Genomic DNA, 273838 nt, shown 5'->3' on the forward strand with positions numbered 1-273838 from the left:
GAAAATACTGGAAGGGTTTAGTGGGCAGTGTCCTTTGGTTTTGGAGTTGTAGTTCATCTACATCCAGAGATCACTGTGCACTGTGCACCCCTCTCCGCTCAGGGCCATGCCTCCCTCGCTCTCCTCTCTCTCTCTCTCTCTCTCTCTCGCTGCTGCTGCTCCTGCTCCGGCTGCTGCTGCAATCCTCGCCTCTCATTGGCTGCCGGGGCCCAGCGCGTCATCAGAGGATGCGGTGGGGATTCCCAGGCGCGTGACGCCGAGGGGCGGGGCTTCGCCTTCCTGCGCTGGCCGACGGGAATTGAAGTCCACAGGGACTGGGATTGTAGTCTCTTGCCTTTCCCAGATTGGGCGGGGCTGTGTTTATCTCTCCTGGAAGCCCATGAGATCCCATGTCCTCTCAAGCCCACATCTAAGCATAGAACAGGGTAGCTGCATTGAATGGGATTATGGGAAGGAATGGGAAGGAAGGAAGGAAAAGGGAAAGAAGGAAAGAAGAAAGGGAGAGTGAGGGAGGGAGGAAGAAATAAAGGGAAGGAAAGAAGAGAAGGAAGGGAGAAGGGAGGAAAGACAGAAAGATGGAAAGAAGGACAAAAAAGGGAAGGAAGGAAGGACGGAAAAGGGAAAGAAAGAAAGAAAGGAAAGAAAGAAAGAAAGAAGGAAGGAAGGAAGAAGGAAAGAAGAAAGGGAGAGTGAGTGAGGGAGGAAGAAATAAAGGAAAGGAAAGAAGAGAAGGAAGGGAGGAAAGACAGAAAGATGGAAAGAAGGTGTTCTGGAACAGCTGTTCCAGGAGCTCCAGATTTATTTGCTGTGTTGATATGTTTGTGTGCAAACCCATGCTTGGGATTTTGTAGCAGGGGGTTTCCTGTTATAATTTGCATTTATAGGGTAAGCCACCTGCCAGTTCTAGTTAGGATCCCTGGTCCCGCCCCCTTTTTGCCTTTTGGAGGGAAGGGGCCTATTTTCAGTCACACAAGGAAGCCAGTCTATAGGACGCAGATCAGCTAGGCCCGTAGAAAGGCTTCATTCCTCAAACCTTCCGGGGAAATAGAAACAGCCATCCGGGGTCCATCCAGCGACCATCCAGGGGTCATCCACTGACCATCCAGTTCCAGGGAAACAGAAGGAAAAGGTCCCAAAGGCTCTGGCTGAGAACTCACAGCCTCTCAGCCTCACAGCACCAGAGGGGAAAACAGCCCTGAGGTTTCCACAGGACATCACTGCAGAACCACAGAATTCCAGCTAAACATCTTCTAGCTTCGTCTGGTAGGTTACTCGGTTTCCAGACGCATTTGGGGATCGGCAGTATTACCCAGACCAGCGAGGCCTAGGTGATGGACGGCCTGGGAGGGATTATAAAGAGTTCTTCCTTATGAGATAGTCCAGTCAAACCAAGTTAGTGCCAGTCTCTTAAAGACTTGAATAGTAAAGCCGTGAAGTTTTGTTTGAAGATTTGTTCCTTAATAAAGACTTTGTTGTACTTATAAAGACTCTAAGGCCCATTACTTTTGGAAGTCTCTAACCATCTCTCTTCGGGCACCCCGGCTTCCCACTGGGTTTCAAGTGTGCGTTCTATAGAATAAAGACATTTTGTTTGGACCCAGTGGCGACAGAACATTGAGGAATGATGCTGGTGACCTTTGTCACCTGGGAGTAAAAGAAAAAAGACTTTACAGCTACAGAACAGTGTTTTAAGAAGCTTGTACAAGCCATTTCAAGTCTTCATTACCTGGATCCATCCATCTGTGTGTGTCTGAGGAGTTTCGGCCATCTTGAAGAGGAGCCCATCTGTTCGTGCTTCTTCATTTTCGGCCATTTTGGAAGACCAGAAGGGAGGGGCTGGCAGCCTCCTTCTTTGCTTCAGCTCTCTTCCCACCATTTTGAAGATCTACTCAGTTTGCAAGTTGCTACATTTCTCCTCCAGCTTTTGCACAGCAGGTCTGCATGGAATTGCAACAGTTTGTTCCAGCTACAGTTTCCAGACAGGAGCAAGCTTTTCCCGCCCTTTTTGAAGCTCAGCTCTGCAGAAGCCTTTGGTGCTTGGCTTCCAGATTCCTGGAAAGGGTTTTTTTTTTTTTTTTTTTGCAATCGCCTTTGGCTTTTTACAGCCTTTCAGCAAGAGTTCAATGTGCATCTGAATTATTGCATCTGCTGTGTTTATTCTCTGCTTTAAAGTTATAAGGTTTTGAGTGTGTTTGCAACTGCATTGATTGAATTGCTTGCCCTGTCCTAACTGCATTGCTTTAAAGTGATAAGCCATTTGTGTGTGCGCATTATTGCTTTGATATATTGCTTGTTTTATCTGTTATACTTGCATTGATTCACTGACTGCTTTATTACTGCATTTCCATATTGTGTGTTCCATTGACTGCTGGTTATTGATATACTGATTACTCCAATTGGCATTTTACATGTATTGCTATACTGTTTGGGCAATTTGCTGTCATGGCTCACATCTCAGGTTCCCCAAAGGCTTTAAGTGTACAGAGCAGTCAGGGAGGTGCTTCTGGCCAAAGCAAGCACAGCCACACCAGCAGGAAGCATAGCAACAGACATGGCTCCGCGTCAGGATCGTCTGTCTCCAGAAGCAGCTCCTCATCGATGGCGGCCTTTTACAACAGGGAAACAAGGTGTCTCAAACTGCAAGAAAAAATCCTAGAAGCAGAAGCTGAGGCCGCAGCGGTAGACCTAGGCCTGAACTTCGAGCGGGCTCAACTAGAGTTAGAGGCGAAGCAAAAGCAGTCACAAGCCGAGTTAGAGGTGAAATTAAAGTTGTCGAGCATCCAGCAGGAGGCAGCGCAGAAAAGAGTCCGTGCCGACATCTTGGCAAAGGCGCTGCAAGGAGAACTATCTCAAGAAAATGTCAACCGTTTGCCAACGCCTCCTACCACACCTCTTCTGCCAACCCACATTGGTTTCCAAGACGGCAACCTGGTGCATGCGGACAGCAACATTGCGCCACACAGGCTGGTCGAGCAATTCAGGGCCAGGAGCCCACAGCCATCAACTCAGGTACCAAAGTCTAGTCCAGAAATCAGAGTTTCGCCCAGAAGGACAAAAAAGGGAAAGAAGGAAGGAAGGAAGGACGCAAAAGGGAAAGAAGGAAGGAAGGAAGGAAGGAAGGGAGAAGGAGGGAGGAAGAAGGAAAGGAAGGAAGAGAAGGAAGGAAGGAAGAAGGGATGAAGACAGAAAGATGGAAAGAAGGAAGGAAAGAAGGACAAAAAAGGGAAAGAAGGAAGGAAAGAAAGAAAATAGGGAGGAGGAAGAAGGAAAGGAGAGAAGGAAGGAAGGAAGGAAGAAGACAGAAAGATGGAAAGAAGGAAGGGAAGAAGGATAAAAAAGGGAAAGAAGGAAGGAAGGAAGGAAAAGGGAAAGAAAGGAAGAAGGAAAGAAGAAAGGGAGAGGGAGGGAGGAAGAAGGAAAGGAAAGAAGAGAAGGAAGGAAGAAGGGAGGAAGACAGAAAGATGGAAAGAAGGAAGGAAAGAAAAGGGAAAGAAGGAAGGAATGAAAGAAAGAAGAAGGAAAGAAGAAAGGGAGAAGGAGGGAGGAAGGAGGAAAGCAAAGAAGAGAAGGAGGGAAGGAAGAAGGGAGGAAAGACAGAAAGATGGAAGGAAAGAAGGAAGGACGGAAAAGGGAAAGAAAGAAGGAAAGAAGAAAGGGAGAGGGAGGGAGGAAGAAGGAAAGGAGGGAAGGAAGAAGGGAGGAAAGACAGAAAGATGGAAGGAAAGAAGGAAGGACGGAAAAGGGAAAGAAAGAAGGAAAGAAGAAAGGGAGAGTGAGGGACGAAGAAGGAAAAGAAAGAAGAGAAGGAAGGAAGGAAGAAGGGAGGAAAGACAGAAAGATGGAAAGAAGGAAGGGAAGAAGGACAAAAAAGGGAAAGAAGGAAGGAAGGAAAAGGGAAAGAAAGAAAGAAAGAAAGAAGAAAGGAAAGAAGGAAAGAAGAAAGGGAGAGGGAGGGAGGAAGAAGGAAAGAAGAGAAGGGAGAAGGGAGGAAACACAGAAATATGGAAAGAAGGAAGGAAAGAAGGACAAAAAAGGGAAAGAAGGAAGGAAGGAAGGAAAAGGAAAAGAAAGAAAGAAAGAAAGAAGGAAGGAAGAAGGAAAGAAGAAAGGGAGAGTAAGGAAGGGAGAAGGGAGGAAAGACAGAAAGATGGAAAGAAGGAAGGAAAGAAGGACAAAAAAGGGAAAGAAGGAAGGAAGGAAAAGAAAGAAGGAAGGAAGAAGGAAAGAAGAAAGCGAGAGTGTAGAAAGGAAGAAGAAGGAAAGGAAAGAAGGGAAGGAAGGAAGAAGGAAGGAAGGAAGAAGGAAGGAAGACAGAAAGAAGGAAGGAAAGAAGGACAAAAAGGGAAAGAAGGAAGGAAAGAAGAAAGGGAGAAGGAGGGAGGGAGGAAGAAGGAAAGAGGAAAAGAAGAAAAGGAAAGAAGGAAGGAAGGAAGATGGAAAGATAGAAGGAAGGAAGGAAGGAGGAAGGCAAGAAGCTGCACCCATACCTTGGGAAGTCAGACTTGGCCACGGTGGTCCACGGTCTCGTTACATCAGGATAGACTACTGCAACATGCTCTATGTGGGGCTGCCTTTGAAGACTGTTCGGAAGCTTCAAATAGTCCAATGAGAGGCAGCCAGGTTAATAACTGGGGCGGCACACAGGGAGTACACAACCCCCATGTTACGTCAGCTCTGCTGGCTGCCTGTTTGCTACCAGGCACAATTCAAAGTGCTGGCTTTGGCCTTATAGCCCTCAATGGCCCAGTTTACCCGTCCAAACACGTGTCCCTTTACGAACCACCACAAAGACTGAGATCTTCGTCCCACCACCATCACAGGCAGGTTTGGCAGGGACGAGAGACAGGAAGGAGACCCTCCTGTAGCAAATTTGTGCGTTGGCAGCTCTAGCAGTGCTTCAGTCCTGACTCAAGAAGGCTTCTTGACTCAAACCATTGTGCATTGTGGATGACAAGTCTCTCAGGGCTCTGAGAGACAGCTGAGACATGTGAGTCTGGGTGCACAATAACCCCCTCCTTTGGATGGTCAGCGGTCTAGGAGGTAAGACCCTCATCGTGCGACCGGCCGACGGTGTCAGAAGGGGCACCCCCCTCAAGGAGGTACCTCCAAAATGCCCGGCAACGGCGCACAAAGAGGGAAGACCCGTGTCCACAGCAAGGAAGCCATTGGCCTCCAATACCCACACCGCCACCAGCACAAAACAAAGATGATTTGCTAGAGCAAAACCAGAATTTGTGACAAAGCAACTGCCCCCTGAGAATACACCAGCTGATTATCGGAGGCAAGCAACATCCATGGCACACGCCACCGGAAAGGGAATTACAAGAAATTAAAGGAAAATCAAAGGAAAAGTTTGCTAAGGGGAGGCAGGCCCGCCGGGTCGAGGGACGACGCCTTCCGACGGCTTATTCTTTCGAAACCCTTTCCGAGCCACAGGAAGGAAGGCAAGTGTGAGCCCGTCGGAAGAGAGAGCTCGGTGTGGAGTGTCTCCCCTTCTGGTTTGAACCAAGGAGGAGCCATTTTGGTTTTCTGCAAGTGGACCAAAGCTGATCCAGGCCTAGCAGAATCCCTCACCTTTTGGAATATATGCTTTTGAAGACGAAACACATTTGAAACTCTGAAAGCAGCGCTTAAAGTGGAGGAGAGGTGGTCGTTTAATCAATATCTTTCCCCTCAATACCAATTTCAAGATCAACGCCTGCCATAGCATTTCTGTGTTTCCCAGCTCTAGAAGCAAGGGGCAGATATGGAGGAGGGTTTAGAGGGTCCAGGGAAGATCCCTCGCATCGGCCAGGTGATGTGCTTCAATGGGGTTCCATTGGTCAGCCAACCACCCAGTGTAGCGTTGCCCCAGCAGTGGGGTGCCCAGATGCAAGAATTCCTCAGGAATGCTCAGACAGGAGAGCGAACCCTCCGCTGATGGACGCAGTGCCCTGCGATGACACCAAAGCTTTCCTGTCTGCCTTTGAGCAAGTCGCCGAAGTCTGCCAGGGGCCAAGTAGATGTTCTTAAAACCTCGTTCTTGTATCCATTATAGTGTAGCAGTGAAACCAACCTTTCCTTTTCTTTTTGGATGCCATAGGTTACACAGTGGCCCCAAAGCTTTGCATTGTATGAATAGATTCATTGGTACACCACATAACAGCAGTCCTTGTTCTGCCAGTCAGATCTATCGCTGCAAGCTAGACTGGCAAACCTTTAGCGGTTGGGCTTTTACTTTCCATTAGTCCCAGCATTAGTAATGATGGGAGTTGGAATTCAACATCATATGAAAAACTACAAGTTTCCCATCGCCTGCTCTAGAAACAGTTCACTTCTTCAGTTGCTAAATGTTTTCTTATTTAACATGTCCTTTTAATCCTTACAATCCAGTTTTTTAAAGTTTTTAGAAGTTTTTTAAAGTTCTTTAAAGTTTTTTAAAGTGTTTTAAAGGAGCAGTTGCTCCTGACACAACAAAAAAAGTTTTTTAAAGTTTTTTAAAGGAGTTTTTTAAATGACAAAAAAAAGTTTTTTAAAGTAGCATTTACAGTTGTTTACAGTTGTCAAATGTTTAAAATAACTATTTATAACAAATATTTATATTTTTAAAATATATTTCTACTGTAAACTGTGTGTTGGTTGATTCAAGACTTGAAATCGGTTTCAAACTAAAGTGAGCGTGAATATGTTTTCCTTATTTTAATAAAATGTGCTGATGTTTTCAAACGACAATGACACTGAAACCTTGTTATGGCCAAGCAATCTTTTGAACATTTTTTCTCATAGGCTGTAATGAAGACCAATTCCTGTTGGTCTACAGAGAATGTTCCTCCCTATGTGTAATTGCGGGAGTATCAAACTAATAAGCTTCAGACTCTTAAAACTTAATAGTTAATTGTGTCACCGAGACCATGCCCCCAGTGGCCTTCAAGACCATGCCCCCAGTGGCCTTCAGAAGATAGAAACAACACAAAGACTGTACCTCTGAAGTCGAATGAGACTTTAGGGGGGGTCAACTCCAAGGAGAGATGACCCTTAGTTCCCACCAAAGAGGGAACGCTACCTTGGCAAGCCTTCAGAGAAGCCTGATTCCAGCAATTTTATTTAATATTAATAATTGAAATGAGACTCTTGCCAAAGCGAAGAAGGGGCATCGAGGTTTAATGAGCGATTCAGCTGAGATCGGATGCACTGTAGGGATATTTCCACTACAAGCATACCAGTAGGGCTGGGCAACCACGGAAAAATTTGTTTCTAAACTCGATTCGTTTTTAGGGGGGTTTTGCGTTTCGATTTTTAAATTAATTCCGAAATGTTCCTTTAAAAAATTTCGATATTTACGAAATTTTGTAAATTACGAATCAATTACGAATCGATTTCGAAACAATTACGAATCGATTCGTTAATGGCGGGCGCAATCGCTCAATACACTAAAAAAACCTCCAAATGGGACAGGAAGCTTCCCTCTCCCTCTGTTGTTGACTGTTGGTGTGATAATTTATTTTTTTTCACTGAGAAAACAAACAACAACTATAAAACTTGCACCAGACATGCGGAAATAATAACGAAACGATTTCGAATCAATTACGAATCGATTTCGAAACAATTACGAAACAATTACGAAACGAATTGAAAAAATTCGTTTCGTTTTTTAGTTGCTCCTGAATGGTTCAATATCGCTTCGTTATCAAAAAAATAACGAATTAATAACGAATTACGAAATTAACGAATGAAACCGCCCAGCCCTACATACCAGCATAGAGTTTACAGGCATTTTTATAGGCAAAATTCAGAATGGGAGGTGATGGGATTAAGAAAGGTTTTCCTGTCCCAGATCTGATAAGGAGTGTCCTTGATGAGCCTTGTGGAGGAAACAAACAGAGCCGGGGCGAGGGGACCCCCTGGGGTTAGCCTCGTCCCTTTGTAAAGCAATCATGATGTCCAAAGAAACTTCCTTGTCTGCCAGACGAGAGCAAACAACAGGATATTTCACTTGTTATTGTCCATGCTGATGTTTGGTGGCAAGGTTGGTTTCGGGGAGAGATAATGACTCTCCCTCAGGCACTAAACAGTCTCTGGTCACACTTTTTCTGGGGCAAAGAGCATGAGGAAAGGCAGGAGGGCAAAGAATATTTATTTATTTATTTATTTATTTATTTATTTATTTACTAGGCTTATATACCGCAATTCTCAGCCTAATGGCGACTCATTGCGGTGTAAAACATCGAAAAACAGGTGCAAAATACAAACATAGTGACAAATAATCCGCAGTACATCATTAGCAAAACATCTCATCAAAAACATCAACATTATTGCAAAGCCATTCCGAGTCGTCTCATCGTCAAGTTCACAATCCAATATCATTTCCGTTGTTCCGTTCCATGGTCAAGTTACCAGTCATTGCACTTCTTATTCAAATGCCTTCTGAAACAGCCAGGTCTTTAGCTTCCCGCAGAATATCAACAGGGAGGGGGCTAGCCTGATGTCCACGGGAAGGATGTTCCACAGCCGAGGAGCCACCACCGAGAAGGCCCTATCTCTCGTCCCCGCCAGCCGTGCCTGTGACGCAGGCGGGATCGATAGCAGGGCCTCCCCGGAAGATCTCAAAGTCCTCGTGGGCTCATAGGCCGAGAGGCGGTCAGTTAGGTATCTTGGGCCGGAACCGTTTAGGGCTTTATAGGCCAATGCCAGCACCTTGAATTGAGCCCGGTAGCAGATCGGTAGCCAGTGGAGCTGGTACAGCAGGGGGGTTGTATGCTCCCTGCGCCCCGCTCCTGTTAGTAACATGGCTGCCGCACGTTGGACCAGTTGGAGCTTCCGGGCCGTCTTCAAGGGCAACCCCACGTAGAGAGCGTTGCAGCAGTCTAAACGGGATGTAACCAGAGCGTGGACTACCGTGGCCAAGTCAGACTTCCCAAGGTACGGGCGCAGCTGGCGCACGAGCCTAAGCTGTGCAAATGCTCCCCTCTTCACCGATGAATCCAGGATTACACCCAAGCTGCGAACCTGCGCCTTCAAGGGGAGTGCGACCCCATCCACCACAGGCTGAAACCCTATACCCTGTTCGGCCTTGCGACTGACCAGGAGGACCTCTGTCTTGTCTGGATTCAGTATTTCACACATATATAATCAATATTTCATACGGGAAAAGATCCCGTCCCCATCCCTCATCCCAAATATTTAATAAAGGAAAATTATCATTTTATTTGAAAGCTTGGAGTCAGAAGTTTTAAAAGGTCTTTGAGGAGAGTTCATGAGAGAGATAGTATGTACTGAAGTCCAAGACATGCAGGCAGAGAGTCCATGATCCTTGGGAAGGCTGGCAGATGAAACCCCAGCTGTGCTGCAACTGATTCATACTTTGGTCCTTGGGAAACTACAACTCTCACGAAGGGCAGAAGTCCCAAGATCCAGCCGTTTCCCAAAAGCCTCGTGGGATCCTTGTTGTTGTCAAGGCCTTGGCAATGTGACCAAGACTTAACCCCTATTGCGCAGTCTGGTACCTTTGTCCTTTGCAGAACTATAAGTCACCTTCCCTTGTTGGGGGGGGGGGGGCACATGCTCAACGTCACCTCTGCTGACTGAACCGGATGGGTCAAAACCTACCCACCCACCTCCCCTGATCTTTCCAGCTCCAGCCTCAGCCGCCTGCCTTTAGAGCTCAAAAGGACCCTCTCGTGGCCACTGTGGAGTGTGGAGCTTGTGAGAGCCCAAGGAGAGAAGTATTTGATTGATTATTGATTGATTTGGAACGTTTATAATCCGCCCTTCTCACCCCGCAGGAGGCTCAGGGCGGAGCACAATATATATGTGGCAAACATTCAACCATAAATATACACAAACATTACAATCACATATATCCGCTTTAACATCAGCTGCTTAAAATCCATCTCAGGACACCATTCTAGGATTGCCTCCTTGCCCTGCCCCAAAGGCTTGGTCCCACAGCCAAGTCTTCACCATCTTTCTGAAGGACAGGAGGGAGGGGGCTGGTCTAATCTCACCAGGAAGGGAGTTCCATAGCTGGGGGGCAATCACTGATAAGGCCCTGTCTCTCGTCCCTGCCAAACCTGCCTGTGATGGTGGTGGGACCAAGAGCAGGGCCTCCCCAGAAGATCTCAGTCTTTGTGGTGGTTCGTAAAGGGACACGTGTTTGGGCAGGTAAACTGGGCCATTGAGGCCTATAAGGCCAAAGCCAGCACTTTGAATTGTGCCTGGTAGCAAACAGGCAGCCAGCGGAGCTGACGTAACATGGGGGTTGTGTACTCCCTGTGTGCCGCCCCAGTTATTAACCTGGCTGCCTCTCATTGGACTCTTTGAAGCTTCCGAACAGTCTTCAAAGGCAGCCCCACATAGAGCATGTTGCAGTAGTCTATCCTGATGTAACGAGACCGTGGACTGCATGAAAGCATTAAGGCCGACGCTGTACAAGTACAGTAGAAGAAAATCCATTCATCAGGATTCGTGGACTTAATGTGGTCCCAATGGTGAGGTGAAGGGGTGCCTCACCGGGAAGGTGTAAGTCAGTGGTTCTCAACCTGGGCCCCAGATGTTTTTGGCCTACAACTCCCAGAAATCCCAGCCAGTTTACCAGCTCTTAGGATTTCTGGGAGTTGAAGGCCAAAAACATCTGGGGACCCCAGGTTGAGAACCACTGGTGTAAGTGAAGGGCGGAGCAAGCTGCAGGCGTCCGGGGCACCCGGGGTATGGAAACCAGAGATAGAGTGGCTCTGGGCCCAGACAAACACACCTGTCTGGCCCCGCCCTTGTATCCTACTACCATATCTCCTCCTCTGCCTTTCAGATCTCGCTCCTGAAGACTGCAGTGAAATGGTGCAGGTGCGCATGTGCAAGATCTGAGAGGCAGAGAAGGAGGTATGGTAATAGGAAAATTACCATATTGAAATCAAATCTGATGCTTTTAAAAATGTTACTTGGTGTGCATTGGAAAAGGGGTAGTTTTATATGGCAAATATATTCCAAACTCTATATTTTAACTGGAAAAGTTGGGGGTCGTCTTATATGCCCAGTTGTCTTATATGCAGGAATATACGATAATATAAATATATAATTATAATATCATATCATATCATTATTATATTGCATTACATTATAATATTATAAACCTTGCTTCAAGGATGGATTGCCTACTCTTTGCTACTCAAATCATGTATGTTAATGGAGAGGTTGGATGGCTATCTGTCAAGAGACCTTTCATAAAATCATAGAATCAAAGAGTTGGAAGAGACCTCATGGGCCATCCAGTCCAACCCCATTCTGCCAAGAAGCAGGAATATTGCATTCAAATCACCCCTGACAAATGGCCATCCAGCCTCTGCTTAAAAGCTTCCAAAGAAGGAGCCTCCACCACACTCCGGGGCAGAGAGTTCCACTGCTGAACGGCTCTCACAGTCAGGAAGTTCCTCCTAATGTTCAGATGGAATCTCCTCTCTTGTAGTTTGAAGCCATTGTTCCGCGTCCTAGTCTCCAAGGAAGCAGAAAACAAGCTTGCTCCCTCCTCCCTGTGGCTTCCTCTCACATATTTATACATGGCTATCATATCTCCTCTCAGCCTTCTCTTCTTCAGGCTAAACATGCCCAGCTCCTTAAGCCGCTCCTCATAGGGCTTTTTCTCCAGACCCTTGATCATTTTAGTCGCCCTCCTCTGGACACATTCCAGCTTGTCAATATCTCTCTTGAATTGTGGTGCCCAGAATTGATGGTGTTTGATGGTGTTTTTCTGCCTAGCAGAAAGGGGTTGGACTAGATGGCCCTTCGGGATCCCATCCACTATCAAAATATATTATATTGCCGAATGGAGCTGGTACTGAAGAAGGCACAGGAAATACAAAACCACAGAAGTCCAAAAGCAGAGACAAGAGAAATTTACTAAACTTATCCCAGTATTGGAAAATAAGACTCACACAGTACAAATGTAAAATCAGTACAAAAAACTAAGACGTGGCAAAGGCATATAGTTTGGATGCAGCATGTCAACACCAGGGATGGGCAAGAGAAATAGTAAACAAATGGAAATATAACCAAGGACATGATCTTCAGAACTATATCTATGGCCCCAACTGATATAAAACGTGAATATTTTGTTGTTATTGGAGTTGGAAGGGATGGTGTTAGACTCAAGAGGGGAACCTTGCGTTCTCCCAAACTGAGCTCCAACAAGCCAATAATTGTCAATCAAGGGACCGACAAAGTTGACATCTAACAACATCTGGGGATGACTCCACAGGTCAGTGATAGGAATGTATAAGGAATTAGGAAGGCAAGTGAAGACAAGACATGGATGAGTTAGAGAGTTAATTAGATAGAAAAAGAGAATGCTGCTTCCGTTCAAGAATTAAAACACTGCCTGTTTCAAAGAGCAGTAGCACAGAAGGACTTGATGATAGGCTTAAGCCACGTACACGAAGCTCAGCAAAAGCCCTTCCAAGGGCTCCAACTTCAGGCCCTGCAGGCTCAGCTGTTTCTTCTCCCGGCTGGGATTCGTGCTGAGCTCCACCACAACTTCGGGGGGCAGGTGGGCGTGCGCTATGGAGACGGTACTCTCTTGGGCCTCGAAGTTGAGCACCGCCAGGAAGCGCTTGTTCTGGTCCCAGACCCGCAAGTAGGAAAAGACCCCTGGGCTGGAACTGGCAGCCTCCGAAAATTCGCCATGGAGAAGCGAGCGCTCCTTGCCCCGAAGGTCACTCAGCTGCTGGAAGAAGGTCAAGACCGAGTCCTTGTTGCCACTCTGCGACTTGGGGGAGAGAGTGAAGGAAAGTGAGTTATCACCATCGCTAGTAGGATGACATAATCATAGAGTCAAAAGAGGCCACAAAGGCCATGCAATCCAATCTCTCCCTCCCTCTCTGCCTTCACAGAATCATAGAAGATAACACAAAGGCCATCCAGTCCATCCATCCATCATCCTTCCCAAAAATAATAAAATTGGGTTTTTCTTGATTATTTTTGCTAATCATTTTGTTTGTTTGTTTCGCCACTTTTTTCCAGAATTCTTTAATTATGTTGCAGGTCCACCATACGTGGAAAAAAGATCCCTTCACCTTCTTGCATCTCCAGCAAGCCCCTCGTCCTGTTTTCTCTATTTTAGCTAATAACTCTGGAGTTATGTAGATTCTGTAAAACATTTTAAACATATTTTCTCTAATGGAGCTGGCCACTGAAAATCTAAACCCCCTTTTCCAAAGATGTTCCCACTCTTCCAAATTGATATTTCTACCTACATCTTTGGCCCACGTGATAACAGTTTTTATTTGGTTGTCTACTAAATTATATTTTAAAATATATTTGTAGAGCCTGGATATTAGGCCTTTGTTGCCCTTCTCGAAGATACTTTCTAACTCCAATTTATTAGAGGCAAATCCCACTAATAATCCTGCTTACGCTCCCACCTCCTTCGCAGGCGCGATTGGTGGGGACGAGGGAGAGGGCCTTCTCGGTGGTGGCCCCCCAACTCTGGAATTCACTCCACAAGGACATCAGACATGCCCCAACGCTGGCAGTCTTTAGGAGGAGCCTGAAAACGTGGTATGCCTTCCCAGAATAAGGTGGTGTGCCTTCCAGTATGCCTTCCCAGAATATGTCCTCAAATGCACTTTAATATTGACTTAGGATTGTGTGCGCTCCCTCATCTTTCTTTGAAAACCCTATCCTAGTTATACCCTACCTTGTTCATGCCCAGCATTATTCTTAAATTTTAATTATTACATTTGGCCTGGCCATAGGTTTTAAATACTTGCATGTTATTGTTATTGTGTATTTTTTGTTTATGAGATTTATTTTTACTGTTTTGTATTGATTATTTGTTATTGCCTTCGTTTATTGATGTACTGCGGGCTTGGCCTCATGTAAGACGCACCGAGTCCCTTGGGGAGATGGTAGCGGGGTACAAATAAAGAATTATTATTATTATTATTACTTTTGCATCCTTCCTAAATCTGTCGTGTAGTTGGAAAAAACTGAACCAATCTTTTAACCCAGATTCTTCCCTGCTTTTAAGTATCCATTGCCCTTTCTCTTTGACCAGGTAATCCTTGTATGTGCCAGAGTCAGCATGTGTGGCCGGATCTCTGAACTGCTTCTAGTCGGCACAGCCATAGGGGGTTTTTTGGCTCCATACCCTTCTTGTATCTTTTCCATGTTGCTAAAAGGCTGGCTCTTATTACATGCCCATTAAATTATTTGTTCACCCTGTCCTTATCATCCCATAGATAGGCATGCCATCCATATCTTAATAGAATTGGAAGACATCACAAGACACCTCCCTCCCTTCCTAGAATCATAGAACAGACCACAAAGGCCATCCAATCCATTCTTTCATCCATCCTTCCCTCCCTCCCTCGAATCATAAAATTGGAAGAGACTACAAGGGCCATCCAGTCAACCCATTCTTCCTTCCACTTATCCACCCACCCACTCACCCATTCCTACAAGCATAGAATTGGAAGAGACCTCGTGGGCCATCCAGTCCGTCCTTCCTTCCACTCATCCACCCACCCACCCACAATAGACCATAAGGGCTATTCAGTCTATCCATCCATCTTTCCACTCATCCACCCACCCATCCCTACAGTCATAGAATTAAAAGAGCAAGCTTGTATTCTACTGTCCTGGAGACTAGGATGTGGAGCAATGGCTTCAAGCTACAGGAAAGAAAGGAGATTCCACCTGAACATTAGGAAGAACTTTCTGACTGTGAGAGCTGTTCAGCAGTGGAACTCTCTGCCCCAGAGTGTGGTGGAGGCTCCTATGGAGGCTTTTAAACAGAGGCTGGATGGCCATCTGTTGGGGGTGCTTTGAACACAATTTTCCTGCTTCTTGGCAGGGGGTTGGACCGGATAGTCCACGAGGTCTCTTCCAACTCTATGATTTATTTATTTATTTATTTATTTATTTATTAATCAATCAATTTTATATGCCTCCACTCCCCAAAGGCTCAGAATGGTTCACAATATACACATGTAATACATAACATTAAAATCGAGGAAAAATTTGATCAGCAAAGTTCAAATGCCAGCCTAAATAAATAATTTGATGGTTCTGTGAGACCACAAGGGTCATCCAGTCTATCCATCCACCCACTCACCCATCCAACCTTCCACCCACCCATCCCAACAATCAAAGAAATGGAAGAGACCACAAGGCCCACCCAGTCCATCCATCCTTCCTTCCACTCATCCATCCACCTCTACAATCATAGAATTGGAAGAGTTCACAAGGGCCACCCAGTTCCAACTTCCAGAACTAGAAACAGGAACGGAAAAGCTTTGGCACTCCAGATATTCCGGAGCAAAATGCTTTACAATAAAATAAAACTGAATAAAACTGAAATTCACAGATATCGGATGGGGGATACTTGAATCTCACCTGCACTGTGACATTACTAGTTGCCGGGCTGCCCGACTGCTGTGCCTCTTTTGAGAACCCGAAGTTTGCTGAATTGTCCCACTGCATACGAATGGGGCTGGATGCTGCAGGCTGGATGGAGAAAGAAAAAGGTTAGCAATAGCTTCGACTTGAGCCGAATTCAGGCACAAAGTGCCCCCAGAACATTTACATTTTGAGTAGAGATGTCAAGCACACATGGAGACAAAAGTGATCCCTGAAAACTAGTCTTGAAACTATGGTACTTGAGACATTTTTGACTTGTATTTTATTGAATGGTTCTATTGCTTTAAACTATGGCTCAATTTGCACTTTCATATAATGCAGTATAATAATAATAATTTACTTTATTTATATTCCGCCCTATCTCCCCGAGGGAACTCAGAGCGGATTACAGTCCACATATACAACAAACATTCAATGTCGTTATACAATTAATAAAGACAGACAATACATAAACAGAGGTAAAGGTTTCCCATCTTTTTCCATCTCCTGCATCTAGAGGCTGTTATCGACTCAGGCCACAAGGGAGCGCTGTCGCTCTATCTTCTTTGCTGAGCAGATTTGTTGTCTTCAGACGCTCTCCCAATCAAATCAGCAAAGTGGTATTGATTTGGGTAATCAAATTATTGTGTTGTTGTAGGTTTTTTCGGGCTATATGGCCATGTTCTAGAGGCATTCTCTCCTGACGTTTCGCCTGCATCTATGGCAAGCACCCTCAGAGGTAGTGAGGTTTGTTGGAACTAGGAAAGTGGGTTTATATATCTGTGGAATGACCAGGATGGGACAAAGAATTCTTGTCTGTCGGAGCTAGGTTTGAATGTTTCAACTGACCACATTTGATGGCCTGGCAGTGCCTGGAGCAATCTTTTGTTGAGTGGTGATTAGATGTCCTTGTTTGTTTCCTCTCTGTTGTTTTGCTGTTGTAATTTTAGAGTTTTTTAATTTTAGAGTTTTTAAAATCAAATTATTGTTTTTGAACTGCTATGTGAACAGAAGCAGAAGCAGGGCTGATGGTTGGGAGCTCACCCCAACTCAGGCTTGAACTGTCGACCTTTCAATCAGCAAGATTTTCTGCAGCTGGCGATATAACCCGCTGTGCTAAAACCCAGCCCCTTGAAAGGATAGTGCACACTCATATAATCCATTTCAGTGCACTTCAATCTGCATTATGAGTTTACATTGACTATATAACTACATTATATGGCAGTGTAGATGGGGCCTATGTATTTTTTAGTATTTTGGTGTTTAATTTTAAGTTCATATATGTATGTTTTTCAGGTTTTAAATCAGGGGTCCTCAAACTTTTTAAACAGAGGACCAGGTCACAGTCCCTCAAACTGTTGGAGGGCCGGATTATAATTTGGAAAAAAAATGAAATGAATTAATTCCTATGCACACGGCACATACCTCATTTGTAGTGCAAAAACACTTTAAAACAATACAGTAATTAAAATGAAGAACAACTTTAACAAATATAAACTTATTAGTATTTCAAGGGGCAGTGTGGGCCTGCTTTTGGCTGATGAGATTGGTTTGTTGTTGCTGTTGTTGTGTGCTTTCAAGTCGTTTCAGACTTAGGTTGACCCAAGGGCCAGGTAAATGACCTTGGACGGCCGCATCCGGCCCCCGGGCCTTAGTTTGAGGATCCCTGCTTTAAATTATATACAGGGTTAGTCAAAATGCATAGGCCAATAAGCCATTCAATTGAATGGCTTATTGGCCTATGCATTTTGACTAACCCTGTATTGTGTTAAATGTATTGTCGAAAGCTTTCATGGCTGGAATCACTGGGTTGTTGTAGGTTTTTCGGGTTGTATGGCCATGTTCTAGAAGCATTATCTCCTGAGTTTTGCCTGTATCTATGGCAGGCATCCTCAGAAGTTGTGGGGTCTCACAACCTCTGAGGATGCCTGCCATAGATGCAGGCAAAACGTCAAGAGAGAATGCTTGTGTTTATTTTATTGTTCGTTGTGTTTAGAAGTGGGGATAACCGCAAGGACAACAACAAGAACATCAACTGAACAAACACTTGGTTTCTCTTGTCACTGGGGAACAGCAAAACGATGCATACCTTCTCCATCTACTGTTTGGAAACTAAAGTATCCTAACATGCTAGAATCGTAAACCAAGAGTAAACCTGGCCTATGATTCTGGCTGAAAAGGAGCAAGCATGAGTTTTCCGTTTGGACATCACATTGTTTACAAGGCCTGCCAGTAAAAGGAACCAAGCAGGAGTAATCAAGCACCAGTGTGTTTGTTCATCCACAGTAAGTCCAAATCCAAACGTACAGTCCCTTTGTTTATTTGGCCTCTCCTGCCACTAACTTCCTTTCTTATCTTGCATTCCTTCCCCAAAATCATCCCGGTGATTCCCTGTATAGTCTCTGTGTAGAAGCCATTGACATCTAGAGGCATGTGGACAATGTCAACAGAAAGGAGGAAACCATGAAAATGAACAAAATCTGGCTACCAGATTTTTTTTTAAAAAACCCTCTAAAATCAGGACAGTAAATAAAGAGCAACACTCAGGAAAAAGGGGAATTCCAGACTGGAAACAATCAGGGCCAGCTAACACCTCCAAACAAAGGATTCCCCCAGGCAGGAAGCAGCCAGACCTTAAAGCTGCAAGGCCATTCAATGCTAATCAAGGTGGCCAATTCCACATTTATTTTTATTTTAATAGTGTCAGGAGTGACTCCTGGTGTGAGAGAATTGGCCGTCTGCAAGGACGTTGCCCAGGGGACGCCTGGATGATTTTGATATTTTTATCATCCTTGTGGGAGGCTTCTCTCATGTCCCCACGTGAGGAGCTGGAGCTGATAGAGGGAGCTCATCCGCCTCTCCCCGGATTCGAACCTGCGACCTGTCAGTCTTCAGTCTTGCCAGCACAGGGGTTTAACCCACTGCGCCACCGGGGGCTCCGCCAATTCCACATGCCTCAAGCAGACAAGAGTTCTTTCTCCCACCCTGGACATTCCACAGATATATAATCCTCACTTGCCTAGTTTCCAACAGACCTCACAACCTTGGAGGATGCCTGTCATAGATGCGGGAAAACATCAGGAGGGAATGCTTCTGGAACATGGCCAGACAGCCCAGAAAATTCACAGCAACCCATTATTATTATTATTATTATTATTATTATTATTATTATTATTATTGAAACCCAGTATCACTCCCACCTGTCCAGGGAGGTCTCGCAGCCCAATCTCATCACCGTAGTCTGTGAAAGGTGTCCCTGGCAATGTATAGAGGAGCATGTGGTACAGGCGGAGAATCTGCTCGCCCCTCAAAGCATCCAAATAGCCAACGCTGGGTCTCGCCACCTGCAGAACGACAAGTACTTAGCATCCAAGCAAAAGAACAATATCAAAATCATTTAGTTGAATAACACTAGATAACAAACTTTGAAAACAAAATCTTTTCCTGGTTTGAAAGTGTTATTCCTGTTTGAAAACTTCATTTTTCTGGCTGCCACAAACTACCATCTATACTCGAGTATAAGCCGAGTTTTTCAGCCCCCTTTTAGACTGAAAAAGCCCCCCCCCCCAGCTTATATGCAAGTCAAAGTTATTTATTATTTTGTTCTGTTATTACTATTATTACATTTATAATTTTTCTCTATTAATGTTATTATTACAGGTCGGAGGTTTGAATCCAGGGAGAGAGCGGATGAGCTCCCTCTGTCATCTCCAGCTCTCCACATGGGGACATGAGAGAAGCCTCCCACAGGGATGGTAAAACATTTGAGCGTCCCCTGGGCAATGTCCTTGTAGATGGCCAATTCTCTCACACCAGAAGTGACTTGCAGTTTCTCAAGTCACTCCTGACATGATTATTACATTTATTATTCTATTATTATTACATTTATTACTTTACTCTAATTTTATTATCACATTTATTATTAACTCTTATTATTTTTATTATAGCATTCCATTATTTTACTCTATTATTATTACATTATTACATTTATTATTTACTCTATTATTATTATTACATTTATTATTTTACTCTCTATTGTTACTGTTATTATTACACTTCCATTATTGTACTCTATTAGTACTATTTTATTACATTTATTATTTTATTCTCTTTATTATTATTGGAAGGATATGTAAGCACATGGACCTTGAATAAGGTTAGAATAATGGTTGAGTCAGAGTTGGACAGTCTTATCTTCAGTTACAGTTTTATGTAAATATTCAAAACCATTGAACCGACTGATGCTTCAATGTCATTTTATTGGTATCTATTTTTGTTTTTATTTTGCTGTGGCCCAGTCTGTGTATATGTGTATTGTGTGTATATATGTGTGTGTATATATGTGTGTATATGTGTGTTTGCATATATATATATATATATGTAGTTTTGTGCATGTGTTGTAATGTAATTTTTGTTTTTTTGGCTTTGTAAGTCTCTTCTGCTGTGTTTTTCAGTGTCACTTGTTGGCCTGGTCTTGTGTCCAAATTTTGTGTCAATTTGTCCAGTGGTTTTTGAATTATGTTAATCCCACAAACGAACATTACATTTTTATTTATATAGACGGACCAGTAGCTGCTGCATTTCCCACCCTCGGCTTATTTATTTATTTATTTACGACATTTATATGCCACCCTTCTCACCCCAAAGGGGACTGAGCAGTTTACAAGGTATATATACATACAATATATAATATTATTAGCATAGTACAAATAATAAATATTGCTATATTGTACTATACCAATTATATTGTAATATTATTTGTAATTTTATATGTAATATAAATATATAATTATAATATCATATTATTAGTAGTAGTAATATAATATAGTAGTAATATAATACTTTATGTATTATAATGTAATATAGCATTACATTACAATATTATAAATATTATATATATATATATATATATATATATATATATATATATATATATAGGTAGGTAAAGGTAAAGGTAGTCCCCTGACATTAAGTCCAGTCATGTCTGACTCTGGGGTGTGGTGCTCATCTCCATTTCTAAGCCGAAGAGCCAGCGTTGTCCGTAGACACCTCCAAGGTCATGTGGCCAACATGACTGCATGGAGCGCCCTTACCTTCCCGCCGGAGCGGTACCTATTGATCTACTCACATTTGCATGTTTTCGAACTGCTAGGTTGGCAAAAGCTAGGGCTGACAGCGGAAGCTCACGCCGCTCCCCGGAATCAAACCTGCGACCTTTCGATCAACAAGCTCAGTAGCTCAGTGCTTTAACCCACTGCGCCACCGGGGGCCTATATATATATATATATATATATATATATATATATATATAATATTATATTATATTATACTATATTATATTATTAGAATAGCACAGGAGACAAAGTGGAACTGTCCCCTGGCCCCACTCTCTTCACTCCGGCCCAGAACAGCAGTTGGTGGTACTGGGGGAGAATCAATATGTTTTCCCAGCTTTTTGTGGTAAAATTAGGTGCGGCGGCTTATATTCGGGTCGGCTTATAATCGAGTATATAAGGTATGTTGAATTGGTTGAGACTCAATGAGACATGCACTGAAAACCTATCGCAAAATGTACTATAGCAGGATGTCCTGCAGAAGCCAAGTTTTTGCAGTTTAATAAACATATTTCCATGTTTTGGACTGCAACTCCCACAATTCCTAACAGCCTCAGGCCCTTTCCTTTTCCCCCTCAGCCGCTTAAGCTCCTGAAAGAGATGTTGTGGTCTTCATACTCATAGCCCAGCGTGCTATGAATATGAACACCACCACACCTCTTTCTACATCGCAAGGCTAGCTACTCACGCTCCATCCAGCCCACTTGTCCCCAGCTGCTCTGATGTAGTTCTTGATCAGCTGGGAGACGGTTTCTCCCCTCTTGGCATCCTCCTGGCCACTCTCTGCCAGTCCCACCAGGTACTCGCTGGTCAGCACATCGACACCTGCCGTTTCATTGAGAAGGGAGAAAATGCCCGGAGCATCCTGCTTCCGTGTCACAGCGATCAACACCCTGAAGGAGGAGGACAGAGAAGGTCCTTGAATGAGAGTCAGATCAAAATGGAAGTTTGTGTCTCTCCAGGCAACACTCTGAGCCAAGGAGACACAAACAGGGATGCAAGTATGGCATGGTTCTATGGGAACACCAAAACAACACAGGTTTATAATGTAACAGGAAGTTTTTAAATAGTACTGGCCATTCACTCAATATGCCCAAATGTGAACACTGGTGGAGTTTGGGGAAAATAGAATCTTGACATTTGGGAGTTGTAGTTGCTGGGATTTGTAGTTCACCTACAATCACAGAGCATTCTGAACCCCACCAGCGATAGAATTGGGCTACACAGAACCCCCATGACCACCAGAGTGGGCCACAGCAACGCGTAGTAGGGGACGGCTAGTAAATAAATAAATGAGGATGAAAGGAAGGAAGTCGAAGATGGAAGGAGGAAGAGGGAGAGAGGGAAGGAAGGAAGGACGAAAGGGAAGGAGGAAGGAAAAAGACAGAAGGATGAAAGGGTGGAAGAGAAGAATGGAAGGAAGGGAGGGAATGATAAGGGAATGAGAGAAGGAAAGACAAAAAGGAAGGAAGGAAGGAAGGAAGGAAGGAAGGAAGGAGGGAGGGAGGGAGGGAGGGAGGGAGGGAGGGAGGGAGGGAGGGAAGGAGAAAGAGGGAGAGAGGGAAGGACAAAAGAGTGAAAGGGAAGTATGGAAGGAAGGAAGGATAGGAGAAAGAAAAGAGAGAAGGAAGGAAGGATAGGATGGTGAGAGAGAGGAGGGCCTGAGAAAAGAGCCCAAGGGGGCGCATCTGGCATAAATGCTTAGGGCAAACAATGCCTGGGAAACTCTCATAAACCAGAGTGGCCATTTCAGGTTTGGAATTAATCCTTCCCAACATTTCTAATGCTTCCAACAGAATGTAGTTTACCTACAATCACAGAGCATTCTGAACCCCACCAACGATTGCATTGGGCCAAACCTCCCACACAGAACCCTGACAGATATCAAGGGTGCTTTGATTGTGCTTTTCCGGCCTGAAAGAATGGGGTTGGACATGGTGGTCCATGGGGTCCCTTCCAATTACAAGGTTCAATAATAATAATAATAATAATAATAATAATAATATACTGTCGAAGGCTTTCATGGCTGGAATCACTCAGTTCTTGTGGGTTTTTTCGGGCTATATGGCCATGTTCTAGAGGCATTTCTCCTGACATTTCGCCTGCATCTATGGCAAGCATCCTCAGAGGTGAGGTGAGGACCTCACCTCTGAGGATGCTTGCCATAGATGCAGGCGAAACGTCAGGAGAAATGCCTCTAGAACATGGCCATATAGCCTGAAAAAACCCACAAGAACTGAATAATATACTGTATTTATATTCCACTCTAACTCTCCAAGGGGATTTTTCATTCCAGCATCTGGAAGTAATTCTCAACTCCGGCTCTTGTTCCATTTTTCCACGCTGAGGAGCCTGTTATCCATGGACAACTTCCTGATCAAATTGCTGGCATGTCTTCAGGGGCATATTTTACCTCCCCACCAAAGTGGTATCTATTTATCTGCTCACATCGCTGTTTTCAAACTGCTAGGGCTGAGAGCGGGAGCTCACCCCAACCTGCGGCTTGAACTTCCTACCTTTGGGTTGGCAAGATTTTCTCTAACTAGCAGTTTATTTTACATCACCACCATCATCTTTAACACTAATAATGATGATGCGAGAGCCTTCTTCCCTAGAGGTTTTTAAGCAGAGGCTGGATGGTTATTTTCTGAGAAAGCTTGGATTGTGTTTTCCTTCATGGCAGAAATGGATTGAACTGGATGGCCCTTGAGATCTCTTCCTGTTCTGGGATTCTATGAACATTACCATGATTAAGCAAAACAATAAGCCAATTGTTGTATCCAAGGAGACCTCAATCCAGCTTTAGCAAATGCATGATTTTTTTGTGGCTTCAAGGCCTCTTTATCCAGCATTCCCTGATTACAAAGAGGCTTTTTGAAATCCCTAGGCCATTGCTCCCTCCCATTCATTTTGCAAGCAACTGTATGTAGTTGTCAGAACTAGAAGCCTTATCTTTCATTATCTGATCTTAGGCCTGTTGTCCAAGGAGAACGTCTATGATATCCATCACTCCCCACGGTAGAAGCCAATGGATGGAAAGAGAGCTTCCTTTCATTGGTTCTAATTTCCCCACTATTGCCTCTTTGTGGATGATCCCAGGATACAACTCAGACAAAAGGGAGGAAAAAATAAATCCATTCTGAATTTTTCCGTGCAACACACATACACTCTTTTGTTATCTACACCTTTTGATGTAATACAAAGCAATCTCTTTCAAAGGGAATTACTTGGATGAAGGGACAGAGAGTTTCATCTATGCAGATGATCATGCCATTACCGCTCAAGCAGGGAGCTTTGAGATGGTTGAACAGAAGCTCTCCGAAGCTCTAGGTGCTCTTACTGCCTATTACAGGGAAAACCAACTGATCCCTAATCCACCTAAAACACAAACATGTGCTTTTCACCTTAAGAACAGACAAGCATCCTGAGCTCTGAGGATCACCTGGGAAGGAATCCCACTGGAGCATTGCAACGCACTCTGGGAGTCACTCTGGACCGTGCTCTGACCTACAAGAGGCACTGCCTGAATATCAAGCAAAAAGTGGGTGCTAGAAACAATATCATACGAAAGCTGAATGGCACAACCTGGGGATCACAACCAGATACAGTGAAGACATCTGCCTTTGCGCTATGCTACTCTGCTGCTGAGTATGCATGCCCAGCGTGGAACACATCTCACCACGCTAAAACAGTGGATGTGGCTCTTAATGAGACATGCCGCATTATCACGGGGTGTCTGCGCCCTACACCAGTGGAGGAATTACACTACTTAGCCGGTATTGCACCACCTGACATCCGCCGGGAAGTAGCAGCCAATAGTGAAAGGACCAAGGCAGTGACATCTCCAGCTCATCCCTTGTTTGGGTATCAGCCAGCACGTCAACGACTTAAATCAAGAAATAGTTTTCGAAGATCTACAGAGACACTCGCTGGAACACCTCAGCAAGCGAGAGTCCAAAAGTTGCAGGCTCAAACCCAGAACCTCAATCAATGGCTGATACCAAATGAAAGACTCCCCCTGGGCACACAGAAAACTGAGCAACGTGGAAGATGCTGAACAGACTGCGCTCTGGCACCACGAGATGCAGAGCCAACCTTAAGAAATGGGGCTACAAAGTGGAATCCACGACATGCGAGTGTGGAGAAGAGCAAACCACTGACCACCTGCTGCAATGCAACCTGAGCCCTGCCAAATGCACAATGGAGGATCTTCTTGCAGCAACACCAGAGGCACTCCAAGTGGCCAGCTCCTGGTCAAAGGACATTTAATCAACTACCAAGCTTGCAAACTTTGTATTTTGCCTGTTTGTTTGTTTGTTTGTTTGCTTGTTTGTTAAGAAATGCAATGCAATTGTTCGATCTGCTCCTGACACGATAAATATAAAATAAATATAATACTTGGATGAACCCTTGGAACAACTGGGTTAATCTTTTCCAACTTCATAATGTCCTTTTTGAGACAATTCAATGATTAACAGCGACAAACAGTATTGCGCACACAGAGGATACTTACCTGGCATGGTCTTCGGCATATTGTTCAGTCAGGTTCTTCCAGGAATCCAAGATCTGAGTGTCCTGAAGGATGAACAAGTTGAAGGAATAGGATTGAGGCACCCGAAGTATCGCAGGCTCCCGCAATCCCGTCCCTAAAACTCCCAATTCCCTTCCCCTAAAAAGAGGACTAAAAAAATGCCCGACAACAAAACCAGGTTATTGGGTGATATGGAGAAGAAGCTTAGCTAGATTTGGCCCCCAAAAGAGTCGCCAATGGACTCAGGTGACTCAAAATACTTACATTTAAGCTCTCGACGCTTCCAACCTGGATCCCAGATACACCTTCCTTCAGCCAGAATTCAATGGCTTCCTGAGGAATGGACAATGAGAAAGTTAGTAGCCCTCTATACATTACTGGAAAGCAGAACTCTATCTGGGTTGCTAGGCCCTAGTTGTGATACTTCATTTTATGTATGACGGGGTAAAGAAATAAATACAGCCACGCGGCTTAAGGAAGAAAGTGTTGTCACTGAATTAGACACAGTCTGGCTCAAATGTGTTTTACCAGCCATGAAGTACAATGAATTGGCTGCTGGGGAAATGCATTCAGGTCCCAACTCAAGCACTAAATGTACTGGGTGACCCTAGACTTCCTTCTTTCCATCCTTCCTTTTCTTTCCTTTTTCCTTTTTCTTTCATTTCCTTCCTTCCTTGCCTTTCCTTCCTTCCCTTCTTCTCTTCCCTTTCCTTATTTTCTTCGCTTTCCTTCCTTCCCTTCTCTTTCCTTCTTTTCTTCCCTTTCCTTCCCTCCCTTTCCTTCTTTTCTTCCCTTCCCTCCCTTTCCTTTTTCACTTTCCTTCTTTTCTTTTCTTCCCTTTCCTTTCCTTCTTTTCTTCCCTTCCCTTCTTTCCCTTTCCTTCCTTCCCTTTCCTTTCCTTCCTTGCAGCTTCAAATGGTAATAAGTGCTAATCAAAGTGGCCAATTGCAACATTCACACTTGCCTCAAGTAGACATGAGTTTTCTCCCACTCTGGACATCATTCCACAGATATATAAACCTCACTTAGCTAGGTTCCAACAGACCTCACAACCTCTGAGGATGCCTGCCTTAGATGTGGGCAAAACGTCAGGAGAGAATGCTTCTGGAACATGGCCAGACAGCCCAGAAAACACACAGCAACCCAGTGATTCCGGCCATGAAAGTCTTTGACAACATAATATTTTTATTTATTGTTTATTTTTATTTGTCCCCCCTCCATAAGGGGACTCAAAGTGCCTTAGCATTGCAAAGTGCCCCCTAATTAAAATGTAAGGGATACTAGGAAAGAGAACATCTCTATGATAAACTACTTTATTTTTATCCTGCCCTATCTCCCTGAGGGAGATACATATGTGTGTGTGTGAGACTAATAAATAAATAAATAAATCACAGGAACAGGAAATACATTTTTTACAGTTCACAGAATCCTAAGATGACAGGGGTGGGAGGAAATCTTAGGTCTACACAGTCCAAGCTCTCTCTGATGCAAGAAACCTTGCATCGTTCCCATTCCCTCTCCCTTTGAGAGCTCTTTCCCTCCTTCACTCACTTTCATTTTTTCCTGGAGTTCATAGTTCTGATCCATCGGTTGGCTGAACCAAGGCGACTTACTCCGATAGTTGGGCGTCAAGTCTAAGATGACCTTTAAGCCTGAAAAAAGAGACGTGGCACAGGTCAAAAAAGCAGTTCCTTGGAGCTAAGGAAGCAAGATCCCAGGACGGGAGAGGCATCAGTCCACTCTACTATACTCTTTACTTTTTTTCTTTGCTGCCTGTAGAACATTTCGGAACTCCGCCAATGTGCCCAGACTGGAGTCGACCTCCTGGAGGTTGGTTCCGGCCTGGTCGTCTTTGGGGTTGACATGAAGCGGTCCAATCACCAAACCTTTCACTTTGAGGGAACTCAAATAATCCATTCGTTGTTTCAGACCTGAAATTGTAGGAAAAAGTAGTAATAATATAGTAATAATATACTTTGTTTATATTCAGCTCTATCTCCCCAAGGGGACTCAGGGCAGATTACAGAACACACATACGGCAAGCATTCAATGATGTTATACAATTAACAAGGACAGATAATACACAGACAGAGGTAAAGGCATTTCTGGCATCTTGGAGGCTGTGTTTGACTCTGGCCACTGCGGGGTGGTATTGCTCCATCTTCCATGTCAAGGAGCTTTGTTGCCCTTAGACGTGTTCCTGATCAATGTCCTTAAGGGTGCCTTTTTTACCTCCCACTAAAAGCGGTACCTATTAATCTACTCACATTTCTGCTTTCGATCAGCTAGGTGGGCAGGGAGGCAGGGCTAATGGCAGGTGCTCACCCTGACCCAGACAGGATTTTTCTGCAGCTAGCAGTTTAGTCCAATGTGCTAAGCCTGCCCCCCTTAGTATGGATTATGAGCAAAGTAGAACATCCTATCCCTGAGTTATAGAGAGAGTAGAGAATCAGAGAAAGGGTTCTCAGCTACTTTCATCAAGAAGAAAGGAGAGAAAAGGAACTAGGAGTCGTAGTTGACCACAAGCTGAACACGAGTCAACAATGCAGCTAGAAAGGCCAATGCGATTCTTGACAGTAGCAATAGTAGGGTCTAAAAAGCGATGAAGGTCATAGTCCCACATAGCCATGCGTGACTTTTACTCTATCACTTAAGACCTGGCTTTTTACTAGAGCATTCGATCTCTGTTAATTTTTAATTTCTGTATGTATGTATTTTTTCTTTTACAATTTAGCTGTAAATCGCCTGGAGCATTCTCGGATGGAGGGCGATTAATAAGTAATTAAATATGATGATGATGATATGGTATTATGCTTTGGTCAGTCCTCCCTTGGAGTAACTCTGTGTCCAGTTCTGGGCAAAGCAGGAAATAGACAAGATGGAAAGTGAAGGGCAAACTAAATGGTCAAAGGTCTGGAAGCCATGAATTCCCCTTGAAGAAGTGTCTGAGAGGGCTGGGTATGTCTAGCCCAGGCATGGGCGAACTTCAGCCCTCTGGGTGTTTTGGACTTTAACTCCCACAATTGTTTTCCCATGCCTGGGGGATATGTTTAAATATTGGAAAGGATGCCATGTTGAGGAGAGGCCAAGCTTTCTTTCTGCTGCTCTAGGGGCTAGAACACAGAACAATGGATTCAAATTAAGGAAAGAGATTCCACCTGAACATTGGGAGGAACTTCCTGACAGTAAGAGTTGTTTGACACTGGGATATGCTCCTATGGAGGCTGTGTGACCATCTGTCGGGAGTGCTTTGTGTCAGATTTGGGTTGGACTGGATGGACTTTGGAGTCTCTTCCACCTTTGGGATTCTGTGATTCAACACAGACTGGGTGGCCATCTCTTGGGAGGGCTCTGATTCTGTGTTCCTGCCTGCCAAAAAAGGGTTGGACTGGATGGTCTTTAAGGTCTCTTCCAACTCTAGGATTCTATGATTCTGTGTTTGTTGTTCATTCGTTCAGTTGTTTCCGACTCTTCGTGACTTCATGGACCAGCCCACGCAAGAGCTCCCTGTCAATTGTCACCACCCCCAGCTCCTTCAAGGATACCATCCATCTATCTTGCCCTTGGTCGGCTCCTCTTCCTTTTTCCTTCCATTTTCCCTGGCATAAATGTCTTCTCTAAGCTTTCCTTCTCATGATGTGGCCAAAGTACTTCATCTTGGCCTCTACTATTCTTCCCTCCAGATTCTTTGTTTAGGCACAGCAAAACGTGGCTCTGACAAAGCAGCAGCAACCAATGATGCAAATTGCATGAGAAGTTGCCCTTTCCATTCATGTCTTCTCGGCATGTGGGTGGAGGGAGAATGAAGGAGGAAGTGGATTGCCATCTCGCCTTTGCCAGTCATTCCCCTCCCGACTGAGTCAGCATTCTGCCCCTGACGTCAGGATCTGATGAAACAAAGACCAAAGGTTGCTTGCCGGGAGGAAAACAGAGCTGGCTAAAACCGGCTGCCGCTTGGCTTGGCTTGGCGCTGAGAAGTCTGCCTGCCAAAGCCGGCCAGTGTTGCTTTTGCAATAGGAAGACAAAGGCAGCTGATGATCACGAATGCCCTGAATACTGCTGAGAATAAGGGCAACTAAGAGATCAAAAGCAGGCATTTCTATACCCATAAGCCCCCTTCCTGCCTTGTCTGTAGCAAACACAACTAACTCCCATCCAGTCCGTTTTGCAAAACTGATGAGAGAATGGAAAATTGAAGGAAGAGATCTAGCCAGGATTTGATGATAAAGAGACTGGATGGTCATCTATTGGGAGAGATTAGGTTGTATTTTCCTGCTTGGCAGAAGAGGCATTGGACTGGATTGGGGTCTCTTCCAATGCTAGGCTTATATGATTCTAACCTTCTTTCTTGGCTTGGTATGTCCTATATTTGCCCTCCCCAAGTCCTCTAGATATGTCCGACTACAACTCCCATTACCCGGCATGATACACAGAGGCTGCCAAGCCTGATAAGGCTTATACCAGGCATGGACAAACTTCAGCCCTTCAGGTGTTCTTGGCTTCAACTTCCACAATTCCTAACAGCCAGTAGGCTGTTAGGAGTGGTGGAAGTTGAAGCCCAAAACATCTGGCTAGGATGGTTTTAAATGGGGTTATTTCTAATGGTGCATTTTAATATTTCGATAAATGTTTTTAATGTTTATGTATTGTATCCAGGCATTGAATGTTTGCCGTGTATATGCTGTGCTCTGAGTCCCCTTCGGGGTGAGAAGGACGGAATATAAATGTTTTAAATAAATAATAATAAAATAATAATAAATCTGGAGGGCCCAAATTTACCCATGCCTGGCTGATACAGTAAAGTCCTATCTAAAAAGAGCAGCTGCAAAGAGGCTCATACAGTACTTCCCTTTTAAAAATGGCTACCTCAAGCACCAGTTTGGGCTCTTTCCCAGGGTCATAACTGTATTGTTCTCACTTCCAGGGGAAAGAAAAGATATAGCATAAGCAACAGGCAGTCAACAGGGAAGAAGAAGTCATTGTTGGTATTGGAAAACCTAAAGCAGCCGCCACAAAGCACAAAGATCACAGTGATTTAGAGGCCTTACACTTCTGACGGCCTTCCGTCAGACTCCAGCTCTCACAATTGGGGAGTTGAAGTCCAAAACACCTGGTAGGCTGAAGTTTGCCCATGCCTGGCTTATACAATAAATCCCTATTAAAAAGAGCAGATGCAGAGAGGCTCATACAGTACTTCCCAATTAAAAATGGCTCTTTCCTAGGGTCATAACTGTATAATTGTTGCTTCCAGAGGAAAGAAAAGATAGCAGTCAACAAGCAGTCAACTGGGAAGAAGAATTATTTATTTATTTTATTTATTTATTTGCTTTACTTCTATACCGCCTTTCTCAGCCAAAATGGCGACTCAAGGCGGTTCCAATTAGTCATTGGAATTGGAAAAACTATAGCAGCCGCCGCAGAGCACAAAAATCACGGTGATTTCTCTGTGGATCTCCAGATGTTTTGGACTTTAACTCCCCCAATTGCGAGAGTTGAGGTTCAAAACACCTGGAGGGCCAAAGTTTGCCCATTCCTACCTTATACAATAAAGCCCTATTAAAAAGAGCAGCTGCAGAGAGGCTCATACAGTACTTCCCTATTAAAAACAGCTACCTCAAGTCCCCATTTGGGCTCTTTCCCAGGGTCATAACTGTAGCATTGTTGCTTCCAGAGGAAAGATAACTCCCCCACAATTGGGGGAGTTGAAGTCCAAAACACCCAGAGGGCCAAAGTTTGCCCATGTCTGATTTACAGCCCCATAAAGCAAGCCATCCAAGCTCTGTCTCACCTGCCAGGTCACCCACACCATCGGCTGCCGAGTCCTGGAAGTCTTCAACCTTCTGGATGCGGTAGAGGCCACCCTTCTGCCACCACTCTTGCTTGGGCAGGTCCTTGCAGCGTGGGGCTTGCACGATGATGGCCACGGCCCCGGCCAGCATGCCCAGCCACCCCAGCCAGAAGAGGATCAGAAGGGCCCATCGGGTGCGCACCCAGGCTGGAGTGCTGGCCACCTCCAGCAGCTCCTCCTTGGAGAGGCCGGTGAACTTGGCCGTGGCCTCGCGGTCCTTCTCCTCAGCCACCTTCACCATCACCGCCCCGTTCTTCTCACCAGGGGAGCCGGTCAGCGGGGAGGAGGCAGCGGCATTCATGGGCTGCTTCTCTGTCTCCATCTCGTTCAGCTCCACGTCCTTCATGTCCAGCTCCACATCGGGGGTCACGGCCGGGGAGCTCATAATGTCACCTGGGAGAAAAGATCAACCATCAACCAGCATCCCATTCACTATTGATACTGTCAGGCCTCACTTGGAATAATAACCCTGCAAAGCAATTCAAGGAGGAGAAAGACGGGATGGAAAGGCAATCAAAGCTATCAAAGGTTTCAAAACCCAGCCCTATACGGACACTCCTACACTGCCAAATAACATTCAGATTATCTACTTTGAACTAGATTATATAAAGGCAGTGCAGATTCATATAATCCAGTTCAAAGCAGATCATCTTCTTTGATAATTTGGATTATATGGCAGTGTAGAGGGGACCCGAGAAGTATGGTAGCTTAAGAGTATAGGTGAACAAAATAGGTTCTGTTGGTCTGTTCTTAAGACTCATTTTTCAAGTGTCTTTCAATATGTATGTGTGTGTGTGTATTTAATTATGTATATCCCGCTTTATCACTCCATACGGAGACTCAAAGTGGCTCACAATTAAAAACATTACAATACAACATAAAATATACAATAATAAAACAGGATTATAATAATATATTATTATGTATTATCAGTAGCAGTATTATTACAAATATTCTTTTTTTTGTCATGTCAGGAGCGACTTGAGAAACTGCAAGTCGCTCCTGGTTTGAGAGAATTGACGGCAAGGACGTTGCCCAGGGGACGCCAAGATGTTTTACCATCCTTGTGGAAGGTTTCTTTCAAGACCCCGCATGGGGAGCTGGAGCTGACAGAGGGAGCTCATCCACACTCTCTCCGCATTTGGACCTCCGACCTTCAGTCTTGCTGGCACAAGAGTTTCACCATTGCACCACCAGGGGCTCAAATTAATCTAATATTATAATAATTATCAGTAGTATTGTAATTAATATATTAGTATTATTATGGAGCCCCCGGTGGCGCAGTGGGTTAAAGGTCGGAGATCTGAATCCGGAGAGAATGCGGATGAGCTCCCTCTACCAGTTCCAGCTCCTCATGCGGGGACATGAGAGAAGCCTCCCAGAAGGATGATAAAAACATCAAATCATCCGGGTGTCCCCTGGGCAACGTCTTTGCAGACAGCCAATTCTCTTACACCAGAAGCGACTTGCAGGTTCTCAAGTCTCTCCTGACACGACAAAAAACAGAGTATTATTACATTACAACGGCTGTAGTAACATTATAATAATTATCAGTAGTATTATAATATATTAGTATTATTATATTACAATTACTATAATATTATAGTAATTGTCAGTACTATAGTTATATTATAATTAATCTATTAATATTATAATGGTCAGTAGTATTATATTAGTCTTATGATATACAACAACAGTTTTGTTGTTGTTCATTCGTTCAGTCGTCTCAGACTCTTCGTGACCTCATGGACCACCCCACGCCAGAGCTCCCTGTCGGCCGTCACCACCCCCAGCTCCTTCAAAGTCAGTCCAGTCACTTAATTAACAGTAGTATTACTATATTACTATATTATTATATTGTAGAGAAAGAGGGAGAGAAGCTCTGGCTAGAATAGGGTGTTTGTTTTGCCAACTCTATCACATTTCTAAGCCCGATTTGATTATATGGCTATATTATAGGGAATCCTAGAGTTGGAAGAGACCCCCCCCTCCCCCAAGGGCCACCCAGTCCAACCGCAATCAAAGCCTTCCCGACAGATGGCCATCCAGCTTCTGAATCCCAGAATCCAAGCTTCCCCATGCAATTTCCTTGCAAATCAAGAACTATGGAAGAGAGAGAAACCTTCCAGATTCAACATTCTAAGGAATTTGCACTAGCTATTCCAAAGCATGGGGAACATAAAGCGCGTCTACACTGTGGAATTAATGCGGATTGGCACCACTTGAACTGCCATGAGAGTTATAGCAAGGTAGCCACGCTCTTTGGCAGAGAGGGCTAAAGGCCTTGGGAAACTACATCTCCCAATCTAGGCAGCTTCCTAGGGAGAAGAAGCCCTACCTGCTCTCCTTTGGCGCTCCTGACAATCCGGTTTGATCCGATTCTGAGACTGGAAGGACCCGCCGGCCGGTCACCCGAAGTGAAGCAATTGCTCCGCCCCCCAAGGGCCGGCAGATCCCACTGTCCAATCGGATCAAAGCAGATTCCAAGCCAAACCCCTCCCCTTCGGCCTTAAGGTGGAACCTGGATCCCTTTGGGTAAGGAAGGCAGGATGCAGCTGCTAGACTGGAGAATGGAGGCAGTTTGACCCCGCTTGAACTCAATGCTATAGGACAGATGGCAAGCTGTTTAACCTCAGCAGACTGAAAGCCAAAACCAAAGTTACAACAACATCTGTTATAAAACGCCAGTATGCTGATGACAATGTCGTCTGTGCACATAGAATCATAGAATCAAAGAGTTGGAAGAGACCTCATGGACCATCCAGTCCAACCCCATTCTGCCAAGAAGCAGGAATATTGCATTCAAATCACCCCTGACAGATGGCCATCCAGCCTCTGTTTAAAAGCTTCCAAAGAAGGAGCCTCCACCACACTCCGGGGCAGAGAGTTCCACTGCTGAACGGCTCTCACAGTCAGGAAGTTCTTCCTAATGTTCAGATGGAATCTCCTCTCTTGTAGTTTGAAGCCATTGTTCCGCGTCCTAGTCTCCAGGGAAGCAGAAGACAAGCTTGCTCCCTCCTCCCTGTGGCTTCCTCTCACATATTTATACATGGCTATCATATCTCCTCTCAACCTTCTCTTCTTCAGGCTAAACATGCCCAGCTCCTTAAGCCGCTCCTCATAGGGCTTGTTCTCCAGACCTTTTATCATTTTAGTCGCTCTCCTCTGGACACATTCCAGCTTGTCAATATCTCTCTTGAATTGTGGTGCCCAGAATTGGACACAATATTCCAGGTGTGGTCTAACCAAAGCAGAATAGAGCATGGGAGCATGACTTCCCTAAATGTAGACACTATGCTCCTATTGATGCAGGCCAAAATCCCATTGGCTTTTTTTGCCGCCACATCACATTCCTGGCTCATGTTTAACTTGTTGTCCACGAGGACTCCAAGATCTTTTTCACAGGTACTGCTCTTGAGCCAGGCATCCCCCATTCTGTATCTTTGCATTTCGTTTTTCCTGCCCGGATGATTTGATGTTTTTATCATCCTTGTGCGAGGCTTCTCTCATGTCCCCGCATGAGGAGCTGGAGCTGATAGAGGGAGCTCATCCGCCTCTCCCCGGGTTTGAACCTGTGACCTGTCGGTCTTCAGTCCTGCTGGCACAGGGGTTTAACCCACTGCGCCACCAGGGGCTCCTCTGTATCTAATAATAATAATAATAATAATAATAATAATAATAATAAACTTTATTTATAATCCGCTCAGTCTCCCCAAGGGGACTAAGGGCGGTTTCCAGTGGGTAACAAAAATGGCAAACATTCAATGCCAAAAACAAGCAATCAAATCAAGTCAAAAACAATGGGTAAAACAATTCTACTATCTATCTATCTATCTATCTATCTATCCATCCATCCATCCATCCATCCATCCATCCATCCATCCATCCATCTATACACACAATACATGTGAAAGTATGTATGTATGTGACTGAGGCTCCCACTTACACAAATAGCTATAGCTCCCACTACTCAGGAGAATCAATGCATTGATTGTGGAATCAATACAGTTTGACCCCACTTGAATATGCGGCAATAGCCTTTATAATTTTTAGCATCACTTGCATAGGAAGTTAAGGCACGAACATAAAAGCATCAGACACGTTTCATCTTCCTTGTCAAATGTACTGGTTCCTTTCTATATTGCTTCAGTTCTTTATGTATTGCTTGTGTTGCAATGTTTGCAAAGAGATCAAAGGTGGTCTCCACCCGCCTTGAACAATGGCACAAAGCAGTTGATTGTTCTCTGCCATAAATAAGTTACTTGGGATTGTTTATTTATGCTTCTCTGCCATAAATAAGTGACATTGCAAACAATGGGTCTTTTGCAGGGTGGACACTTGGTGTAAAAGGCTATATAAGGTGAACTAAATCCTGAAATGTTAAAAATGAACTTTAACACTTAAATGGAGGGATCCGGGGATCAATAATCCACCTCCGCAATAGAGAAGGTGCTGAAAGTCATTGATTGCCAGCAGGCTGGTTCGAGCTGGTCTGATCTCAGACTGGGAAGACCAGCGCACAAATATCAGTGTGCTGCAAGAAGCAAAGACCACCAGCATTGAAGTGATGCTGCTACGCCATCAACTCTGCTGGACTGAATGCCATGTTGTCCATATGCCCAAAGATCACCGTCTCGCAAAGGAGTTACTATACTCCCAACTCATGAACGGAAAGCATAATGTTGATGGATAGGAAAAGAGATTTAAAGATGGGCTTAAAGCCAACCTTAAAAACTGTGATACATACACTGAGAGAGAACTAGGAAGCCCTGGCCCTTGAGTGTTCTAACTGGAGGTCAGCTGTGACCAGCAGTGCTGCAGAATTCGAAGAGGCATGAATGGAGGGCGAACAGGAGAAATATGACAAGAGCAAAGCACGTCAAGCCAACCCTGACCTGGAAGGCTTTCCACCTAAAAACCTATGTCCTCACTGCAGGAGAACATACGGATCAAGAACAGGGCTCCACAGCCACCTATGTATCCATGCCAAGAAACTGAACTTGGAGGACCATCATCCTCGAGCTAAGAGAGATCACCTAAGTATGAACCCCCTTACGAGCCATTGAGGACTCTAAGATCGTCTGGGGAGGCCCTGCTCTCGGTCCTGTCTTTGGTGGGGAGGAGAGACAGGGCCTTCTCAGTGGTGGCCCCTCGGCTATGGAACACCCTCCCTAGGGAGATTAGATCTGCTCCCTCCCTCTTAACTTTTCGGAGGCAAGTTAAAACATGGCTTTAACTTGGAGGGTTTACAAATGCAAGGGTTTACAAATGCAGAGTAGCTAATATGACAATGGAACTGGAAATGCTTGATAATAATGAGATGCTAATGATGTTGCTTCTATTGCTTTTGTGGTGTTTTATATTGGTTAATGTTTTAATCTTATTATGTTTTTTATATGTACCGATTTGTTGGAAACTGCTTTGAGTCGCCGATTGGCTGAGAAAGGCGGTATACAAATACAGTAAGTAAATCTATATAAATAAAAATGTAATGTCCGTTTGTGGGATTAACAGAACTCAAAAACCACTAGACGAATTGACACCAAATTTGGACACAAGCTAATGTATGTCCTTCACTCAAAAAAATTTGATTTTGTCATTTGGGAGTTGTAGTTGCTGGGATTTATAGTTCACCTACAATCAAAGAACATTCTGAACCCCACCAACAATGGAATTGAACCGCCGATTGGCTGAGAAAGGCGGTATATAAATACAGTAAATAAATCTATATAAATAAAAATGTAATGTTCGTTTGTGAGATTAACAGAACTCAAAAACCACTGGATGAATTGACACCAAATTTGGACCCAAGCTAATGAATGTCCTTCACTCAAAAAAAAAATGATTTTGTCATTTGGGAGTTGTAGTTGCTGGGATTTATAGTTTACCTACAATCAAAGAACATTCTGAACCCCACCAACAATAGAATTGAACCATGGCACACAGTTCTTCCATGACCAACAGAAAATACTGGAAAGGTTTGGTGGGCAGTGTCCTTTGGTTTCGGAATTGTAGTTCACCTACATCCAGAGTTCACTGTGGACTCAAAAAATGATGGATCTGGACCAAACTCTACAAGAATACTCAATATGCCCAAATGGGAACACCGGTGGAGTTTGGGGAAAAAAGAATCCTGACATTTGGGAGTTGTAGTTGCTGGTATTTATAGTTCACCTACAATCACAGAGAATTCTGAATCCCACCAACGATAGAATTGGGCCAAACCTCCCACACAGAACCCTCATGTGGGCCACAGCAACGCGTGGTCGGGGACAGCAAGTCTATATAAATAAAAATGTTTGTGGGATTAACATAACTCAATGGACGAATTGACACCAAATTTGGACACAATACACCTATCAGGCTAAAGAGTTACCATCACTTATAAAAACACTGAAAAACACAGCAGAAGAGACTTAAAAAGCCAAAAAACAAAAATTACATTACAATGCATGTGCCAAACAACTTATATATATACTCAAACACACATATACACAAATATATACACACACATATATACACACAAAACACATATACACAGACTGGGCCACAGCAACGCGTGGGAGGAGATGGCTAGTAAATAAATAAATAAGGTAAAGCCCTGTGTAGTGAATAAATGCATCTCCATTTCCTTTGGATAAGAAAAACTAACGCTGACTCGGCCTCCTTAAGCTGTGTCGCCTGACTCAGCAAAACCTGCCAAAGCTGCTTCAGTCCCTCTCTCTGTTTTCCACCAGGTTGAACTGCAAAGGGAACAAACAAGTCCCAGACAAGTAAAGGCCAGCTCAGACTGACTCCCACACCGACCCCCTCCAGCAAAATGGGAATTTTTCTCCCCTTTCCTCTTAAGCTAATCTTCCCTTCATCGGGGTCAACACACAATGTCTTTCCAGCATTTGCAGTGCCCTAGATTCAAAAGTTTGCAACTATTCTTCTCAGAATGTGATCTAGAACCAGAGTAAACTCCAAAGTTGCTCAGTTCAACTCTCAAATTTCTCCCAATTTGACCTCAACTTAATGCACTGGTTCTTTCCCCCATTACTGTCGCATTTTTCCTGTTACAGACAGATGTTCTCTAATATATTATGAGAAATGCCTTTGTTAAAACGCAGGAATTGGACCCCGTTGTTTATTTCTGGGGTTTAATGTGCATCAGTACTAGAATCATAGAATCATAGAATCAAAGAGTTGGAAGAGACCTCATGGGCCATCCAGTCCAACCCCCTGCCAAGAAGCAGGAATATTGCATTCAAAGCACCCCTGACAGATGGCCATCCAGCCTCTGCTTAAAAGCTTCCAAAGAAGGAGCCTCCACCACACTCCGGGGCAGAGAGTTCCACTGCTGAACGGCTCTCACAGTCAGGAAGTTCTTCCTAATGTTCAGATGGAATCTCCTCTCTTGTAGTTTGAAGCCATTGTTCCGCGTCCTAGTCTCCAAGGAAGCAGAAAACAAGCTTGCTCCCTCCTCCCTGTGGCTTCTATCTCTGGTGTCAAGACTCAGCTTTAGAAAATGTGAAATAGTAAATGCAAAGGTGCATGCCCCATATATACACACATCTATCTATCTATCTATCTATCTATCTATCTAACTATCTTCTTTCTTACTTAGGCGATCTCTCGTTGGAGGAGTAGAATAGTCTTCCATGATCAGTAGTCTTGTGGATTCGTAGGTGACTTTGGAGCCCTATTCTTGAACTGCATCTTCTCCCGCTGTGAGGGCATTGGTTTCCAGGTGGAAGGCGGTCTCGGTCGGGGTTGGCTTGATGCGCCTTTCTGCTGGCACATTTCTCTTTCACCCTCCATTCGGGCCTCTTCAAATTCTGCAGCACTGCTGGTCACAGCTGACCTCCAGATGGAGCGCTCAAGGGCTAGGGCTTCCCAGTTCTCAAGTGTCTATGCCAGAGATTTTAAGATTGGCTTTAAAATGATCAAGGGTATGGAAAACAAGCTCTATGAGGAGCGGCTTAAAGAGCTGGGCATGTTTAACCTGCAGAAGAGAAGACTGAGAGGAGACAGGATGAGGGCCATGGATCAAGATGTGAGGGGAAGTCACGGGTAGGAGAGAGCAAGCTTGTTTTCTGCTGCCCTGGAGACTAGGAAGCAATGGAACAATGGTTTCAAATTGCAGGAAAGGAGATTCTACCTGAACAGCTCTATTTTCCCCAAACTTCACGGGTGTTCACATTTGGGCATATTGAATATTCGTGTCAAGTTTGGTCCAGATCGATCATTGCTTGAGTCCACAGTGCTCTCTGGATGTAGGTGAACTAGGTCAAGGTCAATGCCCACCAAACCCTTCCAGTATTTTCTGTTGGTCATGGGAGTTCTGTGTGCCAAGTTTAGTTCAATTCCATCTTGTGTGGAGTTCAGAATGCTCTTTGATTGTATAGTAGGTGAACTATAAATCCCAGCAACTACAACTCCCAAAAGCCAAAATCAATCCCCCAACCATCACGAAGCTTAAGATCATCAGGAGAGCCCAGCACTCTCGCAAACGCGGTTGGTGGGGACGAGAGACAGGGCCTTCTCGGCAGTGGCCCCCTGTCTGTGGAACTCTCTCCCTAAGGATATCAGGTTGGCTACCTCCCTCCTGTCCTTCAGAAGGCAACTGAAGACCTGGCTCTGTGGCCAGGCATTCAATTAGAGGCCAGCGGCAATAGGAAAAGGAAATTTGGATTTTGCAATTTGGATTCTCCCGGCTCAGCTTGGTTTTACTGGCACATTAATCTATTAATTTATTGTTAAATTTTACAGATGATGTTGTATAATGTTTTAAAATGATTTTATTGTGAATTGTAATTTTTATGGTATTTTATGCTGTTAGCATCCTCTGATGCTCATGTGAGGCTGCGCTGAGTTCCCCTTGTGGGGAGAAGGGCGGGATATAAATATATGAAATAAATAAATAAATAACCCCACCAGTACTCAAATTTGGGCATATTACATATTTGTGCCCAATTTGGTCCAGTGAATGAAAATACATCCTGCATATCAGATATTTACATTACAATTCATAACAGCAGCAAAATTACAGTTATGAAGTAGCAACGAAAATAATGTTATGGTTGGCGGTCACCACAACAGGAGGAACTGTATTAAGGGGTTGAGGCATTCGTAAGATTGAGAAACACTGCCTTAAAGGCTAGAACCTCGATTATTATTTATTTTATTAATTAATTTATTTATTTATGCGCTTGTATACCGCTAATATCTCAGCCTAAATCGGCGACTCATTGCGGTTTACAACACTTAAAAAACAACAATATTCAGTTTAAAAGCATAAAACACATATACAATACAAATTATTGGGCCACCAATAACCATCCAATGCATCTCGTAACTGGAGTCGCAATCCAAATTCATCGTCCATGATTACCAGTCCTTTAGTCATCATAATTCGTTGCAACGGATTAACCGAATGCTTGTTTAAACATCCATGTCTTCAATCTTTTCCGAAACACCATCAGCGAGGGGGCTGATCTTACCTCTATGGGGAGGGTGTTCCAAAGCCGAGGGGCCACCACAGAAAAGGCCCTGTCTCTCGTTCCCGCCAGCCGCACTTGTGAAGCCGGCGGGATAGAGAGCAGGGACTCCCCAGAAGATCTTAGGGTCCTGGTGGGCTGATAGGTTGAGATACGTTCGGATAGATAAGTTGGGCCAGAACCGTTTAGGGCTTTAAAGGCCAACGCCAGCACTTTGAATTGAGCCCGGTAGCAGATCGGCAGCCAGTGGAGCTGGTGCAGCAGAGGAGTTGTATGCTCCCTGCGCCCCGCTCCTGTTAGTATCATGGCTGCCGCCCGTTGGACTAATTGGAGCTTCCGGGCTGTCTTCAAAGGCAACCCCACGTAGAGAGCGTTGCAGTAGTCAAGACGGGATGTAACCAGAGCGTGGACTACCGTGGTCAAGTCAGACTTCCCAAGGTACGGTCGCAGTTGGCGCACGAGTTTTAACTGTGCGAATGCTCCCCTGGTCACCGCCGAAACCTGGGGTTCCAGGCTCAGCGATGAGTCCAGGATCACACCCAAACTGCGAACCTGCGTCTTCAGGGGGAGTGCGACCCCGTCTAACACAGGCTGTAACCCTATACCCTGTTCGGCCTTGCGACTAACCAGGAGTACCTCTGTCTTGTCTGGATTCAATTTCAATTTGTTCGCCCCCATTCAGACCGTCACAGCGGCCAAGCACCGGTTCAGGACCTCGACAGCCTCCTTAGTAGCAGGTGGGAAGGAGTGACAGAGTTGGACATCATCTGCGTACAGATGACATCGGACTCCGAAACTCCGGATGATCTCGCCCAGCGGCTTCATGTAGATGTTAAACAACATGGGAGACAGTATTGAACCCTGAGGAACCCCACAAGACAAAGGTTGTGGGGTTGAACAGGAGTCTCCCAGTAACACCTTCTGAGACCGACCCTCGAGGAATGAGCGGAGCCACTGCAAAACAGTACCTCCAAGACCCATCCCCGCGAGGCGTCCCAGAAGGATACCGTGGTCGACGGTATCGAAGGCCGCTGAGAGGTCGAGCAGCACCAACAGAGACACACTCCCCCTGTCGAGCTCCCGGCGCAGATCATCCACTAAGGCGACCAAAGCTGTCTCGGTACCATGCCCCGGCCTGAAGCCAGACTGTGCCGGATCCAGATAATCCGTGTCTACCAAGAATGCCTGGAGTTGTGAGGCCACCACACGTTCCATGACTTTGCCCAAAAAGGGGAGATTGGAAACAGGCCGATAGATTTAATTATTAATTTACTTAGTTATCCTGTTGTTGTTGTTGTTGTTGTTTCCGGGAATAATCATCCACTGCTCTTGCAAAACAGCAGAGGCAATCGTGATCTTATCTGCCTTACTGTTATTCAATCAACCAAGTGCCTTCCTACGGTAAGATTCCCAGGGAGCTGATATCCCTGCTCCAGATAAGAAGTTCAAAGTTTGTTTGCAACGACAAACATTTCGAAACCGCTTTGGACCAGCTGCCTGATCATACCAGGATTCCAAATCTATTGCAACAGGGACGGGTTTGGTATTGTTTTTCTCCCGTCTTTGGCTAAGCTCTGAGTGTGGATCGCACAATTGTGTTGCATACATGCTCCCTTCCATCAGACAGTTAACATGCGGCTGTTTTTAATTCCTCCCAGCAGGATCTATCCTGGCAAGGATCCATCTGTATCTGTATGAATAACCTCATGTAGCTTCATAACAACAACAAGGGAAAAATTCTAGGAACTGGAGAGAGCAGAGCGTAAACACCATTAGGGAAGGGCAGCATTAAATGTCGTAAACAGGGACACCAGGCATGGGTCTGGATACCATTACAGGCTTTTGCTTTTTGTGTTTTTCCACCCTCCGTCCCTCCCGCCTCGTATTTTAAAATAACTTTTATTAACAGATGGGAATTCTCACAAGTAAGAGAAACCTCAGATCAGTATGTTCAGCTGAAGAAGAGAAGGTTAAAAGGTGACATGATAGCCCTGTTTAAATATTTGAAAGGATGTCATTATCAAGGAGGGAACAGATTTGCTTTCCGATACACCAAAGCGTGAGACGCAAAGCAATGGAATCAAACTTCAGGAAAAAGATTGAACTTACATTATTATTTGTATTATTATTATTATTATTATTATTATTTACTTTACTAGCTTGGGTCCAGAATTTGAAAAAGTCATTTTTTATTTCACAAAATGCATAAGGTTGTGGGTGAACTACAACTCCCATCATGCCAGGTTAATCAGTAGTTAGAAGTTTGTCACATTGGCAAGTTTGCTCTAGATGCATCATCCAGGGTTTAGTGTGATCTCTGATTGTAGGATAAACTACAGCTCCCACCATGATGGGCCAGTCCCCTCAAATCCCTCCAGTAGGTTCAGTTGATCATGGGGGTTCTGTGTGCCATGTTTGGTCCAGATCAGTTATCAGTGGTAGTTACAGTGTCTCTGGATGTAAGTGAACTACAATTTCCAGAAAAGAAGGTCAGTCCACCCAAACCCCTCCAGTATTTTTTGGTGGACATGGTGGTTCTGTGTGCCAAGTTAGGTCAGGGCAACGTTGATGGCGTCCAAAGTGCTCTTTGATTGCAGGTGAACTATAAATCCCAGTACCTAAAATGGCTATAAATCAAGGTGAATTCCCCCCGAAACCTCTCCAGTGTTTTTATTTATTATTTATTTATTTACAGCATTTATATGTTGCCCTTCTCACCCCGAAAGGAACTCAGAGCAGCTTACAAGATATATTTTCATACAATATATTATATTATTAGCATAATACAATATCAGTATTATATATTACTATAGTGCACTATACCATTATATTGTAATATTATTAGTAATATTACGTGTAATGTAAATATATAATTATAATATTGTATTATTATTACTAGTATTATATTGTATTACATTATAATATTATAAATATATGTATATACAATATACTATATTATATTATTAGTAAAGACAAGATGGAACTATCTTCTGCTCCCCTCTGTCTTCACTTTGGTCATGGGGGTTCTGTGTGCAAATGTCCGGGTCCACTGTCAGTGGGGGTCATAGTGCTCTGACTTGATGCAGGGTGAACTACAACCTGGGCATCACAATCAGACACAGTGAAGGCACTTGCCCTTGTACTTTGCTACTATTCTGCTGAGTATGCATGCCCAGTATGGAATACATCTCACCATGTTAACACAGTGGACGTGGTCCTTAATGAGGCATGCTGTATCATTGGAGAAATTATACTGTTTCGCCAGTATTGCACCTCTCTGACATCCGTTGGGAAGTAGCAGCCTGTAATGAAAAAACCAAGGCAGTGACATCTCCAGCCCATCTTCTGTTCAGATATCAGCCAGCAAAACAACGCCTTAAATCAAGAAAAATTTTCCTAATATCTACAGAGATACTCGCAGGAACACCTCAGCAAGCGAGAGTCCAAAAGTGGCATGCTAAAACCCAGAATCTCGATTAGTGGCACCATGAGATGTGGAGCCAACCTTAAGAAATGGGGCTACAAAGTGGAGTCCACGACAGGTGAGTGTGAAGAGAAAACCACAGACGACTTACTACAATCCAGCCTGAGCCCTGCCATATGCACAATGGAGGACCTTCATACCCCAATACAAGAGGCATTCCAAGTGGCCAGTACCTGGTCAAAGGACATTTAGCATAATGCTAAGTTTTTAACTTTGTTCATGTTTTTAAATACATTATAACTGCATTCTCAATTTGCCTCTGATACAATAAACAAATAAATTGACTTGCAAGCTGTCGGTGGAAAGGCAATGACTGTAAGGACTTCAGAAAAGAGTAGAAATGCATTTGAGATTTTTTTGGGGGGGGGGGGGTAAGGACTTCTTTCCTCTGCGTGATTTCAGATGCAGGTCTCCAGCTGGCTTGGAGTTTTAGACCTTTTTGCAAAGGCAACATGATCCGTCCTGCAGACCTGGCACCTGCCCATCGGAGCGGCAACGTGGGGCCAGGAGCACATGGAGCCATTGCCTGGTTTGGTGCCAGCGTCGGCTGGGTTTCCCACCTCCGGACTTGGGCAGAATAGACATGCTTCAACAAAACAGAAAGCCTCGCCCAGAGTTTGAGTTGGAATTTGCTGGGAATGGGATTGTTGGAGTTTAGGAACCTGGGAATGAGAAGGCTTTACGGTCCTGGGAGAGGAAGCAACTAAAGCGACAAAGGCTTTCACCCCAAATATTTGTTCTTTTCTTTTATGATAACATGTTTTCGCCTTCCTTTTCCAAGCTAATATTTGGGAGATTTTGTGTGTATGTCAGGAGTGACTTGAGAAACTGCAAGTCACTTCTAGTGTGAGAGAATTGGCCATCTGCAAAGACATTGCCCAGGGGCAATGTTGGCCATCCTTTTGCCATTCTTGTGGCAGGCTTCTCTCATGTCCCCGCATGGGGAGCTGGAGCTGACAGAGGGAACTGTCCACACTCTCCCTGGTTTCATAGAATCATGGAGTTGGAAGAGACCTCATGGGCCATCCAGTCCAACCCCCTGCCAAGAAGCAGGAAAATCAAATTCGAACCTACAACCTGTTGGTCCTCAGTCCTGCCAGCACAAGGGTTTAACCCATTACGCCACCAGGGGCTCCAGGGGGAGATATTAAACTCTAGATGTATAATTGATTTTAGTATGACGACTGACCACTGTAGTTTTTGAATATATTTGTTGTTTTAATGTGTTATTGTAATATGAACTATGATGCTTTACCAATTGTATGTGTTTTTATGGTTGGAAACCGGTCTGAGTCCCTCAAAAGAGGTGAGAAGGTCGGTATATAAAACTTTGAAATAAATAATAAATAATAAATAAATAATAATAGATATGCCTTCATACATGCTACCAGTTCCACCCTCTTCTTCCTATCTATCTATCTGTCTTCCTTCCTTTCTCTTTCCTTATTTTCTCTTCCTTCCTTAAACCCTTCTTTCTTCCCTTCTTTCTCTTTATTTTTTTCCTCCCCTCATACCACTTTTCTTCTTTTCCTTCCTCCTTTTTTGTTTCTTCACCTTCCTCCCTCCCGGACATGATCTTCACTGCATGACAGCTCCAAGAAAAACGCAGTCGTTCCTTTCTTTCCCTTCTTTTCCCCTTCCTTCCTTCCTTCCTTCCTTCTTCATCACATGCCACTTTTCTTTCCCAGTGACACAATAGAAGGTCACTTCACCTTGCAATACGCTCATCAGATGGAACCAAAGTTCTGAAGGACAAAAAATCAATTGCACTACATTGGAAAGAACACTACCAAAGCCTCCTGAATCGCAGGTCCAATGTGGCCGAAGAGGTTCTATCACAAATCCCACAACAACAAACCAAGGATGAGCTTGTAGCACTGCCTAGTTTGGAAGAAGTCAGCAATGCCATCAACCAACAAAAAAATAACAAAGCCAGTGGACCTGATTGGATCCCTGCTGAAATCTTTAAAGATTTCACCAGCTCATAGAAAAAGTGTGGGTGACTAACAGGGCCATAGCCAGAAAAAAATTTCGGGGAGAGTTGAAAATTTGGGGGGACGGGGCGGGTTGAAACCTGACTCCTAGCTCACGCTGAAGCAAAGAGCACAGTAGGGCAGAGCAGCCTTCAATAACCTGCAGCTCCGCCCATGTCAACCACCTCCACCAAGTCTGGCCTCCTTAATGAGAGCATTCAACACCCCACCCCCAACTTGGTTGCTTCGCTACATCGGCTATTGCTGCAAATAATGACAGTGTGAATAAATTGTCAATATTTGCTTGAGATGGTGCTTGCAGTTCTGGAGGGACTCTTAATTTTTTGCATCTCACAGACTTAGCATGGGGATTTGGTTAACCAGTTAAAATGCATGAGTAAACCAGGTTTTTTTAAAAACCTGAAAAATTTTTGGGGGGGGGGGGGGTTAGGGGTTCAACTCTAACTCCCCCGGCTACAGGCCTGGTGACCAAGAAAATCCCAGCAAATTTCAAGGATGCCACCACCATCACCCTCTTCAAAAAAGGGGAAAGAACAGACTGCGGAAACTATCGAGGTATCTCCCGTCTAACCTCCGCTGGAAAAATCCTCGCAAGAATCCTTGCAAACCGCCTTCTGCCCCTCTCAGAAGACACCCTCCCAGAATCCCAGAATGGCTTCCGCCCCTCCAGAGGAACCGTGGACATGATCTTCACTGCACGACAGTTCCAAGAAAAATACAGTCATTCCTGAAACCCAGATATGCTCCATCCATGGCATTCCCTGCATCTACTCAGCTTGTAATTCCAACGAAAAAAGAGATCAGATTAGCCTGGCATGACTTGTTTTTGATGAATCCGTGTTGACTATTAGCGAGGATTGCATTCGTTTCTAAGTGTTTGCGGACCACTTCTTTAACAATCTCTTCCAGGATCTTGCCCAGTATCAATGTGAGGCTGACTGGACATTGGTCAAAGTTTGGGTCGCCCTTTTTTCCTTCTTGAAGATAGAGAGGGAGCATATTTGCCCTCCTCCAAACTGCCGGGACTTGTCCTGTTCTCCAAGAACTCTCAAAGATGATTGCTAGTGGTCCCGAAAATATTTTCACTCATTGCTTCAGTAGTCTTGGATTAATCGGAACCACAATGCTACTATATATGATTCATTCCCTTCTGCATTACTAGCAGAGGCAAAGTATTGTGAAGAGCAAATACAAAATGTTAATTTTAATATTTGTATGTATGTGTTTTATCCTGTATAATTTCTGCAATGTAAATCGCCTGGAGCATCTCAGATGGAGGGTGATTAATAAGTAATTAAAGATGATGATGATGATGATGATGATGATGATGATGAAAATACAGGAAGGGAAATGTAAGCAAAACACAAAATTATAGAATCAGAAGAGTGGGAGCCATCCAGTCCAACCCCATTTTGCCAGGCAGAGACACACAACAAAAGCCCTCCCAAGAGATGGTCATGCAGCCAAGACCTCCAGAGAAGGACACTCCATCATCATCATCAAATGTGGTTGCTATTGTTATTATAGAATCCTAAAGCTGGGAGAGACCCCAAAGGCCATCCAGTCCAACCCCATTGTGCCAGGCAGAGAGGTACAATAAAAGCCCTCCTGAGAGATGGCCACCCAGCCAAGACCTCCAGAGAAGAAGACTCCATCGTTGTCGTCATCGTCGTTGTTGGTGGTTTCTACTGTTGTAATAGAATCCCAGAGCTGGGAGAGACCCCAAAGGCCATCAAGTAGAATCCCATTTTGCCATGCAAAAAGACACAATCAAAGCCCTCCTGACAGATAGCCACAACCTCTGCTTGAAAGCCTCCGAAGAGGCTGCAAAACTAGAAGGAAAGGGAAGCAATATTCATTGCCACAATGTCTCGGTGCTGAACAAAGCCTGGACGAGTGGATTTGTATCCTAATTCTGCATTCAGTTCCCTTCCACTGTTGCCAAGGTTGTTTGGCATAGCATTGCAGCCTCCCAACGCTGTGCTTTACAGTCAGGTTGGGCCCAATGCCGGTGAGTGGAGCATCTCAAGCACCGCCTGTTCTGCCAAGATGCGGTTTAAGAGTTCTCAGAAGCCAGAATAAGAAAAACAGAGAAGACACGAAATGGTTCTTTCTCCCTCTCCGATGAACCTCCAATAATACCATAAGGGTATAATAAATACTCAGCTTAGATTCTTATCCAACACCCAGTCAGTTTTAATTATGACTTTTAAATCACGTTCTATGTTTATTGTGCCTTGGGTATTTTAATATAGTTATGTTTGATATGTTTATGTTTAGGGGCCGCGGTGGTGCAGTGGGTTAACCACTGAGTTGCGGAACTTGTTGACTAAAATGTTGGCAGTTTGAATCCGCTAAGCGTTAGCCCCAGCTTCTGGCAACATAGCAGTTCAAAAACAGGTAATGGGTGGGGTCACGCAAATTCCACACTAATGGAGAGAGTAAGACACACTGGGATGTCTATGGTGGAGAAAACACTAAAGTCTAGGATGAAATTGTCCCCATATGAAAGCCTTCACTTGGGTGGTGAGCAGTGTTATGTTTGTGGAGGACATTGGCAGGGCTCTTGGACATGTTCATGGTGCTCTCTGTAATCTAGTCTGCTTCCCTGGAAACTAGGACGCGGAACAATGGCTTCAAACTACAAGAAAGGAGATTCCACCTGAACATGAGGAAGAACTTCCTGACTGTGAGAGCCGTTCAGCAGTGGAACTCTCTGCCCCGGAGTGTGGTGGAGGCTCCTTCTTTGGAAGCTTTTAAACAGAGGCTGGATGGCCATCTGTCAGGGGTGATTTTAATGCAATATTCCTGCTTCTTGGCAGAATGGGGTTGGACTGGATGGCCCATGAGGTCTCTTCCAACTCTTTGATTCTATGATTCTATGATCTACAATGTCATTGGAGGGAGGGCCTTTGGTGTCTCCTGAGTAGAGGGATCTATAGCTGTTTGACCTTGCAAAGGCATTCGACACTGTGAATGTCAGCGCTCTCTGGACCATCCTCCAAAAAATCAGGTGCCCTAACAAATTTGTGAACTCCTCCATGATGGCAACAGTCTTGGACAGTAATGGCTCCCAAAGTGACCCATTTAAGGTGGAATCGGGTGTCAAACAGGGATGTGTTATTGCCCCAACTTTATTCTCCATCTTCATCGCTACAATACTTCATCTTGTTGACGGGAAGCTTCCCACCGGAGTGGAAATCATCTATCGGACAGATGGCAAGCTGTTTAACCTCAGCAGACTGAAAGCCAAAACCAAGGTTACAACAACATCTGTTATAGAACTCCAGTATGCAGATGACAATGTCGTCTGTGCGCATTCAGAAGAAGATCTACAAGCCACTCTAAACACCTTTGCAGAAGCATACAAGAAGCTCGACCTGTCATTGAATATTGAGAAAACCAGAGTGCTGTTCCAGCAATCCCTCTGCAATGTCAGAAATACAGCTTAATGGTGTAACATGAAAAAATGTTGACCATTTCCGATACCTTGGCAGCCACCTCTCCACCAAAGTCAACATCGACACCGAAATACAACACCGCCTGAGCTCTGCGAGTGCAGCATTCTTCCGAATGAAAAAGAGAGTGTTTGAGGACCAGGACATCCGTAGGGATACCAAGGTGCTTGTCAATAAAGCTATTGTCCTCCCAACCCTGCTATATGCCTGCGAAACGTGGACTGTCTACAGACGTCACATGCAGCTCCTGGAACGATTCCATCAGCGCTGCCTCCGGAAAATCCTGCAAATTTCCTGGCAAGACAAGCGGACAAACTTCAGCGTGCTGAAGAAACAAAGACCACCAGCACTGAAGCGATGGTGCTCCGCCATCAACTCCGCTGGACCAACCATGTTGTCTAGATGCCCGACCACCATCTCCCAAAGCAGTTGCTCTACTCCGAACTCAAGAATGGAAAACGGAATGTTGGTGGGCAGGAAAAGAGATTTAAAGATGGACTCAAAGCCAACCTCAAAATCTCTGGCATAGACACTGAGAACTGGGAAGCCCTGGCCCTTGAGCGCTCCAGCTGGAGGTCAGCTGTGATCAGCAGTGCTGCAGAATTTGAAGAGGCACGAATGGAGGGTGAAAGAGAGAAACGTGCCAAGAGTAAGGCGCGCCAAGCCAACCCCGACCAGGACCGCCTTCCACCTGGAAACCAATGCCCTCACTGCGGGAGAAGATGCAGGTCACTGATCCTGGAAGACTATCTTACTCAGCCAATGAGGATTCGCCTAATGTAAATGTAATAGCTGTTTGTGGAAGTGAGAGCCTGTCTGTGTAAGTGGACAGCCTAGCTACACACATGCATACATACGTTCACTTTTAATATGTGTATAGATAATAATCACAGCCCCCAGTGGCGCAGTAGGTTAGACTGCTGAGCTGCGGAACTTGCTGACCAAAAGGTCGCAGGTTTGAATCCGGGGAGCGGTGTGAGCTCCCGCTGTTAGCTCCAGCTTCTCCCAACCTAGCAGTTCAAAAACATGAAAGTGTGAGTAGATTAATAGGTACTGCTGCAGCTAGAAGGTAATGGCACTGTATGCAGTCATGCCGGCCACATGACCTTGGAGGCATCTACGGACAATACCGGTTCTTCGGCTTAAAAATGGAGGTGAACACCAAGCCCCAGAGTTGGACACAACTGGAAAAACTTTTGTCATGGGAAAACTTTTACCTTTTTACCTATAGATACTCTATATAAATAAAAATGTAATGTTCCTTTGTGGGATTAACAGGACTCAAAAATCACTGGATGAATTGACACCAAATTTGGACACAACCCAAAAAAATTGATTTTGTCATTTGGGAGTTGTAGTTGCTGGGATTTATAGTTCCCTTACAATCAAAGAATATTCTGAACCCCACCGATGATGGAATTGAACCAAACTTAGCACAAAGAACTCCCATGACCAAAAGAAAACACTGGAAGGGTTTGGTGGGCAGTGTCCTTTGGTTTTGGAGTTGTAGTTCACCTACATCCAGAGATCACTGTGCACTCAAACAATGATGGATCTGGACCAAACTCGGAATGAATATTCAATATACCCAAATGTGAACACTGGTGGAGTTTTGGGAAAATAGAATCTTGACATTTGGGAGTTGTAATTACTGGGATTTATAGTTCACATACAATCAAAGAGCATTCTGAACCCCACCAACGATAGAATTTGGCCAAACATCCCACATAGAACCCTCATGTGGGCCACAGCAATGCATGGCAGGGGACGGCTAATAATACATATTTTTGTTTAACTAACCAAGATTCCATTAGTCTAGGTTTACTCATGTTAGAGCAATGCATTGGATTTATAACAAAAAATACAGAAATTTAAGAGCTTGGAAAAATTAGTCTTTTGTATAATGTCTTCTGGGACCTGCAGTTCTAAAAAGGGGAACAATTCCAAGTTCTGCCTTCATTGTGAGTTACAATTCCCCTTTCCCTTCTCTAGTTGCAAACACAAAGGCTTCTTTAAAGAGGACATCCTCTTATCACTTTAGAAAACAGTGTTTGCTGACATGACGAAATGGAAAATTGTGCCTCCATTGACGCAGAATTAGAGGAAAGTAGGGCACATTTTTCACATGTTCCTTTTGGGATTTAACTGCTCTCAGTTAGAGTTACCTGTTAGTCAGATGGTTAACAGAGCAGTTCAAAGGCTATATATTTCAGTGCTTACTTATGGTGAATTAAGTATTTATAATGTTTACCAAAATGGTGAAATTGTGTCATCGTTGCACAGGTTAAAAGGAAATTGAATGGGTGGCAATCTGTGCTCGACGGGGTTACACTCCCCCTGAAGGCACAGGTCCATAGCTTGGGGGTCCTTCTGGATTCAATGTTGTTGCTTGATGTTCAGGTGTCAGTGGTGGCCGGGAGGGCCTTTGAACAACTCAAACTTGTGCGCCAGTTGTGACCATACCCCGTGAAGTCTGACCATACCCCGTGAAGTCTGACGCCTTGGTTACATTCAAACTGGACTACTGCAATGTGCTCTACATGGGGCTGCCCTTGAAGACGGCCCGGAAGTTTGAACTGGTACAGCGGGCAACAGCCAGTTTGCTCCGTATGGAGCAAACTATAGGGAGCATACAACACCCTTTTAAAACAGCTTCACTGGCCAAATTATTATTATTATTATTATTATTATTATTATTATTATTATTATTATGTCCTTTATCCCTATTCCCCGTTATTATACATAGAAATCTCCTGGGAAAGGGTCCTAACTAAGCCTTCCCTTTGATTTGATTTTTGAAGTAAGGAAAGAACTATCCGTATTGAGGGGAAAGAAGTAAAATTAAATAGTGATGAGGGTGAGGATTTTTTTTTCATGTTAGGAGTGACTTGAGAAACTGCAAGTCACTTCTGGTGTAAGGGAATTGGCCGTCTGCAAGGACGTTGCCCAGGGACGCCCAGATGTTTTGATGTTTTACCATCCTTGTGGGAGGCTTCTCTCATGTCCCAACATGGGGAGCTGGAACTGACAGAGGGAGCTCATCCACGCTCTCCCCGAATTCAAACCTCCGACCTGTCAGTCTTCAGTCCTGCTGGCACAGGGGTTTAACCCATTGCGCCACTGGGGGCTCCTAGGATGAGGATGATAATGATGATTATTACTGTCACTTTATTTCACCTCTTTCCTCTCACTACTGCTAGTTGTTTACTATCTATATATATAAAAATGCTCTGTGCATAATGAGTACCTTAAAAACAAAAGAACCAATGAACGAAATCACACCAAATTTGGCAACAAAATGTCTCATAGCACAAGGAGTGACCATCACTCAAAACATTATGATTTTGTAATTTGGGAGTTGTAGATGCTGGGATTTATAGTTCACCTATTATCAAAGAGCATTCTGAACCCCACCAATGATGGAATTGAACCAAACTTGGCACACAGGACTCCCCTGACCAACTAGAAGGGTTTGGTGGGTATTGACCTTGAGTTCTGGAGTTGTAGTTTACCTACATCTAGAGAGCACTGTGGACTCAAACAATGCTGGATCTGGACCAAACTTGGCACAAATACTCAATATGCCCAAATATAAACACAGATGGGGTTTGGGGAAAATAGACCTTGCCATTTGGGAGTTGTAGTTACTGGGATTTATAGTTCACCTATAATCAGGGAACATTCTGAAACCCACCAACTACAGAATTGGGAAAAACTTCCCACACAGAACCCCCATGACCAACAGAAAATACTGTGTTTTCTGGTGGTCTTTGGTGACCCTTCTGACACCACCCTGGTGACCCCCACCCCTTCCCAGATTGAGAAATGCTGCCTTGGTGTAACTGACCTTCTTTTCAGGGAGTCGTAGTTCACCCACAACCAGGGGCACTGTGACCTCCACTGATGATGGACCTGGACAAAACTTGGCGCACAGAACTCAATCTACTGGCGGGGTTTGAGGGGACTGACTCACCATAGCAGAAATTGTAGTTTACCCTACAGCCAGAGAGCACATTGAACCCCACCGATGATGCATCTAGAGCAAACTTGCCCAACATAACAAACTTTAAGTACTGATGGAGTTTCTCGGGGTTAACCTGGCATGATGGGAGCTGCAGTTCACCCACAACTTTATGCATTTTGTACAATTAAAAAATTAATTCTTTCAAATAACTCGAGTATATGGCGGGTATCCAATATAGTTATTATTATTATTAATAATAATAATAATAATAATAATAATAATAATATACATGTGTTACCCACCTGTCATTGTGGCTCAATTCATTCAATGATCTAAAGTTCATTAATTTAATGTGCTCATGCCCAGTATGTCTAATGAAAGCTAGAACTGCATTTATTTTGTGGTGTTTTGTACATTTTAAATTGGATGAAATGCTTTTAATTATTCATTTTAAATAGAACTAGGTTACATTCCATTTTAATGCTTATAGTCTTATGATTTTAACCACTGTTCACCACTTTTGAATCCCTTTTGAGGGAAAAGGTGATATATAAATATAAATACAATAATAATAATAATAGAAATTAAGATCTAATGTGCATGTGTGCTGTGTTGTTATGTAGGTTAAAAAAGGTTGTCCCCTGGCATTAAGTCTAGTCATGTCTGACTCTGGGGTCTGGTGCTCATCCTCATTTCTAAGCCGAAGAGCCGGTGTTGTCCATGTTATTATGTTGTTGTTATGTACATGTAAATAAAATAAATAACAATAATACATAGAATATAAATAAATATAATAATAGAAACTAAAATAATAAATATAACAGAAATAAATATAATAATAGAAATTAAAATAATAGTGATGATAATAATAAATATAATAGAAATTAATAATTAAAGTAAACTTGAAATGGAGGAAAGGAAAGCAGGTGAAAGATGTGAGAGTATGATGGAAGGGTGCACATTACTGAAGGCTCATGCCAATCAGATTAGGAAACAAGATATCTTGGATTACTGAGAGTATAGAGGGCACCCAGCAAGGACACCCTGCTCCTCTCCGGTGTCCGGACATTCGATTCCTTGGCACGATCCACAAAGGGCTCCTTTACACCAGATCAGGGTCAGATCTATTGGCCATCTGGATCAACTCAGGTGGACATCTGTCAGACGTAGGTGCCTCAAAAATGCACTCCCTTGAGCATTCTCTCCTGACGTTTCGCCTGCATCTATGGCAGGCATCCTTAGAGGTTGCCTGCTTCTAGAACATGGCTATATAGCCCGAAAAATCTACAACAGTCCAATGATTCTGGCCATGAAAGCCTTCGACAATACACCTTGATTAGCATTTAATGGCCTGGCAGTTTCAGATGTGGCTTCTTACTGCCTGAGGGAATCTTTTGTTTAGAGGTGATTAGCTGTCCCTGGTTGTTTCTTGTCTGGAGTTCCCCTGAAAGTTGTTCTTTATTTACTGTTATGATTTTAGAGTTTTTAAATACTTGGGGCCAGATTTTTATTTTCATGGTTTCTTCCTTTCTGTTGAAATTGTCCACATGCTCATGGATTTCAGTGGCTTTTTTGTGTAGTCTGACATAGTGGTTGTGAGAGTGGTCCAGCATTTCTGTATTCTCCAATAATATGCTTTGTCCAGGTTGGTTCATCAGGTGCTCTGCTATGGCTGACTTCTCTGGTTGAAGTAGTCTGCAGTGCCTTTCATGTTCCTTGATTCGTGTTTGGGCAACACTGCTGCGTTTGGTGGTCCCTATGTAGATTTGTTATTTGAGGACACAGAAATGCTGGACCACTTTGACAACCAACATGTCAGGCTACACATTAAATGCTAATCAAGGTGGCCAATTGAAACATTCACACCTACCTCCAATAGACCAGAGTTGTCGAAAGCTTTCATGGCCGGAATCACTGGATTGTTGTAGTTTTTTTCGGGCTCTATGGCCATGTTCTAGAGGCATTCTCTCCTGACGTTTCGCCTGCATCTATGGCAAGCATCCTCAGAGGTAGTGAGGTCTGTTGGAACTAGGAAAATGGGTTTATATATCTGTGGAATGACCAGGGTGGGACAAAGAATTCTTATCTGTTGGAGCTAGGTGTGAATGTTTCAACTGACCACCTTGATTAGCATTTGATTGCCTGGCAGTGCCTGGGGCAATCGTTTGTTGAGAAGTGATTAGATGTGCCTGATTGTTTCTCCTCTGTTGTTTTGTTGTTGTAATTTTAGGGTTTTTTAATACTGGTAGCCAGATTTTATTCATTTTCATGGTTTCCTCCTTTCTGTTGAAATTGTCCACATGCTTGTGGATTTCAATGGCTTCTCTGTGTAGTCTGACATGGTGGTTGTTAGAGTGGTCCAGCATTTCTGTGTTCTCAAATAATATGCTGTGTCCAGGTTGGTTCATCAGGTGCTCTGCTATGGCAAAACAACAGAGAGGAAACAATCTGGGACATCTAATCACTTCTCAACAAAAGATTGCCCCAGGCACTGCCAGGGTTCTTTGTCCCACCCTGGTCATTCTACAGATATAGAAAACCCATTTTCCTAGTTCCAACAGACCTCACTACCTCTGAGGATGCTTGCCACAGATGCAGACAAAACGTCAGGAGAGAATGCCTCTAGAACATGGCCATAGAGCCCGAAAAAAACGACAACAACCCAGACTAGAGTTCTTTCTTCCACCCAGGACATTATTCCACAGATATATCAACCCTATTTTCCTAGTTTTCAACAAACCTCACAACCTCTGAGGATGCCTGCCATAGATGTGGGTGAAACGTCAGAAGAGAATGCTTCTGGAACATGGCTAGACGGCCCGGAAAACTTTTAGCTATTCCATATTTGTTATGATATATTAATGTACTAATATATTTTATGCTGTTGTTTGTGTTTTCATTTTATTTACTGTATCACGTTGTCGGGCTTGGCCTCATGAGAGCCACCCCGAGTCCCCATTGGGGAGATGGTGGCAGGGTACAAATAGATTATTATTATTATTATTATTATTATTATTATTATTATTATTAACACTCTTACCCCTCCCTGTATCCCTACCATACTCTTTGGAAAAAAAATTAAAAGAAATATTCCACAAAATTATGTTAAAATACTATTTTTTAAAAAGGAAATGATGGATAGGTAGGTGGGCGCTTCCTGCAACTCACCTCGGTTTCTCTTCTCCTCCGGCTCCGTCCTTCCTGGCCCCACAATGGGGGTCTCTCCTCCTCCCATTTCCCCTGCTGCCTTTGGGGCGGCCATCTTGGCTCCACTGGCGAGGATGGGCGTTTCCACGGCAACCGCAGCACGGCAACCGCAGCACGGCAACCCACCAGAAGAGCATCATGGCTAAGTCAGGCCTAGGCAACCAAATAGGGAAGGAGAAAGGCAGGGAAATAGGGAAATAGATCGACATTATATGTAAAAATGTCACCGCATCCTATTTATTATTTAACGTGTCATCCGCAACCAGAACATTGTATTACATTTCTAACAAAACAAAACAAACAAACAGATTTAAAACAACACAAATTTTGCAAACTTGGTAGTTGATTAAATGTCCTTTGACCAGTATCTGGCCACTTGGAGTGCCTCTGGTGTTGCCGCAAGAAGGTCCTCCATCATGCATGTGGCAGGGCTCAGGTGGCATTGCAGCAGGTGGTCAGTGGTTTGCTCTTCTCCACACTCGCATGTCGTGGATTCCACTTTGTAGCCCCATTTCTGAAGGTTGGCTCTGCATCTCGTGGTGCCAGAGCGCAGTCTGTTCAGCGCCTTCCAAGTCGTCCAGTCCTCTGTGTGCCCGGGGGGGAGTCTCTCATCTGGTATCACTCACGGATTGAGGTGCTGGGTTTGAGCCTGCCACTTTTGGACTCTCGCTTGCTGAGGTGTTCCAGCGAGTGTCTCTGTAGATCTAAGAAAACTATTTCTTGATTTAAGTCGTTGACGTGCTGGCTGATACCCAAACAAGGGATGAGCTGGAGATGTGTCTGCCTTGGTCCTTTCACTATTGGCTGCCACTTCCCGGCGGATGTCAGGGGTGATTTGAATGCAATATTCCTGCTTCTTGGCAGAATGGGGTTGGACTGGATGGCCCATGAGGTCTCTTCCAACTCTTTGATTCTATGATTCTATGATTCTATGTCAGGTGGTGCAATGCCGGCTAAGCAGTGTAATTTCTCCAGTGGTGTAGGGCGCAGACACCCTGTGATAATGCGGCGTGTCTCATTAAGAGCCACATCCACTGTTTTTGTGTGGTGAGATGTGTTCCACACTGGGCATCATACTCAGCAGGAGAGTAGCATAGCGCAAGGGCAGATGTCTTCACTGTATCTGGTTGTGATCCCCAGGTTGTGCCAGTCAGCTTTCGTATGATATTGTTTCTAGCGCCCACTTTTTGCTTGATGTTCAGGCAGTGCTTCTTGCAGGTCAGAGCATGGTCCAAGAAGGACATTTCATCCTCGGCTCCTACACCAGCATTTTTCTATAATGCTGAGATATAGTTTTTGGATTATTAAATACAGTTATATATTACAGAGTGACTCCCAGGTATTTGGGTGTGCTGCAATGCTCCAGTGGGATTCCTTCCCAGGTGATCCTCAGAGCTCGGGATGCTTGTCTGTTCTTGAGGTGAAAAGCACATGTCTGTGTTTTAGGTGGGTTGGGGATCAGTTGATTTTCCCTGTAATAGGCAGTTAGAGCACCTAGAGCCATGATGGCGAACCTATGACACGTGTGTCAGCACTGTCACGCGTAGCCATTTTCAATGACACACGGTTGCATGTGGCCGCATACATTCCAAGAAGGACATTTCATCCTCGGCTCCTACACCAGCATTTTTCTATAATGCCGAGATATAGTTTTTGGATTATTAAATATAGTTATATATTACAATAATATATTTTTGTTATTAAACTACAAATATAATGAAATTATGGGTTTTTTCTCGAAGTGTCACCCCACCCAAATTATGCTCGTTTTTTTGGCAAATATTGACACACCAAGCTCAAAAGGTTGCCCATCATTGACCTAGAGCTTTGGAGAGCTTCTGTTCAACCATCTCAAAGCTCCCTGCTTGAGCGGTAATGGCACGATCATCAGCATAGATGAAACTCTCTGTCCCTTCTGGCAGTGGCTGGTCATTTGTGTAGATGTTGAACATGGATGAAGCAAGCACGCTCCCCTGAGGCAGGCCGTTCTTCTGTTTCCGCCATCTGCTTCTCTGGCCCTGGAACTCAACAAAGAAGCTCCTGTTTTGTAGCAGGTTTCCTATGAGACAGGTGAGATGGTAGTCCTTTGAGATGGTATACATTTTTCTCAGGAGGAGGCGGTGGTTCAGTATCATAAGCCGCTGACAGGTCTATGAAGATAGCTCCTGTGATCTGCTGCTTTTCAAAGCCATCTTCTATCTGCTGCATCCTATAAGAGTACATAAATTGACATTGATGTGGAAATACCATCGCATTTCATTATGGTAAAGGAAATAAATCGACACAATATGCGGAAATACCACCGCATCTTTAAAAGGATATATAAATATGTTAACATTATATGTGAAAATACATCTTTTTGCAAAACAAGGCAAAAGATTTTGCAAAACTACAAGCTATGGTCTTGAACCACGGCAAAAAAAAGTGGTGTCAAACTGAATTAATACTATAGTGCAGATGCCACACGTCTGGGACAAAAAAGGCTTTGGAAGCTAGGCCCAGCTCACCTTTAATATATTGGAAACCAAAACTATCTGGCCATCGTAACAATCCAAATTCCAATCAGGGTCACCTAACACCTCCCAACAAAGGATTCCCCCAGACAGGAAGAAGCCAGACCTTGAAGCTGCAAGGCCATTAAATGCTTATCATGGTGGCCAATGGCAACATTCACATCTACCTCAAACAGGCAAGAGTTCTTTCTCCCACCCCTAGACATTCCACAGATGTATAAACCCCACTTGCCCTTTTTCCAACAGACCTCACAACGTCGGAGGATGCCTGCCATAGATGTGAGCAAAATATCAGGAGTGAATGCTTCTGGAACATGGCCAGACAGCCCGGAAAACTCACAACCCAGTGATTCCAGCCCTGAATGCCTTTGACAACACAATCCAAATTCCTTATGGAACGACATTGTTTCTTCTTCTTCTTCTTCTGTTGTTGTTTTTACTAACCTGGAGACCCGGCAGTGCCAGGTTGGTTCAGATCCATCCCTGGCTGGATTCAGTGCTCTCAGGATGCAAGTGAACTATAACTCCCAGATTTCCAGGGCAATCATCCCCAAGCCCTGCCTGTATTCACAGTTGTTCATGTTGGGTCTACGCACCAAGTATTGCCCAAATCCGTCATTGGCTGGGTCCAGTGCTCTCTGGATGCAGGTGAACTACAACTCCCAAAATCAAAGTAGACTCCGCCAATCCCAGAGAGCATTCTAAACCCCACCAGTGACAGATCTGGGCCACATTGGCACAGAGAACTCCCATGACCAACTGAACAAACTGCAGGAGTTGGGGGGAAAGGAACTGACCTTGATTTCTGAGAGTTGTAGTTCACCTGCATCCAGAGACATTGTGATCCCCACAGATAATAGACTGGGACCAAACTTGGTTCAGAGAAGCCCCATGACCAGCTGAACATATTGCAGGGTTTGTTTGGGTTTGGGGGGCGGGGTGACCTTGATTTCTGGGAGTTGTAGTTAACCTGCATCCAGAGATAATGTGATCCCCACAATGGACCGGGACCAAACTTGGCCCAGAGAAGCCCCATGACCAACTGAACAGATTGAAGAGGTTTTTTGGGGGTGAGGGATTAACCTTGATTTCTGGGAGTTGTAGTTCACCTGTATCCAGAGATACTATGTTCCCCACAGACAATGGACCGGGACCAAACCTGGCCCACAGCTGCCCCATGACCAGCCAAACATATTGGAGGGATTTTTTTGGGGGGGGGGGGGGGATTGACCTTGATTTCAAACTTGGTACACAGACCCAACGTGGCCAACTGTGAATACTGGCAGGGTTTGGAAGTGATTGCCCTGGGAATCTGGGAGTTGTAGTTCTGCCTTATCCAGAGAGAACTGAACCCACCCAACGATGGATCTGGACCAAACTGGACCGGATTTAAGTGATATTACCTAACATCCCACAACAAATCACCCAGGTACCGCCAAGTCCCTATGCTAGTATTAAAATAAAATTAAATGCAGAAAGCAATTAAAACGTGCAAAACACTGAAAAACAGTTATTTACATCTTTTTATTCACAGCATCCAATACAATGTCGGCACATCTGAAGGCCCAACACAATCCCAGTTCAAAATGCAGTAAGATGGGATGGGTAAGAAGGGTTTTCTTCCATTGAGTTCATGAATGCAAGGGTTCCTCTTCTCCCCCGGCAGCCTTGGGCTTTATAGTTTGCGGTAGGCCCCCACAGTGATGTCAAAAAGCTGGGCGTTTGTCACCCGCCCCTGTTTGTCCAGCAGGAAATAGAAGGGCTTCCCCTTGACCTTGAGTGGGATCCAGGCCGGGACCTCTGACCGGTGGGACATGCAGGAGACGTGGCGCAGGGGCACCGAGAAGGAGGAAGTGAGGCCAAAGGGGTAGTAGGTACTCAGCGTCACCTCTTGGCCCCCGCGGTGCAGCAGGACACGGCCAACGGAGCGCCGGGAAAAGGCAAAACCCGCAGCCACAATCAGACACCCTGCAAAGACACGGAAGATTAGGATCCTAGAGCTGGGAGGGATCCCCAAATGCTATCCAGTCCAACCCCTTTCTGCCATAAAGGAAAACACCATCCAAGCCCTCCCGACAGATAGCCACTCAGCCTTGGCTTCAAAGCATCCAGAGGAGACTCCATCATAATCATCAATGTCATCTATTATTATTATTGTTATTATTGTTGAAGGCCCGAGGATACTGAACCAGTGCCTGGCCACTGTGTCAATCTGGATGAGGACAAACAAGCTGAGGATCAATCCTGACAAGACAGAGGTCCTCCAGGTCAGTCGCTCATCTGAACGGGATATTGGGTGGCAACCTGTGCTGGACGGGGTTGCACTCCCCCTGAAGTCACAGGTCTGCAACTTGGGGGTCTCCTGAATTCAGTGCTGACGCTTAATGCGCAGGTGTCGGCAGTGGCCGGGAGGGCCTTTGCACAATTAAAACTTGTGCGGCAGCTGCGACCATACCTCATGAAGTCTAGCTTGACCATGGTGTTCCATGCCGTAGTTACCTCTAGACTGGACTACTGTAATGATCTCTACGTGGGGCTACCCTTGAAGACGGCCTGGAAACTACAACTGGTCCAACACACGGCAGCCAGATTGATAACTGGGGCATCCTACAGGGAGAGGTCAACCCCCCTGTTTAAGGAGCTCCACTGGTTGCCGTTTTTTCCCCAGTCCCAATTCAAGGTACAGGTTATCACCTATAAAGCCCTAAACGGTTTGGGACCTGCCTACCTTCATGACCGTATCTTGCTCCACGTACCAACCCGGGCCCTTCGTTCCATTGGTAGAGGCGAAAGGAGGTCCTCCTTTCGCCTCTACCAATCTCACAAGCTCGTCTTGTGGGCACAAGGGAGAAAGCCTTATCTTCTGTGGCCCCCCAACTTTGGAACTCTTTACCTGGGGAGATCAGAAAAGCCTCTTCACTAGAAACATTTAAAAATAACCTCAAAACCTGGCTTTTCCGCTGCGCCTTTGGCGAGTAGGTGCTCAGTATTATATTTTACACCCCCTCAACGCTTTTGGCTAATGGAGTTTGTGCCCTCCAAATAGGATGTTCTGCCCCACAACTCTGTGTGTTTTATGAGTTCCATTTAAACTTACTGCTCCTATTTTATCTCATCATAGTCTGTTAATTTTTATTCAGAATATGTGGCCCGCCCATTGTCATCTCTATCGTGATTGTGCCTATTGGAATTTTTATTTTGTTTTTTATTTTTATTTTATTATTACTATTATTATTTTAATGTCATTTTGATAATGTTGTTGTTGTCTGATGTATATGCTTTGATTTTATTGCTGTATTATGTTGTCCGGGCTTGGCCTCATGTAAGCTGCTCCGAGTCCCCATCGGAAAGATGGTGGCGGGGTAGAAATAAAGATTATTATTATTATTATTATTATTATTATTATTATTATTATTATTATATACCCCCCCCCCCCCCGGATGGGTGCCACCTTGTTGTGGTGGAGGGCTTAACTGCTCCAAAGATGCTGAGAGCTGTGCTGGCGGTAGTGTAACTACCAACAGATCCAACCAAGTCAGAGAGGTCTCAGCTGAGGAGTAGAACTAAGAACACCGAACCCATGGAGAAACAATCCAAAACAAAGTCTATACTGGTTGACGCTCAGGATAAAAAGGACCACGGTGGATGCTGCTGATTCTGGACATCCATTGACAACTGTGCTACAGAATCAAAATACAAATGAATAGTCACAGAAGCGGCAGAAATATACAATGCCAGAAAACCGCACAGTTATTATTATTATTATTTATTATTATTATTATTTGAAACACAACAAGATGAGTCCGCAGCAGACAAGATCACTCTGCTGTCTGTTGTATTGGATCACACGTCAGACACTTCTCATTATTATTATTATTATTATTATTATTGTTGTTGTTGTTGTTGTTGTTGTTATTGTTAGCCGTTCCCTGCCACACTGTGGCGTTGCTGTGGCCCAGTATATGTGTTTTGTGTGTGTATATATGTGTGTTGCATATATATATGTGGATGTATATATATGATGGGAAGCTTCCCAGCGAAGTGATAATTATCTATTGGACAGATGGCAAGCTGTTTAACCTCAGCAGACTGAAAGCCAACACATGGCCACGTTGTCCGGATGCCCGACCACGGTCTCCCAAAGCAGTTGCTCTACTCCGAACTCAAGAACGGAAAATGGAAAGTTGGTGGAAGGTAAAAGAGATTGGAAGACGGGCTCAAAGCCAACCTTAAAAACTCTGGCATAGACACTGAGAAGTGGGAAGCCCTGTTCCTTGAGTGCTCCAGCTGGAGGTCAGCTGTGACCAGCAGTGATGTAGAATTTGAAGAGGCACGAATGGAGGGCGAAAGAGAGAAACGTGCCAAGAGGAAGGCGTGTCAAGCCAACCCTGTCCGAGACCGCCTTCCACCTGGAAACCAATGCCCTCACTGCGGGAGAAGATGCAGATCAAGAATAGGGCTCCACAGTCACCTACGGACCCACCGCCAGGACACCAAACTTGGAGGACCATCATTCTTGGACTACGAGGGATCGCCTAAAAAGTATATATATATATGTGTATATATTTGTGTATTTGTGTGTTTATATGTGTCCATACATATTGTGTATATGTGTGTGTCTATATGCATATTTGTGTGTATATATGTATGTATGTGGATATGTATATGTATGTGTGTATATGTGTGTATTTGTGTGTGTTTGTGCATATATATACGTGTGTGTGTATGAATGTGTGCATGTGCATATGTATGAGTGTATGTAACTATATATGGTGTATTTTGGAGGGTTTTAGTCTGTTCTGCTGGGGTTTTGTGTGTGTATGTGTGTGTGTGTTTAGAGTTGGGGGTAAACTGTAGAGGTGATACAGATATCTGATTTGGATCGGGATCTTGTTAACAGCTTGTTGATTGTAATTTATGTTGTACTGTGCGTCGTATGCTGTATGTGTTATGTGTATGTGTTTGTCAAATGTTTTTGACACAGCCAATGGGCTAATCAAGAAACTGTATTACATCATTAGCAAATATTTTGATAATGTTGTTGTTGTTTGGAGCTAAAGAGCTCCAAAAGATCATTATTGTTGTTGTTGTTATTGATACTACCGAGCCCCAAGGGTCATCCAGTCCAACCCCATTGAGCTAGGCAGGAAGACACCATCTAAGCTCTCTCAACAGACAACCATCCAGCCTCAGCTTCAAAATATCCAGAGAAGGAGACTCTGTCATCATCATTAGCAAAGACTGTTGTTGTTAGTGTTGATTATGATGATACCAGAGAGCCCCAAGGGTCATCCAGTCTAACCCCATTGAACCAGGCAGGAAGACACCATCAAAGACCTCCCAACAGACAGCCATACCGCCTCAGCTTCAAGGCCTCCAGAGAAGGGGACTCCATCATCATCTTTAGCAAAGATTATTGTTGTTGTTGATACTAGAGAACCACAAGGGCCATCCAGTCTAGCCCTACTGAGACAGGCAGGAAGACACTGTCAAAGCCCTCCTGACAGACAGCCATCCAGCTTCAGCTTCAAGTCATCCATAGAAGGGGACTCCATTAGCAAAGATTATTATTGTTATACAATCCTAGAGTTGGATGAGATTCCAAGGGACATTCAGACCAAACCCAAACGACCACAAAGGAAGACTCCATTAATAATAATAATAATAATAATAATAATAATAATAATGCTTTATTTATACCCCGCCACCATCTCCCCAAGGGGACTCGGAGCAGCTTACATGAGCCAAGCCCAACAACACACCTATAGAAACAACAAGCAATAAACAAATAAAACAATACAATTAATATAACTCACATATAGACAATAACGCGCAGAGATATAAAAAAAACTATGGCCTGGCCAGATGTAATAGTTAAAATTTAAAAACAAATGCTGGGCATAAACCGAGGTAGGATGTATCTAGTAGGAGGGTTTTAAAAGAAATGTAGGGAGAGCAACCAAAGCCCACCTGACAGATGGCCACCCAGCCTCGGCTTCAAAGCCTCCTTTCCTTCCCTTCACCCACCTTTCCCTCTTTCTCTTTCTCTCTCTTTCCTTTCCTTTCCCTTTTTTCCTTTCTTCCTTTTTCAAACTATGGACGAGCCTTTGTGAAGGTAAAAGGAAGAGGGGCCGACCAAGGGCAAGATGGATGGATGGCATCCTTGAAGTGACTGGACTGACCTTGAAGGAGCTGGGGGTGGTGACGGCCGACAGGTAGCTCTGGTGTGGGCTGGTCCATGAGGTCACGAAGAGTCGGAGACGACTGAACAACAAAATTGATAGAGTAAGAACAAAGACTATATATAGATATAATAGTGCCCCCTGGTGGTGCAACACGTTAAACCACTGAGCTGCCGAACCTGCTGACCAAAAGGTTGGTGGTTTGAATCCGGGGAGCGGGGTGAGCTCCCGGTGTTAGCTCCATTTTCTGCCAACCTAGCAGTTTGAAAACATACAAATGTCCCTTGGAGTTCTTGTGGGTTTTTTCGGGCTGTAGGGCCATGTTCTAGAGGCATTTCTCCTGACGTTTCGCCTGCATCTATGGCAAGCATCCTCAGAGGTAGTGAGGTCTGTTGGAATTAGGACAATGGGTTTCTATATTTTGCTATTGTGTATGATGTGTTTTTAACTGTTTATTGTTGTGATAACCTGCATTGTGTAAACCGCATTGAGTCGCCTAATTAGGCTGAAAAACGCGGTATAGAAATAAAGCAAATAAATAAATCTGTGGAATGACTGGGGTGGGGCAAAGAGCTCTTCTCTGCTAGAGCTAGGTGTGAATGTTTCAGCTGACCACCTTCATTAGCATTTGAAGGCCTGCCTGAGCCTGGGAAAACCTTTTGTTGAGAGGTGTTAAGATGTTAGTGATTAGGTGTTTAGGTGTTAGTGATTCCAGCCATGAAAGCCTTCGACAAGTCCCTTGGAGTCCCTTCCAAGTCTATGATTGCTTTTATAGAAGTATTTGGGGGCTGGGTGGCCATCTGTCGGGAGGGTTTGATGGTGTCTTCCTTTATGGCAAATTGGGGTTGGTGTGGAGTCCCTTCCCAATCTATGATTGCTTCTATAAAGGTATCTGAAGGCTGGCTGGCCATCTGTCAAGAGGGTTTTGACGGTGCCTTCTTTTACAGTCATATATTGGGAGGGCTTTGGTTGTGTTCCTGTCTGGCAGAGGCGGGGTCGGCCTTTGGGGATTCGGCTCCTCCTTCTCTGGGGGTGTTGGCACAGGGGCTGGATGGCCATCTGTCGGGAGGGCTTTGGCGGTGCCTTCTTTTACAGCCATCTATCGGGAGGGCTTTGGTTGTGTTCCTGTCTGGCAGAGGCGGGGGTGGCCTTTGGGGATTCTACTCCTCCTTCTCTGGGGGTGTTGGCACAGGGGCTGGCTGGCCATCTGTCAAGAGGGTTTTGATGGTGCCTTCTTTTACAGCCATCTATTGGAAGGGCTTTGGTTGTGTTCCTGTCTGGCAGAGGCGGGGGTGGCCTTTGGGGATTCGACTCCTCCTTCTCTAGGGGTGTTGGCACAAGGGCTGGCTGGCCATCTGTCGGGAGGGTTTGATGGTGTTTTCCTTTATGGCAAATTGGGGTTGGTGTGGAGTCCCTTCCCAATCTATGATTGCTTCTATAAAATTATCTGAAGGCTGGCTGGCCATCTGTCAAGAGGGTTTTGACGGTGCCTTCTTTTACAGCCATCTATCGGGAGGGCTTTGGTTGTGTTCCTGTCTGGCAGAAGGGGGGGTTGGCCTTTGGGGAATCCCTTTCAACTCAAGGATACTATTATTCCTTCACTGGAGGCACTGAAACAGGGGCTGGATGGCCATCTGTTGGGAGGGCTTTGATGGTGTACTCCTTTATGACAAGTTGGGGTTGGTGTGAATGTCCCTTGGAGTCCCTTCCCAATCTATGATTGCTTCTATAAGGGTATCTGAAGGCTGGCTGGCCTTCTGTCAAGAGGGCTTTGACGGTGTCTTCTTTTACAGCCATCTATCGGGAGGGCTTTGGTTGTGTTCCTGTCTGGCAGAGGCAGGGGTAGCCTTTGGGGATTGGGCTTCTCCTTCTCTGGGGGTGTTGGCACAGGGGCTGGCTGGCCATCTGTCGGGAGGGCTTTGCTGGTGTCCCTGCCTGGGGCGCCCTCCCACTCGCTCCTTCCTTACCCAGAGTGAGGCAGGAGGCGCTGAAGCCGAAGCGCCACTTGTCGGAGCCCAGGTCGAGGGAGGCTCCTCCGGGCAGCGTGGGGGCGGGGCGGCCCTTGCCTTTGCCCGTCTCCCGCTTGGGGGCCCGCAAGGAATGGAAGGCGAAGTGGGCCAAGAAGGACCAGAAGGCGAACTGGGCGGCGCAGAAGAGGCCCAGGAGGCGGAAGAAGCCCCGCCGGTCGTGCTGGAAGAGCAACACATCCCGGGGCACCTGCGCCTCCAAGGGGAAGGCGTGGCGCATGCGCAGGGGGGCCCCCAGGAGGGCCCGGAGCCCCCAAAGCCCCACGTGCGCGCCCCGCGCCATGCCCGCCTGGGATCCTCGCGGAGGCTTCTGGGAATTGTGGGCAGCCCCGCCTCCTCCAGCAGGCCCGCCCCGCCCAACCTTATTGCACTACGACTCCCAGAAACCCTCACCAGCTTGTATAATGACGAGGAATTCTGGGAGTTGAAGTCCACGCTTCTTGTTCACTGCTTTATCCTTAAATCCAGGTATCTAATCCAGGTATGGGCCAACTTGGGCCTTCTCTCCAGGTGTTTTGGAGTTCAGCTCCCACAAAATACATAATAATAATAATAATCATCATCATCATCATAGAATCAAAGAGTTGGAAGAGACCTCATGGGCCATCCAGTCCAAACCCATTCTGCCAAGAAGCAGGAATATTGCATTCAAAGCACCCCTGACAGATGGCCATCCAGCCTCTGTTTAAAAGCTTCCAAAGAAGGAGCCTCCACCACACTCCGGGGCAGAGAGTTCCACTGCTGAACGGCTCTCACAGTCAGGAAGCTCTTCCTCATGTTCAGATGGAATCTCCTCTCTTGTAGTTTGATTTATTATTATTTATTTAATAATAATAATAAATATTATTATTTATTAATTTTTTATTATTTATTTATCGCGTCATCCGCAACCAGAACATTGTATTACATTTCTAACAGAACAAAATATACAAATATATTAAAAAAACACACACACTGAATTTCCTTCAGAAATAACTACATGAGCGCAAGTCATCTTTCTGTAGCTACAGTCATCTTTCTGTAGCAATACTGCCCCCATGACCACATCACTGGCGTCCACTTGTATAACAAAAGGGTGTTGTGTCTGGGTGTTTCAGTATGGGCTCTGAGTTCATGAGGCGTTTTAGCATCTCAAAGCCTCTTGGGCTTCCTTGCTCCAAGGCAATTTGGTGCCTGGCTTGGGTTTACCTTCTGTTTGTTTTCCCCCTCCCTTCCTCTTTGTTTTGAGCATGTCAGTGAGGGGTAAGGCTATTTGGGCAAAGTTGGGAATGAATTGCCTGTAGAAGTTTGCAAATCCCAGGAAGCTTTGTAGCTGTTTCCTGGTTCGCACTCCACTATTGCCTCTACCTTGCTGGGATCCATCTCAATGCCCTGTGCTGATATCCTGTACCCTAGGTAATCCAGTTTGTCCTGGTAAAAGGCACACTTTGGCAGTTTGACATACAGTTGGTTGGCAAGCAGTTTTTTGAGGACTTCTCTGACTAGCTGCTCATGTGAGTCCAGGTCCTGTGTGAATATGAGGACATCATCCAGGTAATAAATTGAGGACATCATCCAGGGCCTACAAAGTTGAATCCACGACATGCGAGTGCGGAGAAGAGCAAACCACTGAGCACCTGCTGCAATGCAGCCTGAGCCCTGCTACATGCACAATGGAGGACCTTCTTGCGGCAACACCAGAGGCACTCCAAGTGGCCAGATACTGGTCAAAGGACATTTAATCAGCTACCAAGTTTGCAAAATTTGTGGGTTTTTTTTATCCGTTTGTTTGTTTTGTTCTGTTAGAAATGTTATACAATGTTCTGGTTGCAGATGACACGATAAATAAAAATCCAGGTAACAGAGTACACCTTTGCCAAGGTGTTCCCTTAGCACTTCATTGATGAGATTTTGGAACACTGCCGATCCATTTTTTAAAGCAAAACTCATTACTTCAAATTTATATTTTCCTAATACAGTGTTCATCGCTGTTTTGTATTGATTCCCCTCTCTAATTCTCACCCTGTGGAAAGCTTCTTCCAAGTCCAATTTGGTGAAGATCTTGCCTGTGCTAAGTTGTGCTAGCATGTCCTTAATCAAGGGGAGGGGGTAGGCCTGAGTGGTGCCAACGGCATTCAAATTTTTGTAATCAGTGACCAGACGTAGTGAATGGTCCTTCTTTTCCCTGAAGAAGACTGGTGTGCCTAAGGGTGACATGGAGGGTTGAATGAAGCCCCTGGCCAAATTCTTGTCTAGGAATTCTTTCAGCGCGGCCCTCTCTTTGAGGATCATGGGATACGTTCTCTGTTTAGGCATTGGGCAAGATTTCTATGGCACAGTTTGTGTCTCGGTGGGGAGGCAGTTTGTCACTCTCCTTCTCATCAAAGACCTCTGCTAAGTCTGCATATTTTGGGGGGATTTGCGGGCTTTCTGGCTCTACCCTGTGTTCCGATGTCTGTGGGCTGCTGCCCCCCTCTCCCCTCTGTGTTTGAGGGGTGAGAGCACTGGTCTGTGCTGCAAGCTCTCCCAGGCCTTCCCCCCTGCTTGGGAGTGAGGGCTTCCTGAGGCTGCAATGATGTCAAATTGGGAAACAAATCATCCAGGAATACCTGGCCGCTCTAAATGAGTTCAAGTCCCCCAGGGCCAGATCAACTACACCCAAGAGTACTGAAGGAACTAGCGGAAGTCATTTCGGAACCATTGGCAACCATCTTTGAGAGTTCTTGGAGAACGGGAGAAGTTCCAGCAGACTGGAGGAGGGCCAATGTGGTCCCAATCTTCAAAAAGGGAAAAAAGGATGACCCAAACAATTACCGTCCAGTCAGCCTCACGTCAATACCAGGCAAGATTCTGGAAAAGATTTTTAAAGAAGTGGTCTGCAAACACTTAGAAACAAATGCGGTCATCGCTAATAGTCAACATGGATTTATCAAAAACAAGTCATGCCAGACTCATGGGATTTCTTTTTTCGATAGAGTTACAAGCTGGGTAGATGCGGGGAATGCCGTGGATGTAGCGTACCTGGATTTCAGGAAGGCCTTTGACAAGGTCCCCCATGACCTTCTGACAAGGAAACTAGTCCAATGTGGGCTAGGCAAAACAACGGTGAGGTGGATCTGGAATTGGTTAAATGGACGAACCCAGAGGGTGCTCACCAATGCTTCCTCTTCATCCTGGAAAGAAGTGACGAGCTGAGTGCCGCAGAGTTCCGTCCTGGGCCCGGTCCTGTTCAACATCTTTATTAATGACTTAGATGAAGGGCTAGAAGGCATGATCATCAAGTTTGTAGACAACACCAAATTGGAAGGGATAGCCAATACTCCAGAGGACAGGAGCAGAATTCAAAACGATCTTGACAGATTAGACAGATGGGCCAACACTAACAAAATGAAGTTCAACAGTGGCAAATGCAAGATACTCCATTTTGGCAGGAAAAACAAAATGCAAAGATACAAAATGGGGGTCTGGAGAACAAGCCCTATGAGGAGTGGCTTAAGGAGCTGAGCATGTTTACTGAAAACATGGATGTTTGAGCAAGCATTCGGCTAATCCGATGCGATGAAGTTTTTGATCAAGGACTTTCAATTATAGACAACGAAATTGGATTATGATTTTAATTAAGAGATGCATTGGTCTGTATTGGTGGCCCAATACTGTGTACTGTATATGTATGTATGTGTTTTATATTTTTAATCGGAATTATTGTTGTTTTAAATGTTGTAAACCGCAATGAGTCGCCGTTAGGCTGAGATATTAGCGGTATACAAGTGTACTAATAAATAAATAAATAATAAATGTTTAGCCTGAAGAAGAGAAGGCTGAGAGGAGATATGATAGCCATGTATAAATATGTGAGAGGAAGCCACAGGGAGGAGGGAGCAAGCTTGTTTTCTGCTTCCCTGGAGACTAGGACGCGGAACAATGGCTTCAAACTACAAGAAAGGAGATTCCATCTGAACATGAGGAAGAACTTCCTGACTGTGAGAGCCGTACAGCAGTGGAACTCTTTGCCCTGGAGTGTGGTGGAGGCTCCTTCTTTGGAAGCTTTTAAACAGAGGCTAGATGGCCATCTGTCAGGGGTGATTTGAATGCAATATTCCTGCTTCTTGGCAGAATGGGGTTGGACTGGATGGCCCATGAGGTCTCTTTCAACTCTTTGATTCTATGATTAGTACACAGCAAACAAGATCACTCTGCTGGCTGTTGTATTGGTTCACACATGGGACACTTCCCAAGTGTGATGTATTATTATTGCTATTATTATCATTATTTACATCACCAGATCATTTTCAAATCTGATACGAAAATCATCACTACCATCACTTCTGACACAAGTTCCACCTTCCAAGCAGCAGCCCACAATGATCAGCAAATGCATTACTCTCCGTTTAGAAATATAGTAACAGTAGGAAGCAGAAATCTTTTGCGTACAAAAACTTAAAACATCCCACACAGCAGAACTGTTTTAACAATAATATTAACTTTAATAAGCACAGTGTTTTTCAAGAACTAAAGGAATAGAAACGCTATTCAGGCCTGCTCTTACTTAAAGCAGACCTCTGGGAAGAGGACGAAACAATGGTGCGTAACAGCTCCGGAGACCTAGAACCCCATTATGAAAACTTTTGGTGGCAACCTAAAACAAGGGAACCCAAAGTTGAATGTGCCATAAGCCTGGCTTGCCTTGCATTACAGTCAAACTCTGCTGTGTCAGGAACTGCTGGCCCTTTCTTAACTTAGATATACAAGACGCAACGCTCAAAAACGGAACAGATTTTGATTATGCAAAACAAATGTTTCCAACTTAAAGGGAAAGGGAGAACACAAGTCCGGAAATCCTCTTACAGTTCTTTCCTCTCTAAAAAAAGAAGATCACATATGAATTCTTCGGCCGTTTCTCGCCTCTTCGCCAAACATTTCGCAGCCTTTATCCCAATGGAGAAAGGGCTTCCTCACCCAACAAGGTGAGTCTCTTTAATTTACACAGTGAAACATTTTATTTACAAAACAAAGCAGCTTCGAGATAAAACCCTGGTCTGGGAAACAGTGGTGACGCTCAGTGGATGAACGCCACTTCTGGAATCTTCTGCTCAGCCTGGGGAAAGGAGAAAAGGGGTAAAGAATAATAGTTATTATTTATTACTCACATCTTCCTATGGCTTGGTGTGGGTTACAACATGGTTAAGACAGACAAACACAACATCGGGTTGTTGTGAGTTTTCCGGGCTGTATGGCCATGTTCCAGAAGCATTCTCTCCTGATGTTTTACCTGCATCTCTGGTAGGCATCCTCAGAGGTTGTGAGGTCTGTTGGAAACTAGGAAAATTGGATTGATATATCTGTGGAATTATGTCCAGGATGGGAGTTCTTTATATATATACATTCCATAGATATATAAACCCAATTTTCCCAGTTTCCAACAGACCTCACAACCTCTGAGGATGATTGCCATAGATGCAAGCAAAACGTCAGGAGTGAATGCTTCTGGAACATGGCCAGACAGCCCGGAAAACAGAGAACAACCCAGTGTTCGGCCATGAAAGCCTTCATCAAATCAAACACAATGTCACTATTATCCATTTTAAGAATTTTAAATGTTTAATACAGTTAATGTTTAATTCCTCTTTAAAGGTAAAGGTTTCCCCCTTTACATTAAGTCTAGTTGTATCTGACTCTGGGACTCTGGTGCTCATCTCCATTTCTAAGCTGAAGAGCCAGCGCTGTCCATAGACACCTCCAAGGTCATGTGGCTGGCATGACTGTATGGAGCGCCGTTACCTTTCTGCCAGAACAGTTGATCTACTCACATTTGCATGTTTTCGAACTGCTAGGTTGGCAGAAGCCAGGGCTAATAGCGGAAGCTCACCCTGCTCCCCGGATTTGAACCTGCGACCTTTCAATTTGCAAGTTTAGCAGTTTAACCCACTGTGCCATGGGGAGCTCCGAGCACTGCATACATACATATTTATTTGCCAGTAGCTATTTTCGATCACCATATTCCCATTTTGTGGCTGTCTCTGAGAACTACATACGTACAAACTTATAGCCCAGTAGCTAATTCTTCCTATCTCTATATTACCATCCTTTGGATGCCTCTGAAGATTTACAAATTCTATTTATTTATTTAAAACATATTCTGCCCTTCTCACCCTGAGAAGGTGGAGCACAGCATATATACAGCAAACATTCAATGAATTCATTATATGCATACATCAACATTAAAAACATTTGTATCAATATTAAAATACACTTCTTGATCATCTGCATCTAATCTAATTGGCCTGGCAAGGATTCCTATCGCTGCTTTATTGCACTGTCCCAAAAGCTTGGTGGGAAATGCATATGTTTTAGGGGGAAATGCATATGTAAAATGAGTATATATAATTATAGATCTAGCTCTGCAATGTTTATATAAGCATAGAATGTTTGCCTGTTATTATGTTGGAAGCCAGCCTGAGTCCCCATGGGGAGATAAGGCAGGATACAAATGATGATGATGATGATTGATAATATAATTGTTTTTGTTGACCCTCCTTTTCCACTTACAGAGCTAGTTTACTGTTTTCTTTTGAAATACGGCAAATGTTCAAAAACATTTAACCTACTGATGCCTCAATTAATGTAATTTTATTGGTATCTATTTTTTTTAAAAAAAATTACCAGCAGCTGCTGCATTTCCCACCCTCAGCTTATAATTTTTACCAGTTTTTTGTAGTAAAATTGGGTGCCTCAATCTCCATTTCTAAGCGGAAGAGCCAGCGCTGTCCATAGACACCTCCAAGGTCATGTGGCTGGCATATCTGCATGGAGCGCCAGAGCGGTACCTATTGATCTACTCACATTTGCATGTTTATGAACTGCTAGGTTGGCAGAAGCTGAGGCTAACAGCAGGAGGTCACCCTGCTCCCGGATTCGAATTGCTGACCTTTCAGCCAGCAACTTCAGTGCTTTAACCCACTACGCCACTGGGGATTCCCAATATACATAGTACTTTACAATAGAACAACCAAAAAACAACAAGTTCTTCTTTAGAGGTTTCTGAACTGAGGATGGATGGCCATCTGTTGGGAGGGCTTTAACTGTGTCTTTCGGCCTGCCTGGCTGGGAGTTGTACTGGATACTCTTTTGGGGGTATCTTCCAACTCTAGTGAAGTATGGGATGCTGGAGCCCTTCTGTGGAAGTTTTTAAACTGAGGCTGGATGTCCATCTTTTGGGAGGGCTTTGGCTGTGTTTTTCTGTCTGGCAGAAAGGGGTTTGTCTAGATGGATGGCCATCTTTTGGAAGGGCTTTGACTGTGTCTTTCTGTCTGGCACAAGAGGGTTCGACTAGATGCTCTTTGTGGGATTCTTTCAATTCCAGTGAAGTATAGAATGCTGGAGCCCTTCTGTGGAAGTTTTGAAACTGAGGCTGGATGTCCATCTTTTGGGAGGGCTTTGACTGTTTTTTTCTGTCCGGTGGAAAGGGGTTTGACTAGATGTTCTTTGGTGATATCTTCCTCTCCCTCCTCCTGAGGCAGCCAACACACTCCCACCAATCCTGGCAGACTTTTTTTGTGGGGAAGGCAGGGGGATAATTTTTCACGCAACTCAGCTATGGACTACAGGCAACACAGTTGTGTGTTGCGAAAAACATTTTTGTAAGCTCTAGTTCAAACTTATTTTTCTTCAAACTTATAATGCAGTATAAGATGCAGTAATAATAATAATACTGCAGTATAAGATGCAGTAATAATAATAATGCAGTATAGGATGCAGTAATAATAATAATAATAATGCAGTATAAGATGCAATATAAGACTGAATCTGCGGAAGAGAGCTCACCTTGAGCTGGGTGTAGGCATGGGCTGCTTTCGTATAATCCCAATCGTTGTCCAAAAGGCACCTTTAGGAGAGAAGCAGAACATGAAGTTATAAGACATTGTAACGCTTTTCCAGTCTGTCACCCTCCTTTGGCCCGCTACTCACTTCTGAGACCACTCGAGGTTCATCCCCGACTGCAGTGAGAAGTTCTGCAACATCTCCTGCTGCTCCGCCGTGAGGGTGGGCACAGGGCTGGAGGACGGAGTGGGTGCCGGCATGACAAAGGCCTTGCGGATTTCCATGTTGCTGGCCTTGCGAATAAACAGCTGATCGTTCACAATGCACAGTCTGCAGGAGGAGAAAAGGACACCAAAAGAGAAGTGAAGCCCAAAGGCTGTTTAGTTAGGCCACTTTGTGGAAGAAAAAATATATAATAGAAAATGTGGGCGAGAAGAAACAAGAGTTTGAGGTGTTTCACTTTCTGGGGCTTTAGGACAGCCTTCCAAGATGGGGTGAAGACAGCTCCATATAATAATAGAATCATAGAATCAAAGAGTTGGAAGAGACCTCATGGGCCATCCAGTCCAACCCCATTCTGCCAAGAAGCAAGAATATTGCATTCAAATCACCCCTGACAGATGGCCATCCAGCCTCTGTTTAAAAGCTTCCAAAGAAGGAGCCTCCACCACACTCTGGGGCAGAGAGTTCCACTGCTGAACGGCTCTCACAGTCAGGAAGTTCTTCCTCGTGTTCAGGTGGAATCTCCTCTCTTGTAGTTTGAAGCCATTGTTCCACGTCCTAGTCTCCAAGGAAGCAGAAAACAAGCTTGCTCCCTCCTCCCTGTGGCTTCCTCTCACATATTTATACATGGCTATCATATCTCCTCTCAGCCTTCTCTTCTTCAGGCTAAACATGCCCAGTTCCCTAAGCCGCTCCTCATAGGGCTTGTTCTCCAGACCCTTGATCATTTTAGTCGCCCTCCTCTGGACACATTCCAGCTTGTCAATATTTCTCTTGAATTGTGGTGCCCAGAATCTAACCAAAGCAGAATAGAGGGGTAGAATCACAGAATCATAGAATCAAAGAGTTGGAAGAGACCTCATGGGCCATCCAGTCCAACCCCCTGCCAAGAAGCAGGAATATTGCATTCAAATCACCCCTGACAGATGGCCATCCAGCCTCTGCTTAAAAGCTTCCAAAGAAGGAGCCTCCACCACACTCCGGGGCAGAGAGTTCCACTGCTGAACGGCTCTCACAGTCAGGAAGTTCTTCCTCATGTTCAGATGGAATCTCCTCCTTTGTAGTTTGAAGCCATTGTTCCGCGTCCTAGTCTCCAAGGAAGCAGAAAACAAGCTTGCTCCCTCCTCCCTGTGGCTTCCTCTCACATATTTATACATGGCTATCATATTACTTCCCTAGATCTAGACACTATGCTCGTATTGATGCAGGCCAAAATCTCATTGGTTTTTTTTGCCGCCACATCACATTGTTGGCTCATGTTTAACTTGTTGTCCACGAGGACTCCAAGATCTTTTTCATACGTACTGCTCTCAAGCCAGGCATTGTCCCCCATTCTGTATCTTTGCATTTCATTTTTCCTGCCAAAGTGGAGTATCTTGCATTTGTCCCTGTTGAACTTCATTTTGTTAGTTTTGGCCAATCATCTCTCTAATCTGTCAAGATCATTTTGAATCCTGCTCCTGTCCTCTGGAGTATTGGTTATCCCTCCCAATTTGGTGTCGTCTGCAAACTTGATAATCCTGCCTTCTAGCCCTTCATCTAAGTCATTAATAAAGAGGCCACTGATTTGTAAAGGCCACTAATTTGTAACGAGGCCACTAATTTGTAAAGAGTTTTTAAAGGAGCCACCACTTTGTAAGGGTTTATTAATTTGATAGCGTAGCTAACAGCTAGTGATATTCTTTAATGTGCAGCGTGACTTAGATTGGAAAGGAATTGTAACAGAGACCGGGCTTTAGAAAAAAACAGTAACACGTTTATTGAAATGTAGAAGGAGCATGATGGTTTCAATGTTTCTTACTCTTAGAGGCACCTATCTTCATAGGTTACATTTATAACGTTTCTTAAACAGTTCCGGAAAGGACTCTTACTTCCACTAAACAGGTTTCAAACTTATTTTTCTTCAAACTGTGTTTCTTTCCTTAATAGATTACTTCAGTTACAAGCTTATTCTTTCTTTGTGATGTTTCTGTTGCAATAGAGATTTTCACTGTGTTTCTCTCACCCTTTCTCTCATACACTAACTATTAATATAAATAAGTCAACTGGACTTATTTAAACTACTCACGCTAAAAGCCAAAATCTTCCTGATTCTCACTACTATAGAATCAGCCTTTCCCTATAGTTTTTAAACTACAGATTACCTGCCTGGTTCTCACTACTACAGAACCAGCCACTCCTACAGTTCACAGACTGTAGACTAACCATTTAAAAATGGCTGCCCTGCCAAGTGGAAGTTGGCTCCGCCCCTGTTTCCATGGTAACCCAGCTCAACATGAGCTGAGCTGGCTACCATCCCCCCTAGTTATGCAACTTTAAATACTTACCCTTTAAAACATCTATCTATAATTATACATAACTGCAAATTAAAAATTTACACTTCACCACAAATACTAATTATTATTCTTACTATTATTCTTATTATATGGGCTGTGGCATAGCTAGTTAGTAGAAAAACTGAATTAAATCACTACTGACCAAGAGGTCATGAGTTTGAAGCCAGCCTGGGTCGGAGTGAGCTCCCGACCATTAATAGTCTAGCTTGCTGTTGACCTATTATTATTATTATTATTATTATTATTATTATAACTTTATTTGTACCCCGCTAGCATCTCCAAAAGGATTCGATGCGGCTTACAACAGGCCGGAGCCCAATACAATACAACAACACAATACAACAATACAATACATAGCAAATAAAACAGTTGAAGCAGAAAACAATAGCAGTAACAATACAACAGAACATTATTAAAAACTGAGCCGGCCATAGTAGGGTACAGGATTAAAAGTGCTGAAAGTGTCGGAGGGATATGGGATTAAAAAATATATAAGTGCAGTGTGCGTTGAGGGTGATCTTGACTCTGCTAAAGTGCTTCTGGGCTTGATAGTGGGGTTCCTAATCTGAGAAGGCACGTTGAAACAGCCTATGCAGCCCGAAAGACAGTTGCATCTGTCAAGTAGGAATTTTAGGTATCACTTTATGCAGGGAGGCTAATTTAACTAATTTGCAACACCATAAAACCTTCCAGCAGTGTGTGTAAGAATGAGGAAGTACTCCATCCAGGACTCAGTGTCATAAGTAGATGGTGAAGTGGCAGCTCCCCCTGTAGCTGGAATCAAGCATACCCTCATGAAGTCGGAAAGCTGGAATGTTAAATTGCCTCTGTGTCTGTCTATATATGTTGAATGTCTAATGGCACTGTATGTTTGTCATGTATATGTGAATTGTAATCCGCCCTGAGAAGGATGGAATATAAATACTGTAAATAAATAAATAAATAATACAGAGATTTATGTCATGCAATCCCTGAATTGGGTGAGGATTTTAAAGTGCTCCCTTACCCATTAATGCCAACAGGAACAGCGATAAAAACACGGGTGAAGGATCGCACTGAATCCCGACATCGGCCATCCACTGTAGAAATTCAAAAGAGCAGAAGAGAATTTTCATTGTGGGCACTAGACAGCCAGCAGTTTTTTTATGTTTGTTGTTTAGCTGTATTTTTTTGTATTTGTTTCATCTTTGTGCTTGTTTTTCTGTTTTTCATTTTGTTATTTGTAGTAGATATTTAGCAGAAATGTGGTAGAGTTGGTTAGAAGGTAAATAAGAGTTATAAAGCAACTTTATAATCTGTTGTCAACCAGTATTTTAAAAACTTCAAAATCAGGACACTAAAAAACATGGGAAAACCAGAGAAAAAACAATCAGGGCCAGATAACACCTCCCAACAAAGGATTTCCCAGGCAGGAAGCAGCCAGGCTTTGAAGCTTCAAGGCTATTCAATGCTAATCAAGGTGGCCAATTGCAACATTCACACTTTCTTCCAACAGACAAGAGTTCTTTCTCCCACTCTGGACATTTCACAGATGTCCACAGACCTCACAATCTCTGAGGATGCCTGCCATAGATGTTGGCAAAACTTCAGGAGAGAATATTTCTGGAACATGGCCAAACAGCCCAGGAAACTCACAGCAACCAAACTTTATAATCTGTTTGCTTATTTTTGTTGCATTATGACTTCAATAAAATTGTTTTTTAGAGTATACGCACCTTACTCAAAAATCCCATTCACTGCGAAACACAGATGCTCTGAAATGTGTATGTCTCTGTATTTGTTTATTTTTGTGTTTATGTTTTTTGATTTGTTTGTATGTTTTTCTTATTTGTAGTATTTAACAGTACTGTATCAGTTAAAAGGTAGATGAGTAACTTTTAAAAAAATATATAACTTTATAATCTGTTCATTTTATTATTGCTATATTACAATTGTTCTTCCTTTCAATAAAAATTATTATATAAAAAAATAATATACGCACCTTCCTTGAAAACTCCATGTAACGTGAAACACAGCAGTGTGCTCTGAAATAAAAAAAAACACGGCTTTCAGAATTTATCTATCAGAATACAGATTCTGCAGTTTATCTTATTATTATTTGAAACACAACAAGAGGAGTCCACAACAGACAACATCACTCTGCTGGCTGTTGTATTGGATCACACGTCGGACACTTCCCAAGTATCTAGGACTATGTGATGTATCAGCAAATAATGCGTGCAGATCCCAGTAAGGTGGCCTTTTGCAGCTGGCAGCTGGCAATTTTGTCAGTGCCGATTGTATTTAAGTGCAGGCCAAGGTCTTTAGGCACTGCTCCCAGTGTGCCGATCACCACTGGGACCACCTTTACTGGCTTTTGCTAGAGTCTTTGCAGTTCGAGCTTTAATTCTATTAAATCTATTGTTCTTGTTGTTGTTGTTATTACTTTACCGACACAAAAACACGGTATGTCACAGCAAATGAGATAGATATGCTGAATGATGACGATTATTATTATTAGGTTCAGAACTGGAGACAAAGGAGAACAATTATTAGTTGTCCCTAAAATATAGCACTACATATCTCATGTATATTTAGTCCTGTCCTGTCTGTTTCACCTAGGATTGCAACATTGGTGATCTATACTTTGTTTTTTCCCACAATACTGAGGTCAAGAGTCTTATGCTCCGAAACTCTGTCAGTCTGGATTCGGAAGTCCTCAAGTAGTTTGACATGTTCATTTTGTGTATAACTTTTTCAGGCTTGTGATCCCACCAGTTCTTTGTCGCAGGCAGATGGTGTTTGTGGCACAAGTTCCAAAGGATCATCTGAGCAATGGTATTATGCTTATGCTTGTAGTCTGTCTGTCCGATCTCCTTGCAACAGCTGAGGACATGATTCTTTGTTTTGTCTGTTTCCTTGCAGAGTCTACACTTGGGATCTGTCGTCGACTTTTCAATTCTGGCTTTGATGGCATTGATTCTAATGGCTTGTTCTTGAGCTGCAAGAATTGGGCCCTCTGTCTCCTTTTTCAAATTCCATTTGTGAGCCATGCCTATGGTTTTTCCTTGTCAGTTTTGTTCTCAATGTTTCCCAGAAACTGTCTATGGAGAGCCTTCTTTCGCCAGTTTTCTTTTCTGCTCTGCCTTGTATTCACTCTTTGTCTTTTGCACTTGAAGCAGTTTTGTACTATTGACTTCCATCAATACTGGTTCTTGACTTATTTCCCCGTGCATGTTTCTCTTTTTCTATTGTTTGTTTCACTTGCAGACGCCCTCCATCTGCCTCCTGATTTCCTGGGCAGGTCAAGTCTGTCGACATAACTACGTGGGTGTCAAAAGGAATGGATTGTCATCAGTTTTCTTGTTTTTCTGTCCAGATCATCCAGCTCTGCTTGCGTCCAGTTCACAATTCCAGCCGTGTATCTGATGATGGGGATGGCCCAGGGGTTGAGAGCCTTGATCCTATTTCCATCATTTAATTTGCTCTTCAAATTTTTTCTGACCTTTTGGACATACTCTTTGCTGACCAGCTTTTTCACATGACCACGCTTGATATTGTCCAGTTGTAGCATGCCCAGATATTTATAGGCTTCAGGATATTGCACTTTATGGTTTGTCCATTTGGCATCTCTATGCCCTTGCTGTGTCAGTGCTAAAGATTCTAACTGGTTTGGTCAGTGACTGGATTTCAGTTTCTGATTTTCCATAAAACTTTAGATCAGGGGTCCTCAAACTATGGCCCGGGAGCCAGATAAGGCCCTCCAAGGTCATTTATCCAGCCCTCGCTCAGGGTCAACCTAAGTCTGAAACAACTTAAAAGCACACAACAACAACAACAATCCTATCTCATCAGCCAAACTCAGGCCCACGCTTCCCATTGAAATACTAATAAGTTTATATTTGTTAAAATGCTTCTCCATTTTAATTATTATATTGTTTTAAAGTGTTTTTTGAACTACAAATAAAATATGTGCAGTGTACATAAGAATTCATTCAAGTTTTTTTTTTCTTCAAATGATAATCCGGCCCTCCAACAGTTTGAGGGACTGTAACCTGGCCCTCTGTTTAAAAAGTTTTAGGACCCCTGCTTTAGATCATCCATGTACAGCAAATGGGAAATTTTTTGGTGAGTTTCTTGCCATTTGGTAGCCCTGGTCGGGCAGACCCTCACTAAAAATACATCCTCATATCTCAATTATAAACACATGAAAACATATTTCTATGAAACACATATATTAAAATACACAGAAGAAAGATCAATTTGCAACTTTATCAAATGATTGAATTTAAAAGATTACAAACATTAGCAGCATGCAAGCCACTGAAAGGAAGAAATCATACAGCTCACCGGAAAGTAAGCGCTATGAGGGAACTATATCTAAAGGAATATTTTAGTACAGAATTCAATTCTTCTTACTGCAAAACTCCAAGTGTTTCAGAGCATATAAAGGACAATTGGAGGGGGCTATCAATATATGTTAATTACTCATTCTAACAGTCCCTGATGTATTTGGCGGGTTCCTCCTCCCCACTCACCGTCTGGGCACAGACATCCACCACAAAGGAATTGATATCGTGCTGCGTTTTGGGAAGCTCACTGAGGAACGCCACCACATTCAATTTGGTGTGCTTGAGAAGCCTGAAGCGCATGGCTGTGGGGTAAAAAAGAGGAGAGGACACTGTTTATTTCCCAAGACTCTTATTGCCAGCCCACGCACCCCCTTTTTCTTGCCCCAAAACCATTTAGCTGTTGTTTGCTCTTGCTTACTGGGATCTTTCAGTTTCTTCACATTTCTGCTGCTCTTGAAGTATTCGACTAAACTGCTCCTGGAAACAAAACACAATCTCAGCATTTCACTTCCGAAGAAAAGCCCAGTCCTTTGTTTGCATACTTTGTTTGGGACATAGAGACAATAATTGGTAGGGATCAAATGATTAATGATCAAATGATTAAGTCCGTTTTACTAAATCTCTAGCTCCTTCATGCTGTTCTATAGATTCGAAGTAACAAAAAAAGGAGCAAAGAATAAGACTGTTTAAAGCTCAATGCAATTTAAAAAAGGACACAGTGGGGAAACCTAATGAATTGGAGAGTTTTTTAAAGAGGGATAATTACTAAAGAGAGTCCCAGGTAGTGCAGCAGGCTAAACTGCTAAGCATAACTTGCTGAGTGAAAGGTCGGCGGTTTGAATTCAGGGAGTGGGGTGAGCTCCTGCTATGAGCCCAGCTCCTGCAAACCTAGTAGTTCGAAAATGTGCATGTGTCAGTAGATCAATAGGTTGGGAAGGTAATGGCGCTCTATGCCACATGACCTTGGAGGTGTCTACGGACAGCATGGGCTCTTCAGCTTACAAATGGAGATGAGCACAAACCCCCAGAGTCGGATTGGACTTTATTTATTTATTTATTTATTTAAAACATTTATATTCTGCCCTTCTCACCCCGAAGGGGACTCAGGGTAGAGCACAGCATATACACAGCAAACATTCAACACAAATCCACATACAATATATAAACACTAAAAACATTTATCAAAATATTAAAATACACCATTCAAAACCATCCCAGTCATCCGCATCAAATCTAATATTTTGGCCTGGTCATCTTTGCTATTGCCGCTTTATTGCCCTGTCCCGAAAGCTTGGTCCCACAGCCAAGTTTTTACCATCCTTCTAAAGGACAGGAGGGAGGGGGCCAGGGGAAACCTTTAACTTAATTACTAAATAAATAAATATAGAGAAAAATGCATCTCAGTAGCTAGGAAATGGCAGAGGAGTTGAGATATGACCTGTTCTGGGTACCGACAAAACACAGAAACTGCATGGAGAAAATAATAATAATCATCATCATCATCATTATAATCAAGTGTGAATGTTGCAATTGGCCACCATGATTAGCACTAAATAGCTTGCAGCTTCAAAGCCTGGCTGCTTCCTTTGAATCCTTTGTTGGGAGGTGTTATCTGGCTCGGATTTATATATCCACAGATGTATAAACCCCACTTGCCTAGTTTCCAACAGACCTCTCAACCTCTGAGGATGCCTGCCATAGATGTGGGCAAAACATCAGGAGAGACTGCTTCTGGAACATGGCCAGACAGCCCAGAAAACTCACAGCAACCCAGTGATTCTGGCCATGAAAGCCTTCAACAAGAGAAGAGAGCTTCAAAGCAGCAACGTACCTGGCAGGGTTTTGAACTGCGTAGGGGATACTTAAGGAGCAGCACGCTCCATCGTGATAGGCATCCAATAACCCTTGCCGATCCCCAGAGTCATAGATGGCGTAATACCTATGTTTGGGGAGGAGGGAAGAGAGAACACAGACGTTGCTTTAAAAAGAATCAGACTCAATTCTTCAATTAGATGCATAGTAAAGAATTGTGAAGATAGCCGCCATTGCAAAAGCGCGAGCAAAGAGCTAAAGAGCCTCGAAGGAAGGAAGGAAGGAAGTTTAAATATATACTTGTATGGTTGTATTTTAACTATGTTTTAATATATTAATAATAACAATATTGCAATATACACTTTTATAGTGTTTTAACTATGTTGTTTTGTTGATATTATTATAATTATAATAATAATTATTATATTTCTTACCCGCACATCATTAAAAATACATTATCATAAAACATTATTTAAAATACAAATATTAAAACATATTTCTATGAAATACTTATGTTAAAATGCACAGAACAATGGTCAAAATACAGTAAACACAGGATAAGTGTCTAAGACTTTGTGATGTATTGGCAAAAAATGCGTGCAAAATTACCATCTGTCAGTGGCCTTTTGCAGCTGACAGATGGTAATTTTGTCAGTACTGATTGTTTTTAAGTGCAGGCCAAGGTCTTCAGGCACTGCACCTAGTGTGCCGATCACCACTGGCTTGTGCCAGAATCTTTGGAGTTCAGTCTTTAAATCCTCGAATCGTGCCAGTTTTACTGCTTCTCGTCAATTCTGCTGTCTATTACTATCATTGTTATTATTGTTATTATTGTTGTTGTTGTTGTTGTTGTTATTATTATTATTATTATTATTATTAGGTTCAGAACTGGGGACAAAAGAGAGCAATTATTAGTTACCCCTAAAATATAGCACTACATATCTAATGTATATTTAGTCCTGTCTCTATGAGAACACAGTCTTTCAAAACACACACACGGTGACTGGAAAACTGAGATTAACGTTTGGATACTTACTGTTGCAGAAACTGCCCAATCAGCACTTTCAAGCCTTCGGAGCAAAAATAACTGCCCTGGATAGGAAGAGTCAAAAAGAGGAGCCAACTGTTAAACTGGTCCACAGACCATACACTCCCTTCAAACTGCATTTAGTTCAACCCTCTTCAGCCAGCAAGAGGACACAGTCAAAGCTCTCCCCACAATTGCCCATCCAGCCTCTGTTTACAAACTTCCAGAAAGGGTTCATCACTACAGAAGTGGAATACTGATGCTGCTCAAGTGTAGGTCAGACTATAACTTCTCTAATTTGCACAATTACTTTTACAGCAATTGAGTTGCAGCAATTAAATAGATAAACTAAACTATGATGGGTAAGTTTCGAATTAAGAATTAAGAAAATCTGTTGACGATGCTGGCGATGAATCACACGGAGCAGCTATAGAGGAAATTACAAAATAATAAACTATAGTACATCAGAAGTCTAAAGGAAAAATGTCCAAACTTCATTCATACAGTAAAGATTATATGAATATATATGTGTGTGTGTACACACATATACACACACAAACATACATACACACATAATAAAAGTGAAATATGTATGTATGTAGCTGAGACTCCCACTTCCATGGACAAGCTCCTACTTCCACAAACAACTATGACCCCCACCACTGAGGAGTCACCAAAGGTCCTCCCTCCAATGACATTGCAGGTTAAAACAAGCACCATGAACCTGTCCAAGAGCCCTGCCAATGTCCACCATTCAAAGGAAAGCTTTCATATGGGGACCATTTCATCCTAGATTTTCTGTTTTTCCTCCAACACAGACACCCAGTATTCCTGACTCTCTCAATTAGTGTGGGATTTGCATGACCCCACCACCTCTCCCATAACCCTTCCCAAATCTTTTCTATGTCACACAGCAAATAGGAATTGATCGGCAACTGAACACACTAGAGAGGCTGGGGGAGAATTTGCCATGATTTATTGGAGTTGTAGGAACTGGGATGTATAGTTCACCTGCAAAATAAGAACTGTGCTCTGAACTCCATCAACAATGGACCTGGAACGAACTTAGCACACAGAACCCCCCTGGGATTCTGAAAGTCTTTGGAGGGATTTATAGGAGATGTAGTTCACCTACATCCAAAGTGTACTATGAACCCAAACAATGATGGATCTGGACCAAACTTTGTATGCATACCCAATATGCCCAAATTTGAATCCTGGTGGATTTTTAGGGGAATTGGCATGAACATTTTGGAGTTGTAAATACTGGGATTTATAGTTCACCTGCAATCAATGAGAACTCTGAACTCCACCAAAGATGGAATTGGACCAAACTTGGCACACAGAGCCCCCATTACTAGCAATAAAATACTGGAGGTCTTTGGGGAAAATTCACCCTGATTTGATGGAGTTGTTGTTCACCTACACCCAGAGAGCACAATGAACCCAAACATCGATGGATCTGGACCAAACACCAATGGATCTGGACCAAACTATGAACCCAAACACTGACGGATCCGGACCAAACTATGAACCCAAACACCAATGGATCTGGACCAAACTATGAACCCAAACACCAACGGATCTGGACCAAACTTGGCACACAGATCTGATATGCTGAGATTTGATTACTGGAGAGGTTTGGGGGTGGGGGGTGGGGGTGGGACTAACCATTTTTTTCTGGGAGTTGTAGTTCACCCACAACCAGAGAAACTGTAACCTTCACAAAATGATGGACCTGGACCACACTTGGCACACAGAACCCCCTTGACTAACTCAACCTACTGGAGGGTTTGAGGGGACTGACTCACCATAGCGGGGGTTATAGTTTACCCTACAGCCAGAGAGCACACTAAACCCCAACAATGATGCATCAAGAGCAAACTTGCCCAACAAAACAAACTTTAAGTACTGATGGAGTTCATCAGGGTTAACCTGTCATGGTGAGAGTTGTAGTTCACTCACAACCTTATGCGTTTTGTACAATTAAAAACTGACTTTTTCAAATAACCTGGGGAATGCTGGGGACCCAAGCTAACATATAATATTTTCTATATTGTTTGTTAGTAAAACTGAATTATCATGTCACAAAACGATACACCAACACAAAACATTTGGAAAGCCCTGGTCTAGACCATGCAGAGATGCTAATGTTGGAACATAAATGTGCCATCTTGCTCCCTTTGATAGCAACACCCATCCTTTCTCCCTTCATTGCTGTACCTTGGTTGGAGGGAGCGTGGTCGGTGTTTCAACATCAAACGTGATAGGAGGGGGGAGTTCATGGCCGTCCTATGGAACGAAAAGCAGACGGCAATGTCAAACACGCAGAAGTGAGCTCAATACCAAACTTCCCACTTGAAATCTCTATCGGGCTCAACTCACCAATCTCAGGAGCTTCGGAAACCGCTCTCGGATGGCACTGTCAGAAAGGGGAAAGAAGTGAAACAAGTTTTGTGTGTCAAGGGCACTGCCTGCACCCATCTGTGGCCCGTCTTGGTGGCCTCTATTCTTCCTAACTCAGCCCCAACTTTCCTCCAATGTGACAGCCTGCCTTCTGCCCCTTAGAACTAGGATAGTGATGGTGGACAGAACAAGAAGCTCCCTCCTCACAACCTCTGAGGATGCCTGCCATAGGTGCGGGCGAAACGTCAGGAGAGAATGCTTCTGGAACATGGCCATATAGCCCGAAAAACAACCCAGAAACTCCTTCGATTGCTCTCAAGACGAGTGTCTATATTTATTGCCCTGTGTGCCCAGAGGTTAAACATAATAGCTTCCACTGCTTGGATTCAAAAGGAAAATGTGGGATCTTAAATGCAATAAGCAGGAATTTTACATCCCACAGAAAAGCATCACATAAGGCTAAGAAAACAGTGGCTTTACTCGCCATTAAGAGGCTGTCAAATTGTATGCATCCTTGGAAGCCAAGGAAATTTACATACACAAGGAGCATGTATTAGTTTCATAACAAACTGCATTAAACTTGATCTCTTTGGGTGCTCACTCCATTAAGTAAAGGTAAAGGTTTCCTCTTGACATTAAGCCTAGTTGTGCCCGACTCTGGGGATTGGTGCTCATCTCCATTTCCAAGCTGAAGAGCCGGTGTTGTTCATAGATACCTCCAAGGTCATGTGACCGGCATGACTGCATGGAGGGCAGTTACCTTCCTGCCAGAGCAGTACCTATTGTTCTACTCACATTTGCATGTTTTTGAACTGCTAGGTTGGCAGAAGCTGGGGCTAACAGTGGGAGCTCCCCCGCTCCCCAGATTCCAACCGCCAACCTTTCGGTCAGCAAGTTCAGCAGCTCAGCGGTTTAACCCACTGCGCCACTGAGGGCTCCATTATTTATATTGAAATTAACTCATGGAAGCAAGATGGAAGATCAGTTAGATGATATGTGATTGTTTATAATGGAAACTGATCTTCTGACGGGGAAATATAAAGCAACTTTTCTTTATATTATTGTCCAGGTCGTTCTGGATATAAGATCACTTGTATTATTATAGCTCTGCTCCCTGATATTGGTTCAGAATGACATTAACAGATTCTACTCTCTAGCATCTAGCACTGTGGTTTTCAGATTTCCTAATAATACCGCAACCCCTTAATACAGTTTGTCATGTTGTGGTGACCCTCAACCATAAAATTGCTACTTCATAACTGTAATTTTGCTACTGTTATGAATCGTAATGTAAATATCTGATATGCAGGATGTGTTTTCATTCACTGGACCAAATTTGGCACAAATACCCGATACACCCATTTGGGAATTGTAGTCGCTGGGATTTATAGTTCACCTACAATCAAAGAGCATTCTGAACTCCACCAACGATGGAATTGAACCAAACTTGGCACACAGAACGCCCATGACCAACAGAAAATATTGGAAGGCTTTGGTGGGCATTGAGTTTACCTACATCCAGAGAGGACTGTCGACTCAAACAATGAAGAATCTAGACCAGGTAAAGGTTGTCCCCTGACATTAAGTCCAGTCATGTCTGAGTCTGGGGTGTGGTGCTCATCTCCATTTCTAAGCCGAAGAGCCGGCGTTCTACAGACATCTCCAAGGTCATGTGGCCGGCATGACTGCATGGAGCACCATTACCTTCCCGCCGGAGCAGTACCTATTGATGTACCCACATTTGCATATTTTCAAACTGCTCGGTTGGCAGAAGCTAGGGCTGAAAGTGGAAGCTCACGCCGCTCCCCGGAATCGAACCTGTGACCTTTCGGTCAACAAGCTCAGCAGCTTAGCGCTTTAACCCACTGCGCCACCGGGGGCTCCATAATGGACCATACTTGGCACAAATATTCAGTGTGCCCAAATTTGAACACCAATGAGGTTTGGGGAAAATAGACCCTGGACATTTGGGAGTTGTAGTTGCTGCGATTTATAGTTTACCTACAATCAAAGAGCATTCTGAACCCCAACAAACTTTCCACATGGAACCCTCATGAGAAACAGAAAATATTGTGTTTCTGATGGTCTTTGGCAACCCCTCCTTGTGACCCCCCCCCCCCCCCAGGTCCCGACTCTCTTCTGCACACAAGTATGAGATGCAGATAGATATGTAGAAAGGTCACACCGCTGGAGGGCTCCCTCTGCACTTACCTGAGCTCATACTCACCGATGCGGCTCACTTACAGGAAGTGCTCCAAAGAGGGCAAAGGAAGGGGGAATAAAGGGAAATGGACAGGAGGCGGCTGAGCCAACTTCCTGGTACACAACTTAAAAGAGCTTTGGGAGGGTCCCTGCCTCAAGGCCCAAATCTTATAGGAACTCAGCCACATCTTGCACAAGTTTATAGTCCTCATTGAGGAGATAAGTGGATGGACATCCTGCATTGCCCACTTTGTCTGTCACTCCTATCACTTTCCTTGTTAGACTGATACTTCTCAGGGGCATGGCTCTGCTTCCGAGCACAAGACAAGCCCGAGTCCCCCATTTTTGTTCTTATCCTGAGAGAGACAAGATGTCTCCAGTGAGTTAAGATAGTTTGGCCCTTGCTTTCCTATCTTGTAATCAAGTCTTTTGCAACTTTTCAAGCTTGACTCAGCTCCTGTAAATTGCGGAAGCTTATTTACTCTACTGCTATGCTCAAGATGCTTCAAGATCTGCTAAACGACTGCTAATACTGGTTTAGATTTTTAATTTTTTTCTTTAAATTACATAACAAATTTAATAAATGAATGAATGTAGAAGACAGTTGGGGTGAGAAGTAGGGACACCAGAAACTGAAGGGAAATGGAGACATAAATAAACAAAACAAGGCCTGGAAACCCCACCGCATGGATTGCACAGTCTCATCCATCCTTGGCGTTTACTCCTCTTACACTCACCCTCAAGAGATACAAGCCATGCCGGTCTGTCCATTCTCGCCAGACCTCAAGTGTATATAAGTGGAGAGAGGAAAGAGGATTTTACTTGCAACCATATTTCTGCTTCTGCTCCAGAGTTAGCACCATCTTTGCTCTTGCTCATTGAGAATCAAAACATTTCCTCTCTGGGGACAACCCTGGGACTGTCCAAGAGGATTGTGAGAACGAGGAGGTGCCTGTGCCTCGTCTGCCATCTTCCCTGGAGGCAGAAGGGCTTGTTTTGGCCGCCATGTGACTGTGCCTGTCTTAGGTTGTTCCTCCCGCAAGGAATCTTACCCGTCATCGACTAACCAGCCATCTGTATGGGCCAAATGACTTCGTCCAAAGGTACCTCCACATTGTTTTTTTCCCAGGTGAAGTCAGGTTCCAAAATATATGCTTTGTGTGCCTCTGAGTAATATGGCATTCTCCTGGTATGGCACAAATTAGAACAAGCTGGTAGAGCATGGCAAGTTCAATTGGAAGGGACAGTGATGTATAATGGGGAACAGACAAGGATGGAAAAGACTGTGCATCCTGAGGTCCCTAGAGCCTGAAAAAAGGGAAACAAAGACAAGGAAACAACAAAGAGGAAGAAACAGCAAACGAAAAGCAAAACATACTGGGCCGCATACCAGCCGCAGGTTGGTCGTATATGGAAGGTCACTTGGAAATACCAAAGAGAAGCTTTCACTAGTAACTTCACAATGTTGATACCAGGGAAAGGAAGGGTTGGGGCAGGACTTTGGTCCAGCTAAAATGAAAAGCATTGTCACAAGCATCACAAATCAGAATCCAGAATGGAATTTTGGGCAAGCTCAGAAAGACATCGCCATGGCAAAAAGCAGATGGCAACCCAATCAACTGACCCAGCACAACTAGGCAGGAGGCTGTCCTGTGACAAGTAAGTTGCTGTCCTATGCCAAAAGAATGTGAATGTATATTATTGTTTTTTTAAACTGCTTCTTTTATGATGTTTTATACTTATTATCGATGTATAGGGATTGTTGTTTACATGATTTTAATGTGTTGTAAGCTGCTTGGGGTCCCGTGAGGGAGAAAAGTGGGATATAATTAAAGATTTATTATTATCATCATCATCATCATCATCATCATCATCATCATCATTGTTATTATTATTATTACTAAAGTAAAGGTAAAGGTTTTCCCCTGACATTAAGTCTAGTCGTGCCTGACTCTAGGGGGTGCTGCTCATCTCCATTTCTAAGCAGAAGAGCCGGCGTTGTCCGTAGACACCACCAAGGTCATGTTCCTGGTATGACTGCATGGAGCGCCACTGATCTACTCACATTTGCATGTTTTCGCACTGCTAGGTTGGCAGAAGCCGGGGCTAACAGTGGGAGCTCACCCCACTCCCTGGATTCGAACCGCCAACCTTTCAGTCAGCAAGTTCAGCAGCTCAGTGGTTTAACTCTCTGAGCCACCGGGGGAGAAAAGTGGGATATAAATAAAGATGATGATGATTATTATTATTAGCAGCAGCAGAGGCTGGATGGCCATCTGTCGGTAGTGCTTTAATTGTGTTTTCCTGTCATCTGAATGTAAGGGACTGGACTGGATGGCTCTTGTTGTCTCTTCCAACTCTATTATTCGAAGGAGCTGGCATATCTTCATGCTGTTCTGTTGTCCTCTGAATAAGACAGGGCCCAAGACAGGTGGAATGTGTCAGTCCAGTTGGCCAGGGCTGTTTTGAACTTTTGCTCACCTGATGTAGGTGGATTGGTCTCTGAAATTATCGCACAGCGGGTTGCTATCTAGCCATAGCTCTTCAAGCTTCAAGGCCTTCAATCTGTCCAGCTCACGATCTGTCTTCAACTTGAAAGGTAAAAGAGAGCAAAGTAAAACAAGGATTGGGTAAAAAGAAAATATTACAAAACAAAGAATTGATCCCAACGAGTGAAAGACGGAGGTCCTATGGCTGGGTCGACCAGGCAATGGGGATATCCAGCTGCCTACCCTGGATGGCAAGGCGCTACGCCCGTCATCATTGGTAAAGAGTCTGGGAGTCCTTTTGGACTCTGCTGACGATGGAGGCCCAGGTCTCCGCCATTAGCAGAACTGCCTTTTTTCATCTGCGGCAGGCTAGATGGCTGGGCCCCTACCTGTCCAGGGACGACCTAGCTACGGTGATCCAGGCTACGGTCATCTCAAGACTGGACTACTGTAATGCCCTCTACATTGCCTTCCTCTGTTGGTGATCCGGAAGCTCAAGTTGGTACAAAATGTAGCTGCTCGGCTTCTTGCGGGAATTCCGATGAGATGCCACATAACCCCAATCTTACTAGAGCTGCATTGGTTACCAATTGAGCACCGGATCACTTTCAAAGGGATGGTACTCACCTTTAAGGCCTTGCATGGTCTGGGGCCGATGTACCTGAGGGACCGCCTCACCCCCTACCAACCCCAGAGATCCCTCCGTTCTGAGGACCAAGATCTATTGGAAATTCCCAGTGTCAAGACCTTGCGTCTAACAGCAACGAGACGCAGAGCCTTTACAGTAGTGGCACCATCGCTCTGGAACACTCTGCCACCTGAAGTCCGTGCCTTGTGGGACTTATCAGCTTTCCGCAGGGCATGTAAGACATACCTGTTTCGACAGGCTTTTAATGTTTGATATTGCTGTTTTTAAATTGTTTTAAATTGTTTTTAAACTGTGTTAGATTTTAGCCATTCTTGTAAGCCGCTCCGAGCCCCAGGGGAGTGGTGGCATATAAGTTCAAATAATATAATATAATATAATATAATATAATATAATATAATATAATATAGTATAGTATAATATAATATAAGAAAATAAAATAAATAAAATAAAATAAAATAAAATAAAATAAAATAAAATAAAATAAAATAAAATAAAATAAAATAAAATAAAATAAAATAAAATAAAATAAAATAAAATAACAAGACTCACTTGGTTGTGGGATAAATTGAGGATCTTCAGGTTGGGAGCCTTCTGGGGCAAATCAGCCATGTCATCCAGCCGATAGAGCTTGTTCTCACTCAAGTTCAGAGAAAGGAGCTATAAAAGGTGAGGAAAACAGACGATAATTCTATTTTAATGTTTGCATATTTTTCAGTTTTAAATTGTATTGTTTTGGTTTTACTATAAGCCACTTTGAGTGTTGTATCCCAGAGCTGGAACATCACACCAGTGTAGTGAAATCAGCAAGCAATTTATTGGCTATATGTAAGCAACACAATAAAAATAATAGAAACAGTATTGACCAAAACAGTATTTTCCAAAGAGTACAGATAGTCCATGAACTTCAGGATACAAAGGTAAAAACACAAGATCCAAAGATGCAAACCTTTTGGTTCATGGGACAGGAAAAGCTTTATGATACAAGGAAAGAATTCTAGCTCAGTCTCGTCAATGCTGGAGTTTCATGATGGTCTTGCTTTCAAGTGGATTTCTAGTTTCATGTTTCAAGTTTTGCCAGGTTTCTGTTCTGGAACAAGGCAGCAAGGAACAAGGCAGCATGGAGATCCAATGCCCAGAACAGAAACCTGGCAAAACTTGAAACATGAAACTAGAAATCCACTTGAAAGCAAGACCATCATGAAACTCCAGCATTGACGAGACTGAGCTAGAATTCTTTCCTTGTATCATAAAGCTTTTCCTGTCCCATGAACCAAAAGGAAAGCATTTTGTTTTCCCTTACAACTAGAAAATGATTTCTTATCTCTCTTTTCTAGCAGACAACTGACCACTGCTGTGAGCCTCTCCCAGGAATTTGACCTTGGAAATCTACAGGAGAAACACTTCGTTCATGAGAAACTTTGCTGAGAGGCCTGAAGTTTCTCATGAATGGAGTGTTTCTCCTGTAGATTTCCAAGCCCAGAAAAACTCTCATCCCCATTGACGTCAGATACAATCAGAGGCTGAACTACAACATAGAGTCTATTTTTCAGAGAGAAAAAGCGGGGTATAAATTGTCAGAAAAAATAAGTATCTTTAATTACAAAAATATTTGTCAAGCACTGAAAAGGTTAAGTGGATGCAATGACTCAGCAAAAGTTGCAGTTCAATATAAGCAGGTGTGCCTGTAGTTTGGAGCCCTCAGTCTGTGAGAGGTCTCTGTGGGAGAAGGACATCAATATCAGTTCGAGCCCCACCTATCTTCGCGATCGCATCTCCCTCTATGAACCGGCGCAAACTTTAAGATCTTCCGGGGAGGCCCGCCTTTTGCTCCCACCACCATCGCAAGCACGGTTGGTGGGGGTGAGAGAGAGGGCTTTCTCAGCAGTGGCCCCCCACCTCTGGAACGCCCTTCCCTCCCCTCCTTTCGTAAGAGCCTGAAGACCTTGTGGTTTAAACAAACCTTTGAGAACGACTAGTTCTAGCTCTGTCCCAGATACTGTTGAAATTGGCCATATCTTTTTCTACCAATTACCCAGGTCACTTTCTTCTATTGTTGTTGTTCATTCATTCAGTCGTTTCCGACTCTTCGTGACTTCATGGACCAGGCCATGCCAGACCTCCCTGTCAGCCACCACCACCCCCAGCTCCTTCAAGGTCAGTCCAGTGACTTCAAGGATACCATCCATCCACCTTGCCCTTGGTCGGCCCCTCTTCCTTTTTCCTTCCATTTTCCCCAGCACCATTGTCTTCTCCAAGCTTTCCTTTCTTCTCATGATGTGGCCAAAGGACTTCATCTTGGCCTCTACTATCCTTCCCTCCAATGAGCAGTCAGGCTTTATTTCTTGAAGTATGGACTGGTTGGATCTTCTCGCAGTCCAAGGCACTCTCAGAACTTTCCTCCAGCACCACAGTTCAAAAGCATCTCTCTTCCTTCGCTCCGCCTTCCCTATGGTCCAGCTCTCACATCCGTAGGTGACTACGGGGAATACCATTGCTTTGACTAGGCAGATCTTTGTTGCCAGTGTGATGTCTCTACTCTTCACTATTTTATCAAGATTGGTCATTGCTCTCCTCCCAAGAAGGAAGCGTCTCCTGATTTCCTGGCTGCAGTCTGCAGTCATCTTTGCACCTAGAAATACAAACCCTGTCCCTGCCTCTCTCTATTTCCCAGTTGTCAATCATTCTTGTTGCCATAATCTTGGGTTTTTTTATGTTTAACTGCAACCCAGGTTTTGTGTTTTCTTCTTTCACCTTGATTAGAAGGCTCCTCAGCTCCTCCTCGCTTTCGGCCATCAAAGTGGTATCATAATTTCTTCTATTAGGTCCTGGAAATGTACAGCCATTGACGCTATCTAATTTCCCGGATCCTCTAATATCGCACTAGCCTGGCCCGGCTTTTTAAACTGCTTTGAACAGGCAGGATTATTTTAAATATATGTGCTATTGTGGTTTTTAATGCTTATATTGTCTTGTTAATTTTATGTTTATGCTGTTTTCTTTGTATGTATTGATTATGTTACTTGGAAACCGCATTGAGTCCCCTCAGGGAGATAGAGCGGTATATAAATAAAAATTTGTTGTTGATTAGGCCTCTTGGTTAGTTCACCTCAGTGCAAGAGAGGCCTCAGTCTGAGAGAGCCCTTAGTATGAGAGGGCCTCACTGGGAGAAAGGCCTCAGGGTGAGGTAGGCCTCAGTATTAGTAGGCTTCAGTATGAGAAGACCTGGTGTGAGAAGCTTCTGTGAGAGAAGTCCCAGGTTGAAGGCCATCGTGTGTGAAGCTCCAGTGTGATGGCTGCTGTGTACAAAAAGCTACCATGTGAAGGCTGCTGTGTGTAAAAAGCTAATATGTGAAGCTCCTGTGTAACTTCGGTGTAAGAAGAGGCCATGTGAGAGCAAAGCTGTTCATCTGCATGAGAATGAAGCCCAGCATGGAAGCAAAGAAGGAAGTGTATAGAACTTTGTTCATGTTATGGAAACCTTGATCTTGTAAATAGTGCAACTACAGTTTTACCATAAGGCAGTGGTTCTCAACCTGTGGGTCCCCAGGTGTTTTGGCCTACAATTCCCAGAAATCCTAGCGAGTTTACCAGCTATTAGGATTTCTGGGAGTTGAAGGCCAAAACATCTGGGGACCCACAGGTTGAGAACCACTGCTATAAGGAAAAGCCTCCTAAGGAAGAGATAACATTGGTCTGTGTACTTTTGTTCTTTATATCACTTTGGGCTACTGGTGCTGGGTCACGCTGTTGCTGCTGCCAAGTTACTCTGCTGTACATTTATGAGGAGGGTGTTTGTTAATAAGCCCACTCGCCCAACAAGAATAACAAGCACAATGAAATATATGTTCACGGTTTCAGTGAATGGGGTCATTCCATGCCAAGTGGTCAAACCTTCCCACCATCATGTTCTCCAATTTTGTTCAAATTGTTGCTGTAGCACCATTCAGATGTTAAACTAAGTTTCCCAAAAATTTGAAGTCTCCGACTGCAACAATTGCTGATCTAGACCCCCTTATCTGAAACAGGCCAATTTTTCATAAATGAACATTTCAGTCTGACATTTCAGAAGAGAAGCAACTCCAAGGTATTAGGTGGAGTGCAGGGAAGGAGGAAGGAAAACAGCTGACCTCAGGGATGTTATCTTGGATGATCTGCAGCACAGCTTGCATACAGCTCCTGCGATTCAATACCATGTCAATATTTTGTGCTACTAGATCTGAAAAACAAAATTGTCATATTTATTTTGCTTGTACATCCCCAGAATCCCATCACAGACAAAGATACTTTCTTCAAAGAGGAGATCAGGCCCAAAACTTTGCCACAAGAACCCAAACAACGATGGATCTGGACCAAACTGGGCATGCATACCCGATATGCCCAGTTTTGAATACTGGTGGGTTTTGAGGGAAATTGGCCTGGACATTTTGGAGTTGTAGGTACTGGGATGTATAATTCACCTGCAATCAATGAGCACTCTGAACTCCACCAAAGATGGAATTAGGCCAAACTTGGCACATAGAGCCCCCATGACCAGCAAAAAATACTAGGGGTCTTTGGGGCAAATTCACCTTGATTTGGGGGAGTTTTAGTTCACCGATACCCAGAGAGCATTGTGAACCCAAACAGCGATGAATTTGGACCAAACCTGGCACATAGACATGATATGCCACAATTTGATTACTGGAAGAGTTTGGGAGGAACTGACCTTCCTTTCTGGGAGTTGTAGTTCACTCACAATCACAGAAACAGTGACCTCCACCGATGATGGAGCTGGACCAAACTTGGCACACAGAACCTCCATTACTAACTCATCCTCCTGGAGGGATTTGAGGGGACTGACTCACCATAGTGGGAGTTGTAGTTTACCCTGCAGCCAGCCCACCAATGATGCACGTAGAGCAAAATTGCCCAACATAACAAACTTTAAGAACTGATGGAGTTTTTCAGGATTAACCTGGCATGATGTGAGTTGTAGTTCATCCACAACCTTATGCATTTTCTACAATTTAAAAATGACTTTTTCAAATAAACCAGGCATTGTTGCATACCCAAGCTAGTAGTTAATATAGCTCACCTGAATCTGCATGAATATTTTTCAGGTCCAAAGCCTGCTGGGAACCATTGTATCTTTTACTCATGCAAACCTGAAAGTCAATAAGATCATCAGAATGATGAGACAGCAAACAGAGCAGGAAAACACTCCTCTTTCCTCAGGCCAAATGAAAGGCAAGGCCTCATTTTATCCTTGAGTGCATCTACACTGTAAAATCAACACAGTTCAACACCACTTTTAAGTGCCATGGATCAATTAAGGCTCCATTGCCCCTTGACTCGGAATATAAGCCGAGAGAGGATTTTTCAGCCTCAAAAATGGGATGAAAAACCCGGCATATATCCGGGTATATACGGTAAATATACAAAGCCAAAATATAGAATAACTTCTCTCACCCATTTTTTTTAAATTGGGCATGTTTCCAGAAATGCATCCTGATCTAGCATGGCCAGCGAACGAATGTCAGAAAACAGTGCTTTCCATCACCTTCTACTCACCTTCAGTTGCTCAATCTCCTCTGGTTTCAGTTCACGTATGATAGTTATGGGTGGAAGGCATGGGTTTGCGAGTATCACCACCTGAAACAATGGACATAGTGAAGAGACCTTGCAAGTGAAACCAGCCAAGAACAGCATGCCAATCGAGCTACAGGACCCAGAAAGAGGGATAATGGGTCAGATCTAAAACTGATCACCAATGCTCCACTGTCCTGGACCAATTTTTCCATACTAATTCACCCTGTCCTTCAGGGCAAACTGTCAACAAACCTTATAGCCATCGGGTGCCACAATCTTCCGGGACACCTGCCTGAGGGCATTGGCCACAGCAACGTCCTCCACATGAAATATTACTCGATTGTTGGCATAGTGAAGCTGTGGAGAGAGATACAATCTGTCAGCAAGAAAAAGCTGGGTTTTTTTAGAAAAAGAAACTTTAACAACAATGACATCCTAGTATATGATGATATGTGCAATGAGTTGGAGAAACAGGGAACAGTAAAAACTCCATAATGAATGCAACGATGTTGGTTAAAGGGGGTCCATAAAAACAACAGAACATCTGTCCACACCAGTAGCTTCTAGCAAGCACCCTTTCAGCGCATCTTCCCCTTAGAACAGTGGTTCTCAACCTTCCTAACACTGCAATCCTTTAATACGGTTCCTCATATTGTGGTGACCCCCAACCATAGCATTCTTTTTCTTGCTACTTCATAACTGTCATTTTGCTGCCGTTATGAATCATAATGTAAATATCTGACATACAGGATGTATTTTCATTCACTAGACCAAATTTGTCACAAATACCCAATAAGCCCAAATTTGAATATTGGTGGGGTTGGGAGGGGAGTTGCAGTTGCGGTTGTAGTTCACCTACAATCAAACAGCATTCTGAACTCCACCAATAATGGAACTGAACCAAACTTGGCACACAGAACTCCCATGACCAACAGAAAATACTGGAAGGGTTTGGCAGGCATTGACCTTGAGTTTTGGAATTGTAGTTCACCTACATCCAGAGAGGACTGTGGACTCAAGCAATGATGGATCTAGATCAAATTTGGCACAGATACTCATTATGTCCAAATGTGAACACTAGTGGAGTTTGGAGAAAATAGATCTTGACATTTGGGAGTTGTAGTTGCTGGGATTTAAAGTTCACCTATAATTAAAGAGCCCCTCGAAGCCCACCAGCAATAGAATTGGGCCAATCTTCCCACACAGGACCCCCATGCCATGCTGGTAGAAGGCTCCCTCCAGCCTCGCGCACTCTCCCTCGCCCGTGCAGGCGCACCACACTGCCATGCGTCAAGCCCACCTGCTCTCTCCTCCCCCACTTGGAGTCTCCGAAACAGCCCTCCCCTTGGCTGAGAGGCTGGCCAATCACAGCGGAAGAGGGCTTTTTTGGTGGGAGGATTCACCCCGTTTCAAAAAAGGAAAAGAAGAACAGGCAGAGAGATCTTCAGTCTTCTCTGCCCAAGGGGTTCCCAAGAGCATCAGAAATATATGTTTTCAGATTGTCTTTGGTGACCCCTCTGAAACCCCTTCATGACCCCCCAAGAGGTCCCAACCCCCAGTTTGAGAAATGCTGGACTAGAGCAATCAGTGTGGTTTCAAGGCAACAAAATTAGGAATCATTGCACAAAGCAAGGGAATATCTGGGAAAAAGGACACTCATGCCTGATCTTACCTCTACAGGATTGAAAGGGACACTGCATAAATTCTGAATTGCACTAATCAGCCATGTCTTTTCATATTTTCTTCCATAGGGAATCTGAGAAGAAAAAACAGAACAGCTGATGAAGAGACACAACATACAAACTATCTACAGACCCACTAAGAAAATGCAACAACTGCTATGTTGATAAAAGGACAAGAAGGACTCTGCAGAAGTCCACAGTACGCCATGCTGCTACGGACTCCTAACACAGCAGCATTGCCCAGACATGGATCAAGGAACATGAAAGGTACTGCAGACTAAGTTAGGCATAGCAGAGCACCTGATGAACTAACCTGGACACAGCATATTATTTGAGAACATAGAAATGCTGGACCACTCTAATAACTATCATATCAGACTACACAGAGAAGCCACTGAAATCCACAAGCATGTGGACAATTTCAACAGGAAAAAAACATGAAAATGACCAAATATATATTTTTAAAAATCAGGACAGTAAATAAAGAGCAACACTCAGAAAACAGGGAAATTCTAGACAGGAAACTATCAGGGTGAGCTAACACCTCCCAACAAAGGATTCCCCAGTCAGGAAGCAGCCAGGCTTTGAAGCTGCAGGGCCATTCAGTGCTAATCAAGGCAGTCAATGGCAACATTCACACTTGCCTCCAACAAACAAGAGTTCTTTCTCCCACCCTGGACATTATTCTACAGATATATAAATCCCACTTTCCTAGTTTCCAACAGACCTCGCAACACCTGAGGATGCCTGCTATAGATGTGGGCGAAACGTTAGGAGAGAATGCTTCTGGACAGCCTTGAAAGCTCACAACAACCCAAAAACAGAATAGCCTGTTAAGGCTGGCGCATCTACATCAGCAAAAATGGAACGTTTTAAAAAAGCAGTTTATGGCTCTTCACCCACTGGCAGCATACTAAAAAAAGTACGTCCTGACGTTTCGCCCAAGGAAGGGAAGAAAAGCGGAAGGGTCCAACCTTAAACCAGGGATAGTCAAAGCAAAATCAGGGAACATATATCTCCCCAATCCTTAATCTTTCAAATTTATAATACCCCAAAAAGAAGTCAACAGGGCAAAAGGAACAAAGAGAACATCACTGCAAGGTCACATTGTTCCACTGAGCTTTGTTTAAAAAGTCCTACTGCCATTCTGCCAGACTTCATTGTCCAGGAAGCACATGACCCTTTTGTTAGAACAGCTGCACCAGCTCCTGTTTTGTTTCTGAGCCCAAATCAAAGGTGACTGCAATAACCTATAAAGCCCATAAGGCTTTACCAAAGGAACCAAAGGAAAGTGTTTTTCCTATTGCACTTTGCCCTAGTTTCCAGGAATTCCATAGATGTTCTTTCCTCAGTTAGCTAAAAAGTATGCCATATTTGGCAGCAATTCATGGGGGGAATTTTGCAAGGATGGAACTGTCTTCTCTAAGGAGACTCATTTCTTATTTTTTTCTTATTTTAATATTATTAATATCCCACTTTTTCCCCTCTAAAAAAAGAGACTCAAAGCGGATCACAATAAACCCAATTTAAAACCTAAAAATATACAAACATTAAAACAGAATTAAATATGTCATATTATTATTATTGCCATATATACTCAAGTATAAGCCGAGTTTTCCAGCACCTTTTTTAGGCTGAAAAAGCCCCCCTCGGCTTATACTCGAGTCAAAGTTATTTATTATTTTACTCTGTTATTATTATTACATTTATTAATTTACTTTATTGTTGTTGCAGGTATATTATTTTGTTCTATTATTACCCTGCTATGCAACCCTGCTATATGCCTGTGAAACATGGACTGTCTACAGACGTCACATGCAACTCCTAGAACGATTCCATCAGGGCTGCCTCTGGAACATCCTGCAAAACTCTTGGGAAGACAAGCGGACAAATGTCAGCATGCTAGAAGAAGCAAAGACCACCAGCGATGGTCCTCCACCATCAACTCCACTGGACCGGCCATGCTGTCCAAATGCCCGACCACCATCCCCCAAAGTAGTTGCTCTATTCCAAAATCAAGAACAGAAAACGGAATGTTGGTGGGCAGGAAAATAGATTTAAAGATGGGCTCAAAGCCAACCTTAAGAACTCTGGCATAGACACTGAGAACTGGGAAGCCCTGGCCCTTGAGTGCTCCAGCTGGAAGTCAGCTATGACCAGCAGTGATGTAGAATCTGAAGAGGCACAAATGGGGGGGCGAAAGAGAGAAATGTGCCAAGAGGAAGGCGCGTCAAGCCAACTCCGACCGGGACTGCCTTCCACCTGGATACCGATGCCCTCACTGCGGGAGAAGATGCAGATCAAGAATAGGACTCCACAGTCACCTACGGACGCACCACCAGGACACTGATCTTGGAGGACCATCATCCTCAGACAATGAGGGGTCGCCTAAGTATTACATTTACATTATTTTTTCCTATTATTATTTTTACATTTATTGTTTTTCTCTATTTATTGTTATTATTACATTAATCATTTTACTGTTATTATTATTTCTTCAACATGTATTATTGTACTCTATTATTATTACATTTACATTATTTTACTCTATTATTGATTTTATTACATTTATTATTTTTCTCTATTTATTATTGTTACATTTATTATTTTATTTTCTAATGTGTCCAAATTATGAATTAATGCACATGTAAGAGATAATTTCAATGACTGTCAGCCATCCTGTTAGAGAACAATTACACCATTTCAACCCATATTTTTGGTCCTTGGGGAAATCAGATTTCTTTACACAGCCCCCCTCCCCTCCGCCCCTGGGTCATTTATTATTTCTTTGTATTTATTATTTTTATTATTTTATTTATTTATTTACCCTATTTATGCCCCACCTTTCTTATTTATTATTACATTTATTATTTTACTTTATTATTGTTATTATTACATTTATTATTTTACTCTATTATTATGTTTATTATTATACTGTAATTACTATTATTATTACATTTCCATTATTTTACTCAATACATGTGTTTTTTGTGGTAAAATTAGGTGTCTTGGCTTATATTCAAGTTGCCTTGTATTCAAGTATATACGGGTATTATGTTTTAGCATCTTTTACAATATATTTTTACTGTATGGTGATTTTTTAAAAGAATGACTCATCTTGATTATTTTAATGCAATAGCTTTATGTCTGATTTTATCTGCTTGTATTTTATTGTATTGTTCTTTATTGTTTTTTAATGCATTTTACTGTAATCTTTATCACCATCTATCATTAATTCCATTTTCGTATTCTTCCAACCTGTGACTCACCGTGACCTTAAACCAGGCCTTCTTGCCAGCAGGACCCCTAGGAACACTCCGGTCTGCAACATTCAGATTCCGTCTCACAGTGAGATTAATGTTGCTTAGATTTCCCCGCTCCCGATCTCGCATTGGACGCTGACCATAAGGATTGCTGAAGAATAGAAAAATGATATAGAACATGGTACATAGAACACTGAATTCCAAGATTCAAAACCCAAGAGTCTGCTCATTGAATAAGCTTGGATAGAACATGGTATTCTCCTTCACAAAATAGTTGCGTGGACAAAACAAAAAGAAAAGTATGGCAGGAAGAGGCCAAGCTTTGAAGCTGCAAGGCTATTCAATGCTAATCAAGGTGATCAATTGCAACATATAGACTTGCCTCCAACAGACAGAGTTCTTTCTCCCACCTTCAAAAAGGAACCTATTTATAAAGCTTTGGGACATAGGATTCCCTACGTCTGGTGATGGATGTAACCCAAACTATGTGGATTCCTCCTTGCACCAAACCAGAGGATGTTCAGTGATACATATATCAGCATGGATTCAAAAGTCCCACAGTACAGTATTTTTGCATGTTCAGTTTCCACAACCTTTGCAGGTTTATGATCCCACCAGTTCTTTACTACTGGCAGGTGGTACTTATGACATAAATTCCAATGAATCCTTTGGGCCACAGAGTTGTGCCTCTGTTTGCAGTCTGTCCGTGCGATGTTCTTGCAGCAGCTGAGGATATGATCAATGGTTTCATCAGCTTCCTTGCACAGTCTGCATTGTGGGTTATCAGTTGATTTTTCGATCCTGGCCTTAATCGCATTTGTTCTGATTGCTTGCTCCTGGGCTGCAAGAATCAGGCTTTCTGTCTCCTTCTTCAGGGTTCCATTCGTATTATTATTATTATTGACACAAAAACACAGTATGTCACAGCGAATGAGATCTATATGCTGGATTTCGTATCAAAAAATCACAAGTCGAACACTTCCCAAGTTCTAGGACTGTGTGATGTATTTTCGAATGATGCGCGCGGATCCAAGTAAGGTGGCCTTTTGCAGTTGACAGATCGTGATTTGTTTATTATTGTTTCCAAATGCTGGCTGAGATCTTTTGGCACGGCACCCAGTGTGCCAATGACCACTGGGACCACCTGTACTGGTTTATGCCATAGCCTTTGCAATTTGATTTTGAGGTCCTGATAACGGCTGAGTTTTTCCTGTTGTTTTTCCTCAATGCAAGCTGTCAACTGGTATAGCAACATAACCCAAACTTCGTTCTTTTCCACAGTCGTGATGTCTGGGTGTATTGTGTTCCAAAACATTTGTCAGTCTGGATTCAAAAGTCCCACAGTATTTTTGCATGTTCATTTTCCCACCAATTCTTTACTGTTGGTAGGTGGTACTTGTGACAAAAGTTCCAGTAAATCATTTGGGCCACAGAGTTGTGTCTTTGTTTGTTTGTTGTTGTTATTTAGTTTATATTTATTTCGACAGGCTTTCGATCTTTTATATGTTGTTTTAAATTGTGTCAGATTCGAGTTTGTTTCTTGTAAGCCGCTCCGAGCCCTAGGGGAGTGGCGGCATATAAGTTTGAATAATAAATAAATAAATAAATAAAACTTAGGCTGGACCTAATCCAGTTTCTCCATCCGGTTTGTCTGCTTTGAACTGGATTATATGAGTCGCAATGTAGATGGGGCCTTGGAGACAGGTTTCTGTTGCTCACCCTCAGTTTTTGAAAGGAAGCATACAAAAATAAACTAAATGTAAATAAAGGTTTAGGCTGTATAGCATTCCCATTTTCATACCTGACTGCCATTTTCATGTAGGAATCAGAATGCTAGTGAATCATTATCAAGTTTTTAACGATAATAATAATTTTTATTTATATCCCGCTGTTCATCCTCATGGTGACCCAAAGCGTCTTACAATGTATTAAACTCATGTATACAACAATACGAATACATCCATAATAAGTGTAAAACATCATAAAATAACAATTTGAAACAACAATAATATATATTCACACTTTTGTATATCTTCTTATAGTTAATAGAAGGGTTTACTCACTAGCGGGATCGCAGCATATCATGTGCATCGCTCATGAGAACATCCCCATCTTCCTCCTCCAGCCGATTCCGAGGGCTGGAAGCTGCATTGTTCCAATTTCGCTGGTGATGGTTAACTTCGCTGTACATTTTTCCTCGGAAGGGCCCCCGGCCTTTTCTCCTCCGCCCAGGAAAGTTTCTGCCACCGCCTCCTCCACCCACACGATCGTCATGTTCTACATAAGGATAGCAATCCCAACAATCAGTAGGCTGTCAACAAGCAGTTTGCTCATATAAAAGCTCTCGGACAACGCAACCAAACAAATAAACATGCCTGACACATCTAGAATCTGAGGTAACAAGCCTCTGTATGTCAGCTGCTAGAGAATGTGAGCAGACAGATGTTGTGGCTTTCAAATTCTGCAGTGGCACCTGGTAGATCAGGCACGAGCAAACTTTCTAACTTGGGGGCTGCATGGCAGGCCAGAGTGAGGTGGGGGGCCGAGAGGGGGGTTCTTCCCAAGCCCCCTCCCTACTCTTTCCTTCCCTTCCTCTTCTCTTTCTAAGGCAGAAAGTGAAGGAAAGATAGGAAACATTTGGAACCCAAAAGGGTTAGCCTTCGTCAGGATGAGATCATGGATGGGAGAGAGAAAAATCTATCAATTAGACATGTATTGCCTACTCCTGATATACAGTATAATCCTAGAGCTGGAATAGACATCCAGTCCAACCCCTTGCCATGCAGGAAGGAACAATCAAAGCACTCCCAACAGACAGCCTGTGCAGAAAAGCCTCCAGAGAAGGAGACTCCATCACAATCCCAGGCAGCCTATGCCACTCTCCAACAGCTCTTACTTTCAGGAAGTTCTTCCTAATCTCTTCAGTTGAACCTTTTCCCCTGCCATTGGAACCCACTGCTCCCTTGTGCCCTGGTCCCTAGAGGAATGAAAAGTCAGATTTTCCCCTCCCTCTTTCTCAATGGGACACCCTTTTAAATCTTGAAACATGGTTCTCCTTTTCCCTCTTTACCTTCTCTTCTCCCAGCTAAACATGTCCCAGGAGGAAGGAAAAAAAGGGAGGGAGGGAGGGAAGGAAGGAAAGAGAGAGGGGGAAGGAAAGATGGAAAGAAGGAAAACCAAAAGGGAAGGAAGAAGGAAGGAAGGAAGGAGAAAGAGAGAGAGAGAAGGAAAGAGGAAAGGAAGGTAGAAAAAAGGGAGAGGGAAGGAGAGAGGAAAGAGGGAAGGAAAGACAAAAGGGAAAAAAGGAAGGAGAAAGAGAGAGAGGGAAGGAGGGAGGAAAGAGGGAAGGAGGGAAGGATGAAAGGGCAGAAGGGAAGGGAAGTGGGAGGGAAGTAGAAAGAGGGAGGAAAGGAAGGGATGGAGGGAAGGAGGAAGTAAAGAGAGAAGGAAGGATAGCATGGTGAGAGAAAAGAGGGTCTGAGAAAAGAACTCAAAGGGCTGCATCTGGCCCGTGGGTCTGGGTTTGCCCATACTTATGATAGATCATTCCCTCCATACAAATGACCCAAGAGCCCTTCTAATCTGGCTCTAAATCCCAAGATCTGATCCCAGGTTTTCTACTTTAAATTGGATTATGAGTCGCCGCAGGGTTCCGTCCTGGGCCCGGTCCTGTTCAACATCTTTATTAATGACTTAGATGAAGGGCTAGAAGGCATGATCATCAAGTTTGCAGACGACACCAAATTGGGAGGGATAGCCAATAGTCCAGAGGACAGGAGCAGAATTCAAAACGATCTTGACAGATTAGAGAGATGGGCCAAAACTAACAAAATGAAGTTCAACAGTGACAAATGCAAGATACTCCACTTTGGCAGAAAAAATGAAATGCAAAGATACAGAATGGGGGACAATGCCTGGCTCGAGAGCAGTACGTGTGAAAAAGATCTTGGAGTCCTCGTGGACAACAAGTTAAACATGAGCCAACAATGTGATGTGGCGGCAAAAAAAGCCAATGGGATTTTGGCCTGCATCAATAGGAGCATAGTGTCTAGATCTAAGGAAGTAATGCTACCCCTCTATTCTGCTTTGGTTAGACCACATCTGGAATATTGTGTCCAATTCTGGGCACCACAATTCAAGAGAGATATTGACAAGCTGGAATGTGTCCAGAGGAGGGCGACTAAAATGATCAAGGGTCTGGAGAACAAGCCCTATGAGGAGCGGCTTAGGGAACTGGGCATGTTTAGCCTGAAGAAGAGAAGGCTGGGAGGAGATATGATAGCCATGTATAAATATGTGAGAGGAAGCCACAGGGAGGAGGGAGCAAGCTTGTTTTCTGCTTCCTTGGAGACTAGGACGCGGAACAATGGCTTCAAACTACAAGAGAGGAGATTCCATCTGAACATTAGGAAGAACTTTCTGACTGTGAGAGCCGTTCAGTAGTGGAACTCTCTGCCCCGGAGTGTGGTGGAGGTTCCTTCTTTGGAAGCTTTTAAGCAGAGGCTGGATGGCCATTTGACAGGGGTGATTTGAATGCAATATTCCTGCTTCTTGGCAGGGGGTTGGACTGGATGGCCCATGAGGTCTCTTCCAACTCTTTGATTCTATGATTCTATGATTCCCCATTACCAGATAATCTGGGATAAACAGAAAACCTGGGATCTAATTGTTTTAATTACTGTTTATATATGTTTTATTTTTATCTTATTGTTGTGCTGGCATCGAATTGTGCCTGTTGTAAGCCGCCCTGAGTCCCCCCTTGGGGGTTGAGAAGGGCGGGGTAGAAGTGCGAGAAATAATAAATAATAATAATAAATCTGATTCTGGGATAAAGGGCCTATCTGGAAGGGCCCCTTGGTAACCTACAGATTGTCCTTTGCAACTAACTCTTCCTCTTAAAAGATGAAACTGGACACCATCATTATTCTCATTTTACACAAGACATTTAAAACATTTGATTACACATTAACTATCATATCTGCATATCTGTGCCCTTCCATAAACTGTCAATCCCAGGATTCAATAGAATGTCCTAACACCCAGAAGATGATTTGGCTTTTTAATTTTGTATTTCATGTGTAAAACAATTGTTTGAATCTCGAATCCAGTTTGGCACAACAGCTCAAACCACTAGTAGCAGAGTGATTGACCTTTGTGTTTTCAGGCTGGGAATTATAAACACCCTTCCATAAACTGCCAATCCCAGCATTCAACAGAAAGCCCTAATAGTCAAAAGATGCTTTGGCTTTTCTTATGTCATGATAATTTGAATGTCAAATCTAGTTTGGCACAACAGTAAAAAGCAATATGCAATTATCAAAATAAGACAACAGTAGAAATATTTTGTCGATTCTAAGATCCCCCCCTCCTGCCCAGTATAAACGTCTCTAATATCTATGTCTAGGAATTGGAGAGATCCATGTTTAAATATCTAAAGGCAGTCACACTGAGGAAGGAGCAAGTTTGTTTTCTGTCTCTCTGGAGACTAGGATACAATGGAGCCATGGATTCAAATGGCAAGAAAAGAGATTCAACCTAAACATTAGGAAGAACTTCCTGATGGTTGGCAGTGGAATATACTGCCTAGGAGTCTCCTTCTTTGGAGGTCTTTAAGCAGAAGCTGGATGGCAATCTGTTGGGAAGTCTTTGATTGTGTGTTCATGCCTAGCAGAAGGGGGTTGTACTGCATGGCCCTGGGGGTCTCTTCCAATTCTAGGATTCAATAATAATAATTTATAATAATCACAATGATTGGATAGCCTTGGGGTCTCTTCAAACCCTGGGATTTTGTAATAATAATTGATAATAATAATGAGATGATGATGGAATGTCTTTTCTCTGGAAGTTTCTAAGAAGATGCTAGACCACCATCTGTGAGGATGTGTATTCTTGTCTAGCAGAAGGGGGTTGGACTAGATGGCCCTTGGGTCTCTTCCAACTAGGATTCAATAATAATAATAATAATAATAATAATAATAATAATAAATAACAATCATGATGATGCTGGGTGGTCTCTTCCAACCGTTGGATTCTACAACAGTAATAGGTAATAATCATGATGATGAAGGAAGGTTTCTAATAAGGTTTCTGGAGGTTTCTAATAAGATGCTAGGTGGCCATCTGTTGGGATGTCTTTGATTGTGTGTTCTTTTCTAGCAGAAGGGGGTTGGATGAGATGGCACTGGGAGTCTCTTCCAACTAGGATTCAATAATAATGATGATGATGATGGTAATGATGATGGATGGCTCGGGGGGTCTCTTCCAACTCTAGGATTCAATAATAATAATAATAATAATAATAATAATAATATAGTAATCATGATGATGGGCTGGATGGCCCTGGGGATCTCTTCCAATTCCAGGATTCAATAATAATAATAATAATAATAATAATAATAATAATAATAGATAAACCAGAGCTCACATCAGGCACAACAAAGCATTGCATGGACAGTTCCTTAACAGAATTGAAGGAAAAGTTGACAGGGAGAAAACTTGGTTATGGCTCACGAATGGAACACTGAAGGAGACAGAAGGCCTGATTCTTGCAACCCAGGAGCAAGCCATCAGAATAAAAGCCATTAAAGCCAGGACTGAAACATCAGCGGATGACCCAAAATGCAGACTGTGCAAGAAAACAGATGAAACCATGGACCATCTCCTCAGGTGTTTCAAGAAAATCGCACAGACGGACTACAAACAAAGACACAACTCTGTGGCCCAGATGATTCAATGGAACTTATGTCACAAGTACCACATATTTATGATCCTTTGTGGGATCATAAACCCGCAAAGGTCGTGGAAAATGAACATGCAAAAATACTGTGGGACTTTCAAATCCAGACTGACAAAGTTTTGGGACACAATACACCAGACATCACGATTGTGGAAAAGAAAAAGGTCTGGATTATTGATGTCGCCATACCAGTGACAGCTGTATTGAGTAAAAACAATAGGAAAAACTCAGCTGCTATCAAGACCTCAAAATCGAGCTGCAAAGGCTCTGGCATAAACCAGTACAGGTGGTCCCAGTGGTCATTGGTGTACTGGATGCCATGCCAAAAGATCTCAGCCGGCATTTGGAAACAATACACATTGACAAAATCACAATCTGTCAACTGCAAAAGGCCACCTGACTTGGATCTGCGCGCATCTTCCAAAAATACATTACACAGTCCTAGACGCTTGGGAAGGGTTCAACTTGTGATTTTTTTATACGAAATCCAGCATATGGATCTTGTTTGCTGTGACATACTGTGCTTTTGTGTCAGTAAAATTATAGTAGTTAATAATAATCATGATGATGGACTGGATGATGATGATTATTATTATTATTATTAAACTTTATTTGTACCCCGCTAGCATCTCCCGAAGGACTCGATGCGGCTTACAAAGGCCAAGGCCTCAAACAACAACAACAGACAATAACAATACAATGCAAGCAAATTAAAAACATAAGCAATAACAAAAACAAAACATTACACTATTACGCAATAAAACCAGGGCCGGGCCAATGAAGGGTACAGGTTAAAAAGTGCTGGGTGTAAGAGGTGATATGTTGGGATTCTGGGCAAGTGCAATGTGCAGAGAGTCTTAAGCTCTAATAGCCCTGGGGGTCTCTTCCAACTCTAGGATTCAACAACAACAACAGCAACAGCTGGTGTTGACCTTTAAAGCCCTAAACGGTTCCGGCCAAAGCTACCTATCCGACCGCATCTCGGCCTATGAACCCACCAGGACTTTGAGATCTTCCGGGGAGGCCCTGCTCTCGGTCCCGCCAGCATCACAAGCACGGCTGGCGGGGACGAGAGATAGGGCCTTCTCGGTGGTGGCTCCCCGGCTGTGGAACGCCCTTCCCACAATTAGATTAGCACCATCTCTAATGGCATTCCGCAAAAAATTAAAGACCTGGTTGTTTGTGCAGGCGTTCGAATAATTAGTGCAATGACTGGCAATGACATAGGAATGGAACAATGGATGACGAATCTGGAACATGTTTTTGATGACGAGACGACAGTGAATGGGTATTGTAGTAACTGTTTATTAATTGTGTAATGTGTTAGGTTGTTAACTGTTTTTATACTGTAGCACTGAATTTTTGCTGTTTGTATTTGTTGTGTAAGTCGCCTTTGGGCTGAGAACAGCGGTATATAAGTAAGGTAAATAAATAAATAAATATTCTGGGCAAGTGCAATGTGCAGAGAGTCTTAAGCTCTAATAGCCCTGGGGGCCTCTTCCAACTCTAGGATTCAACAACAACAGCAACAATAATGGAATGTCGTTCTCTGGAGGTTTTTAAAAGGATGCTAGATGACCATCTGTCAGGAGTGCTTTCTTGGGGTCTTCCTGCGTGACAGAGGGTCGGACTGAATGACCCTTGGGGGTATTATTCAAACCCTAGGATTCCATAACAATAGTAACAATAGTAATAGTTGATAACAATGATGGTGAAAGTGTCTTTCTCTGGAGCTTTCCAAGCGGAGGCTGAGTGGCCATCTCTTAGGAGAGCTTTGGTGGGGCCCACCTGCCTGGCGGAAGGGGGCGGGGGTGGATGACCCTTGGGGCCTCTTCCAACTGGAGGATTCAGAGGCTGGATGGCCATCTGTCAGGAGGGCTTGGATAGTTCCTTCCTGCCTGGGCTGGATGACCTTTGGGGTCTCTTCCAACTCGAGGATCTTTAGGCTCAGCTTCCCTCTCAGAGGCCTAATCCCTTCACCGCAACGGAGGTCTGGTTGGGCCTCTGCTGCTCGGCGAGGCCTTCCCAGGCGCCCGACCCGCCTCTGGCTCCCTTGAGGCCCTTACCGCTGTAGCCCCCTTTCCCTCCGTCCGCCATCGACCGGAACGGGCCTTCCACGAGCCTCCTGCGCGGAGAAGTGGAGAGCGGCAGCGGAAGACGTCACAAGGCCGACGGGATGCGTCTTCGCCTCAGAAACAGCCGGTCGAATCGAGCCAGAGGCGTCGAAAGAAAGGCCCCTCACTCGCTGACGGCACTGCGCATGCCCGGAAGGGCGTTTGCGTGAGCACGTTCGGTCCAGGCATGCGTAGTTGCGTCAGCGAGTGAGGGGCCTCTTGGCAGGTTACTACGCCAGGCGCATGCGCACTGTTCTAGATGCCACTACATTTCCCGGAATGCGCGCGCAACTCGGCTCCAGCCTTCTTGTTTCTCTCCGAGGACATGGAGCCCGGTGATTAGAGAGTGACGCTTCTATGCGTGTGGGTTTGTACTACAAAGCCTTCTCCATGGCTTCAGGGATCTGGACCACACTAGGCACACAGGCTTTTCATTGTCCAACTTAACAAAATAACCTATAATTATACTGGCTAAGTTAACTAAGATGAACTGAACCACCTCAACTGGGCTCGCCAGGCCAATGGAGACTCCACCTCAGACATCAGAAGAGCTGCAAGACCGAGAACAAGCCACGAGAGTCAAGATGAAGATCCACCCAGAGGAAAAGGGTTCCTGCCATACATCAGCTAAAGCTTGTGCGCCAGTTGCGCCCGTATCTTGGGAAGTCTGACTTGGCCACGGTAGTCCACGCTCTGGTTACATCCCGTTTAGACTACTGCAACGCTCTCTACGTGGGGTTGCCTTTGAAGACAGCTCGGAAGCTCCAACTAGTCCAACGCTCGGCAGCCATGATGTTAACAGGAGCAGAGTGCAGGGAGCATACAACCCCCCTGTTGTGCCAACTCCACTGGCTACTGATCTGCTACCGGGCTGATTTCAAAGTGCTGGCGTTGGCCTTTAAAGCCCTAAACGGTTCCAGCCCAAGATACCTATCTGACCGCATCTCTGCCTATGAACCCACCAGGACTTTGAGATCTTCCGGGGAGGCCCTGCTCTCGATCCCGCCTGCTTCTCAAGCTCGGCTGGCGGGGACGAGAGATAGGGCCTTCTCGGTGGTGGCTCCTCGGCTGTGGAACGCCCTTCCTACGGACATTAGACTAGCACCATCTCTAATGGTATTCCGCAAAAAGGTGAAGACCTGGCTGTTTGAGCAGGCGTTCCAATAATTAGTGCAATGATTGGTTAATGAACACTGGAATGGAACAATGGATGACGAATCTGGAACATGTTTTTGATGACGAGACGACAGTGAATGGGTATTGTAGTAACTGTTTATTAATTGTGTAATGTGTTAGGTTGTTAACTGTTTCTATACTGTAGCACTGAATTTTTGCTGTTCGTATTTGTTGTGAACCGCTGTGAGTCGCCTTCGGGCTGAGAACAGCGGTATATAAGTAAGGTAAATAAATAAATAATAAATAAACCACTGACCGCATAGGGAAGCTGATGAGGAAACACAACATACAATCTACAGACCCACCAAGAAAATCCAACAAATGCTCCGTTCAGCAAAGGACAAGAGGAATCCTCTCACCTCTGCAGGAGTCTACCGTATACCATGCAGCTGTGGACAAGTCTATATAGGGACCACCACACGCAGCAATGCCCAGACACGAATCAAGGAACATGAAAGGCACTGCAGACTACTCCAAGCAGAGAAATCAGCCATAGCAGAGCACCTGATGAACCAGCCTGGACACAGCATATTATTTGAGAACACAGAAATGCTGGACCACACCAACAACCACCATGTCAGACTACACAGAGAAGCCATTGAAATCCACAAGCATGTGGACAATTTCAACAGAAAGGAAGAAACCATTAAAATGAACAAATCTGGCTACCAATATTTAAAAACTCTAAAATTACAACAGCAAAACAACAGAGAGGAAACAACCAGGCACAGATTAACACCTCCCAGCAAGAGATTTTCCCAGGCTCAGGCAGGCCTTCAAATGCTAATGAAGGTGATCAGCTGAAACATTCACACCTACCTCCAGCAGAGAAGAGCTCCTTGCCCCACCCCAGCCATTCCACAGATATATAAAGCCATTGTCCTAATTCCAACAGACCTCACTACCTCTGAGGATGCTTGCCATAGATGCAGGCGAAACGTCAGGAGAAATGCCTCTAGAACATGGCTCTATAGCCCGAAAAAAACCCACAAGAACCTAACCTATAATTATATTGACTAAGTTAACATTTGTTTGTTTGTTTGTACCACAAAGGCTCCTCCCTGGCTTGATGGACCTGGGCCAAACTTGGCACACACACCTCTTCATTATCCAAATTAATATCACAAAGGACGACCACCTTACCCACCTCATAGGAAACCTGCTACAAAACAGGAGCTTTTTTTGTTGAGTTCCAGGGCCAGAGAAGCAGATGGCGGAAACAGAAGAACGGCCTGCCTCAGGGGAGCGTGCTTGCTCCATCCATGTTCAACATCTACACAAATGACCAGCCACTGCCAGAAGGGACAGAGTTTCATCTATGCTGATGATCTTGCCATTACTGCTCAAGCAGGGAGATTTGAGATGGTAGAACAGAAGCTTTCGGAAGCTCTAGGTGCCCTTACTGCCTACTACAGGAAAAAACCAGCTGATCCCCAACCCATCCAAAACACAGACATGTGCCTTTCATCTCAAGAACAGAGAAGCATCCCAAGCCCTGAAGATCACCATCTCTGAAGAAATCCCACTGGAGCATTGCAGCGCACCCAAATACCTGGGAGTCACTCTGGACCGTGCTCTGACCTACAAGAAGCACTGCCTGAACATCAAGCAAAAAGTGGGTGCTAGAAACAAAATCATACGAAAGCTGACTGGCACAACCTGGGGATCACAACCAGAGACAGTGAAGACATCTGCCCTTGCGCTGTGCTACTCTGCTGCTGAGTATGCATGCCCAGTGTGGAACACATCTCACCACACTAAAACAGTGGATGTGGCTCTTAATTAGACATGCCACATTATCACGGGGTGTCTGCGCCCTCCACCACTGGAGAAATTACACTGCTTAGCCGGTATTGCACCACCTGACATCCGCCGGGAAGCAGCAGCCAATAGTGAAAGGACCAAGGCAGAGACATCTCCAGCTCATCCTGTTTGGGTATCAGCCAGCACGTCAATGACTTAAATCTAGAAATAGTTTTCTAAGATCTACAGAGACACTCGCTGAAACACCTCAGCAAACGAGAGTCCAAAAGTGGCAGGCTCAAACCCAGCACCTCAATCAATGGCTGATACCAGATGAGAGACTCCCCCCTGGGCACACAGAGGACTGGGCGACTTGGAAGGCGCTGAACAGACTGCGCTCTGGCACCACGAGATGCAGAGCCAACCTTCAGAAATGGAATCCTCGACATGTGAGTGTGGAGAGGAGCAAACCACTGACCACCTGCTGCAATGCAACCTGAGCCCTGCCACATGCACAATGGAGGACGTTCTTGCAGCAACACCAGAGGCACTCCAAGTGGCCAGATACTGGTCAAAGGACATTTAATCATCTACCAAACACACAAATTGTGTATTCTGTTTGTTTGCTTTGTTCTGTTAGAAATGTAATATAATATGACCGGTTGTCCTGACATGACAAATAAATTATCCTAATTGAAATAATTGAAGGGGTTGAACTTTTAAAAAAACCCCACAGCTCCTTTCAAGCTCAGAAAAGGAAGGAAGCGGATTGTTGCTGGGTGAAGTGGCCCTCAGTGATGTGACTGGGAAAGAAAGGGAGTGAGGCAGATGGACTGCTGCCAGGTGACATGTGTATGAGGAAGAGGAAGGGAAGAAGAAAGAATAACAAGAAGGGAATGAAAGGAAATGAGAAGGGAGGGGAGAGCAAAATGGAGAAAACCGCAATGCATGATGGTGTGGAGGTTCTGGCAGCCAACGCAAGGAATATCTGAACCATGAATTGGACTTTACCAACTTGATAAGAAAGCGCAAAAGCTGGGTTGCAGTTAAAACATCAAAAAACTGAAGATTATGGCAACTAGACTGATTGATAACTGGCAAATAGAGGGAGAAAACATGGAAGCAGCGACAGACTGCAGGCAGCAGCCAGGAAATCAGAAGATGTTTCCTCCTTGGGAGGAGAGCAAGGACCAATCTCAATAAAAGAGTGACGAGTCAAGACATCAGAATGGAAGTCCGCATAGTTAAAGCAATTGTATTCCCCATAGTAACCTATGGATATAAGAACTGGACCATAAGGAAGGTTGCGCGAAAGAAGATGATGTTTTTGAACTGTGGTGCTGAAGGAAAATTCTAGAGTGCCTTTGAGGGTGACATAGTTTTTAAAGGGAATTTTCAGTGATGCTTTCAATTATTGAAAATCCTATGTGCCTGCTTTTACAAAGGGCCTTTGTTTGCAAAAATGCTGATGTGTAGAGAAAGAGCTGCCAAGGATGAATTCACCGGAGATGGGCAGATAATACTGCCCCAAACTCCCTTAATTTCGCAGCTACTTCAAGTACCGATCTATAGATATGTTCATGGCTGGAGATCAATAGACTATTGTTGTGCCATTGTTAAGGTCCCAGGTGTGCCTTCCTGTCTGTTAGAATTGCGGAGAGCAATGATTTTCGAGCTCTCGGAACAAAGCTAAAACAATGTAATGTACAAGTGGTCTTTTCATCCCTCCTCCCAGTTGTAAGACACGGTCCTACAAGGGCCAGAAAAATAGTACAAGTCAATGACTGGCTTAGAAAATGGTGTCAGGAGGAACGCTTTGGCTTCCTCGACCATGGCCTGCTTTTCCAGGAAGATGGCCTACTGGCAAGGGATGGGGTGCATCTCACACAAGTAGGAAAACACCTTTTTGCTCACAGACTCGCAAATCTCATTAGGCGCACTTTAAACTAGGTCCACTGGGGGAGGGGGACAACAGCCTTGCGAACACTACTTTACCCACAATGTCAGGGAACCGCCAGAAGGCTAAACGGAGGGCTGCACAAACACAACGAGTACCAAGTACCAAAAGCACAATAATCCCAATTAAACAGCTCAGGGGAAGCTCTCAGGGGCTCACATGTCTTTACACTAATGCACAGAGCATGGGAAATAAACAAGACGAACTCCAACTTTTAGCACAACAGCATAGGCATCACTGAAACCTGGTGGAATGACTCCTATCGCTGGAATGTAGACATCGAGTGCTATAACCTCTTTCACAGAAACCGAACAAAGGGGAGAGGAGGCGGAGTAGCTTTATATGTCAAAAACTCTTATGCTGCAGAAGAGATGCATGACAGCAATCCGGGAAACCAGCTTGAAAGCATCTGGATAAGAATCAAGGGAACTGGGATTCAAAAAGATGTCATTGTAGGCATCTACTACAGACCTCCAAGCCAGAAGGAAGAACTTGATGAAGTCTTCTGCCAACAGTTGACAAAACAGGCACAGAGAAGAGATGTAGTAGTCATGAGCGATTTCAACTATCCTGATATTTGCTGGAAAACAAACTCAGCCAAGAGTCCAAGGTCCAACAAATTCCTTGCTTGCCTTGCAGACATCCTAACAAATGCAGAGGACCTGATTGATGCGGTTGAAGCGGTTGGATCCTTAGGGGCAAGTGACCATGTGCTCCTGCAATTTGCGGTACAAAGGAAGGCCGAAACTAAGACAAGTCATTTTGGACTTTAGGAGAGCTGATTTCCGAAAAATGAAGGAAACACTGAGCAGCATTCCGTGGACACAGATACTAAAAGACAAGGGAGTTACGGATGGATGGGAATTTCTCAAGAGTGAAATACTCAAGGTGCAATTGCAAACTGTGCCAACAAAGAGAAAAAATAGGACAAGTGCAAAGAAGCCAGAATGGATGTCCAAAGAACTTCTAACTGTGCTAAAACACAAAAGAGACATGCACAAGAAGTGGAAAAACGGAGAAATCACCAAAGAAAAATTAAAACAAATAGCCAACACCTGTAAGGAAAAGGTCCGCAAGGCTAACAAAATGAAGTTCAACAGTGACAAATGCAAGATACTCCACTTAGGTAGAAAAAACGAAATGCAAAGATACAGAATGGGGGACAATGCCTGGCTTGAGAGCAGTACGTGTGAAAAAGATCTTGGAGTCCTCATGGACAACAACTTAAACATGAGCCAACAATGTGATGTGGCGGCAAAAAAAGCCAATAGGATTTTGGTCTGCATCAATAGGAGCATAATGTCTAGGTCTAGGGAAGTCATGCTACCCCTCTATTCCGCTTTGGTTAGACCACACCTGGAATATTGTGTCCAATTCTGGGCACCACAATTCAAGACAGATATTGACAAGCTGGAATGTGTCCAGAGGAAGGCGACTAAAATGATCAAGGCTCTGGAGAACAAGCCCTATGAGGAGCAGCTTAAGGAGCTGGGCATGTTTAACCTGAAGAAGAGAAGGATGAGAGGAGATATGATAGCCATGTATAAATATGTGAGAGGAAGTCATAGGGAGGAGGGAGCAAGCTTGTTTACTGCTTCCCTGGAGACTAGGACGCGGAACAATGGCTTTAAACTACAAGAAAGGAGATTCCATCTGAACATGAGGAAGAACTTCCTGACTGTGAGAGCCGTTCAGCAGTGGAACTCTCTGCCCCGGAGTGTGGTGGAGGCTCCTTCTTTGGAAGCTTTTAAACAGAGGCTGGATGGCTATCTGTCAGGGGTGATTTGAATGCAACAGTCCTGCTTCTTGGCAGAATGGGGTTGGACTGGATGGCCCATGAGGTCTCTTCCAACTCTTTGATTCTATGATTCCAATTGGGTACCACTTAAGCAGGGAGGTATTTTATGGCACCATAAAAAGGAAATAGCAGAAAATACCAAAAGAAAGGAAGAAGTTTGACATAGAAGACAGTACCCCTCTGTGGCTGAAATTGAGCACAATTTGCCGTTGGGAATCAGGAGCTGTTAGGCTCAAAATAACCCTCTCTGGGGGTGATTCCACCAAAATATAGCAGAGTGCTAGATGCACAGTTCATAAGCAGCAGAAACTTACATGTCGTGAGCAAGGATTGGCTTCCATTCAACAGGAACAGGATTGCAGATCCACAATTTCATAGCATCAGAAACAATATGTTTATTAAAGACAGAAGAAATCCATTCTAGATAGGAAAGGTTCTTGGAGCTAACTAGCTTCACTGAGCTATCTTCTAAGGAAAAGGAAAAAAGTAACTATATCTATTACATCTTGCCTGGATAATAGAACCCCAGGTTTCAGCGGTGGCCGGGAGAGTTTTTGCACAATTAAAACTTGTGCACCAGTTGCACCCGTACCTTGGGAAGTCTGATCTGGCCACAGTGGTCCACGCTCTTGTTACATCCCGAATAGACTACTGCCATGCACTCTACGTGGGTTTGCCCTTGAAAGACGGTTCGGAAACTTCAACTGGTCCAGCGAGCGGCAGCCAGGCTGCTCACCGGAGCGACATACAGGGAGCACACTACCCCTCTGCTGTGTCAGCTCCACTGGCTGCCAGTTCAGTTCCGAGCCCAATTCAAGGTGCTGGTTTTGACCTACAAAACCCTGTACGGTTCCGGTCCAGTGTATCTGTCCGAACGGATCTCCCTCTACGTCCCACCCCGGAATTTGAGATCACCTGAGAGGGCCCTGCTCTCGATCTCACCGCTATCCCAAGTGAGGCTGGTGGTGACGAGGAGCAGGGCCTTCTCAGTGGTGGCCCCTCACCTGTGGAACTCACTCCTGGGGGAAATTAGGGCATCAACATCCCTCCTCTCCTTCAGGAGGAAGGTAAAGACGTGGTTGTGGGACCAGGCCTTCAGGCAATCTGCTTAGATAAGGACAACCAGACGAATAGGACTGACAGGACTGACAATTGTGGAATTGGACTTTGAACTATGAGATAGCGAATGCTGACCGGCAATAAGGAGTAATTGGTTTGTATTGGTTTGTATGGATTTTTATTCGTCTTATTGGTTTTATCGGTTTATAGATGTAATGTATAATTGTGGTTTGATTGCTAATTTATGCTATTTTGTTTTATTACTGTTGTATGATACGGGCATCGAATTGTGCCTTGTTTTTGTAAGCCGCCCTGAGTCCCCTTCGGGGTGAGAAGGGCAGGGTAGAAGTAAACCAAATAAATAAATAAATAAATAATATGCCTCCTCACTCTAGAGAAGACAAAAGGAGAAGAGAGCCAATATGGTGAACTCTGACCACATGACCTTTTGCCAGGGCAATAAAAATACCTTTAAAGATTAAGTTATGCTTTTCCCTGAAGAGATCACATTGCTAAGTATTCAGAGGGGGAGGAGATAGTGGCATACAGAGATGAGTAAGACAGCCCCCTTCTAAGCCCTTTCTTAAGATAAGCTTGTTTGAGGAAATCGGAGAAGGAGTCCCTCACTCTAATGTATCTAGGCCAGTGGTTCTCAACCTGTGGGTCCCCAGATGTTTTGGCCTTCAACTCCCAGAAATCCTAACAGCTGGTGAGCTGGCTGGGATTTCTGGGAGTTGTAGGCCAAAACACCTGGGGACTCACAGGTTGAGAACCACTGATCTAGGTTAACTACTAATTGAGAGCTGGAGACTTGTGCAGTCGGGGATGAAACCCAACAATGCTGTAGATGGGAATATGCCTATACACACACACACATACTTCTATCTGTTGTCTGTTCTGTCTGTTTAACGGCATTGAATGTTTGCCGTGTATGTGTTCTCTGATCCATCCTGAGTCCCCTTCGGGGTGAGAAGGGCAGAATATAACTGTTATAAATAACTAAATAAATATGTGTGTGTGAATGTGAATGAATCAGCTTCGTATCAAGGCAATGTATAATTTTAAATGCTGAATATAAGTTACATATATAGTGTTTAAACCCAGATATGATGTCACTGGTATATTCTTCAGAGCTATAGTCTCAAACGTAGAGTTTCCCCTCTTCTACAAGGAGAGAATACAAACTGTGTATTTGTGACAAAGGAAATGGAAAGGATTGGGGGGAGGAAAAGAAAAAAAGGAAAATAAGGGAAGAAAGGAAGGGACGGAGGGAGGGAAGAAAGAAAGAAAGAAATAAATATAAGGGAAGAGAAAGGAAAGATAGACAGAAGTGGGGATGGCATATGAGGCAAGGGAAGAAGGAAGAGAAGAAAGAAGGATGTCAGGAATATTAAAAATTAACAAGGTATTTTTAATTACAAAAAATGTGCATCAAGCACTGAAAGGATTAAATAGATGCAATGACTCAGCAAAAGCTGCAGTTCTATATAAGCTGCTGTGCCTGTAGCTTAATAGCTGTCAGTCTGAGATAAACCTCAGTGGGAGAAAGGTCTCAGTCTGTGAGGTAGGCCTCACACTATCTATCTATGAGAAAGCTGAGTGTGAGAAGACCTGGTACGAGAAGCTTCAATGAAAGAAGACCCAGGTTAAAGACCTTGTGAGTAAAGCTGTGTGAAGCTCCAGTATAAGTTCATTGTGAGACGAGGCTCTGTGAGAGTGAAGCTGTTTATCTGCATGAGGAAGAAGCCTAGCATGGAAGCAAAGAAGGAAGTATAAAGGACTTTATTTGTGTTATAGAAACCTTGTTATTGTAAATAGTGCAACTGTATTATTTTACTATAATGAAAAGCCTCCTATGGAAGATATTACATTGGTCTGTGTGTTTTTGTTCCTTTTTATCATTTTACTAGCTGTCCCCTGCCACACGTTGCTGTGGCCCAGTCTGTTGATCTGGAAAATAAAGCAATGAGAAAGTGTTGGTTATTAGAAACCAATTTCTTTCTGCTTGTGGGTAAACAGTATTTCTTGCTGTTTCTTTGTCAGTGTTGATGTGGAGAGTGTCTGGTTTGCCCACCCTGGAACATGCAAGATATCCTTGTCCTTCTTTAAGGGCCCCTTTCAAATCCATGATACTATATCTGTGTGTGTGAATCATATCTATCTATCTATCTATCTATCTATCTATATCTATGGCTGGAAGGCTTTTTCATTATGTTTTCTTGCCCTGATGAAGGGAGTTGGACTGGATGGCCTTAAGTATTTTCTGTGAATCCCAGTGACTACAAATCCCAAATGTCAAGGTCTATTTCCCCCAAACTCCCATCTGTGTTCATATTTGGGCGTATTGAGTGCTTGTGCCAAGTTTGGTCCAGATCCATCATTGTTTGAGTCCACAGTGCTCTCTGGATTTAGGTGAACTACAACTCCCAAACTCAAGGTCAATGCCCACCAAACACTTCCAGTATTTTCTGTTGGTCATGAGAGTTCTGTGTGCCAAGTTTGGTTCAATTCCATCATTGATAGGCTTCAGAATGCTCTTTGATTGTAGGCTAACTATAAATCCCAGCAACTACAACTCCCAAATGACAAAATCATAATTTTTTGAGTGATGGTCACTTTTTGTGTTGTGAGACGTTTTGTTGCCAAATTTGGTGTGATTTCGTTCATTGGTTCTTTTGTTTTTAAGATTCTCATTACGCACAGAGCATTTTTATATATATAGATTTATTTATTAATTTAGGGCTTTTATATCCCGTCCTTTCTCAACCTCCGCAGAGGGACTCAGGACGGCTATTTTGGGCTACTGGTGCTGATAAATTACTCTGCTGTACATTTATGAGGAGGGTCTGTTGTTAATAAGCCCACTTGCCCAACAAAGGAAATAGAAAAATAAGAGCCACAAAGGAAATGCATAGCCAGTCAATGCCAGATATATATGCACTGTTAGGATCCCCCTACATAACAACAGCATGTGGTGTTTGCCAACTCACACAAAAACCGACAGCAAAAGAAAATTCTAAAAGGGGAAACCTCAACTGTTAGTATAATAATTTTTAGTCCAACTCAAAAGTCCCAAAATATGTACAGGCTTTCTTTTGTCTCCAGACAAGACATTAAACAAAGTCAAAGGGGGAACATTGTTGATGTGTTGGGGCATCTTGGTACACTCTTATGATGAGAAGTGTATGGATACAGTCACAAAATTAGGCCCTACTAGGAAATAAGGTTGTTTCACAAAGCAGAAATCCTTCCTTGGGTTACGGGTGAAAGGCAGAGCGGGGATAATAATTTAACCTTTTCCCAGTAGGAAACTCAGCTGTTGTCTTAATCGTTTGTGTCCACAAGCAAAACATACAGGTTCCTTGCCAAGTGAGTATGTTAAAGTGGAACCACAATGCCACTGGATGTCAAAACCATATTTATTTATTTAGGCAGAATATTTATTTATGTAGGCAGAATATTTTGCTCTTCCAGATATTTTGAACTATAATCCCCATAGACCAGGCATGGGCAAACTTTGGCCACCCGGGTGTTTTGGACTTCAACCCACAATTCCTAACAGCCTACCAGCCATTAGGAATTGTGGGAGTTGAAGTCCAAATCACCCAGATGGCCCAAGTTTTCCGATGCCTGCCACAGACCATGCAGGACAAAGCTAATGTGAGTTTCAGCCCAAAACAACTACAGAAGGAAGAATTCCCCATCCTTTTGCTAATACAATCCACACTTGGCTTAGTATTTAAACATTGTGGAAGTTCTCAAACGAAATGGAAGCATGCTGGGAATGCAGAATAGCAATCGGATGACTAATTAGCACAAAACAGGAAGTCTGAATGCACTATCCAAGTTTTCCAGGAAGACGGTCTACTACATATAAACATTGGACAAAAAAGATCCAATGTACTGTCATAGGCTTTCATGGCCAGAATCACTGGATTGTTGAGTTTTCCGGGCTGTCTAGCCATGTTCCAGAACATTATCTCTTGATGTTTCATCTGCATCAGAGGGTGTGATCTGCCTGCCAAAGATACAGGTAAAACATCAGGAGAGAATGCTTCTGGGACATGGTCAGACAGGCCGAAAAACTCACAACAACCCAAAGAAGACTCAAATTCCAAATACAGGCATACCTCATTTAACAAGGCCTCCTTGGCTTTCACAAATTCATTCATTCCTTGTTCTGTCTTTCTGGAAGTTTTGCTAAAACAACAAACAGTCTTGAGTGCTTAAAACCACAACCAAATGGAATTTTCAATACCAGAAGAGATTGTTTTCTTACCTAATTTAATATTAGTTTTTTTTCTTTTTTAAACACCAGTATAATTAACATCAGAGTGAAAAGGTAATCACTGTGAACAGTTAATACTAACCAATCCCATCAGTTGCAGCTCCTTCCATTAACATTCCTCAAAAATGGGTTGTATTGCCAACTACAGAATGTCAGAAAAGATTGGTCGATGCCAGTGGTTCTCAACCTGTGGGTCCACAGGTATTTTGGCCTCCAACTGACAGAAATCCCAGCCAGTTTACCAGCTGTTAGGATTTCTGGGAGTTGAAGGTCAAAACATCAGGGGACCCACAGGATGAGAACCACTAGTCTATGCCTTCATTTATAATGCATTTATGTGGATTTCAGGTGTAGACTCTTTGGAGGGGCATCTTGGCTGGCAAGAAACATGTCAATCATTGTGCTGTCAAAGGCTTTCATGGCTGGAATCACTGGGGTGCTGTGAGTTTTCCAGGCTGTATGGCCATGTTCCAAAAGCATTCTCTTGACGTTTCGCCCACATCTATGGCAAGCATCCTCAGAGGTTGAAAGGTCTGTTGGAAACTAGGCAAGTGGTGTTTATATATCTGTGGGATGACATCCAGGGTGGGAGAAAGAACTTTTGTCTGCTTGAGGCAAGTGTGACTGTTGCAACTGGCCACCTTAACATTTAAGTTTTAACTATTACATCTGGACAGGCCATAGGTTTTTAAATCCTTGTGTGTTACTGTCTATGTGTGAGTTATACTAATTATATTGTTTATTTTGCTTATTCCCTGTTGTTTTTTATTGATGTGTTGTTGTTGGGCTTGGTCTCATGTAAGCCGCTCCGAGTCCCTTGGGGAGATGGTGGCGGGGTATAAATAAAGTTTATTATTATTATTATTATTATTATTATTATTAATGGTCTTGCAGTTTCAAAGCCTGAATGGCTGCTGTCTGGGGGAGACCTTTGTTGGGAGGTGTTAACTGGTGCTGATTGTTTCCTGTCTGTAATTCCCCTGTTTTCTGAGAATTATTCTGTATTTACTGTCCTAATTTTATAGTTTTTAATACTGGTAGAGAGATTTTGTTCATTTTCATGGTTTCCTCCTTTCTGTTGAAATTCTCCACATTCTTTTGGGTTTCAATGGCTTCTCTGTGTAGCCTGACACGGTGGTTGTGAGAATGGTCCAGCATTTCTATGTTCTCAAATAATATGCTGTGTCCAGGTTGGTTCATCAGGTGTCCTGCTATGGCTGGCTTTTCTGGTTGAGTAAGTCTGCAGTGTCTTTCATGTTCCTTGATTTGTGTTTGGGCAATGCTGCTGTTTGGTGGTCCCTCTGTAGACTTGTCCACAGCTGCATGGGATACAGTAGAATCCTGCAGAGGTGAGAGGATCCCTCTTGTCCTTTGCTGAACACAGCATTTGTTGGATTTTCTTAGTGCCTCTGTAGATGGTTTGTATGTTGTGTTTCTTCCCTATGCGGTGAGTGATTCCCTTGATGTATGGTAATAACACTTTTCCTCTAGGTGGATATTTGCTTTGACTCTTGTTCTTGGTCTTGAACCACCTAAACTGGGCTCTGCAGGCCAATGGAGACTCCACCACAGACATTGGAAGAGCTGCAAGACCAAGAACAAGCCACGAAAGTCAAGACAAAGATCCACCCAGAGCAAAGTGTTCTTACCATACATCAAGGGAACCACAGACCACATAGGGAAGCTGCTGAAGAAGCACAACATACAAATCATCTACAGACCCACTACAAAAATCCAACAAATGCTCCGTTCAGCAAAGGCCAAGAAGAATCCTCTCACCTCTGCAGGACTCTACCGTATACCATGCAGTTGTGGACGGGTCTACAAAGGGACCACCAAACACACCAGCATTGTCTAGATATGAATCAAAGAACATGAAAGGCACTGCAGACTAATTCAACCAGAGAAGTCAGCCATAGCAGAGCACCTGCCCTATCTCTCCAAGGGGACACAGGGCATTTTACAACAAAAATTTGGCAAACATTCCATGCTGGCATAGCATAACAAACATTAAAAAAAAATCAAGGCGCTCAATTGCAACATTCACACTTGCCTCAAACGGCAAGACTTCTTTCTCCCTCCCTGGACATTTCAAAGATCCTCACTTGCCTAGTTTCCAAAAGACATCACAACCTCTAAGGATGCCTACCATAGATGAGGGCAAAACTTCAGGAGAGAATGCTTCTGGAACATGGCCATATAGTCTGGAAAACTCAGGAACCCAGTGATTCCGGCCATGAAAGCCTTCAACAACACATTGAACATCTCTACAGGGAGAAACTGTCTCAAGACACACAGAGATGGAAAAGCCAGAGACCAGGAACCTCTTGGAATGCCTGCCATAGATGTGGACGAAATGCTGGGAAATAATGCTTCTAGAACATGGCCAGACAGCCTGGAAATCTCACAGCAACCCAGTGGTTCCGGCCATGAAAGCCTTTGACAACACACACCACATAAGCTTGTTCATTTGCCTCTTCTCTTGAAATACTGTATATGACAGCCTAAACATTGTTAATGTACCTGAAAGATTTGTAGAAACCTCTTTTGAGGTTGGAAGAAGAATTCACAGCAACATATGTCAATCATTATTGGGGAGCCTATAGCTATCCAGATATAGTTGGCTAGGACCAATTAGAATTGGAGCCAAACAAGTGGAATGCCACAAGTTCCCCATCACAGCTGCAAATAGATTCAACCCAAGTTGGTATACAGGAGAAAAAAATGCAGAACACTTTTGGGATTTTTTTAAAGTAAAGCGTTTTTTAATAGCTTTTCAAGCACAGGGAATAATCTGTTGCTGCTCTTCTCCTCCAAGATCATGGAATAAGTACTACCCCACTCACCATCCACAGCAGCTGGATGATAGGAAGCAGGTATTCTCCCTCATCCCGTGTCATCTCCTCTATTTTTGGGAATAGAACATAACAGGGAATGTTAAGGCCATTGCAATGGAGGGTTTACAATCCCGCCACCTTAAAAAAAGGAACTTGGGACAGATTTTGTAACTTAGCTACAACCACTTGCCCAAGGGAGTTAATGTGTCACTTAACAGGGAGATTAATGCTGTTAGTTATACCAGGCATGGTCAAACTTGGGTCCTCCAAGCGTTTTGGACTTCAACTTCTACAATTCCTAACAGCTGGTAGGCTTTTTGGAATTGTGGGGAGTTGAAGTCCAAAACACCAGGGGGGCCCAAGTTTGCTCACTGATACCAATTCATTTAAAGACTGGCGGGGAGGAACACTTCTGTGGTGATCTGGGAGGCCATTTTGAATCCAAACTGTTGAGAACGAATGGGGACAATATGCTTTGGGTATGAACGTGTGGAGTGTTTTGACAGAAATACTCAAGTATTCCTCCCAAACATCAGGAAGGATGGCAAGGACAACAGATACCAGCTTTGCTTCCCTTCATGGTCTAAGAAGATTGTTTTGTTTACCTATCCTTAGGCAAAACGTGTATTCCTTGCTCTTTGCTACGAAAGGGGATAAGAGTGAGTTACAAAAGGTTTTGGAGAGCTTCAACTGAGGGGTTAAAGGGCCAAATTTGCTTCTTTGCTTACCACAGCCTCCAAATAAGAGAGGTAAATAGTCTACCTTGGTACAGAAAGGAGGAGGAGAAAGGGGAAAATGTCACTGCCCTCTGGATAGGGCCAAAGGCACAGGCCGGTCCAGCCTCACATTCCCCAAAAGATGCAGCTCCATCCTTGCCATATAGTAAGGAAGATACCTGTCTGAATGTCGGAAACTGGACACTAGCGTGTTAATATGGTCTGCTTATAAAAGGAAGTGGGATAGAGGCAAGAATTTTCACTTTTCCGAATCTCAAAACGAGAGCATACATGTGGGTTATGGAAAAGTGTTGCCAGATCCTGGTCCCGGCCATTACACATACCCATTGGATTACGCCTCGTTTGGGATGGAGCGGGGCGGGCGGGTGGGAGCAAAGTCATTCACAGCGTAGTCCCAAATGGTATTGCACTCTAGTCATTGGTGGTCCCACTCCACGCCAACAGCAAAAGGTCACAATGGGCAGGAATTGGTCCCTTCGGTGCCAGGCACGACGTAGGCGATTTGCTGGCCACCAAAGAGAGCAAGAGAGTCCAGTGTCCAAACACAGCACTGAGGGAGGAGGATGTGGAAGAGGATGAGAATATAAGCCACCACTTTCGTCAGGCCAGGAACACCACAAAGATGATGAAGAACACAATGAGAATGAGGAAGATCTTCACCATCAGCCACCGGTTGGAGGTAACAGACTGGAAGTACTTCAGAATCTCTGTGTGCGCGCCTTCGACATTGAGCTGGGCATCTTCCACGTTGGCGTCAATTCTGTTGCAGCAGTAAAAAGAAAGCACGACGAAACACAAAAGCACAAAATAAGACAAGTTTTACACAGAATCAAAACAGCCCAAAAAACTCATGGCAACCCAAGCCATGAAAGCCTTCAACAACACTTACTGTATATACTCGAGTATACGCTGACCCAAATATAAGCCGAGGTACCTAATTTAACCACCAACAACTGGGAAAATGTATTGACTTGAGTATAAGCCAGGGGTGGGAAATACAACAGCAACTGGTCAATTTACAACATAAAAATAGATACCAAAAATTACATTAATTGAGGCATCAGTAAGTTAAATGTCTCTGAATATTTACTGTATTTCAAAGTACAAAAAAGGGAACTAGTTCTGTAAGTGGAAAGGTAGGGTCAACAAAAGCAATATGGGCTCAACAATAAATAATAACAATAAAACTTCATTTGTATCCCGCCTTATCTCCTCATGGAGACTCAGGCCGGTTTCCAACATAGTAACAGGCAAACATTCAATGCCTATACAAACAATGCAGAGCTAGATATAGATCTATAATGATGTATACTAATTTGACATATGCATTTTCCCATGAAACATTTGCACATCCTATCTCTATATGTGCATTACCCTCCTGCAATATTTGCAAGCCCTATATATCTATGTTTATAACTATTTAGACCAGTGTTTCTCAACCTGGGGGGGTCACGACCCCTGGGGGGGGTGATGAGGGGATGTCAGAGGGGTCGCCAAAGACAATTAGAAAACACAGTATTTTCTGTTGGTCGTGGGGGTTCCGTATGGGAAGTTTGGCCCAATTCTATCCTTGGTGGGGTTCAGAATGCTCTTTGATTATAGGTGAACTATACACCCCAGCAACTACAACTCCCAAATGTCACAATCTATCTTCCCCAAACCCCACCAGTATCCACATTTGGGCATATTGAGTACTCGTGCCAAGTTTGGTCCTGATCCATCATTATTTGAGTCCACTGTGCTCTCTGGATGTAGTTGAACTACAACTCCAAAACCCACCAAACCCTTCTAGTATTTTCTGTTGGTCATGGGAGCTCTTTGTCCCAAGTTGGGTTCAATTCCATCATTGGTGGAGTTCAGAATGCTCTTTGATATTGTAGGTGAACTATAAATCCCAGTAACTACAACTCCCAAATAACAAAATCAATCCTCCCCTCAACCCCACCAGTATTTAAATTTGGGCGTATCGAATATTTGTGCCCAATGAATGAAAATACATCCTGCATATTGGATATTTACAAGATGATTCATAACAGGAGCAAAATTACAGTTGTGAAGTAGCAATGAAAATATTGTTAAGGTTGGGGGTCACCACAACATGAGCAACTGTATTAAGAGGTCACGACATTAGGAAGGTTGAGAACCACTGATCTAGACATCTCTCTCTATATATATGTGTGCGTGTGTGTGCATTTCCCCTGCAATATTTGCAAGCCCCATATATCTATATTGATATCTATCTAGACGTGTCTATATATTTGTGTGTGCATTTCCACCCTGTAATATTTGCAAACCCTATATATCTATATCCATATATATCTATTGAGACATCTCTCTATATAGAGAGAATTATATCTATATAGGATTTACAAAGACTTGCAAACATGTGAGGGGGGAAATAAATATATAAAACGATTTTTATATATACACATACACAGATATATAGGTATATAGGTATCTCTATATACTTATTGATATCTATACCTATACAGGATTTGCAGAGACTTGCAAACATGTGAGGGGAAAATCATATATAAAAATAATGTATAAATATAGATACAGATATACAGGTACATGGAAATCTCTAGACATCTATCTATCTATCTATCTATCTATCTATCTATCTATCTATCTATCTATCTATAAGATTTGCAAAGGACTGCAAACATATAATGGGGATAATTCATATATACTATTAATTTATATAGATAGATACAGATATATAGGTACATAGGAATTGCAAAGGCTCGTAGGAGGAAATGCCTATATATCTGTACAAGAGATTAACAAATACTTCAGGGGAAATGCTTTTATAAATAATGGATACATATGGTTTGCAAAGACTTCAGGAGAAACATGCATATATAGAAACATATTTATAGATATATAGGGCTTGCAAAGGCCAGTGAACACTTCCAAGGGAACAAAAATGCACATACAAAGTTAATACATTTAGATATACAGAAATCGGCCTTGCAAAAGATTTGAAGGGAAATGGATACATAAGATGAATATGCATACACATACACACAGAGATAATACAGGGCTTGCAAAGATTTCTAGGGGGGAAATCTATATAAGCAGTGTGAGAGAGGATTTGGAAAAGAAGACAACACTCTGATCTTGGCTTGGGAGGTTTTTTCAGCACAAATAAAGGCCTGAAAAACTTGCTTGTCTTTGAGCATATATGGTAATCAAAACGCTTTCCAAACATCACTCTGTGATTCTATAATATTGAGAGAATGACATCCGCTTTAGACCCTGCACACTGCCCGCTTTAAAGAAGTTAAACCTAAATTATATTCTTCTGGGGATGAAAGACAAGAAATAGGCCATGTCCACTATCTTAAAAACCTGAATAAGCCTTTATGCCTGTACCTCTGGATGGTTTCTTCCTGCTCTTTGACCATGTGTGCCAGCTGCTGGAATATGGACCCCAGCTCTACGATGGTTGATTCAATGTTCTGCATGGTGTCTGCCCGACTCTGGATATATGAATCCTGCAAAAAGAAACAAAGGAATGTAGGCATTGTGCAGGCTGGGGAACTCCACAGATCCTTCCCTCCAATTTCGCCTTTGCTATTTATTTATCGTGTCAGAAGCGAATTGAGAATACAGTTATAATGTTTTTAAAAGCACAAACAAAGTTAAAAACTTGGCATTATATTAAATGTCCTTTGACCAGAAGCTGGCCACTTGGAGTGCCTCTGGTGTGGCTGTGAGAAGGTCCTCCCTTGTGCCTCTGGAAGGGGTCAGACTGCATTGTAGTAGGTGGTCTGTGGTTTGCTCTTCTCTGCACTCACATGTTGCAGACTCCACTTTGTGGCCCCCTTTCTTAAGGTTGGCTCTGCATCTCATGGTGCCAGAGTGCAGTCTGCTCAGTGCCGTCCAAGTCACCCAATCCTCTGTGTGCCCAGGCGGGAGTCTCTCATTTGGTCTCAACCACTGAACAAGATTCAAAACGATCTTGACAGATTAGAGAGATGGGCCAAAACTAACAAAATGAAGTTCAACAGTGACAAATGCAAGATACTCCACTTTGGCAGGAAAAACGAAATGCAAAGATACAAAATGGGGGACAAGGCCTGGCTCGAGAGCAGTACGTGTGAAAAAGATCTTGGAGTCCTCATGGACAACATGTTAAACATGAGCCAACAATGTGATGCGGCGGCAAAAAAAGCCAATGGGATTTTGGCCTGCATCAATAGGAGCCTAGTGTCTAGATCTAGGGAAGTAATGCTACCCCTCTATTCTGCTTTGGTTAGACCACACCTGGAATATTGTGTCCAATTCTGGGCACCATAATTCAAGAGAGATATTGACAAGCTGGAATGTGTCCAGAGGAGGGCAACTAAAATGATCAAGGGTCTGGAGAACAAGCCCTATGAGGAGCGGCTTAAGGAGCTGGGCATGTTTAGCCTGAAGAAGAGAAGGCTGAGAGGAGATATGATAGCCATGTATAAATATGTGAGAGGAAGCCACAGGGAGGAGGGAGCAAGCTTGTTTTCTGTTTCCTTGGAGACTAGGACGCGGAACAATGGCTTCAAACTACAAGAGAGGAGATTCCATCTGAACACAAGGAAGAACTTCCTGACTGTGAGAGCTGTTCAGCAGTGGAACTCTCTGCCCCGGAGTGTGGTGGAGGCTCCTTCTTTGGAAGCTTTTAAACAGAGGCTGGATGGCCATCTGTCAAGGGTGATTTGAATGCAATATTCCTGCTTCTTGACGGGGGCTGGACTGGATGGCCCATGAGGTCTCTTCCAACTCTTTGATTCTATGACCTGCCACTTTTGGACTTGCTTGCTGAGGTGTTCCTGCGAGTATATCTGTAGATCTTAGAAAGCTGTTTCTTGGCCGAAGCAAGAAGTGGAGGTACCATCATCAGGGGCTTTGAGGGAAGGGGCAGTGTTTGTTTCTCCTGTTGCCTCTGGCTCAGCTCCTGTGGACTCACTCCTGGCAGAACCGAGGCCCTGACTCTGCAGCTCAAGGCCAGCAACAACACCTGCTTGCCCCAGAAGCTGGGGCATAAAAAGAACCACACCTGCAGGGCCTCAGGCCTAAGCAAGAAGTGAAGGTACCATCACCAGAGGCTTTGAGGGAAGGGGCAGAGTTTATTTCCGTTGCTGCCGCTGGCTCAGCTTCTGGGGACCGCTTGTTGCTGCTGGACTCTATCTTGACTGGCCTCCATTTCAGCATCCTTGGGTCAGCACAGAGATACCAACATTTGTTTCTTCCAGCCATGGCCCTTGATTCACCTGAGCCCTCTCTTGAGTGAACACTGCCACCCCGGTGTGGGTAGATGATCTTAGAATCATAGAATCAAAGAGTTGGAAGAGACCTCATGGGCCATCCAGTCCAACCCCCTGCCAAGAAGCAGGAATATTGCATTCAAATCACCCCTGACAAATGGCCATTCAGCCTCTGCTTAAAAGCTTCCGAAGAAGGAGCCTCCACCACACTCCGGGGCAGAGAGTTCCACTGCTGAACGGCTCTCACAGTCAGGAAATTCTTCCTAATGTTCAGATGGAATCTTTTCTCTTGTAGTTTGAAGCCATTGTTCCGCGTCCTAGTCTCCAAGGAAGCAGAAAACAAGCTTGCTCCCTCCTCCCTGTGGCTTCTTCTCACATATTTATACATGGCTATCATATCTCCTCTCAGCCTTCTCTTCTTCAGGCTAAACATGCCCAGTTCCCTAAGCCGCTCCTCATAGGGCTTGTTCTCCAGACCCTTGATCATTTTAGTCGCCCTCCTCTGGACACATTCCAGCTTGTCAATATCTCTCTTGAATTGTGGTGCCCAGAATTGGACACAATATTCCAGATGTGGTCTAACCAAAGCAGAATAGAGCATGGGGTAGCATTACTTCCCTAGATCTAGACACTATGCTCCTATTGATGCAGGCCAAAATCCCATTGGCTTTTTTTGCCACCACATCAGATTGTTGGCTCATGTTTAACTTGTTGTCCACGAGGACTCCAAGATCTTTTTCACACGTACTGCTCTCGAGCCAGGCGTCCCCCATTCTGTATCTTTGCATTTCATTTTTTCTGCCAAAGTGGAGTATCTTGCATTTGTCACTGTTGAACTTCATTTTGTTAGTTTTGGCCCATCTCTCTAATCTGTCAAGATCCCTTTGAATTCTGCTCCTGTCCTCTGGACTATTGGCTATCCCTCCCAATTTGGTGTCGTCTGCAAACTTGATGATCATGCCTTCTAGCCCTTCATCTAAGTCATTTATAAAGATGTTGAACAGGACCGGGCCCAGGACGGAACCCTGCGGCACTCCACTTGTCACTTCTTTCCAAGATGAAGAGGAAGCATTAGTGAGCACTCTCTGTGTTCGTCCACTTAACCAATTACAGATCCACCTCACCGTAGTTTTGCCTAGCCCACATTGGACTAGTTGCCTTGCCAGAAGGTCATGGGGGACCTTGTCGAAGGCCTTCCTGAAATCCAGGTACGCTCCATCCACGGCATTCCCCGCATCTACCCAGCTTGTAGCTCTATCGAAGAAAGAGATCAGATTAGTCTGGCATGACTTGTTTTTGATAAATCCATGTTGACTATTAGCGATGACTGCATTTGTTTCTAAGTGTTTGCAGACTGCTTCCTTAACAATCTTTTCCAGAATCTTGCCCGGTATCGACGTGAGGCTGACCGGACGGTAGTTGTTTGGGTCATCCTTTTTTCCCTTCTTGAAGATTGGGACCACATTGGCCTTCCTCCAATCTGCTGGAACTTCTCCCGTTCTCCAAGAACTCTCAAAGATGGTTGCCAATGGTTCCGAAATGACTTCCGCTAGTTCCTTCAATACTCTGGGGTGTAGTTGATCTGGCCCTGGGGACTTGAACTCATTAAGAGCGGCCAGGTATTCCTGGACGACTTCTTTCCCAATTTGGGGTTGGATGTCCTCCAATCCCTCATCCACTCCATCTTGCTGAGGTTGAAGACTCTCTTTTTGTGAGAAGACCGAGGCAAAGAAGGCATTAAGTAGTTCTGCCTTTTCCCTATCCCCTGTCAGCATTGCCCCATCTTCTCCTCGAAGAGGTCCTATCGCCTCCTTGTTTTTCCTTTTTCTACTGACATAAGAATAGAAGCCCTTTTTATTGTTTTTAATGTCCCTGGCAAGTCTGAGCTCGTTTTTTGCTTTAGCCTTGCGGACCTTTTCCCTACAGCTGTTGGCTATTTGTTTGAATTCTTCTTTGGGGATTTCTCCCTTTTTCCACTTCTTGTGCATGTCTCTTTTGTGTCTTAGCACAGTTAGAAGTTCGTTGGACATCCATTCTGGCTTCTTTGCACTTGTCCTATTCTTTCTCTTTGTTGGCACGGTTTGCAATTGCGCCTTGAGTATTTCACTCTTGAGAAATTCCCATCCATTCGTTAACTCCCTTATCTTTTAGTATCTGTGTCCACAGAATGCTGCTCAGCGTTTCCTTCATTTTTTGGAAATCAGCTCTCCTAAAGTCCAAAATGCGGGTTTGACTTGTCTTAGTTTCGGCCTTCCTTTGTACCTCAAATTGCAGGAGCACATGGTCACTTGCCCCTAAGGATCCTACTACTTCGACCGCATCGATCAGGTCCTCCGCATTTGTTAGGATGAGATCAAGAGTAGCCAATCCCCTTGTTGCCTCTTCTACCTTCTGGACCATGAAATTGTCTGCAAGGCAAGCGAGGAATTTGTTGGACCTTGTTTTCCAGCAAATATCGGGATAGTTGAAATCGCCCATGACTACTACATCTCTTCTCTGTGCCTGTTTGGTCAACTGTTGGCAGAAGACTTCATCAAGTTCTTCCTCCTGGCTTGGGGGTCTGTAGTAGACGCCTACAACGACATCTTTTTGAGTCCCAGTTCCCTTGATTCTTATCCAGATGATTTCAAGCTGGTTTCCCAGATTGCTGTCTTGAATCTCTTCTGCAGCATAAGAGTTTTTGACATATAAGGCTACTCCGCCTCCTCTCCCCTTTGTTCGGTTTCTGTGAAAGAGGTTATACCCCTCGATATCTACATTCCAGCGATAGGAGTCATCCCACCAGGTTTCAGTGATCCCTATGATATCATATTTGTGGTGTTGTGCTAAAAGTTGGAGTTCGTCTTGTTTATTTCCCATGCTCTGTGCATTAGTGTAAAGACATGTGAGCCCCTGAGATCTTCCCTTGAGCTGTTTAATTGGGATTATTGTGGTTTTGGTACTTGGTCCTTGTTGTGTTTGTGCAGCCCTCCGTTTAGCCTTCTGGCGATTCCCAGACATTATGGGTAAAGTAGTGTTCGCAAGGCTGTGTGGCATCTCATTCTTCCCCTGATGTTATAGAACTCCAGTATGCTGATGACAATGTCGTCTGTGCACATTCAGAAGAAGACCTACAAGCCACTCTAAACACTTTCGCAGAAGCATACGAGAAGCTCGGCCTGTCATTGAACATCGAGAAAACCAAAGTGCTCTTCCAGCAGTCACCAGCCAACCCCTCTCCAATACCAGAGATACAGCATAATGGTGTAACATGAGAAAATGTTGACCAGGTGGCTACCTTAGCAGCCACCTCTCCACCAAAGTCAACATCGACACCAAAATTCAACACCACCTGAGCTCTGCAAGTGCAGCATTTTTCCGAATGAAGCAGAGAGTGTTTGAGGACTGGGACATCCGTAGGGATACCAAGGGGCTTGTTTATAAAGCTACTAGCTGTGCCCTGCCACGCGTTGCTGTGGCCTATAGTAAAACTTATCAAAGTTGAGGTAGATATCTGGACTATTATGAAAGAGAGGTCCCTACCTATTCCTTCTCCCTTTTCCTCCCCCTTTCTCTCCTTTCTTCCTTCTCTACCTCTTTCTTTCTTTCACTACTTGGTTTCATCCTTCTCTCTTTCCTTCATTCCCTCCCCCTTTCTTCCTTTGCCTTTCTTCCCTCCCTGTTTGCTTCCTTCTTTCACTTTTTATTTCCTTTTATTTTACCACCATCATAACAATAACAATAATGCAATGCATTGCCTCTGGGACCTGACACCTCTCCCATTCCCCCTAAAAGGGTCTCATAGGAACAATAGCATAATAATAATAATAGAAATAACAACCTTTACCCGCCACGTGTTGCTGTGGCCAATCTTCCCTCTTTCTCTCCTTCTTTCCCTCCTTCCTTCCTTCCTTCCCTCCCATCTTTCCTTCTCCTCTTCTTTCTCTATCTCTTTCCTTCCTTCCCCCTTTTTCTTTCTTTTCTGCTGTCTCTCTTTCCTTTCCTTCCATCTTTCCTTTTCTTTCCTTTTCTTCTTCCTTCTTTCTCTAACTTTCCTTCCTTCCCCCTTTTTCTTTACCTCCCTTTCTCTTTCTTCCTTCTTTCCTTCCTTCCTGTCTTTCCTAGATTTTGACAGGGCGGGAAGGGGCGGGGTTGGGTTTGGAGGTGGCGTGAAGTAAAAGGAGGTAAGATTGGGGTGGGGGAGTGATGGAGCGTGGGGTTGCGTGTGTGTGTGCAGCGGCGGGGGGAGTGATGGAGCGTGGGGTTGTGTGTGTGTGTGCGGCGGCGGGGGGAGTGATGGAGCGTGGGGTTGCGTGTGTGCGGCGGCGGGGGGAGTGGGGTTGCGTGTGTGCGTGCGGCGGCGGCGGGGGGAGTGATGGAGCGTGGGGTTGCGTGTGTGCGTGCGGCGGCGGGGGGAGTGATGGTGTGTGGGGTTGTGTGTGTGTGTGCGGCAGGGGGTGTGTGTGTGTGCGGGAAGCAGCGCGACGGGGCTTGGAGTGAGTTGTTTTTCATTTTGAGTAGATATGTTTGTACCTTGTGAGTTGTGTTATGGGCATGGGAATTTTGGTTAAGTTTCGTTGGGAGATTTTTGAGTTTTGTTGTTTTGCCATTTTGTGAGTGTGTTGTTGTGTTGTTTTTCATTTTGAGTAGATATGTTTGTACCTTGTGGGTTGTGTTATGGGCATGGGAATTTTGGTTAAGTTTCGTTGGGGGATTTTTGAGTTTTGTTGTTTTGCCGTTTTGTGAGTGTGTTGTTGTGTTGTTTTTCATTTTGAGTAGATATGTTTGTACCTTGTGGGTTGTGTTATGGGCATGGGAATTTTGGTTAAGTTTCATTGGGGGGGTTTTGAGTTTTGTTTTTTTGCCGTTTTGTGAGTGTGTTGTTGTGTTGTTTTTCATTTTGAGTAGATATGTTCGTACCTTGTGGGTTGTGTTATGGGCATGGGAATTTTGGTTAAGTTTCGTTGGGGGATTTTTGAGTTTTGTTGTTTTGCCGTTTTGTGAGTGTGTTGTTGTGTTGCCGTTTTGTGAGTGTGTTGTTGTGTTGTTTTTCATTTTGAGTAGATATGTTTGTACCTTGTGGGTTGTGTTATGGGCATGGGAATTTTGGTTAAGTTTCATGGGGGGGGGTTGAGTTTTGTTGTTTTGCCGTTTTGTGAGTGTGTTGTTTTTCATTTTGAGTAGATATGTTTGTACCTTATGGGTTGTGTTATGAGCATGGGAATTTTGGTTAAGTTTCGTTGGGGTTTTTTTGAGTTTTATTCTTTTGCCGTTTTGTGAGTGTGTTGTTGTGTTGTTTTTCATTTTGAGTAGATATGTTTGTACCTTGTGGGTTGTGTTATGGGCACGGGAATTTTGGTTAAGTTTCGTTGGGGGATTTTTGAGTTTTGTTGTTTTGCCGTTTTGTGAGTATGTTGTTGTGTTGTTTTTCATTTTGAGTAGATATGTTTGTACCTTGTGGGTTGTGTTATGGGCATGGGAATTTTGGTTAAGTTTCGTTGGGGGGTTTTTGAGTTTTGTTTCCTCGTTGGATGCCCCTAACAAATTTATATATATAGATTGTCCTCCCTACGCTGCTATACGCCTGCGAGATGTGGACTGTCTACAGACGTCACATGCAACTCCTGGAACAATTCCATCAGCGCTGCCTCCAGAAAATCCTGCAAATCTCTTGGGAAGACAAGCAGAAAAACATCAGCGTGCTGGAAGAAGCAAAGACCACCAGCATTGAAGCAATGGTCCTCCGCCATCAACTCCACTGGACCAGCCACGTTGTTCGGATGCCCGACCACCGTCTCCCAAAGCAGTTGCTCTACTCCGAACTCAAGAACGGAAAACTGAATGTTGGTGGGCAGGAAAAGAGATTTAAAGACCGGCTCAAAGCCAACCTTAAAAACTCTGCCATAGACACTGAGAACTGGGAAGCCCTGGCCCTTGAGCGCTCCAGCTAGAGGTCAGCTGTAACCAGAAGTGCTGCAGAATTTGAAGAGGCAGGAATGGAGGATGAAAGAGAGAAACGTGCCAAGAGCAAGGCGCATCAAGCCAGTCCCGACTGGGACCACCTTCCACCTGGAAACTAATGCCCTCACTGCGGGAGAAGATGCAGGTCAAGAATAGGGCTCCACAGTCACCTACGGATCCACAAGAATACTGATCCTGGAAAACTATCCTACTCAGCCAACGAGGGATCGCCTAAGTCAGTAAGTAAGTATGGACCTTTTCAAAGGATCCTTCACAATAGGGAGTAAATTTCAGATCAAAACGTGTCATTTGATTTCTTCTTTTGTCAATTGATGTATTCCTGCCTGCAGGCCATATTGTTTTAAATGTGTTTAAGAACAATTATTGCATAAATGAACCAATACTGATAGGGAATCAAGCCATTTTGTTTAGCACGTGTGTCAATAAAGGCTGTTATTCCATTCATTTGTTGTCCTTTACCCTCCAAATCTCATAATTACCATCTGCGCAAACTTTTGAGAAAAGGCAATGCTTGCATTTCAAATATGTGGTTCGAAGCCAATGTGACACAAAGTAAGATACACCCCTAAAGGAAAATCAGAAAGTCTCTCCGTTCTTTTGTCCTGCCTGTTTCCTGCCTATGGCTCCCCATCCCAAGGCACCTGTTCATTGATGAGCTGCAACTGCTGGCTGGTCCGGCTGTCCATGTCGATAGCCACATCTCCCGAATGCCGTGGTTCATCCTGAAGCATAGCGGAGCCACCTGTGGAACCCGTCAATGATTCCAAAATGTCAGAAAGTCCCACTGGAGTAAAAGCGCTTGACATTTCTAATTCCCTCCTGCCCTACCCCAAAAATATTACATTTCCCCATTCTGTGAGCTATTAGGCTGAGCTATGCACAGACTTACTTAGGTTACTTGCAGAGAGGGGCATGGCAGAAACAGCCGGGCGGGAGAACTGTTCTCGGCGAGTCTTCTGCTGCTTGAGATTCTAAAGAAGGAAACAGAGAGCAGGCAAAACAAGACAGTTTGAGAAGTTGTGGAAAGCAGGCAGGCAAGGAAACAAAGTTTTTTCGATGCTTCTGAAGACAAATTGCGGGTAATGCAAGCTTGAGGCTACTATGTCCTGTTTGAAGGTTTCCCAGCAATTATCTTATTATCTGTTTGGCCACCACAATTTCTGGATTACTGTATATACTCGAAGATAAGCCAAGTTTTCCAGACCTTTTTATGGGCTGAAAAAGCCTCCCTCAGCTTACAATGGGGACAAGCCAGGCAGCCAATGCTTACAATATATGATCAATTTCTCTCTCCTCTTCCCTTCCCTAAACAGTATGTTTTCTTTTTTGTTTCTGCTTTGCTTCTCCTCCCAGGCTGGAATGTTTTGAAAATGGAAAAGAGGGGGAGAGAAGCCCTTGCAAGTCAGGAAGTCACCTTATCAAAGCATTTCCTCCTGAAATATTTGTTGATCTCTCCTACAGATATATAGGCCTTTCCCTCTGCAAGCGTTTGCAATCGCTATGTACCTATATGTCTGTATTTATCTATACACATTCATTGTATATATGAATTTCCCCTCATATGTTTGCAGGTCTTTGCAACTCCTATATACATACTTACCCTTGCAAGTCTCTGCAAATCCTATATAGGTATCAATACATATACAGAGGTACCTATATATCTGTATACCTCTGTCTGTGTATATTATATGTGTATATATTAAAATAATATTAATTTTCCCCTCAAATGTTTGCAAGTCTTTGCAAATCCTATATAGATATAATTATCTATATATAGAGAGAGTTGTCTAGATTTTTTTTTTGGTCGTGTCAGGAGTTGCTCCTGTTGTGAGAGAATTGGCCATCTGCAAGGACGTTGTCCAGGGGACACCCGGATGATTTGATGTTTTTATCATCCTTGTGGGAGGCTTCTCTCATGTCCCCACATGAGGAGCTGGAGCTGATAGAGGGAGCTCATCCGCCTCTCCCCGGATTCAAACCTGCGACCTGTCGGTCTTCAATCCTGCCAGCACAGGGCTTTAACCCACTGCGCCACCGGGGGCTCCATGTGTAGATAGATATATATGAATATAGATATATAGGGCTTGCAAATATTTCAGGGGAAATGCACAAACACACACACATATATATAGAGAGAAATGTGTTGACAGATATGAATACAGATATATAGAGCTTGCAAATACTGCAGGAGAGAAATGTACATATATAGAAAGAGGATTTGCAAACATTTCAGGGAGAAATGCATATGTGAAATATATATAATTATAGATCTATATCTAGCTCTGCATTGTCTATATAGGCATTGAATGTTTGCCTGTTACTATGTTAGAAGCTGGCTTGAGTCCCCATGCAGAGATAGGGCAGGATACAAATTAAGTTATATTATTATTATTATTATTGACACAAAAGCACAGTATGTCACAGCAAACGAACATTTCCCAAGCATCTAGGACTGTGTGATGTATTTTTGAATGATGTGTGCAGATCCAAGTCAGGTGGCCTTTTGCTGTTGACAGATTGTGATTTTGCCGATGTTTATTGTTTCCAAATACCGGCTGAGATCTTTTGGCACGGCAACCAGTGCGCCAATGACCACTAGGACCACCTGTACTGGTTGATGCCAGAGTCTTTGCAGTTCGATTTTGAGGTCTTGATAGCAGCTGAGTTTTTCCTGCTGTTTTTCCTCAATGCGACTGTCACCCGAAATGGCGACATCAATAATCCAGACTTTTTTCTTTTCCACAATCTTGATGTCTGGTGTATTGTGTTCCAAAACTTTGTCAGTCTGGATTCAAAAGTCCCACAGTATTTTTGCATGTTCATTTTCCATGACCTTTGTGGGTTTTTGTACCCACCAATTCTTTGCTATTATTATTATTATTATTATTATTATTATTATTATTATTATTATATTTTTAATTATTATTATTGATACCATATTGTATTTGTTGACCCTCCTTTTCCACTTGCAGAGCTAGTTGACTGTTTTTCTTTGAAATACAGTAGCTGCTGCACTTCCCACCCCCGGCTTAGACTCGAGTCAATATGTTTTCCCAGTTTTTGTGATAAAATTAGGTGCCTCGGCTTATTCAGGTCAGTTTATACTCCAGTCTATACGGTAAGTAGGCCTCCAGTTTGTTCCAATGTGCAGAGCTTAGAAAAGTTACTTCTCTGCAATTCTAAGAACGCCCCTGCCAGGATGGCCAGTGGCTTCCAGCCCAAAACTTTCCCAAAATTTGAGTTCAATGGGCAAGTCTTGAGTGTTATTCTAGTTTTTCTACTATCCCAAAAGGCTCGCATATCAGTTAGTGCCACACTGGATCATCTTTATGTCTTTGGGCAGCATGGCCATCCATACAGTGATCCAATTTTCCCAAAGATTTTGATTCTTCTCATAAGTAATGTGTCTAAAAGGTGTTTGTTGGCTCCCTCTTTTCCAAATGGGAATAATTGGCAACACAGTCAAAGATGCACAGTTTGTCTTTAGTACAGTTTGATGTCAAGAGTTGCCTTGCTAGAATCCTAAGCAGCTACAATTAGTATGCTCTTATCAGCTAATAGTCAAATTGGAGAGAAATGAATAACGCCTGACTTACCTCTGTCCGCACCTCCAGAACAGACTTGAAGTCATTGGACATGGAGGCTAGCTTGGACTGGGAAAAGAAGATAGAATGGCAAGGAAGTCAAAAACACACCCTCACTTTAACTTTATCTCTGCTTTCCCAACCCCCTATGAACAATCTTTGGTCTTGCAGTGTCTTTGCCTTCAGCTCCACCTATCATGACCAATAAGGGATTAGATACAGTCCAGTCTAGCTTAGTATGTGCTGCTCTGAGTCCCCTTCGGGATGAGAAGAGCAGGATATGAACATGGCAAATAAATAAATAAATAATAAAATCCATCTCCCCCAGGGGGACTCGGTGCGGCTTACATGAGGCCACACCCATCAATACAATACAAACAATATAACGCAAAAATATAATAGCAACAAAATTACATAAAATGCAAAACCAACATAATAAACGACACAACAATATAAAATCAAACATTAAAAACACAGAAGACTTCACTGGGCAAGGCAAAACTGAAGGATAAATATTTTAAAACACTGGGAGATAGGACAAAATAAGTTATAGGGAAGGGGATCCGGGCATGAGGAGGATTTAATTGCACTAACCATAAAATAAAGTGCTTCTAAGGACATTTTGTGCAAAGTTTGGCTAGGGAGTTTCTCACATTTAATCACTGAAGGCACATTGGAATAGCCAGGTTTTCAAATTCCTCCTGAAGATGGCCAGTGTGGGGGCTTGCCTAATATCTCTGGGGAGTGAGTTCCAGAGTCGGGGGGCCACCACAGAGAAGGCCCTCTCTCTCGTCTACGCAAGTTGCAATATTTTGCATAAGGAGATTTCCACAAATTGCATAAAATTGTGCACACTTGCATAATATGGCATATGCCCCTCTCCATGAGAACACTTTCAAAATAATATGTTTTCAGACCTGAAGTGACACAACCACGGTGTTCGAGTGCGTTTGCACATGTCTTCCACTCTGGCTGCCTTTGGCCTTGACAAATTCCTGCAGTTGTGCGATTTGTTTGTTCAGGCTGTTGATGTCCTGTTGGGAGAAAAGAAATGCTTAAAGATGAGCATCGGCTAGATGAAGAAACCAGGAACCAACTGTGGGATGTTTTAAAATTAACAGACTTGGCACTTTGAAGCAAATGAAAATGAAATAGCAGAACTTCCTACCCGACTGTCCTTTGGCAGAATCCCTCCTCTGTTTGCTATGTCCCCCAAATTCACATCTTAGTATTTAATACAGTAGGACAAAAGAGGAAGAGGAGTAAAGGAAAGGTGAATTACCGATGATTCACTTAGTGTATATACTAGAGTATAAGCCAACCCAAATATAAGCCAAGCAACCCTATTTTACCACAAAAACCTGGGAACACATATTGACTCAAGTCTAAGCCAAGGGTGGAAAATGCAGCAGCTACTGTTACATTTTTAAAAAAAGATACCCACAAAGTTACATTAATTGAAGCATCAGTAGGTACAACGGTTTTGAATAATTACATAAAACTGTAATTTAAGATAAGACTGTCCAACTCTGATTAAACCATGATTCTAACCTTACGTATCCTTCCAGTAATAATAAAGAGAATAAAATATAATTAAATATAATAGAGTAAAATAATGGAAATAGAATAATAACAGTAATAATAACGTAAAATAATAAATGCAATAACAAATAATAGAGTAAAGTAATGAAAATGAAATAATAATAAATAGAGTAAAATGATAAATGTGATAATAACAATAATAATAGAGTAAAATAATTGAAATGTAATAATATTTATTTATTTATTTATTTAGAACTTTTGTATCCCGTTCTTCTCTACCTCAGTGGAGGGACTCAATAATAGAAAAATAATAATAGAGTAAAATAATAAATGTGATAAAAACAATAACAATAACAGAGTAATGGAAATGTAACAATAATAATAACGGAGTAAAATAATAAATATAGTAATAATAATATAGGAAAATAATGTAAAGGTAATAATAACAGTAATAGAGTAAAATAATAAATGTAATAAAAATAATAGAGCATGGTATACCATGATACACAGAAAATGTTAAAAATACAATTAAAAAAAAACAGAGTTCTTTCTGCTTGGAATGCTTGACTTTGAAGGGGACAAAAATATGGATATAATCTTTAACTACCTAATTACCGCAGCCCGAATTGTATACGCTAAGAATTGGAGACAGAAGGAAATACCCCAAAGAGATGATTGGCAAAACAAAATATTGGAAATAATGAATTTGGACGAACTAACATATTGGTTATTGCCAAATGAAGGAATTCCAAAGAAACAAACAAATTGGGATTTGATAAAAAAGATACTTTAAACAACAAAAAATAGAGATTATTTTTTGAAAAGAATAAAACGATATAAGAGAAGAAACAAAACAAGGAAGTGATTCTTAACTTTGTACCCAGAAAAACTGGTAAAAGATCTTCTAATGATAGATGGAAGCCCAACAAACAATATATTTCTTTCCCCCCTTTGGGTTTTTTTTCAGATTGGGACAAACTCATCACAGAGACTATTCAAGATATGTGTGTGCGGTTTTTTTCTCTTACTCTTTTCCTACTTTTCTATCTCCTTCGCAATATTCCCCTACTTTCTATGTAACTTTACATAATACCAATAAAAATTATATTAAAAATAATAATAATAGAACAAAATAATATACCTGTAATAATAATAAATGTAATAATAATACTAATAATAACAGAGTAAAATAATAATTAACCTTGACTTGAGTATAAACCGAGGGGAGCTTTTTCAGCCTTAAAAAAGGGCTGGAAAGCTCGGCTTATACTCGAGTATATATGGTACTTCCATTTTGCCCACTGCCTCAGAGGAAATCCTTACCTGCTTCACAATGTAGGTTAGCTCTTCTATCTCTATTGCCTTGTCATCAAACAGTGATTTCCGCTTGGCCACTGAAGTTGTAAAATGTCAGATTATTAATCATTACTCCTTCTTGAACACTCCTTCCTAGGTGTTCTAAAACCTATTCAATCTTCCTGCTCAACAGGAAGCATCACTATAGCATAGCTGCTTAATCTGACCATCATGGGAGATACAGTTCATCTATTTTTATTTATTTATTTTATTGATCAGTTTTGTATACTGCCACTACTGCCACTCCCCGAAGGCTTGGAGCGGTTCACAATATACACATGTAATACATAACATTTAAAATCAAGGAAGAATTCAATCAGCAAGGTTCAAATGCCAGCCTAAATAAATAAGTTTGCTGCCTACCCATCAACTTTCAAAAACTGGTAAGGCAGCGATTAAACTTTATTCTCAACCATGAACGTCTTCGAATCCTCTGCCGCATACACCCCAGCATAGTATCCACAAATAACACCTACATATACTGGTTACTCTGCCCAAAAATTGAGCTTTTCACTGACATCAACTGGCACTGAAGACACCATAATCACATGCTTTTGGTACCTCTTCCCATTCTCTTCTGCCCTATCCATGTTCCAGATACTTACAGATTGTTAGCTTCTCTAGCTTGGCAAATGTATTGCTGAGGTCCTTCCCGATGCGCCTGAGGATTAGAAGAATTTGGCAAATCAACCACAACAATAACAACAACAAAAACTAAGACTCTATCCCCCAAAGATAGTGAAGTTTGCCCAGCTGGCACTTCAGCTCCCCACACAGTCTATTCTCCTGCTTGGAAGAGCTATTCTGAAGGAAAGAACTCCATTTGCACTTACTTGGCCATAACCGAGAATTCGCTTCTTTGACGTACAGCACTGAGCACCGGTTTGTTGAGCTGAAGCCCATTCTGAAAATGAGAAGATGGATAAAGGCTTCCCGGATTAGAAGACAAATAGATGGGATTCGTATGGGGTGGATTGTGAGTTTTAAATGCTATTTTAAGCGTATCTGTTATATTTTAATCTATATTTTAACCTAAATCCACACTGTAAATTAATTGTTCTTAACACTTGTTTCGTGTTTTGTTTTAAACTAAGACCAAAGTATAGCCACCTTGAGTTCCCACAGAAAGAAAGTAAATAATAATAATAATAATAATAATAATAATATCTATATCTATATAAATGCTCTGTGCATAATGAGTGCCTTAAAAACAAAAGAACCAATGAACGAAATCACACCAAATTTGCTAACAAAACATCTCACAACACAAGGAGTGACCATCACTCAAAAAATTATGATTTTGTCATTTGGGAGTTGTAGTTGCTGGGATTTATAGTCCACCTACAATCAAAGAGCATTCTGAACTCCATCAATGATGGAATTGAACCAAACGTGGCACACAGCACTCCCATGACCAACAGAAAATACTGGAAGGGTTTGGTGGGCATTGACCTTGAGTTTGGGAGTTGTAGTTCATCCAGAGAGCACTGTGGACTCAAGCAATGATGGATCTGGACCAAACTTGGCGCAAGCACTCAATACGCCCAAATATGAACACAGATGGAGATTGGGGGAAATAGACCTTGACATTTGGGAGTTGTAGTTACTGGGATTCACAGTTCACCTACAATCAAAGAGCATTCTGAACCTCAAGAACAACAGAATCGGGGTAAACTTCCCACACTGAACCCCCATGACCTACAGAAAATACTTAAGACCACCCATTCCAACTCCCTTCATCAGGGCAAGAAAACGTAATCTAAGTCCTCCTGACAAAGAGCCATCCAGGAATAGCAATAGATAGATAGGTAGGTAGATAGATAGATGATAGATAGATAGGGAGTTTTAGTTGCTGGGATTCACCTACAATCAAATAGCATCATAGAATTGAACCAACCGGGACTTCCATGACCAACAGAAAACACTAGAAGGATTTGGTGGGCATTTACCTTGAGTTTGAAAGTTGTAGTTCACCTACATCCAGAGACTACAATAGATTCAAACAATGATGGATCTGGACCAAACTTGGCACGAATATTCCATATGCCCAAATATGAACACAGATGGACTTTGGGGGAAATAGACCTTGACATTTGGGAGTTGTAGTTATTGGGATTTATAGTTCACCTACAATCAAAGAGTGTTCTGAACTCCAGCAACGACAGAATTGGGGCAAACTTCCCACACAGAACCCTCATGACCAACAGAAAATACTCTTGGCCATCCAGTCCAACTCTCTTCACCAGGGCAAGAAAACGTAATCAAAGCCCTCCTGACAAAGAGCCATCCAGCCATAGATATAGACAGATATGATTCACAGAGAGATATAGTATCATAGATTTGAAAGGGACCCCTGAAGGACAATTACATGTTACATGTTCCAGAGTAGGCAAACCAGACACTCTCCACATCAACAGTGACAAAGAAACAGCAAGAGCAAGAAACACTGTTTACCCGCAAGCATAAAGAAATTTCATATATTAGAAACCAACACTTCCTCATTACTTTGTTTTCCATATCAACAGACTGGGCTACAGCAACGTGTGGCAGGGGACAGCTAGTACATAATAAAAGTGAAAATATGTATGCGTGTATGTGGCTAGGGTGTCCACTTCTTACACAGACAATCTCCTGCCTCCACAAAGAGCTATAGTTCCCACTACTCAAGAGACACCAAAGGCCCTCCCTCCAATGACATTGCAGTGAGTGCCACACACATGTATAAGAGCTGTGGCAATGTCCTCCACAAACACAATACTGCCCAAGTGGATGTTTTCTTTCGGGAATAATTCCATCCTATATTTTCTGTTTTTCCTCCACCACAGCTATCCCAGTGTTTCTGACTCTCTCCATTGGTGTAGAATTTGCATGATCCCACTCACTGCCTCTCCCATAAACCTTTCCGACCCTTTCCTATGGCACGCAGTAAACAGATAGGAACTGATCAGCAACTGAACATACTGGAGAGGTTTGGGGGGACTGGCTCAACATGACAGAAGTTGTAGTTCATCCTGCATCAAGACAGAGAACTATGACCCCCACCAACAATGGACCTGCACCACATTTGGCACACAGAACTCTAATGACCAACAAAATTTAGGTTTGGGAGGAATTCACCTTGATTTATGGGAGTTGTAAGTACTGGAATTTATAATTCTCCTACAATCAAAGCACACTCTGAACCTCACCAGTGATGGACCTGGAACTAACTTGGCTTACAAAACCCTCATGACCAACAAAAAATACTGGCCACTTTGGTGGATTTATAGGAGTTGTAGTTCACCTATATCCTCAGAGAACTATAAATCCAAACAATGATGGATCTGTACCACACTTGGCACACATACCGGATATGCTGAAATTTGATTACTGGAGGGGTTTGGGGAGAATTCCCCTTCCTTTCTGAGAGTGGTAGTTCACCCACAACCAGAGAAACTGTGACCTTCACTGATAATGGACATGGACCAAACTTGGCACACACAACCCCCACAACCAACTCAACCTACTTGGGAGGGCTTTGAGGGGACTGACTCACCACAGTGGAAACTGTAATTTACCCTAGAGCCAGAGAGAACACTGAACCCCACCAATGATGCATCTAGAGCAAACTTGCCCAACATAATAAACTTGAACCGCTGATGGAGTTTCAGGGGATTAACTTGACATGACGTGAGTTGTACTTCACCCACAACCTTGTGCGTTTTGTAAAATTTTAAAAAATACTTTTTCAAATAGCCCAGACAATGCCAGGTACTCAAGTAGTAATAATCATCATCATCATCATCATCATCTATATAAATAAAAATGTAATGTTCGTTTGTGGGATTAACATAAACCACTGGATGAATTGCCGCCAAATTTAGCCACAAGACATTTACTAACCCAAGGAGTGACCATCACTAAAAAAAAAAATGATTTTGTCACATGGCAGTTGTAGTTGCTGGGATTTATAGTTCAACTACAATCAAAGAGCATTCTGAACTCTCCTAGCAGTGGATTTGAACCAAACTTGGCACACAGGACTCCCATGACCAATACAAAACGCTAGAAGGATTTGGTGGGCATTGACCTTGAGTTTGGGAGTTGTAGTTCACCTACATCGAGAGAGCACTGGGGTCTCAAACAATGGTGGATCTGGACCAAACTTGGCATGAATATTCCATATGCCCAAATATGAACACAGTTGGAATTTGAGTGAAATAGACCTTGAGAGTTGTAGTTACTGGGATTTATAGATCACCTACAATCAAAGAGCACCGACAGAATTGGGGCAAACTTCCCACACAGAACCCCCATGACCAACAGAAAATACTTAAGGCCATCCAGTCCAACTCCCTTCACTAGGGCAAGAAAAGCAATCAAAGCCCTCCTGACAAAGAGCCATCCAGCCATAGATATAGATAGAAATATATGATTCACACACAAAGATATAGATTTAAAAGGGACCCCTAAAGAAGGACAATCATATGTTGCATGTTCCACAGTAGGCAAACCAGACAAAGAAGCAGCAAGAAATACTGTTTACCCACAAGCATAAAGACATTACATATATTAGAAACCAACACTTTCTCATTACTCTATTTTCCAGATCACCAGACTGGTCCACAACACGTGGCAGGGGGCGGCTAATAATAATAATAATAATAATAATAATAATAATAAACCCATAGAGGCTCTTTTTATCAGTCCATCATCTCCCACATGAAACTGGCTACAATTATTTCTTTCAGTCTTAAAAACTTGCCATTGATTGGTACCGAAGAACTGCATAATAGTTGTCTACTACTCTCAGGACCAAAGGCTTACTGCTAAATTGCTGCTAAATCGAGCCTGAAATGAGCCAGCTTCATCCTGCACAGACTTCAGGAAGGGGCAACTCACCTGTCTGCTTTGCAAAGACTTGCAGGCTGAGAGGAACTCCTGGGTGCGGTCTTGACAGGACATGGTGTCCCACTGGGGTGGGGACGGTGCGGCCGGAGATGCGGTGGCAGTATTGACAGTTGCAGCAAGTGGTGGTGGCAGGACTTGGGTCTGGGAAGGTCCCAGGTAAACGCCTTGCTCGGTGTTTCTAGAGCCGTGGCGTCTCCTCGTATACATGGAGGCTCATAACCTGATGCTAAAAGGATATAGAAGAGAGCCATCAATGCTCAACGGCTGAAATGGAAAACTCCATTCTTAAGATCTAAATGACTGACAAGAAATATATATGAGACCCTCCCAGTGATGTAACACCATTGTTTGGATGTGAGTTGTTGATCAACAACACTTTCTCATAAACGTTTCCATTGTCTTAAAAAATAAAATCCTCACTCTGGCCTACCTTACAAGAGTATTGTGAAGATAAAATAGAGAAATAGGTGCAATGGGGAAAGGTGGGATATAAATGCAATACATAAACACAGCAACGTTGTCCTGGTTGAAGCAGAACCTAAATATTATCACCACTATTCTGCTACAATCACCATACAGCAATTTTCTATACTCATTTACCCAACAAACGGTAGGAGAAATAACTCTGTCTCCAGTTCTGGGCACTACAATTCAAGTAAGATATCGACAAGGTGGAGGCTCTTCAGCTTGGACATGATTGTCATGTCTGAATATTTGAAAAAGAGGTCTACTGAGGAGAGGGCAAGTAGACAGGACACAATGGAGCAATGGGTTGAAACTGCAGAGGAAAAATCCATGTCCATTAGGAAGAACTTCCTGGTGGTAAGAGCCATTTCACAGTGCAATGTGCTGCCTTAGAATCACCTTTACCGGAGGTTTTTAAGCAAATGCTGGATGGCCCAGTTTACCTGTCCGAACGTATCTCCCACTATGATCCACCTCGGGCCCTAAGATCATCTGGGGAGACCCTGCTCATTGTCCCCCCATTGTCACAATCGCGTCTGGCGGGGACAAGGGACAGGGCGTTTTCTGTGGTGCCCCCCTGGCTGTGGAACTCCCTCCCAAATGAAATTAGATCTGTTGCATCCCTCTTGATCTTCCGGAAACAAGTAAAATCCTGGCTATGGGCCTTTGGAGAATACGCTGACCTACTGATGTGTTGACTGATTTAGAACCGATGGACTGCCCTTGGATAATGATTTAAATCAGTGACTGCTGAGTATTTGTTGTCTCTTTTCATATTGTTTTTATATTGTTTATACGGTTTTATATTGTTATTATTACATTACTGTTAATTGTATATTTATGTTTTGATGTGGGCACCATGGGGTGCCACTTTGTTAACCATCCTGAGTCCCTCTGCAGAGGTTGAGAAAGGACAAGATATAAAAGCCCCTGGATGGCGAGGCGCAACACCCGTCATCATTGGTCAAGAGACTGGGAGTCCTTTTGGACCGTCTGCTGACGATGGAGGCCCAGGTCTCTGCTGTTAGCAGAACCGCCTTCTTTCACCTGCGGCAGGCTAGACGGCTGGCCCCCTCCCTGTCCAGGGACGACCTAGCTATGGTGATCCAGGCCACTGTCATCTCAAGACTGGACTACTGTAACACCCTCTACATTGGTCTTCCTCTGTCGGTGATCCGGAAACTCAAGTTGGTACAAAATGCAGCTGCTCGGCTTCTTGCGGGAATTCCGATGAGATGTCACATAACACCAATCTTACTGCAGCTGCATTGGTTACCAATTGAGCACCGGATCACTTTCAAAGTGATGGTACTCACCTTTAAGGCCTTGCATGGTCTGGGGCCGATGTATCTGAGGGACCGCCTCACCCCCTACCAACCCCAGAGATCCCTCCGTTCTGAGGACCAAGATCTATTGGAAATTCCCAGTGTCAAGACCTTGCGTCTAACAGCAACCAGACGCAGAGCCTTCACAGCAGTGGCCCCATCACTCTGGAATACTCTGCCACCTGAAGTCCGTGCCTTGCGGGACTTACCAGCTTTCCGCAGGGCATGTAAGACATACCTGTTTCGACAGGCTTTTAATGTTTGATATTGTTGTTTTTAAATTGTTTTTAAATTGCTTTTAAATTTTGTTAGATTTTAGCTATTCTTGTAAGCCGCTCCGAGCCCCAGGGGAGTGGCGGCATATGTTCAAATAATAAATAAATAAATAAATTTTGGTCATCTGTTGGAGGGCTTTGACTGGACACCCCTGCCTGGATGGCCCTTGAGGTCCCTTCAACCTCTAGGCCTATGAGGTTGAATGGTTATCTATTAGGAAGCATCTGATAGTGTAGACACCATTAAATCCCTCCTGACAGATAACCCTTCTGCCAGAGAAGCCTGGCAGAAAAGGGTGGGATTAGATAGCCCCTGGATTCCCTTACAACGCTCTCTACGTGGGGTTGCTTCTGAAGACTGCTCGGAAGCTTCAAATGGTCCAACGATCAGCAGCCAGGTTGCTAACAGGAGCATACCACTCCTCTGTTGCGCAAGCTCCACTGGCTGCCAATTTGCTACCGGGCACAATTCAAAGTGCTGGCTTTAGCCTTTAAAGCCCTAAACGGTTCTGGCCCGACCTACCTGTCCGAACGCATCTCCTCCTATGAACCAGTTAGGACATTAAGATCGTCTGGGGAGGCCCTGCTCTCGATCCCGCCGGCCTCACAAGCACGCCTGGCGGGGACGAGAGACAGGGCCTTCTCCGTGGTGGCCCACTCGGCTGTGGAACGCCCTTCCTGCAGGTATTAGATTGGCCCCTTCCTTGCTGGCATTCCTTGTTGGAAAGTAAAGACCTGGATGTTTGAACAGGCATTTGACTAAGCAGTGTGATTGATTAACTGATTATTGGAACATGGAATAACGGACAATGGGTTTTGGATTCTGATTTCACCGACTAGACCAGATGGATTTGTTATATTGATGTATTGATGTTTTGATGCCTATGTTAATGATGTTAATGACTTGTGATGCTTCTGTATTTTAAATGCATAAAGATTTTGTATCCTGTATACCTAAACTGTTGTAAACCGCTCTGAGTCGCCCAAGGGCTGAGAAGAGTGGTATACAAATAAAGTAAATAAATAAATAAATAAATACAACTCCCAATATTCTACAATTTTAAGCACAATGTCAGTACATGTTTAACTCTTTCTCTGTCCCCTTCTTTCCTTTGGAATTTTTAAACAGTCTGTTGGGAGGGCTTGGATGGTGATGCCTGGCAGAAGCAGGTTGGGATCCCGTCCAATTCTAGGATTCTGTGACACCATGTGGTTCTGTGTCAGGAGGGATTGAATGGGGAGAAGAGGGTTGGCTTTCATGGCCTCTGGGCTGCCTTCAGATTCTAGGGTTCTGTGATTTTTGGCCCCACACGTTCAGCTCCCCCTTTTCTGGATTTTTTGGAACAGAGGCTGGATTGGAGGGCCATCTGTCAGGAGGCTTTGAAGGTGCCTTCTTGCCTGGCAGAAGGGGCTCGGGCTAGGTGGCTTTGGGGGCCCCTTCCCACTCTAGGAACCCATCTGTGGGGCACCATCCGTAGGGGAAAGCGGCCTCCAGAGAGAGAGGCCTACCTCGCAAGGAGAGGCCTCGCCGAGAAGCGCCTCCCCGCTCTCCCTCCCTCCCGCCCGCGACTCACCGGCCCCACAGGCCCAAATCCCACCGAGACGCCGCCGGACTCCCGAGCCTCCGACACCGGCCGCCTTCCCCCGGAACCGAAAGGCCAAACAAGCGGACGTCACTGCCACGTACTCCCTCAGGCTGCCGCGTCACACGCACGACGTCGAGAGTCCCCGCCCCACTGCATACGTCACGCCACTCGCCTCATTAGACCCAAAAAACGGGAGGAAGTTGCCTGGCAACAAGGAGGAAGCGGAAGGGAAGGATCCTGCGGGGGGATGTAAACAAGCCTCGCTTGGGAAGAGATTTCCGGTTGCCAAGGGTTTCTGGAATCGAGCCTCAAACTCAGGCGGAAGGCCTCAGTGCGCCAGGCAGGAAGACACCGCCAGAGCCCCCCTGACAGCTTCAGATTAAAAATCTACAGAGACCCCATCATCACCATTTTATTATCCACTAGCCGTCTCCTGCCAGGCGTTGCTGTGGCCCAGTCTGGTGATCATGAGGGTTCTGTGTGGGAGGTTTGGCCCAATTCTATTGTTGGTAGAATTCAGAATGCTCTGTGATTGTAGGTGAACTATAAATCCCAGCAACTACAACTCCCAAATGTCAAGATGCTACTTTCCCCAAACTCCACCAGTGTTCGCATCTGGGCATATTGAGTAATCGTGCCGAGTTTGGTCCAGATCCATCCAGGCATTCTTTCAAAGGAAACATGCTATCCTTAGCTGAAGCTGATTTAGAAGGCATGAAGAAATATTTGGGTGTAATCAGCATACCTGTAACACTGCATCCATACCTACAGATCCCTCCCAGTGGCTGCTATGAGGATAGAATGGCACCTTGTGGGACACCACGTAACAGCTCCCTTTTCAAGGAGCAGCTATTCCCAAGTGCCACCATCCAGAATCCAGAACCAATGTCTCCAATTCCCAGCCTTCCCCATAGGCATTCCAGAAAGGTTTCCCCAATACCACGGTACTGAAGGCCGCTGAGCAGTCTAGAAGCACCAACAGGGACACACTCCCGTTGGTGTTGAGATGGAGATCCAGTACAACAATAGCAGTCTCAACTCTGTATCCTGCTCTGAAGCTGGTTTGAAATGAGTCGAGGAAGTGTGTAGCATCCAAGACCGCCTGGAGTTGGAAGGCAACTGCCTTCTCAATCACCTTGCCCAAAAAAGAAACGTTGGACACTAGTCTGTAGTTATCAAGGTCCAAGGTGATTCATGCCATATGCCAGCAAATATGGAAAACACAAGAATGGCCATCAGATTGGAAAAATCAACTTATATCCCCATACCAAAAAAGGGAAACGCTATAAGATGCTCAAACTTTTGTACAGTGGCGTTTATTTCACATGCCAGTAAGGTAATGCTCAAGATTCTGCAAGGTAGACTCCAGCAATACATGGAGAGGGAGTTGCCAGATGTAATCTGATCTTGCCATTAGTCAATCTGATCTCTTTCTTCGATAGAGCTACAAGCTGGGTAGATGCGGGGAATGCCGTGGATGTAGCGTACCTGGATTTCAGTACGGCCTTCGACAAGGTCCCTCATGACCTTCTGGCAAGGAAACTAGTCCAATGTGGGCTAGGCAAAACTACGGTGAGGTGGATCTGTAATTGGTTAAGTGGACGAACACAGAGAGTGCTCACTAATGCTTCCTCTTCATCTGGAAAGAAGTGACAAGTGGAGTGCCGCAGGGTTCCGTCCTGGGCCCGGTCCTGTTCAACATCTTTATTAATGACTTAGATGAAGGGCTAGAAGGCATGATCATCAAGTTTGCAGACGACACCAAATTGGGAGGGATAACCAATAGTCCAGAGGACAGGAGCAGAATTCAAAACGATCTTGACAGATTAGAGAGATGGGCCAAAACTAAGTTCAAAACTGTTGAAGTTCAACAGTGACAAATGCAAGATACTCCACTTTGGCAAAAAAAATGAAATGCAAAGATACAGAATGGGGGACGCCTGGCTCGAGAGCAGTACGTGTGAAAAAGATCTTGGAGTCCTCGTGGACAACAAGTTAAACATGACCCAACAATGTGATGTGGCGGCAAAAAACGCCAATGGGATTTTGGCCTGCATCAATAGGAGCATAGTGTCTAGATCTAAGGAAGTAATGCTACCCCTCTATTCTGCTTTGGTTAGACCACATCTGGAATATTGTGTCCAATTCTGGGCACCACAATTCAAGAGAGATATTGACAAGCTGGAATGTGTCCAGAGGAGGGCGACTAAAATGATCAAGGGTCTGGAGAACAAGCCCTATGAGGAGCGGCTTAGGGAACTGGGCATGTTTAGCCTGAAGAAGAGAAGGCTGAGAGGAGATATGATAGCCATGTATAAATATGTGAAAGGAAGCCACAGAGAGGAGGGAGCAAGTTTGTTTTCTGCTTCCTTGGAGACTAGGACGCGGAACAATGGCTTCAAACTACAAGAGAGGAGATTCCATCTGAACATTAGGAAGAACTTCCTGACTGGGAGAGCCGTTCAGCAGTGGAACTCTCTGCCCCGGAGTGTGGTGGAGGCTCCTTCTTTGGAAGCTTTTAAGCAGAGGCTGGATGGCCATTTGTCAGGGGTGATTTGAATGCAATATTCCTGCTTCTTGGCAGGGGGTTGGACTGGATGGCCCATGAGGTCTCTTCCAACTCTTTGATTCTATGATTCTATGTACGAGAGACCAAATTGCCAATATCCACTGGATAATGGAGGAAGGCAGGGAGTTTGAGATAAACATCTATTTCTGTTTTACTGATGATTCTAAAGTCTTTAACTGTGTGGATCATAATAAATTGTGGCAAGTTCTTGGTGGTCTGGGCATACCAAGTCACCTTGTCTCTCTCCTGAGGAATCTGTATAAGGACCAAGTAGCAACAGTAAGAACAGAACACAGAACAACAGATTGGTTCAAGATTGGGAAAGGCGTACGGCAGGGCTGTCTACTCTCACCCTCCCTATTCAACTTGTATGCAGAACACATCATGCGACGTGTGGGACTTGACGAACCCAGGCTGGAGTTAAAATGGCTGGAAGAAACATTGATAACCTTAGATATGCAGATGATACCACTTTGATGGCTGAAAGCAAGAAGCAGCTGAGGAGCCTTATAACCAAGGTGAAAGAAGAAAGTGCAAATGCTGGGTTGCAGTTAAACATAAAAAAAACCAAGATGATGGCAACCGGACTGATGGATAACTGGCAAATAGAGGGAGAAAACATAGAGGCAGTGACAGACTTTGTATGTGTAGATATGAAGATGACTGCAGATGTGGACTGCAGACAGGAAATCAGAAGACGTTTCCTTCTTGGGAGGAGAGCAAGGACCAATCTCGATGAAATAGTGAAGAGTTGAGACATCACACGGGCAACAAAGATCTGCCTAGTTAAAGCAATGATATTCCCCATAGTAAGCTATGGATGCAAGAGCTGGACTGTAAGGAAGGCTGAGCAAAGGAAGAGAGATGCTTTTTGAGCTGTGGTGTTCGAGAAAAATTCTGAGAGTGCCTTGGACCGCGAGAAGATCGTATCAGTGTAATGTCTATATATTGTACAAGTTTAAAATGTCCATGCTGCTAGCTGTGAGAGTTAAGTTATGAAGCATGTGTGGGACAGACAAGCTTCATAATAGACTAGGAGGCTGGACACTGAATTAATGAGCTGATAGCAGTGTATAAATAGAGCAGACACCATTTTATTATTTCTCTGCTCTTCTCCCTTGCATCTGACTGTGCTAACGAGTAAGTGTTACTGCAATTAATGAAATGTAAATAAAGAGCCACTATTCATTCATTCATTCATTTATTTGCTTTATTTCTACCCCGCCTTTCTCATCCGAAGGGACTCCAGGCAGCTTACAATTCCAGCAAAATTCACTGTCGGTAAAAAACAGTACTAACAATAAAAATTAAACAGTTAGCAATAATAAAATATATCAATAAACATTAAACAGTAAGCAACAATAAAATGTATCAATTTACAAATTTAAAAAGCACATAAAGTGCATAGTTCCATAACCCTGCTCATAATCCTTAATCCAGATCATGTCAAAACCATAGAAACGTATTCTTTGAATGGTTGTGCGCACAGCCAACTCTTCAGCTTTTTCCTAAAACCCAGAAGGGATGGGACATGTCTGATGTTGCTGGGGAGAGAGTTACACAGCCGAGGGGCCACCATGGAGAAGGCCTGTCTCTCGTCCCCACCAGTCGTGATTGCAAAGAAGGTGGGACCGAGAGCAGAAGATCTTAAAATTCTAATACGCTCATAAGAGGAGAAGCATTTGGACAGATAAGTTGAACCAGAACCGTTTAGGGCTTTATAGGCCAAGACCAGCACTTTAAATTGGGCTCTGTAGCATATCAGCAGCCAGTGGAGCTGACTGCTGAGGAGTTGTATGTTCCCTGTACACCGCTCCCGTTAGAAGTCTGACCCCTGCCCGTTGGACTAGCTGAAGCTTCCAGGGCGTCTTTAAAGGCAACCCCACATAGAGTGCATTGCAGTAATCTAAGTGGGATGTAAAAAGAGCATGGACCACTGTAGCCAAGTCTGACTTCCCAAGGTATGGGCGCAACTGGCACACAAGTTTTAATTGTACAAATGCTCCCCTGGTCACCGCTGAAACCTGGGGTTCCAGGCTTAAGCTTACTTAAGCAGAAACAACTGTCTGAAGTCAGTTAATTGGACGATAAGAAGCAAGTTGGCCAGCAAATTGCACTGAAAAGGGTTATAGAACCCAACAGCAAGCTTCCGCTGTTGAATTCCTGAACGATTAATGATCTGCCAGAGAGGGAAACATCAAACGTCTGCTGTGATTTCTGAAGCTGCTGGAAAGCACAAGAATCAGAATCACCAGAGAAGCAGTCAGTGTGTTTTTCTCAGAAACCAGAAAATAATAAGTAAGTTGGCCAGCAAATTGCACTGATAGATCAAACCAGTCCATCCTCCAGGAAATAATGCCTGGCTGCTCACTGGAGGGAAGGATATTAGAGACAAAGGTTAGTACTTTATCCACATAACGAGAGGACAGGAAAGCTTGGAGAAGACAATGATGCTTGGGAAAGGGGAAGGAAAAAAGGAAGAGGGGCGACCAAGGGCAAGATGGATGGACAGTATCCTTGAAGGGACTGGCTTGACTGTGAAGGAGCTGCAGGTGGCCATGGCCGAAAGGGAGCTCTGGCGTGGGCAGGTCCATGAGGCCATGAAAAGTCGGAAGCGACTGAACCAAAGGGGATCCAGGGAAGACTTCTTTTAAACAGGATGGAAAATCCCTCTCCCTGAGAGATGCATTAAAAACTTGTTATATTTGAGATCAAATTACAGCTCCTCCCTGGACAACCAGCCAAGAGGGACAGGGATCAAGAAAGCAGGTTGTCCTCCTTACTTGTCCCAGCAGCATGTCCACATCAACAATACTCACCAAATGAAACTGACCTGGAATTGTCTGGGGAGTGGGAATAAAAAGCCATCACTCTTGCAAAAGCAAGGCATTTACTATTCCAGATCACGGAGGGCATGCGTGATAGTTAAAAGTTTATTCCCCTTATCTGTAAGACTGTCCATATTGTGGGACCCACTTGCCGTAACCTGCTCTGTGTTTCTGTGTCCAGGTTTCCCATGGCTCAAGGGCTGGAGGGTTCTGCTTTGGGTTCTTCTTCCTTGGGTTTCTGGCTGGGGCCAGCTTCCTCCTCCTCCTCTTCCAACTGGCTCTTGGTGCTCTTCATAGATTCCCGTCTACCAAAAGCAGAGTAGCGCCTCCAAATCACCGTGATTTTTGTGTTCTGTGACGGCTGCTTGAGGTTCTCCGGCACCAGTGATGGCTTCTTCCCAGTTGAATGCTTGCTTCTTATGCTATACCTTTTCTTTTTTCTCCCTGGAAGCAAAACAAAACAAAAACCCAACAAAAAACACAAAACCACAATACAATTATTACCCAGGGAAAGAGGCCATTTTAAAGAGGGGCTTACTTTACAGGCCTCTATGTAGCGGCTCTTTTTAATAGGGCCTTACTGTATAAGCCTTATGGGGCTTGGCAGCCATTCTGCAAAGAATGCTCCCATGTATCTGTTGTGTGCCTCTACACATAAATAAAAAAGCTTTAGTGTTTCAGAAAAATTCTGCACAGATTATGTAACAACAACAACAACAACATGTTTTAATAATATGTTTTTGAAGGCATTCATAGCCAGAATCACTGGGTTGCTGTGAGTTTTCCAGGCTGTCTGACCATGTTCCAGAAGCATTCTCTCCCGATGTTTTGCCCACATCTATGACAGGCATCCTCAGAGGTTGTGTTGGAAATTAGGCAAGTAGGGTTTACATAACTGGTATTGCCCTTGACCAGCTTGATTAGCATTGAATGGCTTTGCAGTTTCAAAGTCTGGCTGCTTCCTGCCTGGGGGAATTCTTTGTTCAGAGGTGTTAGTTGGCCCTGATTGTTTGCTGTCTGGATTTCCTCCATTTTCTGAGTGTACATCTTTATTTACTTTCTTGATTTTAGAGTTTTTTAAAATACTGGTTGCCAGATTTTGTTTATTTTAATGGTTTTTTCCTTTCTGTTGAAATTGTCCACATGATTGTGGATTTCAATGGCTTCCCTGTGTAGTCTGATATGGTAGTTGTGAGAGAGGTCCAGCATTTCTGTGTTCTCCAGGTTGGTTCATCAGGTGCTCTGCTATGCCTGACTTCTTTGGTTGGATTAGTCTGCAGTGCACTTCATGTTCCTTGATTCGTGTTTGGGCAATGCTGTGTTTGGTGGTCCCTATGTAGACTTGTTCACAGCAGTATGGTATGCAGTAGGTTCCTGCAGAGGAGAGAGGACTTTGGCGCAGTTGGCTGGGTGTCAGCTGCATTAAGATCACTACTGACCGAAAGGTCATGAGTTCGAAGCCAGCCCGGGTTGGAGTGAGGTTCCGACCAATTTTGTGTAGCTTGTTGTCGACCTTTGCAGCCTGAAAGACAGTTGCATCTGTCAAGTAGGAAATTTAGTTACCACTTTGTGGGGAGGATAATTTAACTAATTTACGAGGTCATAAGATCAGCGAGCATGCGGGGAATGTGGAAGCACTTCATCAGTGTCGCAGATGGACGGTGAAGCGACAGCTCCCCTGGTGACCAGAAAAAGTTGGAATGATAAATAGCCTCTGACTGTCTGTCGTGTGTTGTGTGTCTAAGGCATTGAATATTTACCTGTATATGTGCATTGTAATCCGCCCTGAGTCCCCTGCTCGGTGAGAAGGGAGGAATATAAATACTGTAAATAAATAATAATAAATAAGCAGCCAAAACTTGAAGCTGCCTGGCTATTCAATGCTAATCAAGGTTGTGAATTGCAACATTCATACTTGCATCTAACCGACAAGAGTTCTTTCTCCCACCCTGGACATTATTCCACAGATATCTAAACCTCCAACAGACCTCACAACCTATGAGGATGCCTGCCATAGATGTGGGTGAAACATCAGGAGAGAATGCTTCTAGAACATGTCCATACAGCCCAGAAAAATTCACAGCAACCCAATAATAATAGTAATAATAATAATAATAATAATAATAATAATATTCAGATCCTCTGAAGATGCCAGCCACAAATGCAGGTGAAACATCTGGAGAAAATGCTGCCAGAACATGGCCTGGAAACTACACAACAATCCAATAATAATAACAATAATAATAATAATAATAGTTTATTTATTGCCCACCTCTCATTTAATTCTGTTGTATATTTTTAGGTTTGAAATTATTTCACAGATATCTAAACCCCACTTGCCTAGTTTCCAACAGACCTCACAACCTCTGAGGATGCCTGCCATAGATGTGAACAAAACATCAGGAGAGAATGCTTCTGGAACATGGCCAGAATAATTATGCATTTCTTGATTCACATAGATCCACCCAGAGTAAAAAGTGTCGTTACCAGCAAGAAGAAGCCAGGCTTTGAAGCTGCAAGGCCATTGAATGCTAATCAAGGTTGCCAATGGCAACATTCACACTTGACTCCAGCAGACAAGAGTTCTTTCTCCCACCCTGGACATTACTTCACAGATATCTAAACCCCACTTGCCTAGTTTCCAACAGACCTCACAACCTCTGAGGATGCCTGCCATAGATGTGGGCAAAACATCAGGAGAGAATGCTTCTGGGACATGGCCAGAAAGCCCAGAAAAGCCACAGCAACCCATTCATTATTATTATCTTTAAAGACGCTCAATGCAGTGAATATTGCTAAAAAATACTATAATTCTTACTGATAATAAAATATAATTACTACTTCTAATAAAATATAATTACTACTGATATTTAATATGATATACTATTTTATTATTGTATATGTGTATATTTTAAGTTGTAATGTTTTTGATTGTGAGCCACTTTGAGTCTCCATATGGAGAAATAAAATGGGATAAATAAATAAATTTCATAATAATAATAATAATAATAATAATAATAATAAGTGGGTCTCCTTAGAGAAGTTGGTCCCACAGCTTGGTATTATCTTTAAAGGAGACTCAAAGCAGTGAACAGTGCTAAAAATAATATACAATTGAATAATAGGTAAAGGTAAAGGTTTTCCCCTGACATTAAGTCGAGGATTGGTGCTTATCTCCATTTCTAAGTTGAAGAGCCAGCGTGGTCTGTAGACACCTCCAAGGTCACATGACTGCACGGAACACCATTACCTTACAGCGGGAGTGGTACCTATTGATCTACTCACATTTGCATGTTTTTGAACTGCTAGGTTGGCAGAAGGTGGGGCTAACACCGAAAACTCACCCCGCTCCCTGGATTTGAACCTGTGACCTTTTTTTGGGACTGTGGTGCATCTGGCTGGGAGTCAGCTGCATTAAGATCACTACTGACCGAAAGGTCATGAGTTTGAAGCCAGTCTGGGTTGGGGTGAGCTTCCGGCCAATTTGTGTAGCTTGTTGTTGACCTTTGCAGCCCGAAAGACAGTTGCATCTGTCAAGTAGGAAATTTAGGTACCACTTATGCAGGGAGGCTAATTTAACCAAATTTACGACAGCATAAAAATCTCCAGCAAGCATGCAAAGAGTGAGGAAGTACTTCATCAGTGTCACAAATGGACGGTGAAGCGATAGCTCCCCTGGTGGCCAGAATCCCCTCATGAAAAAGGTGGAATGTTAAATAGCCTCTATATGTGGTGTGTCTATGGCATTGAATGTTTCCCATGTACATTGTAATCTGCCCTGAGTCCCCTGTAAATAAATAAATAAATAAATAATAAGTTCAGCAGCTCAGCAGTTTAAACCCACTACACTAGAGTGAACAGTGCTAAAAATAATATACAACTGAATAATAATAATATTACCGAGCTGTAGAACTGACTTCAGTGAGACCTACTTATTATTATTAAATTTTATTTATTGTAAACATATAAATATATTATTCAAATACAAAATTCAATAATTTGAAATAATATTTATATAATATTATGTAATTTAAGTAAGGTAAAGGTTGTCCCCTGACATTAAGTCCACTCATGTCTGACTCTGGGGTGTGGCGCTCATCTTCATTTCTAAGCCGAAGAGCCGGCGTTGTCCATAGACACCTCCAAGGTCATGTGGCTGGCATGACTTCATGGAGTGCCATTACCTTCCTGCTGGAGCCCCTGGTGGTGCAGTGGGTTAAACCCCTGTGCCGGCAGGTCGCAGGTTCAAATCGGGGGAGAGGCGGATGAGCTCCCTATATTAGCTCCAGCTCCTCATGCGGGGACATGAGAGAAGCCTCCCAGAAGGATGATAAAAACATCTAATCATCTGGGCGTCTCCTGGGCAACGTCCTTGCAGACGGGCAATTCTCTCACACAGTTTCTCAAGTAGCTATTGACACGACAAAAAAAAAAAAACCTTCCTGCTGGAGCAATACCTATTGATCTACTCACATTTGCATGTTTACGAACTGCTAGGTTGGCAGGAGCTAGGGCTGACAGCAGAAGCTCATGCCACTCCCCAGAATCGAACCTGCGACCTTTTGGTCAACAAGCTCAGCAGCTCAGCGCTTTAACCACTGCACCACTGGGAGCTCCATGTAATTTATAAATATATAAATATAATATAATTATATGTAATTTATAATTATATATTATTATTATAGGAGCCCCCGGTGGCACAGTGGGTTAAAGCACTGAGCTGCTGAGCTTGTTGATCGAAAGGTCGCAGGTTCGATTCCGGGGAGCAGCATGAGCTTCTGCCAACCTAGCAGTTCAAAAACATGCAAATTTGAGTAGATCAATAGGTACCACTCCGGTGGGAAGGTAACGGCGCTCCATGCAGTCATGCCGGCCACATGACCTTGGAAGTGTCTACGGACAACGCTGGCTCTTCGGCTTAGAAATGGAGATGAGCACCACACCCCAGAGTCAGACATGACTGGACTTAATGTCAGGGGACTACCTTTACCTTTATTATTATTATTAAAATATTAGATTTAATAATTAAATTTATGAGGTACTACTTATAATATATAATATTATGTAATGTATTATTACTACTATTATTACTATTTTATTTATTTATTTATTATTTGAACTTATATGCCGCCACTCCCCTGGGGCTCAGAGCGGCTTACAAGAATAGCTAAAATCTAACACAATTTAAAAGCAATTTAAAACAATTTAAAAACAGCAATATCAAACATTAAAAGCCTGTCGAAACAGGTATGTCTTACATGCCCTGCGGAAAGCTGGTAAGTCCCGCAAGGCACGGACTTCAGGTGGCAGAGTATTCCAGAGTGATGGTGCCACTGCTGTGAAGGCTCTGCGTCTGGTTGCTGTTAGACGCAAGGTCTTGACACTGGGGACTCCCAATAGATCTTGGTCCTCAGAACGGAGGGATCTCTGGGGTTGGGAGGGGGTGAGGCGGTCCCTCAGGTACATCAGCCCCAGATCATGCAAGGCCTTAAAGGTGAGTACCATCACTTTGAAAGTGATCCGGTGCTCAATTGGTAACCAATGCAGCTGTAGTAAGATTGGTGTTATGTGGCATCTCATCGGAATTCCCGCAAGAAGCCGAGCAGCTGCATTTTGTACCAACTTGAGCTTCCGAATCACCGACAGAGGGAGGCCAATGTAGAGGGCGTTACAGTAGTCCAGTCTTGAGATGACCGTAGCCTGGATCACCCTGAACAGGGAGGGGGCCAGTCGTCTAGCCTGCTGCAGATGAAAGAAGGCGGTTCTGCTCACGGCGGAGACCTGGGCCTCCATCGTCAGCAGAGGGTCCAAAAGGACTCCCAGACTCTTTACCAATGATGACGGGCATAGCGCCTCACCATCCAGGGTAGGCAGATGGATGTCCCCACTGCCCGGTCCACCCAGCCACAGGATCTCCATCTTTGCTGGATTCACCCTCAACCTGCTGGCATGCAACCATCCAGTAACGGCCTCGAGGCACTGATGGAAACAATCGGGTACAGAGTCCGGTCGGCCTTCCATCTTCAGCACCAGCTGAGTGTCATCGGCATACTGGTAACACTCAAGCCCAAAACCTCGAACCAGCTGAGCAAGTGGTCACATATAGATGTTAAACAACAGAGGGGAGAGAATGGCCCCCTGAGGAACCCCACAAGAGAGAGGGGACCTCTCAGAGACCAGGCCTCCCCTCTCCACTCGCTGTCCACGGTTGTGAAGAAAGGAGGACAGCCAGTTTAAAGCTCTCCCCCTGACTCCAGCAACAGCAAGGCGGTGGGTCAAGAGATTGTGGTCGACTGTGTCAAATGCTGCTGTGAGATCCAATAGAGATCCAATGTGAGACCCCTCCCCCCAGCACCAACTGCCGCTCTGTGCCAGAGAGAAGAGAGGGAAGGCCAGGGGACAGCACCATCTTGTCTCCTGCATTTGCCATCAGTTGGGGACCCCTCCCCACAGCACCAACTACTGCTCTGGGCCGGAGTGAAGAAAGGGAGACCAGGGGACAGTTCCACCTTGTCTCCTGTGCTATTCTAATAATATGTTATAATATAATATATTGTGTATACATATAATATTTATAATATTGTAATGTAATGCAATATAATACTACTAATAATAATATGATATTATAATTATATATTTATATTACATGTAATATTACTAATAATATTACGGTATAATTGATATAGTGCAATATAGCAATATTTAAAACTGATATTGTACTATGTTAATAATATATTGTATGTATATATACCTTGTAAGCCGCTCTGAGTCCCCTTTGGGATGAGAAGGGCGGCATATAAATGCCGTAAATAAATAAATAAATAATATGTAATTTATAATTATATATTATTATTATTAAAATATTAGATTTAATAATTAAATTTATGCGGTACTACTTATAATATATATTATATGTAATTTATAATTATAAATTATAAAAATATAATTATATTATTATTATTAAAGTATTAAATTTCATAATTGAATTTATGAGGTATTACTTAGAATAATATATAATATTATGTAATGTATTATTACTATTACTATTATTATTATTATCTCCTGCCGGATTGGTCAATTCCACAGCAGGCCTGGGCCACCTTGGGCCTCCCCTCCAAGTGTTTTGGACTCCAACTCCCACAATTCCTCACAGCCTCAGGCGGCTGAGAGGGAAAAGGAAGGGGCCTGAGGAATTGTGGGAGTTGAAGTCCAAAACACCTGAAAGGCTCAAGTTAGCCCAGGCCTGTCCAACAGTGTCCACTTGAACTCCCTGACCAGAAGCCCTGGCGCTTCCTCACAGCTCGGGTGGGGGAACTCCGGCTCCGCCCACCTTTGTCGAGGGGCGGGGTCGTGGGGGGAGTGGGCGGGGTCTCGCGTGCCGCGTGCTCGTCCGAGTGGAGCGCTTCACTGGATTCCACGCAGCCCATCGCACGCCGCCGCGGCGCCTGGAGGGGCCCCGCCCGCCCCGGCAAAGCCACGCCCCCTCCCCGCTGGCTCCTGCGCCCCCTGCTGGCTTTGTGAGGTCACGCCCCGCCACGAAGGAGGAAGGAGGGAGGGAGGGAGGAAGAGAGGGAGGGGCCCGCGCCGGCCACGCCCCCTTCGAGGGAACCAGCTGCACTTGGCATCCTCGCATTAGAAGGGCTCCCCAAAGGCCATCCAGTCTCACCCCCTTCTGCCAGGCAGGAAGGCAAAATCAAAACCCTCCCAAGAGATAGCCATCCAGGCTCTGCTTCTAAACCTCAGCAGACTGAAAGCCAAAACCAAGGTTACAACAACATCTGTTATAGAACTCCAGTATGCTGATGACAATGTCGTCTGTGCGCATTCAGAAGAAGATCTACAAGCTACTCTAAACACCTTCACAGAAGCATACGAGAACCAAGGTTACAACAACATATGTTATAGAACTCCAGTATGCTGATGACAATGTCATCTGTGCACATTCAGAAGAAGATCTACAAGCCACTCTAAACACCTTCGCAGAAGCATATGAGAACCAAGGTTATAACAACATCTGTTATAGAACTCCAGTATGCTGATGACAATGCCATCGGTGCGCATTCAGAAGAAGATCTACAAGCCACTCTAAACACCTTCACAGAAGCATACAAGAACCAAGGTTACAACAACATATGTTATAGAACTCCAGTATGCTGATGACAATGTCGTCTATGCGCATTCAGAAGAAGATCTACAAGCCACTCTAAACACCTTCACAGAAGCATATGAGAACCAAGGTTATAACAACATCTGTTATAGAACTCCAGTATGGGGATGACAATGTCATCTGTGCGCATTCAGAAGATGATCTACAAGCCACTCTAAACACCTTCGCAGAAGCATATCAGAACGAAGGTTATAACAACATACGTTATAGAACTCCAGTATGCTGATGACAATGTCGTCTGTGCGCATTCAGAAGAAGATCTACAAGCCACTCTAAACACCTTCGCAGAAGCATACACGAAGCTCGGCCTGTCACTGAACATTGAGAAAACCAAAGTGCTGTTTCAGCAGTCACCAGCCATCCCCTCCCCAATGCCAGAGATACAGCTTAATGGTGTAACATTAGAAAATGTTGACCATTTCCGCTACCTTGGCAGCCACCTCTCCACCAAAGTCAACATTGACACTGAAATACAACACCGCCTGAGCTCTGCGAGTGCAGCATTTTCCCGAATGAAGCAGAGAGTGTTTGAGGACCGGGACATCCGTAGGGAGACCAAGGTGCTTGTTTATAAAGCTATTGTCCTCCCAACCCTGCTCTATGCCTGAGAAACGTGGACCGTCTACAGACGTCACATGCAACTCCTGGAACGATTCCATCAGCGCTGCCTCCGGAAAATCCTGCAAATCTCTTGGAAAGACAAGTGGACAAACGTCAGTGTGCTGGAAGAAGCATTGAAGCGATGGTCCTCCAACATCAACTCCGCTGGACCGGCCATGTTGTCCAGATGCCTGACCACCGTCTCCCAAAGCAGTTGCTCTACTCCGAACTTAAGAACGGAAAACGGAATGCTGGTGGACAGGAAAAGAGATTGAAAGATGGCCTCAAAGCCAACCTTAAAATCTCTGGCATAGACACTGAGAACTGGGAAGCCCTGGCCCTTGACTGCTCCAGCTGGAGGTCAGCTGTGACCAGCAGTGCTGCAGAATTCGAGGAGGCACGAGTGGAGGGTGAAAGAGAGAAACGTGCCAAGAGCAAGGCGCATCAAGCCAGTCCCGACTGGGACCGCCTTCCACCTGGAAACCAATGCCTTCACTGTAGGAGAAGATGCGGGTCAAGAATAGGGTTCCACAGCCACCTAAAAACCCACAAAAATAGTCATCCAGGAAGACCATCTTACTTGTCCAACGAGGGATCGCCTAAGTAAGTAAGTAAGTAAGTAAGTAAGTCTAAACCAGCAAAGTCTGACCCCTTTCTGCTAGACATGAAGGCACCATCAAAGCCATCCCAACAGATGGCCATGCAGCCTCTGCTTCAAAACCATCAGAAAAAGAGACTCCGTCATCATAATCTATTATAAACTAACAGAGGAGACTCTGTCTATTACTATTATAGAATCCTAGAGTTGAAACGGACCCCAAGGACCGTCCAGTCTGACCCCATTCTGCCAGGCAGGAATAAACAAAGATGGCCATCCAGCCTCTGCTTCAGAACCAACAGAGGAGACTCCATCATTATCTGGCCAGAGCAAAGACGGAGGGGAGCAGAAGACATTTCCATCTTGTCTTTACTAATAATATAATATAGTATATTGTATATACATATAATATTTATAATATTATAATGTAATACAATATAATACTAGTAATAATAATTCAATATTATAATTATAATTATATATTTACATTACATGTAATATTACTAATAATATTACAATATAATGGTATAGTGCAATATAGTAATATATACTCATATTGTACTATGCTAATAATATAATATATTGTATGAAAATATATATTGTAAGCTGCTCTGAGTCCCCTTCGGGGTGAGAAGGGCGGCATATAAATGCCGTAAATAAATAAATAAATATTATTATTGTTACTATTATAGAGTCCTATAATAGTGACTCTCAATAAATGTAAGAATGGCAAAGCAGCTGGCCTGGATGATCTAAGAACTTTGGCCCCAAAGCAAGGGGCTGGCTGCTGGATCTGATGAACAACTGCACTGCATCCTGTCAGATCCCCAAAATCTGGAGGAAAGCAAGAGTCATCGCCATCTTGAAGCCAGGCAAAGACCGCAATGATCCAAAAAGCTACAGACCAATCCCTCTGTTGTGTTCTGGAGAGACTTATTTTGCATAGAATTATGGAAAAAATAGACCCCTGTCTGATCCCACAGCAAGCTGGCATGTAGCGGGGGGGGGGGGGGGGGGGGGCTTGAGGGGCTTCAGCCCCCACCCCCTGAAATTTTCATAGTGGTCCACGAGAAGGCCTTACTGGTGCATTATTTAAACTGTTATGTTTATTCATATCATGATCTGATCACCATGCTCAATATATCCCATATGCATGGGGGTATTGGTGTAACGATACAAAAGGTTTGCTAGGGTAGACCCTCTTTCACTCAGACTCAGACCCCTCTCAAATCAAACTCAGCCCTCCCCCCCCCCCCCCCGAATCAAATTCCTGGCTACGGCCTGACTAGGGGTGTTCATTAAAGATTTCCCCTGATCCACTTCTGTTTATCACAGGATGCTGAAACTGCACATGTATAAAGATACAAGTGTCTATAGGTTACATGCCAATGTACAACTCAGAACTGATCAGTCTTGACCCACCATGAGTACTACTCCGCATATTATCTGCTTCTCTCTTTTATCTTGTCTGAGATTTTAATTAGTTTTAATTAGATTGGGTTTTTTTAATCATTACGTGTAGCCCGCCCATTGTCTCCGTGCCTGTGTCTATTGCAATTCTTATATTGTTATGTATTCATATGTTTTATGATCTGGCCACAGTGGTCCACGCTCTTGTTACATCCCGAATAGACTACTGCAATGCACTCTACGTGGGGTTGTCCTTGAAGACTGTTCGGAAACTTCAACTGGTCCAGCGAGCGGCAGCCAGATTGCTCACCGGAGCGACATACAGGGAGCACACCACCCCCCTGCTGTGTCAGCTCCACTGGCTGCCAGTTCAGTTCCGAGCACAATTCAAGGTGCTGGTTTTGACCTACAAAACCCTGTACGGTTCCGGTCCAGTGTATCTGTCCGAACGTATCTCCCTCTACGTCCCACCCCGGAATTTGAGATCATCTGAGAGGGCCCTGCTCTCAATCCCACTGCTATCCCAAGTGAGGCTGGTGGGGACAAGGAGCAGGGCCTTCTCAGTGGTGGCCCCTCACCTGTGGAACTCACTCCCGGGGGAAATTAGGGCATCAACATCCCTCGTTTCCTTCAGGAGGAAGGTAAAGATGTGGTTGTGGGACCAGGCCTTTGGGCATCCTGACAATTAGATATGGAAACCAGATGGATAGGACCGACAATTTGTGGAAATTGGAACTTAAACTACGAGACTGTGAAACGCTGACCATCAATGAGGTTTGTATTGATTTTATTGCTTTTACTGGTTTTATGGTTGTTTTTGCCAATAACAATTATTGTTTTCTGTTAATTGTTGTTATTGCTAAAATTGCTGTTGTTAACTGATGTTATTGTCCTTTGCTGTTATGTAATGCGGGCATCGAATTGTGCCTTGCTTTTGTAAGCCGCCCTGAGTCCCCCCCCCCCCCCCCCCGGGGTGAGAAGGGCGGGGTAGAAGCAACCGAAATAAATACATAAATAAATAATGTAATTATGATGTTGTTTATTGTTTGCGTTTTCGGTTGTGTTTTGGTTTTCTTATTGTAATTGTTGTTCGGGCCTGGCCCCATGTAAGCTGCTCCGAGTCCCCATTGGGGAGATGGTGGCGGGGTACAAATAATGTTTATTATTATTATTATTATTATTTGATTGTACAGGTGCTGAAGTGGAGTGAGGTTTGATCATGGTCCCAGTGGAAGACAGAGCAGCCCTCAAGTTCCTTTCTTTGAAAGGCCGCACACCAAAGGAGACGCTCAATGAGGTTGATGGTGAGGATTCCCCATCATATGATGGAGTCAAGAACTTGCATTGTCCATTCTAATGCGGCCAGACTTTGGTCCAAAGAGCTCCAATTCCAGCAATTGGAGGTCACCATTTTGGGAAATCGCCACGTAACCATTCGCCACCTTGCTCAAAATGTCAAGATGAGTGTGGGGTCCGTGGAAAAACTCCCCCAAGACCATCTTCACCTGCATAAGGTATCCGCTCACTGGGTCCCCCAGTTGCCCACACCTTTCCAGAAGCAGGAACGAGTCAGATGCTCTCAGGCTCTCTTGACAATGATGTGCCATGGAAACCAGGAGGACTTTTTCAACAGACGGACCACACAGAGTGAAAGCTGGGTCCATCCCTCTGATCCTGAGACTCAAGTCCAATCGATGCAATGGAAGCATCCAAAGAAAGAGACCCTGGTGGCGCAGAGGGTTAAACCCCTGTGCCGGCAGGACTGAAGACCCACAGGTCGCAGGGTCGAATCTGGGGAGAGCGCGGATGAGCTCCCTCTGTCAGCTGTAGCTCCTCATGCGGGGACATGAGAGAAGCCTCCCATAAGGATGGTAAAAGACCAAAACTGCCCAGTGGAAGCTGCACAGAGACCAGCAACACATACTGAATCTAGAACTTATGAAGAATATTTACTCAAAGAGAAAGGGCAATGGACACTTAAAGGCAGAGAAGAATTGGGATAAAAGATTAGTTTTGCTTCTTTCAATTGCATGACAGATTTAGGAAGAGGACGTAAAGGTAGGAATTGCCTCTAAAAAGTCAAAGTTAGAATGTATCTTTGAGAAGGGCAACAATTTATTTATTTATTATTTATTTCGGTTACTTCTACCCCGCCCTTCTCACCCCCGGGGGGGGGGGGGAGGGACGGACTCAGGGCGGCTTACAAAAAAAGGCACAATTCGATGCTTATACCAGATATACATACATACAAAACAGCAATTAAAACAATTAAAACAATTACCAAGTTAAAATAATCAGTACATAACACAATCAGTAAACTAATCTCATGCTCAGCGTTCAGAGTTCCATAATTCCATTCCGTTTAGCCAATTTCTTTCCATCGTCAAAGTCCTATCTTTAGCTGCCAGAATGTCCGAATGCCTGGTCCCAGATCCAAGTTTTCAATTTTTTCCTAAAAGAAAGGAGGGAGGTCGCCGATCTAATTTCCCCAGGGAGTGAATTCCACAGGTGATGGGGCCACCACCGAGAAGGCCCTGCTCCTCATCCCCGCCAATTTCACTTGTGCTAGAGGCGGGGTCGAGAGCAGGGCCTCCCCAGAAGATCTTAAAACTCCGAGGTGGGACGTAGAGGGAGATCCGTTCAGATACACTGGGCCATTCCGTATAGGGCTTTGTAGGTCAAAACCAGCACTTTGACTTGTGCTCGGAATTGGTTCGGCAGCCAGTGGAGCTGACACAACAGGGGGGTGGTGTGCTCCCTGTATGACGCTCCGGTGAGAAGTCGCTGTTGGACTAGTTGGAGTTTCCGAGCACTTCAAAGGCAACCCCACGTAAGGCCTAATATCCAGGCTCTATAAATATATTTTAGAATACAATTTAATAGATAACCAGATAAAAACTGTTATGATTATGTGGTCCAAAGATTTAGGTAGAAATATTGATTTGGAAGAATGGGAACATTTGTGGAAAAAGGGGTTTAAATTTTCAGTGGCCAGCTCAATTAGAGAAAATATGTTTAAAATGTTTTATAGAACTTACATAACTCCAGAATTATTGGCTAAAATAGAGAAAACAGGACAAGGAACTTGCTGGAGACGTAAGAAGGCGAAGGGATCATTTTTCCATGTATGGTGAATGTGTAATATAGTCAAAGAATTTTGGGAAAAAGTGGTGAAAGAAACAAACATTATGATTAACAAAAAGGTTACGAAAAACCTGGAAATGTGCCTATTAGGATTATTTAGAATGCGTATCAGTGCAAGAGATGAAGAAATTTGTCAATATTGCTTTGTTGCGGCAAGACTAATAATAGCCAAAACTTGGAAAGGGGGAAAAGAGTTATCTGGAGAGATAATTTAGCTGATTATATCCAAATGGCCAAGCTGACAAATGGCAGCAGAGGAGGAGATAATGAAGAATTTGCAAATAAATGGAGGCTGGCACTTGGATATTTGGAAAAGAAGACCAAGGTAAACTTGAAGATTGCCATAAAGGGGATTCAGTGAAAGAAGATATTTGGGTAGTTGTTGTTTAGTAATGTTATCCTGTTTTGAGGGGTTTTGGAGGTCAGGGGGTGGGGTTCATGGGTGGGGGGATAGAGGGTTATGTAATGTCAAGGTATAAATAATTGTACAACCAAATCTGATTGTACATATGTTTAATGAGCACTGAATATTGACTCTTTTGTAAATATTTTGCATATTCTTTATTTTTTCCTTTTGTTCATTTGTTTTGTTTTCTGAATACACTATGAAACAATAAAAAAATTATATATATAATAAAGATCAAAACATCCTGGCGTCCCCTGGGTAACGTCCTTGCAGACGGCCAATTATCTCACACCAGAAACGACTTGCAGTTTCTCAAGTCGCTCCTGACACGACAAAAAAAAATCCAAAGAAGGCACGTGCCCAACTCTCAGCAGGCAAGGGACCAGCATGGAGTGGGATGGGTGGATTTCCTAGCAAAGGGTCCCATGATCACTGGGGCAGACTAGGCTTCACTAATGCGGACATTGTGGGAAGCCATCCAAACCAAGAGTCAATGTGGCATGCTCACCAAAGTTGTCCTTTGCCTTCTGCAAGACAAAGCACCAGTTCACAACTCACCTGCTGCCCAAATGGAAGAAGCATGCTCCTCTGGCTTTGAAATTCTCCCGTGTCCCCATTATTCCCCTGACCTCACACCATTGGACTTCCAAATCTTTCCAACAAAGAAGTTATTTTTGAAGGGCAAGCCTTTCTCAGATGATGAGACTCTGATTTCCGAAGTCACGACGTGGCTTTTGGAGCAACCGTCGACTTCTACAAGTGAGGTGCTTCCAGTAGGGAGAAAAAGATGGGAGACGTGTGTGTGGCACCCATGGAGAGAAGGACTCAGAACTGGGCCAAGTTTCATTGCTCTTTGTCCACAGGAAGTGGGTCAGATGAAGTCTTTAATGAACGCCCCTCATAGATCCTTGAGAAGTTCCTGCAGCTTTGCATTTGTCTCCTCTGAACTGAGAAAGGAAGAAATCACCTATTTTCCTTAATGCTGATATTAAATCAGATATTTAAATGTGTTGCTTCTTCTTCTTTGGGGCTTTAAGAATTTTTCGTTTATCACTCCCTTTGTCAGAGGAGGGTCCTAAATCTGCTTTCCGCTTGGTGACCACAACTTTCATGGTGTTCCAGATTTCGTCGGCTTCATCTTCCTCCTCTTTGACATCATTTTCTAACTCAGCGGAAGGGTCAAGGGCTTCATCCTGAGTAAAAGGAAACAAGGAAAGAAATCTAGTTTGATTTTTTTGCCATCTATTAGGGAACAGGATATATACCTGTGGTGAAGTGTGAATTTTAATCTACAGTTATGTATAATTATAAATAGGTGTTTAAAAGGGTAAGTATTTAAAATAGCATAACTGGGGGGATGGTAGCCAGCTCAGCTTGCTCTGAGCTGGGTTGCCATGGAAAAAGGGGAGGAGCCAACTGCAACTTGGCAGGGCAGGCATTTTTAAATGGTCAGTCTGTAGTCAGAGAACTATAGGGAAAGGCTGGTTCTACTGTGTTGAGAATCAGGAAGGTTTAGGCTTTTAGCCTGTGAGGTTTAGATAGGCCAAGTTGACTTATTTAGATTAGTAGTTAGTGTATGAACAAAAAGGGGGAGAGAAACCCAGTAAGAATCTTTACTGCAACAGAGGTAACTTAGGGAAAAAATAAGCTGGTACCTGAAGTGATCTGTTAAGGAAAGAAACACAGTTTGAGGAAAAATAAGTTTAAAACCTGTCTAGTGGAAGGAAGTTGTTTTATGAAATGTTATAAATGTAACTACTGAAGAAATGTGCCTCTAGGAGTTAAGAAACATTGAAACCATTAAGCTTCTTCTATACTTCAATAAACTTGTTACATTTTCTCTTAAAACCAAGTCTCTGTTATGAATACTTTCAAGTCAAGCTGCGCTACACATTGAAGAAAGACCAACAAAATATTACAAGCTATTAGCTATGTTATCAAATTTGTAAATCCATTACAAATAGTAGGAGACCCTGACAAACTAGTGACGTCCCTACTGCTCCTGGTGGCGTCCTTACAAAGTGGTGGCATCTTGACTGAAAATCCTATTTGCAACTCACCTCCCATTTCTCCCGGCTGTTCAGCAGCAGGCAGCTGAGTCGGGATTTCAGATAAACCTGTAAACAAGGTAAGTATTTGTCCATTTAATGGCCTGGGATGTATAAACTGTACAGATAGTCGCAAATTATTGTGTTGTCAAAGGCTGTCATGGCTGGAATCGCTGCGCTGCTGTGAGTTTTCTGGGCTGTCAGGCCATGTTCCAGAAGCATTCTCTTCTGACGTTTCACCCACACCTATGGCAGGCTTCCTCAGAGGTTGCGAGGTCTATTGGAAACTAGGCAAGTGGTTTATATATCTGTGCAATAATGTACAGGGTAGGAAAAAGAACTCTTGCCTGTTAGATGCAAGTGTGAATGTTGCACCTGGCCACCTTGGTTAGCATTGAATGGCCTTGCAGCTTCAAAGCCAGCTGCTTCCTGCCTGGGGGAATCCTTTGTTGGGAGGTGTTAGTTGCCCCTGATGGTTTCCTGTCTGGAATTCCCCTGTTTTCTGAGTGTTGCTCTTTATTTACTGTTCTCATTTTAGTTTTTTAATACTGGTAGCCAGATGATGTTCATTTTCATGGTTTCCTCCTTTTTGTTGAAATTGTCCACATGCTTGTGGATTTCAGTGGCAATGGGAAAATATACAGAGGGGGAATGGTCCTTTATATTATGATGCCTTAAGTCCTAGAGATGGAAGAGACCCCAAAGGGCCATCTTTGAATATGTTTTATGGTTTCTAATTGAATTTTTGATTCAAATATATTTAATTCTGTTTTAAATTTGTATATTTGTAGATTTTAAATTGTATTTAAATGGTTTTATTGTAAGACTTTTTGAGTCTCCTTTTGGAGAGAAAAAGCGGGGTATAAATAAACATAATGATGACAATAATAATAATCATCATCATCATCCAGTGCAACCCCATTCCGCCAGGCAGGAAGAAACAATCCAAGCCCTCCCGGCAGATGGCCATCCAGCCTCTGCTTAAAAATCCCTAGGGTAATAGACTCCATCATCTCCATCATCATCATCATCATCATCATCATCATCATCATCATTAACATTATTATTATTTGAAACACAAAGATGAGTCCACAGCAGACACTCTGCTGGCTGTTGAATTGGATCACACGTGTGTCTAGGACTTCCCAAGTGTCTAGGACTGTGTGATGTATCAGCGAATAATGCGTGCAGGTGACCTTCTGCAGCTGGCAGACGGCAATTTTGTCAGTGTCGATTATGTTTAAGTGCAGGCCAAGGTCTTTAGGCACTGCACCCTGTGTGCCAATCACTACTGGGACCACCTTGACTGGCTTGTACCAGAGTCTTTGCAGTTTGATCTTTAAATCCTCATATTGTGTCAGCTTTTCCAGTTGTTTCTCTGCAATCCTGCTGTCACCTGGGATTGCAACATCGACAATATTATTATCATATTATTATCATTATTATTATTATTATTATTATTATTATTATGTTTTATGGTTTCTAATTGGAGCCCCCGGTGGTGCAGTGGGTTAAAGCCTTGTGCTGGCAGGACTGAAGACCGACAGGTCGCAGGTTCAAATCCTGGGAGAGACGGATGAGCTCCCTCTATCGGCTCCAGCTCCTCATGCGGGGACATGAGAGAAGCCTCCCACAAGGATGATAAAAACATAAAAACATCCAGGTGTCCCCTGGGCAATGTACTTGCAGACGGCCAATTCTCTCACAACAGGAGCGGTTGCTCCTGACACAACAAAAATAAATAAAAGTAATTATTATTATTACTATTTGATACACAACAAGATTAGTACACAGCAAACAAGATCACATGTCAGACCACTCCTAATAATAATGATGATGATAATTAATATTAATATTATTGAATTTAGAGTTGGAAGACATCATAAGGGCCATCCAGCCCAACCCCATTCTGCCAGGTAGGGAAAGCACAATCGAAGCACCCCTGACAGATGGCCATCCAGCCTTGGTTTGAAAGCCTTAGAGCAGTGGTTCTCAACCTTCCTAATGCTGCAACCCCTTAATACAGTTCCTCATGTTGTGGTGACCCTCAACCATCACATTATTTTTGTTGCTACTTCACAGCTACAATTTTGCTACTGTTATGAATCATAATATAAATATCTGACATGCAGGATGTATTTTCATTCACTGGACCAATTTTGGCACAAATACGTGATATGCCCCAATTTGAATACTGGTGGGGTTGGCAGGGGATTGATGTTGTCATTTCGGAGTTGTAGTTGCTGGGATTTATAGTTTATCTACAATCAAAGAGCATTATGAACTCCAAAAATGGAATTGAACCAATCTTGCCACACAGAACTCCCTTGACCAACAGAAAATACTGGAAGGGTTTGGTGGGCATTGATCTTGAGGTTTGGAGTTGTAGTTCACCTACATCCAGAGAGCACTATGGACTCACACAAATGATGGATCTGGACCAAACTTGCCATGAATACTCAACTTGCCCAATGTGAATGAACACTGGTGGAGTTTGGGGAAAAGAGACCTTGGCATTTGAGAGTTTTAGTTGCTGGGATTTATAGTTCACCTACGATAAAAGTACTTTGAAGTACTTTGGCCACATCATGAGGAGACAGCAAAGCCTAGAGAAGACAATTATGCTGGGGAAAGTGGAAGGCAAAAGGAAGAGGGGCCGACCAAGGGCAAGATGGATGGATGGCATCCTTGAAGTGACTGGACTGAAGGAGCTGGGGGTGGTGACAGCCGACAGGGAGCTCTGGTGTGGGCTGGTCCATGAGGTCACGAAGAGTTGGAGACGACTGAACGAGTGAACAACAACATATAATGCAGACTCCGGCCCTGTTTACCTCTCCGAACGTATTCTCCCCTATGAACCATCAAGATTATTAAGATCGTCTGGAGAAGAGGCCCTGCTCTCGGTCCCACCGGCCTCGCAAGCGCGTCTGGTGGGGACGAGGGACAGGGCCTTCTCGGTGGTGGTCCCTCGACTCTGGAACTCTCTCCCACTGGAGATCAGAACCGCCCCTTCTATCCTGACATTTAGGAAACAGGTGAAGACGTGGTTATGGAGACAGGCATTCGACGAGTGAGCCAATACGCTGAGATATGGATGGAGGATGATGAACAACGTTTTTAGTATGATGACTGACCATTGTAGTTATTGAATGTAATTGCTGTTTTAAGGTTTTACTGTAATATGAATTATGATGTTTTATTGACTGTATGTAATATTATGGTTGGAAACCGGTCTGAGTCCCTCAAGAGAGGTGAGAAGGTCGGTATACAAAACATATAAATAAATAAATAAATAAATAAATAAATAAATAAATAAAAGATCATTCTGTTCCCCACCAATGATAGAATTGGGCCAAACTTCCCACATGGAACACCTATGGCCAACAGAAAGTACTACGTTTTTGGATGGTCTTTGGTGACCCCTCTGAAACCCGCTCGTGACCCCCCAGGGGTCCCAACGCCCAGGTTGAGAACCACTGCCTTAGAGGCTGGATGAAGAGATGAGGACACAAGGCAGCATATGTAATGGATACATATAACATTTCCGTAATACTAATATCAGGGCTGCATCTCACCTTATGCTCCAAGCGCTTGTGGCGTAGATGGTGCACGCGAAGGAAGCGGTCCAGTCCACAGGAGGCCACCAAAGGAAGCTCAGGGTGACACTGGATACTAGAGATGCTCCCAGCAAAGCCCTTCAGGCAATTCAGCAACCGCCCTGCCATAGGAAAGCATCCAGCCTCTGTTTAGAAGTCTCAACTGGACTCAGAGGCAGTGAGCTCCACAGTTGAACAGCTCTTGGTGAAGGACACCGAGCCCTTCTTCTGCCCTATGCAATTCTGCATTTCCCCCAGATTTTCGCCTTCAGATTATGACATCCTCTTACCTTGCCGAAGGTCGAAGACTGCCACATCCCCGTGTGAACTGCCAACCACGACAGAGCTGCCAAGGAAAATGGGTAAAAATACAATAAGAATTGTATTTAGAATAAGAACTTGAGACAATTATACAGTCATATTCCCTAAAAGCGATGCTTCCTGAACAGAAAGCGACTCACTTTGCATCAGAAGTCAATGAGAGAGCGGTGAGTGGATACTCGCCAAAGGTGATTTCCTTCACAGGCCGGCGCTGAGGGCAGCTGGGGTCATAGAGTCGGACCTAAATGCAAAGACAAGGCGGGTCAAGAGTTGTTTCAAACAAGTCTTTTAAATAAGGTCAAATCAGCACAAAGTCCAGAAGCCTAGAGGTCTACTTTGAGACGTACTTATTATCTGAAATCAGATTACTATTTGAAAATGTAAGAAACGGCAACATTTACTGTCCTGATTTTAGAATTTTTCAATACTGGGAGCCAGATTGTGTTCATTTTCATAGTTTATTTATTTATTTACAATGTACATATACATGGCAAACATTCAATGCCATAGACACACAACATATATAGACAGACACACAGAGGCTATTTAACATTCCAGCTTTTTCATGAGGGTATTCTGGCCACCAGGGGAGCTGTCCCTTCAACGTCCATTTGTGACACTGATTGAGTACTTCCTCATTCTTTGCATGCTTGCTGGAGACTTTTATGGCGTCGTAAATTAGCCTCCCTGCATAAACGGTACCTAAATTTCCTACTTAACAGATGCAACTGTCTTTCGGGCTGCAAAGGACAACAGTAAGCTACACAATTTGGTAGGAAGCTCACTCCAACCTGGGTTGGCTTCAAACTCATTACCTTTCCGTCAGTATTTATTATTTATTTATTTACAGTATTTATATTCCGCCCTTCTCACCCCTCAGGGGACTCAGGGAGGATTACAATGAACACATGTATGGCAAACATTCAATGCCAAAGACACACAACAGAAATAGACAAACAGTCAGAGGCTATTTAACTTTTCTGGCCGCCAGGGGAGCTGTCGCTTTCATCGTCCATCTGCAACACTGATGAAGTACTTCCGCATTATTCCCCGCATGCTTTTGGAGTGCACTGCTGGAGTCTTTTTATGGCCTCGTAAATTTTGTTAAGTTAGCCTCCCCACACATAGGTGGTATCTAATTTTCCGACTTGACAGATGCAACTGTCTTTCGGGTTGCAAAGGCCAACAACAAGCTACACAATTGGTCGGAAGCTCACTCCGGATCCGGGCTGGCTTTTGGTTTCTTCTTTTCTGTTGAAATTGTCCATATGCTTGTGGATTTCAATGGCTTCTCTGTGTAGTTTGAGAACACAGAAATGCTAGACCACTCTAACAACCAGCATGTCAGACTACACAGAGAATCCACTGAAATCCACCATTTCAACAGAAAGGTGGAAACCATGAAAATAAACAAAATCTGGCTACCAGTGTTGAAAAAGTTCTTTCTCCCACTCTGGACATCATTCCACAGATATATAAACCTCACTTGCCTAGTTTCCAACAGGCCTCAAAACCTCTGAGGACGCCTGCCATAGATTTGGGTGAAACGCTGGGAGAGAATGCTTCTGGAACATGACCACACAGCCTGGAAAACTCACAGCAACCCAATAATAATAATCTTTTATTATGATGATGGAGTCTAGAAGGCCATCTATCAGGAGGGCTTTGAGGGTGTCTTGCTGCATGGCAGAAGGGGGTTGGACTGGATGACCCTTGGTGTATCTTCCAACTCTAGAGTTCAATTATTACCATCATCTTTGATAATAATAATGAATATGTAATCGCCTTTCCTGGGGGCTTTTAAGTAGGGGCTAAATGGCCATCTGTTGGAAGGGCTTTGATTGTAAATAAATACCTGCCTGGCATTTATTTATTTATTTACTGTATTTAGGCTAAATTTAACTAATTTATGAGGCCATAAAGAAAAAAGACTCTGGGGAATGTGGAATGCGGAAGAACTTCATCGGTGTCACTGGTGGACAATGAAAAGCAGCAGCTCCCCTGGCGGCCAGAAAAAAAGTTAAATAGCCTCGGTGTATTTGTGTGTTAAACGTTGTTTGTCAAACTGGCATTGAATGTTTGCCATATATGTGTTGACTGTAATCCGCCCTGAGTCCCCTGCGGGGTGAGAAGGGCGGAATATAAGAACTGTAAATAATAATAATAATAATAATAATAATAATAATAATAATGCCCTGCTCTTCTCACCCTGAAGGAGACTCAGAGCAGCCTTACAATAGGCAACAAATTGATGCCACATAAAACAGACGTATCATAAAATAGATATATGTGGTGTATATCCTACCCTATAAACCTTTGCAAAGAACCTTAAAGCATGGCTTTTCCACTGGGCCTTTGGTGAGTAGGTATACAACCTCATACTATTGCTCAGCCTCAACGTTCTTGTCATTGGAGTATACGTCCGTCCTGTCCCCCTCGTGGGAAAGCTCGATTTCACAATCACCGTTTTAATGAGCCCCCCTCCGCAAATAACATGCTTCTCTTTTTTATCTCACCCATGTTTTAAATCAGTTTTTTAATCATTTTCTCGCACATGTAGCCGCCCATTGTCACTGTGACTGTGTTTATTGTAATCTTATATTGTTAATGTATTCATACTTTTTATGTAATTATGATGTTATTGTTTGTTGCATGTGTTTTTGGTTTTATTTTGCTGCAATTTGTTGATTGGGCTTGGCCTCATGTAAGCTGCCCCGAGTCCCCGTTGGGGAGATGGTGGCAGGGTATACATAAAGATTATTATTATTATTATTTACATTAAAACATAACATGAAAAAGCATATAAACATTAAAACTAATTATTAAAAACCACATAATCCGAAATCATAGTCAAGGAGCTGTTCCGGTCGTGACTGCACATATTCCATCTTCAATTATTGCAGTGCATTACTGTACAAAGCTTGGTCCCACAGCCATGTTTTCAGCTTTTTCCTGAAGGTTAGGAGGGAGGGAGCTGATCTGATTTCACTGGGGAGGGAGTTACACAGCCAAGGACCACTGGGAAGGCCCTGTCTCTCGTCCCCACCACTCGCACTTGTGAAGGGGTTGAGACCAGGAGCAGGGCCTCCCCAGAAGATCTTAACCTCCGAGATGGTTCATAGAGGGAGATACGTTCGGACAGATAAGCTGGTAGAATGGGGTTGGATGGGATGGCCCTCTGGGTCTCTCCCAATTTTAGGATTCTGAACCCTATCCATTGGCTGTATCTCTTCCCCAGTTTCTACCTGGTGGTGACCGGTGCAGGTAACTATTTTCTGTGATCCAGGAAGGAACTGCATGTCCCGTTCCCAGACGCGGACTCTCAGATCGAGCCAATCGTGCCGTACCTGTGGCAGAAAATGACGAGAAATTATAAAGGCAGAGAAAGTGTCCATAAATGCAACATTTCTGCATCTGTCCTAAAAATCCAGAAGATGATGCACAAACTCAGTCCACTCACGTTTTTGGCTCGGAAAATGGGCTCCTGTGGCTTGCACAGGTCCCATACCTTCAGGCAGTTCTCCTTCCCACCTGTGGCCACCTGATGAGGTGTTGCAGGGTTCTGGCGCATGCGGCAGACACCAGGGCCGACCTGGACCTCTACCTGTCATGTAGGAGATAGTTGGAGTGACGTGTCGTCCACCAGAGCAGGAACACTTCTGACCTTAAACACCACACCAGCTTAGTAAAATCAGCTAGCAGTTTATTGAAAATTATATGTAAGCAAAGCAATAAAAATGGCAAAACAGTAAAGTTGCAATATGAGAAAGAGTCCCTAAGCTTAAAAGAAAACCAAGGTCTATGAGTACATGAAAATCCATGAAAGTAGGCACTGGAATCCATGAAACAAGACAGCAGGAAAATCTCATAGACAAATCTTGAGCTTGGCAAAAAGTTGGTATATGAAACTCAGAGCACTTGAAAGCAAGACTGCGATAAAATAACAATGATGACCCGACTGGGACAATTCTTTCACATGAATCATTACAAAGCTTTTCCTGATCACAAAACTGAAAGGAAAGCATTCTTCTTGACCTCTCCACTAGAGATGGAGATCTTGTTATCTCTTTTTCTGTAGCTGAACGCCTCAGTCTCTGAAGACTTTGCCACTGTTTACTATAAATCTGCTTTCTATCCAAGCTTTCATTATCTTCCCCCTCATTAACTCCTGCACCTGACAAATCACGGCAAGACAGTTGTTCTGAGGAAAGCGGGAAAGGGCCGCTCAGGAATGTGACCTTGTGAATCTTCCTGAGATAGCTCAGGCCTCTCTTCTGAACTTAACTCAAGCCAAAGAAAACCCCCATCCCCAGACCCATCATCAGGAACATCATCCCCATTCCCATCATGAACATCAACATGCATCAGACACCATCACAGGCTGAACAAGGTGACATACAACAAGAGATCAACAAATGGTACAGCCAACATACAGAATGGCTAACCAATTACACCGGGGGTTTTGACAGCCATTTCCCTCAACTTTAGCAGTATAACAGAGTATCTCATTGGTGTGTTAAAAGTGCCGTCTAGTCAGAAAATAATTTCAGAAAGAATTTAGTATTTGTAACTTTACATTTCTTACAAATGTAGCTACAGTATTTCCCCTCCAACTGTGGTTTTCCAGGAACTTGAGCAAGGCTTGGACACCCACTAAACCAGTATTTCTCAACCTTCCTAATGCCACAACCCCTCAATACAGTTCCTTATGTTGTGGTGACCCTCAACCAGAAAATTATTTTCATTGTTACTTTATAATTGCCATTTTGCTATTGTTTTGAATCGTCATGTCAACACCTGATATACAGGATGTATTTTCATTTACTGGACCAAACTGGTATATACGATATGCCCAAATTTGAATACTGGTGGAGTTGGGGAGAGATTGATTTTGTCATTTGGGAGTTGTAGTTGCTGGGATTTATAGTTCACCCACAATCGAAAAGCATTCTAAATCCACCAATGATGGAATTGAAGCAAACTTGGCACACAGAACTCCCATGACCAACAGAAAATACTGTGTTTTCTGATGATCTTTGGCGACCCCTCTAACACTCTCTTGTGACCCCCCCCCCCAGGGGTCCTGACCCTCAGGTTGAGAAACACTGCACTAAACAGTAAACTTAAGCTTTCAAAGCTTTTCAGTGTCAAAGCTTCCCTTCCATCATATGATATGCTGTTTATTATCATGCTAGTCATTTCCAGTGGTAGGCTGTCCACTCTGAAATTCAGTGGCGTAATAGATTTCTTTCACTTTTCTCCAAAATAGGTCTTTTACTGAGATCTTTTAACACTTGATGATATGATCCTTGGCTCATTTTGAAGGTTTAATCTTATAGTGTTGTGACTAGACCACTTATTGTGTAAATATTTAACATTCTAGAACATGTATGAGGACTGGATGCCCTCCTCTTTCTCAACATTTTATCCTTCTTTCCTTCCTCCATCTATCCATCATTTTTTTCCCTTTACCTCCCTCTTTCTCCTTTCTTCCTTCCTTCCCTTCCACCCTTTCTTCCTTCATTCCTTCCCTTTCCTCCCTCCTTCCCTCTCTCCCTTTCTCCTTCCATCCTTCCCTTCCACCATTTCATGCTTCCTTTGCTCTTTCCTCCTTCCTTCCTTCCCTCTCTCCTCCCTTCCTTCCTTTTTTCCTCCCGCCTTCCCTTTCTTTTTTCTTTCTTTCTTTTTCTTTCTTTCTTTCTTTCTTTCTTTCTTTCTCTCTCTCTCTCTCTCTCTCTCTCTCCTTCCTTCCTTCCTTCTCTCCTCCCTCCCTCCCATCCTTCCATTCCCTTCCACTCTTCCTTCCTTCCATCCTTTTCTTCCACTCTTTCTTGCTTCTCTCTTATTCCTTCCTCCTTTTCTCCTGGGAGATGTTTAGCTGGAAGAAGGTAGAGAGGGAACATGAGAACCACGTATCAAGATTTCAAAGGGTGTCCCATTGAGGAGAAGAAGGGGGAAAACCGACTTTCTGCTGCTCTAGAGATCAGGGCACAAGGAAGGAGCAATGGGTTCCAATGGCATTTGACTGAAAAGATGAGGAAGAACTTCCTGGAGAGTGGCATAGACTGCCTGGGAGTGTGGTGGAGTCTCCTTCTCTGAAGGCTTTTCCGCAGACTGTCTATTGGGAGTGCTTTAATTGTGCCTTCCTGCATGGCAGGGGATGGGACTGGATGGCCTTTGGGGGTCTCTTCCAGATCTAGGATTCTTTATCAGACAACACGGGGTCTAATGGATACGCTTTTTCTCTCCTGTTCACCATCTATTCCTGACCAAGGCCAAGCCTTTTGGGATCCAAACATTTCCTGTCTTTCCTCCACTTTCTGCCTCCAAAAGAGGGGGGAGGGGACGAAAGGGCAGCGAGGGGGTTTGGGGGGAACCCCCCTCCCTCCCCACCCACCCCACTCCAGCCCGCCATGTGGTCCCCAAGTTAGAAAGTTTGCCCATGCCTGGTCTAGAAGCTAAGCAAGAGAAATAGTTGTCCTGGTGTCATCGCAGCCTGCCATCCAAGCTAGAAAAGGAATGCTTTGCCAAAACATGTTTTTGACAAAGATTTTGCACCCAATAAGTTTACTGAAGGACTATTCAAACACCGCTGACCTTGGCTTACTGTGAGTGAACATGGCTGTATGGCCATGTTCCAGAAGCATTCTCTCCTGAAGTTTGTGAGGATGCCTGCCATAGATGTGGGTGAAATGTCAGGAGAGAATGCTTCTGGAACATGGCCATACAGCCTGGAAAACTCACAGTAAACTCAAGCAACCCAGTGATTTTGGCCATGAAAGCCTTCGACAACACTGTTGACCTTCCTGAAAAGATAGCAAAGCCTTGTCTTGCCACCTGTTTTACTCCATTGGACTCTTCTTTCTCCTCATACGCCCATCTCTTAACATCACACAGAAGAAAGAGACTCACATTTTCAGAGGAGACGTCTCTCCAGACCTTCAGCAATCCGGATTCTACGCAGGTTATAAGGGAGCTTGAATTGAATCATGGAGAAGGGAAGGAAGAAGGAAGAAAAGTGCAGTTAGCAAAAACATCAAGAATATCCAAATATAATGACAGGAACTTTTTCTTATGGCTTTGTCATAAACAATTAAGACTGAAGGATAGAATCATAGAGTTGGAAGGGACCCCAGGGGCCATCTAGTCCAACCCCCCCCCTTCTGCCATGCAGGAAAAGCACAATCAAAGCACCCCTGACAGATGGCCAGCCAGCCTCTGTTTAAAAGCCCCCCCCCCAAAAGGAGCCACCACCAGAGTCAGAGGCAGTGAGTTCCACTGCTGAACAGCTCTTATGGTCAGGAAATTCTTCCCAAGGTTCAGATGGAATCGTCTCACCTGTCAAGCACACACAAACCACGGAAGGGTCCCTCGCCCCCGAGGCAGTCTTGAGACTTAATAAATTTGCCCTTCTCTGTACTGAAGAGTCTAACTGATCCATCCAGGCATCCCACAAAGATCTGCAAAGAAACAAACAAAAGTAGTGGAAGAAGAAGAAATCAGAGATCTCCCTACAATCTCTTTAAGGGAGTTACAAAGAAGAGATCAGGGATTGCAAAGAGATGCTATGCTTCAGTTGTAAAACACATACCTAAATTCACAGGTTGAAGTCCTGGTATCTCCAGGTAAAAAGCCTGTTAGACCTGAAGGTTGGCAGTTCAAAGCCACAGGTCAGGGTGAGCTCCCACTGTTAACCCTAACCCTAGCTCCTGCCAACCTAGCAGTTCAGAAACATGCAAATGTAATCAACAGGTACCACTTCAGCGGGAAGGTAATAAAGACACCCATGCAGCCTTGCCAGCAATGCAACCAGGAGGTGTCTATGGACAACAGGCTCCTCAGCTTGGAAACAGAAAAGCAGCACCTCCCCCAGAGCCTGAAATGAGTACTACCTCAAGAAGCTGGAAATGAAAGGAGAAGGCTTTGCCTTTGTGTGTTTATGTATCATTGTATGTCATTGTAATAAGAGATTGAATATGCATTGTCAAAGGCTTTCGTGGCTGGAATCACTGGGTTGCATGTTTTTTGGTCTGTATGGCCATGTTCCAGAAGTATTCTCTCCTGACGTTTTGTAGCCAGTGGAAACATTCACACCTGCCTCAAACAGACAAAAGTTCTTTCTCCTACCCTGGACATTTTACAGATATATAAACCCCATTTTCCTAGTTTCCAACAGACCTCACAACCTCTGAGGATGCCTGCCATAGGCGAAACATCAGGAGAGAATGCTTCTAGAACATGGTCAGACAGCCCGAAAAACTCACAACAACCCAAGGCATTGCATGTTTGCCTGTGCCTGCTTATATCTCTGAGTCCGCTCAGGGAGAAGAGCAAAATATAAACAAAGTATTATTATTATTATTATTATTATTATTATTATTATATGAACATTTAAGGCAGTATAATCAAATATCTGCTAATCATCACAGTATGACTGAACTCACTGATGTAACAAAAGCATATAGGAGCAGGTTTGTCTCTTAGAGAGATGGGGAATAACAATAATAATGATTAGACTATGTTACACAATTTTTGTTTCTGGGTTATAAATGCCATTTCCTAATTAGTTCGATCATAAAAACATGGGGAAAGTTTATTAAACTGCAAAACCTATGTTTCTGTGGGAATTTCTCATCGAGTCTCAACCAATTCAACGTAGTTTGTGGCAGCCAAAAAGACAAAGTTTCCAGAGTATAACAACTAACTAAAGTAAACAACTACTAAGTAAATGTTGCACATTTAAACAAGAAATAACACTTTCAAACCAGGAACAGATTTTTTTTTTCAAATTTTGCTACATAGTGCTATTTCTTGCTGTTCCTTTCTCTGTTATTTAGAGGTGGATGAAAGCTTCACCTCAGACTCATAGGGATCCCCCCAACACATGGCAGTGACAGCTTCCTGGCGACTGATGGACGCATCCCCCAGCTTATAGTTTGTAGCCTGCTTCTTCTGCAAATTGATTCCTAAGACAAAAAAGGAAACGGGAGCAAAACTGAAAAAAACACATACACAACACAGTATTATATATTATATATTAAAATGTTTATCTACAAGCAGACAAGGGAAATCATAGAACCTCAGAATTAGAAGACCCCCCAAGGACAATCCAGCCCATCCCTGCAGGAAGACACAAAGCCCTCCCAACAGGTGGTCATCCAGGCTCTGCTTGAAAACCTCCAGAGAAGATACTACTTTTTCTTCTCCATCATCATCATCTATTATTATTGATGCCACAGTTGAAAGAGAGCTCCAAAGGTCATCCAGTCCAACTCCATTTGCCAGGCACCACAAAAGCCCTCCTGGCAAATGGCCATCCAGCCTCTGCTAGAAAACCTTTTGATGGTACCTTCTAGCTCAGGCATGGGCAAACTTGGGCCCTCTAGCTGTTTTGGACTTCAACTCCCACAATTCCTAACAGTCTCAGGTCCTTTCCTTTCCCCCCTCAGCAGCATATAATGCTGTAAATTGTCATCTTCTCATAAAAAAAGTATAATATCACAAAGGATTACCACCTCACCCACATAATAATAATAATAATCATCATCATCATCATCTTAATTTATATTCTGCTCTATCTCCCTGAAGGGACTCGGGGTGGAAATCTGCTACAAAACAGGGGCTTTTTTGTTGAGTTCCAGGGTCAGAGAAGCAGATGGTGAAGACTGAATAACGGCCTGCCTCAGGGGAGTGTGCTTGCTCCGTCAATGTTTAACATTTACACAAATGACCAGCCACTGCCAGACAGGACAGAAAGTTTCATCTATGCTGATGATCGTGCCATTACCGCTCAAGCAGGGAGCTTAGAAATGGTTGAACAGAAGCTCTCTGAATCTTTAAGAGCTCTTACTGCCTCTTACAGAGAAAACCAGCTGATTCCTAATTCATCTAAAATGCAGACATGTGCTTTTCTCCTTAAGAACAGACAAGCATCGCAAGCTCTGAAGATTACATTGGAAGGAATCATACAGGAGCATTACAGCACATCCAAATACCTGGGAGTCACTCTGGACTGTGCTCTGACTTATAAGAAGCACTGCTTGAATATCATGCAAAAAGTGGGTGCTAGAAACAACACCATGTGAAAGCTAATTGGCAGAACCTTGGGATCACAACCAGACACAGTGAAGACATCTGCCTTTGTGCTCTGCTACTCTGCTGCTGACTACACATGCCCAGTGTGGAACACCAGGCTATTTATTTATCGTGTCAGGAGCAGACCAAACAGTTGCATTGCATTTTTTAACAAATGAACAAACAAAAAAACAAACAAACAAACAAAACACAAAGTTTGCAAGCTTGGTGGTTGATTAAATGTCCTTTGACCAGTATCTGGCCACTTGGAGTGCCTCTGGTGTTGCCGCAAGAAGGTCCTCCATTGTGCATGTGGCAGGGCTCAGGCTGGTCAGCAGGTGGTCAGTGGTTTGCTCTTCTCTGCACTCGCATGTCATGGGTTCCACTTTGTAGCCCCATTTCTTAAGGTTGTCAATTGGTGACTGAGAGCGGATGAGGGAGTCCCCCCTGGGCACACAGAAGACTGGGCGACTTGGAAGGCGCTGAACAGACTGCGTTCTGGCACCACGAGATGCAGAGCCAACCTCAAGAAATGGAGGTACTAAGTGGAGTCCACGAGAAGGTGCATGTGGCAGGGCTCAGGCTGCATTGTTGTAAGTGGCCTGTGGTTTCTCCATATGTGCGAACGTGGAGAAGAAGAAAACACAGACCACTTCCTACACAACCTGGGGATCACAACCAGATACAGTGAAGACATCTGCCCTTGCGCTATGCTACTCTGCTGCTGAGTATGCATGCCCAGTGTGGAACACATCTCACCACACTAAAACAGTAGATGTGGCTCTTAATGAGACATGCCATATTATCACAGGGTGTCTGCGCCCTACACCACTGGAGAAATTACACTGCTTAGCCGGTATTGTACCACCTGACATCCGCCGGGAAGATGCAGCCAATAGTGAAAGTACCAAGGCAGAGACATCTCCAGCTCATCCCCTGTTTGGGTATCAGCCAGCATGTCAACGACTTAAATCTAGAAATAGTTTTCTTAGATCTACAGAGACACTTGCTGGAACACCTCAGCAAGCAAGAGTCCAAAAGTGGCAGGCTCAAACCCAGCACCTCAATCTGTGGGTGATACCAGATGAGAGACTCCTCCTTGGGCACACAGAAGACTGGGCGACTTGGAGGCGCTGAACAGACTGCGCTCTGGCACCACGAGATACAGAGCCAACCTCAAGAAATGGGGCCACAAAGTTTAATCCACGACATGCGAGTGTGGAGAGGAACAAACCACTGACCACCTGCTGCAATGCACCCTGAGCCCTGCCACATGCACAATGGAGGACCTTCTTGTGGCAACACCAGAGGCACTCCAAGGGGCCAGATACTGGTCAAAGGACATTTAATCAGCTACCAAGTTTGCAAAATTTGTGGGGTTTTTTGTTTGTTTTTTATCTGTTTGTTTGTTTTGTTCTGTTAGAAATGTAATACAATGTTCTTGTTGCGGATGACACAATAAATAAATAAATACTTCCTACACTGCAACCTGAGCCCTGCCACATGCACCTTCTCACAGCGACACCAGAGGCACTCCAAGTGGCCAGCTTCTGGTCAAAGCACGTTTAGTACAAGGCCAAGTTCTTAACTTTGTGGTTTGAAATACCTTACAACTGTATCCTCAATTCGCTCCTGACACGCTCAATACAGAAACGCCCTTCTTCCCTCCTCCTCCTTCCTTCCTTCCTTCCCAAGAAGTCCTTGCTCCCGGTTACCTTTCAGGAGGCCCGTCTCGGCGCCCACCCACACGTGGCTCCCCCAGGCAGGAGCCGCCATGACTGCCGCTTCCAGGCACCCGAGCGAGCCGGACGCTTGAGAGTGGCGCACTGCTACGCACCGACGCGCCACCTGATTGGCTGGCCGGCCTCTCCTGGGTGTCACACTCATATCCTTCCCCCGGGAGGCTATTAAGTGCCAAAACGACTTCCTGGAACCAATGCTTGTCTAAGGAGGACGATGTGGCCGGCGCTTTGACCCAGATGTGAGCTCTGGACTCCACTGTCAAGCTGGGGCCTTCAAGCAGGAGGCAAGGGCTGCGCCGACGCTGCACTTTGGCCCTCCCTCCCGCCCTCCCTCCACTGGCATGGCTCAAGGCCAAGGACTCTTAGGAGACCGAGTTCGAGGGGACTCCCAACACTCTCTCTCAAAGGCTTTGTTTTCTTTGCCGACTGTCCAAACGTGATCCAGTCTAAGGAGCAGGAAGGCAGGGAGCAGGCCTGTAGCGAGGGGGTGGTTTTAGGGGTTCAACCCCCCCCCGAAATGTTTCAGATTTTTTTAAAAACCTGGTTTACTCATGAATTTTAACTGGTTAACCAAAACTCCATGCTAAGTCTATGAGATGCAAAAAAATTAAGAGTCTCTCCAGAACTGCAAGCACTATCATCTCAAGCAAATATTGACAATTTATTCACACTGTCATTACTTGCAGGAATAGCCGATGTAGTGAAGCAACCAAGTTGGGTGTGTCTGTATTGAATGTGTCCAGAGGAGGGCGACTAAGAGGGTCTGGAGAACAAGCCCTATGAGGAGCGGCTTAGGGAACTGGGCATGTTTAGCCTGAAGAAGAGAAGGCTGAGAGGAGACATGATAGCCATGTATAAATATGTGAGAGGAAGCCACAGGGAGGAGGGAGCAAGCTTGTTTTCTGCTTCCCTGGAGACTAGGACGCGGAACAATGGCTTCAAACTACAAGAGAGAAGATTCCATCTGAACACAAGGAAGAACTTCCTGACTGTGAGAGCCGTTCAGCAGTGGAACTCTCTGCCCCGGAGTGTGGTGGAGGCTCCTTCTTTGGAAGCTTTTAAGCAGAGGCTGGATGGCCATCTGTCAGGGGTGATTTGAATGCAATATTCCTGCTTCTTGGCAGAATGGGGTTGGACTGGATGGCCCATGAGGTCTCTTCCAACTCTTTGATTCTATGATTCTATGAATGCTCCCATTAAGGAGGCCAGACTTGGTGGAGGTGGTTGACAGGGGCAGAGCTGCAGGCTATTGAAGGCTGCTCTCCCCCCTGCTGTGCTCTTTGCTTCAGTGTGAGCTAAGAGGCTGGTTTCAACCCCCCCCCCCCCCCGTGAAATTTTCAACCCCTCCCGAAAAAGTTTTCTGGCTACGGCCCTGGCAGGGAGGAAGGAGGGGGGAGGGAGAAGGGAGGAAGGAAGAGGTGGAAGGAAGGAAGGAAGGAAGGAAGGAAGGAGGAGGAGGGAGAAGGAGGGAAGAAGGAGAAGGAAAGAAGGAGGGGGAAGGGGAAGGAAGGAAGAGGTGGAAGAAGGAAGGAAGGAAGGAGGTTGGAGGAAGGAAATAAGTAACAAGTGAAGTGCCGCAGGGTTCCGTCCTGGGCCCGGTCCTGTTCAACATCTTTATTAATGACTTAGATGAAGGCCTAGAAGGCAGGATCATCAAGTTTGCAGATGACACCAAATTGGGAGGGATAGCCAATAGTCCAGAGGACAGGAGCAGAATTCAAAACGATCTTGACAGATTAGAGAGATGGGCCAAAACTAACAAAATGAAGTTCAACAGTGACAAATGCAAGATACTCCACTTTGGCAGAAAAAAACGAAATGCAAAGATACAGGATGGGGGACGATGCCTGGCTCGAGAGCAGTACGTGTGAAAAAGATCTTGGAGTCCTCGTGGACAGCAAGTTAAACATGAGCCAGGAATGTGATGTGGCAACAAAAAAAGCCAATGGGATTTTGGCCTGCATCAAGAGGAGCATAGTGTCTAGATCTAGGGAAGTCATGCTCCCCATGCTCTATTCTGCTTTGGTTAGACCACACCTGGAATATTGTGTCCAATTCTGGGCACCACAATTCAAGAGAGATATTGACAAGCTGGAATGTGTCCAGAGGAGGGCGACTAAAATGATCAAGGGTCTGGAGAACTAGCGCTATGAGGAGCGGCTTAAGGAGCTGGGCATGTTTAGCCTGAAGAAGAGAAGGCTGAGAGGAGATATGAGAGCCATGTATAAATATGTGAGAGGAAGCCACAGGGAGGAGGGAGCAAGCTTGTTTTCTGCTTCCTTGGAGACTAGGACGTGGAACAATGGCTTCATACTACAAGAGAGAAGATTCCATCTGAACACAAGGAAGAACTTCCTGACTGTGAGAGCCATTCAGCAGTGGAACTCTCTGCCCCGGAGTGTGGTGGAGGCTCCTTCTTTGGAAGCTTTTAAACAGAGGCTGGATGGCCATCTGTCAGGGGTGATTTGAATGCAATATTCCTGCTTCTTGGCAGGAATATTCCCCATTATATAAGATGTAAAATAATGCAAAGTGCCACTCTCTGTGACCCCAGGAAAGGAGGTAATCCCTTGATTGAAAGGATCCTGATAAGAAACTCTTTTGCATGGACAATACAATGGGCACCGATCCCGAGTCTCGGACTATGGCCGCTCGGGGGAAGTGTCCGCTCGGCAAAAACAGTCATTTATTGCCAGGACAAAGGCATTCGGAAAGCCACAATTTGTCCTGATCTGTTTGCTCAGTTTCCTTCCATTAACCAAAGACTGCCGCCAAGATTACTCCATTGTTCCCATATAAAGGAAAATCTGGGTTCTGGCCATCTCGCCAGACATCAAATAATAATCGCCACCCCTCATCACAATAGCTGGTCAGCTGGAAGGCCCCTGAGGACTCACCGACCACCTGGGCGCAACATATCACCATAATCCACTCAAGTTTCCATTATTTCCCTCTTGTCCCGCCTCCCCCTCTCCTGATTGGCTGGAGGGCCAAAGCGGCGTGGGCACCCCTTGGTTAAGATGTTCGGGAGGTGGCCAAGCCAGCCAATGTAGAGTGCCAGCCAATCAGCGCCAAGCCGGCTTTGGGGGGGGGGGGGGAGCGGGAAAGTTGAATCTGACAACTCTGTATTTCTATAAAAAGGCTTTATTTTGTATTAAATGAATGCTTGCTTGTCGAATTATCGTGGCTTTGCATCCTCTCCAGCTGGATCGAAATAGACAACTCGGTGGCGCTTCTTTCAACTTTGGTGAGATTCATTTGGGAATCTTAGGGAAATTCTATTTTGCGGCTTCTTCTTTTTTTTGCTCTCCAAAGTAGCGGGTCCTCCTTGTTGGATCTGCCAGGTCTCTCCCTCCAGGGTGAGACCCTTCCAAATTCGTGCTTGACTTCATAAGGAGGAGGAAGGAAGAAGGAAGGAAAGAGGTGGAAGGAAGGTAGGAAGGAGGAGGAGGGAGGAAGGAAGGAGCACACAAATAGCAGTGTCTTTGGAGTACTTTTATTTACAGTAGGCTACATTTTAGTACTATGTCCTCACAGGTTTCTACAAAGACAAAATGAGAGAAAGACAGATATCACCAATTCATTTTTTACACCTGTGTGGCACATCTGTCCTTTATTTGTGCTCCCATTTATTAAAAAAATAGCTCATAGATCTACCATGAAAATAGCTTTCAGCTTAACAAAAGGTACCTCAGCCGTGGTGGCTGATACGAAGACACCAGCGAAGGAAGGAACACAAGCTCAAAGGCTCATTTATAGCTTAGCTCCCGGTTTATGCACCTGAGCTCACCAGTTCCTCTTTTTTAACACTTCAGTGGTGGGGACACTAATTAAAGTAATGATGCTAGCATTTTATAGGTACATTATGAGAGAGATCATGGGAATGTGCCCTCAGGTCAATCTGTGTGCCCTTTTGTTACGATTACTATGAAATGAACATGTGGTCAGGTCATTGTGGCGACGAACAGGGTTATGTACTTGTAGTGTATGTGTCCATCTATCATGTCATGGTGGGGAGGACAAACAGGGATATGTGTTGGTAGTGAATGTGAGGGGGCCATATAGCAGGAACCCTAAAAGTATTATCAGAAGCAATTAAATTTGTCTTAAGATCTTGGAAAGGAAGGAAAGCCCTTTCTCTCGTTGCATTAGGACATGGGTGTGATTTACAATCCTGGAAACAATCGACATGTGTGCCTTTATACAGGTAATCATCAGGATACCTTTCGGTCTTGACAAAATAATGTTTGTTAATGACATCACTACTTCTGTGCGTTAGCAATAAAGGCCATTTGAAAATGACTCTTCATTAAATAACGGTTGGAATGCTAGAAAACACAACATCTCCCCCCCCCCCCCCTCTGTTCCCAAGTCATAAGGCACTGTCCTCTACGACAGAGTTGAACCTCTTGACTTTCCTGTTGCCTTAACCGTCAGGACGGGGAGGACTGCGCCACAAAGTGGCCAGGAAAGGTGGGCAGTGCAGGCCCAGCGTCCATTCTCCACAGACACCTTCCTCGGGACAGACAGCCTTGACACACATCTGGGCATCCTGGCCTCCTTCGGCGCTACGGAACAGTTCCGTCACGTCGAAGCGGACGCCACAGGCTTCCACACTCAATAGTTTTGTGCCACGGTTGCCCTGACGGGCCTGCAAATGCTGGCGGAGTGAAGGAGGGGCAGTGAGGAGTAGTCTGTAAGGCGGTGGCTGACCCCCCTCCAGATTGAGTAGGACAAAGGCTTTGGTGAGCTCTTCTCCCTTCTGACAGCGCAGGCGCAGCATCCAGCAAAACTCATGCTCCTCACCTGCAAAGGGGACAAAGGGAAACCTACTAGTTGTTGGAAATAGCAACCTTCTCGAGCCACCAGTAGTTATTTATTATGTATATAATTCAGATTAAGTACTGTATTGTATATCTATGTATTTTTTGAAAGGCAGAAGATTACAGAAAATTCATAGAACTGTCAGTAAGTAGCTTATGACACTGTAAATTATGGCCTTCTCCCGAGGAAAAACATATAATATTGCAAAGGACGACCTCCTCAGCAGCATATAATGCTGTAAATCGTCGCCTTCTCGTGAAAAAAAAAGTATATCACAAAGGATTACCACGTCACCCACTAGATAATAATAATAATAATCATCATCATCATCATCATCATCATCATCATCATCATCATCATCATCATTTATATTCTGCTCTATCTCCCCGAAGGGACTCAGGGTAGAAATCTGTGACAAAACAGAAGCTTTTTTTGTTGAATTCCAGGGCCAAAGACAATGGCGAAGACAGAAGAGTAGCCTGCCTCAGGGGAGCGTGCTTGCTCCATCAATATTTAGTATTTACACAAATGATCAGCTACTGCCAGAAGGGATAGAGAGTTTCATCTATGCTGACGATCACGCCATCGCCGCTCAAGCAGGGAGCTTTGAAATGGTTGAACAGAAGCTCCCCGAAGCTTTAGGTACTCTTACTGCCTATTACAGGGGAAACCAGCTGATTACTAACCCCTTTAAAACACAGACGCGCTCTTTTCATCTTGAGAACAGACAAGCATCTCGAGCTCTGAGGATGACCTGGGAAGGAATCCTACTGGAGCACTGCAGCACACCCAAATATTTCCGAGTTACCCTGGACCGTGCTCTGACCTACAAGTAGCACAACTTGAATATCAAGCAAAAAGTGGGAGCTATGCGCTATACCACTGAAGAAATTACACTGCTTAGCCGGTATTGCACCACCTGACATCTGCCGGGAAGTAGCAGCCAATAATTAAAGGATCAAGGCAGCAACATCTCCGGCCATTCCTCTGTTCGGATATCAGCCAGATCTACACATACTTGCAGGAATACCTCAGCAAGCGAGAGTCCAAAAGTGGCAGGCTAAAATCCAGAACCTCAATCAGTGGCTGATACCAGATGAGATAATCCCTCCTGGGCACACAGAAGACTGGGCAACTTGGAAGGCACCAAACAGACTGCGCCCTCGCATCACGAGATGCCAGGCCAATCTTAAGAAATGGGGCTACAAAGTGGAGTTTGCAACATGCAAGTGTGGAGAATGTCAAACCACAGACCACCTATTACAATGTAGTTTGAGCCCTTCTCACAGCAACACCAGAGGCACTCCAAGTGGCCAGCTTTTGGTCAAAGGACATTCTTTTAAACTTTGTGCTTTTTTAGGTACATTACAACTGTACAACTGGTGAGTGAATTAGAACCAGACATCCTGAGGAGTGAGGTTGAATGGGCCTTAAGAAGCATTGCTAACAACAAGGCAGCAGGAGACGACGGGATCCCAGCTGAACTGTTCAAAATCTTGAAAGATTATGCTGTCAAGGTGATGCATGCCATATGCCGGCAAATATGGAAGACACAAGAATGGCCATCAGACTGGAAAAAAATCAACTTATATCCCCATACCAAAAAAGGGAAATGCTAAAGACCGCTCAAACTTCTGTACAGTGGCCCTTATTTCTCATTCCAGGAAGGTAATGCTCAAGATCCTGCAAAGAAGGCTCCAGCAAGACATGGAGAGAGTGTTGCCAGATGTTCAAGCTGGGTTTAGAAAAGGCAGAGGAACGAGAGACCCAATTGCCAATATCCGGATGCTGGAGAATGGAGAAAGGCGGGGAGTTTCAGAAAAACATCTATTTCTGCTTTATTGACTATTCTAAAGCCTTTGACTGTATGGATCATAATAAATTGTAGCAAGTTCTTGGTGGTCTGGGCATACCAAATCACCTTACCTCTCTCCTGAGGAATTTGTATAAAGTAGCAACAGTAAGAACAGACCACGGAATTACAGACTGGTTCAAGACTGGGAAAGGTGTACGGCAGGGAAAGGTGTACTCTCCCCTACCTATTCAACATGTATGCAGAGCACATCATGCGATGTGCAAGGCTTGAGGAATGCAAGGCTGGGGTGAAAATTGCTGGAAGAAACCTTAACAACATTAGATATGCAGATGATACCACTTTGATGGCTGAAAGCGAAGAGAAGCTGAGGAGGCCTTATAACCAAGGAGAAAGGAGAAAGGGCAAACGCTGGGTTGCAGTTAAACAAAAAAAAACAAGATTATGGCAACAAGAATGATTGACAACTGGGAAATAGAGGGAGAAAACATGGAGGCCGTGACAGACTTTGTATTTCTAGGTGCAAAGATTACTACAGATGCAGACTGCAGCCAGGAAATCAGGAGACGCTTCCTTCTTGGGAGGAGAGCAATGTCCAATCTTGATAAAGCAGTGAAGAGTAGAGACATCAGACTGGCAACAAAGATCCATTGCCTAGTCCAAGCCATGGTCTTCCCTGTAGTCACCTACGGATGTGAGAGCTAGACCTTCTTAGGGAAGGCTGAGTGAAGGAAGAGAGATGCTTTTGAACTGTGGTGCTGGAGGAAAGTTCTGAGAGTGCCTTGGACAGCGAGAAGATCTAACCAGTCCATACTTCAGGAAATAAAGCCTGACTGCTCATTGGAGGGAAGAATAGTAGAGGCCAAGATGAAGTACTTTGGCCACATCGTGAGAAGAAAGGAAAGCTTGGAGAAGACAATGGTGCTAGGGAAAAAGGAAGGAAAAAGGAAGAGGGGCCGACCAAGGGCAAGATGGATGGATGGTATCCTTGAAGTGGCTGGATTGACCTTGAAGGAGCTGCGGGTGGTGACGGCCAACAGGGAGCTCTGGCGTGGGCTGGTCCATGAAATCATGAAGAGTCGGAAACGACTGAACGAATGAACAACAAACAACTGTACCCTCGGTTCGCTTCTGATATGATAAATAAAAAAAATGGACACATTCAGTCATAAGTTTTCCAAACCCTTGATGTTGGCAACACTCTTTAGACATGCTTTGTTTCCCAACACAGTAATTCAATTTTACTAGCAAACCAGAGATTAATTCAATCCCTTATAAAAGATATGGATACAAACATAGTTAAAATGTAATAAGTACATTTAAAAATGTAGTAAGTATCTCATGTAATAAGCCACGCTGAGTCCCCCCTAGGGGGTTAAGAAGGGCGGGGTAGAAGTACTCGAAATAAATAAATAAATAAATAAATAAATGTTTCATTTAAATATAAATTTAAAAGATACAATTTATTGTTTATTTGATACAGACGCAGAGATTTCTTGTTACGTTCACGCAACACACCTACACAGTGCAGCTGACAAAGAGTTTGGAAAATTCTGCTGTAGAGCATCACAATAAGTGTGGAGGGGGCACTAAAGATCTTGACTTTGGGACCTTTTTGGGATGCCCATGATCACCTCTTCCTTGGAGCCCCCAGTGGCGCAGTGGGTTAAACCCCTGTGCCGGCAGGACTGAAGACCAACAGGTCGCAGGTTCGAATCCAGGGAGAGGCGGATGAGCTCCCTTTATCAGCTCCAGCTCCTCATTCAGGGACATCAGTGAAGCCTCTCACAAGGATGATAAAACATCAAAAAATCATCCGGGCATCCCCTGGGCAACGTCTGGACGGCCAATTGTCTCACACCAGAAGCGACTTGCAGTTTCTCAGGTCGCTCCCGACACGACAAACCCCCCCCCCCCCTTCCTTACCTTCTGTGCCTTCATTGAGCTTGAGGGAGATGGTCTTTTTGGTGCTGACCATCCTGAGCATCGCTTGGCCAGCACAGCGCAGCATGCAGCTGCTGAATCTGGGCGTCAGGCGTCGCTCTTCTTCTTCTTCCTCTGTTGCTGCTGTGTTCTCTTGTTCTTCTTCCAGGCAGGGTGTCCACGTGTGGGTCACCGTCACCTCTGTCGCAGCAGGCGGGTCATCTCCCACACAGCCAGGGGCAGCCACAGCAAGAGCAAACACCAGGCCTAGCCAGCAGCGACCCATGGCATTCTCTGGGGACAGAAGCTCAACAAGGTGCAGGAGCAAAATCTCAGCCCCCAGGGACAGAAGGCAGGCCCGGAGGCCCGATCCAGGAGACACAACAGGCCCGGGCTCACTTGTGTCGCCTGCTGCGTGCCAAGATCCGTTTGCCCTGTCGCTGCTGGCCAAAGAGGACCGTTGCCAGCGGAGGCTTTTTATAAGAGGTTTAGGAACGCTGGGCCCCAGGGAGGGAAAAGAAAGCTTGGGAGGCCAGCTGGGGTGCGCAAAAGCGAGCCAAGGGAGGGTGGGTTACGCAAGAGGGAACTGTCTGTGGACATTTCCATGGAGCAGCGTCTCAGCTTGTCCCTTAGCTTAACCCCTTCATGCTTCCAGCCCAAGGATTTCTATTTGCATTTACCCTGTAATGTACTCCAAACTACACCAACAAGGATTTCCTGAGTTATTGCAAGGAGTGGGGAGAGAGGAGCCTAAAGCACTGCTTCTTAAACTGTGGGTCCTGGCCTCGAATGGGATTGGCTTAAGCTCAATATTGGGGTCACAAAAAGTTGGGCAGCAGTAAAGGGTTTGCGTTGTCAAAGGCTTTCATGTCCGGAATCACTGGGTTGCTGTGAGTTTTCCAGGCTGTCTGGCGATGTTCCAGAAGCATTCTCTCTTGATGTTTCACCCACATCTCTGGGAGGCATCCTCAGAGGTTGTGAGATAAGTTGGAAACTAGGCAAGTGGGATTTATATATCTGTGGAATAATGTCGAGTGGGAGAAAGAACTCTTGTCTGCTGGAGGCAAGTATGAATGTTGCAGTTGGCCACCTTGAATGGTCTTGCAGCTTCAAAACCAAAACAGTCAGGGCCAGCTAACACCTGTTAACAAAGGCAGGAAGCAGCCAGGCTTTGAAGCTACAAGGCTATTAAATGCTAATCATAGAATCATAGAATCAAAGAGTTGGAAGAGACCTCATGGGCCATCCAGTCCAACCCCCTGCCAAGAAGCAGGAATGTTGCATTCAAGTCACCCCTGACAGATGGCCATCCAGCCTCTGTTTAAAAGCTTCCAAAGAAGGAGCCTCCACCACACTCCGGGGCAGAGAGTTCCACTGCTGAACGGCTCTCACAGTCAGGAAGTTCAGATGGAATGTCCTTTCTTGTAGTTTGAAGCCATTGTTCCGTGTCCTAGTCTCCAAGGACGCAGAAAACAAACTTGCTCCCTCCTCCCTGTGACTTCCTCACATATTTATAATCAAACTGGCCAATGCAACATTCACACCAAGAAGCCCCCAGTGGGGTAGTGGGTTAAACCCCTTTGCCGGCAGGACTGAAAACTGACAGGTCGCAGGTTCAAATCCGGGGAGAGGTGGATGAGCTCCCTTTATCAGCTCCAGCTCCTCATGTGGGGACATGAGAGAAGCCTCCCACAAGGATATAAAAAAAACATCAAATCATCTGGGCATCCCCTGGGCAACGTCCTTGCAGACAGCCAATTCTCTCACACCAGAAGTGATTTGCAGTTTCTCAAGTCGCTCTTGGCATGACAAAAAAAAACCAAACCAAAAACATTCACACCTGCCTCAAACAGACAAGGGTTCTTTCTCTTATCCTAGACATTACTACACAGATGTATAAACCCTACTTGCCAAGTTTCCAACAGACTTCACAACCTCTGAGGATGCCTAGGCAAGTGGGTTTTATATGTCTGTGGAATGTTCAGGGTGGGAGAAGGAACTCTTGTCTGTTGGAAGCAAGTGTGAATGTTGCTGATCAAGCTTGCTAATTGTGACATTCACAATTGCCTCCAACAGACAAGAGTTCATTCTCCCACCCTGGACATTATTCCACAGATATATAAGCCCCACTTATCTAGTTTCCAACAGACCTCACAACCTCTGAGGATGCCTGCCATAGATGTGGGCAAAACGTTAGAGGAGAAAATGTATCTGGAACATGGTCAGATAGCCCAGAAAACTCACAGCAACTCAGTAAAGGATTTGACTTCCATCCATATACAACCCAGTAAAGGGTTTGACTTCCATCCATATACAACATGCAAGGTTTACAGTTGACTCTGCAGGAAATGCATCAGGAAAATCAGCTTGTTTAGCACACCATCTAAATGCAGATTTATCATCAGCAAATGTTTGGTTTTCAGACCTGTTACACAGGATTTGTTTGTTTTTTTCATGTCAGGAGCGACGACAAAAGCAGCATCACAGTGAAAGGAATATAAGCATTTGGAACTTCTTTAAAGTTAATCCCGGGACAAACTAAACTCTTGCCAAAAAGGTCAGTGGTTAGAATTGGGGAGAAGGGTGAGCTCCTGTCTATCAGCTCCAGCTTCTCATGCGGTGACATGAGAAGCCTCCCACTGGATGGTAAAACATCTGGGCATCCCCTGGGCAACTGCCATCTATGGCCAATTCTCTCACACCAGAAGTGACATGTCAGTGCTGCAGACACACACGCAGAAAGATCCTTCTACTCAGGGAAGGGGGTGGTTCCTTTTTGGCAAGTTAAGATAGTGCTTACAGTGGCACTTAACCTAGAGCTTCCCAAACTGTCACAAGCTGGAATGTGTCCAGAGGAGGGCGACTAAAATGATCAAGGGTCTGGAGAACAAGCCCGATGAGGAGCGGCTTAAAGAGCTGGGCATGTTTAGCCTGAAGAAGAGAAAGCTGAGAGGAGACATGATAGCCATGTATAAATATGTGAGAGGAAGTCATAGGGAGGGAGCAAGCTTGTTTTCTGCTTCCCTGGAGACTAGGACGCAGAACAATGGCTTCAAACTACAAGAAAGGAGAGTCCGTCTGAAGATGAGGAAGAACTTCCTGACTGCGAGAGCCGTTCAGCAGTGGAACTCTCTGCCCTAGAGTGTGGTGGAGGCTCCTTCTTTGGAAGTTTTTAAACAGAGGCTGGATGTCCATCTGTCGGGGGTGATTTGAATGCACCCCCGACATCCAGTCCAACCCAGGGGGTTGGACTGGATGGCCCATGAGGTCTCTTCCAACTCTGATTCTGATTACTTTGTCAGCTGTAGTGCATGCACCTCTCAATATATGTGAAATAAGCAATAATTAAAAAAAATAAGTTTCTTGAAATATGTTGTGTCACCACAAGATAAAAGTATCCCCTTGACATGAAGTCTAGTCAAACCTGACTGGGGGCTGGTGTTCATCTCCATTTCTAAACCAAAGAGCCGGACTTGTGCGTAGAAACATCTCCTAGGTCATGACTGCATGGAGCACATTTAGTGGTACCCATTGATCTACTCACGCTTGCATGTTTTCAAACTGCTAGGTTGACAGAAGTTGGGGCTAATGACAGGAACTCACCCCATCCTGCGGATTTGAACCACCAAAGTTCTGCAGCTTAGTGGTTGAACCTTCTGTGCCACTGCTGCCCCATACATTTCATCATTACAACTTATGTATGTTTCAGTATTTCTTACAAGGGGCTAGTTAAACTTCCAGGTAGCTAGTAAAACTGAATGACATGTCACAAAAGGATGCATACAAAGTGTTTTCAACCTGAAATGCTTGGAAAACAGACTTAAGGAGTAATAGGTAAAGATTTCCCCTGAGCAGACAAGAGCCAGCGTTGTCCATGGACATGTGGCTAGCATAACTGCATGGCACGCCGTTACCTTCCCCCTACCAGAGCTGTACCTATTGATCTACTCACTGCTAGGTCAACAGAAGACGGGGCTAACAGCAGGAGCTCATCCTGCTCCCTGGATTTGAACAGCCAACCTTTTGGTTGGAAAGTTCAGCAGCTCAGCAGTTTAATCTGCTGTGCCACCAAGGGGCCCTGACTTACAAAGGTAACTATGTCAGTGTTACATTTCTTATCCAAATACTCTAAAGACAGATGAATGATCATCAAGCTTTATCCTCCATGAAATGGACCATTTGCTATTAAACTTCTCCAAGTTCCTGAACTTCATTATATTTAGCAAGAACACACTGCAGTTCAACAGCCTACAGGAGTTACTCTCAGCATAGTTAAACTTCCACCATTTCACATTTGCAGTTTAGTCAGACAAGAACAGCAGGACTGAATTCCCAAGTGAGGTGTTTCCAAGAAATATGCATTGTGGACTTTGCCACAAGGCTTAGAGGAAGATGTGACAAGGCAAGAGAAGTACAAACTTTATGAACACCATCTGAATTCACTTCAGCATAGACATCAACATTGTGTTTACAATGGGTAAAACCCTTGTGCTGCAATGGGTTAAATCAGGGGTCCTCAGACTAAGGCCCGGGGGCCCTCCAAGGTCATTTACCCGGCCCTCGCTCAGGGTCAACCTAAGTCTGAAATGACTTGAAAGCACACAACAACAGGAATCCTATCTCATCAGCCAAAAGCAGGCCCACACTTCCCATTGAAATACTAATAAGTTTATATTTGTTAAAATGGTTCTTCATTTTAATTATTGTATTGTTTTAAAGTTGTTTTTGTACTACAAATAAGGTATGTGCAGCATGCATAGGAATTCATTCATGTTTTTTTCAAATTATAATCTGGCCCTCCAACAGTTTGAGGGACTGTGACCTGGCCCTGTTTAAAACGTTTGGGCACCCCGAGTTAAACCCTTGCGCCAACAGGACTGCTGGAGGACCTAGAGCAGACACTGGAGGACCTAGAGCAGTGGTTCTCAACCTGTGGTCCCCAGATGTTTTGGCCTTCAACTCCCAGAACTCTTAACAGCTGGTAAACTGGCTGGGATTTCTGGGAGTTGTAGGCCAAAACACCTGGGGATCCAAGAGAAGGGTGGGGTAGAAATGAATGAAATAAATAAATACTCAAGATGCTCCTGACACACACACACACCAAAAAACTATATGCTAAATGTAGTGTGCCTAGCTAATGAATGCTTGTCTATAGTAAATGCAGGTATAAGTTTTCCAGCTGTTACAATTTATAGTAATTTTCATCCCATCTTTTTCCTCATGAGGCTAAATTTAAATGTTCAAGTCATGCAATTAGTCTGACTCCATAATGCCAAATGTTTTTTTAACAAAGTTTATTAGATTTACATCTTGAAAACTGAAGACCATCTTAAACTAAAAATATATAAATACGAAAATCCTCAAAGAAATCCCAAACAGGACATTGAAAGCCTAATGTCGGCGACTTGGGTTTAGCTTCCATAAGTATAACCTCTTCTCTCATTAATTCTTCCCACAACCATCTTCAATGACCGCATATATCATCTGTGGGCAGGAAAAGGAAACAAAATAATCCAAAACTAATTCAAAGAAAACATTCATATATAGGAATTCAGATAAGCCTGCTTCTCCGAGACATCCCATCAGACTGTTCCTTCTGGAGCAAAGCATCCTCTTTCCCATCTGCTGGTGCTAGTGGGTTCAACCTTTGCAGGTTCTAGCTCCAAAACAGATAGTAAGACATATGAGACATCATCATTGGGATCTGCCTAAAGCGTTTATTATTACCCCTTCATTTCTTTTCAAATACTCGGGTTTTTAAAAAACACTAAACCAAGCTTTTAAATCAATCCTGTATTATATTTTCATTTTTATTAATTTATTAAACTTTTTTTTAAAAAAAATTAAGGTTTTTACCTGCTAAAGATACTGAAGTCATATTGGATGTTTTAGTGCAGCAACAAATATATGGATCGACTGGACACGCAGTAGGGTACTGCTTTAAATGAAAAAAAAGGAAGAATATAAATATTGGCTTATAAATAGGAAAGGAAAAACCAATGTAAAAAGATGTCTGGGCTTTAGAGCCAACCCTACGGTCAGAAATGTTTACAGGAAAAGGAGTTCAATTGCAAACGATTTCAAATGAGGATAAAAGTGCTACCATAAAAGAGCTATACTCAAGTATAAGCCGACTCAAATATAAGCTGAGGCACCTAATTTTACCACAACAGGGAAAACTTATTGACTTGAGTATAAGCTGAGAGTGGCAAATGCCGCAACTACTGGTAAAGTTCAAAATAAAAAGATGCCAATAAATTTACATTAATTGAGGCATCAGTGGGTTTAATGTTTCTGAGTATTTACATAAAACTAATTTAAGATAAGGCTGTCCAACTCTGATTAAAACTATTATTCTAACCTTCTTCAATGCAAATGTGCTTACGTATCCTTCCAATAATAGAGTAAAATAAAAAAATGTAATAATACAGAAAAATAAAATAACAAATAGAGTAAAATAATGAATGTACCAACAATAATAAACTAAAATAATAAATGTAGTAACAAAATAATGGAGTAAAATAATTAATGTAATAGAGAAAAATAAATATAACAATAATAAAAACAATAAATGTAATATAAGATAACCCATGTGTGTCTTTCACAATACTTCACAAAGAGGAATAAGAAATGTAACAAAAATAATAACTTGTTTTTTAACTGCTTAGGTAATAATAAAATATATTAATAAATATAATAACAATAAACATGTCAAACTACCCTGGGACTTCAGAATTTAGACAGAGGTTTGGAGCACAATACTCCTGACCTCACGATCGAGTTAAAAAACAAAGTATGGATCATCGATGTTGCAATCCCAGGCAACAGCAGGATTGAAGAGAAATAACTGGAAAAGCTGACACGATATGGCAGGGGGTTGGACTGGATGGTCCATGAGGTCTCTTCCAACTCTTTGATTCTATGATATAAGGATTTAAAGATCCAACTGCAAAGATTCTGGTACAAGCCAGTAAAGGTGGTCCCAGTGGTGATCGGCACACTGGGTACAGTGCCTAAAGATCTTGGCCTGCACTTAAACATAATTGGCGCTGACAAAATTACCATCTGCCAGCTGCAGAAGACCACCTTACTGGGATCTGCATGCATTAATCACCAATACACCACACAGTCCTAGACACTTGGGAAGTGTCCGATGTTTGATCCACTACAACAGCCAGCATAGTGATCTTGTCTGCTGTGGGCTCATCTTGTTGTGTTTCAAATAATAATAATAATAATAATAATAATAATAATAATAATAATAGAGTAAAATAGTGCAAATGTAATAAATAGAATAAAATAATAAATGTAACAACAACAACAACAGTAAAATAATACATAACTTTTACTCAAGTATAAGTCGAGGGGGGATTTTTCAGCATAAAAAAGGGCTGAAAAACTTGGCTTATACTCAAGAATATACGGCAAATGTCTAAAACAGGCCTGGGCAAACTTTGGCCCTTCCTCCAGGTGTTTTGGACTTCTAACTCCCACAATTGTTGGGAGTTGAAATCCAAAACACCTGGAGGGAGGGCCAAAGTTGGCCCGTGTCTGCCCTAAAAAAACCAAGATGGGTGTATACAAAACTTTCAGATGAGATGGGATTTAAAACTGACATGTTTAAGGAATGGAAAAAGAAACAAATGAGCACTCAACACTTGAAGTCACTATTCCTTGGGGAACTAAAGAAACTGTAGTGTCCAAAAGCAACTTTTTCAAGCTCTGTCTGATAAACTCTAAACTAATAATACAATATGATTGCAGCCAGGCCTCCTCCCAGCAGGCTCCTAAACTCAGAGGGACCACTCAGTCATGGAAATCAGACTGGGGCGGTTACACAACTCATCACTGGAGCCAGTTGGGAACAAACAACAAAATTATAAGTCTCTCTTTCCAAAGGGTAACCTCTCACCTTTGCATTAAGTGTACGTTCTCTTCTGCATAGCTTCAAGGCTTCTGCTTACAAAAGAAAAGGTTTTAAAACAAATATGTAATGTGAATGGTTTGGCAAGTCATTGCTTATCTAGAGACAAGCATGTTGAATCTAGTTAGTCTCTCCGCCCACAGTTTTTCAGTTGTTCAAACATTTTCATTACAATATCAAAGTGAGCTAGTTAGGATCATCATTAAAACTGCAGCAGTGATTCCCATTACCAAGGGAAGAGATTCCTAAAGGGTCTTCTGAGTTGGAGAAAAGGTAAAAAAAACTCTCAGCCTATTACTCCAGGATTATTGCAAATGTGAGGTGGGGAAGGTCAGTCATGATCTGAGCATATAAGTAATGGGTTGCGGTGAGCTTTCCAGGCTGCCGCGCCATCTACACAGCCATTGCAATGCACACTGGTTTTCATTCCAGAGAAGAAACAAGGACCAACAAACACCTCCCAACAAAAGATTCCCCCACACAGGAATCAGCCAAGCTTTGAAGCTGCAAGGCTATTCAATGCTAATCAAGTCGGCCAATTGCAAGTCACACTTGCCCCAAGCAGGCAAGAGTTCTTTCTCCTGGACACCATTCCACAGCTATATAAACCTCACTCACCTATTTTCCAACAAACCTCACAACCTCTTAGGATGCCTGACAGAGATGTGGGAGAAACGTAAGGAGAAAATGCTTCTGGAACATGGCCAGACAGCCCCGAAAACTCACAGCAACCCAGTGATTCCATCCAAGAAAGCCTTCAACATTGCATTTAAGTAATGAGTCATTATTAAGCACCCAACCCAGAATCAAACAGTATTTCTTACCAGGTGGCCCTCATCATGTAGGATCATGCTTCAAGTCCAAGCTCACCATCCTGTAGAGAAAAATGTTTGATCGTTAAAACATCAAAGGTAATCTCAGCACAAGATTCCCCAGTGACATTTCCTGATATATTAGGATACAGCTATCTTTATAGACAACACCAATGGGTTCTGGGAGATGTCGTCCAAAACTTTCAGAAGACACCAGGGTGGGGAAGAGTACAGCCAATGCTAGTTTTATTTTTTAAATCAAGTAATTTTTAAACTTCCAGAGTTCAGTCAAGAATTGAGACTCTGCCCCATGTATGTTTTTGTAGTTTTGCCCGTCGAGGCTCTTTCTTTGGAGGCTTTTATACAGAGACTGGATGGCCATCTGTCGGGAGCTCTTTGAATGCGATTTTCCTGCTTCTTGGCAAAAAGGGGTTGGACTGGATGGCCCATGAGGTCATTTCCAACCCTGTGATTCTATGGTTCCCAAAAGATATTCAGATTTGCTTCTCAACAGCGAAATTCAGCCGAACGAGATTCCAAAGCAAATTCATCATGAAACTGGGAACCAGAATAGATTTGAGGCCAAGGGGATAAAACTCACATGAATTTCCTCTGGAAGCCTCCAAAGAAGCAGAAGAGTGTTTCTTGCATTCTGAATGAAAGCTTCAAAGCCATGGAAAAATCTTCTAAATCTGGCTGAAGCAACTAAAAAAACAAAAACATTGATGTATTGCAGTCTCAGATGCACTGGGTTTACCCCCCCCCCCCCCTTTTGAGAAGAATCCTAGGCTTTTTCTTTATTGTCTAAATGGCAATCTAAGGCAGGAAACACATTTAGGGCTTGCACACAAATTAGGTGATCCAAATTAAACTATTCTACAGGGCTTCCACGATTCTTTAATCAAATCAAGGTGAAGGCTCATAGGAGCAGCAGTTTAATAATATTTTCCCATTCCTTGGGAAGTCTGACTTGGCCGCAGTTGTCCATGCTCTGGTAACAGACTACTGCAATGCTCTCTACGTGGGGCTGCCTTTGAAAACTTCTCGGAAGCTCCAATTAGTCCAGCGGTTGGCCGTCAGGTTGTTAACTGGAGCTGTGTAAAGGGAGCGTACCACTCCTCTGTTGCGCCAGCTCCACTGGCTGCCGATTAGCTTCCGGGCACAATTCAAAGGGCTGGTTTTAAACTTTAAAGTCCCGAACGGTTCTGGCCTAGATTACCTGTCCGAACATATCTCCTGCTATGAACCATCATGAAGATTAAGATCATCAGGAGAGGCCCTGCTCTCGATCCCACCACTCTTGCAAACACGGTTGGTGGGGACGAGAGACAGGGCTTTCTTGGCAGTGGCCCCCTGTCTGTGGAACTCTCTCCCTAAGGCTATCAGGTTGGTCACCTCCCTCCTGTCCTTTAGAAGACAACTGAAGACCTGGCTCTGGGGCCAGGCGTTCAATTAGAGGCCAGCGGCAATAGGAAAAGAAAATTTGGATTTTGTGATTTGATTGTGAATTGTAATTTTTATGGTATTTATGCTGTTAGCATCCTCTGATGCTCATGTGAGGCTGCGTTGAGTCCCCCTTGTGGAGAGAAGGGCGGGATATAAATATATGAAATAAATAAATAAAATTACGACTCCCTGCATCTATATCACTTTTATCAAAACTTCTTACCTATTGGGTGCCAAGTTCTTTTAAGTCAATGTAGAAGCACCCAGAAGCAACTATAGTTCCTGAAATGAAAGAAGATTTGATGAATAAAGATCAAGAAAAGTGAAAAAAAAATTACAGTGAAATACAGTTTGATCAGGGCTTTGGTAACTCATGCCATGAGACTTGCGTCGTCCATCAACATGTGTCATCATTTCAAACTAGATGTCCTATATTCATGACAACAAAGTCTTCAAACCTACCCTCATTAGTCTTCACCAAAATGGATGTTTGCTCGTCAATGGACACCCTAAAATCAAGAAAAATGAAATAAAGTTGGAATAAAATTGAACTAAAGTGCACTCACATTCACCCTTCCCGAAAAAGATAGCCCCATGTCCTCAGAAAGAAAGCTGGCATCAAGAGATATCAGATATATGCTTGTCTATTTATTTACATCATTGTACACAGGAAGTAAATGATCGGGTAATTATTAGATGAGACTGGCTACTCACATGCCAAGGCAGGAGGTGCACCAATGGCTCTTGATCTACAAATTAGAACAGAGGAGAAAGGGGAAGCATACAAAATACATCTTTTGAATTCCCAAATCAGCACTGAACAACTCAAACCCCAAAGCTGCCTTGTGTCTTGCGTACAAAACCAATGCTTAGGAAAAAAATTACTTAGAATGGATTTCTTCACCTTGAGTTGCCCAACTGGCTGGGGGATTTTGGGAGCTATAGCTGAGAGAACACAAGATAGCAAAAATTGGTCTCTGCTCTTTCACTGATGCTAGTGCTACTCAGAATCGGCTAATGGTTTTCTCCACTGAAGCTTCAGAAAGAGAGAGTTCGTGTATCTCATCTCTGTAGCACTTTTGATCAACACTTCACTACCCATCATTGTGTGACTATTATGACCAAAAATAAATGTGCTGATCCCAACTCTTGTGTATCCAAGGCCCCATTAATTTTTAAAAATTATTTGAGAAGAGAAAATACAGTTATATAGACATATACTATACATTTTCCTCTTTTATTTACATTTACCCCTGTGTGCCCCTTCTCCACAGCCATCTCTTTTCCTAAAGTCCCACCAAAAAATCAGTTCTTCATTTGGAGGTAAATTCCCATCTTCTTTTTCCAATAATTTTTCTTGAAATTTTCTCCAGATACTTTCAAAGTCATTTTTTTTACATATTCCCTACTTTACATTTAAGTTTGATGTTAGCTTATCGTTCAATGCCATTTTCCAGATTTCTTTATACCATTCATTAATCTGTATTTTCATTGCCCCTTTCCAATATTTTGCAATTAATAGTCTAGCTGCTGTTAATAGCATGTCTATTAATTTTTCCCCTCTTATCTTTCCCATCCTCTTTTTTAATTAAAAGTACTATTTCTACTGGATTCCTCCTAATTTCTATATCCGTAATATTTTCTATTTCTGTTATAACCAATTCCCAAAAATCTTTTACATATTCCAAGGCCCCATTTACACCATTACAATACGGACTGGTTTTCATTCCAGAGAAGAAACAATCAGGACCAGCTAACACCTCCCAACAAAGGCTGCCTCCATAATAACTTTATTTTTGTACCCTGCCTCCACCTCTCCCAAAGGGACTCGGGGTGGCTTACACATGATATAGAGTGCCTAGCAACACACACACACAAAAAACACACAGTACAATACCCCCCCCCCCAAAAAAAAACACCCCAATAGCAACCCTGTTAACATTTCCCTTTGCTACTCAAAACCTCAAGCCTTGGAATCTTGAATCTGTGGATATAGAACAGGCATGGGTAAACTTTGGCCCTCTGGATGTTTTGATTTCAACTCCCACAATTCCTAACAGCCTACTGGGAGTTGAAGTCCAAAACACCCGGAGGGCCAAAGTTTGCCCATACCCGATATAGGTCAATTGGAAAGTCTTTACTTGAAGCAAGCAGGTGGGTGAAAATAGCAAAGATTAAATTTCCAGCCTGATAAGATGGTTTCAGACTAAACATGAAACTTGTACCACTTTTCAAAACCTTAAACGTACCAGAGAGGTATCCATTGGGAAGATGAGGCTTAGGGTTTCCCCTCCCTTGGAAAACAGATCACAAGATTTAGACCCAGGGATCTAGAAAAAAATATTCAGTGTCACAGATCACACTATCCTTCATTTCAAAGCTTCACAAAGTACAGCATTATCTGAAGTCTTCTCAGAAACAAAGTTAACTTCACAGAACTTTTCAGAACAGGTCTGTGTAAAGTTTCATCACAGAAAGACATTGAGGAGATGAGCTCTGGTTTACACGAAAGACCCAATGACGGGCCAGATTTACTTTTTAACCTTCGACATACTGTAGAACAGGCATGAGCAAACTTTAGCTCTCACAATTTCCAACAGCCTCAGGCCCCTTCCTTTTCCCCCTCAGCCACTTAAGCAGAAAAGAGAAGAAAAGGCAGCCCACGTATAAGTATGTGAGGGGAAGTAGGCCTGTTTTCTGCTGCCCTGGAGACTATGATGCAATGGCGCAATGACTTCAAACTACAGGAATTTAGATACTGCTTCCTTGGAGTCAAGGACACGGAACAATGGCTTCAAACTACAAGAAAGGAGATTCCATCTGAACATGAGGAAGAACTTCCTGACTGTGAGCTGTTCAGCAGTGGAACTCTCTGCCCCGGAGTGTGGTGGAGGCTCCTTCTTTGGAAGCTTTTAAGCAGAGGCTGGATGGCCATCTGTCAGGGGTGATTTGAATGCAATATTCCTGCTTACTGGCAGAATGGGGTTGGACTGGATGGCCCATGAGGTCTCTTCCAACTCTTTGATTCTATGTCATAAGGAAGATCTTCTTATCTGTGAGAGCTGTTCAGCAGTGATGGAGGCTTCTTCTATGGAGGCTTTTAAACAGAGGTGACATGGCCATCTGTCAGGGGTGCTTTGAATGCTACTTTCCTGCTTCTTGGCAGGGGGTTGGCCTGGATGGCCAACACAATCTCTTACAACTCTAGAATTCTATTGTGTTTCCTCCACCACAGACATCCCAGTGTTTCTTACTCTCCACTGGTGTGGAATTTGCATGCTCCCGCCCACTGCCTCTCCCTTAACCCTTTCCTATTCTTTTCTGTGGCACATAAGAAACACTTCATAACTGTAATTTTCCTACTATTATGAATCATACTGTAAGTATCTGATATGCAGGATGTATTTTCATTCACTGGATCAAATTTGGCACAAATACACAATACGCCTTAAATTGAAAACTTGGAGGGGGATTGATAGTCATTTGGGAGTTGCAGTTGCTGGGATTTATAGTTTACCTACAATTAAAGAGCATTCTGAGCTCAAGTGGCTGAAAGGGGAAAGGAAAGAAATGTGGGAGTTAAAGTCCAAAACACTCCAAGGACCCAAGTTTGCCCAAGCCTTTTGTAGAATTAATGCAGTTTGACTACCACAGCTTCATGCAATGGAATTCTGAGCTTTGTAGTTTTGCTGAGGGGTCTACATTCTTTGACAGAGCAGACAAAAGAGCTTGCAAAACTAGTTTGAGAGCACTTAGTGGTATCAAAACACATGAGTTCTACAATGTAGATGAACTCCTGTAGGTATTTCCTTTTTAAACTGCACTGTTCTTTTACCCAAGACTCTTGGTTGAGATAATATATATATATATATATATATTCTAAAATGATAAATAATATAAAACAATAATATTCTAATATATTCAATTCATGTAATCTGTATATAAATAAAAATGTAATTAACAGAACTCAAAAATGTGGGATTAACAGAACTCAAAAACCACTGGACGAATTGACACCAAATTGACACGAACTGACACAAGACACCTAACAACCCAATGTATGTCCTTCACGAAAAAAATGATTTTGTCATTTGGGAGTTGTAGTTGCTGGGATTTTGTCATTTGGGAGTTATAGTTCACCTATAATCAAAGAGCATTCAGAAATCCACCAATGATGGAATTGAACCAAACTTGGCACACAGTTCTCCCAAGACCAACAGAAAATACTGGAAGGGTTTGGTGGGCAGTGTCCTTTGGTTTTGGAGTTGTAGTTCACCTACATCCAGAGATCACTGTGGACGCAAACAATGATGGATCTGGACCAAACTCTACAAAAATACTCAATATGCCCAAATGTGAACACTGGTGGAGTTTGGGGAAATTAGAATCTTGACATTTGGGAGTTGTAGTTGCTGGGATTTATATTTCACCTACAATCAGAGATTTCTGAACCCCACCAACGATAAAATTGGGCCCACACAGAACCCCCATGTGGGCCACAGCAACGCGTGGCAGGGGACAGCTAGTATACTATATAATGGTAATGCACAAATATATAAAATATATTGTAAAATGACATATAATACAATACTATAATATATTCAATCAAGGTAGTAATATATAATGGCAATACACACATATATAATTATATAATACATAAAATTACAATTTAATATTAATGGAATTATCAAGGATAAAAGGCATCTAACTACATCCAATTGCAAATTATGATTATAGTTCCCTAATAACAACATCCACCCATGCCTACTTTGAATGAAATTCCATAGGGTTCAAAGGGCCAGGGGCCTACATAAAGATACATAGGACTGGGGCCTTGATTACTGCTAAAGCCCGCCATGCCTGAGGCCCTCATCTGCACTCGAAGTCCGACCAGGACCCTTCCGGAGCATCCGCTCCTTTCCTGATAGCTCTGTCGAGGACAATATGAGCACAACACGGCGGGGGAAACTGTCTAGAGTAAATATAGCGAGGTCTAGAATACCGAAAATCCCCCAGGCCGTGGATGGAATCGGATTATGAACTGCCCCTACTCCGGTACTCACCCGCAGTCCGCTCTGAAGGAAAGGACAAGCGCGTCCCTTTCAAAGGGTTAAATACTTAGCTGCCGCAATGCATGCCGGGGGGAAAACAACCAGCACCCAATGGGATCCGCTTCTATAGCCCGCCCTTACAACGGTGGAGGGGGGGGGGGAAATGGAGCGATGAGTTCGAGTGCGCATGCGTTACTCTTAGGCAACTGTGAAAGGCAGCGCGCTCCATAAGGGGCGTGGCCTCTGACTGAGCCGGAACTTCGTGAATTGGTCTGCGGAGCCGGTCTCTTGATTGGGGCCTCGCCGCCATTTTGGCCCTCCTTTCCTGCTGAGCCTTGAAAGCTCCCATAAATATATTTTGGGACAATACACACGCTAGGAGATCATACACAATCGCAGTCCCCCCCCCCCCCCCCGCAGCTATTGAGAGGGAATAAAGTTTAACTGATTTTATATATTGAGACTTTAAGGGCACTATGACCACAGAAATTGGTCTCTGTTCACTCACTACACTAGATAATGCAAAATCCCATTGTTTCCACTGTGCCTATTTTATTTATCATGTCATCCGCAACCAGAACATTGTATTACATTTCTAACAGAACAAAACAAACAGATTAAAAAAACAACAAAGTTTGCAAGCTTGGTAGTTGATTAAATGCCCTTTGACCAGTCTCTGGCCCCTTGGAGTGCCTCTGGTGTTGCCACAAGAAGGTCCTCCATTGTGCATGTGGCAGGGCTCAGGGTGCATTGCAGCAGGTGGTCAATGGTTTGCTCTTCTCCGCACTCGCATGTCATGGATTCCACATTGTGGCCCCATTTCTTAAGATTGGCTCTGTATCTCGTGGTGCCAGAGCACAGTCTGTTCAGCGCCTTCCAAGTTGCCCAGTCTTCTGTGTGCCCAGGGGGGAGTCTCTCATCTGGTATCACCCACGGATTGAGATGCTGGGTTAGAGCCTGCCACTTTTGAACTCTCGCTTGCTGAGGTGTTCCAGCGAGTGTCTCTGTAGATCTAAGAAAACTATTTCTTGATTTAAGTCGTTGACGTGCTGGCTGATATCCAAGCGGGGGATGAGCTGGAGATGTCTCTGCCTTGGTCCTCTCACTATTGGCTGCTACTTCCTGGTGGATGTCAGGTGGTGCAATACCGGCTAAGCAGTGTAATTTCTCCAGTGGTGTACGGTGCAGACACCCTGTGATAATGCGGCATGTCTCATTAAGAGCCACATCCACTGTTTTAGTGTGGTGAGATGTGTTCCACACTGGGCATGCGTACTCAGCAGCAGAGTAGCACAGCGCAAGGGCAGACGTCTTCACTGTGTCTGGTTGTGATCCCCAGGTTGTGCCAGTCAGCTTTCGTATGATATTGTTTCTAGCACTCACCTTTTGCTTGATATTCAGGCAGTGCTTCTTGTAGGTCAGAGCACGGTCCAGAGTGACTCCCAGGTATTTGGGTGCGCTACAATGCTCCAATGGAATTCCTTCCCAGGTAATCCTCAGAGCTCGGGATGCTTGTCTGTTCTTAAGGTGAAAGGCACATGTCTGTGTTTTAGATGGATTAGGGATCAGCTGGTTTTCCCTGTAATAGGCAGTAAGAGCACCTAGAGCTTCAGAGAGCTTCTGTTCAACCATCTCAAAGCTCCAAATGGCACGATCATCAGCATAGATGAAACTCTCTGTCCCTTCTGGCAGGGCCTATTGAGAGGAAAGAAAGTTAAACTGTAATCAATATCTTTAGGATATTTATTAAACTGTAATTAATTTCTTCAGGATATTTATTATGGCCTCAGGTATAAAAACATATTCCTAATTTTTAGGTAGAATCTCTTCAGCCATTTGAATCCATTGATCATCTTGTTCATATTACAGGAGCTGTCTTCACAGACCTGTTGGCAGCTTATGATGTAAATCGGAACAATGGTTTCAAACTACAAGAATAGGGGATTCCATCTGAATATTAGGAAGAACTTCCTGACTGAGAGCTGTTCACCAGTGGAACCCTCTGCCCCAGAGTATGGTGGAGGCTCCTTCTTTTGAGGCCTTTAAACAGAGCCTGGGTGGCCATCTGTTGGGGGTGTATGAATGGGATTTTCCTGCTTCTTGGTGGGGGGTTGAACTGGATGGCCCATGAGGTCTCTTCCAACTCTAGGATTCTATGGAATCATTGCTCCTAAAAAAAAATGTAGAAGGATTATCACCTTGCCCGCTTCCTAGGAAATCTGTTACAAAACAGGAGATTTTTTTGTTCAGTTCCAGGGCCAGAGAAGCAGATGGCAAAGACGGAAGAACGGCCTGCCTCAGGGGAGCGTGCTTGCTCCATCAATGTTTAACATTTACACAAATGACCAGTCCTTACCAGAAGGGACAGTAAGTTTCATCCATGCTGACGATCATGCCATCACTGCTCAAGCAGGGAGCTTTGAAATGATTGAACAGAAGCTATCCAAAGCTTGAGGTGCTCTTAATGCCTATTACAGGGAAAACCAGCTGATTTCTAATCCATCTAAAACACAGAGGTGTGCTTTTCACCTTCAGAACAGACAAGCATCTCAAGCTCTGAGGATTACCAGGGAAGGAATCCCACTGGAGCCCCCAGTGGCGCAGTGGGTTAAACCCCTGTGCTGGCCGGACTGAAGGTCGCAGGTTCGAATCCGGGGAGAGGCGGATGAGCTCCCTCTATCAGCTCCTCATGCGGGGACATGAGAGAAGCCTCCCACTTTCTCAAATCACTCCTGACAAGACCAATAATAATAATAATTGCAGCACAACCAAATACCTGGAACTCACTCTGAATTGAGCTCTGACTAATAATAATAATAATTATTATTATTATTTATACCCTGCCACCATCTCCTCAGTGGGGACTCAGAGTGGCTTACATGAAGCCAAGCCCGAACAACAAATTACAATAAAATAAAAACATTACACAACTGAAAACGCAAACCGTAAACAACATTATAATAAAATATAACATGTAAATATATAACAATATAAAATTACAATAGACGCAATCACAATGACAATGGGCGGGCTACATGCAATGATTAAAAGAGAGACTAATTAAAACAAATTAAAACTCGGGCGAGATAAAAAAAAGAGACAGATTATTTGTGGAGGAGGGCTTATTATAGCGGGGGTTGTGGAATCAAGAGGGGACGATGACATATACTCCAATGACAGAACGTTGAGGCTAAGCAGTAGTGTGGAATTGTATACCTACTCACCAAAGGCGTAGCGGAAGAGCCAGGTTTTAAGGTCCTTTTTAAAGGTTTCTAGGGTAGGGGCTTTCCTAATTTGTCTAGGTAGTGAGTTCCAAAGTCGGGGGGCCACAGAGGAGAAAGCTCTCCCCCTTGTGCTTACCAGGGAAGCTTGTGAAACTGGCAGGGGCGAAAGAAGGGCCTCCCCAGATGAATGGAGGGCCCGAGATGGTACATGGAGGGAGATACGGTCACAAAAGTAGGCGGGTCCCAAACCGTTTAGGGCTTTGTAGGAGCCAGTAGAGCTCCTTAAACAGGGGGGTTGACTGCTCCCTGTAAGTTGCCCCAGTTATTAATCTAGCTGCCGAGCGTTGGACAAGTTGTAGTTTGCGGGCCGTCTTCAAGGGTAGCCCCACATAGAGTGCATTACAGTAATCCAGTTGAGGCACTGCTTGAGTATCAAGCAAGAAATATCATACCAAAGCTGACTAGTACAACATGGGAATCACAACCAGACGCAGTGAATTCATCTGCCCTTGCGCTTTACTTCTCTGCTGCTGAATACGCATGCCCAGCGTGCAGCACATCTCACCACGTTAAAACAGTGGATGTGGCCCTTAATGAGACATGCCACATTAACACAGGATGTCTACACCCTACACTAGATAAATTATACTGTTTATATTTATATTGTACCACCTGACATCTGCCAGGAAGTAGCGGCCTGTAATGAAAGCACCAAGGCAGTGACACCTCCAGCCCATCCTCTGCTCGGATATCAGCCAGCAAGCCAACGCCTTCAATCAAGAAACAGCTTCCTAAGATCTAGAGATACTTGCAGTAACACCTCAGCAAAAGAGGGTCCAAAAGTGGCAGGTCAAAACTTGGAACCTCGTTCAGTGACTGACACTGGATGAGAGACTCCCCCCTGGGCGACTTGGAAGGTGCTGAACAGGCTGCGCTTTGGGACCACGAGAAGCAGAGCTAATCTTAAGAAATGGAGCCATGACATGCGAGTTTAGAGAAGAGCAAGCCACAGACCACCTATTGCAATGCAGCCTGAGCCCTGCCACATGCACAATGGAGGACCTTCTCACAGCGACACCAGAGGTACTTCAAGTGGCCAGCTTCTGGTCAAAGGAACTTTAGTATAATGCCAAGTTTTTAACTTTGTTTGTGGTTTTTCTATACATTGTAACTGTATATTCTCAATTCGCTTCTGATATGATAAATAAAAAAACATCTTGTCCATATCTTCCTTGAATTGCTTTGGTGAGGCCTGACCAAAATAAAATAGAATGGGACTCGGAATTTCCTCAAACTAGACGCTATCCTATTGATGCAGTATAGAATCGCATTGGCCCAGGTCTCTCATCGGTGAATGGTAATTTTGGATCCTGATTCTGTCCCTTGGGGTATTTTGGTAGCTATTTTTCCCAATTTAGTCCCATCTACAAATGTGACCAGCAGTGCCTTCTATTCCATCAAACAGGTCACTAATAAAACACTGGGTTCAGGACATATCCCCTCCCTTTGGAAATATTTAATTACCTTTTTATGTGGTAAAGCAAGAGAGGAAATAAAGGAAAGAAGCAATGAGATAAAACAACATCGTTTCACCATCACTAGAAAAATGTAGATATCAGAAATACTTTAATGTAAAGCATGAGAAGTAACTGAAGTAAACAATGAAATAAAAATATTGCTTTACTACCTCTTCTTTGTATTCTCATGCCAGTAAGAGCACAATGCAGCTATACAAATCTGTAATTCTTTACAACAGGCATGGGCAAACTTTGGCTCTCCCTTTTGGTGTTTTGGACTTCAAACTTCCACAATTCCTAACAGCCCAAGAATGGTGGGAGTTGAAATCCAAAACACCTGGGGGAAGAGCCAAAGTTTGCTCATGCCTGCTTTACATAATCATAACCTGCACTATTGGGTGGTTCTCCTCTCTCCAATTTATTCAAGGAATCTGGGCAGCCAGGTACTGCTCCAACATCTGGGGCAAAAAGTTTTGCAAAAAATGGAAGAAATCCTTGAAAGCAACAGCCTGTTCAGGATCCAGAGCGAAACTCAAACTGATGTGTGTGTTTTGCTCATCGGAAGTGTCCTCTGCGTTGAACTGGGCACGAACGGCAAAGCGCAGGAGAGGCTCTGCAGGCCTTGCTTCCCCTTCCTGCTGGGAAATGAGTGCTGACACTTTCGCCTCCAGCTCCAGCAAATTGGTCTTTTCTATGGGGTCCAGCTGCCGCCGGATGCGCCGCCGGCCGAGCCACACGTGGTGCCACACAGCGCAGTTCCATGTCACGCTTTTCTCAATAGGGAGCCAAGGGCCGTTTCGTGGCCTTTTTGCCAAAGGGGATAGACTGTCATCCCCATTATCTAGGGGCCGCTTGAACCCCGATGACAACAGCTCACTCTTTGCTTCTGGCTCTGCAATGGATGCCCCTTCTTCTCCTAACCCCTGCTGCGTCTCCGAGAAGCTACATTTCAGCACATCCTCAAAGACAAACATGACACCGGCGCACACTTTTTGGAACCAAAGCTGGTGCGAATCTTTACCCTGGCACATTGTCAAAGGAAGGTTAATAACAAGCTCTTTATCGGTAGGAGCCTCGGCCTCCAGATTCCCTGGTTGGAAAAGGCGGACTAGGCCCCAGATCTTGCCCTTTGTAGACTTGCGTTGGTACTGCAAACTCCGGCAGTATTTGGCAGCGCTGCGACAGCACAACTGGAACCGCAGCGCTGTCTTCTTGTTGACGTTCGCTGTTACATTGTGGCTCAACTCAAAGGGATCCTGAAGGTTGAACGACCCTGTTTTGAATTTGCTGCTAGCTTCAGAAGACAGGAAGCTGGGCAAAGAAAGCAGCTGGCCCTCCCGGAGGGATATCACGCCGCCGGCAAAATCATAGTCTTCAAAGACATGGAAGAATTCTGCCAAGAAGGAGCCTGGAATGAGAGGAAAGTAGCTATTGAATCAGAGAGAGTTACAGTTGTACAATTTTTTTAAAAGGGAAAGAATGCAAACCCTTCTTCATCCCCCACAAAAAGTACAAACAGGTTTCCAGGATGCTGAATTATAGAAACATAGAATAATAGAGTTGGAAGAGACAACATGGGCCATCTAGTGCAACCCCCTGCCTTTTCTGGTACTGGTCATCGACTGTATTTATTTATTTATTTATTTTATTTACGTTACTTTTATCCTGGCCATATCAGCCCGAAGGCGACTGTAATATCTATCTATCTATCTATCTATCTATCTATCTATCTATCTCTATCTATCGATCTATCTATCTATCTATCTATCTATCTATCTATCTACATCTATACACATCATAAAAGTGAATCTGTATGTGTGTTTGTGGCAGGGGTGTCCACTTACACAGTTACAGTGAGCCACATTCCCAGTGTTCCTTTCTCTCTCCATTGGTGTGGAATCTGTATGACCTCGCTCACTGTCTCTCCCTTAACCCTTTCCTATTCTTTTCTATGGCACTCAACAACTGAACATATTAGAGAGAGGTTAGTTTGGGAAGAATTCACCATGATTTATAGGAGTTGTAGGGACTGGGATGTATAGTTCACCTGCAATCTAAGAGCGCTCTGAACCCCACCAACGATGGACCTGGAACTAACTTGGCACACAGACCCAAGACAGTCTACTTTGCATAGTGCTGGAGTTTGAGGGTGATTGAACATAAACGTACAGGAGTTATACAGGGTGAGGCAGCATAACCTTTTTTCAAATGCGCGCCATTCAGTTGTTTGAAGACGTAGCGGAGCGCTAGTGGTCTCATTCGAGAGTATAAAATTTTGTCCTGACACAGTTCAGTCGCCATCATGCGTTGGAACAGTGAGGAGCATGCTTTTGCCGTTGAGGCCTACTTTTCAAGCAAAATTGGAGTGGCTGGCCCGCTCTCCAGATTTGGCCCCTTGTGATTTTTTTTCTATGGGGTTTTTTGAAATCCCGTGTTTATGTGAACCATCCAAGGACCCTACAAGACTGGAAGACCAACATCCAGGGAGAAATTGCCAACAGAACACCTGCTATGCTGGCAAGAGTCACGACAAACGCCAGAAATTGGTTTACTCATTGTATGGAGAATGGAGAATGGGGGATGTCACCTACCTAATTTGATCTTCAAAACTAAGTAAAACAAAACTTTAGGTATGTGCCTACATTATTAAAAAATTCTGATTCATACAATGGGTTTTATTAAGTTTTGGAAAAAGGAAGTTATGCTGCCTCACCCTGTAGTTCACCCATTTTCAGAGAACACTGAACCCATCTGATGATGGATCTGGACCAAATTTCGGATCTGCACGAAATTTGGCACACACACCCAACATAAATGGGGTTTGGGGGTGATTGTTCTTGGATCTGGGAGTTCCAGAGAGCACTGAACACAGTCGACGCTGGATTTGCACCAAACTTGGCACACAGATCCAATATGGTCAACTTTGAATACAGGCGGAGTTTAGGGTGTTTGGCCCACAATTTTGGGAATTTCAGTTCACCCACATCCTTATGCATTTTCTAATGGGAGCATTCATAAACAACAAAAGGAAAGACTGGCTTTTTTCTAATAACACCCCAAAACAAACAATGCCTTTTTCAAATAACCGCACTGGATTCCCAAACGAGTATATAAATATATTTTAAAAAACTCTGCCTGCCCTGCAGAAAAGGCACTACCAAAGTATACCTGACACATGGCCATCCAGCCTCTGTTTAAAAGCTTCCAAGGAAGGAGCTTCCACCACACTCCAAGGCATTGAGTTCCACTGCTGAATACCTCTTACAGTCAGGAAGTTCTTCCTAATGTTCAGGTGGAATCTCCTTTCCTGTCATTTGAACCCATTGCTCCGAGTCCTAGTTTCCAGGGCAGCAGAAAACAAGGCTGCTTCCTCTTCCTTCTGGCATCCTTTCACATATTTATACATGGCTATCATGTCTCACCCCAACCTTCTCTTTTACAGGCTAAACATGCCCAGTTATGTAAGACGATCCTCATAGGGGATGGTCTCTAGACCTCTGATCATTTTAGTTGCCCTCCTCTTATATGTCAAGTAGTAACATTTCAGACATATTGTGGAAACCCACTATAGGAAGAAAGCAACTGAAAGACCCACACAACTACTGCGAAGGCTCTCAGAAATGTTCAGCATGGGAAACCCCTAAGCCAGTCACCTTAGATCATGTACAAGGATAAAGGTGAAAATAAAATAAAAAGGAACCACTGATATATACCATAGTTGCAATCTTGTTACACCTTCCCCCCTCTCTACTGTATTTTTAATTCTCTAACCATGGTATGTCGCATGCAGATCACAGACACTGATCTTCTAGCCACATATTTTCCCAAAAGAGGAAGAACGGCACATGGGATTGAACTGGTGTGCCAGGGAAGGCCTGAACCTATTTAATGTCCCATTAAAAATGCCCACATTTGAATCTAGGTGTTAATTTCCTCAGGGTGACTCACAAAGGCTCTCCTTGTTTCTGCTTGGACCGCACTGGGCCGAATCCTTGGGGAAGCTGCAGTCCCAGCCATCTACTATGGCCTGCTCTGTGTCACCTGGGGAAGAAGGAAAGGGGCAGGGTTAGGGTTTTCTTCTTTCCATCCACCCTTTCATCCTTCCTCTCTTTTCTTCCCTCTTTCTCCATTCCCTTCCAACCTTCAACCCTTCCTTCCTTCTCTTTCCTCCTTCCTTCCCTCCCTTTTGTCTTTCCTTCTGTTTCCTCCCTCCCTTTTTCTCATCCATCGTTTTGTCCTTCTTTCCTTCCTTATCTTTTGTCTTTCCTTCCTTCTCTCTTTCCTTTATCCTTCCCTCTTCCTCCCTCCCTTCTCTTTTGTCTTTCTTCCCTCTTTCCTCCTTCCTTCCTTCTCTCCCCTTTTCTCCTTCCATCCTTCCTCCCTTCGTCCATACGTCCGTCCTTCCCTTTTCTCCCTCCCTCTCTCCCTCCCTAACTCCCATCCATCACAGGGAGTGCTAGCATGCAGCCCCTAAGTTAGAAAGTTTACGCATGCCTGCCTTAGAGTCATGGAAAGAAACAACAAGAAGAACAAATTCAAGAATAACTAGGCCAAAACTCTACACAGTTGAAGCCAGGTTACCACAAGGTGTGTTGGACTCCATCCTCAGTCAACTGCCCATGTTCCATGGTGATGACAGAGCTTATAGTTCAATGCTCCTGAAGGACACCATTCGGAGGAGCATAAAGCTGTTCAGCATCCGAACCTGAGAAAACACTTACCTGACTGTTCCCTCAGGTGGACAACGGTGGGCAGGACTGGCGGACTGCACGTCTGCAGGAAGTAAAGGACCAGCAGTGTCAGAGCATAGTTAGTCAGGAGGGGGCCTCCACCAAAAGGGTTCCCTGCAGGAAAGTAAGGAGGATCTAATCAAAAATGGCCTCTCCCGCCAACTGTATCTCAGACCAGATAATCCAAACATTAATGAAACTGAATTATGAAAAATCTGAAATCTAACATGCCCAATGTTCCAGATTTCCAAACTGTATGGATCCTTATTCCTCGTTCTCTATTTACCTGCTAGACTCTGCTGTTTTGCCCAGTAGCGCACCGTGTAGACTAAAGGCCTCACCCTCTCATCCGCCTCAGTGTAAAGCTGCAGGAAGCGTGTGTTGCAGACTGCCAACCTGACAAGGGAGAGGACACAGAAGGAGATGTATGAACTGGTAATATATGCCAGTGGTTCCCAACCTGTGGTCTGTGGACCACCAGTGGTCCACAAGAACGAAAATATGGTCTCACCGTTACTACACTGTTGTCTCGAAACCACTTGGCAATGAGGTCGACTGATCTCACAAAACCCTCTTATAGTGCCGAGGCAATGGGGTTACTGGGAGCAGAGAGGCTGACTACCTACTAAAGATTACTAATATCACATCAGGTCTAGATTATTAAACACAGTTTTCTGTGCAAGAGTAGATGGCAACCGCTGGATGGCATATGTACTGTATCAGAAACTAGAGCTGATGTGGTCTATCCAATGCAGTTTTCTAAATCAGCACCCCAAATAACCAAACTGAATGGAAAGTTGACCAAAAACTGATCTTATTTATTTATTTACGGCATTTATATGCCACCCTTCTCACCCCAAAGGGGACTCAGAGTGGTCCCCAAGCTAGTGAAAATATGTATGTGTGTATGTGACTAGGGCATCCACTTACAGAAACAAGCTTCTGCCTCCACAAACAACTATAACTCCAAGTGCTGAGGAGACACCAAAGTCTCCAATGATATTGCAGGTTCTAGTAAGAACCATGAACATGTCCAAGAGCCCTGCCAATGTCCTCCACAAATACCATACTGCCCACCACCTAAGTGAAGGCTTTCATTCAGGGACAATTTCATCCTAAATTCTGTGTTTTTCCTCCACCACAGACTTCTCATTTATTTACTCTCTCCACTGGTGTGGAATTTGCATGATCCCACCCACTGCTTCTCCCATAACCCTTTCCTACGCTTTCCTATGGCACACAGCAAACAGAGGAATTGATCAACAACTGAACATACTACAGAGGTTTGTTTCATACCCTTCATGACCCATCTCACATTCTGGTGAACTTCTGAGGAGGATGGACCATGGATGATGGGATTTGCATTACTTTCAATCACTTCAGCTCCCACGGACCACTGCAACCCCCACCACTGGTGGATCAGGACCACACTTGGCACACAGATCCCCATGACCAACAGAACAGAGTGAAGGGGTTTGGGGGGACACTCACCCACCTGCATGGGACTTATAGAGCATATTGAATCCTACCAATGACAGATCTGCACCAAACTTGGAAAACAAATTCAACATGGCCAACTGTGAATACTGGTGGACTTTGGGAGTGATTGACCTTGAACTCTGGGAGTTATAGTTCACCTGTATTCCGTGGGCCTTCTGAACCCCACAGACCTGAATCAAACTTGGCACACTGACCCCCCCCCCATGACCCACCTCACATCCTGGTGAAGTTTGGGGTAGGAAAGACCACGGATGATGGGATTTGCAGTACTTTCAATCACTTTGGCTCCTACAGACCACTGCAATCCACACCAATGACAGATCAGGACTAAACTTGGCACACAGTGCTCCCATCACTCACTTAATGTTCTGGTACAGCTTGGAGGAGGATGGACCATGGATTATGGGACTTGCAGTACCTTCACTCACTTCATCAGACCATTGCAACCCCCACAAATGAAGGACCTGGACGACACATGGCACATAGACCCCACATGGCCCACTTTACATTCTGATGTGGATTGGAGGAGGATGGACCATGGGTGAAAGGATCTGCAGTACATTCACCCACTTCCAGAGACCACTGCAACCCCCACCAATGATGGATCTGGACCAATCTTGGCACACGGACTCCCCAGGACCAACAGAACATACTGCAGGGGTTTGTGGGAACTGATTTTGGAAGTTGTAGTTCACCCTTATCCAGAGAGCACTGAATGCAGCCAATGTTGGATCTGGACCTAACTTAAGTGATATTACCTAACATCCCAAAACAAAACAAAAATCCTTTCACAAATAACCCGGGCATGTCTGGGTCCCCAAGCTAGTAGTAATAATAACAACAATAATAATTTGTTACTCCCATTAAGAAAATAATAACAATAATATATTATTTTTAAATAAATATATTATTATCTTAAAAAGTGACTCAAAGTGGCTCATAGTAAACCAATACAATTCAAAACCTAAAACTACACAAACATTAAAATAGAATATAAAGATATTAAAACAGAATTAAATATTAAGAGTACTAAAAATAAACTAATACACATTTTACATGTATCTCAGTGGCAGAAATAAGAGTATTACACAATCCAAAAACATTAGGGAACATTGGAATAGAGTTTGTTCTCTACTTTTTGAGGCAGGAAATAAGTCTACATATGGAGAAAGCAAAGTATGAAGTATCTTCCCTGTAATATACCGTATATACTCGAGTATAAGCCGACCTGAATATAAGCCGAGGCACCTAATTTTATCACAAAAAACTGGGAAAACATATTGACTTGAGTATAGGCCGAGGATAGGAAATGCAGCGTCTACTGGTAAATTTCAAAATAAAAATAGATACCAATAAAATTACATTAATTGAGGCATCAGTAGATTAAATCTATATATATAAATTTGTTAGGGGCATTCAACGAGGAAACAAAACTCAAAAACCCCCCAACGAAACTTAACCAAAATTCCCATGCCCATAACACAACCCACAAGGTACAAACATATCTACTCAAAATGAAAAACAACACAACAACACACTCACAAAACGGCAAAACAACAAAACTCAAAAATCCCCCAACGAAACTTAACCAAAATTCCCATGCCCATAACACAACCCACAAGGTACAAACATATCTACTCAAAATGAAAAACAACACAACAACACACTCACAAAACGGCAAAAGGATAAAACTCTAAAAAAAAAACCAACGAAACTTAACCAAAATTCCCATGCTCATAACACAACCCACAAGGTACAAACATATCTACTCAAAATGAAAAACAACACAACAACACACTCACAAAACGGCAAAACAACAAAACTCAAAAATCCCCCAACGAAACTTAACCAAAATTCCCATGCCCATAACACAACCCACAAGGTACAAACATATCTACTCAAAATGAAAAACAACACAACAACACACTCACAAAACGGCAAAAGGATAAAACTCTAAAAAAAACCCAACGAAACTTAACCAAAATTCCCATGCTCATAACACAACCCACAAGGTACAAACATATTACTCAAAATGAAAAACAACACAACAACACACTCAAAACGGCAAAAAAACAAAACTCAAAAAAACCCCAACGAAACTTAACCAAAATTCCCATGCCCATAACACAACCCACAAGGTACAAACGTATCTACTCAAAATGAAAAACAACACAACAACACACTCACAAAACGGCAAAACAACTGAGCATGCGCATTGGCGCCCAGCCGCAAGTTCCCTGGCGCGCGCACATGCCCTTCCGGCCAACGTTCCCTCTGCGGAAACCATGCCCACTCCAAGCCCCGCCGCGCCGCTTCCCGCACACACACACACCCCTGCCGCACATACACACACAACCCCACACTCCATTACTCCCCCCGCCGCCGCACACACACACGCAACCCCACTCCCCCCGCCGCCGCACACACACACGCAACCCCACACTCCATCACTTCCCCCGCTGCCGCACGCACACACGCAACCCCACTCCCCCCGCCGCCGCACACACACACGCAACCCCACGCTCCATCACTCCCCCCACCGCCGCACACACACATGCAACCCCACTCCCCCCGCCGCCGCACACACACACACAACCCCACGCTCCATCACTCCCCCCCCGCCGCCGCACACACACACACAACCCCACGCTCCATCACTCCCCCCGCCGCCGCACACACACACACAACCCCACGCTCCATCACTCCCCCACCCCAATCTTACCTCCTTTTACTTCACGCCACCTCCAAACCCCACCCCGCCCCTTCCCGCCCTGTCAAAATCTAGGAAAGACAGGAAGGAAGGAAATAAGGAAGAAAGAGAAAGGGAGGTAAAGAAAAAGGGGGAAGGAAGGAAAGTTAGAGAAAGAAGGAAGAAGAAAAGGAAAGAAAAGGAAAGATGGAAGGAAAGAAAAGAGAGACAGCAGAAAAGAAAGAAAAAGGGGGAAGGAAGGAAAGAGAGAAAGAAGAGGAGAAGGAAAGATGGGAGGGAAGGAAGGAAGGAAGAAGGGAAAGAAGGAGAGAAAGAGGGAAGATTGGCTACAGCAACACGTGGCGGGTAAAGGTTGTTATTTCTATTATTATTATTATGCTATTGTTCCTCTGAGACCCTTTTAGGGGGAATGGGAGAGGTGTCAGGTCCCAGAGGCAATGCATTGCATTATTGTTATTGTTATGATGGTGGTGAAATAAAAGGAAATAAAAAGTGAAAGAAGGAAGCAAACAGGGAGGGAAGAAAGGCAAAGGAAGAAAGGGGGAGGGAATGAAGGAAAGAGAGAAGGATGAAACCAAGTAGTGAAAGAAAGAAAGAGGTAGAGAAGGAAGAAAGGAGAGAAAGGGGGAGGAAAAGGGGGAAGGAATAGGTAGGTACCTCTCTTTCATAATAGTCCAGATATCTACCTCAACTTTGATAAGTTTTACTATAGGCCACAGCAACGCGTGGCAGGGCACAGCTAGTATTTACATAAAACTGTAATTTAAGATAAGACTGCGCAACTCTGATTAAACCATTATTCTAACCTTCTTCAATGTAAATGTGAATACATATCCTTCCAATAATAATAAAGAGTAAAATAATAAATGTAATAATAATAATAATAGTAGTAGTAGTAGTAATAATAATAATAATATAATAGTAATAATAATGAAAATGTAATAATACCAGTAATAATATTGTAAAATAATAAATGTAATAATAATAGAGTAAAATCAGGGGCGGCAAAATAAGCATTTGCAGTATACTTGATTTTTCCCAGGGTTGCTCTTGAGGCACTCTTGGGGGGGGGGGGGGGGAATAGACCTTGACATATGCGAGTTGTAGTTACTGGAATGTATAGTTCACCTACAATCAAAGAGCTTTCTGAACTCCACCAGTGATGGAATTGAACCAAATATGGTACACAGAACTCCCACGACGAACAGAAAATATGTATCAGTGATTGGTTGGGGGGGGGGGGGGGGTGCAAAATACTGTTTGCTTACCGTTGAAAATTACTTAGGGCCACCTCTGAGTAAAATTATAAATGTAATAAAAATAATAACAGAGGAAAATAATAAATAACCTTGACTTGAGTATAAGCCAAGGGGGACGTTTTCAGCCTTAAAAAAGGGCTGAAAAACTAGGCTTATACTCGAGTATATACAGTAAATTTGAATTTCATGAGAGAATGACAAAAGATGGTCCTCCAGGTGCTGGATTGCAACAGCCAGCATCCCTTTCCCATTGTCTATGCTGCCTAAATATGTCATTCTGCCACATCTAGAGGGTCAGAAGTCCCAATGCTCACATTAAAGAAATCACATACACAAAAGAGCCATACCTGTTGTTTATAGAGATGTCTCCACGCAAGCTGGACTCTTTGTGGCAGAACTTGACCACAGGACGGCGAGCAGTCAGCACAGCTTGGACGTTGTGGACTCCTGGGACACACTTCTGCAGCACAGCGGCAACCAGTTCTAGCACTTCAGGCACCGTCGCCGAAGCCAGGTCCACATCACTGAGGATTGAATCCTCTGAATGTAGAGCTAGCTTGGGACTGGCTCCATCCTTGACCCAAAAGGAGAGACATCAAAAACAGATGCAACTAGTCACACCATGACACAAAAGGCTCATTAGTGCCTATGCTGAATAGTAATGACTCTCCAATAGATACCCACAGCCCCCTTCTCACCTGTGGAACACTGGAGCCATTGGCAGACGCCTGGAAGTGTTTTGCCTTCTCAAGGTCCAAGAACAAATCTAAATCACATCCAGAGACATCAAAGCCATTCACTGAGGAGCCAAAAGGGATCATCACAGAACCTGGGCATAGAGTAGATGGAATAAAGGTTATAGGAACACAGGTCTAAGTAGCTGACTGGAGCAAAGGATGAACAAAACAAATCATTTTTAGGTATGTCAATAGGTTTGAGCCCCTGGTGGCGCAGTGGGTTAAATCGCTGAGCTGCTGAACTTGTTGACCAAAAGGTCACAGGTTTGAATCTGGGGAGTGGTGTGAGCTCCCACTGTTAGCCCCAGCTTCTGCCGGCCTACCAGTTTGAAAACATGCAAATGTGAGTAGATCAATAGGTACCCCTTCTGCAGGAAGGTAATGCTGCTCCATGTAGTCATGCCAGCCAAATGACCTTGGAGGTGTCTACGGACAATGCTGGCTCTTCGGCTTAGAAATGGAGATGAGCACCAACCCCCAGTTGGACACAATCGGACAATGTCAGGGAAAAACCTTTACCTTTACCGATAGGTTTTAAATGGGTTTAACTTTTATTAGTGTTGATATTTAATCCTATTTTAGTGTTTGTATTTTCAAAAATTACATACTGTATTGCTTTAGTGTTGTTAGCCACTTTGGGCCTCTTTATAGAAAGGTAAAGAGGGATATAAATATAACAATAATGTAATAATAATAAAACTGTATTTGTATTCCACCCTATCTCCCCGGTGCAGCTCAGGGAGGATTCCAAACATAAAAAGCAAACATTCAATGCCTGAATACAACAACAATACATCCACACTAACAAAATTTAACAACTCAACATGTAAGCATGAATTATGACTTAACAACTAAAGTTAAATAAAGAAGACGAAGAAAAAAAAGAGAAAGAGGAAAAAGAAGAAAAAAAAGAGGAGGAAGAAGAAAAAGATGAGGAGGGAGAGGGAGAAGAGGGAGAAAAGGAGGAAGAGAAGAAGGAGAGGAAGAAGGGAGAAGGAAAAGAGGAAAAAGAAGGAGGGGGAGGAGAAAAAAACAACTTACCAGGAAAAAATTCTTGGAAAACTTCTTGAAAGAGTGTGACCAACAGGTCCCGCAAATGCCTCTCACTCTCAGAAAATTCAAAGAGCTGCACTAACACGGACATCTGTGCATCCACCTACAAAGAAACCAAGTGCCATTAGCATGGTGTCATGTGGCCTGTCCCTTGACTGACATTTAAATCCATTCTCTAGTATGGCCATTGGGAGTATTTAAAAGGGCCACTCACGTCATCAGCCTCGCACAACTTTTGTGCCACCTTTTCCGGGTTCAGCTGCTCCTGCCTGGCTGAGCCCTGCTTCCTGGGAGGGTTGTATTTGAAATCCTTCTTCTCTCGAGGCTTGACGCGCAGCTTTTGGCCTCCCAGGTTATGCTGCGGTTCTGACAAAACCTTCTTCAGCATCTCTTTGTTTTGCAGCTCAACAATGGCATAGACCCCCTAGTAGTCCAACACATAATAGAAGGAGCATTTGACTATGACTCAAGTCATTCTCTATTTTCCTGTTCTGTCAATCACTTGCCACAAATAGATAGTATTACTGCAATGACAGTGAGTGGGGTGGGATCCTAGGCTCCATCTACACTGCCATATAATACTGTTTCAGAATCCAATATAACTGCATTGAACTGGATTATATGAATCTACACTGCCATATAATGCAATTCAATGCAGCTAAATTGCATTATATGGCAGTGTAGATGGAGCCCTAAAGAGCTACAAATGTGAAATATTTTCTTGACTTCACCAGAGCAAAGTCTGAAGGACAGCAAATAGTGCCACAAAAATAATGTGTGTGTGTGTGGGGGGGGGGGGGGGGGGGGGGGAAGGGGGAGGGATGTATGTATGTATATTAGTATGTATATTATTAATAATATTATATGTATTGTAAATATATAATTATAATTATAATATTGTATTAATAATACTAGTAATAATAATACAATATAATTGTAATTATGTATTTACAATACATGTAATATTACTAATGATATTACAATATAATGGTATAGTGCAATATAGTAATATATAATACTGATATTTTACTATGCTAATAATATATATTGTATGAAAATATATCTTGTAAGCCACTTTGAGTCCCCTTCGGGGTGAGAAGGGCGGCATATAAATGTCGTAAATAATAAATAAATAAATAAATAACGTGTGTGTGTAGCCACAGAAGAGCACTTGACACAGCATATTACTAAAGAACACAGAAATGCTGGACCACTCACACAACCACCATGTCAGACGACACAGTGAAGCCATTGAAATCCACAAGAAGCATGTGCACAATTCCAACAGAAAAAAGGAAACCATGAAAATGAACACAATCTCGCTACCAGTATTAAAAATCACTAGAATCAGGACAGTAAATAAAGGACAGCACTCAGAAAACAGGGGCATTCCAGACAGGAAACAATTAAGACGAGTTAACACCTCCCAACAAATCACAACAGTAAATAAAGAACAACACACAAAAACAGAGGTATTCCAGACAAGAAACAATGAGGGCCAGCTAATCACCTCCCAACAAAGGATTCCCTTAATATGGGTTGTTGAAAATGCTAGGACATTAAATGCTAATCAAGGTGGCAGGACAGAATGTTTCTGGAACATGGCCAGACAGCCCTGAAAACTCACAACCCATATAAAGGGAATTATTTTGATATACTTATTCTGTCTACTCTTGTTCTTTGAGAGAAAATGAGTCACAAGTTTCAAAAAATGGATAACGGATTATTTTTCATGTTCTTTTAAGCCAGGCATGGGCATATTTTGGTCTTCCAAGTGTTTTGGTCTTCAACTCCCACAATTCCTAACAGCCAATAGGAATTGTGGGAGTTGAAATCCAAAACACCTGGAGGGTTGTAGTTTGCCCATGCCAGTTTTAAGCAATTGCCACCATCACCTTTTCCTTGTCCATCACAACATTGACCACTTCCCCGTAAGTCTGGAAATAATCGCTGAGCTCCGAGGCTGGTGTCCCCTTCCGGAAGCCGCTGACAAAAACACTACGGAGCTCTTGGCTCTGGCGGACAGTGCGGAGGTTTTCCAAGCGCTGGTGTTTTTTCCCACGTAAATGGTCTTCTAGGCTGGGTTCTGGAATATAAAACCAAGATTTTTTTTTCACATTTATGGATAAGAAGCAGCCAAAAAGATGCCCTTTAATAACAGTCAGTTTAATAAAACTATGAACATTCTAATCCATCAGTCAGGATGAATTCCACCTTTATGTAATAGTTAAGACTGTAGCTGAAGCACCATGGAGCATAAATAAATAAATAAATAAATGCACCCACTGAATTTCACTGCATGCAGTCTTGCTGCTCCATCTATATACAGGCAAATAGTCACTGTTGAATGTTTTTATGTTGAATGTTTTTATATTGTGTAAATGCTATTTTAGATTGTAAGTCGCTCGGAGCACCTTGGTGGAGAGCGACTAATTAAGAAATAAAGTGAAGTGAAGGCAGTTCCCAAGCTACAAACAAGATAGGTTCTATAGGTTATGCTAATCAAGATGGCCAACTGCAACATTGCCACTTGCCTCAAACAGACAGGAGTTCTTTATCCCATCCCGGATATTCCAGAGATATATAAACCCCACTTGCCTAGGTTGTTGTAGGTTTTTTCGGGCTATATGGCCATGTTCTAGATGCATTTTCTCCTGACATTTCGCCTGCATCTATGGCAAGCATCCTCAGAGGTAGTGAGGTCTGTTGGAACTAGGAAAAAGGGTTTATATATCTGTGGAATTTCTTGGGTGGGACAAAGAACTCTTATCTGTTGGAGCTAGGTGTGAATGTCTCAACTGACCACCTTGATTAGCATTTGATGGCCTGGCAGTGCCTAGTGCAATCTTTTGTTGAGAGGTGATTAGATGTCCCAGAATGTTTCCTCTCTGTTGTTTTGCTGTTGTAATTTTAGAGGTTTTTTTTAATACTGGTAGCCAAATTTTGTTCATTTTCATGGTTTCCTCCTTTCTGTTGAAATTGTCCACATGCTTGTGGATTTCAATGGCTTCTCTGCGTAGCCTGACATGGTGGTTGTTGGAGTGGTCCAGCAATTCTGTGTTCTCAAATAATATGCTGTGTCCAGGCTGGTTCATCAGGTGCTCTGCTATGGCTGACTTCTCTGGTTAAGTAGTCTGCAGTGCCTTTCATGTTCCTTGATTCTAGATGGCCTCTAGAACATGGCCATATAGCCCGAAAAAACTTACAACAACCCAGTGATTCCGGCCATGAAAGCCTTCGACAACCCACTTGCCTAGTTTCCAACAGATCTCACAACCTCTGAGGATGCATGCCATAGATGTGGGTCAAACGTCAGGAGAGAATGCTTCTGGAACATGGATAAACAGCCCGGAAAACTTACCACAAAGCCATCCTCAGAAGTTGTGAGGTCTGTTGGAAACTAGGCCAGTGGGGAGAATTATGTGGAATTATGTCCAGGGGAGAAAGAACTCTTGTCTGTTTGAGGTAAGTGTGAATGTTGCAATTGATCACTTTAATTAGTATTTAATAGCCTTGCAGATTCAAAGTCTAGCTGATTATTTATTTAGAGTATTTATTTACAGTATTTATTGACAGAACCCTTCTCACCCCTCAGGGGACTCAGGACGGATTAAAATGTACACATATATGGCAAACATTCAATGCCAAAGACACACAACAGAAATAGACAAACAGTCAGAGGCTATTTAACTTTTCTGGCTGCCAGGGGAGCTGTCACTTTCATCATCCATCTGCGACACTGATGAAGTACTTCTGCATTCCCCGCATGCTTTTGCTGGAGTGCTTTGCTGGAGTCTTTTTTATGGCCTCATAAATTTTGTTAAATTAGCCTCCCCACACAAAGGTGGTACCTAATTTTCCTACTTGACAGATGCAACTGTCTTTCAGGTTACAAAGGTTGACAACAAGCTACACAATTGGTTGGAAGCTCACTCCAACCCGCGCTGGCTTCGAACTCATGACCTTGTGGTCAGAAGTGATCTTAATGCAGCTGACACTCAGACAGCTGCGCCACAGTCCCGGTGATTCCTGCCTGGGAGGTATTAGCTGGTCCTGATTGATTCTTGTCTGGAATTCCCCTGCTTTTTGATTGTTGTTTTTGTTTACTGTCCTGATTTTAGAGTTTTTTTTAAAATACTGGTAGACAGATTGTGTTCATTTTCACAGTTTCCTCCTTTGTGTTGAAATCGTCCACCTGCTTGTGGATTTCAATGGCTTTGCTGTGTCTGACATGCTGGTTGTTGGAGTGTTCTTTCTCCCACCTTGGACATTCCACAGATATATAAACCCCACTTGCCTAGAGACAAGAAACAATCAGGGTGAACTAATCACTTCCCAACAAAGGATTCCCTCAGGCAGAAAGCAGCCAAGCTTCCAAGCTACAAGGCTATTCAATGTTAATCAAGATGATCAATTGCAACATTTACACCTGGCTCCAGCAGACAAGAATTCTTTCTCCCACCCTGGAGATCATCCCACAGATATATAAACCTCACTTGCCTAGTTTCCAACTGAACTCAAAACCTGTGAGGATGACTGCCATAGATGTCTATGGACAACGCCGGCTCTTCAGCTTAGAAATGAAGATGAGCACAAACCCCCAGAGTTGGACACGACTAGACTTAATATCAGTGGGAACCTTTACCTTAATTATTAAATAAATATATATTGAGATAAATGCATCTCAGTAGCTAGGAAATGGCAGTGGATATATGGCCTGTTCTGGGTACCAAAAAGACACAGGAACTGCATGGAAAAGATAATCATCATCATCATTGTGATCAAGTGTGAATGTTGCAACTGGCCACCTTGATTAGTACTGAATGGCTTACAGCTTGAAGGCCTGGCTGCTTCCTTTGAATCCTTTGTTGGGAGGTGTTAGCTGGCCCAGATTTATATATCCACAGATACATAAACCCCACTTGCTTAGTTTCCAACAGACCTCACAACCTCTGAGGATGCCTGCCATAGATGTGGACGAAACGTCAGGAGAGAATGCTTCTGGAACATGGCCGCACAGCCCGGAAAAATCATAGCAACCCAGTGAATCCGGCCATGGAAGCCTTCAAGAACACTTTTAGAATGGCTAAGTTTTGTTGCCTGGGAGTCTGGCAGAGTCTCCGGCAAAAATATGGTAGCTGGGACCCAATGCTAGGACAGCGCAGGTGCGACAAAGTCGTGGCAAGATAATTCGCCATAAAGAGGGGGACTGAAGGGGGGGGGGGGGGCAACAAACAGCCAAGCATAGTGCTTAAGGCTATCCGGATATCGTATGAAAACACATTCAAATACCTAATGTCTTCGCTTCTCTACTTCTGACCCATGTCGCGCAACCAGTATTGGGTTATCATACTTTGCGGAATGTGCATAACTTATTTATTTATTTACGATATTTATATACTGCTTTTCTCAGCCCTTGGGCGACTCACAGCGGTTAACAATAGCAAAATGCAATGCTCAATACATCAGGGGAATGGGAACTAGACCCCTATAGGTCCTGTAATGATTTTCTTCGGCCAGCATCTTAATCACTCTGACTTGAACACCACCTCAGCCCTGTTGACTTGTAAATGCCTTTTTACTTTTAATGTTTTGAGTGTTTGCTATCATTAGATCTAGTAGTAAACATGTTCTAAATGTTTGATTTATATATTTAAATGTCTAAGTTTGTTATTTTTGAGTTGTTCTATAAGTACACCTGACGTTGTTTATTTTATTGTTTATGAATTGATTTGTTTGCTATGTGATGCCGGCATTGAATGTTTGCCAGTTTTCTGTTGTAAACTGCCCTGAGTCCCCTCGAGGAGATAGGGCGGTATAGAAATGAAGTTTATTATTTATTATATTACTAGCGGTCCCCTGCCACGCGTTGCTGTGGCCCAGTCTGGTGATATGGAAAATAAAGTACTTATAATATATGCAATGTCTTTATGCTTGTGGGTAAACAGTATTTCTTGATGTTTCTTTGACAGTGTTGACGTAGAGATTGTCTGGTTTGCCTACTCTGGAACATGCAACATATAATTGTCCATCTTTAGGAGTCCCTTTCAAATCTATAATACTTTATCTCTCTGTGTGTGAATCATATATATCTATCTATATCTATGGCTGGATGGCTCTCTGTCAGGAGGGCTTTGATTACGTTTTCCTGCCCTGGTGAAGGGAGTTGGACTGGATGGCCTTAAGTATTTTCTGTTAGTCATGGACAGGGGTCCTCAAACTAAGGCCCGGGGGCCGGATGCAGCCCTCCAAGGTCATTTACCCGGCCCTCGCTCAGGGTCAACCTAAGTCTGAAATTACTTGAAATGACCTGAAAGGACACAACAACAATGACAACAATCCTATCTCATGAGTCAAAAACAGGCCCATACTTCACATTGAGTTTACCTGTCCGAACGGATTCTCCCCTATGAACCATCAAAGCTATTAAGATCTTCCAGTGGGGGGGGGGGGCTGCTCTCAGTCCCACCACCCTCACAATCACGGTTGGTGGGGACGAGAGACAGGGTCTTCTCGGTGGTGGCTCCCTGGCTTTGGAACTCCCTCCCACTAGAGGTTAGATCTACCCCCTCCCTCCTGACGTTCAGGAAAACATTAAAAACTTGGCTCTGGAAGGTGGCATTCGGGGACTGAACCTAGAACCTTCCCCGGTGATGAATTATGATGAACTGTGACTATGAGCATGACTATGACTTTGACTGGATTGACGATTTGGCGTAGGAAACTGTAATGATGTTATGATGATGTTTTTATTGTATTGTGTTGTGTTATTTTGATATGTGATGATTTGTACTTGTTGCTCTTTTATATGACTGTATTTTATATATGCTGTAAACCAACAGGCCGGAATAGAAAACCTCTACATAAATAAATAAATAAAAAGTTTATATTTGTTAAATTGTTCTTCATTTTAATTACTGTATTGTTTTTAAGTGATTTTTGCACTACAAATAAGATATGTGGTATGCATAGGAATTCATTCATGTTTTTTTCAAATTATAATCCGGCCCTCTAACAGTTTGAGGAACTGTGACCTGGCCCTCTGTTTAAAAAGTTTGTGGAGCCCTGGTCATGGGGGTTCTGTGTGGGAAGTTTACCCCAGTTCTGTCATTCGTGGGGTTCATTCAGAATAGTCTTTGATTGTAGGTGAACTATAAATCACAGTAACGACAACTCCCAAATGCCAAGATCTATTTCCCCCAAACTCCATCTGTGTTTATATTTGGGCATATGGAATATTCGTGCCAAATTTGGTCTAGATCCATCATTGTTTGCTCTCTGGATGTAGGTGAACTACAACTCCCAAACTCAAGGTCAGTGCCCACCAAATGCTGCTAGTATTTTCTGCTGGTCATGGGAGGCCTGTGTGCCAGGTTTGCTTCAATTCCATTGTTGGTGGGGTTCAGAATGCTCTTTGATTATAGGTGAACTATAAATCCCAGCAACTACAACTCCCAAATGACAAAATCATAAGTTTTTTGAGTGATGGTCACTCCTTGTGTTGTAAGACGTTTTGTTGCCAGATTTGGTGTGATTTTGTTCATTGGCTCTTTTGTTTTTAAGGTATTCATTATGCACAGAGCATTTTTATATAGATAGATAATCTGTTGGGAGGGCTTTGGTGGTGCCTTCCTGCCTGGCAGAAGGGGGTGGGGCTGGATGGCCTCTGGGGTGCCCCTTCCCCTCTGGGATGCCTTGGCCCGTCCTTTCTCTGGCCTTCACGCCTCAGGAGGGCCACTACGGCCAAGCCGGCCTTCAAAGGCAGGTCCCACACTCACTGTTGGCGACTGCAACGCGGCAGAGGCGGCAGCGGAAGCCCCCGCGGGGGAGCGGCTCCACATCGTCCTTCCCTCGTTCCGCCATTCCCTCCTCGAGACTTTCCCTCCCTTCGTTTTCCTCAGAAGCGGCTGCCTAGAGAGCGACACAGGAGGCGCTCTTTTGCCTTTTCGGCGCATGCGTACGAGGCGCTCCTGCCCCCGCCCCCGGAGGCGCTCTGGTTCCGCTTTGTACCGACGCAGGAAAGACTTCTGTCGACGTCACTTCCGGCAGTAGCCATGTGCTTGCACTGCTCTTGAAATCTAAATGGGAAAAGCCACCAAACGTTTCTCAGAAGCAATAACGTGTCCCGGATAGTACCCTGGCATCAAAACTACCGCACTCTTCCATTTAAGGCAGGCATGGGCAAACTTGGACCCTTAGAATCCTAGAATCAAAGAGTTGGAAGAGACCTCATGGGCCATCCAGTCCAACCCCATTCTGCCAAGAAGCAGGAATGTTGCATTCAAATCACCCCTGACAGATGGCCATCCAGCGTCTGCTTAAAAGCTTCCAAAGAAGGAGCCTCCACCACACTCCGGGGCAGAGAGTTCCAGTGCTGAACAGCTCTCACAGTCAGGAAGTTCTTCCTCATGTTCAGATGTAGTTTGAAGCCATTGTTCTGCGTCCTAGTCTGCAAGGAAGCAGAAAACATGCTTGCTCCCTCCTCCCTGTGGCTTCCTCTCACATACTTATACATGGCTATCATATCTCCTCTCAGCCTTCTCTTCTTCAGGCTAAACATGCCCAGCTCCTTAAGCCGCTCCTCATAGGGCTTGTTCTCCAGACCCTTGATCATTTTAGTCACTCTCCTCTGGACACATTCCAGCTTGTCAATATCTCTCTTGAATTGTGGTGCCCAGAATTGGACACAATATTCCAGGTGTGGTCTAACCAAAGCGGAATAGAGCATGGGGAGCATGACTTCCCTGGATCTAGACACTATGCTCCTATTGATGCAGGCCAAAATCCCATTGGCTTTTTTTGCCACCACATCACATTGTTGGCTCATGTTTAACTTATTGTCCACGAGGACTCCAAGATCTTTTTCACACGTACTGCTCTCGAGCCAGGCATTGTCCCCCATTTTGTATCTCTGCATTTCGTTTTTCCTGCCAAAGTGGAGTATCTTGTATTTGTCACTGTTGAACTGTTTTGGACTTGAACTCCCACAATTCCTAATAGCCACAGGCCCTTTATCGATAGATACATAGGCACACTGATAGACACAAAGGATGGATGGATAGGCGCATCGATAGATAGAAAGGCACTTAGATAGACTGATAGACCCACAGATAGATCTTATATATAAATAAAAATATTATGTTCGTTTGTGGGATTAACAGAACTCAAAAGCCACTGGACGAATTGACACCAAATTTGGACACAAGACACATAACAACCCAATGTATGTCCTTCACTCAAAAAAATGATTTTGTCATTTGGGATTTATAGTTCACCTACAATCAAAGAGCATTCTGAACCCCACCAACGATGGAATTGAATCAAACTTGGCACACAGTTCTCTCATGACCAACAGAAAATACTGGAAGGGTTTGGAGTTGTAGTTCACCTACATCCAGAGATCACTGTGGACTCAAACAATGATGGATCTGGACCAACTCTACAAGAATACTAAATATGCCTGAATGTGAACACTGGTGGATTTTGGGGAAAATAGAATCTTGATATTTGGGAGTTGTAGTTGCTGGGATTTATAGTTCACCTACAATCATAGAGCATTCTGAACCCCACTGACAATAGAATTGGGCCAAACCTCCCATACAGAACCTCCATTTGGGCCACAGCAACGCGTGGCAGGGGATGGCTAGTAGGCACATAAACAGACAGATGGACAGACCCATAGACAGATAGATGATAGATAGAGATGAATATAGGCATTTAGACAGATGGATAGACCCATAGATAGAAAAATGGAGATTAATAGATAAGCACATAGATCGATAGGTGTATATAGACATATGCATAGATAGATATAATCATGGATATGGGTATTTGCCTGGGGAAAAGGAAGATGTCTAAGGCTATTAGGAATTGTGGGAGTTGAAGTCCAGAACATTTGGAGAGCCCAAGTTTGCCCATGCCTGCTTTAAGGCATCAGAGGGCCACTTCACCTAGCAGCAGCCAATCCAGTGACATTGTGCGCCACTTCACCTAGCCTTTGTTGAACACTGAATTTTAGATTTTTACTCAATTCATGGCCTCAGCTCAAATTATGTGTACCTCCATATTCCAAAGAATATAGATAACACAGAATGCATCTACACTACATTTACTACATGTATTACAATAGTTTTGTTCCATCATGCTGTTTCAACCTTGCTCTACTCCACCTCAAGCCACAGGGAAAGTCAAGCAATAAATAATTATTGTCATTGCTACTATCTGTTCTATTTTGAAGTGCTGCCCATGTGAAGATTATCCAATTTTTCCAATGTTTATAAATCCCGTTTTCAGGCTATAAACACTATGGAAATCAGATTGAATATTTAGAGAATAATGGTTATTTACAGAAATCAAGTAGTTTATACCATTTACTTATAGGCGTTATGCTGTTAATATGTGAAAACATTGAGGTTCAACCCTGGCTGGATCTACACTGCCATATAGCAGTGTAGATCCAGCTGGGTTACATCCCGAATAGACAACTGCAATGCACTCTACACATTTGAAGACTGTTCAGAAGCTTCAAGTGGTCCAATGGACAGCAGCCAGGTTGCTCACTGGAGCAGCATACAGGGAGGACCGGGACATTCGTAGGGAGACCAAAGTGCTTGTTTATAAAGCCATTGTCCTCCTAACGCTGCTATATGCCTGCGAAACACAGCCTGTCTACAGACGTTACATGCAACTCCTGGAAGGATTCCATCAGCGTTGCCTCCAAAAAACCTGCAAATCTCTTAGGAAGACAGGACTAGATATGTTAGCATGCTGAAGAAGCAAAGACCACAAACACTGAAGTGATGTTCCTATGCCATCATCTGCTGGACTGAATGCCACGTTGTCCAAATGCCCAAAGCCTCCCAAAATGCCTCTCAAAGCAGTTACTATTCTCCCAACTCAAGAATGGGAAACGTAATGTTGGTGGACGGGAAAAGAGATTGAAAGACGGGCGTAAATCCAACCTTAAAAACTGTGGCAGAGACACCGAGAGAGAACTGGGAAGCCCTGGGTCTTGAGCGTTCTAACTGGAGGGCAGCTGTGACCAGCAATGCTGTGGAATTTGAAGAGGCACAGATGGAGGGCAAAAGAGGAAGGTGCGTCAACCCAACCCTGACTAGTACCGCCTTCTACCTGAAAACCGATGTCCTCACTGCGGGAGAATATGCGGATCAAGAATAGGGCACCACAGCCACCTACGGACCTACCGCCAAGACACTACACTTGGAGGACCATCATCCTCGAGCTAAAAGGATCGCCCAAGTAAGTACGGTATATACTCGAGTATAAGCCTAGTTTTTCAGCCCCTCATTTAGGCTGAAAAAGTTCCTCTTGGCTTATACTTGAGTTAAGGTTATTTATTATTTTACTCTGTTATTAGTATTATTTCATGTATTATTTTACTTTTATTTCATGTATTATTTTACTCTCTTTATTATTATTACGTTTAGAGTATTTTACCTTATTATTATTACATTTATTATTTTACTCTATTATTACTGTTATTATTGCATTTCCATTATTTTACTTTATTATTATTATTACATTTATTTTACTCTATTATTGTTGGAAGGATACGTAAGTACATTCACTTTGAAGGTTAGAATAATGATTTAATCAAGAGTTGGGCAGTCTTATCTCAAATTACAGTTTTATGTAAATATTCAAAAACATTTCACCTCCTGATGCCTCAATTAATGTAATTTTATTGGTATCTATTTTTATTTTGAAATTTACCAGTAGTGGCTGCACAACGTCCAAACTGTGCTTACTGCTCGCCATCCTATGGTCAAGTTCTGCCATAAAGAGTCCAGCTTGCATGGAGACATCTCTATAAACAACAGGTATGGCTCTTTTGTGTATGTGATTTCTTTAATGTAAGCGTTGGGACTTCTGACCCTCTAGATGTGGCAGAATGACATATTTAGGCAGCATAGCCAATGGGAAAGGGATGCTGGCTGTTGCACTCCAGCACCTGGAGGACCATCTTTTGTCATTCTCTCATGAAATTCAAAGTTACTGTATATACTCTAGTGTAGGCTAGTTTTTCAGGCCTTTTTTAAGGCTGAAAACGTCCCCCTTGGCTTATACTCGAGTCAAGGTTATTTATTATTTTCTTCTGTTATTATTTTATTCCATTTATAATTTTACTCTATTATTATTATTACATTTATAATTTTACTCTATTTATTATTGTTATTACATGTATTATTTTACAATATTATTACTAGTATTATTACATTTTCATTATTATTACTATATTATTATTATTATTATTATTATTACATTTATTATTTTACTCTCTATTATTATTGGAAAGATACGTATTCACATTTACATTGAAGAAGGTTAGAATATTGGTGTAATCAGAGTTGGGCAGTCTTATCTTAAGTTACAGTTTTATGTCAATATTTAATCTACTGATGCCTCAATTAATGTAATTTTATTAGTATCTTTTTTTATTTTGAAATTTACCAATAGTGGCTGCATTTCCCACCCTCAACTTACACTTGAGTCAATATGTTTTCCCAGTTTTTTGTCGTAAAATTAGGTGCCTCGGCTTATAGTCGGGTCGGCTTATACTAGAGTATATATGGTAAGTAAATACAGGGAGCATACAACCCCTGTTATGTCAGATCCACTGGCTGCCAGAATGCTACCAAGCACAATTCAAACTGCTGGCTTTAGCCTATAGCACAGAGATTAAAATGAACAAAGCAGAGATATGAAGAAAACGGCATTTATTTTTGTTGCTATAAGAACCAGAGACTGACTTAAAAAACCTGACTTTTCCTCTCTAAACCATGTACAAAAATGGACTGACTCATCAAAGGTCGGGTCAATGGGGTAGCCATGTTATCAGAAATACGGAGTCGACCCCCTTCCCCCAAATTTCTTATGTAGGACTGGAGGGATTATTTTTAAAAAAGGACAAACAAAAAAGGAAAGAAAGACACACACACACATTAAAAAATAAAATCAGCTGTAGAGGCAGCTTCAAAAGGAGAAACTTTGGAAGGGATTCTGTGCCACACCTACAGTATCCTCTCCCGCAAATGAGGGCACAATCTGCATTTATAATATTTCCTGGAAAGGATGGCAGCTTTGTGCGCAAGTCTGTGGGGATGGGGAAGGAGAGGGAAAAACAATGTTAAAATATATAATATATAAGAAAAGAAATGTTGGATCTCTAGGATCCAGAGGGAAGGAATGGGGAGAGAGAACGGATGTTCCTGCCTGCGTGGCCTGATCCCAGAAAACACTTGGCAACTCGGAGCTTGGAAGTTCCCTCTGCCAAGAAAAAGGCCTTGGGCATGGAAACGGGGCGTTTAGTGAGATGGCTACAAGGGCCCTAGAGGGGAGGCCAGAGAAGCAACAACACTCAGTCTTCCAGGATGATGGGCTCGCTGGTGCTGGCAGGGTGGACTGGAGGCACTGGCACCAGGGGGGCCACCACTGGGCGCAGGGGCAGCACCGATTTCACCTTCAGCGGCAGATTGGGCCGACGGGCCGCGCGGCGCATCTCCATGTGGCTCAGAGCCTTGCGGAGAGCCCTGCGGGAGGAAGAAGAGGCAGAGAACATGGGGCTAGTATTATGATGAGCAGTTCAATAACACAAATAGAGCAATCAGAGGAAGACAAAACCCCCTGGTATGTTCCTCAGAAAAGAGAACATGGCAGAGAATACAATTCTCTTTTATATAATGCTGTAAGCCACTTTGTATAATGGTGTATAATGCCCTGGTGCTGCAGCGGGTTAATCCAACTTAGCAGTTCAAAAATATGCAAATGTGAATAGATCAATAGGTACCGCTTTGGCAGGAAGGTAACGGCGCTACATGCAGTCATGCCAGCCACACGACCTTGGAGGTATTTACGGACAACGCCGACTCTTCTGTTTAGAAATGGAGATGAGCATCACCCCCCAGAATCGGACATGACTACGCTTAATGTCAAGGAAAACCTTTACCTTTACCTAAGATGCCTTAGGAAAAGCAGGATATAAATAAAGTTGTAAAGGTAAAGATTTCCCCTTGATATTAAGCCTAGTTGTGTCCGACTCTGGGGGATGATGCTTTTCTAAGCCAAAGAGCCGGCGTTATCTGTAGACACCTCCAAGGTCATGTGGCCAGCATGACTGCATGGAGCACCATTACCTCACATTTGCATGTTTTCGAAATGCTAAGTTGGCAGAAGCTAGGCCTAACAGCAGGAGCTCACCCTGCTCCCAGATTCAAATTGCCAACCTTTCGGTCAGTAAGTTAAGTGGTTTAGCCCTCTGCGCCATAAATAAAGACATTATTATTATATTATAATCCACAGGTTGGTGTCTTGAGAACCAGGCTCAGTTTTTGAGGACTCCTAAGTAATTTTTTCATTAATTCTCCTCAATATTTTCTGCCACTTGTGCTTCCATCCCTTCCCCTTCATGTCTCTTGCCTCAAGAGATTTGGATTGTTTCTCAATCAACATGTTTACGAACTTTTTTCCTTTTTGTTCCAGTGACAAAAGCACCAAAAAGCTTCATCACCTTAACATTTATTTATTTGTTTGTTTATTTATTTATTGTGTCAGGAGCGAATTGAGAAACTGCAAGTTGCTCCTGGTCTGAGAGATTTGGACATCTACAAGGATGTTGCCCAGGGGATGCCTGGATGTTTTACCATCCTCTGGAAGGCTTCTCTCATGTCACCGCATGAGAAGCTGGAGCTGACAGATGGGAGCTCACCCTGCTCCCCAGATTCAAACCAATGCTGGCACAAGGGTTTAACCCACTGCACCACCAGGGACTCCATCTTAAACATTTATGACAAAAGGGATTCTCACCTAAATTGATACAAGGTTGTGTCTTGGGGGGAATTTAGGGCAATCTCATGGGCTTTCTTAAGCGAGGAATACTCAGAAGTGGTTTTGCTAGTTTTATTTTATTTTCATTTTTTTATTTTTAGTATATATTTTATTTGTCATTATTTTGTTTATTAAATTACAGTTAGATTGTTTATATTGTCTAATGTGTTTTGTCTTGATGTAAACTGTTTCTATGGTTTTCTTTAGGCAATGAATGGTTGCAATATGTTGGAAACTGCCCTGGGTCCCTTCGGGGAGATAGGGAAGTATATAGATAAAGTTTATTATTATTTATTTTACCTGCGGCAATGAAGAACGCAAAGTCTTTAAATAAACAGTGTTCATTTTACTTTTAAAAAAAGCTTTTTCTGCTGGATGTTATATTCCACAAAGCTCAATATATGCAGTAAATGTTAAAATATGTAGATTAATGGTGTCCAACCTGATGTCCCCTGGGTGTTTCAGTCTCCAACACCCAGAAGACACTAGCAACCTTGCCCAATGGTAAGGAATTTTAGGTGCTGAAGTCCAAAACACTTGGAGGACCAAGGCTTCGACACCACTGGTAGATGTTTACTTGTTTGCGATACACACTAGACAAAAATTACCAGATTGAAGTGCTGGCTAAGTTACGATCTCTTGTCTGGACACTGCTCTTGGAGCCATGGATTCAAATTATGTCTCTGTCAGCCCAATTTGCCACCATAGGCCACACAAGCAACCCACACAACTTTGTGAACTCCAATTGCCTTCTGTAAATTAATGTGGATATTTGTTCAGATTTTATGTCATTATGTAATTTTTGTCTATGTTGCCTTAATTTATTGATGTTAGATTTAATTCACTGATCTTAGGTTTTAATTGCTGTTTTCACATGTGGGGTTTTGCTGGAATTTTATGACGACATTTGTTTGTTTTTATGAAGGCACTGAATGTTTGCTGTTGTATGTTGGAATCCACACTGAGTCCTTTTGGGGTGATAGGGTGGAACAGAAATAAAGTATTATTAATATTATTATTAAATACAGGGAAGGGGATTCCACCTGAACATTAGGAGAAACTTCCTGACTGCAAGAGTTATTCAACATTGGAACTCTCTGCCCCAAAGTCCGGTGGGAGCTCCTTTTTTGGAGGCTTTTAAACAGAGACTGGATGACCATCTGTCAGGGGTGCTTTGATTGTGCTTTTCCTGCCTGGCAGAAGAGAGTTGGACTGGATGGTCCTTGGGGCCTCTTCCAACTCTATTATTCTATGATTCTATAAGTTACAGGCCTCAGAATTGCTGAAGAAATGTTGGAATGGGAGGTTTCAATATCAGGCTGCAGCAAAAGTCGATGACATGGGAAGGGTCAGGGAGACTCTTTGTTTTATTTTGTTGCAGGAGGGCTGAACAAAAGAGGCCAGCTCTATGCCCTACCACCCTTGCCAGCCCCTTTTTTGCTAAGCCCCCATGACATTTAAAAAAAAACCCTTCCACAGTTACCTGGTGTCCTTGGTAGCCACAAAAACGACAGGGTTGGGGGCGTCGGCAGGGTTCAGCTTCTGACGTTTCATGGCAGGCTGAGTGCTCGACCTCATCCCGGAAGTCATGGGCCGGCCGTTGGCTGAGAAGGGGAGCCCGCCCCCTGCCACCTGCACCCGGTCCACACAGAGCTATCAGCGAGAGGAAGCCCCCGCCCCCCAAAAATCCATCTCCATCTTTCGCTCCCTCCCTCCCAAGTCATCCCTTGGGATGCTCTGCATTGGAAAAGGGGCCTATATACATGGCTGCAGGGAGGCTGGCAATTCCCCATCTTCTACCAGAGCCCAGAAAGACTCAAGGTCTCAAGAAAAAGGCCTTCTACTAGGGAACAGAAATCCGAGCAAACGTAAGCAGTGCCATGCCATTACCACCAGTTACAGATGCAGAAACCCATCAAAATTAGAAAAACAAAAACACCATTTTGCCTTTTACTGCTCTTTTCCACAAAACAAGCTACGTTTGTGGTTCTCCCCCTCCTCCCACAGCTTCAAAATGTTGTACCTCTCTTAACACATTTGTTCGTTGTTGTTTAACATCTTCCCCAAAGCCCCCATGGCACTCACACTCTCATAGGCTCGCTTGCCCACGATGCCCGCCAAGCCTCGGTTTTGGGTCAACTGGTTTCTGTTGATGGGTGTTTTCGTGCCTCGTGGGGTTTTTGGTTTCAGAGGGGCCTGAGCAGCTAGGGGGGGAAAAAACCAATATTGAGTTGTGGGTTATCAAAAATATTAAATGTTAACTGGGTATTTTTGATTACAAAAGTGTGAGTCAAGCACTGAAAAGGTGAGTAGGCCAAAGCCTATTAGAGTCAGTGGGTCAAAGCTAGTGTCGTCCTGAGGAGAGTGAGCAGGCCGAAGCCTGTCAGAGTCAGTTGGCCAAAGCTAGTGTAGTTTTGAGGAGAGTGAGTAGGCTGAAGCCAAAGCTAGTATCATCCTGAGTGAGTACGGCGAAGCCTATTAAGAGTTAGTGGGCCAAAGCTTGTGTCATCCTGAGGAGTGTGTGGTAAACCTCTGTGTGAGAGAAGCCTCATGTGAAAAAGCTCCAGTGTGAAGGTTGCTGCATGTAAAGCTACTATGTATTTGTTTATTTGGTAATGGAAACCTAGTTATTGTAAATAGCGCAACCATATTATTTTGCTATAAAGAAAAGCCTCCTAAGAAAGAGATAACATTGGTCTGTGTGTTTTCCTTCTTTTTATCACTTTTGGGCTACTGGTGCTGTGTCATGCTGCTGCTGATAAGTTACTCTGCTGTACATTTATGAGGAGGGTCTTTTGCCCACTTGCCCAACATGGGTGACCTCAAAGAGAAACACAGGTATACCCAAATAGCCCATCTATACATTTGAGAGAATTCCCATACTTGATGAATGCCTTTAACCTCTACATTGTTGTTTGAACACCAGGGAAGTGGTAAATGTGAACAAGCCTTACCTAGTTCCTTGACAATGGCAGCCAGGGGAAGCCGAACCAGAGGGTGAATCTTGAGAGGGGTCTTTGAAGCCTTGGGAAGCCGGATAGAGCCTGCAGAGAAGGGGTAGGGAAGTGAGATGAGATTCACTATTCTCTGTATACGAACCCACATGATCTCTTCGTTCATCTGGAGAGGCCCTGCTCTCGATCCCACCAGCATCGCAGGCGCGATTGGCGGGGATGACAGAGAGGGCCTTTTCGGTAGTGGCCCCTTGACTCTGGAACTCACTCCCTAAGGACATCAGGCAGGCCCCAACCCTGGCAGTCTTTAGGAGGAGCTTGAAGACGTAGTTGTTCCAGTGTGCCTTCCCGGAATAATGATCTCATAGCACTTTGTCCTCCAAAGCACTTTACATTTTTAGGTCTGCTCGTATGTCTTTCCACAAACGCCACTTTCACCTTTTCGTCCATGCCCCAGCATTATTTCCAATTTTAATTTTACATTTGGCCTTCCCATAGTTTTAATTGTATGTTGTCTTATTGATAATGTTGTATATTTGTTCATGTTTATTTTAATTGCTTGTATTGTTGTGATTATTGCTGTATTGTTGTATTTGGGCTCGGCCTCATGTAAGCCGCACCGAGTCCCTTGGGGAGATGGTAGCGGGGTATAAATAAAGTGTTATTATTATTATTATTCACTAGACCTCATAGCTAGCCCTTCCACCCACAATCACGAGGCGCAGGTGGTTCTTCCCTCCAAAACCACATACACTCTGCCTTGATGGCGTTGGCATTGATGGGCGCGTAAGGACGCCGGGCGGCTCGGCGGGGCTGCAGAATATCCCGGCACATTCGACGTGCAATGCGAGTCAGCTTGGTGGTCTGCAGCAGGAAGGTCTGCCGGTTTTTTGCCAGAAGTTTCGCCCTATTGGCACTGGTTGTGTATGGCGAGAGGCTTTGGGCTTCTGGTCGAGACATATGGCCTCTGGAGTGTGGCTCCTGTAAACAGGGGAAGAATGACGTTATCTGTAGTTCATAATTAAATTGCAGGACAGAAGGGCAAAATGTCACCTCAATGTTTGTAAACTTGGGCAGCTCACGGCCACGTATCAATGGAGAAGTAAAAGCTAAACCTTATGCTTTGTTTATAGGTAACCCTGCTTTCATAATTAGATTACACTGACCAACACACATTTGTGTGCCTCAAATATGTTAGGGAAAACTACCCTAAATTATAAAGCAGAACATCTAAAAACAAACAGGACACTTATAGGCATCAACTTATTAGTGAGCAAAGCATGAAATGCCATGTGATGTGGCAGAAGCGTGCTGGACCCATAACCCTTTTCGTTTGGGAAAACTACCCTAAATTATAAAGAAGAGCATCCAAAAACAAACAGGACACTTAAAGTTAAGCATCAACTTATTAGCGAACAAAACATGAAGTGCCATGTGATGTGGCTGTAAAGAATTTAGAGCTTAGGTGTCATATGTCATTATTACCGTGACATTACCCATTGCCATTATTACTGTGATTGTGCTTATTGGAATATTTTATGATTTTTTTTCCTTTTTAATGTAACTTTGATGATGTTGTTGTTTGTTGCATATGTTTTGATTTTATTGCTGTATTATGTTGTCCGGGCTTGGCCCCATGTAAGCCGCTCCGAGTCCCCATCGGGGAGATGGTGGCGGAGTAGGAAAAAAGTTTATTATTATTATTATTATTATTATTATTATTATTATTATTATTATTATTATTTATATGTTCCATAGTTGATGGTGGTTGGTGGTGGTAGACCTGGCAGTTGGTGATGGAAGGGTTAATGTAAGTCATGGTTCTAAAAGGGCTGAGTAGTTTGTAAGTAATAGTTTACAGGTAAAAGCAATTAAGGGTGGAGGTGTGCAGGAGATGGGTTGCAGCTGGGTGTTACTAGATTTAGGCAGCTAACTTTGAGTCTTATCTTTGGGAGAAAAGTATCTGTTGCATTTTGGTGGTGGATGCTGCTAGTTTTTCCCCTAGGTCTGTTGGATTTTTCAGTATCCTGACCTGTCTCGTGTAATCTTGGAATCCTGGAACCTTGAACCTTTGGACTGGCTTTTGACTACGGTATAGACTCTTGATCCCTGGACTTTGTTTATTGAACTCTCGGCATTTGACCACTGGACTGGACCCTTTTGACTACGGAATTGTTTTTGCTATCTTTATGTTTATGTTTTGGTCTATTAAAACAGCCAGCAAGTAAGTGCTGTTTTAATGAAACTGTTTGATAATACTGGGAGTTTGATTCATCTCTACCTAAATAAGGCAGAGCCCTGGCAACGTGACATTAGGCAGGCAAAGATGCAGAGTCCAAGCTTTAAAAATCACAAAAAGGTTTATTTACAATAATAAACAATATCTGTATTTCTTAATAGTTAAGAACTGGGTCTGAGCAACTCTAACACCCCTCTCCTATAACGTTTCAAGAGAGGGGAAAACACCAATCAACACATCTCTCTGACAGACAAGCAGAGAGAGATCTCAAAGCACACAGCACATACTCTCCATACTAAAGTGTAAGAAGGCAGAAGTCAGATTCAAAAAGGCTTGCAGTGGAAAAATATCCATTTTAAACAACCAATCCGAATGAGAGCAGAAAGAGAAAGAAAAAGATACATTCCCAACTGTCATTCAGGAGACACGAGGAAGAGAACCCTTAGTCTATACTAAGCTAACTAACTGTTCCTCATTAAGAACTTGGGACTTGGGCAGTGTGGAGTTGAATCACAACAAAATGTTAGTCCTGTTTCAGGTCTATTGGACCTGCTGATTACAAAAGCAGCACCCGTTTTCCCCTATCAGCTCTCAAAATATATGGATAATAATAATGGTTAAGTTTTAGAGGCTTCAAAGAAGTCATGAAAGACAGACACGGAGGGGACGTATCGAAGTGGGGAATTCTCAGACTATAGAAAATATCCAATGGTGTTACCGTGACGCTACGTGCTGCTCCCTCGAGTTGTGTTGGAGTCTTCAGCCCTCCATATTTTTTCCAGTAGATCCAACACGAAGCACAGAGGCGGCACTGCATGTTGGGTGGGCCCCAGGCATACCACTGTGCTGACTGCGTAGCTGCAGGGCAAGAGGGAGGTAAGGATGGCAATGTCACAAACATAAGTAGGTCCAAAGCTGCATGATGCAACCCCTTTGCCAGACTGACAGGTTATTTATTCCAACGGGTTCTCTAATGATCATGCCACCCAACTGCCATGATCTTTTAAACTCATCACTGAAAACTGCTAAACCCATTTGGAGCAAAATGATACAGGGTCAAATTCCTTCACAACAGAAATATGGGACAAATCCCCACAATCCCCTGCAGGTCCAGAGGAATACTTACTGTGGCAGCTCTCACATGTCAATCCCTTCTGGAAGCCAGCTCCATTCATGCCAGGTTTGGAACCCACAGAGACAATTTGGTTCGGATTGGGTTTAGTACTGGAGAAAACAACACAGTTAAAAAGGCCTACTTGCTTTCTCTGTGTTTTATGAATTTTACTGAATGTTTTTCTAATGATGTGTTTTAACTGTTACACCCAAGCTCAAGCTGTGAGGGGAGGCAGGTAAGAAATAACAACAAAATTTTCCTGCAATGCCACAACAACAATTTCCTGCAGTGCCCAGCCTCAAGCCATGAGGAGAGGCAAGAAAGAAATATTACTATTATTACTAGTATTACTATTACTATTATTATTTTCTGCAGGGAAAGATACTCACTAAGTGGGGATGTATACTTGTTTCAACTTGCTGTCAGCTTCAGCTGCTTTCAATCTTTTCTGTTTCGAAAACAATAATAATACAACTTTATTTATACCCCGCCACCACTCGGGGAAGCTTACAAAATAGCACACAAAGATTCTATGCATAAAAGGTAGTTTCCTCTTGACATTAAGTCTAGCCGAGTCAGACTCTGGGAGGTGGTGCTCATCTCAGTTTCTAAGCTGAAGAGCCAGTGTTGTCCGTAGAAACCTCCATGGTCATGTGGCTGGCATGACTACATGGAGCACCGTTGCCTTCCCGCAGAAGGGGCACCTATTGATTTACTCACATTTGCATGTTTTTGAACTGCTAGGTTGACAGGAGTTGGGCTCATAGCAGGAGCTCACCCTGCTTCCTGAATTCAAACTGCCAACCTTTCGGTCAGCAAGTTCAGCAGCTCAGCGGTTTAACCCGCGGCGCCATTGGGAGGCCCAATACATAAAATAAAATACCACATGAAAACACTAATAACTTTACATAAACTGTGTATATAAATTGGATAAAACAACCTCTACTAAAATAGAATCAGTTAAAAGATCCATGTAATCAATATAGCAGCCCAGCTGAATGCACATAGGATGGAGATCTAGAGTGCTAAGTACTGTATATACTTGAGTATAAGCCTAGTTTTTGAGCCCTTTTTTAGGCTGAAAAAGCTCCCCTCAGCTTATACTCGAGTCAAGGTTATTCATTATTTTACTGTTATTAGTATTATTTTTATGTCATGTATAATTTTACTCTCTTTATTATTATTACATTTACAATATTTTACCCTATTATTATTATAACATTTATTATTTTACACTATTTATCATTATTATTACATTTATTATTTTACACTATTTATGATTACTATTACATTTATTATTTTACTTTATTATTATTGCATTTATTATTTTACTCTATTAATACATTTATTATTTTACTCTATTACATTTATTATTCTACTCTATTATTACTGTTATTATTGCATTTCCATTATTTTACTTTATTATTATTATATTTATTATTTTACTCTATTATTTTTGGAAGGATAAGTACATTTATATTGAAGATATGTAATGATTTAATCAGAGTTGGGCAGTCTTATCTCAAATTACAGTTTTATGTAAATATTCAAAAACATTTCACCTCCTGATGCCTCAATTAATGTAATTTTATTGGTATCTATTTTTATTTTAAAATTTACCTGTAGTGGCTGCACTTCCCACCCTCGGCTTATACTCGAGTCAATATGTTTTTCCAGTTTTTTGTGCCTCGGCTAATATTCGGGTCAGCTTATACTCGAGTATATACAGTAATTGGCAATCAGTTCTGGTTACTGTCTAAACCTTATAAAATGCCTACTGACAAAAAAAGATGAAGAACTGTTGTGTTATGTGACCTGCTCTGAGGTTAAAATAAAAACTACTCCGCTAATATATGCATACTCTTTGGGCAATGAACACTGATCACAGGCAACCCTTAGATGCAGGGATAAAACAGCACACCTACCTGTTGGATGTATCGGTCTGTAGTTTTCCACATATAGTAGAACTGCACAATGCTGGCCAGTGATTTCCATGGGAGCTGCAAGGGACATAGATTTCAGGAACATGCACAGCTCCAACCCATCCTGCTGTACTGAATACATCCAGGGACAATCCTAACTAAGGCCTGGTTCAAATCAGACACTATCTTTGCCCACTTGCCAGAAGATGAACAATGATGCACTCACTTCCAGGGTTGTGGGGAGAATACAGCCCTTTTTGGGGGACACAAGAGTGATAGTAAATGATCCACTGGAAGTCAGAGCCCCAGGTAAAAAGCAGCCAGATCTTGAAGCTGAAAGGCTTTTCAATGCTAATCAATGTGGCCAATTGCAACATTCACACCTGCCTCAAACAGACAAGAGTTCTTTCTCCCACCCTGAACATTCCACAACCTCTGAGGAGGCCTGCCATAGATGCAGGTGAAACGTCAGGAAATAATGCTTCTGGAACATCGCCAGACAACCAGAAAACTCACAGCAACCCAGAGGGGGTTTGTTCAACCCAATCTATGCCCACAACTCACAAAGTCCTGCCGGATGTCGTTGAAGTCTTTGCCATATTTCTCCAAGGCCTCCTCAAAGAGCATGGCTTCGGAAGCCGACCATTCCTCCATCTCATCCCTGCACAGTACTGGCCCTCCCTGGGGCACTAGTGTGGACATGGCCTTGGCCAGGTCATAGCCATTCCGCTGCAGCGTATCCATGGCGTGGAACTGACAACACAGGGAAGGACATGCTGTCAAAACAGCTGGGCCAGAGCGAGAGAACTGAGAAGATGCAATTGTACAGTCTGCACACAAGTGACAGAAGAGACTACTGGATGCAAATCATCTATTTCCTTAGACATTTCAAGCCCAGAGCAGAGCTTTTACTAAAGAACCATATACCTTTAATTATATACCTAACATGATACACTGTGTGTTTGTGTCAATTATACTTTAATGACATATCTAAGTTGACACACCATAGTTAGGGTCATTGCTCTGCCCCTACGTCTCAGAATAAGTTTATTTTTGTGTGTTTTCAAAGCTCAATGTATAACTTCTAAGCCCGTGCTGGCCTTCTAAGTGCTGCTGAACTAGAATTACCATTATATCTAGAGGTCATTCCATGCCAAGTGGTCTAAAAATTTAAAACGTTCCCACTATCATGTTCTCCAAATTTATTCAATTTTTAGCTGTAGCATAGCACCAGTCAGGTGTTAAACTAAGTTCCTCAAAATTTGAGGTCTCTAACTGCAATAGTTGCTGCTCTAGACCCCCTTATCTGAAGGGTAGTCAGTCAGCGTGTGAATGACATTTAAGAAAATGCCATTTTGAGCATCTAATAAAACTGAAACTAAATGTAGAAGAATGGCTAGTAAATTGAATTCCTATAGTTTTTTTCTGCTGATTCCGATGAAATTAATTTTGACATTACAGATGCAAAATCCAGTCAAACAAGTGGACTCAAAGTGTGCATCAAATTTTGACCAATATTCAGACTGCAACAATTTCCACGTAAACGAAGATACGGACTTGAAATTTTGACCAAGCATTGTGCTTGTGCTGGACATAATACTACCAGATTTGTGATTACCCAGCATCTATAACCGCCCTGAAGGATAGAGATCCTCAAATTTGGCACTTTTGGCACAAATGGTAAAATCAACCAAAGTTAAAAGCCAATTATTTAAAAAGTGTCTACCTGAATATGCTTGTGAATAGCATCATCTGAAAGAGAAAGTTTTGCTCTACAAGACTGATATTTTTTTGTTTTATAATGCAACCATTCACTCAGGTCAAAATATGTTATATATCACATTGAAACCAGCATCCCTATCACCATCGGGGCCATGCCCAATAGCCATACAGTAACTAGCAGGACCATCAGGATGCATAAAGCATAATGCATAAATGCACAAAATATAACATACTTTGAGTGGGTCTAAGATCAGCAACTATTTAGAGACCTCACATTTTGGGAAACGTATTTAACACTTGACTGGTACTACAGCTAAAATTTGAACCAAATTGGAGAACATGATGGTGGGAAGATTTAGATCACTTGGCATGGAATGACCCATAGTCAGCTACAGTAATCATAGAATTATACAGTTGAAAGAGGCCCTAAAGGCCATCCAGTCAAACCCCTTGTCAGGCAGGAAAAACACAATCAAAGCACCTGACAGATGGTCTTCCAGCCTCTCCTTAAAAGCCTCCACCACACTCCGAGGCAGTGAGTTCCACTATTGAATAGCTCTTAAAATGTATCATTGGACTCCAGCAACATATTGACAGCCATGTTCACCAATACAGTTTTGCATTTTTTTTGAATACTCAAACTTCTAATCTTTTGGTGACAAACACTGCTTTTAAAGCATGCAGGCAATACCAAGGGAGTATTTATTTATTTATCCTATTTATACACCAGCTTTCTCTACCCCAAAGGGGACTCAAGGCTGCTTACATAGAGGCAATTATTCAATACCTTAAAACACATACAATTCCAAAATATCAATTTTAAATTAAATTTAAATACATATTAAACATTTAAAAAATTACATTCCATATTAAAATTACGCCATCCATAAACGTAGTCCAAATCCTTATTTGAACAAGGATTTGAGATTAAAAGCTTTCAGTATCTCCTCTGACTAGCAGAATTAAGCTAGCCATCTCAATCCTATCCATAGGGTTGTCCTTTCTCCTTCGGTCCTATCTCACTCCCCTTCCCTGGAGTCTTTTCTCACCAGAGTGATGTCCCGGGAGGCAGCGGCTGCGCTCATGTGAAGGCTGGGCTGTCGGATGGAGCTGCTGCAGTCAAGGGCCCTTGCAAAGGTGCCAACCGCCCTGGCATAGAAGAGAGGAGGATTCAGGACCCATAGAGTTGATCAGATAACAAAAGTTACAGCAGCTCCCAGCTGGATCTTACCGAGCTACTACAAGGAATTGGTCAATCTGTCGGTCAGTGAGGGGGTTGTCCGGGTCCCACACCTTCATCTCCATCTTCTGCTGGTTTCGATTGTCAGATTCTCCTGGAGAAAGATTGGAATAGGGGGATAACAACACACTTAAATCACTTTACTTTCCACTGACTGGTATAATATATTTTGCACAGCAAGTGGGTCCCTTCCCAGTTACCTTCTGCCAGTCGATCAGGGATCTCTGCCTGGTATTTGCAGCCTACCCTGATCTCGCCCTGGTCAGCCAAGAGTGTCTTCTGAACTGGGTCAAAGACCAACGAGTAGAAAAAACAATCCTGCAAGGGAAGTGAGATATGAAAAAAAGGTATTTGGAAATTTTGAAACTGAAACTGTCAAAGGCTTTTATGGCTGGAATCAATGGATTGCTGTGAGTTTTCTGGGCTGTATGGCCATGTTCCAGAAGCATTCTCTCCTGATGTTTCGCCGGCATCTATGGCAGGGATACTCAGAGGTTGTGAGCTTCTGGAACATGTGGAGACCAAAATCCACTGATTGTGGTAATGCAAATGTATCTAAATTAACTCAATGTATACATTGCAAATACACATATCAACCAAACACAGAGCTGCCACATTCACATTAAGCAAAAACAATTGGTTCTTCTCTTGAATTATGAAACAAAACCTTAATGTGAGTAAGAATAGTCCTCGAATGTCAATAAATGTCCTATTCTTTATTGCATGTGAGTAGACTCCAGCAATCACAATAGGTGTCCTATTCCCTTCGTTACACACGAGTCGACTCCAAACTGAACCTTCGTCAGGCGGTTGGGTCTACAAACAACACATATTAATACATACAGTAGAACAATTTGTTACATAAAGTTTATAAGTATGTATACAGACACTCTACCTACTCGTTTATCGAAAAAGGCTCATGTATCAAAAAAAAAAAAAGCTCAACTTTTGAGGTAAGTGATTCACCAACAATGTTTTAATTTAGATACATTTGCATTACCACAATCAGTGGATTTTGGTCTCCACGGTTTTAGGGGAACCCATTTTTCTTTTCAGCTTCTGGAACATGGCCACATAGCCCTGAAAACTCACAACCCAATTCTGAACCTTTTTAAGCTTTTCCCTCTGCACATATTATTTTGCAGAACTAGGAAAGGAAAAATCTGAAGGATGCCTCACCTAGTATTTTTTTTCTTTTTAGAAGAAAGACATAATTCTATCCCAAGCTCAACACTTGCAAATTCCCACAGGAAGTCATGGAAATACCTCTTCATGCAACTAGCCTTACCTCTTTATCCAGGTACTGGCTGAGGATGTCTGTCTCATTGAGCAGCGTCACACTGCATTTTCCCCTGAAAGAGCCAAGTCGGATCTGTGTCATATTCCTGATCTTTCTGTCTCAACTATCTCCTATTCCACTCCCAAGCTTTCTAACAGAGCAGTCCCTTTCCCCCACAATCTTCTGGAGGAACTATCACAAGATCCAACCCACCACCTTTAACCTCCCCTTACCGTATATGGGTCGCAGGCAGAGATTCAAACTGGCGTGATAAGAAGAGCTCACGGTGCTTCAGCTGGTGACGTTGCTGCTCTGACACTGTGGGCTGTTTAGACTCCTCTTCAAATTCACCTTGGGTTGAGGGGAAGATGGAGAAAGTAAGGAAAAGCTATCAGCTCCTTGCTTCTATGTCTGGCTCTTTTACTCAGCTAGCCTGGCAATCTTGAGAACTTCTAAGTGGCAAGGTTATTGGGTCTTCCAAATCATGACTGATTCATCGAATCTAATGTTAATCAGCCTAAGTTTCTCTTACTAACAGCGCATGCACTAGTGTCTGAGTAGTGTCACACGCAGAAGGCCCTATCTTGCATTCCCCCATGCCTGATGATTTAAACAGATACAGTGTACAACTGGTAAGATTGAAGTCTGAATCTCAACAATGCTCATTAGGTGATCTTGAGCCAGTTGTTGAAGCTTAAATAATTCCAAACATAAGAAGAAACAATACTATGTACTAGCTGGGGACCTGATGATGGCCAGGTTATTTGAAAAGGGCATTTGTCGGCTGGGTTCAGTGCTATCTAGATAAGGGTGAACTACAAATCCCAGATCCAAGGTCAATAACATCCAAACTCTGCCTATATGCATAGTTGGACATGTTGGGTTTGTGTTGCAGGTCTGGTCGATTTTACTGCTTTCTAGATGCAAGTGAACTACAACTACCACGTGGGTGGGTAAGTCCCCCAAACCCCTCCATTATGGTCTGTTGGCCATGGCGGTCTGTGTGCCAAGTTTGGTGCAGATCCATCATTGGTAGGGTTCACAATGCTCTCTGGATGCAGAGTGAACTACAACTCCCACATGGAAGGGTTAGTTCTCCCCTACATTCTGTTGGTCATGGGGGGAGGGTCTGTGTGCTATGTTTGGTCCCGTTTTGCCAGGCGTGGAGGCTAGCAGTGGTCTCAAGAAGTGCGTGAAGGCAGTGCAAATCACGTCATCCATGGTCCATCCTCTTCCCAAAGTTATGGGAGTAGCAGTGGGCAGGGTACTAACTATTAAAGACTCATCAGATGTATCCAAATGCTTTACTGCACAGAACCCAAAAATAATGCTAACCTGCCGGCCACTGACAAAAAGCACAATTCTCCCATGATACTCACGAGCATTACTATCAGCCAGGCTGTTGAGGCTACTGGAGATATCACGCCGTCGAAACAGGCAGACCACTTTGGCCTCCACATTGCCATTGGCTGTCTGTGGTGGGGGAAAGAGAATGGGATCATCCTGTTTATGGGCATTCAGGCAAATCCTACGGCTTTGAGATTTTGTGGCACTGTTTTCCTCACACTCCCCAGCGTCCCACTTGACCCACACCTTGCTCCATTCTTATAATGGAAGGGATCTCTACTAGAGTTGGACCTGAATCACTGATAACGAAAAGATTTGTAGTTTTCAGATGGCCATTTTTGCGTTATTTTCAAAAACAGAAAGGGGAAAAGGGAGGGACGAAAAGACCAGTGAAACAAATTCAGAGAGAATATTTTCGGAAAGAGTTAAGTCCACAAAATACCTGAGGCAGAGGGATCTGTGGAGTCTTTTTCTCTCCCCGGCAGAAGCTTCCTCCAGAGAGGGCCCTTGGAACTCGCTTTCCCAGTGGCACTAGCATAGGGTGGCCATTGAAAGTTCCTCTCAGAGCATGATGTGAGTTGAAGTTTTTCTCTCTGTGTGTCTCTCAGCCAGTAAAAAGCCTGGTGGTGCCCATGTTCTGATTGGCTGAGTATGGACACATCCAGCGACTACAATTCACAGAACCCTCTCTTGCAGTTTGTCTCATTTTGAAAAATGTTATGTTTAAAACTTTAAAATAATTACAAAAAATCAGTAGATTGAATTGTTTTGAAACTGTGCAGAAATTGTGTAAATGGTGTCTACAACTGAAGTAAGTTTCATGCAGATGGGCCTTAAAATGGCTGAGGATTGAGCCTTTAAACCAACAGTCCTCAAACTTTTTAAACAGAGGGCCAGGTCACAGTCCCTCAAACTGTTGGAGGGCCGGATTATAATTTGAAAAAAAAAATAACAAATTCCTATGCACACTGCACATATCTTGTAGTGCAAAACCACTTTAAAACAATACAATAATTAAAATGAATAACAATTTTAACAAATATAAACTTATTAGTATTTCAATGGGAAGCTTTTGGCTGATGCGACAGGATTGTTGTTGTTGTGTGCTTTCAAGTCACTTCAGACTTACATTGACCCTGAGCGAGGGCCGGGTAAATGACCTTGGAGGGCCAGTTTAAGGACCCCTCCTTTAAAGTTTCCCATTGTAGCCAATGGGCCGAATCTATGCCAAATGAAACAGATAACGCCCCTCCCCTTTTGAGTAACTTTCTGGTAAACGAAATGAGGGGTCAAATGGAAATAGACCCGAAACAGTACGCCTTTTGGCCCGAATGCACATGACTACCCTCCACATGATTCTATGCCCCTATATACCCTTACCTTATTTAGCTCTTCAATACGGCGGACAAGGTAGGGGTTACTAGAGGAATTCTCAAAGTAGACATAATCTGTAAGAAGGATGAAATTGATGATGGAAAAAGAGCTAGAAAGCAGGCAGACTTCATATCCTCAATATAGACATTTTCTAATGTAACAACGGTACAAACTACAGACAATGCTTTTCTCCAGAGTCATTCTTAATGCTTGTGTTTGTTACTAGAACCCCAAAGTTCACCAATGTGGACACACAGGCTTAAGGAAGAAGGCTGCTTTCAAGCAGATGTATTTAAAATGCATTCTCTTTATTTCCAATCCTACAATATTATACAAAACACGCAGGTCATAGGAGTAGATGAAAGAAGGAAGAATTCTGCGGGTCTACAAAACTTAAGAACATAATTAAGAATTATTATTATTATTATTATTATTATTATTATTATTATTATTATGTGTATTTATATCTTGCTTTTTCTCTCCACAGCACTCAAAGTGGCTTACATTAAAAGCATTTCAATACAGTCAAAATATACAAATATACAAACATTAAAACGGCATTAAATATAATTGATATTTTTTTTAAAAATCAGTTAAAATCCATAAAAATATTCAAAACTAAAACTAAAAACTACAGCAGCCCCTGTCTTGATCTTTAAAACCTTCTTCTTTAAAAGCCTGCCTTAAAAAAAAAAAATTAGCTGGAAGGTTCTGCGGGAAATAAATATCTTCCAAAGGGTTCTATGTTTGAAAAAGTTTGGGAACTACAGTATTAGAGCACTCATCTTTAAGTCTACGAGAACTGGAAGCAGATGTCCAGGATTTCAGGAAGGGCTTCTTCCTGCAACCAATTTATTGCTCAGATATAGCCAAGAAGCTATTTTGCAGTAGCACAGTATGTCCACATGACATTTTAAACCTCTGAAGGGTTCCATGACTGAAAAGGTATGGGAACTGGGTTGCTGTGAGTTTAGGAACTGCTGCTCTATGGATCCATGGTGCAGAGAATAGGAGGATACATGATTTTATTAAGGCAACTTGTACACAGCCATACAATACAGTTCAAAGCACATAATCAGGATTGTTATAAGGCAGTGTAGCTGGAGTCTAAGACCACAGATATGGTCAAGAACAGGCATGGGCTAACTTCACCCCCCCCCCCCCCCAGGTGTTTTGGTTGTCAACTCCCACAATTCCTAACAACCAAATTGTGAGAGTAAAAGTCCAAAGCAACTAGAGGGCCAAAGTTTGCCCATGCCTGGTCAAGAGAGAGACCTACTGTCTGACATACAAATAAGAATGTGCTTCTGGACATTTAACTCAGCAAACAAAATAAAATGCTGCAGCAAAAAAATGCTGTTCTCCAGTATTACGTTGCTAAACCACCCCACCATGACATCTAGCTATCCTCTCTATACAATATAAGCCTCTTAACTGCAGGCATTCCTTTTTCTCTCTTCTTTTCTGATGGTTTTCAAGTGATTTTTTTAGTGCTGTTTGTGTTTACTTCTGTTTTAATATTTGCATACTTGTATGTTTTAAATTGTATACTAATACTTTTATGTCAAGCCACTTTGAGCCCTCCTTGGGGAGATAAAGCGGGGTATAAATGAATAATAATAATAATTAATTTATATTCATACAAACAATAAGAGCCCCCGATGGCACAATGGGCACCGGCAGGACTGCTGACTGAAAGGTTGGTGGTTCGAATCCAGAGTGGGGTGAGCTCTTGTCTGTCAGCTCCAACTTCTCATGCAGGGACATGAGAGAAGCCTCCCATAGGTGGTAACACATCCGGCCTTCCCCTAGACAACATCCTTGCAGACGGCCAATTCTCTCACACCAGAAGCTATTTGCATTTTCTCAAGTTGCTACTAACACAAAAAATACAAACAATGGGGGAAAATATAAAATACAACACAAACTGAAATGGAAGAGTACAAAAAAGAAAACGGAAACTATAAAAAATGAAAACAATTTGTCGTGAAATACCATAGTAATTAACACACCTTGATCTACAATATACAGCAGGCATAGACAAGCTTCGGCCCTCTAGGTGTTTTGGACTTCAACTCCCACAATTCCTAACAACCTATCAGAATGGTGGAAGTTGAAGTCCAAAACACCCAGAGGGCTGAAGCTTGCCCATGCCTGGGTTAGAGTATATTCGAGCAAGGAGTGTTTTTGTACAAGGCAGACACTCCACAACATTTCTGGTTCTCTTTCCAGGGTGAAACAGTCACTGGCACAGAAGGGATGGGGATGCGATGAGCTCCAGGAAGAGCTTTGGGGGATGAAGAACAGAGTCACCGGCCTACAGTTGGATCATGCCAGGGGCCGCGGTAGTGCAGCAGGTTAAACCACTAGCTGCAGGAAATCTGCTGACTGAAGAGTTAGGAATTCGAAGCTGCGAGTTGGGGTGAGCTCCCAAATGTTAGTCCTAGCTTCTGCCAACATAGCAGTTTGAAAACATGCAATGCGAGTAGATCAATAAGTACTTCGGAGGGAGAAGAGTGAGGTATAAATATTGGAAATAAATAAATAAATACTACTTTGGCTGGAAGGTAAAAAGAGTGTCCCATGCAGACATGCCAGCAAAACACGATCAGAGATGTCTACAGATAACAGCCTCCTCGGCATGGAAAATGGAACAAGAGCAACTCCCTATGGGAGATGAACATCACCTCCCGACACTGGATATGAAAGATGAAGGCCTATGTACTGTATGTCGTTGTTGTTGTTCACTGTGTAAAAGGCATTGAATTTTTGTCTTATATCTTCATTTTAAACTTCATTTTGTTAGTTTTAGCCCATTTCTCTAACTATCTTAACAGATTAGAGAGATGGTTGGCCAAAACTAACAAAATGAAGTTCTTAGTCCTTGTGGGGAAGAAGGTGCACATGAGCCAACAATGTCATGTGGCCGCTAAAGAAGCCAATGGAATTTTGGCTTACATAAATAGGAGTATTGTGACTACATCCAGGAAGGTCATGCTACCCCTTTATCCTGCTTGTTCAGACCACACCTGGAATCCCACTGTGTCCAATTCTGGGCACCACAATTGAAGGGAGATGTTGACTCTAAACTGGAATGTGTCCAGAGGAGGGCAACTCAAAGGATCAAGGGTCTGGAGAACAAGTCCTATGAGGAGTGGCTTAAAGAGCTGGGCATGTTTAGCCTGAAGAAGAGAAGGCTGAGAGGAGACAGGATGGGGGCCATGGATCAAGAGGTGAGAGAAAGTCAAGAAGAGGAGCAAGCTTGTTTTCCGCTGCCCTGGAGACTAGGACACAATTGAACAATGGTTTCAAACTTCAGTAAAGGAGATTCCACTTGAACATGATGAAGAACTTCCTAACTGTAACTAGACCGGTTAAACAGTGGAACTCTCTGGCCCGGAGTGTGGTGGAGGCTCCTTTTTTGGAGGCTTTTAAACAGAGAGTGGATGGCCATCTGTCAGGGGTGCTTTGAATGCGATTTTCCCGATTCTTGGCAGAAGGGGGTTGGACTGGATGGCCCACGAGGTCTCTTCCAACTCTGACTCTATTATTTTATCTGTATACTGTAATCCGCTGAGTCCCTTCGGGAAGATAAAGCAGAATATAAATAGAGTATAATATGAGTATTATTAGCAGCCAAACATGCAACGCTGAAGGAGCAGAACCAGCAGCTGGACATGGCACTGGGGCGCCTGAGCAATCAATGTGAGATACAGACACTCCTTACTTGCTATATGAATCATAGAAGAATGGGAAGAGGCCCTAAAGGCCATCCAGTCCAACCCCTTTCTGCCAGGAAGGGAAGACACTAGCAAAATCCTCCTGGCAGACGGTCATTTATTTTTATTTATTTATTTATTTATTTATTTAATGCACTTATTAACCGCCATTCTCAGCCCATAAGGGCGACTCATGGCGGTGTACAGTACACATAAAAGACAGTTACAAAATCCATTTCAACAACATATAAACAATACACAAATTACAAACTACACTAAAAATCCGCTTCGTCTCTTAGTGGAATCATAGCCAATCTCATATTCCTTGTTCCATTCCAGTTCTCATTACCATATTGTCTTGCTGTTAGCACTTAATTAAATGCCCTCTCGCACAGCCATGTCTTAAGGCTTCTCCGAAAGGACATGAGGGAGGGCGCCTGTCTGATGTGAGCAGGGAGAGTGTTCCACAGCCGGGGGGCCACCACCGAGAAGGCCCTCTCCCTCGTCCCCGCCAGCCGCGCCTGTGACGCAGGCGGGACCGAGAGAAGGGCCTCCCCAGATGATCTCAAGGTCCTCGTGGGCTCGTAGGCCAAGATGCGGTGTGTCCCTGTTGGTGTCATTCTGCCTCTGCTTAAAAACCTCCAGAAAAGGGAGACTCCACCAACCTGCGAGGAGCCCTCCTTCACTTCTCTCTGCCTGAAATTCAGCTTGACATGAATTGCATTTTCTGGAGTAATACGTTAACTGAACCTTTCCCCCCACATGATCTACAATATACAACCTCAACAGACTGGGAAAACATACAAAGAATACAACACAACCCAAAATGTAAGACGACAAAGAGAGACAAAACCAATTTTTTTTTTACTGCTATAGAAAACAAAAACTATTTCTTGTGAGCCAGGGTAAGACAGTTCCACCATGTCTCCTGAATCATCAGTTGGGAGCCCCTCCCCCCAGCAACAATATATTATGCTGTGTTAATAATATAATATATTGCATATACATATAAAATTGAGAATATTATAATGTAATGCAATATAATACTTTTTTGTGTCAGGAGCGACTTGAGAAACTGCAAGTCGCTTCTGGTATGAGAGAATTGGCTATCTGCAAGAGTGTTGCTGGATCTTTTGATGTTTTACCATCCTTGTGGGAGGCTTCTCTCATGTCGTCGCATGGGGAGCCAGAGCTGACAGAGGAAGCTCATCTGCGCTGTCCCCGGATTCGAACCTGCAACCTGTCAGTCTTCAGTCCTGCCGGCACAAGGATTTAACTCATTGCACCACCAGGGGCTCCATAATACTAATAATAATACAAGATAATAATTATAGAGTATATATTACATGTAATAGTACTAATAATATTGCAGTATAGTGATATAGTACAATACAATAATATATAATACTAATATTGTGCTATGCTAATAATTATAATATATTGTATGTACATATATAATGGCGCTCCAAGCAGTCATGCGGGCCACATGACCTTGGAGGTGTCTAGGGACAATGCTGGCTCTTCGGCTTAGAAATGGAGATGAGCACAAACCCCCATTGTTGGACACAACTGCACTTAATGTCAGGGGAAAACATTTACCATTATTATGTACATATAATCATAATATTATAATATTGTAATACAATATTACAATATTGTATTGTAATACCATATAATAATATTGTAAAACAATCTAATATTACTAATAATACAATATTATAATATAATAATTATATTTTTTATATTACATGTAATTTTTACTAATAATATTCCAGGATAGCAGTATAGTATAATCTAGTTATGTATAATACTGATTTTGTGCTATTCTAACCTTCACTGGACCACACTAAATTTGACAACTTTTGGCCAGTTTCCAATCTCCCCTTTTTGGGCAAAGTCCTGGAACGCGTGGTGGCCTCACAACTCCAGGTATTCTTGGGAGACACGGATTATCTGGATCCGGCACAGTCTGGTTTCAGACCGGGACATGGAACTGAGACAGTCTTGGTCGCCTTAGTGGATGATCTGCGCCGGGAGGTCGACAGGGGGAGTGTGTCCCTGTTGGTGCTGCTGGACCTCTCAGCGGCCTTCGATACCGTCGACCACGGTATCCTTCTGGAACGCCTCGCGGGGATGGGTCTTGGAGGTACTGTTTTACAGTGGCTCTGGTCTTTCCTAGAGGGCCGATCCCATAAGGTGTTATTGGGAGACACCTGTTCAACCCCACAACCTTTGTCTTGTGGGGTTCCACAGGGCTCAATATTGTCTCCCATGTTAACATCTACATGAAGCCACTGGGAGAGATCATCCGGAGTTTTGGGGTACGGTGTCATCTGTACGCAGACGATGTCCAACTCTGTCACTCCTTTCCACCTGCTACTAAGGAGGCTGTCAAGGTCCTGAACCGGGGTCTGGCTGCTGTAACAGTCTGGATGAGAGCGAACAAATTGAAACTGAATCCAGACAAGACAGAGGTACTCCTGGTCAGTCGCAAGGCCGAACAGGGCATAGGGTTACAGCCTGTGTTGGATGGGGTCGCACTCCCCCTGAAGACGCAGGTTCGCAGCTTGGGTGTGATCCTGGACTCATCGCTGAGCCTGGAACTCCAGGTTTCGGCGGTAACCAGGGGAGCATTTGCACAGCTAAAGCTTGTGCGCCAGCTGCGCCCGTACCTTGGGAAGTCTGACTTGGCCACGGTAGTCCACGCTATTTATTTATTATTTATTTATTTACTGCACTTGTAGACCGCCGTTCTCAGCCCTAGGGCGATTCACGGCGGCTATGGTTACATCCTGTTTAGACTACTGCAACACTCTCTACGTGGGGTTGCCTTTGAAGATGGTTCGGAAGCTTCAACTAGTCCAACGCTCGGCAGCCATGATTCTAACAGGAGCAGAGTGCAGGGAGCATACAACCCCCCTGTTGCGCCAACTCCACTGGCTACCGATTTGCTACCGGGCTCAATTCAAAGTGCTGGCGTTGGCCTTTAAAGCCCTAAACGGTTCTGGCCCAAGCTACCTATCCGACCGCATCTCTGCCTATGAACCCACCAGGACTTTGAGATCATCCGGGGAGGCCCTGCTCTTGATCCCGCCTGCCTCACAGGCACGGCTGGAGGGGACGAGAGATAGGGCCTTCTCGGTGGTGGCCCCTCGGCTGTGGAACGCCCTTCCCACGGACATTAGACTAGCTCCATCATTAATGGTATTCCGCAAAAAAGTGAAAACCTGGTTGTTTGAGCAGGTGTTCGAATAGTCAGTGCAATGAGTGTAATGAACATAGGAATGGAACAATGGATGATGGATCTGGATCATGTTTTTTAGTGACGAGACGCTAGTGAATGGCTATTGTTGTTAATTGTATATTACTGTATAATGTGTTATGATGTTAACTGTTTTTTATGCTGTGTTATTGTAGCATTGAATTTTTGCTGTTCTTGTTGTGAACCGCTGTGAGTCGCTTAAGGGCTGAGAAACACTATTTCTTGTGATACACTACAGTAATTAACACACCTTGATTTCCATAATACCAGGCATGGGCAAACTTGGGCCCTCCAGGCTGCTAGGAATTATGGGAGTTGAAGTCCCAAACACCTGGAGGGCCCAAGTATGCCCATGCCTGATCTACAACGTACAACGCCAACAGGCAAGGAGTCAACTAAGCCAGGCTTCTCTTTTCTTGTCAATTCTTTTGAACCAGCCATGACATTTGCCCCCCCCCCCTTTTTCCCCCGCCCTCGTATTGAGACGCCAAGGTCTTTGCCCCGCTTCCTGAGCCTCGGCCCTGGCGCCAGGCTTCTCCCCACAGACCAGGCCCATCTCCACCGCCGCCCACAAGCGCCCCGAACTCCTCCAGGCCGAACTCCGGAGGCGCATGCGCACTCCCTCGCCGCTTCCCCTCAGTTCCCGATCTCTCCTCCCCCTCCGGCTCCTTCAGGCGCCCCTCCCCCCTCCAGCGAGCCCCGAGGAGCCCCCTCCCTTCCTCCCGCTCCTGCTCCGGCCTTACCGCCCACCCGGTACATATTAGCGGCCATGGCGCCTCCCGGACTCCGCCCGCCTCGGCCAAGCCGCCTCAGGAACTCCGGGCCCGGCCGCGCTCCATCCCCTCCCGCCTCCGGTGGCGTCGTCGTCGCCTCTCCTTCCCACGCAGCGAGCGCCGACCAAGCCTTGAGCCCTTCGTGCATTTCCGGAATCGCTCGGGTGAGCTTCGGGAATCTCCGGAAAGGATTCGTTCCTTGCCGTAGAATGGCGAAGCCTGAGGCCAGCGCTCGGCGGGCGGCGTTCGGTTTTGGTCGATTTTCGCTGTTAGGGGGCCTCGTGAATCTCCGGAAAGGATCGGCCGTTTCCGGCTATAAGGTTGCACCTTTCGTTTGTGATCGGAGCCAGAATTTTTTTCCCTATTAGAGAAAGGAACTAAGGCTTTGTTGTTCGACTTCAAGGCGTTCCCGACTTCTAGCGACCTTGTAATAGCGCATCAGTTGGAGCTCATTTGAGGCTGAGAGAGTGTGACATGCCCAGGATCACCCAGTTTTTTTCTCCTAAAGAGACTCCAGTGATAAAAAATACAACACTTACATCCTAAAGAAAATAAACATCAACATAGAATTAAAACTATTTACATTTTTATTTTTTATTGTGTCAGAAGCTAGCCAAGGATGCAGTTGTAATGTATTTAAAAACACAAAGTTAAAAACTTGGCATTGTGCTAAATTTGCCACTTGGAATACCTCTGGTGTTGTTGAGAGAAGGCCCTCCATTGTGCATGTGGCAGGGCTCAGGTCACATTGTAGTACGTCATCTGTGGTTTGCTCTTCTCCACACTCGCATGTCGTGGACTCCACTTTGTGGCCCCATTTCTTAAGGTTGGCTCTGCATCTCGTGGTGCCAGAGCGCAGCCTGTTCAGCACCTTCCAAGTCACCTAATCTTCTGTGTGCCCAGGACGGAGTCTCTCATTCAGTATCAGCAATGGATTCAGGTTCTGGGTTTGAGCCTGCCACTTTTGGACTCTCGCTTGCTGAGGTGTTCCTGCAAGTATCTCTGTTGATCTTAGGAAGATGTTTCTTGATTTAAGGCATTGGTAACTGGCTGATATCCAAACAGAGGATGGGCCGGATATGTCACTGCCTTAGAATCATAGAATCCTAGAATCCTAGAGTTGGAAGAGACCTCGTAGGCCATCCAGTCCAACCCTATTCCACCAAGAAGCAGGAAAATTACATTCAAAGCACCCACAACAGATGGCCATTCAGCCTCTGCTTCAAAGCCTCCAAAGAAGGACCTCCACCACACTCTAGGGCAGAGAGCGAGTTCCACTGCTGGACAGCTCTCCTTACAGTTAGGAAATTCGTTCTCATGTTCAGGACTTCAAAACCTTTTTCCCACGTCCTGCTGATATCGAGCTGCTTTTAGGAGGATCTTCCGAGCCGAGGAGATCCTGAGGACCACACCAAAGAGAGTCCTTGAACCTTGGTGAGGCCAGCGAAGCCAATTTCAGCAGCAAAAATATTTAAAATAATAAATCCTCACCAAAGCGGAAGAAGCTGGGACCGAGGTGTCTTTATTAGCGATTCAGCTGAAATCAGATGTATTGTAGGAATAGTTCCACTACAAGCATAGCAATACAGAATTTTACTGGCATTTTTAAAGAGAAAATACAGGTTTGAAAGTTTCAAAACTCCCTCCCTCTTTGGCTCCTTAGCAAATCAGGGAGAGGGAGGCAGGACGGAAGAGGGGCATTGTTTTGTCCAGTAAAAGTTGATTTTATTAAGAAAGGTTTTTCTGCCCTTGATGGGTTTTGGTGAAGGAAAACAAAGAGGATCGGGGCAGGGGACCTGGGGGGGGGGGGGATCAACCCTGCCCTTTGTGATTCAATCAAAGTGTCCAGATAAACTTCCTTGCCTGCCAGACAAAGCAAACAAGAGGAAGTTTCAGCTTGCTACTGTCCATGCAGAGGTGAAATAATCAAATAAGAAAGGGAGGTGGTGGTTCTCCCTCAAGCATTTCAACAGTCCTGGGTCACATTTTCTAGGGCAAAAGGCAAAGGGGAAAGGCAATATTTCATAGCAAGATACATACATTCAAATCATAAGCATTTCATAGCAACAAAACCCCATTTTTGTCCCACATTCCAAGTATATTTAATAAGAGAATTAATTTTCATGAAGAAGCCTGAAGTCCAATGTTTTAAAAGGTCTTTGAGGAAAGTTCATGAGGGAGATAGTATGTACTGAAGTCCAAGATATGCAGGCAGAGAGTCCATGATCATTGGGAAGGCTGGCAGATGAAACCCCAGCTGTGCTGCAACTGATTCACGCTTCTGGAAACTACAACTCTCACAAAGGACAGAAGTCCCAAGATCTAGCCATTTCCCAAAAGCCTCGTGGGGTCCTTGTTGTTGTCAGTGCCTTGGCAATGTGACCAAGACTTAACCCTTGTTGTGTAGTCTGGTGCCCTTGCCCTTTGCAGAACTATAAGTCACTATCCCTTATTTTTGGGGGGGGGGGTGCTCAACATCACTGCTGTCGCGCCAGGCATCGTCCCCCATTTTGTCTCTTTGCATTTCCTTTTTTCTGCCTCGGTGGAGTGTCTTGCATTTGTCCCTGTTGAACTTCATTGTGTTTTGTTGTTGTTCGTTTGTTCAGTCATTTCCTACTCTTCATGACCTCATGGACCAGCCCACGCCAGAGCTCTCTGTCGGGCATCACCACCCCCAGCTCCTTCAGAGTCAATCCAGTCACTTCAAGGATGCCATTTATTTATTTATTTATTTCTGTTATTTATTTATTTATTATTTAAACTTATATGCCGCCACTCCCCTGGGGCTCGGAGCGGCTTACAAGAATAGCTAAAATCTAACAAAGTTTAAAAGCAATTTAAAACAATTTAAAAACAACAGTATCAAACATTAAAAGCCTGTCGAAACAGGTATGTCTTACATGCCCTGCGGAAAGCTGGTAAGTCCCACAGGGCACGAACTTCAGGTGGCAGAGCATTCCAGACTGATGGCGCCACTGCTGTGAAGGCTCTGCATCTGGTTGCCATTAGACGCAAGGCCTTGACACTGGGGACTTCCAATAGATCTTGGTCCTCAGAACGGAGGGATCTCTGGGGTTGGTAGGGGGTGAGACGGTCCCTCAGATACATTGGCCCCAGACCATGCAAGGCCTTAAAGGTGAGTAACAACACTTTGTTACTTCTACCCCGCCCTTCCCACCCCAGAGGGGGACTCAGGGTGGCTTACAAAAGCACAATTTGATGCTGCCAACATCAAATTGTGCTTTTTAACAATCAGTTTCTGCACTGCAACAATAAAACCAATAAAACCGATTTCACCTAATTAACGCTCAGTGTTCGCCATCTCATAGTCCAAATTCCAATTCCACTTTGTCAGTCCTGTCAGTCCTAGTCATCTAATTGTCTTTATCTAGTTGTCAGATTGCCCGAAAGCCTGGTTTCCATCTAGCCCTTGGTCGGCCCCTCCTCTTTTTGCCTTCCATTTTCCCCAGCATCATTGTCTTCTCTAAGCTCCAGGTATTCTTAGTAGACATGGATTATCTAGACCCAGCACAGTCTGGCTTTAGGCCGGGACATGGTACCGAGATAGTCTTGGTCGCCTTAGTGGATGATCTGCGCCGGGAGCTCGACAGGGGGAGAGTGTCCCTGTTGGTGCTGCTGGACCTCTCAGCGGCCTTCGATACCGTCGACCACGGAACCACTGCTGTTTCTACTGTTTTTACTGTTTGTGAACCGCTGTGAGTCGCCTTCAGGCTTGAGATACAGCGGTATATAAGCAAAGTGGTCCACACCTTAGTTACCTCTAGATTGGACTATTGCAATGCCCTCTACGTGGGGCTGCCCTTGAAGACGGCCCGGAAGTTTCAACTTGTCCAACGGGCAGCAGCCATATTATTAACTGAAGCGAATTACAGAGAGTGGTCAACCCTCCTGTTTAAGGAGCTCCACTGGCTGCCATTTATCTTCTGGGCCCAATTCAAGGTGCAGGTTTTACCCTACAAATCCCTGAACAGTTTGGGACCCACCTACCTGCACGACCGCATTTCCGTCTATGAACTCACACAATCTCTTTGATCTTCCGAAGAGGCCCTTAGTTCGCTCCCGCCTGCATCGCAACTGCGACATGTAGGGACGAGAGAAAGGGCTTTATCTGTGGTGGCCCCCCGGCTCTGGAATTCACTCCCCAGAGACATTAGGCAAGTTCCCACGCTGGCAATCTTCAGGAGGAATATGAAAACCTGGTTATTCCAATGTGCCTTCAATGATTGAATTTAAAATACTCCCTCCCAAATTTCGCACAAATGACCTCAGAAGCACTTTATTTTATGGTTCGTGCAATGAATTCCTTCCTCAATCCGGATCTCCCTCCCCAACAGTTTCCATTGCCTAATCTCCCAGTGTTTTAAAATTTT

The 273838-nt window shown here is 43.7% G+C and overlaps 9 protein-coding genes, 1 long non-coding RNA gene and 5 other non-coding genes across 20 annotated transcripts; all 15 read right to left on the reverse strand.

Moving 5' to 3' along the window:
- Window positions 1–11848: 11848 nt before the first annotated feature.
- SLC3A2 (solute carrier family 3 member 2) lies at window positions 11849–56530 on the reverse strand. Of its 2 annotated transcripts, none has more exons than XM_060758233.2 (10): window positions 56410–56530; window positions 30800–31252; window positions 26769–26942; window positions 26563–26663; window positions 25276–25344; window positions 24994–25055; window positions 21169–21373; window positions 18567–18710; window positions 15364–15474; window positions 11849–12733 (listed from the first exon to the last, which is right to left on the reverse strand). In XM_060758233.2, exons 1-10 carry the CDS (start codon window positions 56501–56503, stop codon window positions 12389–12391), a joined length of 1758 nt encoding a protein of 585 aa, XP_060614216.2. In that variant the 5' UTR covers window positions 56504–56530; the 3' UTR covers window positions 11849–12388. The 2 variants fall into 2 exon arrangements, with proteins under 2 accessions (XP_060614216.2, XP_060614218.2); XM_060758235.2 differs by lacking the exon at window positions 56410–56530 and adding an exon at window positions 33198–33301.
- A 3936-nt stretch (window positions 56531–60466) lies between these two features.
- TMEM223 (transmembrane protein 223) lies at window positions 60467–67494 on the reverse strand. Its single transcript, XM_060758237.2, has 2 exons — window positions 67111–67494; window positions 60467–60929 (listed from the first exon to the last, which is right to left on the reverse strand). The coding sequence occupies exons 1-2, from the start codon at window positions 67451–67453 to the stop codon at window positions 60637–60639; spliced, it is 636 nt and encodes a 211-aa protein (XP_060614220.2). The 5' UTR covers window positions 67454–67494; the 3' UTR covers window positions 60467–60636.
- A 4114-nt stretch (window positions 67495–71608) lies between these two features.
- NXF1 (nuclear RNA export factor 1) lies at window positions 71609–111972 on the reverse strand. The gene is made up of 21 exons (XM_060758247.2): window positions 111757–111972; window positions 105018–105231; window positions 102961–103105; window positions 99682–99765; window positions 98262–98366; window positions 97992–98072; window positions 97516–97585; window positions 96569–96657; window positions 92991–93098; window positions 91785–91894; window positions 87081–87117; window positions 86919–86987; window positions 84705–84760; window positions 83688–83795; window positions 82275–82333; window positions 82043–82158; window positions 79507–79549; window positions 78532–78604; window positions 75115–75297; window positions 74971–75031; window positions 71609–72244 (listed from the first exon to the last, which is right to left on the reverse strand). The coding sequence occupies exons 1-21, from the start codon at window positions 111785–111787 to the stop codon at window positions 72206–72208; spliced, it is 1881 nt and encodes a 626-aa protein (XP_060614230.2). The 5' UTR covers window positions 111788–111972; the 3' UTR covers window positions 71609–72205.
- A 14596-nt stretch (window positions 111973–126568) lies between these two features.
- STX5 (syntaxin 5) lies at window positions 126569–153754 on the reverse strand. The gene is made up of 11 exons (XM_060758246.2): window positions 153621–153754; window positions 149973–150207; window positions 145925–145995; window positions 145697–145752; window positions 145059–145129; window positions 143111–143227; window positions 142206–142262; window positions 139499–139580; window positions 139251–139351; window positions 130778–130899; window positions 126569–128159 (listed from the first exon to the last, which is right to left on the reverse strand). The coding sequence occupies exons 2-11, from the start codon at window positions 150186–150188 to the stop codon at window positions 128000–128002; spliced, it is 1053 nt and encodes a 350-aa protein (XP_060614229.2). The 5' UTR covers window positions 150189–150207; window positions 153621–153754; the 3' UTR covers window positions 126569–127999.
- Window positions 153755–157389: 3635 nt separating this feature from the next.
- On the reverse strand, window positions 157390–166486 carry TEX54 (testis expressed 54). Its single transcript, XM_067472440.1, has 2 exons — window positions 166360–166486; window positions 157390–159473 (listed from the first exon to the last, which is right to left on the reverse strand). The coding sequence occupies exons 1-2, from the start codon at window positions 166454–166456 to the stop codon at window positions 159223–159225; spliced, it is 348 nt and encodes a 115-aa protein (XP_067328541.1). The 5' UTR covers window positions 166457–166486; the 3' UTR covers window positions 157390–159222.
- A 5415-nt stretch (window positions 166487–171901) lies between these two features.
- On the reverse strand, window positions 171902–191216 carry WDR74 (WD repeat domain 74). The gene is made up of 11 exons (XM_060758248.2): window positions 191109–191216; window positions 188176–188285; window positions 186658–186779; window positions 186232–186295; window positions 182780–182923; window positions 182565–182666; window positions 179460–179560; window positions 179289–179344; window positions 178978–179120; window positions 175415–175471; window positions 171902–174547 (listed from the first exon to the last, which is right to left on the reverse strand). Exons 1-11 carry the CDS (start codon window positions 191167–191169, stop codon window positions 174356–174358), a joined length of 1152 nt encoding a protein of 383 aa, XP_060614231.2. The 5' UTR covers window positions 191170–191216; the 3' UTR covers window positions 171902–174355.
- Window positions 191217–194261: 3045 nt separating this feature from the next.
- On the reverse strand, window positions 194262–201045 carry LOC132764306 (uncharacterized). Its single transcript, XM_060758249.2, has 2 exons — window positions 199699–201045; window positions 194262–195941 (listed from the first exon to the last, which is right to left on the reverse strand). Exons 1-2 carry the CDS (start codon window positions 199979–199981, stop codon window positions 195562–195564), a joined length of 663 nt encoding a protein of 220 aa, XP_060614232.2. The 5' UTR covers window positions 199982–201045; the 3' UTR covers window positions 194262–195561.
- Window positions 201046–204972: 3927 nt separating this feature from the next.
- Window positions 204973–215019, reverse strand: LOC132764307 (uncharacterized). 5 transcript variants are annotated; one of them, XR_010910388.1, is made up of 10 exons: window positions 214941–215019; window positions 212127–212207; window positions 210592–210626; window positions 210340–210386; window positions 210101–210159; window positions 209033–209136; window positions 208444–208493; window positions 207608–207651; window positions 205552–205630; window positions 204973–205179 (listed from the first exon to the last, which is right to left on the reverse strand). It is a non-coding gene; the product is annotated as an uncharacterized lncRNA (long non-coding RNA). The 5 variants fall into 5 exon arrangements; XR_010910387.1 differs by having other exon boundaries at window positions 205552–205633; window positions 207608–207654; XR_010910386.1 differs by having other exon boundaries at window positions 205552–205633; window positions 214941–215018.
- On the reverse strand, window positions 205272–205398 carry LOC132764623 (small nucleolar RNA SNORD22). Its single transcript, XR_009630364.2, has one exon. It is a non-coding gene; the product is annotated as a small nucleolar RNA SNORD22 (small nucleolar RNA).
- Window positions 207483–207553, reverse strand: LOC132764622 (small nucleolar RNA SNORD31). Its single transcript, XR_009630363.1, has one exon. It is a non-coding gene; the product is annotated as a small nucleolar RNA SNORD31 (small nucleolar RNA).
- Window positions 207762–207827, reverse strand: LOC132764627 (small nucleolar RNA SNORD29). The gene has a single exon (XR_009630366.2). It is a non-coding gene; the product is annotated as a small nucleolar RNA SNORD29 (small nucleolar RNA).
- On the reverse strand, window positions 208921–208989 carry LOC132764621 (small nucleolar RNA SNORD30). Its single transcript, XR_009630362.1, has one exon. It is a non-coding gene; the product is annotated as a small nucleolar RNA SNORD30 (small nucleolar RNA).
- LOC132764628 (small nucleolar RNA SNORD26) lies at window positions 210877–210951 on the reverse strand. Its single transcript, XR_009630367.2, has one exon. It is a non-coding gene; the product is annotated as a small nucleolar RNA SNORD26 (small nucleolar RNA).
- A 4740-nt stretch (window positions 215020–219759) lies between the features above and the next one.
- TUT1 (terminal uridylyl transferase 1, U6 snRNA-specific) lies at window positions 219760–239806 on the reverse strand. Its single transcript, XM_060758251.2, has 10 exons — window positions 239437–239806; window positions 233554–233744; window positions 231873–232082; window positions 231647–231761; window positions 230567–230697; window positions 230216–230442; window positions 224686–224795; window positions 224391–224513; window positions 223618–223710; window positions 219760–221077 (listed from the first exon to the last, which is right to left on the reverse strand). Exons 1-10 carry the CDS (start codon window positions 239519–239521, stop codon window positions 220092–220094), a joined length of 2271 nt encoding a protein of 756 aa, XP_060614234.2. The 5' UTR covers window positions 239522–239806; the 3' UTR covers window positions 219760–220091.
- A 4572-nt stretch (window positions 239807–244378) lies between these two features.
- On the reverse strand, window positions 244379–269582 carry MTA2 (metastasis associated 1 family member 2). Its single transcript, XM_060758252.2, has 18 exons — window positions 269418–269582; window positions 261700–261767; window positions 260352–260445; window positions 259206–259323; window positions 258982–259045; window positions 257894–258011; window positions 257685–257787; window positions 257503–257602; window positions 255296–255484; window positions 254735–254809; window positions 253199–253257; window positions 252822–252919; window positions 252414–252553; window positions 250209–250437; window positions 249457–249546; window positions 248588–248706; window positions 247986–248134; window positions 244379–245208 (listed from the first exon to the last, which is right to left on the reverse strand). Exons 1-18 carry the CDS (start codon window positions 269443–269445, stop codon window positions 245037–245039), a joined length of 2013 nt encoding a protein of 670 aa, XP_060614235.1. The 5' UTR covers window positions 269446–269582; the 3' UTR covers window positions 244379–245036.
- Window positions 269583–273838: the final 4256 nt, after the last annotated feature.

This window comes from Anolis sagrei, chromosome 12 (assembly GCF_037176765.1).
Source record: "Anolis sagrei isolate rAnoSag1 chromosome 12, rAnoSag1.mat, whole genome shotgun sequence".
Lineage (NCBI taxonomy): Eukaryota > Metazoa > Chordata > Lepidosauria > Squamata > Dactyloidae > Anolis > Anolis sagrei.

Coding starts and splice junctions, on each gene's coding strand:
- MTA2 (XM_060758252.2), bottom strand. CDS start 269,445: ATGGCCGCTAATATGTACCGGGTGGGCG. Junction 254,810..255,295: donor ACGACATCCGGCAGGACTTT/GTGAGTTGTGGG, acceptor TGTCCCTTGCAG/CTCCCATGGAAATCACTGGC. Junction 248,135..248,587: donor GCAAGCGAGCCTATGAGAGT/GTGAGTGCCATG, acceptor GACCGGGTGCAG/GTGGCAGGGGGCGGGCTCCC.
- TUT1 (XM_060758251.2), bottom strand. CDS start 239,521: ATGGCGGAACGAGGGAAGGACGATGTGGAGCCGCTCCCCCGCGGGGGC. Junction 231,762..231,872: donor AGTTGTGCGAGGCTGATGAC/GTGAGTGGCCCT, acceptor GTTTCTTTGTAG/GTGGATGCACAGATGTCCGT. Junction 230,443..230,566: donor ATGGCTCCAGTGTTCCACAG/GTGAGAAGGGGG, acceptor TTTTGGGTCAAG/GATGGAGCCAGTCCCAAGCT.
- TEX54 (XM_067472440.1), bottom strand. CDS start 166,456: ATGGGCTGCGTGGAATCCAGTGAAGCGCTCCACTCGGACGAGCACGCG. Junction 159,474..166,359: donor GACCCCGCCCCTCGACAAAG/GTGGGCGGAGCC, acceptor TTTTGCTTCCAG/GGAGAAAAAAGAAAAGGTAT.
- TMEM223 (XM_060758237.2), bottom strand. CDS start 67,453: ATGGCGCGGGGCGCGCACGTGGGGCTTTGGGGGCTCCGGGCCCTCCTG. Junction 60,930..67,110: donor CGCCTCCTGCCTCACTCTGG/GTAAGGAAGGAG, acceptor GTGTCTTTGCAG/GGTGTCTGATTGTGGCTGCG.
- NXF1 (XM_060758247.2), bottom strand. CDS start 111,787: ATGGCGGACGGAGGGAAAGGGGGCTACAGCG. Junction 86,988..87,080: donor TTCCGAAGCTCCTGAGATTG/GTGAGTTGAGCC, acceptor TTCGTTCCATAG/GACGGCCATGAACTCCCCCC. Junction 84,761..86,918: donor CCACGCTCCCTCCAACCAAG/GTACAGCAATGA, acceptor CTTCCTATCCAG/GGCAGTTATTTTTGCTCCGA.
- WDR74 (XM_060758248.2), bottom strand. CDS start 191,169: ATGGCGGCTCCTGCCTGGGGGAGCCACGTGTGGGTGGGCGCCGAGACG. Junction 182,924..186,231: donor GAGACGTCTCCTCTGAAAAT/GTGAGTCTCTTT, acceptor CCTACATGACAG/GTAGAGGTCCAGGTCGGCCC. Junction 175,472..178,977: donor ACAAGCGCTTGGAGCATAAG/GTGAGATGCAGC, acceptor CCTTGTTTACAG/GTTTATCTGAAATCCCGACT.
- STX5 (XM_060758246.2), bottom strand. CDS start 150,188: ATGTATACGAGGAGACGCCACGGCTCTAGAAACACCGAGCAAGGCGTT. Junction 145,996..149,972: donor AGTCTTTGCAAAGCAGACAG/GTGAGTTGCCCC, acceptor TCTCATTTTCAG/AATGGGCTTCAGCTCAACAA. Junction 142,263..143,110: donor CCGTGGTTGTGTCACTTCAG/GTCTGAAAACAT, acceptor TTCTTTTCCCAG/TCCAAGCTAGCCTCCATGTC.
- LOC132764306 (XM_060758249.2), bottom strand. CDS start 199,981: ATGGGTCGCTGCTGGCTAGGCCTGGTGTTTGCTCTTGCTGTGGCTGCC. Junction 195,942..199,698: donor GCTCAATGAAGGCACAGAAG/GTAAGGAAGGGG, acceptor TCCCCTTTGCAG/GTGAGGAGCATGAGTTTTGC.
- SLC3A2 (XM_060758233.2), bottom strand. CDS start 56,503: ATGGCCGCCCCAAAGGCAGCAGGGGAAATGGGAGGAGGAGAGACCCCC. Junction 31,253..56,409: donor GGAGGAGAAGAGAAACCGAG/GTGAGTTGCAGG, acceptor CTTTTCTCCCAG/GTGACATTATGAGCTCCCCG. Junction 26,943..30,799: donor TGGTGTGGGTGACCTGGCAG/GTGAGACAGAGC, acceptor CTACAATTTCAG/GTCTGAAACAACGAATGGAT.